The 260,987-nt window shown below is 44.3% G+C and overlaps 3 protein-coding genes across 6 annotated transcripts; 1 reads left to right on the top strand and 2 right to left on the bottom strand.

The window, feature by feature from the left end:
• Positions 1 to 21,924: 21,924 nt before the first annotated feature.
• Positions 21,925 to 25,030, bottom strand: LOC311518948 (uncharacterized protein). The gene is made up of 2 exons (XM_084625030.1): positions 23,779 to 25,030; positions 21,925 to 23,614 (listed from the first exon to the last, which is right to left on the bottom strand). The coding sequence occupies exons 1-2, from the start codon at positions 24,095 to 24,097 to the stop codon at positions 23,466 to 23,468; spliced, it is 468 nt and encodes a 155-aa protein (XP_084481156.1). The 5' UTR covers positions 24,098 to 25,030; the 3' UTR covers positions 21,925 to 23,465.
• Positions 25,031 to 26,199: 1,169 nt separating this feature from the next.
• Positions 26,200 to 166,845, top strand: ELP3 (elongator acetyltransferase complex subunit 3). The gene is made up of 15 exons (XM_084624972.1): positions 26,200 to 26,316; positions 28,052 to 28,151; positions 30,016 to 30,154; positions 32,002 to 32,072; positions 34,951 to 35,014; positions 36,659 to 36,727; positions 43,082 to 43,236; positions 76,083 to 76,244; positions 78,616 to 78,742; positions 103,200 to 103,393; positions 117,500 to 117,590; positions 119,984 to 120,049; positions 130,720 to 130,947; positions 136,848 to 136,929; positions 165,339 to 166,845. Exons 1-15 carry the CDS (start codon positions 26,202 to 26,204, stop codon positions 165,413 to 165,415), a joined length of 1,740 nt encoding a protein of 579 aa, XP_084481098.1. The 5' UTR covers positions 26,200 to 26,201; the 3' UTR covers positions 165,416 to 166,845.
• Positions 166,846 to 191,981: 25,136 nt separating this feature from the next.
• On the bottom strand, positions 191,982 to 202,984 carry LOC311517619 (serine/threonine-protein kinase PDIK1L-like). Of its 4 annotated transcripts, XM_084622615.1 has the most exons (6): positions 202,777 to 202,850; positions 201,299 to 201,389; positions 200,325 to 200,953; positions 198,898 to 199,114; positions 196,160 to 196,406; positions 191,982 to 194,399 (listed from the first exon to the last, which is right to left on the bottom strand). In XM_084622615.1, the coding sequence occupies exons 3-5, from the start codon at positions 200,868 to 200,870 to the stop codon at positions 196,177 to 196,179; spliced, it is 993 nt and encodes a 330-aa protein (XP_084478741.1). In that variant the 5' UTR covers positions 200,871 to 200,953; positions 201,299 to 201,389; positions 202,777 to 202,850; the 3' UTR covers positions 191,982 to 194,399; positions 196,160 to 196,176. The 4 variants fall into 4 exon arrangements, with proteins under 4 accessions (XP_084478741.1, XP_084478743.1, XP_084478742.1 ...); XM_084622617.1 differs by lacking the exons at positions 201,299 to 201,389; positions 202,777 to 202,850 and adding an exon at positions 202,858 to 202,984; XM_084622616.1 differs by lacking the exon at positions 201,299 to 201,389 and having other exon boundaries at positions 202,777 to 202,859.
• Positions 202,985 to 260,987: the final 58,003 nt, after the last annotated feature.

Here is a 260,987-nt window from a genome sequence, read left to right as displayed (position 1 = left end):
GCAGGGTACCCCTGCCACCTGCAGCTCCAGGAGCCTGCGGTGGCCGGGAGCTTTGGGTTTCCCCACCACTGCCGCTCTTAGTGGCTGGGAGCTCAGGGGGTCCCCCACCGCTCGTGATGGGCTGGGATCTTGGGGGTTCCCCCAGGAGCTGCAGGGTACCCCGCTGCATGCGGTGGTGTGGAGCTCTGGGGGCTGCCAGAGGCAGCGGGGGTATCCTGTAGCTCCCTGCCCCCACGGGTAGTGGGAGACCCTGCAGCTCCCGACCACCACAGGGTGAAGTCACGCAGGTCACTGGAAGTCACAGACCTCCATGACTAAATCGTAGCCTTACTTATAAACCCTTATGGCCAATGAATCAGTGGATTTATTGCTGAATTCCACCAGTAATAGAAGAAGGGCCACATTATGGGGTTTACAGCCCCCACACTAAACTAGAGCACGGCATGGAGCAGGACTGGGACAGGAAGGCCCCTCAACAGGTAAAGGGTATGCTCCAGGTGGAGAGACGGTTTTAAAAGGGCACCGGTAGCTCAGTGAGAGGAGGGGAGGACTAACAGGCAGAGCCAGGAAGTGAGGTTGACACCTGGAGCTGTGGGAAGAGTGACTGCAGCCTGCTCTCACTCTAGGAGCAGTGGTCCATATTTTCCCACCCCTCTTTGGAGCCGAGAATCCACAAGAGATCCCGAAGAACAGGATGTTGACCCCTTCCAGACAAAGCAGATACTACTGACTGGGACCATGCCCAAACAAAGGAGCCACAGCCCAATAGGAAGTGACCTGGACAGGGGGCACATAACTTGGGGTGGACCAACAAGTAGTCCAGACACTGTAACACCCCTGTAGCACCTTGGGTTGGGACCTGGTGCAGTGGGAGAGCCTGGGTCCTCCTCTCCTGCTCCCCGTCATCATTACAAAACCCCAAGTGAGGGAATGGGGGACACACAGAGACTGAGGCCTTCTCTATGCACCCATCAGGGCCCCCTCCAGGGCAGGCAGACTGAAGAAAACTGTAAAGCCACTGTCTGACCAAAATTGGCAGAGAATGCAGGCATATGTCCTTGGGCCTGAAGGGAGCCTGAGACATTAAAACAAAAACTGAAGTGGGTTGTAGGGATGGATCTTGACAAATTGCTATAATGTGTTGTGGAGAATCAACATCAACAACAACTACCGACCCAGTATTGGAACACCCGGCAATGCAACAATAGCAGCAGGCTATGTAGCAACAACAGCAGCAGCAGCTCATTAGGGAGTTGGCAACACAACATGGCTTCTAACCCACCAGTGGGAGTGGCGAACAACAGCCTAACTCCAATCCTCCCTCTGAAACTGACAACAATGGAACCAGACGATAAGCCCAAAGCATTCCTAGTAATGTTCAAGAGGGTCGCCATGGCAGCCTATTGGCTGGTGGAGAGCTGAGTGGTCCTGATTGCCTCATACCTGAAAGGGGTGGCCCAGGCCGATACTGAAGCCTTGATGCGATGGCTGCGCAGGACTATTCCCCACTCAAGGCAGCCATCTTAGATGCTTTTGTCATCTCAGAGGAGACCCAATGCAGAGGGTACGGCAGGAGAGATTTTTGGCCAGAGCCTGACCCAGGACAGTAACCCAGACTTTAAAGGAACATTCCTGGTGGTGGTTCCAGCCCTAGGAAATAACAGGAGTACAGGTGGTGGAAAGGTTCATGTTGGAGAAGAGTCAACAAAGTTCTCCCCCTGGAATACGGGACTGGGTGGTCCGATACCAACCAGAGACACTGTAAGAAGCAGTGACACTGACTAAGAATTACGTGCTGTCTGCTGGGCCTATCCAAGAAACACCAAGGAGGGACATGGGCCAACCACAGCCAAATCAGATGACCAGAGGAAGAGTGAGGAGAGGAGGTACAAGAGAAATCTGGCTTCCCAATCCAAGGAGGGATGGCCAAGTGAGCAGAGACTGCCCTCGGGGGTTGAGCCCCACAGAGAGATGAGACAGGAGGGAGGTTCCAGTCCAGCGAGAGGCTCCTCCATGGAAACACCACTGAATTTGGGAGCACAAGCAGGTAAGGCCCCTTTACTGGCTGGCGTCATGTGTGGGCAACCAGGCCACTTCCGATGGGATTGCCCATACGTGGACTGCAGCTATGGTCAGGTCTGGAGGATGGAACCCAGAACTCAGAAGAAGGGACTGGAAAAAACTAGTGGTCCCAGTGCAGATTAAAGGGGTCAGAATGCAAGGCTTAATAGCTTCACGGTGTAGTCAAACAGAGGTCAGAGAATACCTGCCAGGGGTTGAGGATGGGCCGTTGGGTACCATATTTCTACAATGTGTCCATGGGGATGTGCACCTCGTACCCTATGAGATAGGTAGAGTTACCAATGTGGAACCATGATTACGTGGCCTGCATGGGGGTGGCCACCAACCTAGCCTACCCTGTGACAATTGGGCAGGACTGGAAGTTCTTTTGAGAATGGATAGAGGAGGGGCAAGGGAAGGCTCTGGAGGGAAAAAGAGGGGAATCTGTGGACTCGATAGCAGGAGACCCTCAGGGAATGGTTGGCTGAGGGAGGATAATGAGTGTGGGAAGGAACATCCACATCCCCTGTTAATGGTCCTACTCCTACTGACACCCCATGAGGCCTTGAGCCAAGGATCCACATACCCCCCTCCCCCAACATCGACCTGCTTTTGAGCCAAGTTGACTTGACTGAAGAAAAACAAAGTGATTTGATGCTGAGCCAAACCTACAAGCAGCTCACTCGGGTCAACGATGAAGTAAAGGACCCGCTACAACCAAAACTATGGCCACACTTTGAATTGTAAGGGGAAAAAGTACACCGAGCAGTGACAGACCCTCAGACTGGGGAGGTCAGGATGCACCTCATCGTCCCCAGGTGCTTCTGAAGGGAGGTGTTGAAACTGGCCCAAGTGGTATCTCACGGAGGAATCATCGGGCAGGAAAAAAGTCTTGAAAGACATGAGCTTTTATTGGCCTGGTGTCCACAAGGAAGTGTGGGATGATTGCACTTCATATGCTCCCAATGTCAGTGGATGAGCCCAAGGAAGGGTGGACGAGCCTTCTAGTGCCCCTTCCTGTGGTGGGAACTCCATTCGAAAGTGTAGGAATGGATTTAATAGCCCCCCGGGAAAGAGCATGGCAGGACACCAATAAGTCTTAGTGATCATGGATTATGTCGTGTGCTATGCCAGGGCACTACCCCTCCGATCCACAAAGGTGACAGGTGTTGCTGCAGCGCTTACAAAAGTATTTGCTCAAATAGGCATCCCCAAAGCAATAATCACCGTCTCAGGAACCAATTTCATGTTCAGATTAGTGAGGAAGGTGTGCAGTTTACTAGAAGTCAAAGCCTTAGGAACTTCTGTCTACCACCCACAGACCGATGGCTTAAACCCTTGAAGGGGATTGTGAGCGGGAGCAGGGTCTCCCATCTAGTGGTTAGCACTTAAGGTGGCAGTCACTCTTGATGGGTGAGTCCTTGGGCAGCAACTCCGCCTGATGGGTATGGTTCATGGGTGGGGTAGAGGCACCTGGGCCTTGCCTCTCCACCGGGTTCTGACTCAGGGAGGTTGATTTGGCTGGTCACTTGGTGGCATCTTGCATCATTCTCAAGTCAGCTTCCCTGGGTCATTTCCTCTTTCTGCATCCCAGCCAGCTGATGTCCATCCCTGGGGAGCACTACCTTCCAGGCTTCCAGCCCTGGTCCCAGTCTCCAGGCCAGGGCTCTCTGTTCCCTGGCTTGGTGTGAGGGTCACGTCCTTCCCTGGAGCTCCCAAAGCACCTCCTTCTCCCTGGCTGTCAGCCTCTGACTGAGCTGTGTGGCTGCCTTTTAAAACCTTCCTCCAACCCAAGCATGCTACATAGGGGTGAAGGGGTGAGGCCTCCTTAGCCTAGAGTTACTCCTTAACCCTCTCCTGTCCACTGAGGGGTTTATACACCCCGTCACAGAGATGTTAAAAAAGTTTGTGACCGTTGTCCTTCATTACTAGGACCAGCTCAAGCCTCCCCTGAGGTTTGCTTTCCAGGAAGTTCCACAAGTCTCTATGGGATTCTTCACATTTGAGTTATTGTATGGAAGACAGCCCCAAGGGATATTAGACCTGATGTGCTAAACATGGGAGGGAAAAGATTCAAGAACCGCCAACTTGTTGCAGTACGTGCTCACAAAACTGGGTGATTGGGCAACAAAATGGCGGATGAAATTCCATTTTGATAAATGCAAAGTAATGCACAGTGGAAAACATAATCCCAACTCTACATACAAAATGATGGAGTCTAAATTAACTGATTTGATGCTCTGGAAAGAGATCTGGAGATCTGGAGTCATTGTGGATAGTTCTCTGAAAACATCTGCTCAATATGCAGCAGCAGTCAAAAAAGCTAACAGAATGTTAGGAGCCGTTAGGAAAGGGATTGATAAGACAGTAAATATCATAATGTATGTATATAAACCCATGGCATCCCAACACCTTGAATACTGCATGCAGTTCTGGTTACCCCATCTCAAAAAAGATACATTAGAATTGGAAAAGGTACAGAGAAGGGCAACAAAAATGATTAAGTGTATGGAATAGCTTCTGTATGAGGAGAGATTAAAAGACTGAGACCATTCATCTTGGAAAGAGATGACTAAGGGGGGGATATGATAGAGGTCTATAAAATCATGAGTGGTGTGGAGAAAGTGAATAAGGAAGTGATATTTAGTCTTTCACATAACACAAGAACCAGGAGTCACCCAATGAAATTAATAGACAGCAGGCTTAAAACAAACAAAAGGAAGCACTTATTCACACAACACACAGTCAACCTGTGGAATGCATTGAAGATGTGAAAGCCAAAAGTATTATGGAGTGCAAAAAAGAACTAGTTACATTCATGGAGCAACCCAATGCTCTGAGTGTCCCTCGCTTCTGATTGCCAGAAGCTGGGACTGGACAACAGGGGATGGATGACTCGATTGCCTGTTCTGTTCATTCCCTCTGAAGCACTTGGCATTGGCCACTGTCTGAAGTAAGGATACGAGGCTAGATGGACCACTGGTCTACCCAGTATGGCCCTTCTTATGTCCTTATGTTCTTAAATGTACCAACTCTCTTATTATCTAAAACCTGCCATCAACTTTCACCCAAAACTCCAATTGATTTCTACTGGCGTTCCCTGCATGGATCAGTGGCAGGGTTTGGTGCTACATTTTAGCTCTGGACTCTATCAATGAAACTTTCCTAATTACGGCTCTTTTGATCTAAAGAGATGTCCCCCTGTTGGGAATTGTGTAGTACATGCAACTTCTGCTGAAGTCAGTGGAGGTTGAAGATGCCCATTGACTTCAATGAGAGCAGAGTTAGGCCAATACTGAGCCGAGGATAGACCAAAATCCTATCTTAAATGGCATTCCTGACCAGTGTTAGGAGTTAATGTACATCATGGGATGCCAGATGATGCTGTTTTCTGCTGACAGATACATATCAAACAGTTCCCATCCTGCCATACCTAGATCCCCCATCTAGAAATACAAACACTATGCGTGTGGGGGTGAATGCCCAGGGGGTCACAGACAGATCAAAAGGGTTCATTCACAAACGTGCAGAACATGGACCCTGACCCCTAAGCTCGACCCCAGAATGCCAATCTCAGATGCCTACTGCAGAGCACCTTGCGATGGCTTTGGGAATGGTGATCAGGGGAGACATTCAGGGCACCTATGGGCAGCTAGTATCCATCCATAATATATGGTCTGTGATTGCTTCCAAAATAAGCTGCATCCCCTCCCCCAACCCACCCACTCCCCGAACACTTCCCCCCAAAACTTGAACTTTTTTTGCAGCATGCCTGGAAGAGACTTTTATCTTTTGGGTTAAAGATTATCTAGAACTGGTGCTACAGAAATGACATGTACACTACCAGGAACTCCTGGTGCTCAACAAGCACTGTCAGAAGGAAACTGAATTCAGCCCTTAAGGAAGGCTGAGTCAGGAGGAAGGTAACTGTGATGGGTCCCCTCACTCCTTCGGGGTGCCACTTGGAACTGGGGTACCCACTGAGCCCGCCTGACCCACCAGCCTGGGATCCCTTTAACTGTACTGCTGTGACAAGCTGCAGACACGCTCCTGGTCTCACAATTTCATCAGCTCACATACAGGTAGGGACATACCCAGCTGTTGTAACATGCAAACAGGCTTTCTGACTAGCCTCTGCATGGGAAGGCTTCAGCTAAGGAACTGCTCAGATACTCAAGTGCACACCCCCCTCTGGAGGGCAAACCTAAAATTGTACTGTCTTGCGCTGCACAGAGAACTGTACAGGGTAAGCTCATGAAATTCACCCCCTCCCTCAATGTGGAGAGGAATATACACAGCTTTCTGCCCCGGTTATAATTTATACACACACTGGTTTTAGACAAAACAAAAGCAAGTTCATTAACTACAAAAGATAGATCTTAAGTGATTATAAAGAATAGCAAACAGATCAAAGCAGATTACCCAGCAAATAAAATAAACACGCAATCTAAGATTAAGATAATAAAGAAACTGGTTACAAGTAGAAATTTCTCACCCTAAATGTTGTTTTAGGCAGATTGCAGAGGTTCTTGGAGGCCAGTTGCACTTGCCTGCAGCTTAAAACTTCAAATATTTCATTCACAAGCTAGACAACCTTCCAGCATGGGCTCAGTCCTTCTCCTCTCGTTCAGTCTTTGTTTCTTAGGTGTTAACAGCAGTCATCGTGGGTGGGGATTCAATGAAGAACCAACCTGATTTTGTCACTCCCCTGCCTTAAATAGGCTTTATATATGGTGGGAATCTGTTGTCTTCCAGTATGATTCCCACCCTCGGCCAGTGGAAAAATACTAATATTATCATGGTGTCCAGTATCAGGTGACTTGATCACATGACCCTACAGCTATAACTCAGAGTCTGTTTGCAGCATCCCCAGGAAGGCTTTCCCGGTGAAAGATTAGCATCTTCTAAAACCTATTGTTCTTCCTAATGGCCCTTCCAGCCAGCAATCTAGGCCTTGTGTTCACTGCCACTTTACAGCGCTGGTAGCTACTCCCCTCGTGGGGGTGGGTTTTTTAAGGTGCTGCGTTGGTGCCGTGACTACACAGCCATGTTAAAGCGCTGCCATGGCTTGCTAGTGAAGACATACCCCTAGACTTATTGCATTCTGTCCAGTGGGCGGTCCCCAGGTGTAAACACATTTGTAATAGCTGTACAGACAGTATTCCTAACTTCAGATACAAAAATGATACATATATACAAATAGAATAATCATATTCAGTAAATCATAACCTTTCCACTGATATCTCACATGACCCATCTTGAATAAAATACATCATAATTATGTCATACTCATACCATAATAATATCTCTATGAAGAATATGTCACAGTAACAATTGGAGCATTTGGTCTCAGCAGGGTTCTCAACCTTTTCCATACTAGGTTGTCCTTGCCATTTAGCAATATGGGAAGGGCCAGATGGTCATCCCCCCCGGCCTCCTAGATTGAAAACCCCTGGTCTAAGGCAAGAGAGCAGTCTAAAAAGTGCACCAAGGAAGGGGGCATAAACCAGTGTGGACATGGGGAAAATTAAAGCCCTTTAGGTATGCCCACTAGGCTGTCCTTTTTGCCCTTCTGCAGCACCTTCTTTCTCCAGACCCATATACAGCTGCCACTATCTCTCCTTTCTGTCTACTTGCTCTCCTGTCTCCTCTTGTTTTTTCTTGTTGTCTTTTCTTTTGTGGATTTCTCTCGCTTTCTATTTGTGGCTCTACTTGCTTTTTGTCCTCCTGCTCCCCTACCACATTCCCCCAATCACTAGGATACATGTTGCTCTTGATGGGAACAACCAGGGGTATCCCCTGCATGACTGAGCTGAATATCACAGAAAAAGAGACGCTTGAGTGGGTAGGATACTGTGTGAGCCTATAACCATGTACTTGTCAGCGGCTTCCCTGGATGGCTACTCTAGTGGCCAAGGCATGACCAGGGAGAAAAGGCAGGTGGCGTTCAGATGCCTGCCTGCTGCTTTCCCCACAACAGACGCGTGTTTGAAGGGGACAGCACTACAGTGGATCTGGGGCTCATGCAGTATTCCATGGCTGCTCCTCAGGGAAGCTCTGCTCCGTGCCCACACTTACTTAGCCCACCACAACTTTGGGGTGGGAGTACCACTGTCTGTGTAGGGAAACAGTGATATAAGCCCCAGTGCTAGGGATAGCTAAAGGAGAGTGAGCTTGCCCTTCAAAGTCGGTCGGTCCAGAGTTCTGTTCCTCCTGCAGCATATATGCCATATAATCAGTGGCCTCTGCTTGTGGTCACCAGTCCACTCTGCCAGCTTCTGTTTACAGAGACAAGGGGGTGAGATAATATCTTTTATTGGACCAACTTCTGTTAGTGAGAGAGACAAGCTTTCAAGCTACACAGAGCTCTTCTTCAGGTCTGGGAAAAGTGCTTACAGATACGTAGAGTATCTGATAAATTCATGGACTAGATAAACTAGAACTAGATAAATTCATGGAGGATAGGTCCATCAATGGCTATTAGCCAGGATGGACAGGGATGGTGTCCCTACCCTCTGTTTGCCAGAAGCTGGGAATGAGCGACAGGGGATGGATCACTTGATGATTACCTGTTCTGTTCATTCCTTCTGAAGCACCTGGCACTGGCCACTGTCGGAAGACAGGATACTGGGCTAGATGGACCTTTGGTGTGACCCAGTAGGACCATTCTTATGTATGTTCTAGAGTGTCACAGCTAAATACAATATCAAACAGATAGGTTAGCATTAGCATGTGTCTGTAAGGGACCATTCAAGGTGAAGTGGCCCATGAACACCCCTGTAGTCACAGGGCAAAAAGGGGGGTTAGACGGTTACAGATGTTGTACTCAGCCTCAAACCCAGCATCTTTATTAAGACCATGATTTTTAGTAAAAAGAAAAGGAGTACTTGTGGCACCTTAGAGACTAACCAATTTATTTGAGCATACATCCGATGAAGTGAGCTGTAGCTCACGAAAGCTTATGCTCAAATAAATTGGTTAGTCTCTAAGGTGCCACAAGTACTCCTTTTCTTTTTGCAAAGACAGACTAACACGGCTGTTAGGACAGTGGGGTGGGAATAGGTATTGTTTCATATTCTCTGTGTATATATAAAGCCTGCTGCAGTTTCCACGATATGCATCTGAGGAAGTGAGCTGTAGCTCACGAAAGCTTATGCTCTAATAAATTGGTTAGTCTCTAAGGTGCCACAAGTCCTCCTTTTCTTTTTGCGAATACAGACTAACACGGCTGCTACTCTGAAATCTGAAACCTATGATTTTTAGTATCTAGCAAAGTTATTAATTTAAACTGCCAGGCTTGTCTTTTGAAAGTGTTGTGCAGGTTTCCTTTAGGGATGAGGACTGATAGATCAGATATAAACAGAACGATTGCTCTGTGAAAAGTGTTCACCCACAGGCGAGAGGTTTTTTTTGTCTTTTATCATTTTCCTGTGTGAGTTCATTCATGAGCGTAGTTATGGTCTGGTTTCCCCCACATAGTCGTTAGTGGGGCATTTAGGGTATGTCTGCCCAGCAACTAGACACCTGTGGCTGGCCTGGGCCAGCTGACAGGCTCAAGGGGTTCAGGCTGCAGGACTGTTTCATTGCTGTGTAGACTTCCAGGCATGGGCTGGAGTCTGAGCCCTGGGACCCTCCCACCTTGCAGGGTCCTAGAACCTGGGCTCTAGCGCAAGCCCAGAAAGCTATACAGCAATGAAGGAGCCCCACAGCCTGAGCCCATGTCAGCTTGCAAAGGCCAGCCACAGGTTTCTAATCATCGGCGCCGACTTCCTCTCTACCCGGGGGGGTGCTTGACCTCCCCCCCCGACCCAGGCCCACCCCCACTCCACCCCTTCCTCCAAGCCCTCACCCCACCCCGCGTCCTCCCACCCCTGCTTCGCCCCAGGCCCACTCCACCCCTTTCCCCAAACCCCCGCCCCAGCCCTGCCTCCACCCCCAGGAGGCGCTGGGAGGGAAGGGGAGGAGTTGATCTGTGGGGCCGCCGGCAGGCGGGAGGCACTGGGGGCAGGGGCGGAGCTTGGCTGCCAGTGCATGCTAAGCACTGCTAATTTTTTTCCATGGGTGCTCCAGCCCTGGAGCATCCACAGAGTTGGTGCCTATGTGTCTAGTTGCTATGTAGACATACCCTATGTGCATTGTATGAGGTACACCACATTATGATAGGCATGGGTAGGACTCCTGGATCTTGAAAGGTGGTATTGTGAGGGTGTTGATCATTATAGCAGTGAAGATATGTTTGTAGGTTTTGCATCTGTTGTTCTGGCATCTGGTGCCTCCTTGAGTTGATATGTCCTGGCCTGTGGGAAGTTGGCTTCTGATGATGAGCTTGGAGAGGTTGCAGGGTTGGAGAGGTTGTCTGAAGGCCAGAAGAGGGGGTTTAGGGAAGATTTCTTTCAGGATCAGTTCCCCATTGAATATGTTGAAGCTGTCTGATGATACCCCATATGGGTTCCAGTGTAGGGTGGAAGGTGACAGCTAGGGGTGTGTAGTTAGAGGAGGTTTTATTTCTGAATTGAAGCAGGTTTTCTCAGGGTATTTGGGTGGCCTGTTCCACGATGCTATCTATTTCTCTGGTGCAATGTCCTTGTTTGGTAAAGGTGTTTTGAGTGTGTTAAGGTTTGTATCCTGGACTTTCTTCAGAGCATATTCTGTGGTATCTGAGTGCCTGGATGTAGATAACAGATTTCTGTGTGTGTTTGAGGTGGTTTCTGAATCTATGAAGCTAGGGATGGTGATCCAAGGGTTTCTTGTATGTAGCTGTCTGTAGGCATAGGCGCTGACTCCATGGGTGCTCCGGGGCTGGAGCACCCATGGGGAAAAATTAGTGGGTGCTCTGCACCTACCGGTAGCCAAGCTCCCCTCCCGCCCCACCTCACCTCCTCCTCTGGCTCCTCCCCTGAGCGCGCCGCGTCCCCGCTCCTCCGCCTACCTCCCAGCGCTTGCCGCCACCAAACAGCTGTAGCAAGCTCTGGGAGGGAGTGGGGAGGAGCTGGAATGTGGCACGCTCAGGGGAGGAGGCGGGAAAGAGGTGGGGCTGGGGCAGGGATTTGGGGAAAGAGTCGAATAGGGGCAGGGAGGGGGCAGAGTTGGGGCAGGGACTTTGGGGAAGGGGTTGGAATGGACGTGGGAGGGGGCAGGGGTGGAGTCCCAGCAGGGCTGGGGTCTGGGGGGGGGGGCGTTGAGCACTCACTGGCGCCATTAGAAGTCGGCGCCTGAGTCTGTAGGGTTCCATTGTTGAAGATGATTGTGGTGTCCAGGAAGCTGATGCTAGTGTGGGACTGTTCCAGGGAGAGTTTAGGATGGGTGATGGTTGTTGACATTGTGGGGGAAATCAATGAGGAAGTTTAAGTTGTCTATCCAGAGGATGAAAATATCATTGATGTATCTGAAGTATATCATTGATTTAGTGGTGCATTTGTCCAGAAAATTATTCTTCAAAGTGGCCCATGAAGAGGTTGGCATACTGGGGAGCCATCCTAGCACCCATCCAACAACAAATACTTTCTCCAAATCATGAGAACAGCCCTGGGTACTAGGATGGCTCCCCAAGAAACACTTGCCTTACCACATCTACCTTCATAGATACTTCTGATACTTTTCTCTCTTCCTCTGTCCTAAGTTCCAGGCATCCTTTGCCCCTCTCTCCCAGTCTCCTGCCCCTTTACACCAGGTTTCCAGCTGTTATCCCCTTCTCTTCAACCGTACAGTTAATATATTTATGGAGGAATCAGGATTTGAGCTGCTCTTGCCAATTTAAATACTTTGCTGCCACCTAGTGCTGAGTTAATATTATTAAACACCCAATCTGGTAGATAAAAGTGTATATTAACTTTAAAATGTGAGGTCTTCTTTGGTGGACTCAGTCATGATTGATTTATGAATAAAGATTAAAAGCTGTATATATGGATAATTAGCTGTTGGACCACTGAGGAGCTGAAGGTAGCAATATGACTGCATGCAAGAATCTGAAGGCTGTAGATACCTAAGATAGAGAGGAATTGTTTAGCATAGTAAAAGGGGTTTGCCTCTTTCTTGTTGTATAGCTGATAGCACATGAGGCCCCAATTTCAGTTGAGGCTCCATAGCTCAGTGATCTGAGCATTGGCCTGCTAAACCCAGAGTCGTAAGTTCCATCCTTGAGGGGGCCATTTAGGGATCTGGGCCAAAAATTGGGGAATGGTCCTGTTTTGAGCAGGGGGTTGGACTAGATGACCTCCTGAGGTCCCTTCCAGCCCTGATATTCTATGATTCTATGTTACAATAAATAGTAACAATAAGAATAATAATAAGTAATTAGACAGACTGGAAAGAATTTAAGATAGGGAAATTTTAAACTCAATATCAGGAACCAATAGGTATTAATGGTGAGATCTAGATTGTGTAATATTCTCCCAGGTGAAATGGTGGAAACCTCATTGCATGAGTTAGTCAGAATGCACTTGAATAAAACCCTGGCAAATCGACTGTAAAGAACATCCCTGCACTGACCACCAGGCATTAGATGGCACCTAATATGTCTTTTTCATCTCCAGCATCTCTGCATCTGTTGTGTAACTGTAAACCTGCCATGGGCCTAATCCTGCACCCACTGAAGTCAGTTATAATAAATCCAGGTGCTGCTTCAGACGCAATCAGAACCACCTGCCTCTTTGTGGGGAGAGAGACCAGCTTTCCCTGGAAATCAGAAGGCGCAAGTGGTGCAGCAGTGGCAGACAACTTAGCCCTGGTCTACACTAGGACTTTAGGTCGAATTTAGCAGCGTTAAATCGATGTAAACCTGCACCCGTCCACACGATGAAGCCCTTTATTTCGACTTAAAGGGCTCTTAAAATCGATTTCCTTACTCCATCCCTGACAAGTGGATTAGCGCTTAAATCGGCCTTGCCGGCTCGAATTTGGGGTATTGTGGACGCAATTCGACGGTATTGGCCTCCGGGAGCTATCCCAGAGTGCTCCATTGTGACCGCTCTGGACAGCACTCTCAACTCAGATGCACTGGCCAGGTAGACAGGAAAAGAACTGCAAACTTTTGAATCTCACTTCCTGTTTGGCCAGCATGGCAAGCTGCAGGTGACCATGCAGAGCTCATCAGCAGAGGTGACCATGATGGAGTCCCAGAATCGCAAAAGAGCTCCAGCATGGACCGAACGGGAGGTACGGGATCTGATCGCTGTATGGGGAGAGGAATCCGTGCTATCAGAACTCCGTTCCAGTTTTCGAAATGCCAAAACCTTTGTGAAAATCTCCCAGGGCATGAAGGACAGAGGCCATAACAGGGACCCGAAGCAGTGCCGCGTGAAACTTAAGGAGCTGAGGCAAGCCTACCAGAAAACCAGAGAGGCGAATGGCCTCTCCGGGTCAGAGCCCCAAACATGCCGCTTCTATGATGAGCTGCATGCCATTTTAGGGGGTTCAGCCACCACTACCCCAGCCGTGTTGTTTGACTCCTTCAATGGAGATGGAGGCAACACGGAAGCAGGTTTTGGGGATGAAGAAGATGATGATGATGATGATGAGGTTGTAGATAGCTCACAGCAAGCAAGCGGAGAAACCGGTTTTCCCGACAGCCAGGAACTGTTTCTCACCCTGGACCTGGAGCCAGTACCCCCCGAACACACCCAAGGCTGCCTCCTGGACCTGGCAGGCGGAGAAGGGACCTCCAGTGAGTGTACCTTTTAAAATACTATACATGGTTTAAAAGCAAGCATGTGAAAGGATTAATTTGCCCTGGCATTCACGGCTCTCCTGGATGTACTCCTAAAGCCTTTGCAAAAGGTTTCTGGGGAGGGCAGCCTTATTGCGTCCTCCATGGTAGGACACTTTACCACTCCAGGCCAGTAACATGTACTCGGGAATCATTGTACAACAAAGCATTGCAGTGTATGTTTGCTGGCATTCAAACAACATCCGTTCTTTATCTCTCTGTGTTATCCTCAGGAGAGTGAGATATCATTCACAGTCACCTGGTTGAAATAGGGTGCTTTTCTTCAGGGGACACTCAGAGGTGCCTGTTCCTCCTGGGCTGTTTGCCTGTGGCTGAACAGAAATGTTCCCCGCTGTTAACCACGGGGAGGGGGGAGGGTTGAGGAGGTAGCCACGTGGTGGGGGGAGGCAAAATGCTACCTTGTAACAAAAGCATATGTGCTATGTATGTAATGTTAACAGCAAGGTTTACCCTGAAAGAGTGTAGCCACTGTTTTATAAAATGTGTCTTTTTAAATACCGCTGTCCCTTTTTTTTTCTCCACCAGCTGCATGTGTTTCAATGATCACAGGATCTTCTCCTTCCCAGAGGCTAGTGAAAATTAGAAAGAAAAAAAAACGCACTCGTGTTTAAATGTTCTCTGAGCTCATGTTGTCCTCCCACACTGACAGAGCACAGACGAATGCGTGGAGGCAAATAATGTCAGAGTGCAGGAAAGCACAAAATGACCAGGAGGAGAGGTTGCGGGCTGAAGAGAGTAAGTGGCGGGCTGAAGACAGGGCTGAAGCTCAAATGTGGTGGCAGCGTGATGAGAGGAGGCAGGATTCAATGCTGAGGCTGCTGGAGGATCAAACCAGTATGCTCCAGTGTATGGCTGAGCTTCAGCAAAGGCAGCTGGAGCACAGACTGCCACTACAGCCCCTGTGTAACCAACCGCCCTCCTCCCCAAGTTCCATAGCCTCCACACCCAGACGCCCAAGAACGCGGTGGGGGGGCCACCGGCCAACCAGCCACTCCGCCACAGAGGATTGCCCAAAAAAAAGAAGGCTGGCATTCAATAAATTTTAAAGTTGTAAACTTTTAAAGTGCTGTGTGGCATTTTCCTTCCCTCCTCCACCACCCCTCCTGGGCTACCTTGGTAGTCATCCCCCTATTTGTGTGATGAATGAATAAAGAATGCATGAATGTGAAGCAACAATGACTTTATTGCCTCTAGAAGTGGTGATCGAAGGGAGGAGGGGAGGGTGGTTAGCTTACAGGGAAGTAGAGTGAACCAAGGGGCGGGGGGTTTCATCAAGGAGAAACAAAGAGAACTTTCACACCTTAGCCTGGCCAGTCATGAAACTGGTTTTCAAAGCTTCTCTGATGCGGACCACGCCCTCCTGTGCTCTTCTAACCGCCCTGGTGTCTGGCTGCGCGTAACCAGCAGCCAGGCGATTTGCCTCAACCTCCCACCGCGCCATAAACGTCTCCCCCTCACTCTCACAGATATTGTGGAGCACACAGCAAGCAGTAATAACAGTGGGAATGGTTTTGCTGAGGTCTAACTGAGTCAGTAAACTGCGCCAGCGCGCTTTTAAACGTCCAAATGCACATTCTGCCACCATTCTGCACTTGCTCAGCCTGTAGCTGAACAGCTCCTGACTACTGTCCAGGCTGCCTGTGTACGGCTTCATGAGCCATGGCATTAAGGGGTAGGCTGGGTCCCCAAGGATAACTATAGGCATTTCAACATCCCCAACAGTTATTTTCTGGTCTGGGAATAAAGTCCCTCCCTGTAGCTTTTGAAACAGACCAGAGTTCCTGAAGATGCGAGCGTCATGTACCTTTCCCGGCCATCCCACATTCATGTAGGTGAAACGTCCCTTGTGATCCACCAGAGCTTGCAGCACTATTGAAAAGTACCCCTTGCGGTTTATGTACTCGCCAGCTTGGTGCTCCAGTGCCAAGATAGGGATATGGGTTCTGTCTATGGCTCCACCACAGTTAGGGAATCCTATTGCAGCAAAGCCATCCACTATGACCTGCACATTTCCCAGGGTCACTACCCTTGATATCAGCAGATCTTTGATTGCATGGGCTACTTGCATCACAGCAGCCCCCACAGTAGATTTGCCCACTCCAAATTGATTCCCAACTGACCAGTAGCTGTCTGGCGTTGCAAGCTTCCACAGGGCTATCGCCACTCACTTCTCAACTGTGAGGGCTGCTCTCATCTTGGTATTCATGCGCTTCAGGGCAGGGAAAGCAAGTCACAAAGTTCCATGAAAGTGCCCTTACGCATGTGAAAGTTTCGCAGCCACTGGGAATCTTCCCAGACCTGCAACACTATGCGGTCCCACCAGTCTGTGCTTGTTTCCCGAGCCCAGAATCGGCATTCCACAGCATGAACCTGCCCCATTAGCACCATGATGCATGCATTGGCAGGGCCCATGCTTTCAGAGAAATCTGTGTCCATGTCCTGATCACTCACGTGACCGCGCTGACGTCGCCTACTCGCCCGGTATCGCTCTGCCAGGTTCTGGTGCTGCATATACTGCTGGATAATGCGTGTGGTGTTTAATGTGCTCCTAATTGCCAAAGTGAGCTGAGCGGCTTCCATGCTTGCCTTGGTATGGCGTCCGCAGAGAAAAAAGGCGTGGAACGATTGTCTGCCATTGCTCTGAAGGAGGGAGGGGCGACTGACGACATGGCTTACAGGGTTGGCTTACAGGGAATTAAAATCAACAAAGGGGGTGGCTTTACATCAAGGAGTATTTCAGGCAGGACTTCACGGGGGATTCCAATAAGAAATGGTGCACCTAAGTAATTGTTCTTATTGGAACAAGCAGGTTGGTCTGGCCTCTGATTGATACATGGCTAGATTTACCTCGCTGCACCTTCTCTGTGAGTGACTGCAGTGTGACCTAGAGGAATGAGTCCCCTAGACGGGGGAAGAGGGGGAAGCAAATGAGTACAAAGCAAATCTGGTCTATTTCTTGTTTTGATCCACTCCATCTATCTTTTACATCTTTGGCTGGCAGCAGACGGTGCAGAAGGACTGCAAGCCATCCACATCTCATGGTGCTTGGCAGAAGATGGTACAGTAGGACTGCTAGCCATCCTCATCTTTTGCCTGCCTGGCAGAAGGTGGTACAGTAGGGCTGCTAGCAATCCGTATTGCCTGCCTGCTCACCATAAGACGGTTCAATAGGACTGACTGCAGGACTAAAGAGAATGACCTGATCAAGTCACTCCAAATTTAGTCCCTGTGCCCATGTCTGCCCAGGCGCTCCTGGCCGACGTGGCCAGGAGCACCTCAGACATGACAATGACGGCTACCAGTCATACTGTACCGTCTGCTGCCACAAGGCAATGGGTTGCTGCTGCTGTGTAGTAATGCAGTACCATGTCTGCCAGCACCCAGGAGACATACGGTGACGGTTACCTGAGCGGGCTCCATGCTTGCCGTGGTATGGCGTCTGCACAGGTAACTCAGGAAAAAAGGGGCGAAATGATTGTCTGCCCTTGCTTTCACGGAGGAAGGGAAGGAATGGGGGCCTGACGATATGTACCCAGAACCACCCGCGACAATGTTTTAGCCCCATCAGGCATTGGGATCTCAACCCAGAATTCCAATGGGCAGCGGAGACTGCGGGAACTGTGGGATAGCTACCCACAGTGCAGCACTCCGGAAGTTGACGCTAGCCTCAGTACTGTGGAAGCACTCCGCCGAGTTAATGCACTTAGAGCATTTTCTGTGGGGACACACACACTCGAATATATAAAACCGATTTCTAAAAAAATGACTTCTATAAATTCGACCTAATTTCGTAGTGTAGACATACCCTTAGAAGGGTTGGGGGTCCAGACCAAAGAAGCTTCCTCTGACCCCAGTGGGTGATGCAGAGCCTGTATGTGCTCCCCAGTGTTATCAAACTTGTGGGGCAGCAGCGTCCCCACCAAAGAGTGTATTGTGAGAGGTTGGGGTCTCGAGGCTGGAGAATTTCCACTGAGATGCTGTAGTTTTTAGCTGCTCTCTATATGTTCGTTAAAATGTTCGAGACCCCTAGGGTTCTCAATTGTTGTGTGCTGGCGACCCCTTTCGCCCAGCACGCCTCTGAGTGTGACACCCCCTTATGAATTAGAAACACATTTTTTATATTTAACACTATTTTAAACGCTAAATGTATAACCCTATTGTTTAAAACGGATTTACCCTTTCTCACCGTTTTAAAATTAAGACTAAAACACATTTTTATTGAATTATTGTTATAAGCAGAAAAGCTAATTTTTAAAATAGGGGGTGTGTGTGTGTGTGAGAGAGAGAGAGAGAGAGAAGAAACTTAGTCATAGAATATCAGGGTGGAAAGAGACCTCAGGAGGTCATCGAGTCCAACCCCCTGCTCAAAGCAGGACCAATCCCCAACTAAATCATCCCAGCCAGGGCTTTGTCAAGCCTGACCGCAAAAACTTCTAAGGAAGGAGATTCCACCACCTCCCTAGTCAATGTCACTTTTCACAGCAGACTTCGCTCTCCACTACAAACCTTACTTCTGTGCTACTGCTGTATTTGTATGTTGGTTAATATCACTTTTCAGAGCAGACTTTCTAGTGCAGACTTCCAGCAGACTCGCTAGCTAGCTGGGAGGCTGTGAAAAGTGATATCTGTATGTTTGTTAATATCACTTTTCACAGCCCCCCAGCTCTGAAAGCAGTGGCCAGCAGCAGCTGAGAAGTAAGGGAGGCAATGGGGGAAATGTGATATTAACAAATGTACAAATATCACTTTTCACAGCAGACTTAGTGCCCCATTGGCACCCTTACTTCTGTGCCGCTGCTGACAGCAGGCTCTGCCTTCAGAGCTGGGCAGCTGGAGGACGGCGGTACCTCTGAAGATATTGCCACCAGCAGCAGCACAGAACTGAAGAAGTAAGGGTGGCAATGCCATACCACGCCACCCTTCCTTCTACATAACATTTGACCTTTGCGCTGAGAGGGGCGGCTAAGGTAAACTTTGGGGTGACTACAGCCCTCCGCCCTGTCCCTGCCTGCATATCTGACTGTTAAATTATAAATTAGGGGGTTTTTGGCCGATCTCAGTGTTCTGATTAGTCTGCAATTTAATGCAGCTCTTCAGCTATTGAATAATCAAGCCCGCTAATGTTGTTTCAGTCCCAGAGTTGGCCTTGGGGAAAACGGTGCCCTGGGCAAACTTCTATTTTGGCAACCTTTCTTTGGAGGTGGAATGGGGTTGGGGGTGAAGCTAGTGTGGAGGGGCTCAGGCTGTCAGCTCTGCCTTTCATGGGAGCTGAAAGCTCACAACCCCCATGTAATAACCTTGCAACCCCTGAGGGTTGTAACCCCCAGTTCTAGAAGGGTGCTGTGGGGGATTCTATATTACATTTTCTAGCCCAGCTGGATCTTTGTTCTAGAAAATCCACCCTACCAGTTCTAGGTTAGATGATGTTGCCCAGCTGCTCTATGTTCTAACTGGGAATTTCCAAAAGGGCTACATTAGGGGTTCTAGATTAGATGCTGTTGTACAGCTGCTGTGTTCTAGCTATGATGTTCTAGAAAGACTGCACTGTAGGTTCTAGATTAGACGCTTGCAGCCCCACCAGCCTGCGTGCAAGCTGGGATGTTCTAGAAGGGCTGCAGTGTGGTTTCTAGATGAGATGCCCCCAGAAGTCCATGTGCTAGAGGGGATGTTCTAGAAGGCCTGCACTGTGGGTTCTAGTTTAGGTGCTTGCCACCCCATCGGCCTGAGTACTAGCGAGGATGTTCTGGAAGGCCCACACTGTGGGTTCTAGTTTAGATGTTTTCCGCCCCACCAGCTTGCGTTCTAGTGGGGTTATTCTGGAAGGCCTGCACTGTGGGTTGTCGATGAGATGCTGTAGCCCCCAGCTGCCTGCATGGTAGCGGCGATGTTCTGGAAGGCCTGCACTGTGGGGTTCTAGACGAGATCCTGCAGCCCCCAGTGTGTTAGTGGGGATGTTCTAGGTGGGCCACACCATGCTTCTCCAGGACAGCGATCAGCCATAACTAGAATGGCTGGTTTGCCTGTGTAAGGAGCCGGAGTGGCAGTAACTGCTATGCATGCGCCTTAAGCCCGGCATTGCTATGCCATAGTGTGTTGAGAGGGAATTGCCTTTTACGACGGTGCGGTCGGAGATGGCATTGCTTTACGGCAGGAGCTGCTTGTCTCAGTCGTCTGGTGGGGTGGTCCAATGTAGCAGCACAAACAGTAACCCTCCACTTTTGCAACTAGTTGGGACACAAATACAGAGAATATTTTTTTCAAATTAAAAAACCTTTATTATTATAATCTGGTATATAAATAAGAGTTTTCTTTTGTTCCATGATGTTTTGAACAACAATCATTTAAACATGTTATTTTTTGGTCAAGAAGTGAACTATGCACACTTTTTGCACTTGTATTCTTTCTTCTCATCAGCCAGGTTTTCTTGATTAGTTCCTTCTGGAATGCAGGGCATATATGCCCACCTCTTGCATGAATCACACTAGACCTTTGATAAGTAACCATTGAGAAAATGAAATCACAGAAGTTATAATGTTACACATACTTTGCATTCACTCATGCTATTCCTTCTACATGTCAGCATTACCTAAAATATGCCTATCAGCATGGTGAAAATGTTACTGATGTGGAATTTTTACAAGAATCCCGATCCTTAGGCAGTTTATGGCATTTGTTTCTGATACCATTGTGCACTCCTCACTTTCCTTTTCACAACTGACAAGGTTGCAGTAGATGCAGTAGTCCTCCACGCTTTCTGAAAAATAAATATAGTGGTATGACATGCTGATTACGTTACGACCAACACTGAAAATGCAAATCTTGATTTATTAATGTCAATATTTTAATCCAGTCACTAGTTTGAACATATTTTTTTCTTTTTTGTCAGTCATATTTTCTCAAATTTTTACTTTACTACAGCTGTATATAAAAATACCAATTTCATTTAACTGGTCTATCAATAGCAACCATTCACCCCATTCAAATGTTTTGGTACTTAAAGACATTATTGATGCATAGTATCAGAGGGGTCGCCGTGTTAGTCTGGATCTGTAAAAGCGGCAAAAAGTCCTGTGGCACCTTAAAGACTAACAGATGTATTGGAGCATAAGCTTGCATGCATGCATCCGACCAAGTGGGTATTCACCCACGAAAGCTTATGCTCCAATACGTCTGTGAGTCTATAAGATGCCACAGGACTCTTTGCCACTTTTATTGATGCATAGTCACCTTTACAGAACCAAACCTGTGAGATATCCCACTTTAGCAGTATTAAGATAACTGTCTGTTACGTGACATAATTCCACTCTTCCTGTTATCTTCACATGTGCCTAATGGGTTCATAGTACATGGGAGAAAGTTATTACCTGACTCCTTCATTAGAGCAATTGCTATTTGTCTTCTAAACGCAGTATTAGCCTCTTGTTTTGTTTCTACCGTACAGATGTCTTTCTGCTGCAAATACGTTTCTCTAAACTAACAACACTTCTATTTAGAAAAAAACCCTCATAATTACCAGAGGTGAAAGGGGGCCGGTCCAGCATACCGGTAAGAACCAGCCCCTGGTACTGGCTGTACACAGCTGACGTTACAGTGCTGCTTTTTCAGTGCTTTAACATCACTGCCCCCTTTAGCCCCCTGCCCTGCATCAGCGGCCCTGCCATAGTGTCCGGCAGCGCTATTGGATGCTACTGGCAGGGTCGCCGACAGTGGGGGAGCAAAAGGGGCAGCTGCCCTGCGTTCTGGTGATTTACAAGGGCCTGGTGCTCCTGGCCACTGCAGCAGCAGGTGTCAGGAAGGGATGGCTGGGGGAATCTGGCCCGCTAGCCCCGCACCTACCGCCGGAGACCCCACCCTTTCTGGGGGCACAGAGCCCAGTCCACACACCTTGGCAAGGACACCGGTGCAGTGCACACCGGTAATCTCTGGTATTTACTTTCACCCCAGATAATTACACATAAATAACAAATGATAATGGCAATTTGGTATTCAATACCTTTAAGACGAGTGGTCCGCAGTTGTAGCCATCACTTTGTCTGGTATGCTGAACAATTTTACTCTTCCAATCAGATGAGGATTTGCTAGTTAATTGTTTGATGAAGTATCAGAAATTTTTACAGTACATTAGCGGACTGTATAAATGAGCTCTTCTTTCCCTTTTCCCCCCCTCCGGTTTCTGGACATAGATACAAGTCAATTCTCTCTAAATTTAATTAATGATTGCAATGACTTATTGCTCATACACACACACACACACACTTGCTTTCATATTATTGTCTCACTCTTACACAATGTATCACCTGATTTGCTGTGCCCCATGTTGATAATAACACTTTCTCAATCATGCAACATGCTACTGTTTTGTGTCCACATTCTATGAAGTTGTTACCCAGACTCAAATCACACAAGTTCACTCAAAGTCCGTTACTAAGCATATTCAGTACAAGTACATGCTGTTTCAATTTTTATTTGTAGCTACAGGAAGATATTAGTCTCACTATTGTTATATTCCCTGGAAATTTTTTTCACAGTAACAGTTCATGTACACTGTAAAAGTAAGTATCTAATAAAACACCTCCAATTCCTCAGGTATGTTCTTTCAGATCTCATCTCATCACACAAGGGGTCAATTATTAACAATTCCTTTTTTTCCCCAATCAAGGCTATCTATCTGTAAGTGTAAATATATGTACAAATTATATTGGTAATGTGATGATTTCAACAATTTTATAATGATTTACCAAAAATCATTCCATTAACATATTCTCATTTGTAATGTCTCACAACACACAAGAGAACAGAATATTGTGAAATCATTGATCAATTCATTACAGACCATATTCTTCCAAGTGACATTAACAACATAACTTCACAGTAGCATTTTATTTTTTACATTCACATTCCACTTTCCTTTGCATGCACTGAACTCACTGAAAACCCGCAACACGGGAAATTATATCACTGCTACCCAGCTGTGTTACAAATCTCTTATATAATACCACATTTATTGCCCATAATCCAGAAGTAAAATACAAAACATCTTACCGCAAGAACCCAATGACCTGGTGTGTGGTAAGGAAGCAATAATATATCGTTTTGGAGAATTTCACTCTGTATTCATTTTAAAATAAATTAGAAATGTAATTATAGTTTCCAGTGAAGCAAACCATGAAATGTAGATCAAGGGATCCTTAGTGTTACAAATCAGATATGTAAGAGAGTCATGTAAAAACAAAAAGATTTGTAATCAATGTGCTCTGTCTTACTTAACGTAAAAACTGACTAAGCTGTTTGCATACTTGTGTTTAACTAATGGACCCACTGAACTGTACAGCAAAACTAATGTGGCCCTCAATTAGTCAAGTATTGTATGTCTGATATGCACCTCCAAATACATTTCAGTAAATGTTTGGCAGCAGTAAATACACTGAAATGTTGCAATTCTGATTGAAATGCAGCAACTGCTGATATTTCAAGGGTATTTGGACTTAAATATGTTGGACCACATATTCACGTGATTGTCTACTTATTGATACAATGTATACTTTCATGTACCATCACAGTAAGTAGCCTACCTTTCTATCTGCTTTCTAGACCACACAGCTCAAATATGCATCAATAACCTACAACACATGATGAAAGAAAAGGCACAATTTAAATATTATTTGATGAATCAGTCCTGTTACCGTACATGTTTAGTGGTACTTAAATGTACCTCATCACTTATCCAGCTTCTTGGTTTCAGGCAATGAAATGAAGAGCAATACAATTTGATTTTTCTCACTTTGGCCTCCAGTCTCTCTGTGTGTTTGCCGGTCATTACAAATTTGACTAGAAAAAATAAGTAATACACATTACATGCATGGTAATACAGTTTCCTTTTTCTTGGTTTTACTACTGTGAATGCTGCCACTTTATACATGAAAACCTTTAATATGCTTCATAAATGGAACGATGTTAAAGATCTGTTTAAGAAAGGTGCGGTACCCAATTACCTTTCAGAATCCATTGCTTGTCTTCCACCTCCTCCATAAGCATGTCATCAGAATTGTCATCAGCATCACTTGTATCATTGCTTGAGACATCTTGCCCTATATACTCCTCTTCTTCCATTGCTGTGACCTCTATGTTTTTCACTGTGCTGTCATGAGACTTGTGAGATACAGTCCCATCCACTTTTCTAATCTCTTCTGAGGGTGTTTCTGGTTCAGTGTCACCAACTGCAATTTCAGTTCCGATGTTTTCCTCTGATGTGCTTTCAGCAGCTAGTGTTGGTGTCTCTTTAAATGGTTTTAAGTGTGTGATGCTGTACATGGTTCCTAACAGTTTCCCTGAGATGGTTTATAATTTCACTCTCTTACCCTCAACAGTAGTAATTTTGTATGGTCCCCGAAAGGTAGGTTGCAGCATTCTTCCTTTTCTTGTTCTCTTTCTAGCATTCAGTAACAGAACACAGTCCCTAACATCAAATGTTATTTCCCCATATTTAGAAGTCTCTTTTAGCATAACGTCTTTGTTGATTTTCTTGTGCTTTAGAAATGTTACTTAGAGCCAGAACAATATCAGCATCATGTCTCGATTTCATATTTATGCTGTACTCTTTGCAGAAATCTTCCCTGAATGTATTCATACCTGGGATCTTTGTAAACAAATGGAGAAGGGGTTGTATTTGTAAAATGAAGACACACTGAATGCCATGTGTACATGAAAGGTGCTGGTAATAACATACACTTAACATGTAATTCTCTGAGACTTCTTCTGGAAACGCTGGGTCGTCACAAAACATTAGTCGAATGTATGCCAATGAGATGCCATACTAATGTATGCCAATGAGATGTCTCCTTTTCCTATCTTTCATGCAGACGGAGAGTGGCCTTTATTCTCCATTCGGTATGCTGATGGACATGGCTCTGTTCCATCTTTCATGCAGATGAGGATAGGGGAGTTGCCTTAATCTTGTCACTCTTGTCACGAGGGGTCTAGGTGTGTCTCACACCGCCATTCACTGCTCTGTGCAAGTTTTTTCTCTGATCAGTTTTGGTTCAAGTGGGCGGGTGACCTTTCATGAGTCAGATAGGCTGGATACTGTGCCCTGGTTCCCCAAGAAGACTGAGCTGACTGGCATCACCTGTGACTGCAGAGGTGTTAACTGGGCATTGAGCATAAAATGATCTTTAGCAATATGTTGTGACTACTTAAATTAAAGAAATCCATTCCACCTTGGTTTAGGAGAGAAACCACTGATTGACTAATAATCTGGTGTTGCAGGTCCCCATAGTGCTTCTCCATTGTCAGTGCAGCTTTTATTTTGGTGAGTTTTGCACACAGACGCAGAAATGTGGACTTGTGCATCCAAAAGTTCTGCAGCCACTGCTCATAAGCCCAAGCCTTCATTGTTACAGAAGATTTTTGCCCTTGGGAAGGATGTAAGATGACACAATATAATACACTTACTGAATATTTGTGAATCAGCTTCTACACACAATCATTGACATGAACATGGGACACTAAGGGCTGGATTCACAGGCAAGACAAATGCAGCAAAAGGCAATCCTCATTGCTGGATCAAATGCAAAGGAATTGTTGAAAATAGGGAACAGTGTTGGAGGGCTGAGCTGGGTCCTGCCAGGCATGTGGGTCCTGAGGGAGCCTGGCCTGGGCAGGCTCTGCTCCTGCTCCAGCCTGGCTGATTGCATCACTCCCAAGGGGCAGGAGTTATCCTGCCCCAGGACCTGCCCTGGCTGCGCTGCAGGCTCAGCCTGGCAGACACAGTCACCTCCCATCAGGGCCGGCTACTGTGGATGGGGGTCAGGGCGTGGGAAAGTAGGTCTCTATCGGCTCTGGGGGGGGGAGGGTGCTGGGCAGTGAGGAGATGGGGAGATCTGTGTGTGTTGGGGTGCTGGGAAGTCGGGGGGGGGGTCTGCGCCGTTGTGGAGGTGCAGGGCACTGTGCAGTTGTGGAAGGGCTGTGGGGGGTGTTCAGCTAGGGGGGCACTGGGCAGTGAGAGGATCTGGGGGGGTTCTGGGCATAGGGGTCTGTGGGAGGGCACTGGGCATAGGGGTCTCTGGGAGGGCACTGGGCATAGGGGTCTGTGGGAGGGCACTGGGCATAGGGGTCTGAGGGGGTATCTGGGCAGCGCGGCACTAGGGGGTCAGAGGGATGGGGGCAGGGGAGCAGCAGGGCGTAGGGGGGCAGAGGGGCTGCTGGGCAGGGGAGCAGCATGGTGCGGCGTGGGCCCGCCCCCACGGGGAAGAAGCGGGATGGCCCCGCCGCTACGACTTGCCCCCCGTTGATCCTTTACAACCCCCCCCCCCCCTCCCCGAAAGAGCCAGCAGCAGCCCCGTCCGCCTGGAAGTAAGGGCAGAGAGAGGGCAGCTGCGTCAGCGAAGGCCACTGCGCACGCTCCGTTCGGGTGAGCATGCGCAGTGCGCCCCCAGGCGGAACTCGGTGGGGGCGGGGGGAGGAGGGCGCTGTACCCGGCGGGCGGTTGGTGGCCGCGAGGGGAGGCTCCAGCATGAAGCAGAAGAAGAAAGGTAACAACGGCGGCGCCCCTCCCCCCGCCCGCGTCTCTTCCTCGGGCTTGGGGTGGCTCGGTGGCCACCCCGCCCGGGGCTCGAGCGCCGAGGCTGTTGCGCGGGAGCTGGGTTGTTCCCGCCCCCGCAGCTCACGTGCCCGCTGGGGGTCCGAGGGGAGCCGCGCGCAGGATCGGGGCCACAGCGCGGGCCCGCCCGCCGGAGCGGATGGGGGGGTGGGGGGGCGCCCGGGACAGCCGCTGTAGCCCCGTCCCCGGCCTTTCCTGGACACGGGGCCTTCCCTCGCTGCGGCGCCTGTCGCTCAGGGGTGTGAACAAACATCCGCCCGCCCCGCCCCGCCCCGGCAGCATTTCGTGCGGGGCGGCCCCGCGCCGCTCTCCCGGGGCTGCCGGTGCATCGGCCCGGCTGCGCTGCTGGGAGGTGGGTGTCTGAAATGGTATGGCGGGCCGGGTGCCTCCCCAAACAGCCAGGCGTGGCCCGGCCCCTATCCAACCCCCCTGCTTCTTGCCCCCTGATGCCCCCCCCCGACCCCTGCCCCGTCCAATCCCCTCTGTTCCCTGATGGCCCCCCGGGACTCCTGCCCCATCCGACCCCCCCCCGTTTCCTGACTGACCCCGCCCCGGGACCCCTGCCCCATCCAACCACCCCTTTTCCCTGGCTGCCCTCAGACCCTTTGCCCCAACTGTCCCCTCTCCCTAACTGCCCCCTGCCACCCCATTCAACCCCCCCTCTCCTTTCTGACTGCTCCTCTGGGACCCCTGCCCCATCCAACCACCCCTTTTCCCTGGCTGCCCTCAGACCCTTTGCCCCAACTGTCCCCTCTCCCTAACTGCCCCCTGCCACCCCATTCAACCCCCCCTCTCCTTTCTGACTGCCCCTCTGGGACCCCTGCCCCATCCAACCACCCCTTTTCCCTGGCTGCCCTCAGACCCTTTGCCCCAACTGTCCCCTCTCCCTAACTGCCCCCTGCCACCCCATTCAACCCCCCCCTCTCCTTTCTGACTGCCCCTCTGGGACCCCTGCCCCATCCACCCCCCGAACTCCCCTGCCCTCGATCCAACCCTGCCCCTTTACCATGCTGCCTGGAGCACTGGTGGCTGGCAGCGCGGCTGTACCAGGACAGACAGCTGCGCTGTGACGGGCAGCACAGAGCACCGGGCTGGGCTCTGCAGCTACGCTGCTGCGTGGGGGAGGGTGGACAGCCTCCCGGGCCAGGCAGAATGGTCTCGCGGGCCGTAGTTTGCCCACCTCTGAACTAGAGCATCTCATTAAAAAAAAAAAAAAAAAAAAAAAGTCTTGATTAAAATTTTTCCAATGATGGAGAATCCAGCCCACCCCTTGGGAAGTTGTTCCAGGGGTTAATTACCTTCTCTGTTGAAAATTTGTGCCTTAGTTCTAGTCTAAATTTGTCTAGATTCAACTTCCAGCGTTATATTTTTTACTTCTTGTCTTTTCTGGCATTAGTGCAAGTTGCTCAACAATGAGAGGTCATTGGAAGTGAAGATGGAGTTTGTGTTTTACACATAAAACAAAACATCTTATGACAGTTGTTTCCCTCGATAAGTGAGTGATGTATATCAGGAATCATGTGCATTGGCATAGCTCTGTGGGGTCAGCAGCCGACTGCTGGAATTGTAGGAAGTGTTAGCTTGAATTAGTAATTTGCACAAATGATTAGCATATGTCCTATGTATGTGTGGTTTTTTTGCCTGAACATACTTCATTTTTATTTCAGGAGACCTCAGCCATGCAGAGCTGATGATGATGACAATAGCTGATGTCATTAAACAGCTGATTGAGGCTCATGAGCAGGGAAGAGATGTGAATCTAAATAAGTAAGTAGTGCCAGCCAGTAACTTATCTCTATGCTTCCCAGGGCAGGTACCCAGCCTGGAGGAATAATTGTCTATTCAGATATTTTTGTACATAGTTTTCACATCCCAACTGAATTTCTTTCACGAATACAAATCTTATATAATTGCATTTGTGTACTGACTTTAAAATATACCCATTTGCTTCATTCAGAGCTTTTGTACCATGGCATGAGTCATACTAATGAAAAAGAATAAACATGTCTCTTATTTTTTACATTGTAAGTCTGTCCAACCTGTTAGTCCCACAGAGGCAATACAGAACAGGAGTAGTTGTGGCACCTTGAGGCAATACAGGGCACGTCTACACAGCAAAAAACAAAACAAACCCTCCACTGACTCGGGCTTGCATTGTGGGGCTAAAAATATCAGTGTAGATCATAGAATCATGGGACTGGAAGTGACCTTGAGAGGTCATCTAGTGCAGTCTCCTTCACTCATGGCAGGACTAAATATTATCTAGACCATCCCTGACAGGTGTTTACCTATCCTGCTCTTAAAAGTCTCCAATGACGGAGATTCTGCAACCTCTGTAGGCAATTTATTCCAGGGCTTAACCACCCTGACAGGAAGTTTTTCCTAATGTCCAACCTTGCTGCAAGTTAAGCCCATGTCCAGTCCTCAGAGGTTAAGGAGAATAATTTTTCTCCCTCTTCCTTGTAACAGTCTTTTATGTACTTGAAAACTGTTATCATGTCCCCTCTTGTCTTGTCTTCTCCAGACTAAACAAACCCAATTTTTTTCAATTTTCCCTTATAGGCCATGTTTTCTAGACCTTTAATCATTTTTGTTGCTCTTCTCTGGACTTTCTCCAATTTGTCAACATCTTTCCTGAAATGTGGTGCCCAGAACTGGACAAAATACTCTCCTTGAGGCCTAATCAGAGAGTAGAGCAGAAGAAGTACTTCTTATGTCTTGATTACAACAGTCGTGCTAATACATCCCAGAATGATGTTTGCTTTTTTACAACACTCATATTGAGCTTGTGATCCACTATGATCCACTGAGAGCAAATTAGTGTTTGGGCTTGGGCTAGAGCCCAGGCCCTGAGACCCACCCCTTTTGCTGGGCTCCTGAATGTCTACACTGCTATTTTTAGCCCCACAGCCCAAGCTCAAGTCATTTGACCTGTGCTCTGAGGCTTCCTGCCATGGGTCTTCTGTTTGCTGTGTAGATGTATCCGGAGTCAAGTGATAGTGATCTGGATTAAATTCAGGCTCCCAGGTAATGAAAAGAATTGTTAACTAAAACAGTATTCTTCTCTGTTACCTTTGTAAACTCAGAATAACTGTATTAAGACTGAGAACAGGATTTGGCCCCAGGTTCCTATTGCCGTGCTTTGGTCTTCTCTTCAAAGACCTTTTCCTGGGCACAAGTTGGAAAGAGACCTAGCAGGAATCTGGGTTTGCAGGGTAGCAATTAGAGAAAAATCTCATAAACTGAACTAATTTGCTCTCAGTGACTGAGAAACAATAAACTTTGAGCCTTCTAGTGCTATTTTCAGAACTTTTTTGAGTAAAACCACGCTTTAATTAAAAAAAAGGCCAAGAAATAGCAAAAATACAAAATCTTACAATTACAGTTGCCTCGGGTCATGGGTTATTTTTTTATGCCTTAATAAAGCCAAGTTAGCTATCACATATAGCTAGCATCAGCTTTTAAATTAGGTTCTTTTAATGTGTGTCTCATTAAGTAGTGTACGTTAGTCTGAACTGTAGACAGTAACATAGCACTTACTGGATTGAGTTGTAGGTAGGTGCTGGGATATCACAGCAATGGGCGTAAGGACTTGAATAGAATAAAATAATTTGATATCCTTCCATTTTAGGGTGAAAACCAAGACGTCTGCTAAGTATGGGCTTTCCGCACAGCCTCGTTTGGTTGACATCATCGCTGCTGTACCACCTCAGTATCGCAAGGTGCTGGTACCCAAGTTGAAGGCAAAGCCTATCCGAACTGCTAGTGGGGTGAGCACTATATATAAATGACCCTTTCAGTGACAGACCAGGATTAATTGTTGTCAAATATTGTAAAGATGTTGAAAGTCCAGAAGCTTTAATGAAGTACTAGATATGTGGTCAACTTCCCAGATTGTCTACTGCAGTGGTTTTCAAACTTTTTTTCTGGGGACCCAGTTGAAGAAAATGGATGCCCGCAACCCAACGGAGCTGGGGATGGGGGGTTTGAGGTGTGGGAGGGGCTCAGGGCTGGGGCAGGGGATTGGGGCGTGGACTTGTCTCCGGCGGCTCCTGGTCATCCGCGCAGCCAAGGTGCAGAGGTCCGGCCAGCGGCCGGTCTGGCTCCTAGTTGAAGGCGCACAAGTTTTGGCTCCATGCGGCTCTCACCCACAGGCACTGCCACCCAGCTCCTATTGGCTGGTTCCTGACCAATTGGAGTGCAGAGCCAGTGCTTGGGGCGAGCACAGCTTGTGGAGTCCTGTGGCCCCCCCTGACTAGAAGGTGGACCTGCTGCTGGCCACTTCTGGAGTGCAGCATGGTATCAAACAGGTAGGCACTAGCCTGCCTTAGCTGGGCAGCACCGCCGATGGGGACTTCTGACGTCACAGTCAGCAGTGCTGACCAGAGCTGCTAGGGTCCCTGGGTGCTGAGCAAGGCGATCCAGTGCCTTACAGACCCAAACTTCGAAAAACACTGGTCTACAGCATCATAGTAATGGCAAGGGAATATGGTTTTCAAAGTATCTCATGAAGGCGAAAAGAAGAGGGTTGGTGCAGTGACTTCCATTTGTTAACTAGATTAGTATGTCTCACTCCCACAGGTTAATCTGGAAACAAGACCTATTTAAAATTGAGTACTGTTGCAGCTGGCTGGTTCAGCAAATGGTCCAGTAACAAGATTTTAATCCTTCACCCACAATTTCCTTAAAAGATAATTAAGGCTGAAAAGTATTAACACTTAACTACAGCTAGCATCCAACAGGATATTTTAAATCTTCCTGTCATACCACACACACTCTCCCTGCCCTTCCCTGCCTCCTTCCCCAGTTTTAAAAAAATCTGGAAATGTACAGTTATCAAGGTAATTCCATGTTGCCATATAATAATTGACAAGTATCTCTGAAAATCAGGTCCTGGGTGTCTCAAGTTGTGCACTCAAAACTAGCGGACGCTTGAAAAATTGCATCTTAACCTCTCCAGATCTCATATTCTTGATTTGTTAAAAGGGAGATTAATACCCCAGATGGTGTTGTGAGGCTCAATTTTTGTTTGAGAAACTGTAGGAGATCATGGGAGAAAAAGATGCACAGAATTACTTTCTGTGACTGATGAGGATTAATTTTTTTCCTTTTTTTTGTCTGTTTCCTGTTTTTTCTTCCTCCAGTGCCTGTCTTCCAAAGTCTTTCCCCAATGCCTATTGTCATTCTCCCAGTCTCATATTCTCCTGAAAGTGTACCAAACTGTCCCAATCAGGATTTTAATGTCACCCTGGGTCTCTTGGCAGCATGCTTGTGGTACCAAACCTGAGATGGGTCATCTGCTTGTAAATGTGGTCTTGTGTGCCATGAACATGTTCTGCTGCTATGTCCGTCTGGACTGTGGAAACCCCTTTTAGTAATGGCAGTGCTAGTTTACTGTTGCATTTGGTGGTGGTCAACTCTGTCACTGCCACTACTGTTTTTTCATTCAAGAGTTAATGCATGAGAGTGTTAAGGGTAAGGCTCAGGTGGAAAAATTTAAAATAGTCCCTCACATATGTACCTGTTTGTATAATTCCAGGATATACTTTTTATCTTTCATAATTTCAGAAATAACTATGATTATAATTTTCTTCTTTTGTAACTCTCCTTATTACAGATTGCTGTTGTGGCTGTGATGTGCAAACCACACAGGTGTCCACACATTAACTTTACAGGAAACATATGTGTGTAAGTATGACTGTTCAGATGAACCAAAAGAGAAATGTGTTTCAGTATCTCTGAAATAAGTCTGGCCATGTGCAGTAGCATACTGTCACTGTTGCCGTTTTGGGGTTCTACAGACTTGGATTACCTCTGAAGGTCCACAGGCCACCTTTCTTTCTGCATGAGTGAAAACTTGTAGCAAGCTGAATCAAAATCCAGACTGCTGATGCCTGTGTGTTATGCAGAAACAGGGACTCTATTTGATAGTTCTTTCTCTTCAACGAAAACATGCTTTTCCTTCAATGGATCAAACCCTGCTTGTGTTAGTGGAAATACTTAAGTGAATACAAAGAGCTAGATTTGGCCACTTGTTAATAGTGAAATACAAATTATGTTATTTTAGATGTTTGTTCGTGTTGATTTACAAAAAAGCTAAAAACGTTTCACAGCCATTCACACAGCTTAAAAATGCATCCTTAGTGCAATAATTTATGGTAATCTACCATAAATCCCCCACCGTTTGAACAATTCCTCATACCTGCTGTTACAATTCTCCCTCCCTTTCAAATGCCTGGGGAAACAGATGAGTCTTGTGGCATACCCTGAAGATCTGTGTCTACTCTACTCAAATTGAACTGTTTCAGACCAAGTGAGTGAAAATATTTGTCACAGTTGAAAAGTACTTACAGAGACTTAAGTAGCATATTCTTGAACAGCCTGTAAACAAACTTTGAGACACAAACTCCCATAAATACAATGGAGAGAGGCAAGAAAAAATTACGGGCTTTGAAAATTTAAAAATGACTTTTAAAAAGTTTTGGGAAATAAAATATTTAAAACTTTGCAAAAGTGCCAACTTATAATGAAAAATGCCACTTAGCTACCTCATCCCCTGTTATATCAAGTATTTCTGTTGTCAGCATGACATCCCCAACCCACTGCTTGCAGGGATGTCATGTCCATGGGCTCTTCCAAGCTGAGTGGAAATGAACATTACAGAAATTCAAAAGAAGCAAAAAAATGAGATGTTCCTACTGTGTTTCTATTCTGAAAATTGGCTATTTGATAATAGTTCCTTCTCAGATAACATTTCTGCTCTGAGTGTTCAGCATCATATCTGCTGGCTTCAGTAACTAAAATAAAATTTTAGTAGTTTTCAGTGCCAACACACAAGGAGAGTCTGTTCTGAAGCTGAAGTCTGTTCTTCCTCCTTGTGCATCATCAGTTCTATTTGAAAAAGGAGTACTTGTGGCACCTTAGAGACTAACCAATTTATTTGAGCATAAGCTCTCGTGAGCTGTAGCTCATGAAAGCTTATGCTCAAATAAATTGGTTAGTCTCTAAGGTGCCACAAGTACTCCTTTTCTTTTTACGAATACAGACTAACACAGCTGCTACTCTGAAAACAGTTCTATTTGAGACATTTCAGTCAATTACATCTGTGCAAATACGTTGAATTGTGTTGCTCCAATTTAAAGAAGGGTATTAATTTGGCTTGCAGACTCTTCATTACTGGTGGTGGTGCATGAGAAGGAATGGTCCAGGCTGAGTTTGCCATGCAAACCGTGGGGACAAGTAATTGATAGGGAATTTGAAAGTGCATTTGATTTGATAGGGAATCACTGAGAGACAAAACTGGAACTTGATGATGGCATTTTTGCTCGCTATTCAGAGACCTGCACTTTAAGTAATAACATGCTGAGTGCTCCATTAGTTTGGTTATTGAGAGTGCTCAGTCTGTACTATTGAACTACTGAAACTGAGGGAATTCTCACACTTCCTGTGCCAGGTCATCTTTGAACGTTGAATGAAGTGTACATTAGCCTTTAAACTTTGTAACCCTGAGAATTAAACTGAGGATGTTTCAGAGCGAACAGAAACCGATTCCTTTTAGTTGCTTTCTGTGGGAAGCAATTCATTTCCCATTTCTCTCCTGAGCAGCAGTGATGCTGTGGTATCCACCAGTTGCTTTCTCTGCAACTTGCATGCATGTAATTAACATCTGTTTAACGTAAGTCGTCAGGGCCAGTAATAGTAATTTATCATATATTGCTGTACAATTGTCCAGCCTGCATGTTACTTTACTCTGTAGTTTGCTAAACAATATGTCCCTGAATTCAAGCAACTACATAGAAATATGGTTTCCCACTATCAATATGTAAATCCCTAATGGTATCTGGAAATGAAATGCAGATCTTGAGTTATCTTTAATTTGTAACTGAAGACCCTATCTATTTTTTATATATATTGACAACCTAAATGCTTCAGATACATTGAACTAGAGGAGTCATTTTCTAGATAGTGGGACGCTAATTTAATTATGACATTTGGAAAATGTTTGTGCTGCTTATACACATTTAGAATTACTTATAGTATCGCTTTGTTTTCATTTTAATAATCTTTCTGTGAGACTAGTCCAAATCTCTAGAGCTGGTTCCCTAACTGAATAAAGTGGAGATGGGGTTTATCTGAAATTATTTCAGGCTTTTGGAAGGTATTTGCAGTACATGTTTTTGTATAATTTATTAAAAAATTATTTTAGGTAGACACAATTATTTGACGGATCAACATTTCTCATATATACGTTAGTTATTCTGTTCCCCTTTGGATGCTTTAAGTAAAATATCTGTTGTGCAGTACTGGTCATCTTCTTTTTTTACATGTAATTTTTTTTTTACTGCTATAGTACAGCACTTGTATAGTGCTACCTGCCCTCAATTCGTATGAATGTCAATAGAAGTTGAGGGTCCTTATTACCATGCTAAATCATGTCTTTAAACTATGCTTTGTAGTGCACAAATGCGGAGATTTCTGTCTCAGATAAATCAAGAGACTCTTTGTTTTGTGTTTGTCATTTGTACAGGTTTGTGTATGACTCCTCATTCTCTTTTAATACTTGCAGATACTGCCCTGGTGGGCCCGATTCTGATTTTGAATATTCAACGCAGTCTTACACTGGCTATGAGGTACTACCTTTGAGGGTCATGTTGCAATGTGACATTTTGTCTGTGAAATTGGGACAGGGTCCTTTTCATCTCTAGTCTCAGCTCTTTAGAAAATCAGTCCTTATTGCAAGAATGAAAAAGGAGAGAGCGGGGAAAAAAAAGAAACGACCGAGTAGTGAAACTGAAACAGTTAAACTGCTAGGGCTGGAAATCCCTTTGAATTAGTTTTTAATAGTTCTCTCTCCTGACTATTTTGTTACCTTTTTTCCCCCTTAGGCTTGAAAAAAAGTTTTTCTTTTCCTACCAATTTTATCCTTTTCATGTTGGCAAAGATAAGTTTCCTTTTATTTTCCTGTTTCAGATGGCTTTAAACTTAAAGGGACACTGGCAGGTTCCAAGTATGATCTCTCCAAAAGTAGTTGTTCTTCATAAATATTGCCTGAGGAAACGGCCCAGTGGAAACTTGAATGCTCTAAAGCCTGTCTCGTAACTCACTTTAACAAAGAGTGGGATCTTGAGGTTTTTAAATCTGTAAATAAAATACTTCAAAAGTGACTTTCTTATCTTACTTGATTTAGTGTCCCATGCCAAACCCCAGAGTAGCACATTTTGAGATTACGTATGTATCTGCAGTAGAATCTCACTAATCCTACGTATTTTATAGTGCAGAAAAAGTTTTCTTGCTACCCAGCAAAAGCTTAATAGCAGATGCTGTAGTGAGACTAAATTATTTAAACATTTTTTTAAAAGAATGCTTCATTCCATCTATTAGTATATTATGAAGTGTCAAAAAATAATTGAAGCTAAGTAATAATTGTCAAAGTAAACGAAGTAAGTAGACTTAGATGCAGAGTCCTTTTATCTTTAATATTTGGTTCACTTTGCTATTATCCAATATTCAGTGATTGGCAATGGGGCTCCCATTCATTAGTGCAAATTAGGAAGTGTGTATGTACAGTAGAATTTCCCTAATTCACAGTGATTTGCAGACTGACACATGTGCCTGTGTGTGTATACACGCATTCGTTTAGTATTAAGTGTCTTTGGCACTTCGCGAGATATAAAGAGGCAGTCCCTGATGCACTAGGAAATTCAAAGGAGAGCATAACTTGTCTAAAAACAATTAGTAATAGTTCACAATGTTGGCATCATGGAAATCAGTTCTTAGGGATTTGATGAAAAGAGGGTGGTGGATTACAAACTGACATTGGGAAGTCATTCCATGCACAGGCAGCATGATGAAGGAGAAAAAGCAGTGAGATGAGGGTAGGAGAAAAAATTGAATGAAGCATCAAGACGACGCATCTTGAGACAATAGTTTTGTAATCATAATTTGCAGAGGTACAAAATAAATCCATTTTGTTGCCCCCTCTCCCTCCCGCAAACTTGTGGTGGTCAAGTAAAAATGGTGTAAAAAAAGATTGAAATGACCTATTTCCGTTGCATTACAACATCAGGGCAAAACACAAATTTGATTTTACATTGGTTAACTTTCAGTAAACTACAACCAGATAGACACTGGATTCATAATGGAATCAAGATCTTAATAATTACATGTTTGTGAAAATGGAGTGTCCAACCAGTGGCTAAAGATTCACACGTCTTGTTCTTTTCCAGTATGTTGTCAAGAAATAAGATTTAATAATGAATCCTTTTTTCTCCTAGCCAACATCAATGAGGGCCATTCGTGCCCGATACGATCCTTATCTCCAGACAAGACATCGAATCGAGCAGGTAAATATTTTCAATGAAGGGAACTTGTATTGTTTGAAAATAGTTGCAATAATTCTGTTAGTTTCCGCATTTTGAAAACAGCTTTCCAATTAAGAGAGTGATCTTGGGGGTTACTGAGTTGTCTTGTTCACTCTGGTGAGGTTTGAGTTTTTAAATAGATATATAAATATCTTGGGGCCTCAAAGTAGACTTGCTTACGATGATCTTTAAGATCCTCTCTCCTACCAGCTGCCAAATCCTTCATTTTCTGCTCCCTATATTGTATTATTTTCATACATAAATATGATGTTTCATCATTATGATAATGTTGCTAGATGAAATATTGTCAGTATAAGAAAAACTCATATAAACAATGATGAGAACTCCCAAAGTCTTACACTTGAGATAGGTTTCAGAGTAACAGCCGTGTTAGTCTGTATTCGCAAAAAGAAAAGGAGTACTTGTGGCACCTTAGAGACTCACCAATTTATTTGAGCATAAGCTTTCGTGAGCTACAGCTCACTTCATCGGATGCATACTGTGGAAAGTTTAGAAGATCTTATTATATACACACAAAGCATGAAAAAATACCTCCTCCCACCCCACTCTCCTGCTGGTAATAGCTTATCTAAAGTGATCACTCTCCTTACAATGTGTATGATAATCAAGTTGGGCCATTTCCAGCACAAATCCAGGTTTTCTCACCATGCCCCCCCCCCCCCCCAAACTCACTCTCCTGCTGGTAATAGCTTATCTAAAGTGACTTGAGTTAGCCATCCTAAAATATGATATTTAGCTATTGATGCTCTCACAACACCCAACTAGTTCACCCCTAAATAAGCCCTGCCTTTTACCAGTTACATTTGGGCTGGGGAAGCCAGTGGCTTACCACTTTCACATCTGTGTGATTGGGGGGGTTCCATTAGCCCAGCTCCCTCCAGTAGCATCTCCATGGAAAAAACTGCATAAACCTGGGGAAAACTAGGAGGATGGCATCTCACTAAGTCATAACCTGCCACTTGATGGAGAATGGACAATAATGATTCATAGATTCATAGATAGATTCATAGATATTTAGGTCAGAAGGGACCATTATGATCATCTAGTCTGACCTCCTGCACAATGCAGGCCACAGAATTTCACCCACCACTCCTAAAAAAGACCTCACACCTATATCTGTGCTATTGAAGTCCTCAAATTGTAGTTTGAAGACCTCAAGGAGCAGAGAATCCTCCAGCAAGTGACCCGTGCCCCATGCTACAGAGGAAGGCGAAAAACCTCCAGGGCCTTCCAATCTGCCCTGGAGGAAAATTCCTTCCCGACCCCAAATATGGCGATCAGCTAAACCCTGAGCATATGGGCAAGATTCATCAGCCAGATACTACAGAAAATTCTTTCCCGGGTAACTTGGATCTTACCCCATCTAAAAACCCATCACAGGCCATTGGGCCTATTTACCATGAATATTTAATTACCAAAACCATGTTATCCCATCATACCATCTCCTCCATAAACTTATCGAGTTTAATCTTAAAGCAAGATAGATCTTTTGCCCCCACTACTTCCCTCGGAAGGCTATTCCAAAACTTCACTCCTCTGATGGTTAGAAACCTTCGTCTAATTTCTAATCTAAATTTCCTAGTGGCCAGTTTATATCCATTTGTTCTTGTGTCCACATTGGTATTGAGTTTAAATAATTCCTCTCCCTCTCTGGTATTTATCCCTCTGATATATTTATAGAGAGCAATCATATCTCCCCTCAACCTTCTTTTAGTTAGGCTAAACAAGCCAAGCTCCCTGAGTCTCCTTTCATAAGACAAGTTTTCCATTCCTCGGATCATCCTAGTAGCCCTTCTCTGTACCTGTTCCAGTTTGAATTCATCCTTCTTAAACATGGGAGGCCAGAACTGCACACAGTATTCCAGGTGAGGTCTCACCAGTGCCTTATATAACGGTACTAAAACCTCCTTATCCCTACTGGAAATACCTCTCCTGATGCATCCCAAGACGACATTAGCTTTTTTCACAGCCATATCACATTGGCAGCTCATAGTCAACCTATGATCAACCAATACTCCAAGGTCCTTTTCCTCCTCCGTTACTTCTAGTTGATGCGTCCCTAGCTTATAACTAAAATTCTTGTTATTAATCCCTAAATGCATGACCTTACACTTCTCACTATTAAATTTCATCCTATTCCTATTACTCCAGTTTACAAGGTCATCCAGATCCTCCTGTAGGGTATCCCTGTCCTTCTCTAAATTAGCAATACCTCCCAGCTTTGTATCATCTGCAAACTTTATTAGCACACTCCCACTTTTTGTGCCCAGGTCAGTAATAAAAAGATTAAATAAGATTGGTCCCAAAACTGATCCTTGAGGAACTCCACTGGTAACCTCCCTCCAACTTGACAGTTCACCTTTCAGTAGGACCCGTTGTAGTCTCCCCTTTAACCAATTCCCTATCCACCTTTCAATTTTCCTATTGATACCCATCTTATCCAATTTAACTAATAATTTCCCATGTGGCACAGTATCAAACGCCTTACTAAAATCTAAATAAATGAGATCCACTGCGTTTCCTTTATCTAAAAAATCTGTTACTCTCTCAAAGAAGGAAATCAGGTTGGTTTGGCACGATCTACCTTTTGTAAAACCATGTTGTATTTTGTCCCATTTACCATTGACTTCAATGTCCTTAACTACCTTCTCCTTCAAAGTTTTTTCCAAGACCTTGCATACTACAGATGTCAAACTAACAGGCCTATAATTACTTGGATCACTTTTTTTCCCTTTCTTAAAAATAGGAACTATGTTAGCAATTCTCCAATCATATGGTACAACCCCTGAATTTACAGATTCATTAAAAATTCTTGCTAATGGGCTTGCAATTTCTTGTGCCAATTCTTTTAATATTCTTGGATGAAGATTATCTGGGCCCCCCGATTTAGCCCCATTAAGCTGTTTGAGTTTCGCTTCTACCTCAGATATGGTGATGTCTACCTCCATATCCTCATTCCCATTTATCATGCTACCATTATCCCTAAGATCCTCTTTAGTCTTATTAAAGACTGAGGCAAAGTATTTGTTTAGATATTGGGCCATGCCTAGATTATCCTTGACCTCCACTCCATCCTCAGTTTTTAGCGGTCCCACTTCTTCTTTCTTTGTTTTCTTCCTATTTATATGACTATAGAACCTTTTACTATTGGTTTTAATTCCCTTTGCAAGGTCCAACTCTACTTGACTTTTAGCCTGTCTCACTTTATCCCTACATATTCTGACCTCAATAAGGTAGCTTTCCTTACTGATCCCTCCCTTCTTCCACTCCCTATATGCTTTCTGCTTTTTCTTAATTACCTCTCTAAGATGCTTGCTCATCCAGCTTGGTCTACAACTCCTGCCTATGAATTTTTTCCCCTTTCTTGGGATGCAGGCTTCCGATAGCTTCTGCAGCTTTAATTTAAAATAATCCCAGGCCTCCTCTACCTTTAAACCCATAAATTCTTCAGTCCAATGATAAATGAACATGGGATCAAACTCTGGTATGTTTCCCTTTCCTTCCCCCATTGTGGGGTTTCTCCCATTCTTCTTCTTCTGTTTTGATGTTCCCCTTCTATCCTCCCCCATCTAGGTGCCTCCTTTTTTCCTTCTCCTGAGGGTGGGGCTGAGATGAAACTGCTGGCCTAGTGGCTGCTTCCATCCCTTAGGAGCCAACAAAGGGGAACAAGGAAGAATAGTGGAGGAGGAATAGGAGAAGTGGCTACTTGTTGTCCTGCAGCAGTCTCTGATGTCCAGAGTCAAGAACTCAGCAAAAAGGAATCCAGTTCTTGCTACTCAAGACAAATAGGTGGAAGTGGGACAGAGGCCAAAAACTGTGGGCTGTTCCAGCAGTCCCAGTTTGGGTGGCATGTGTGTATGTATGTATCCCCAAGAAAATTTCTCCATGTTTCTCCCCTGATAAATAAACTTGGTGGAGATAAGTTGTAGGATTCAATTGTTGTCCTCATGCTTTAGTTCTTGATGGTCTCAAAAAATATGAAACTGCCTAACTTAAAAGATGTATACAGTGTTGTTGTAGCTGTGTTGATCCCAGGATATTAGAAAGACAAGTGGGTGAGGTAATATATTTTTATTGAACCAACTTCTGTTGGTGATTGTGCAGTTACAAAGCTTGTCTCTGAGCTCTTCTTCAGGTCTGGGAAAGGTATGGAGTGTCAGTTAAATATAACATTGAACGGATAGTTCAGCATGAGTAGTTAGTATGCATTCTAAGGGACCAGTAAAGGTGAAGTGGTCTGTTAAACATCCCTGAGGTCATAGCACAAAAAGAGGGGTCAGTGGTTAACAGATTGTTGTAATAACCATAAATCCAATATAATAACTATGTGGGTGAAACCAGACGATCACTGCTCTCTTGAATGAACTCTCACAGGAAAATGAAAAGACAAAACGACGTATCACCTGTGCGTGAACACTTTTCACAAAGAGGTCAGATTCAGTGATCAATCAGTCCTTGTCCTCAAAGGAAACCTGCACAACGCTTTTAAAAGATGACCCTGGGAGCTTAAATTCATAACTTCAGTAGACACTACAAATACTGGTCTTTCATAAAAATGCTGGTTTTATGGCTTATTACAGTAACTTAACCCAGTAACCACCATCTGTGTCTTATGACTGCAGGGGTGTTAATGGGCCACTTCACGTTGGATGGTCTCTTATAATATGTGCCAACTACTGATGCTAAACTATCTGTTCGATCTCATATTTAGGCTGTGTCTACACTATAGCTGATATCAGCTTAATTTATCTCACTCAGGAGTGTGAAAAAACCACCCACTTGAGCAACCTAAGTTACACCAAAACAACAAGGAGTCCGGTGGCACCTTAAAGACTAACAGATTTATTTGGGCATAAGCTTTCGTGGGTAAAAACCCCACATCTTCAGATGTGTGGAGTGAAAATTACAGATGCAGGCATTATTATACTGACATGTGACGAGAGGGGAGTTACCTAACAAGTGGAGAAACAGTGTTGATAGGGCAAATTCAATCAGGGTGGATGTAGTCCACTCCCAATAATTGATGAGGAGGTATCAATTCCAGGAGAGGGGAAGTTGCTTTTGTAGTGAGCCAGCCAGTCCCTATTCAAGCCCAAATTAGTGGTGTTAAATTTGCAAATGAATTTTAGTTCTGCAGTTTCTCTTTGAAGTCTGTTTTTGAAGTTTTTTTTGTTCAACTATGGCTACTTTTAAATCTGTTATAGAATGTCCAGGGAGATTGAAGTGTTCTCCATGCATCTGAAGGAGTGAGTTTTTTACCCACGAAAGCTTATGCCCGAATAAATCTGTTAGTCTTTAAGGTGCCACTGAACGACTCATTGTTTTTGTGGATACAGACTAACATGGCTACCCCCGATAAGTTACACCAACATAAGTGCTTGAGTGCACAGTGCTATATCAGCGGGAGGGCGTCTCCTGCTGACATAACTTCTGCTGCTTGAGCTCTCTTCACCAGATGCACTGCTCTATATATACAGACATGGTCTTAACTGTCACACTCTCAGTAGCTTTCCCCAACCTGAGGAAGAGCTCGAAAGCTTGTCTCTCTCACCAAAAGAAGTTGGTCCGATAGCAGATATTACCTCACCCGCCTTCTCTCCCCAACTTAAATGATCTCTCTTCATGAATGAATCTTAAGCCATTTAACTAACCGTTTACGTTGGCTAAACAACCAATTCTAAACAGTGTTTAAGATTGCAACTCTTCTGAGTAGTAATTGACTGCTAATATAATAGGAAAAACTTCCTGGGACATTGTTGAATGATCACTGATTTGCCTGTAATTCTGATGTGAGTAGATGCTGTCTCTTCTTATGTGTACAAAGAGTAAATGGTTCCTCAAATCTTCTGTCTCTTCTCCTGAAATCAACTTTCAGGAGAACAGTGAAACTCCATTGCTCTTAATCCTTTATTGCCTTCACTGGCTTCTGCTGCTCTCTAAATCCAGTGGGAAAACTCTCTGGATTTTGTATAGCCCTGGTCTCGCCCATCTCCTTGAACTCTGCTCTTCCAGTTTGAGCTTCCTTTATGGTATTGCTCCATCATTTGTGATGCCCCATCTCTTTAGAGCACTCTCCTATACGTCGCCTCTTTACATTGTCTTTATAAACCATCCTACGCTCTTGCAATAGAGAAGTCATTTCTAAGTTATATTAAGGCTACTATATACAAAAGCATTATTGATTTGGCATTCTAGTAGAAGATATGAAAGGTCAATTCTGATAAGGAACTAACTGTACAGTATATTTTGGAGTCAAAGGTTTTCATTGGAGTCCTTTAGGTACAAAGTCTCTCACAGCTATATTTAACTTTTTAGCTGAAACAGCTGGGCCACAGTGTGGATAAGGTGGAATTCATTGTGATGGGAGGAACATTTATGGCCCTTCCTGAAGACTACAGAGATTACTTCATCCGAAACCTTCATGATGCTTTATCTGGACACACTTCCAACAATGTATCGGAGGCTGTCCGGTAAGCACACTTGGTGTCCTTTAACACGCTTTTTAAAAACCTTAAGTTAGCATAGGAAAACAAATATTGAGTGTGAAAATATGGGCTAAAATTTTCCACCCTGGATGTTCAAAGTTAGACAGTCAAATGTATATTTAGATAGACTTCCGGTAGTGCTGAGCACCCACAAGTCCATTGGCTAAAAATCAGACCATTTCTAATGTTCTTAATCATGGGTTTAACGTGGGTCCAACTCTAGGTACCCAAGCTGGAAAGTTTTCTCCACAGTACATGCCTATTTCTGTGTGATGTGGCATCAAATTGAGCAGATTGTTCTTACTTTGGTGTTTAGTCTGATTTTTACCACCAAAATGCAAACTTCCAGTGTATCTACAACCATGGTTTTCAACCTTTTTTCATTTGCGGCCCCCTAAAAAATTTCAAATGGAGGTGTGGACCCCTTTAGAAATCAGAAATATAGTCTGTGGATCCCAGGGGTCCACAGGTGGAAAACCACTGTTCTGTGGTAATGACAGTCGTTCGTGAACCCCTTAGACATGGTCTGCCGACCCCTTGGGGGTTGAAAAGTACTTATCTACAGCTCAGCTGATATCAACAATGACTGTTTTTGGGGTGCAAACTTTAAATTGTGTAGTATTTAAATAACATTGTATTATCCAGATATCCGATTTAAATAATGACTCTTTTGGCAAAGAAAAAGTACACAAATATTCTTAATCAAGTTCATGAATAATGTAAGTGGATCTCAAAGTTTCCTTTTTAAAATTTCACATTTTGGGCGGGGTGGGGGGTGGGGGCACAGGATTGTGGATAATCTGAAAAATCTCCTGCTGGTAACATTGAGCTTCCCTCATCCTCTCATTCTGCACAGCTCATTTATGCATAGTCTATCATCATTCCCTCCCCTTCCGTCAAGGTGGTGATGCAGGTGGGCTGTCCGCAGCTTCAAAGCTGTGGATGTATTACTTTTGTTCCCTTGCTGAGTATTTGTATAGGAAGGGATGATATAGGCCTGAGTCCTCATAGGAGAACCTTTTTGACCCATTTTTTGAGGCTGCTAGTAAGAGGTTGAAGAGATTCATATCACCCGAGGGCAGTTGATTGTTTCATAAAGCTGAAATCACAAACCATCAGCCCTCAGGATATCCCTTGGCATCTGTTTCTTAAGCCACAGTGAACCCTCTTTATTGCATGCTTCAGTCTTTGCTGCAGATTTAAAGACTTAATATCCTCTTTAAAACATGCCCCTGCATATTTGTTGTTCTTTCAGGTAACTCTTAAGATTGGAGAAAAATAGGTGTTTTTTCTTATGTACTTTGTGTATAGTCATTTTCACAATGTCCCCTGAGTCTTGTGGGTCTTTCCCATAGTAACAGGGCAAACCATTTTAGAAAATGGTGGTTATAAAAATCTCAGAAATGGTCAGGGATGCCTTGGGAGCAGCAGTAGAATCTTGAAACTACATTTAACTTTTTTTTTTAAAATGGCTGGATTTCAAGTTGATCATGTTCCTTGAAGTTTGTAAACAATGTTAAATTTCTTTATATGGTATCATCTTTTTAATGTAAGAATGGTCATACTGGGTCAGATCAGTGGTCCATCTAGCCCAGTATCCTGTCTAACAGTGCCCAGTGCCAGATGCTTCTGAGGGAATGAAAAGAACAGGCAGTTATCGAGTGAGACATCCCCTGTTGACTTGTCCCAGCATGTGGCAGTCAAAGATTAGGGACACAGAGGGTAGAGTTGTATCCCTGACCATCTTGGCTAATAGCCCTTGGTGGACTTATTCTCCATTAACTTCTCTGATTCTTTTTTGAATCCAGTTATGGTTTTGGCTTTCACAACATCCTCTGGCAACAAGTTGTACAGGTTGACTGTGCTTTGTGTGACGAAGTTAGGGTAACCCGATATTCAGGGCTTTGTCTTATGGGTGCCTATTATCCCCCACCCCAATCCCGATTTTTCACACTTGTTGTTTGGTCAGAAGTACTTCCTTATGTTTGTTTTTAAACCTGCTGCCTATTCATTTCATTGGGTGACTCCCGATTCCTGTGTTATGTGAAGGGATAAATAAAACTTTATTTTTTCATTTCTCCACACCATTCATAATTTTATAAACCTCTGTTTACGTCATTCAAGATCATTTTTATCACTGTGATTGAAAGTAGCAATTGATTTCTTCACTAGACCACAAGGGGGTGTATTGTATTCTATAAGCTACATCCTGTGCTTATGCTGTTTTGGAATTTGTTTTAATTTTAACCTTTTTATTACCTGTTTTATTTATCATGTTCAAATGTTTGCTCTTTTCCTTATTAATTAAATGCAACTTTTTCTAGCATATAATAGGCCTGGATAATACAAACTGCAGAAAGTGATCAGAATAAAGTCGGGCAGTTACTTATTATACGAATGCTTTGTTTCCTGGGTGTCCTCATCAGATCAAATGGCATATTTATTTAGATGAATAAGACACCCCTGCTTTTACTGCATGTTACATCAGATAAATAACCACCTTCTTAGAAGCTATTTGATAAAAGTGAGTCCTTCAGAACTTCTGAGGAAGGCAGAATGAGCAGTTAAGAAAACAGCGAGGTCTAGTTAATATAATCTCTTCCACGTTAATGGTGCGTGCATGTCAAAACACAACTGTTGTGCCTCTACTTGCTTGTCTCTCTCTCATTTTCTAAAAGGGTCAGCACCTCCCTGAACTCAGGCTACCTTTTTATATCTGTCACGGAGTGTGGGGGAGTCCAGGCCCTGCACCCCTCTTCCTGGGATTCACTGAGACTCTCAGCCAGCCAGTAAAACAGAAGGTTTATTGCACAACAGGAACACAGTCCAAAACAGCTTGTGGGTACAACCAGGACCCCTCAGTCAAGTCCTTCTGGGGGAGCAGGGAGCTGGGGTTTGCTGTGTTCCTCCACCCAGCACCAAACTGAAACTAAACCCACCCAGCAAGTTCCCTTCTGCAGCCTCTGTTCACATTCCTGGGCAGAGGTGTTACCTCCCCCACCCCCTCCTGGCTCAGGTTACAGGCTCTCAGGTATCCCATCCCCAGGGCACATTCCCAGGTCAACACTCCCCCCTCCCTGCTGCGTCACATCATCAAAATATCCTAACAGGCCAGGCTCTGAGTCACAACCTTGTGAGCTGTAGCTCACGAAAGCTTATGCTCTAATAAATTGGTTAGTCTCTAAGGTGCCACAAGTCCTCCTTTTCTTTTTGCGAACCTTGTACCAGGTTTCAGAGTAACAGCCCTGTTAGTCTGTATTCGCAAAAAGAAAAGGAGTACTTGTGGCACCTTAGAGGCTAACCAATTTATTTGAGCATGAGTTTTCGTGAGCTACAGCTCACTTCATCAGATGCATGCCGTGGAAACTGCAGCAGACTTTATATATACACAGAGAATATGAAAAAATACCTCCTCCCACCCCATTGTCCAGCTGGTAATAGCTTATCTAAAGTGATCATCAGGTGGGCCATTTCCAGCACAAATCCAGGTTTTCTCACCCTCCACCCCCCCCCACAAATTCACTCTCCTGCTGGTGATAGCCCATCCAAAGTGACAACTCTTTACACAGTGTGCATGATAATAAAGTTGAGCCATTTCCTGCACAAATCCAGGTTCTCTCACCCCCTCACCCCCCTCCCAAAAACCACACACACAAACTCACTATCCTGCTGGTAATAGCTCATCCAAAGTGACCATTCTCCCTACAATGTGCATAATTAAGGTGGGCCATTTCCAGCACAAATCCAGGTTTTCTCACATCCCCCCCACACCCATACACACACAAACTCACTCTCCTGCTGGTAATAGCTCATCCAAAGTGACCACTCTCCAAGTTTAAATCCAAGTTAAACCAGAACATCTGGGGGGGTTAGGAAAAAACAAGAGGAAATAGGCTACCTTGCATAATGACTTAGCCACTCCCAGTCTCTATTTAAGCCTAAATTAATAGTATCCAATTTGCAAATGAATTCCAATTCAGCAGTTTCTCGCTGGAGTCTGGATTTGAAGTTTTTTTGTTTTAAGATAGCGACCTTCATGTCTGTTCTCCGACTGGTTTATGAATGTTATAATTCTTGACATCTGATTTGTGTCCATTTATTCTTTTACGTAGAGACTGTCCAGTTTGACCAATGTACATGGCAGAGGGGCATTGCTGGCACATGATGGCATATATCAGCCCCCAACTAAAACCCCTCCAACGCATTATTAAGGATCTACAACCTATCCTAAAGGATGACCCAGCACTCTCACAAATCTTGGGAGACAGGCCAGTCCTTGCCTACAGACAGCCCCGCAACCTGAAGCAAATACTCACCAACAACCACATACCACACAACAGAACCACTAACCCAGGAACTTATCCTTGCAACAAAGCCCGTTGCCAATTGTGCCCACATATCTATTCAGGGGACACCATCACAGGGCCTAATAACATCAGCCACACTATCAGAGGCTCGTATACCTGCACATCCACCAATGTGATATATGCCATCATGTGCCAGCAATGCCCCTCTGCCATGTACATTGGTCAAACTGGACAGTCTCTATGTAAAAGAATAAATGGACACAAATCAGATGTCAAGAATTATAACATTCATAAACCAGTCGGAGAACACTTCAATCTCTCTGGTCACGCAATCACAGACATGAAGGTCGCTATCTTAAAACAAAAAAACTTCAAATCCAGACTCCAGCGAGAAACTGCTGAATTGGAATTCATTTGCAAATTGGATACTATTAATTTAGGCTTAAATAGAGACTGGGAGTGGCTAAGTCATTATGCAAGGTAGCCTATTTCCTCTTGTTTTTTCCTAACCCCCCCCCCCCCCCCAGATGTTCTGGTTTAACTTGGATTTAAACTTGGAGAGTGGTCAGTTTGGATGAGCTATTACCAGCAGGAGAGTGAGTTTGTGTGTGTATGGGGGTGGGGGGGATGTGAGAAAACCTGGATTTGTGCTGGAAATGGCCCACCTTAATTATGCACATTGTAGGGAGAATGGTCACTTTGGATGAGCTATTACCAGCAGGATAGTGAGTTTGTGTGTGTGGTTTTTGGGAGGGGGGTGAGGGGGTGAGAGAACCTGGATTTGTGCAGGAAATGGCCCAACTTTATTATCATGCACATTGTGTAAAGAGTTGTCACTTTGGATGGGCTATCACCAGCAGGAGAGTGAATTTGTGTGGGGGGGTGGAGGGTGAGAAAACCTGGATTTGTGCTGGAAATGGCCCACCTGATGATCACTTTAGATAAGCTATTACCAGCTGGACAATGGGGTGGGAGGAGGTATTTTTTCATATTCTCTGTGTATATATAAAGTCTGCTGCAGTTTCCACGGCATGCATCCGATGAAGTGAGCTGTAGCTCACGAAAGCTCATGCTCAAATAAATTGGTTAGTCTCTAAGGTGCCACAAGTACTCCTTTTCTTTTTGCGAACCTTGTACCACTTGACCCCAGGACTTGTGCCCTTCTCTTGAGAAGGTGGGCTGAACCGGATATAGGGTACAGTTGAGCCCCAACCCTTAAAGAGCCACCTACCCCTATGGCAGCCCCCATTACCAGAGCATCTCAGTGCCTCACAATCTGTGATGTATTTCCTTAACGCTCCTGGGCGATAGGGAAGTGTTGTTATCCTAGCCCCATCTTACAGATGGGGAATGGAGGAATAGAGAGACTGAGGCCCAGAATCTCAAAAGTATTTGGGCTTCTAATTTCAATTGATGTAAAAGTGATTTAGCCAAGGCCCCACATGAAATGAGTAGGCCTATACATAGATAACTGTCCAGCAGATTTTGCATTGTAAAACTGCAAAGAAAAATGTAGCTTTTCAGGGGTCCCTGAAGTATTTTTTTGGGTTATTAGGACTGGGTGAGGGTCACACTGAGACACATCCTTATTTAGCTATTTCCTACCTCATTGTTATAACTTAGTTCAGTACTTTTAAGTGAAGAACTGGAGACAATGTGCTAAGTTTTAACTGGTGTCATTGACATTTCAAGAGGAAACAACCTTTTTAAAATCATCCATCTTTCTGCAGAGGCAGGGCTTTTTTCTATTTTAGATCTAACTTCTTTTCTCTGTTTTCCTCTGGAGGGCAGCAAATGCTTTCTTTCTATTCAAATTAAAAAAAAAAACAAAAACCACCTGGAAACACTGGCCAGGCTTAATTGTCAAATAAACATAATCATGAACAAATTGGAAAAACCAGTGCATGTACTTCAAGGAAGTAAAGGTTCTGTAGGGGAAGTACTTGTGGATGGATGATACTTTTGAAGGCTCCATTGAGTGTCTCCTACTCAGCTAAAAACCTCTGAAATTATTCCTTATTAAAACATAAAGAATCATGAAGAGAAGGATATAATTGTATTTGGTTTAGCGCTCTTGTTATTGACATTTTAAATGATGAACTAAAATTCATTGAGGGGGGGGAAGTGTGAAAGTAGAAGACAGTCCAGTTTAATTCAGACGATAAATGTCAGCTGCTTCAGCCCGATGGAGATTTGATAATTCAAGGTCTGGCTACTACTAAGTCTTTCACCTATACTGTAGGTCACCATCTAAGCTTGTGTAGGCTGGTAAAGACAAAGTTGTTAAATGTGATGTCTCTAGCCTGGTCTCAGTCCAGTTCTCAGTGACAGATGTCTGCATAATATTTGGCTTCTTCAGTAAACAGACAAAGAAATTTAAATTGGCATGAAAATTAAACTGTCCATCAAGGTGGTACATCAAGTTTAAACATCTTGGTTGAGCTATGTGGGGAAAACTTGCATTACCAGTGCTATACTTTTCCTGTGGCTAAACAGAAACTATTTAGATAAGAATAAGTAAGAAATTTTCAAGTGGCACCTCCTGATTAAGCTAGAGGCTGGAAGATTGTGCGACCACTGTGTCTTCTAGATAAGTAATATAAATTCATATTTCTTGCTTAACTTCATCGTGCATAGCTGTTGAAGCATATAAATGGAAGATTGCTGATCTGAGAATAACAGTATATGCTGAGGATAAGCTTTATATGTTGTGTGATTTGAGGGTTCAGCCTTTTTCCATTACAAAATCATCTCTTTTTGGTCTGGTTCTAAAAAGGAAAAAAAAAAGTCTGTAGTGCTGTTTCTTGCTTTATGTTGTAGCTAATGCATTTGTCTCCGTTCATTGCTCCAGGTTGTAATAGCTGTTGAGATTTTCCTCTCTATTGAAATTGTCTAGATTCATTGGTCTTTATACAGAGATCCCATTTGCTGTTGACAGACCATCCAGCTAAAATGTTTCAAAACCGCATTCTGCATATTGGCTTCTCCCAGTGAACTGAAGCTCCATGTGTTTGTATGTTGGAGAGCATACGGGTCCCAATTCAGATGAGCGTGGACAAAACTTTTTTTGGGGGGCAGAGGAGGGTCCAGTCACTTTTCTTCCTTGCCCCAAACCTGAGATCTGGCCAAATGCCACCCTTGCATTATTCCTATGAAGGTGACATGCTGACTTTTGTATCTGAGAGTCACTGTTGCAAGTCTGATAAATTCACTCCTCTGGCATCCTTATATATTCGGTACTATGTTTTGAATTTGTTCCAATCCTCTGTCTTATTTGCCTACATTTAATTTCTACTCGAAGAACTGTTCTGTGCCCTCGTCCTCATAATTTTATTACGTACTTAATTCCCCATTCCATGATGGTTTGTATTCTGGCTTCCAGTGAGGAAGACTCAGTGGGTCTGGATTTAGAAATTTTCAGTATGTCGTCGTCTTTCATTTGGTAATGGGTGCTGTTGGTAATGGGAGACTTCTCAGAAATATTGAATTAATGGGTAGGCTAAGGAGTAACTGTGATCTTGTTAGATCTCCCTAAATTAAATAGGGTAGAGTCTGACAAGTATTTCCAGGGAAAACTTAAGTACTTCAGGAAGTGGTGATGAAATTGCTCTGAATAGGAACCAAACTAGTGCCCAGATGTACCAGTTGGGAATCTATGCTTTTGGAGGCAGTGTCTCTTGGTAAGATTCAAGAAGGCTTGACTGCTAGCAGTCATTTAAAAAAAAAAATCTTAAAACTTTTTTGTGGGAGCTAGCACTGGTGACCTGGTCAAATATCAGTGTGGAGTCATTGCTTCCTGGCTACCTCAGCCCACTACGTTTTATTTTTAGTATTGTTCGCCTAGTGTCTGTCCTGCTCTGTTTAAAGACGGTGCGTTCATCTTTACCAACATAGGATCTTTACTGGCAGAAATTCCCCAACTGAACAGGTGCATGAAAGTGAGCATGTTGCATACAGGAGTTATTCAAGCAAAGAATAGGGTTGTGACTTAAAAAGAAAAAAACTGGACCAAGCTCAACAGAGAACTGACCTTACACTCTCTTGCCAGGGTCCTTTATCACACATGGAGTAGGCAAACTGCCCCAGTTGGATATTTGCATGGTGCTTGCCCACTATAGCGATAAGCACTGTTTAGACAGTTCAGGCAAATGTACTTTCTCCAGAGGTTATTGTCTCTAGTGACAGGTTTCAGAGTAGCAGCCGTGTTAGTCTGTATTCGCAAAAAGAAAAGGAGGACTTGTGGCACCTTAGAGACTAACCAATTTATTAGAGCATAAGCTTTCGTGAGCTACAGCTCACTTCCTCAGATGCATATCGTGGAAACTGCAGCAGGCTTTATATATACACAGAGAATATGAAACAATACCTATTCCCACCCCACTGTCCTGCTGGTAATAGCTTATCTAAAGTGATTTCCAGCACAAATCCAGGTTTTCTCACCCTCCACCCCCCCACACAAATTCACTCTCCTGCTGGTGATAGCCCATCCAAAGTGACAACTCTTTACACAATGTGCATGACAATCAAGCTGGGCTATTTCCTGCATAAATCCAGGTTCTCACATCCCCCCACCCCCATACACAATAGTATGTACACAATAGTGTATGGGGGTGGGGGGGATGTGAGAACCTGGATTTATGCAGGAAATAGCCCAGCTTGATTGTCATGCACATTGTGTAAAGAGTTGTCACTTTGGATGGGCTATCACCAGCAGGAGAGTGAATTTGTGTGGGGGGGTGGAGGGTGAGAAAACCTGGATTTGTGCTGGAAATCACTTTAGATAAGCTATTACCAGCAGGACAGTGGGGTGGGAATAGGTATTGTTTCATATTCTCTGTGTATATATAAAGCCTGCTGCAGTTTCCACGATATGCATCTGAGGAAGTGAGCTGTAGCTCACGAAAGCTTATGCTCTAATAAATTGGTTAGTCTCTAAGGTGCCACAAGTCCTCCTTTTCTTTTTGTCTCTAGTGAGTCAGTAAGCTTGAGAACTGTACTGGTTGAGGAATGAATAAATGACTCCTAGAACCATGAGGGATTTTGCCTTTGTAAAGAATATGCAACAAGGTTGAGAAGTTTTTTTAATTTTTATCTCTTGAGAACACACAGCTTAGGCGATTTCAATACATTCCTGGATATCAAATAAAGATGTGGACTTTATGATAAGGGAACAACATCCCTCCCTTGGGAGGAAAGTTATTGTTGTGCCAAAGAATAATTGTAAGATGGGTTTTTTATTGTTGATTTTTGATCACTAGAGAAATGCACCCCCTCTGTGGGTACTGGAACAGTGACTTGATGAGAATTTGTGGCTGCATTTCCTCTTTCAAGAGGAAAGATGGAAGCAAGAGAGGTGTAAAATATAGGTGTAAATAATCATTTTACTCCTCCTCTGCCCGCACCACTCATGAAAGGCGATGAGCCTGCCTGTGTCCTATTGTGATTCATCGCCTGATCCTGAAGGGCTGAGCACTCTTACTACTCCTATGAGTGCTGAGCACCTCTCAGGATCCAGCTTTTAATTAGTAAATGCTCGGTCCTCTTAGAGGATAAAATCACTTGAATTAACTTCATTGTAAATGGCCAGTGTGGTGGAAGCCTGCCTTCTCTCTATGCCTGTTCTGTGGCTAGCCTGGACTCTGGTCTCTAATTGGGTATATTTCATCAGTGCAAAACTCAATATACTAAAACCAAAATGCCCCCCACCCCCCCTTTTTTTTTTTTGGTTCATTTTAATAATATGCTACATTACGTGCTTGATCTGGCTTTTTGCAGTCACATCCCTAATGGAAAAATAAGAATGGGGAGAGGGGTGATGGAACCCAACATTCTACAAGTCACTGTTACCCAGCATGCATGCACAATTAAATGACTGGTAAATAGACTAGTGGGTATAATGATGAGGCCTGGTCTGCATGCATAATAAGTTGTACAACTTTAACTGTACTAGTATAGCTAAAGCCTCACAACCTCCCTAGCGTGGACACAGTTATACCGATATATCTGACATACCAATTGTACCAGTATAACTTTCAGTAAAAAGTCACACTTCTGGTTTTATTCCATGGCAGAAGAATAACAACAGACTCAGGAAGATAACCGGACCATTATCCATGGCTGGATCTGCATTAATCCCACTAACCTCCTTATAATGCCCTTGAAAAGACTCTTCTTCTTTTTTTTTTTTTTCCCCACTTGTGGTGCACACTGAAAGCCTGAACCCAAGATGCTGAGCACCTGCAATACCATTTGATTTCTCTGATAGAACTGTGATATTGCCTCTTGACAGGCATGGTCTTTGTTGCTTGGGTTTTTGCTTAAGTGCCTGTGTGTGTGGGTGACTAGTCAGCAAGGCTTCCTTTTCTTCCAAATGTTTCTATTTCTCCATGAGAAATTTCTCTTTGAGGTATCCCAAACACTGTCTTGCTCTTTTAAGAGAGGATGTAAGCAGTTGGAAGCTGCTACCTGAGAGCCTTCATCAAAAGAGAGGACACATGTATTGATTTGGGTCAGAATTTTAAAAAATGGCACTGGTTTTGTGTGCTTTAACTATTGGGTGTCCAATTTAAGATGCCATGGGCCTAATTTCTTGTGGGTGCTTAGCACCTTTGAGGTGTGCGGTAATTCTCCAAAAAGAGCCATATACCCACATCATATATTATTTGAAAGCTTGTTGTGTGTACTAGTAAGTGGTGCTGCAAGCACAAAGGTGAGATGAGACAATGGTATCCAAAATGAGAAAGTTTTGTGCACGGTTCCAGAAACACTGCAAAATGACCACAGTTTTTACTGTTAATTTCAACACCTTAATGTGTTTATTAATCAAAGCTACCAAACAACAACTTATTAAAAGATGTTTTAACTGCGTGAGACACTGCTTGATTCAAGTACTAACTAGTACATTAAGCTTAGATTGTGGTTTTGTTTTATTTCTTAGCAAACAGATCAAAGTACATTACGATATCACTTATAATCACTTAAAAACTATCTTTCTGTAGTTAATACATCTATTTTATATTTTACCTAAAACACTGTGTTGTCTGAAGTGCAAAGGGGCAAAATCTCAGCTCATGAACAAGAGTTGGTGCACATCCAATTTTCTTTGTAGAAGTGGCGGACTGGGTAATAAATTCATACTGGTCAGGTTTTGACCAGGGCAGGATGGTATAGCTCTCGGGTCTTAGGCTGGGGAGCTGGGAGTATTTTGGCTGAAGCCTCTCTATAGTGGGTTCATGAGTGGCTGGCCAGAGCATTCATGAACCCAGCTGGAGTGGGCCCTGCATGTTGGTGTGTTGCGGTCCAAATACAAGACAGAACAAGGCTTTAAGCAAGCAAGCAGGCTGGTCTGCCTTGTCAACTTTCCACCCTCTCTTTTATTCTCCCCCTCCTCCTGCGCATTACATACTCCAACAGATAAAAGGAATACACTGGCTTTGTTTAATATTCTTATTTACCAATTTCTATCTACCGCATTCCTTGCTCTCGGGCTTTGAGCCCAGTCCTGGGAGGCTTCCCACGGTTCATGTCCTCTGGGCGAGTTTCCAAGGTTCATGCCCTTGAGAGGAGCCGTTTGTGCACTGCTCCTACACAACACTCAGGGTGTGCCCTGAATGTTGCCAAGTGCATGAACCCTGCATGAATCCTTCATTGGTGTGAGTGCAAGCTTGGAGGGCTTTGCAGCTTGTCACATCACAGTGCAAGAGGGAACCCAGATTGGTGAGGCAGAGGGCTCAACTGTACCTCAGTTCCACATGGCTCCCCGGGATCCGTCACAACATGTACCGACTCAATTTGGGGATAGCTGAAACCCCCCATTATTACTGAGTTTTCTATTTTTATAGCCTCTCTAATCTCTGAACATTTCACAGTCACTATCACCATCCTGCAGTGTGCAGAGAGGATGTTTCAGTGGCACACGTTCTTTGTCACTCAGTACGACCTGTGCCTATGTCCCTCTTCAGTGCTGATGGACCAATGAGAAGAACAGACTGAGCTGAATTAGGGCATCATGTGGAAGCCCAAGCTGAAAGTATCTATGAGCATGCAACAGAGAAACTATAGTGTGTAGGAGAGTTGCAATGACTGTCATACAAATGATGGCTAGAGATGAATTCCACACATTCAGTGAATTGGCTGCTGAATACTTGAGGTACTTCCTAAAAGGATTTGACAAAGCTAATACTGTAACTGTAGTCTTTGAGAGATATGTAACAGTAACTCTGTTGAAACTGCAGGAAGACAGTTCAGGACATGCTCTAATTTGGAGGCAAGAAATACCAGGTGATTGAAGAAGAAGTTTCTTAAGAAGCTTCTAAACTTGGCATCCAACAAGCAGGCACTTATAAAATTTCTCTGAATATATGTTTCAAAATGCACCTGAGTGTGTAGGAGCACACCCAGCACAAACACTCCTCCTTGCTGGAGGCTTTTCCAGTGATAAAGTAGCATAGTCTATCTCAAGTAGAAGTGTTGAAGAAGCCTAGGACTTGTACAGTACTCAAGAGGAAGCAGACAGAAGGATGCTTCTGCATGTTCTGTCTCTCAATATGACTTTAGAGTCTTTTGGTGTCAAAGGAACCTTAGTGATTAGGTCACCTGATACAGATGTTTTGGTCCTTGCTGTTCCATACTTTCCAAAAATAATATGTAAATTGAAACAAGTACCATTACCAGCACAACTCACAAGTGTCGCTTCATAACTGTGCATGTAATTTGTGATTACACATCTGACTGCTGCAACATACTTGCTGGTGTACACACATTACATCCTTATTTGGTTTTGGGGGAGCGGGAAGAATCTGTGTTTAATGTTGTCAAAAAAAAGAGAGCTTACTGCTTTAGAGGTCTTGCCAAATTGGAAAAGTGACAGACAAGCAGCAATTTCTGCTATAAGTAAGTTGGTAACAGTGCATGACCAGAGCAAGAAAGAAACAGAGCCCACAGAGACCTGAATTCTTTGCACTTCAGTCTAGCCATCAAAAAGGACAAGTCACTGGCCAAACTTCCACCATTTTGAAGAGCATATCAAGTGAGCATCTTGGCAAACAAAGTTCTGGATGTTTTCACACATAGGTTAAACCAGATATTGAATCACCATTGCAAAATGGATTAAAAAGTGTGGGTGATGAAATACTTCCTTCTTCAGGGGCCCAGTGGCATCAGAGCATCTACTAGACCTTATCTGTGTCTGTACCAGGAGAGGTCACTGCACAATCTACTGTTTCTGTAGTCAGAACCATCTTCCCTGCACAGAACTGTGTACATGCCAAGGCAATGAAGACTGTGGTAACTCGACAGAGGTTATAATGATGAATGTGATGATGATAATGATATTGACTAGAAATGTCATCAGCACTGTTTCGTTTCAGTGATGTGTTTAAAAATGTATTATTAGATTTTGTTTTACCCTTTAGATGTTGTGATTCTTTGAGGTCACAAAGAAATCCAATATTATATCTTGAAATAATACATAGTCATTAAACTAACCCAGACTGGGGGTTGGGACCCCTCGGGGGTCACAAGGCCATTACATGGGGAGTTGTGAGCTGTCAGCCTACACCCCAAACCCTGCTTTGCCTCCAGCATTTATAATGCTGTTAAATACATTAAAAAGTGTTCTTAATTGTTAAGGGGGGTCGCACTCAGAGGCCTGCTATGTGAAAGAGGTCACCAGTATGAAAGTTTGAGAATCCCTGAACTAATAGAATTGAATGCAAATATGTCATTGTTTATCCCTGTTGCTATGGTAATGGCACCACTTTGACAGTTCCACACACTTTGTCTTAAAGTAGACTTTCTTTAAAATTTCCTCAGCAAACATGCACTGCTTGAATGGTTCGCCTCCAGCCCTAAAATGTATTATTGTTGGCATGATTGGGTGATTATTAGATGCCCATGTCATAGCACCTCTTCTTCAACTGCTGGGCATCTACTGCAATTCTTTGGATTGAGACTATTGGCAAGAAAATGTGGTGGAATAAGTGCTTGATCCCTTTGCTTCTTTACTACCTGAAATGTAATTTTATTGTTGGGTATGCCATTCTCCAATGTCTCCTGAAGTTCTTTCCAAATTTCAGCAGCATCAGCAGTCTTGCTGCAGTTTGTCCAAAGCTATGGAGTTAGGTATGAGACTGTTCAGTGTATCTTCTACGTCTCTTTTTAGTCCAGTGTGGCTACTTTTGCTGTGATAGTTCCATCTGTTTGGTCACCATTTTCTTCACAAATTGTCATCAGACTAGGCCAGATCTTAATAAATAGCTCAAACAGTCAACCACTGTATTCCACTGTACATCTTGGGGGAGAATTAGTTTGGTTTCTCCTGCTTTCTTCAGAGTAGCTGAAGCAAAGTGGTTGTTATAGAAGTATTTTGTAATTTCAACAACATTTTCCTTTATTCCTGGAAATAAGTCTTTGGCTAAAGTGAGCACTTCACCTGTATGTTATAAGTTTCAGGTTCCCTTCATTATTTTCTTATAGATTTCTTCTCATCTTTGCTACTTTGCAGCATTGACTGTGACAAAACTACACACTTAATGGTTTTTTTTCACAGTTTATATTTTACTGCAATTTCTTCTAGGTTACCTGCAGTATGGGCATTTCCTGATGTAGCAGTTCTTTCTACAAGATAGACAACCCCATCTTCTGTTGTCACACAAGCACATATTACTGGATCATTGTGTACATTGCTGCATCCATCACAACTGTGATTAATGAATTTTCTGTCAGTGTTTGCACACTGTTCAGTTTGCTTCTCATACACTGGCTCCAGCAGTGTCTGCTCTGTCAGATGGAGTGTAGCCTGGCTATAATGATTGAACCTGTCAATGATTGAGCCTGTTTGTTCTGAACAAGACGAAAGAGAATTTGTTGCATAAATGAAACAAGCAATCTTTTCATCTGGGGAATCTAGTTCAAATTTGTTTGTCCTGATTATGAACTCATCCCTGTATTTACTGGTTGGTTTTTAAAAAAAAAAAAAAAAAAAAAAAAAAAACTTCAACAGATAATTTGCTGTCTGTATGTTTAGTTGCAGCGCTGCTGGTGACTTTGAAGTTGTAGATGTTGCTGATGTTGGACGTTTATAACCCTTTATGTCTAAGCTGGACCTTGAAACAAAATGGTAAAAGTCACTTTCAATCACTGAGTATCAGTGTTTTTAAAAAAGTTAGTTGTAAATGAAAGATTTCTCCTCCTGCTGCTGTTTGTATCACTGTTTAAATTATATAATTTATTTTAAACAGTTTTTTAGGGAAAACAATAAATCATAAGATTTATTGAAATCTATTTAAATCGTTCTTTAGCAACATACCAAGCAGCTTGATTTTTTTTCAAATATTCATAAATGCCTTAAAACTTTACTTTTAAACAGGAAGCATAGAATGTTTGATTATATTGAGCAATAAAATAATAATTTCTGAAGTCCAGCAGTACCAGTAAAAATGTAAGTGATAAATACTCCCACAGCAAACATACCAATTATATTTTGAACACAAACATTTTGAAATTCATAAGTAATCCACCCAAAACACAAATGTATGACAATAATCTGTTATTTACTAGCATAGTAAGACATGATAGACAGTTCATAAGAATGACGCAAAAAATAAGTTTACTAAACAGTTGATCTAGATTGTTCAGTTGTGTCTACATCACCTTCAAAGTCATTCCCTTTTTAGGAGCATTTTTCATAATGTTTCATTCTGACAACCAGGCCTTGCACCTCTTTGTTGCACTGTTTTCTTTACTCACTGGCACCTGTTCCTTTTGTACCCAGAGGTACAGGAATTTCTTGAAAAATATTCTCAATCAGGGTTTTTTTACCACCTGCAGCCCTGGCAGTTTTTTCCCCCTCCGGTTCTCAGGTGTTGAAATCAGCACTAGCAGCTGCACTCTGAAGAATGTTGTCCGTTCTTCCTGCCGTGTCCTGCGTTGACACTGGTGTTGCTCCTCTCTGGTTGCATACTCTGCTCCGTCTGCCTTGTTACATAACTGCCACCCCTACCCCTTGCCCCATAAAAACAAAAGAACTAAAAACAGTCAAAGACTTCTGCTTGTGTGATGCATGTGCCTTTTTGCACTGCAGTATTTTATTTGTTTAGAGACTGAGTGAGGCAGTTGGGAAATTAATGGATTTCTGTTTGTTTTGTATCTCTGCCTGTATACACATGCAAGGAGCCAGCAGACGGCCATTTACTTGAAGTGTCCAGAAGCAAGGGCTGATAGTTATTGGGCAGATCAGTGTTTTTTCATGCTCTGGAGAGTAAGTTTCCATGGTGCAGGGAGTAATAAATATTCGTAATTTGAGAACTGAGCCAATCAGCACTCAGGTAAGGAGAAGCTATAAAATAGGAGAATGAGACCACCCAGGTGGGCTCAGTCAGTGGATGGCCCTGATGGGATACATGATGGTGTCTCTTGGAGTCAGAGGCTGGGTCCCAACGCCTCTGATGACTTAGCCAGTAGTGTCTTGCACTCAATAGCACAGATTCTAGGTCCCCCACAGGATCAGTGGCCTATTGTGCCATAGTTATAAAGCTTGCCTCAAAAGTTAGATGATTTTCTCCTGCTTCTTTCTTTATATAGAAGAAAAGCCTTGAACTTAAAGTTTTTGATAGGCTCAGGAATTCAGCATATTTATTTTTATTTAAATGTTTTAGAAATTATAGTAAGGCCTTAACCAATTTTGCATTAAATTCAGATTTTGTATTCAACAGGTTTATTTTTAAAAAGAAAAATGTAACATTTAAATAATAATTTTTTAAAAAAACATTTTTTTTGTCCTTCTCCCAACCTGCCCTTGGAGGGATATGAGCTCTCTTTATGTCATTATGAAAAATAAATTCTGTGTGGCCTAGTGGTAACAGCAGGGGATTATCTGTAATCCGCTACAAGTTTTGCTTTCAGGTAACAAAAAATAACTGAACTTTTTTTTTTTAAAGGCTTTCCTTTAGTAACAAATTTAAAAGTCTAATTAGTAGTGTAGTGATGAAGGGTTGTCAAAGAATATTTTGTCAGTTTTTGCTGCAGAGTGTAGGTGCCACAATTAATTAGGGCAGTGGTTCTCAAATTTTTTTTACTGGTGACCCCTTTCACATAGCAAGCCTTGAGTGCGACCCCCCTTATGAATTAAAAACACTTTTAAAAATATATTTAACACCATTATAAATGCTGGAGGCGAAGTGGGGTTGGGGTGGAGGTTGACAGCTTGTGACCCCTCCCCCATGTAATAAGCTCGCGACCCCGTGAGGTGTCCCGACCCCTAGTGGCTAGTGACAAAGGATATTTCATTGAGGGAGTGTGGCATTAATTTCATTTGCCCCTCTTGTGGCTAGGAGATAGTCCACACTATATTATTCTAGTAGCATACATGTAGATCACTTGCACCAGAATTTCCACCTTCTTTTCGTCTCTTTCCTTTTATTTGCAAAGAGTGGGAAGCTAATCTGACCTTTCTAGAGGCACAAGTAGCTTCTCCCTGTGCTCCAGAACGTCTAATGGTGCTCCTGTGGGTCTGAAAGCAGCATTTGCCATTACAGTCTGATTTCTTGCTTCCTAAGTGGCTGATTTTTAGTATTCATAGCATCCTTTTTTGCTAAGAACTCCTACCATTAGATTGGCTGCACACTAGTGTGCAGCCATATCTTTGTACTGCTCATCTTATTTGAAGAACCAATTTTAGTTGCTAAGGCATATTATTCAAAACATATGTAAGATGATCAAAGCAGGATTGATCATGAGTATTTGATGTTCGGATTTCAAAGTATTTTAATTCTGCCACTTTTTTTTCGACTCCGCAATTCAGCGACTCTGCAATTTAGAAGGATAATGACGACTGTTTTTCCTGCCACCCTCACCCTCCACAGTTTCATGCCTAGTATAGTCATGCAAGCAGATTGGCCACCCCTTCTTTCTATTTGTTTTATTATTTCTGAATATTTTACACATGGGAGGAAATACTACAGGTTTCTGCCAACATAAAGGAGACTACTAAAACTGAGATGGAATGAATATACTTAACAGCATGTACATACACCAGCACATATAGACTTGACATTATTTGAGATTTGCTAAGAGCACAGCAGAAAACAAATATTTCCTTGGACTCTTCTCAGGTGAGTAAGATGTTTAGTCTTCGCAGAAATGATAGGTGTGCTTGTCTTAGAAATATCTGTAAATACAGTTGAGCTGAGCTCTGCTTTTTTGCTGGTAGAAATGATGGCTTTCATGATCTTGAAATTATTGAAGCTGAAAAATTAATTTCAGGGTTTTTTAGATTTTTAGGAAATTACTTTTTCACACGCACAGAAGGTGATTTTCTCATTTTTGCTGCTCTAATGCTATGTCCATGTAATTTAGCAAGAACAGCAACTTCTCCAGTGACCGTACTGAAATGTTAATGTTAGGTTGGACCTGGGTGACCAACGGGGGTTGACAATGAGATGTGAAACTATGTTAATCTCCTAGTCAGTTTGAATATGACTGGGGTCCAACTTCTAGCTTTTCAGTTCAAACCCTGTCCCCCCATGCTGTGGTGGCAACTTTTGATTTCTTTCTGTTTTTTGGGCTAAAGTATTAAATAAACTGCTTGGCTCCAGTTCCTACAGACCATGTCTCCATGTCGTCAAAGCATTGTATTAGTTGGTATCGTAGTCTGCTTCTGCAGTGTGTGCAAGGATAAATATTTGAAACTATCGTGCCATAAATTTACATGACACTTGGTGAACAGGCCCCAATCCTGCATTGGGCAGAGCCCTGTCTCTGCATGGAGCTCAGTGCAGAAGTGGATGATCCCTTGTCCTGAAGTGCTTACATACGTCCTGAACTATCTTTCTCCCCAGCAGGGATTGCTTTCCAAGATGTGGTTAAAATGCTGCTGGGGTAGCTATACGTAGTTTGTGGTGCAGGTGCTTGTGCTCTGTTTACTGCATAGAGGGAAATTAGTGATGCTGAAAGGTGACCGATTTCTCCTTTTGGAATCAGTCACCTTTCAGCATCACTAATTTCCCTTTAAGGAAAAGTCATTTTCTAGCAAGATGGTGGTTCAGTGTGAGGGTCTGAAATGTCAGGTTTAATTTTTGAAACTTTATATAAGGCAATAAGCATTTTTCTATGACTGAGAATGCTGAACTGAGTGAAATAAATGTTGATGGCAGAGGTGGGACTGCTAGTGTAAACTGACCATGGTATTTTGATCACCATGTCATCTAACCATGTTCAAAGCAGGTTCAGACAACACAGTGGTTAATACATCAGTAGCTAGTGCCACACTGTCTACATTAGAGCTACCATCAGTAAAAAATTATTGAGCTGTGCAATGGGACTAGCAACTCCTGTGCTCTGTTGCAACAAGTTTGAGTATATGCAGGAAGTGTTAGGCAAGAGTAGAGTAGCTTTGTGTATTGCAACACCTTTGTGAGGGAGGTAATTGTTATCCCTCTTTTACAGATGGGTGACATGAGACAGGAGTCCTATTTACAGTGAAACAAGTTTAGCTTTACCTTTTAAAACATGGTTTGCCTAGCAACTTGTCTAAGGTTACAAGGAGAGTCAGTGACAGAGCTGGGAATAAAACCCAGGAGACTTAGTGCACAGGACCCTGCTATATGTGCCTATATTTTATATATATTTGAATAGAAAAATGGACCATTTCTGCCTGTTGTCAGAAGATTAAATTCTGTGCGATGGAACTTTGTGTAGATAACTTCCTCTGGTTTCTAACATCCAAACCATAGACTTTCCCTTGCAGTTTTGGATTATGGCTGCTTTTTATTATCTGCAGTTACAATTTTATTGGTACAATTGTATTTTTTCCTTGAAGCAACAATCAATCTGTTTTCCTTCCACTAGCTAAATGTTTTTTATGTGTGTCAGATGGAAAAGAGCTGATGCTATTTTGTAGGTAGGTGCAGAACCTCCAAAACAAATTTTTACTGGGTACAGTGCTTTTATGCAATAATGGTTTTTCTAAAACATTTTTAATCTTCAAAGCTCTTTTCAAGCATTAATCCTCACAGCACCCCTGTGAGGTAGGTGAGTATAATCCCTAATTTACAGCTGGGGAAACTGATATTAAGAAGTTCTTACTTGCTCAAGGCCACACAGTGAGTCAGTATCAGAGCTGGGATTTGAACTATGGTTTTCTGGCTCCTAGGCTTGTGCTTATAGACCACATCTAGTGAAGCCTTTCTTATGAATTCCACTAAGAATAGTTTTGCATTTCACTGAGATTTAATAAAGGATACTGCCAAGTCACTTTTCATAATTTTACAGAACATTTTTTCTTTCCTTCCTTTCTCTTGTTGTTCTGTATCTATAACCAGGTGCACGTTGACTATTCACTGATTAGCTTCAGTGTAATTATGGCTATGTCATATATTACCTATGTTTATGAACAGAGACCTTTTCTTTAACTGTCATTTTGCAAGGTCCTGGACCAAATCCTGCAGCAAAGGTATGAAGTCCTGGACAAACTTTGGTTACCTCGGCATGAAATTTTTATTTTAGTCTTTATTTCATTGCACACAGCAGTTTTATCCAGTTGCTTGTACTTTTCAGTATCATTGCTCTGATATCATTCACTGTTCATGGAATATAGTACCTTTTCAGTGCACTTGAATGGGCACTATTTGTCTAGAGAAATAGGCATATGATGAGACCTGTCTTATGGGGCCAGCAGCTATTGATCACATACCCAGAAGTGGCATTTAACTAAAGGTCAAACAAAATTGTACTGGAAACCATATGGGGTACTTTAAAATGGTTATTTGAAATATGGGGTTGCCTATAAGAAGCAGTCTCTAATGCAGGTTTTGTAGTCTACTGTGTGGCAGAGATGCCAGAAACGGGGAGGAATACAAACCAAATGTTGCGTTCAGTGCCATATTATGTTTGTTCTTCTTTTTGATGCACAATATAGGTTAAGTCCTCCCACTAGCAACATGCTAAATAGAATTGGTATTTTAAAGCTGAGAGAGAGACCTCAGATACACAGCCTGTTTAGGCTAAATGAGCAAATGGACAAAAAGCCAAGTATTCCTACTATTGAGAGACTGACTACCTTTCTGAGAGTCCATAGCTAAAAAATAAAAAAAAAGTGGCACCCGTCCTGCTTGCTTGTCATTGCCCTGTGTAAACTGGGCTTTGGTTTTGAAAATAGTTTGAATACTGATTGTTACAGAACTGCCTGCTGATAGCTACTTCCTTATTAAAAAGTGATGTATCTGATGCTGCTGGTATGGGAGGGTGATCAAGAGGTCATGAACCATTTCCCCATCATTTAGTAGGAGGAAAGCTGTTGTTTAGTGCAGGGAGTTCTCTTACACTTTTTGGTAGTGTCCCCCACATCTTCAGAGTGTCTTGTAGACCTATCTTGCTTCTCATTCATTGTCACCTGGATCACCTCTATGTACAACTATTCAACAACCCTGAGGCCACTACAGCAATTCCTTAGTGGGGAAAATATTTGACTATTTAATTGTTCCACTGGTGGCTCCTTTTTCTTATCTTCCTCCTTGTTTTCAGCTGCTTTTACAGGCAACCAAGTCCTTCTTTGCAATGAAGAGCCTGGACATCTGCAGAAACATTTGGGGAAGCAATGAGGTGGACCACCACCAAGAGTTCCACATTTTGACAGTGGTTAGTCTAGTGGGTTGATCATGGGCCAAGGAATCAGGCATTATATAAGAACTAAGTATTTGTTCTGATTAATACAATAATAACTTATGTAACATCTAAAATGTGTTATGTATTAGTGGCCAAGCTCTTTTGAATTCTGATGCATTGGAATTGTCTGTTGCTCCACCTTATCACCTTTTGTGTTGGAGTAATGGTAGGTGCTTGGTTAAAATCTTAAAATAAATTAATACACAGTGGAAATAAGAATCCCTAAATATCTTCCGTCATGTGACAAATTAAATAATCTCTTCTGACTGTTTGAATGACAGCTGTGGCTCAGCTTCTCAAGAAAACTTTCATATGTTGCTGGAGTCTTTAAGCTCTAGGTTCTCAGTTCAATTGGGTAGTAACTTAGGATCTGTGGACCTATCCATTTACAGAAGGGAAAATTTTCAGTTAAGCAACCACAAATTCTCCTAGTGGCTGTCTGAAGGCACTTAAGTGACTAATATATTCAGCTTGCTGTCGATGAGTGTCAGTTTAACAGGAAATACCAGAATTGGTGCTAGTTGACTTGCTTGATGACACCAGCAGAGAGGGCAAGGACCGAATGGGCCATGGTGAGCAAACTCTCCTCTTGTGCCCATGCCAGGTCAGGTTGAGGAACGCTATGTGTGTGCCGTGAATACCTGAAGGATTTCAGTTTCCAGAGCTGGCACCTCACCAGTACAGATTCATGAACATCAGAAAATTTGGGATGGTGGAGGAGGAGATAAGAATCTGCTTCCCATCCCAATATCTTGGCTGATAAAAGGTTATTCTTTTCTGATCTTCTAGTCTTTGGCAAAGGTGCATATAAAAGTTGTGGCAGTCTAGCTCCTGCCACAGCTGTACATATATGTTTTGTTTGAAAAGTTTCACTCTATCTGTAAACTCATTCACACTTGGGTTCTTTTTATTGCAGTTCACCTTGAATTTGTATTGAAAAACCTGTGTTTAGACATTGGTGTTGCCTTCATCTTGAAGATGAATGGTGAGGTTTAAGTATGTTTGTTATCCCAGGGAATCCTCCAGGGTTTTCTTTTAGGAGTCTTCCCATGCCAAGAAGATTTGTATATTGCACCCTTCAGAGCACACATGCTTCCAGAGCTGGAGCTCTTAAGAAGCTGATTTGGAGATCTAAGACAATGACTACAGATTTTTGACATGATTATGATTGTAGAGTTCATGCATGCCTTAGTTCTGTGCTGTTGGACATTTATGCACTTCCCCATGTCTAACCCCTGTCCAGTCTCTCACATACTGCAGGTGTTCTGTAACAATGCTAGCGTCCCCCTGTGACTGGGAGGGTGTCCCCCCTATAAGGTTATGATGTTGCTTTGTGAAGGTTGAGAGCAGAGTTGAAAACTGTGTGAAACTTTAATCCCCTAAATTATCATAGTTACCTCTTTGTTGGTACTCAAGCCAAACATTTACATGGACCATGGATTGAATTATTTTTGTATGGCTCAAGGCTGAGGTACATGGACAGAATGGGATAGGGGAGGCTTGCAGTGCTGCTGTCCATGGACTTTTTCTGTGGATAAAGGACTTTTAGAGATGTCAGTCTGGTTCCATTCATCACTAAAGAAATTGAGAAGGGAATTAAAAAGTTAAGAATTCCAGCTGTTAAAATTGATATTCTTTTACACACAGATTATGTCTTGGGTCTCCACCAAATTGTACTGAACTATGGTGCATCTGTCATTGGGAATGGGTTTGTGACTGACCTTATGTGGTGGCATTCCAGAAGAAGGATTGTTCTTGCGAATCTTTTAGCAAACAGTGTAAATAGTGTTACTTTATGAAAATTAGCCAAGTAATAGTTTAGTCTTAGTTAATAATTACCTTATTTTTAAAGTACTGTAGCTGTTCCATTATTGTAAAACTGATCCTTGAGAAACTGGTGCTGATGTGAAACAGAATCCTTTTTGACATATATTATTTCTGGAATCGATGACCAAAGAAGTCATGAAGTGCTATGTTACAAAGGCAGTTGTACTTCACAGTTTTAGCAGTAAGCGTTAAGGAGTCCATACTATGAACATTTTGCATTACCACAAATGTGACTTCCTAACTACGTGTTCTGTGAGTAAGATCTAATGCCTGTCACGTTCGCCAGCAGAAAACTGTAGATGTTGAGCTCATTATTGTTGTTGCTCAGATGCTGGAGTAATGATCTAGCAAGGCCATTAGAGTTTGAGAGAGACAGAAAATTTCAGTACTGGGGCTTGCTTAATTAAGGAATTTGCATGTTCATACATGATATTCAGTTTTTTCCTCAATACTTTGTGGATACTGGTAGTTTAAGTGCACCTTTTTTTGTAACGTCAAATGCATGGACACACAGGCTATGTCTACAGGGGGATAAAAGTTGCATGGCTGCAGCTGGCTTGGGTCAGCTGACCTGAGCTCGTGGGGCTGGGGCTGTGGGGCTAAAAATTGTTGAGCAGAGGCTTGGGCTGGAGCTCGAGCACTGGGACCCTCAACCCTCACAGGGTCCAGAGCTTAGGCTCCATACCAAGCTCGAACGGATACACAGAGATTTTTTTCAGCCTCGGAGCCTGCGTCCACTGACTCAGGCCAGCTGCTGTTTTTTTTTTTTTTTTAAATCCTCGTGTAAACATGCTTACTGGCATTTCTCTTGAGCCAGATTGGGCGTGGCAGGAACCATTTGAAAGTGGAATTGGGGAGCCTGTGAGGAAAAAGCCTAATAACTTGCAGAGGGTGAACTGTGGAAATACCTATATCTTTGCGGCTTCTTCCAAAGTGCACTGCTTAGAGCTGAGTGCACAGGGAATAAACCAACGCTTTCCAGGACACCCTCAGAGGGGCTTACCTGGGATACTGGGCCCTCACAGTCTCCTGACATTGTTTACTTCTCTCTTAACTTGACTCTGGACTCATCCGCTCATGCCCCCCCCCCCGATTTGCATATTGCCCTTGGTGGTTGTTACTCCTTCCTTCCATCCCCTCTCCTAACATTGTCACTCCTCATTGCCCCTGTTACACTGCTCATCCTCCTTTCATAGAATCATAGAATATCAGGGTTGGAAGGGACCCCAGAAGATCATCTAGTCCAACCCCCTGCTCGAAGCAGGACCAATTCCCAGTTAAATCATCCCAGCCAGGGCTTTGTCAAGCCTGACCTTAAAAACCTCTAAGGAAGGAGATTCTACCACCTCCTTAGGTAACGCATTCCAGTGTTTCACCACCCTCTTAGTGAAAACGTTTTTCCTAATATCCAATCTAAACCTCCCCCACTGCAACTTGAGACCATTACTCCTCGTTCTGTCATCTGCTACCATTGAGAACAGTCTAGAGCCATCCTCTTTGGAACCCCCTTTCAGGTAGTTGAAAGCAGCTATCAAATCCCCCCTCATTCTTCTCTTCTGCAGGCTAAACAATCCCAGCTCCCTCAGCCTCTCCTCATAACTCATGTGTTCCAGACCCCTAATCATTTTTGTTGCCCTTCGCTGGACTCTCTCCAATTTATCCACATCCTTCTTGAAGTGTGGGGCCCAAAACTGGACACAGTACTCCAGATGAGGTCTCACCAATGTCGAATAGAGGGAAACGATCACGTCCCTCGATCTGCTCGCTATGCCCCTACTTATACATCCCAAAATGCCATTGGCCTTCTTGGCAACAAGGGCACACTGCTGACTCATATCCAGCTTCTCGTCCACTGTCACCCCTAGGTCCTTTTCCGCAGAACTGCTGCCTAGCCATTCGGTCCCTAGTCTGTAGCTGTGCATTGGGTTCTTCATCCTTATTGAACCCCATCAGATTTCTTTTGGCCCAATCCTCCAATTTGTCTAGGTCCCTCTGTATGCTATCCCTGCCCTCCAGTGTATCTACCACTCCTCCCAGTTTAGTATCATCCGCAAATTTGCTGAGAGGGCAATCCACACCATCCTCCAGATCATTTATGAAGATATTGAACAAAACCAGCCCCAGGACCGACCCTTGGGGCACTCCACTTGATACTGGCTGCCAACTAGACATGGAGCCATTGATCACTACCCGTTGAGCCCGAAAATCTAGCCAGCTTTCTACCCACCTTATAGTGCATTCATCCAGCCCATACTTCCTTAACTTGCTGACAAGAATACTGTGGGAGACCGTGTCAAAATCTTTGCTAAAGTCAAGAAACAATACATCCACTGCTTTCCCTTCATCCACAGAACCAGTAATCTCATCATAAAAGGCGATTAGATTAGTCAGGCATGACCTTCCCTTGGTGAATCCATGCTGGCTGTTCCTGATCACTTTCCTCTCATGCAAGTGCTTCAGGATTGATTCTTTGAGGACCTGTTCCATGATTTTTCCAGGGACTGAGGTGAGGCTGACTGGCCTGTAGTTCCCAGGATCCTCCTTCTTCCCTTTTTTAAAGATGGGCACTACATTAGCCTTTTTCCAGTCATCCGGGACTTCCCCGGTTCGCCACGAGTTTTCAAAGATAATGGCCAATGGCTCTGCAATCACAGTCACCAATTCCTTCAGCACTCTCGGATGCAACTCGTCCGGCCCCATGGACTTGTGCACGTCCAGCTTTTCTAAATAGTCCCTAACCACCTCTATCTCCACAGAGGGGTGGCCATCTCTTCCCCATTTTGTGATGCCCAGCGCATCCTTTCATCCTTCTCTGACCCTCAGTTCTCCTTCTCTCCACTCACTCCTCTTTTACTCACTTTTCCTTTTCCCCACTTGAAACCCAAATGTTCCAGCCAAAATCCCCTAAAACAAGGGCTTTTTTTAATCAATACAATTAAAATATATAAGCAAATGTGACACACAAAGCATGGAATTCGCCTGCTATGGGCCTGCACCTGCCTTGATTGCTTTGCTTGTACATTGTCTCCTTATCTTGTATCTTTTGTCATTTTAGCTTGTAAGTGTTCTAGGGGTGAGGGATAGCACAGTGGTTTGAACATTGACCTGCTAAACCCAGGGTTGTGAGTTCGATCCTTGAGGGTGCCATTTAGGGATCTGGGGATTGGTCCTGCTTTGAGCAGGGGGTTGGACTAGATGACCTCCTGAGGTCCCTTCCAACCCTGATATTCTATGATTCTGTGACGGGGCTGTCTTACTATAGTTGAACCTTGCTTTTTATAAACACCAATCTTGTTATAAACCATTTTCCCGATGAGGAAAAAAAGTTGTATAGTGAAAGTGATGACTAAGAACAAACCAACACCCTTTTGTGTTGCAATGCCTTTCATACACTGGAAATCACAGTGTTTTGAAAGACAAGAAGAAAGCGAGGCAGTGCACTATATTGCACTTACGTACCATACCTACTGTAATTTTGAGATGTTCAATTTTATGATCTTTTTGATTTTTATGGACTCAATCCCTTTTTAGTTAATAAAATAGGAGATGTGCATAACACAGAATGTGGAATTTCCCTCTGTGGTTCTTGCATCAAGTCCATAACTTTTGATTGACTAGAGCATATCTTTTAAAAAGTCACACATTTAGGAACAAAGAACGCTGGCCATGTTGATCGGGTGGAGGACTCTATCCTGGAAAAGGGCTGTGGGGTTCATGGTGGATAACCAACTGAACACCAGTTCATAGTGCAGTGCTGTGGCCAAAAGGGCTGTGATCCTTAGATGCATAAACAGGGGAATCTTGAGTAGGAGTAAAGAGGTTATTTTACTCCTGTATTTGGTACTGTTTATGCTGCTGGAATACTGTCTGGACACAATTCAAGAAGGATGCTGATAAATCTAAGGATTTGGAGAAGAGCCACGAAAATGATTAAAAGGTTCAAAAACATGTCCTGTAGTGGAAGACTCAAGGAACTCAGTCTATTTAATGACAGGTTTCAGAGTAGCAGCCGTGTTAGTCTGTATCCGCAAAAAGAAAAGGAGTACTTGTGGCACCTTAGAGACTAAATTGGTTAGTCCCTAAGGTGCCACAAGTATTCCTTTTCAATCTATTTAGGTTATCAAAGAAAGGTTAAATGGTGACTTGATCACAGTCTATAAGTACCTACATGAGGAACAGAAATCTGATAAGAAGACTCTTCAAACTAGCAGAGAAGGGTATAACACAATCCAATGGCTGGAAGTTGAAGCTAGACAAATTGACTGGAAGTAATGTGTAAATTTTTTAACGGTGAGAGTAATTAAACATTGGAACAATTTACCAATGGTCATGGTGGATTCACCGCCACTGGATAGCCTTAAATCTAAATTGGATGCTTTTTTAAAAGATATGTTCTGGTTCCATCAGGAATTAAGTCAGTGAAATCTTATGACCTGTATTAATATAGGAGGTCAGACTAGGTGATCACAGTGGTCATTACTGGCCTTCTCTATTAAGTTTTTCCAGTGGTCATCACTTAACCTCATTGTTACAAAATTGTGCCTTAGGAATTTGAAGTTCTCTAGTTTCAGCTTCCAGCCACTGGATCTTGTTCTGTCTTTGTCTGCTAAATTAGAATCCTTTGCTATCAAATTGTCTCCCTGCTTAGGTATTTATGGACCAAAGATCAGGTCACTTTTTAACCTTCTCTTGCATAAACTGAATAGGCTCCTAGAAGAATAAATAGAAGCCTTGATCATTAAACTCCTTACCACAGAGCATAAATCTGACCATCCTTTCTTTCTCATGGTTACTGGCTAGGTGAATGCTCTGATGCATTGACTGTACTTTGAAATAGAAATACTGCCAACTTGTTTTAATATTGACTAATTTAAAAAAATCTAGTATCTGACAGAGAACCATTAAGACAGTATGTCCTGATTTTTTTTTCAGTTCCTCACCTTTTCTTTTTAGAAGGGTTTCTGTGCTCCACAGTACATGGTTTTTGTTGGCGTCCCATGAAACCCTTTTCCACTTGGTTCTCAAAAACTCAGTTAGATTCCAGAATTCGTCACTCGGGGTACCTTTATTTGGCATACAGCAACACTATGGTCAAGCTGGCCAGGCTTGAACATGGGCTGGATGCAAGGTACATCACAAATCTAAAGTTACACAGCGAAACTTTTTTTCCTTATATACATGTTTACTAATCTCTTCATTCCTGACTATACGTTGCATCACATGCTTCGTGACTCGCTTATTTATGTCTCTGGAACCAGTCCCTGTACAGCAGTGGCTCTCAAACTTTTTTACTGGTGACCTCTTTCACATAGCAAGCCTCTGAATGCGACCCCCTCTTATGAATTAAAAACACTTTTTTTATATATATATTTAACACCATTATAAATGCTAGAGGCAAAGCGGGGTTTGGGGTGGAGGCTGACAGCTCACGACTCTCCATGTCATAACCTCATGACACCCTGAGGGGTCCCGACCCCCAGTTTGAGAACCCCTGCTATACAGCATGCTCTGTCCCTGTGCTGTTCATGTATAAACTGATCTCTACATTCCAGGTTTATTTTGTCCATTGTCCCTAGTACCAAGTATGCTGCTTATCTTAGCTAGACTGACTCCAGAATAATGCCTGTTACATGCTTATTTAAAACTTAGTCTTCCATTCATCTTCCCAGTCATGCTTACTGAGAATTGAGGTCTGTCTTATGTCAAGTTACTCATGTCAAGTTAGGCCTACGGTTTTATAAGAGTCTTTTCAGCAATGGAGACACAACACCAATTGCTGTCAAATGCATAAAATAAATTGAAAAATAATTAAAAGTTAACTGTTTTCCTTTTCTGCAACTCTAGGTGTTGCGGTTAACTCGTGGGTACAGAACTTCCAGTGAGAAGTGTAATTCTTCAAGTTATTGGTATCCTTTAGCAACACCTTCTGTACAGTAAAAGGGGTATATAAATCTAGCATGACTTTAAACCATGTTCACGTGGGTCAATTTCCATTCTTCTTGTAGATGTGTTTGGTTTCCATTACATTATAATCTTTTGTAGTTCTTAGTGTGACTCTGTCAACTTATTTTCTGTTTCTTGATGACTTCTGATGTGTCTGGCGTAATAGCTATGCATCAACTTATATTAATTTATCCTCCCATGATTGTCTGATGTTTTGTTGTTTTTCTGTGTATTTTGAAACTTAGTAGTCTTTTGTTTATGTTTGCAGGGTTGAAAAGATACTTCCCTCTACTCTTTATTTATGGCAGCTCACAATAGATTGGAGACATGGCAGACACTTCCATCTGCTGTAGAATTGACCATACCAGATTAGGCCAGTGTTCCATCAAGTCACTGTCATGCCTTTGACAGTAGCTTATACCTGATCTTTTTTTAAGGAAGACAAAGTAAAGCACAATACACCAGATCAGCCTGTAACATGATGCTTGGGATTTGATTACCTCTCTCTTGGCACATATAACTACAAATGTTATTGGCTGTAAAATTACCTAGCCCTTGATGCTCTGATGCTACTGTCCGTCAACCAGTGCTGTACTTTTCCAATGAAACAGTTCTAGGAAGTAGTTGATGAATCAAAGGTTTCAGAGTAACAGCCGTGTTAGTCTGTATTCGCAAAAAGAAAAGGAGTACTTGTGACACCTTAGAGACTAACCAATTTATTTGAGCATAAGCTTTCGTGATGAAGTGAGCTGTAGCTCATGAAAGCTTATGATGAATCAAAGGTAACTGTTAGTTTAAAGGGAGACAATGAGGTTGATTGAGGGGAGATCTCAGCTGCCCTTGTAAGTGGCTGTAAAGATGTCCATTTCCCTTTATAACTTTACAAGTTTTGTGACACTTTTTAATTAAATGTTAAGTTCAAAGTGAAATAGATTTATCCTTTTGCAAACAGGAGTGATGCTAAAATATCCTATTGTTCTCTTACTTTGTTTTAATTTCTCACCTTAATGGGAGGAGAAAAACCTCTTCTCTCTCTAGCATTCTTATTTTCCTTGCATCTGCATGTTTCAGGGAATAACGAGCAAGAGTTTTTACTAAAATTATTTGCAGTAGAATGCTGAGTGGCATATACTTCTGCCTTCTGTTTCTCCTTGCAAATTAACAAATAAAAACTGCAGTATCAATGAATGATTCTTGTTTTAAAATGGCCTGCTCAGTATGAGCATTGTTTTTGTTTTGTTTTTGTTTTTTTAATCTTCATAGAATAGTTACTTATATATACAAGAGACATTGTAGCCAGATGCTTGGCTGATCAGCATAATTCTATTGTAGAAATAGAAAGCTGCTAAACATAGAGCACAGGCAGTGACCAGTATTAGTCCTTTCCTTCCATGCATGTTGTTGTCACTGCCTTTCATTCCTTCTAGACATAACACATGTGCAGTCCCAGAGAGGTTTGTTGGGAAAAGTATGATTTTAGTCCTTCCAGTTGGCTATGAATTGGCAATGGCTGGCATTTGTAGCGTAAGATTCCAGCCAGTGAAAACTGACACTGACCAAGAAAATTCAGCTAATCCTTTTCCAGAAGAACGGTGATACTGTTCTGGGAGGGATCTTGGAAATTAGGGGAGGGGGAGCTAACCAGATGATTTGAAAGGTGTGTTGATATTCAAAATTCTGATGTAGGCATTGCCAGTTATGAATCCTGAAACTGCTGTATTAAACATCTCCCTGGTTTTAATCCCTGCGATTGCCCTCTTTGATACTATAATACCCATTTTATTTTTTTCTCACTATTTTAACTCAGCCACACTTTTATTTATAGCATATGAGGAGTTAAGCAAGACAGTTTCATTAGCTATCATGCTGCACTGGAATCATAACAGTATTTTTGTAACCACTGTAGTTAGGAGTCTTCTGGTGTTCGTTATATTCAGCAGTTATAACTTTGCTATGAATTTGCTTCAAGAGAGAAAAATAATTTTTGATTCCTTTCTGCTTCTCCCTTTTTATTTTTACACAATATTGAAGGTGGCTTATTCTTTAATATGCATATATGCCCTTTGATATGGGACCATTAGTTATTTGTAAACAAGGCCAAGATTTTTTTTCTTTTTAATTCTTACAAATCAGAATACATTTCACAGTGGGTTTTTAAGACAACATTTCCTAATGTCTGACAGTTTTTCTCTAAGTATCAATAGTAATGTTACTTTTTATTTTTATCCTGTGCCCCAAGCCACTGAATTAAGCTTTGCAGTAACTTAATATTATTCTCTTGTTGGAGGATTTTTGTAACACCATATGTCAGTGAGTCAGTGTTGTGCATCTAGTCCGTTAAAGAAAAAGAGTTGAAATGAGGCTCTCCTGAGCAATGTCAGATGTAAATGAAGCTCAGAGCATTACTCAGTTCCAGGAGGAGAGATGCTCTGTGGATTTTTGCATAGACTGCCTACAAGTATCTGGCCTTATCAAAACATACCAACTAAATCTGTTTTAAGTCATGTTCTTGCACTCTGCATTACTGCCTCTTGGAGCTCAACTGTGCTCCTTGGGAACAGGAAACAAGTGGATTATACAGAGCTTTAACTAAACTAAGATTTTGTAGAATTTAGAGAAACATGCACCTCAATTACCTGAAGAGAAGTATTAGCTGGGTATGTCAGACTGGCTGTTATGGTGTAAGGGCACCCCTAACTCAGCTCATCTTTTTATTTCCCATCTTGACTTTCCCTTCTTATATAGGCCCCGCTTTTCACTGCTGCTAGCACAAAAGGGCTTGATCAGTTCAGGGGATATCTTCCTCTTCCCAACAAGTATTGTTTGAAAGAAGCCTTGTGAACCAGGGATATTCCACTTTCTTTAATAATAAAAAATAAGTAAAACCTTTATTGTAGATGTATATAACTATGTATATTCACACTGTGACAGTGTTGGGTCCATTCTGATTGCCAGGCTATAGTGTGTTTCTCTTTTTCCTGGTTTTAGTTGAAGAGGAAATTGTAAAAAGTTGACACTTGGAAATCTTTGGACTATTTTGAACAGTCTGGGACTGTTTTGTGATCGTAACAAGGAGCTTGTTTTTGTTCACAGATACTCAGAAAGAAGCCTTACAAAGTGTGTTGGGATCACCATAGAGACCAGGCCTGATTACTGCTTGAAGCGACACCTGAGTGACATGTTGTCATACGGCTGCACAAGGTTGGAGATTGGAGTGCAAAGTGTCTATGAGGACGTGGCCAGAGATACCAACAGGTGAGAAGAATATTTCAGAGTAAAGCTCAATGTGACTGCTTATTGTTTGTCTTGTGGAGTACTCTATAAGGCACCTGGAAACAAATACTTCAGAGTGCCAGCCTAATTCTGGCACAATTTGATATTGATATTCCTGTTCCATAAGTATTTTATAGTGCTGGGTACCGTCTTTTATAGCTCTATAAATATATGCACGCTTGTAAGGTAAGTAGGATGTGTCCAAACAAACATCAGAGTCCTTGTCCTGAGAAATTTACAATTCAAAGACTCGAGTAGGTACATGGTACATTAAAATCTGTACAAAATAATCTAAAGAGGTACCATATATTCAGGAAGTATGGCATTAGGTCATGGTGGTCATTCCTGAAGGATTTTAAAGAAGAGACAGGGCACTTGGCACATATAGAGTGTGAGGCAGGTCAGGTATGTGTTTATAATCGACACTCATCGCAGTCTATTTTATAGCCAGAAATTAAACCTGTTGATTCTTGAATCAGGATCATTCTACATATACAGTACTTTCAGAGGCTGGGAAGTGTACAAGTAAGAACTTCTTGACAACTTCTTTGTGGCCCTGGATCAGTGACGACAAAATCACTGCCAAAGCACCTAGAATGCTACGGTTCATATTCTTTTAACCTGCTGGGGAGAAATGTGCTTCATACTGTTGCAGAACTGGGGATCCTGTTAACTTCAGAACACTTTTGTTTTTGGAGATTTATATAAAGCTTACCTTCACCCTTATCCTGCACACCAGTTATTTACCTAAGATCTTTAATAAACCAATGGCATAAGTAATTACAGAGGAATGGGAATATGGTTTGACTGGCTTAAAAAAACTACCTTTTACCAAACTTAGAGGTAATAATTGTGCAGTAATTGAAAATGTCAGACATTTTCTTGTGGAGACTTGACATTTGAGTCTGAAGCCAGTTTCCCTCCCAAAGATTAGTCTTATTATGGCTGATGCATGAAGGTCCAGAATTTCATTGCTACATGAGTACCAGATTCAGTGGCTGACCAGATGACCAAAGCTGTAATGTTCAAGAATAACTTTAGCCTATCGAGCAAACCAAGCAGTCAAATAAACTAAATAACTAACCCTTACACAGCACTTTTCAATCTTAGATGTCAGAGCTTTACAAAGATAAATAGCAATGTATTGTACTTTAAAAAAAAAAAAAAAAAAAGTAGCCATGTCACCTGATTCTTAGCTCAGGTACATTCATTAATGCTGATTTCTGCCACAGTCTTCAAGCGTATCAAGCCCACTTATCCCTGTTTTTCTACAGACTCTTTCACAGCTGTTGTGCCTACTCAGAGATGGATCTTTCAAAGTCAGTATCCCTGTTATCCACCTCTGATCGCTTTTTAGTTCCCATCCAGTTTTGTCCATCAGATGAAATGATTTTTTGCAGCATCTCTAAATTGCATGTCACTGCTGTTTTGAAAGTTTTCCAGTGAAACTGCAAATGGAGTTTCTGTTGCTAGCCCTGAAGAAGAGGAATGTAATAGGTAGCTGTTTCTTTTATACAGAAGGAACCTTTTTTTTAAGATTAACTTTTTAAAGCTTTTGGCACTTTTGAAGATGCTTGCAATATGCCTAAAAGGTTCTGTGCTCTATTGTAGTCCACTCATGCAGACATCTCCTCCCCCCACAACTTCCATGTTTTAAAATATCCCTTCAGCTCTCCAAAACAATGAATTGAAGTCTAATTTTTGAGCTGATTGATGGTCATGCTAGTCTCTCCTAAGGTGTGGTTCTGGTTTACTTTCATTCTTCTTTTAGCATGTAGGGGTGAATTTTTGTTTTAAATGTTCATATTTTGCTTGTAGTTAAATGTCAGATTACAACCAATTAGGCTAAATGTTTGGAAATTACTTTTCCATTGTGTAGTGTGAGTCATTAGTGGGGCTGTTTGAGTGTTTCCAATTGCCGCAAGGCAGAAGAATATTCACAGATAAGTCCAGGCATCAAGTAGTTGAGTTATTGATGCAGCTCAGATCCCTCCTCTAATAAGGAAACGAAATGACTCTCTTTTGCCTCCCCGCAACCTACTCAAAGTGCCATATAATTTCGCCATAGAACAGATTTATAAAAACATCACAACATTTTACTAATAAAGTAGAACCACAGTCATAAAACCAGACACAAAAATATAAATGAGGGGAATCTTATGTAGTGGAGGGAAAAGAAAAGGCCCTAAATATAAGGGGAACAGTTGTTTGGTGATAGGGGTGCATTGATGGGGGGTGGTGGTTGTGAGGGTGGGAGCTAAGATGGATATCTAGATGGAGTGAGTGCCACACCGGAAGGATTGCAATTTGTGAAGTTGTGTAGGTTTTTTTAACCAGTTTTTCTTCTTTCCAGGGGACACACAGTGAAGGCTGTGTGTGAGTCATTTCACGTAGCCAAGGATGCAGGGTTTAAAGTGGTGGCACACATGATGCCTGATTTGCCGAACATGGGGCTTGAAAGAGATATTGACCAGTTTGTTGTAAGTATGGCTTAAAATAACCATGCTTTTGTTTTGCCTTAGTGGATCTAACACTCCTGTTTTGTGGCTTTGCTAGTGGTTATCTTACAGGCCAGACTTTCTTCTTTAGGACATGTACTTTAAAATTCAGGTGAAGAGGAAGGATGAGGAAGATTTGTTGAACTACTTCATCCAGAAAATGTTATCCCTTCCTTGTGAAAGACTGAATCAGTAAGGTCTCTGTGGAAGGTGAAACACAATGTTGCCTTTCTGACATTCATTAAGGCTTTTACTTTTTTGCAAGGTGGCTTGCTTTCTTTGGATTTAAAATTGTATACATATTGGAAGCAAAAGCATCTTGTCTAGAAAGCAGTTACACAGTAGTATGTGTGTACAGAGCATATAGGGTTTCTTCTTCGCCCCAGTGCTATTCAGTGTCTTCATCAAAGATTTGAAAGAAAATATAAAATCATTGCTGGTAAAGTTAGCAGATAACACAAAAATTGGCAGAGTAGTAAATAATGTTGGAAACAGCAATCTGAATCACATGGAAAACTGGAAAAAGAAAAGGAGTACTTGTGGCACCTTAGAGACTAACCAATTATTTGAGCATAAGCTTTCGTGGGCTACAGCTCACTTCATCGGATGCATACTGTGGAAAGTGTAGAAGATCTTTTTATATACACACAAAGCATGAAAAAATACCTCCTCCCACCACACTCTCCTGCTGGTAATAGCTTATCTGAAGTGATCACTCTCCTTACAATGTGTATGATAATCAAGTTGGGCCATTTCCAGCACAAATCCAGGTTTTCTCACCCCCCCTGCCCCCCCGGGCCTAATAACATCAGCCACACTATCAGAGGCTCGTTCACCTGCACATCCACCAATGTGATATATGCCATCATGTGCCAGCAATGCCCCTCTGCCATGTACATTGGTCAAACTGGACAGTCTCTATGTAAAAGAATAAATGGACACAAATCAGATGTCAAGAATTATAACATCCATAAACCAGTCGGAGAACACTTCAGTCTTTCTGGTCACACAATTACAGACATGAAAGTTGCTATATTACAACAAAAAAACTTCAAATCCAGACTCCAGCGAGAGACTGTTGAATTGGAATTCATTTGCAAATTGGATACAATTAATTTAGGCTTGAATAGAGACTGGGAGTGGCTAAGTCATTATGCAAGGTAACCTATTTCCCCTGTTTCCACAGTATGCATCCGATGAAGTGAGCTGTAGCTCACGAAAGCTTATGCTCAAATAAATTGGTTAGTCTCTAAGGTGCCACAAGTACTCCTTTTCTTTTTGCGAATACAGACTAACACTGCTGTTACTCTGAAACCTATGGAAAACTGGGCTTACTTGAACAACATATGTTTTAATACAGCCAAATGCAAAGTCATACATATAGGCACAAAGAATATTAGGTCACACTTATAGGATGGGGTGAACTGGATTTTTGGAAAGCCGTGACTCAGAATAATGACTCTGTGGTCATGGTGCATAACCAACTGAGCATGAGCTCACAGTGTGGTGTCCTGGCTAAGAAAACAAATATATTGGATGCATAAACAGCAGAACATTGAGTACAAGTATGGAGGAACTGCTACCACTGTTCCTGGAAGACTGTGTCCAGCTGTAATGTCAACATTTCAAAAAGGATGTTGATGAATTGGAAAGCGTTCAGAAAAGAGCTACAAGAATGATTCTGACATCTGGAAAACCTGCCTTCCAGTGGGAGACTAAAGAAAATCAGTCAATTCAGTTTATCCAAGAGAAGATTGAGGTGATTTGATCAGTCTATAAGTGCATGGGAGGAGAATTCTGCTAGTAGAGGGCTTTTTAATTTAGCAGACAGGCATAATAAGAGCCAGTAAAATAAATGAATTCAGGCTTAAAAGATGTGCAGGTTTTAAAAAGAGAAAGTACATTGGTGCAACTTACTTAGGTATGTGATAGATTCTTCATCACTTGAATTCTATAAATCAAGAATGGATGTCTCTTTCTGAAAGAGAGCCTCTAGCTCAACCACAATATATGGATTGGATACAGGAATCATTGGGTGAAATTCTATGGTTTTTTTTTTATGCAGGAGGTCAGCAGAGATGAGCGTTCTGGTCCAAGGTGGGAGGAGGGAGATTTTATTCTCTCTTCCAGTGCCTCTCTTCTTGGTGGTACAGGTGGCTATGGAGGGGTCCAAGCAGCAACACCCTGAGGCTACCCCTTCTGATAAGGGAAACAAGCAGCACAACCTTCCAGGGAGAAAGTTTTTTCTTCCTTTTCCTTCCATTTCCACTTCCGTCCATTTCAGGAACTCTGGTTCTCGAACTGTCAGGCCCTCCTGGCCAAATATGCTAAATTTATGGATTTTAGAGACAAACTTCCTGCTGAGGATAACACCTTCTTCCAGGCTTTAGTTGATGAGGGCAGATTGATGGCCAAAACTTCCCTCCATGTTATGGTGGATGCGGTAGATACTGTATTGAAGGGGGATGGCTATAGTCAGTGTTATGAGGAGAGACTCTTGGTTTTAATCATCAGGTTTCCCATGAGAGATGCAGATTACCAATTAAGATCTGCCTTTTGACACAATCAATTTCACAAGACCACGGATGAGTCTCTCCGTTCCTTCAAGGACTCAAGGAAAACGTTACGCTCACTTGGTATCTATACACTTGCCCCCAAGAGAAAACAATACAGATTGGGTATAAGGTGAGACCACCTCCTCAGCCATTCTATCACCAAAGTCCTCAGGATCCACCATGTAAGAGACAGGATTTATAGATCCAGGAACCCAGCCTCTACATCATCTCCTGCCACTTTGTACTCTGACCCCCATGCAAAGAGTTTTTTAATGAGACTGTCGAGACCTGCATTTCTTTATTGATGCCTTTTCATTCCCCTCCTCAGATATTTGGAGGCTGCCGTACTCAATTTTCCAAAAACTGGAGGGCCCTAACAACCGACATATGGGTACCAGAAGTTATTCACAGAGGGTATTTCATCCAGTTTCTGGCAAAACTCCTATCCACAGAACCCCTTCCTGGTTCCTTTTTAGGGACCACTCTCACAAGGACATTCTACACCAGGAGGTGGACTCTCATCTTTTCAGGGGAGCCATAGAAAAGGATCTACCTCAACATCAACGGAAGGGATTCTATTCCCCTTACTTCCTGATCCGCAAGAAGAATGCAGGGTGGAAGCCAGTTCTCGACCTATGACAACTGAATTGTTAATCCAAACGCTAGAATGCTGCATGATTTCCTCTGCATCAGTCATTTCCTTCTTACAGGAGGGCACAGGGTTCACGGCTCTTGACATGAGAGTCACGCTTTCCCGTAGTCATTCACCCAGCCCACAGGATGATCTGTAAGTTTCATAGAATCATAGAATATCAGGGTTGGAAGGGACCTCAGGAGGTCATCTAGTCCAACCCCCTGCTCAAAAGCAGGACCCATACCCAATTAAATCATCCCAGCCAGGGCTTTGTCAAGCCTGACCTTAAAAACTTCTAGGGAAGGAGATTCCACCACCTCCCTAGGCAACGCATTCCAGTGTTTCACCACCCTCCTAGTGAAAAAGTTTTTCCTAATATCCACCTGAACCTCCCCCACTGCAACTTGAGACCATTACTCCTTGTCCTGTCCTCTTTCACCACTGAGAATAGTCTAGAACCATCCTCTCTGGAACTACCTCTCAGGTAGTTGAAAGCAGCTATCAAATCCCCCCTCATTCTTCTCTTCTGCAGACTAAACAATCCCAGTTCCCTCAGCCTCTCCTCATAACTCATGTGTTCCAGTCCCCTAATCATTTTTGTTGCCCTTCGCTGGATTTATCCAATTTATCCACATCCTTCTTGTAGTGTGGGGCCCAAAACTGGACACAGTACTCCAGATGAGGCCTCACCAATGTCGAATAGAGGGGGACGATCACGTCCCTCGATCTGCTCGCTATGCCCCTACTTATACATCCCAAAATGCCATTGGCCTTCTTGGCAACAAGGGCACACTGCTGACTCATATCCAGCTTCTCGTCCACTGTCACCCCTAGGTCCTTTTCCGCAGAACTGCTGCCTAGCCATTCGGTCCCTAGTCTGTAGCTGTGCATTGGGTTCTTCCGTCCTAAGTGCAGAACCCTGCACTTATCCTTATTGAACCCCATCAGATTTCTTTTGGCCCAGTCCTCCAATTTGTCTAGGTCCCTCTGTATGCTATCCCTGCCCTCCAGTGTATCTACCACTCCTCCCAGTTTAGTATCATCCGCAAATTTGCTGAGAGGGCAATCCACACCATCCTCCAGATCATTTATGAAGATATTGAACAAAACCGGCCCCAGGACCGACCCCTGGAGCACTCCACTTGACACCGGCTGCCAACTAGACACGGAGCCATTGATCACTACCCGTTGAGCCCGACAATCTAGCCAACTTTCTACCCACCTTATAGTGCATTCATCCAGCCCATACTTCCTTAACTTGCTGACAAGAATACTGTCCTTTGATCAAAACCATTACCAATTCAGAGTCCTTCCTTTTGGATTGACCACAGCATCTAGGGTCTTTACAAAGATTTTTTCTTTTTCAGTGGTGGCAGTTTGGATGAAAAGAGGGATTGACAGTTTTCTCATACCTCAACTATTGGCTCCTGACAAGCAACTCCTATGAAGAAGTCCAGTAGGCAACCTGTGTTTTGTTCAGGTTTCTGCCTCCCCTGGCTGCCTGCATCAACCACAAAAAATCCATGCTGACCCCCACAAGGTACACACTCACAGAGGCAACATTGGATTTGATCACAGCAACAGCATATTTGTCTCTTGAGATTTCAGGCCATTAGTTCTCTCATGTACCAAGTCCGTATCAGACCCTGGACATCGATCAGAACTTGTTTTGCCCTTGTTCGCACATGGCCCCATGCGCACACGTGACGCCATTTGCCATTATTGTCTACAGCCTGGCTTCTCTACATCTACTCATCAGAGAAGGGCAGCAGGGTGACAGTTTCGGTCAAAGTTTTGGACTCTCGTCTGGTGGATGAAACCGGAGATGATTCAGGTGGGGTTCCCTTGCCTCACGCTGACTCCCAAGGCAACCATCATTACTGATACCTTTGTGATGCGGACATACTAGCTCAAATCAAAGCCATACGCCAATTCACTTGTGTGAATATATCAACGAGATATTGAGTGGGCTTGGAGGCATAGGACTATTGACTTGCATGTGGATATCAAAGAAATATTATTTTTGTCTTCACTTACCTATACCCTGTTTACTATTGCATTACATTATGTATACCCTGTACTTAATTAACTCTAGAGCAAAGGTGTATTTACTTGATGTTTAAACTTCATGAAAACTAATGAAAGATTGTTTGGATTGCCATAACTAAATGCATTATGTATGTATCTGTAATTGGATTGCCTATCAAACGGGATTGGAGCCATGGAACTTGAAATGAAGAAGCATGCTAACTTCAAAGCATAGGTCACTGGGTTTGACAATGGGAAATCCACAGACCCAGTCTGTGTTTAGTCAACAAAGGAAGAGCCCATGCTGAGATGGAAACTCTTGCCAGATTGCTTTCTGGGAAAAATAGCTATAAGGGGATGATCCTGTATCTCTGGGTTGATGGATTCCAATAGGGTAGAATACTGAGCAATTAGACAGAGATCCCAAGAGCTATTATACCTAACCCTAAGAAATTTATGGAAAACTAGGAGATTACTACATCTCTGCTATCGTATTGGATTTACAAACTTTGACTCACCTGTTAATGTATTTTACTTGCTTTAACCTCTCAGTAACGCATTTCTTTTCTTTAGTTAATAAACCTTTAGTTAGTTTACTAGAGAAATTGGCTGTTAGTGTTATCTTTAGTGTGAGAACAAGAGTATCCATTGACTGGGATAAATGACCAACTTTTTGGGGTTGGGAGTAACCTAATGGGAGGTGATGTTTGGTTTTAATAACCTTTACTCACAAAGTCTAGTTTGTCTGGGTGGCAAGATGCACTTGAGAGCCTAAGGGGACTGTTTCTGACTCCGTGGTAAGACTAATACAGTAATCCCAGAGTACACATCTGTTACTGGCTTGGTGAAATCTGATTATAGAATATACTGCCAGTGTGAGGTGTCTGCCCTGTTTTCTGACCATCTGACCTGAGATTGGCACACTCAGTTGTGAGCTACTCTAGACAGTGTGACATCCTCCCTCTTAGCTTGGGGAACTCACGTGGGCGACTGTACAGCACTTGGCATCTGGACCTGTAGGAGTTCAGAATGGACATCAGTTTACTAGAACTCAGGACAGTCTGTCAAGCCTCATGTCTTCCTCCCACTCAGACGATCCAGACATGTCCAAATGTCAGACCACATGAGACAATTGTATTTTGTAGAAAGAAGCAGGATTGAATGAGACTCTTACCTCTTTGCATGGAGACAGTCACGCTCTGAAATGGGTGCATCAGCCAGTGCATAACCCTATCAACAGCATACTCACCAGTGCCGCAGAACTCCCGAGCAGGCAGCCTAAGCAGACATTTTTCCACAAATGGGAGATTCATAATTCAGCTCTCAACATCTTTGCCCAATAAGGAGAGCTGGCCTTGGACCTTTTTACCTCTCAGGCAAACAAGCAACTTTCCCAGTACTGCTCCAGAGCAGCCCTGGAAAAGGGCTCAATGGGAGATGCCCTTCTAATGTCATGGAAGGATCTCCTCTAGTCACATGCTCTATGGCCCATCTGTCTATGAAGATGGCCTTCTAATAACTATAGTATCAGCCAGAAGAGACAGTGAGCTAGAGTCATTCATGGCAGACACACCATATGCTGTCTTCCACTACAAATAAAGCTGTGGGACAACAGTATTACATTCAGCTAACATGTCTCTGTCCTTGCACTCATGCCTGTTTGAGTGTTGCTTGTTAATCTCCCATGTGTGGATGCACGTAGGGACCATCACTCGAAGAAGACCTGGAGGTTACTAATCTATAACTGGAGGCTCTTTGAGGCGTGTGGTCCCTTTCTGTATAACACTACCTGTCCTCTGTCCCGTCTGCTGTAGATTGTTTGGTCTGCGGTAAGAATAGAGACTGGAGAGGTGTTGGCCCTCACCACCCTTCAGTTTGGAGTGCAAGGATAGCTACGATACATATTCAGACCACCAGACACGTCGTAAAAAATTCCAGATGAAGCACATGGCGCGCATGCGTACCCACATGTGGGATATAGACAGGAACCACACATTTAGAAGAACCTCCCGTTAAAGGTGAGTAACCTCCATTTCCCAGTGACTGAAAGAGGAACAATGAACATGCCTTCAGGAAGATATCTAAGCACCTTGCTCGTGTCACCAATGGAGGTATTAACTATAGTAACTTCTCCTAGGAAAGTAATGAGTTACTGGTAGTCCCACTGATGAATTAAGGATATTGGATGTTTCTGCAATTTGAGCTGGTAATTATACTTGTAAGTATAACACCCCAACTATCCCTACTATTCCATCAGTGTTTCCTTCTTTTGAAGTGTTGCCCGTTGTTCTCAGCCAGTAGTCTGGAGGCCTTTATATTATAAACACCTGTGTGGTGGTGGTTTTAAAAGTATTTTTCAATATTCCCATTTTCTTGTGAGACAAACTGTTTTCCTTAAGAATTTCTGAATATTTTCTATTTTAACTTTAATGCATTGACTAAACTGGGAAGGCTCTGGCTTTTTGCCTTTTTTTCCCACTATGGCAAACTGTAATATCTTTAAAATGTTTTTTAGACAAAAATGATATACAAGACTTATTTTTCCTTCATTTCTTTTTCTCATTTTCTATCCAGGTTCTTATACTGGTGCCTGTCACCAGAATATGTTAATAAAATACTACTACAAACACTTTTTGTTTGTTCTTTTCCCCCCACTGCATAATGTGAATAATTTTAAGAGTGATCCTGTTTTCCTCCCATCACATCCATGTCATCATGCCAGGAATTCCAGGAGATGTACACACACTGGTTGTTCTTGTTGGCAAGTGTAAATGTAATAGCTAAGACCAACAACCCCCAGAGCCTACCCTAGCAGTGGGACTGATACAATAATTAGAATAATAGCTGGAATAAATCAAGCAGTCAGCAGGAATAAATGGGCTTCTTACCAGAGCAGACACCTCATTCTGTGGAATGCGATTAAACACTCAGCTTCTCCTTTGTAGCACAAGAGAGATGAGTTGATGGGAGGGGTAAATGAATGGGGGAATCATGAATCACACTTGCCAACACGTATACTGAACAGAACTTAAGGTTTAAGCAAAAGATTTAGGAGTCTGAAGTATTCGGAATTGTATTTCTGGGAATTTCTCATTCTGCTGTTTTGTGAGCTACTGAGTAGAAACTGACTGTAATTTAGCAGACTCTGTCCATACTAATATGACTAATTGTAGTTCAGCTAGTATAATTTTATGGAACTAAACAAAATGCAGCCATTGTAAGTATGTTCTCAGGCTGTTAAAATGTCATTGCCTGATGTATATTACAGAGATGTGCAAGTTAAACTTCCTTTCCTAATGGAACTTTTCTGCAAACAATCTGCAGATATATTCCCATTTTAACATTATATTTTATCTTTCCACTTGATGCTTTTATGTTCTGTGGTTGAATTGTGCCGTAGGCTAGCGGTCTGATGTAGTACAGATGTTTTGTGGTGCTTCCACCACTGAAGAGAGAAGAGGAGTTAATCCCAAGTAATGAGGTAGGAGGTATATGATTATCCTGTGAAATGCTATTATTATAACTTTTTAGCTGCAGACAAACTTCTAATTATTTTTTCCAAAGAGCTTACAGTTCCCACAAGGTACCTGAAATTCATAAATAATTAAAAGTATTAGGGCTCTCAATTAATTGCAGTTAACTCAGGCAATTAACTCAAAACAAATTACCTTGATTAAAAAAATAGTGATTAATCACACTGTTAATAATAGAATACCAATTGAAAATTATAAATATTTTTGGATGTTTTTCTACATTTTCAAATATATTTATTTCACTTGCAACACAGAATACAAAGTGTACAATGCTTTATATTATCTTAGATTAAAAGTATTTGCTCTGTAAAAAATATAAACAAAATGTGACAAAGTTCCTCCTCTACCTTGGTGGGTCCTGCACTTATTGGCGAATTTTGCTCGCCTCAGAGAGTCACAGTAGCCCTCAGTTTCGTGGCTCAAATCTGCTGTTCGCTCAGATAACCACATCACTGGCCAGCATGGGGAAAAGGAAGGAGAACAATCCACGCAGTCTCTGCTGGTCCACCTAGTGGTTCAGGGGACAGGCCAGGGACCTTCCCCTCTGGTGGGACCCACAGTCCAAGTCAACTCCTCCTGTATCCAATAGGGAGTTGAGGGGGTGGGGGGAACCCGGACCCACCCTCTACTCCAGGTTCCAGCCCAGGGCCCTGTGGATCACAGCTGTCAATAGTGTTTTGTGTAACACCTGTGTGACAGCTACAACTCCCTGGGGCTACTTCCCCATGGCCTCCTCCCAACACCTTCTGTATCCTCGCCACAGGACCTTCCTCTTGATGCCAGATAGCGTTTGTACTCCTCAGTCCTCCAGCAGCACACCCTCTCACTCTCAGCTCTTTGTGTGCACCTCACTAACTGGAGTGAGAGCCTTTTTAAACCAGGTGTCCTGATTATGCTTAATTAATTCTAGCAGCCTAATTAGCCTGCCTGCCTTAATTAGTTCTAGGAAGTTCCTGAGTGTTCTGGAATAGTCCCTGTTAGTTTACCCAGGGAAAAGGGACCTGCTTAACCTGGAACTAATGTATCTACCTTCGACCATTCTTTTGTAGCCATCTGACCTGACCCTGTCACCAAAAGAAATAGTATTTTTTAGTTCACCTCAGACAAGTAATGTCATTCAATCTCTTTATTGTGAAAGTGCAATTTACAAATACAGATTATTTTTTTTGTTACATAACTGCACTCAAAACAAAACAATGTAAAACTTTGGAGCCTACAGGTCCACTCAGTCCTACTTCTTGTTCAGTCAATAACTAAGACAAACAAGTTTGTTTGCATTTACGGGAGATAAGGCTGCCTGCTTCTTATTTACAATGTCACCTGAAAGTGAGAACAGGCATTCATATGGCATTTTTATGGCCGGCGTCGCAAGGTATTTATGTGGCAGATATGCTAAACATTCGTATGCCTCTTCATGCTTTGGCCACGATTCCAGAGGATATGCTTCCATACTGATGATGCTCCTTTAAAAAAAATGCGTTAATCAAATTTGTTACAATTCTCTCCCAAGGAATTCAGTATGTCTCCTGCTCTGTGGTTTTACCCACATGCTGCCATATAGTTCATGTTATGGCAGTCTTGACCCAACACATGTTCGATTTAAGAACACTTCTCCTGCAGATTTGACAAATGCAAAGAAGGTACCAATGTGAGATTTCTAAAGATAGCTACAGCACTCAACCCAAGGTTTAAGAATCTGAAGTGCCTTCCAAAATCTGATAGGGCCGAGGTGTGGAACATGTTTTCAGAAGTCTTAAAAGACCAGCCCTCCAAGGCAAAACTAACAGAATTCGAACCACCAAAAGAAAATCTGTTTGGTGGCAGCTGACTCAGATGATGAAAACGAACATGCATCAGTCCGCACAGTTTTGGATAGTTATCGAGCAGAACTTGTCTTAGTATGGATGCATGTCCTCTGGAATGGTGGTCGAAGCATGAAGGGGCATACAAATGTTTTGTATATATGGCACGTAAATACCTTGCAATGCTGGCTACAACAGAGCCATGCAAATGCTTGTTCTCACTTTCAGGTGACATAAATAAGCAGGCAGCAGTATCTTCTGCACATGTAAACAAAACTTGTTTTGCTTTAGTGCTTGGCTGAACAAGAAGTAGGACTGAGTGGACTTGTAGGCTCTAAAGTTTTACATTGTTTATTTTTGAGTGCAGGTATATAAAACAGAATTCTACATTTGGAAGTTGCATTTCATGATAAAGAGATTGAACTGCAGTATTTGAGGTGAAATGAAAAATACTTTTTTATTTTTTACAGTGCAAATATTTGTAATAAAATAGTATAAAGTGTACAGTGTACACTTTGTATTCGGTGTTGTAATTGAAATTAATATATTTGAAAATGTAGAGAACATCCCAAAGTATATAATAAATGGTATTCTATTATTGTTTAACAGTGTGATTAAAACTCCGAATAATTGAGATTTAAAAAAAATCTTGCATTTAATTTTTTTTAATAATTTGACAGCCCTAAAACGAATATAGGTCTCCATCAGAAGCCTTGACACAATTAATAAAAGATTGCTAAACCAGCTAATAAACTTTGATTTTATTGTTTTGGGGACTTGGATTACTGGTGCGTTAACTGTAGGTTCTAAAACTTTTGGTAGGGAAAAAGGTTTCCTTTTTAAATTGTACTAAACATCCCTTCATTGAAACATTCTTGGCAGGTGGTACACATTACAGCTGAAAGGTTTTTGTCTCTCTTCCATGCACACATCTTCAAAGACAGAACAGAAGGTGTTTAATGACCTGTCTTTCAAAAATAGTTACTGGAGCTTTATTCAAAGACTTAGTAAACTTCAGAAATAGTGATCACTGCAAATTGCAAATAATTGCAGTCATGAACTATGAACAATATAATGGTAATTTTTGTTAAGTCTATTGACACTAAGGAAGTAGGTATTTTTAGAACCTTTTTTCTGAGGTAATTGAGTTTCTATTTCTTTACAGATGAAATCCTAGATATAGAGCTAGTGTGTACGCACACTTTTTCAACTTTCCATGTTGTGTGCATGTAACCCCCAGTGTCTGTACGTAAATCAACTTGCATGTGCTCAGTGGGTATCTGCTGCAACTCTGAGAATACTTTGGCCAAAAAAAAAAAGCTATATTCTCCATGGCTACACACATGTGGCACTGGAAGTAACTCCATCTTCCTCTAAAGTACAGGCCCCCTACCTGTTGATATACATTAAGAGAATAGCTGAATCAGTAGAAGGAACTTATAAACCTGACTTAGTCTGCTGTATGGTGGGTGAAGCGCTGTCCATAGGCACACAATCCATAATGTGATATCCACGTAGAAAGCTGTGCTATTGCTACGTTAAGGTTTCATGGTTAAAATCAGTCAGGAAATACAAAAGATTAAGGTTCCAATAATATTATTTTGGCTACCTTGTATGGCCCTTGTGTTGAGGTGTACATTTTACTATATAAAGTGTAATTAAATGATTTTGTCACACTTAGAATCATAGAATATCAGGGTTGGAAGGGACCTTAGGAGATCATTTAGTCCAACCCCCGGCTCAAAGCAGGACCAATCCCCAACTAAATCATCCCAGCCAGGGCTTTGTCAAGCCTGACCTTAAAAACCTCAAAGGAAGGAGATTCCACCACCTCCCTAGGTAACGTATTCCAGGGCTTCACCACCCTCCTAGTGAAAAAGTTTTTCCTAATATCCAACCTGAACCTCCCCAACTGCAACTTGAGACCATTGCTAAACCTTGTTCTGTCATCTGCTACCACTGAGAACAGTCTAGAGCCATCCTCTTTGGAACCCCCTTTCAGGTAGTTGAAAGCAGCTATCATATCCCCCAGTTCTCTCAGCCTCTCCTCATAACTCTTGCTCCAGCCCCCTAATAATTTTTGTTGCCCTCTGCTGGACTCTTTCCAATTTTTCCACATCCTTCTTGTAGTGTGGGGCCCAAAACTGGACACAGTACTCCAGATGAGGCCTCACCAATGTCGAATAGAGGGGAACGATCACGTCCCTCAGTCTGCTGGCAATGCCCCTACCTATACATCCCAAAATGCCATTAGTCTTCTTGGCAACAAGGGCACACTGTTGACTCATATCCAGCTTCTCGTCCACTGTAACCTCTAGGTCCTTTTCTGCAGAACTGCTGTCTAGCCATTTGGTCCCTAGTCTGTAGTGTTGCATGGAATTCTTCCGTCCTAAGTGCAGGACTCTGCACTTGTCCTTGTTGAACCTCATCAGATTTCTTTTGGCCCAGTCCTCCAATTTGTCTAGGTCCCTCTGTATCCTATCCCTACCCTCCAGTGTATCTACCACTCCTCCCAGTTTAGTGTCATCTGCAAACTTGCTGAGGCTGCAATCCACGCCATCCTCCAGATCATTAATGAAGATATTGAACAAAACTGGCCCCAGGACCGACCCTTGGGGCACCACTTGATACCAGCTGCCAGCTAGACATGGAGCCATTGGTCACTACCTGTTGAGCCCAACAATCTAGCCAGCTTTCTATCCACCTTATAGTCCATTCATCCAGCCCGTACTACTTTAACTTGCTGGCAAGAATACTGTGGGAGACTGTACCAAAAGCTTTGCTAAAAATCAAGGAATAACACGTCCACTACTTTCCCCTCATCCACAGAGCCAGTTATGTTGTCATAGAAGGCAATTAGATTAGTCAGACATGACTTGCCCTTGGTGAATCCATGCTGACTGTTCCTGATCACTTTCCTCTCCTTTAAGTGCTTCAGAATTGATTCCTTGAGCAGCTGCTCCAGGATTTTTCCAGCGACTGAGGTGAGGCTGGCTGGCCTGTAGTTCTCCGGATCCTCCTCCTTCCCTTTTTTTTAAAGATGGGCACTACATTAGCCTTTTTTCATTCTTCCAGGACCTCCCCCGCTCACCATAAGTTTTCAAAGATAATGGCCAATGGCTCTTGAATCACATCCGCCAACTCCTTTAGCACTCTAGGATGCAGTGCATCCAGCCCCATGGACTTGTGTTTGTCCAGCTTTTCTAAATAGTCCCGAACCACTTTTTTCTCCACAGAGAGCTGGTCACCTCCTCCCCATGCTGTGCTGCCCAGTGCAGTAGTTTGGGAGCTGACCTTGTTCGTGAAGACAGAGGCAAAAAAAGCATTGAGTACATTAACTTTTTCCAAAAAAAAAAAAAATCATGATCACATCTATATGATAAATTGCATGATTATGTGATAAATTGATATGAGTTTTTGATTACCTCATCTGAACTCTGCCCACTAATTCATTATTGCTGGCAATATTTCTAACGCTTAAAATCTCTGAGCAGCCTCAAACAGTTGCCAAAAAAAACCCCACAACCCAGCTGCCATAAAAATATTATCTTCATTCTCCAAAATGAAGACTTTTCTCAAAAATAACACTAATCTAAGCCTGAGGCTGGCAATCTTCAGACCTAGTTTTGAGGTCTGGTATCTCAAAGATAGAAACTGGAGCTTAATACTATTGCAAAGGGGGAATGGTTGGTTGGCTATTGAGATATCACTCACTTCTAGCCCTGGAAGGCCTGAGCAGATCAGATGTGCATTGTGTATAAAACAGCCAAACCTCAACATACTCTTATTGGTTCTTCTTCTTGTTTTCTGTTGTTCATCTAATAGATTCTAAACTCCTTAGAGCAGGGGTCTTGCCTCCTGTATTCTGTGCAGTGCTTAGTATTTTGCCTCACCCAAATTTCTTCACAGTAGTTTTTATGAATCTAGAAAGGCATGGTGGATGCAAAGACCATCTGTACATGACTCCTCCAACTACACCAAGGGTTCCAATAAATAGACAAGCATGAGACTCTTCTCCCACCCAGTCTGAAAGATCGCCCTGCCATTTAGCAATCCCCAATCAACCATGCACTCCTGTGGGATTGGATAGTTACCGCACCTCTATTCAACCAGTGGTTCTCAATCCCACAGGCACAAGATTAAGCTTTTAGTGTACCACTAAATCTCTTCTTGATGTCATGATGGGGAAGTTGAGTCATGAAATACAAAACATTAGGAAATTATTTTTTTATAAGACAGGTATGGAAGAGACATGTCACTCACTGCTTCCTTTCAAGAGTGGCTGTCCAAAACCATATCCCTGGGATTAGGATTCTGTGCAAGCATGGAAAGGTCTCACCTAGAAGGGTCAGTCAACAAAACTGTTGCTGAGTTGCTGGTCACGGGTGTTTTTTTTTAGGGCAGAAGGAACTGCTTTTAAGTAACAGGTATTACAGAACATCTTGAAGGAAGATAAGCCTGGCAGAACTTGCGAAGATCTGCTCTTAGGGGAACAGAGTTGTACTATTCTCAGTCTTTGGGGAGAGGAGGTGAATATTCTTGGCAAAAGTATAAAAGCCAGTGTTACATACCTGGGAAAGCTGAAGGTGCAACTCCAGAGTAAGTTGTGAGGGGTTTTGTCACAAGAGTTCTTGGAAACTGCTTAATAAATGTAGAGACTAATTTGGAGCACACAGAAGATGAAGCAGATGGTTTGTTCTGTGCAGTGAGTGCCATCTGGAGAGGATTGCTCAGCTCTTTGATAGATGACTTTTGTTCTGTGGTTGAAAAGAAATATTAAGGTCATGCTGCTGAAGGCTGAGGGCATCTTCCAAAGACTAAATACCTCTAAGTGACGGGGGAGTAAACTAGAGTTGTTCCCTCTTCATTGTGGAAAGAAAAATGTAGTACCTTACCTTCCACAAATTAACAAACAGCTCAAGGGAATTAAAAAACAACTCAAGGCTTGCCTCTTTGTTAAAAAGTTTTGCTCTGACTCATTAGAATGGTTATTATCCATGGGGCAGCATGATTGAAATATTAAGACTGTGTCGTGTGGTCCATTGGATATCATTGGAACCTGGGAGCAAGGAATCCTACAATTCTCATTCTTGCTGCCCTTGCCTTGCTGTGCAGTCTTCAGCAAGCTACATAACCTCTCTGCGCCTAATTCTCATCTGATGTACATTAGTTGAGCTCCATTGATGCTGGTTTTCCTGGTGTAAACTGGTGGGACTTTGCCCCATCAGGTGTTGGCACATGTAACATGGCAGTAATGCTTCCTTGCCTCATATGGATGTTGTGAGGATTAATTTGCTTCTAGAGCACTCTTGAAAAAGCTATTTGTAGTAGGTGAAATTAATATTTTTATGGGGGAAATAAATAACAGAATTTCCTAGAACAGAAATTGCAGACACTTTTGTGGACATTAACATGCAGAACTAATGTATTTGTTTGGCATTCAAATGCTGCAATGATGGCGTTCTAGAAATATCTCAGATGTATCAATAATAAAGGATGGGCTCCCATTAACTATAGGGATCTGCCAAAAATGAAAGGTGACTTTTGGACCACAATAATTTGTTTTGCGTTGTTTCTATATGCTTAATATATATCAAGGTCCCAGTGACTAATGTAATGTTGATAGGTTTCTTCCAAATCCTGTTGTGTATGCTCTTCATACATCATAACATGATAATTTGAAACTCAGAACAATACAAAAACTTTCCTGTTACGTGGTGCTGCCCAGTAGTTGGGGAAAATTAGACAGAGGATGGGCTGTTCTCCACATGCCTATCTGTGCTGGATTTGAATAAATTATATGTGTAGATGGGCTGAAAACAGATTTTACTCATAAGCAGAGAACTTAGCCTTTTGGGAGTAAAATGTTGGATTTTATGGCTGTTTTCATGGACCAGTAGTTCCTGTAATTCTAGTTATACACTGTTTGGTGGTAAAGTGTGACCGCTTGATTTGTCAGGTTTCAGAGTAGCAGCCGTGTTAGTCTGTATTCGCAAAAAGAAAAGGAGTACTTGTGGCACCTTGGAGACTAACAAATTTATTTGAGCAGAAGCTTTTATGCTCAAATAAATTTGTTAGTTTCTAAGGTGCCACAAGTACTCCTTTTCTTTTTGATTTGTCAGTAGCTAAAAAGGCTTTTTAGCATAGTTGTTGCCAGGAAAGTTACTGTATTCAACCGGAAAATGGTCTTTCCTCTCTTGGTTGCATGTTGGTTTACAGGTACCCTGTATTCTGGGGGAGCTGAAAGCTGGGTCCAGCTTCTTTAGAAACTTTTGTTAACATGATCAAATCTGGAGTTGTTTATATGATGTATAGAAGCTTTAGCAAGGAGCTAGTAACCCGATTTGTGTATCTGAAAATTCATACTGTATCTGTTTGCAAGGATGGCAGTGTTAACTTCCATGTTGTAGCCAAATTCCAGCTCTGGTAATTGCATTATGTCTACAACAAACGCTGAAGTTTAATATGGCAGCATTGTGTTTGTGTGGTTTAGTTTTACTATGTAGTATTGCTGTACACTGTTAAACAGCTGCATTTCTGAGGTGCATATGGGATTCCTATATAGTTATAACTTGTTAAATATATTGGGATTCTTTGTAATGAAGACACTATATATGTATATAAATATATTGTTAATGAAGATAAGTATTTTTCAACAGATATTTCTAATCTTCTGATAGATTTTGTATGCTAATACTGCAGTGTTTTACATCATGTAGTTGTAAGCATCAGTGATAGGAGACCATTCTCTGTGGTGTTTAATTTTAGCACTGTAGCATTTAAAGAAAAGAAGAAACAAACATTGCAAATAGTAAAGATAAAACTAATACCCCGATATCTGGGCCACAAATTTATTTTTAGAGCATAGAGTTATATCATCCTTCTGCAGAATTGGAGAAAGTCATTCAAAGCTGTTGTAGCTTTAAAGTATTAACCTTTATTGTTATAAATTATTCTGCCCGAAATGCTGGATTACTGAGATTTGACATTGTTCATCTCAACTTCATGAGTCTAGGATATAAGCTTAAATCACTGTTTGTTATGGGTAATACATAAAATTGACACTCTTGGGTATATTGATGTAATCAAATTGAGTGAAAAATCATTTATGATGCACAATCGTTTTAAAATTCATTTGATTTTTGTTAATTTTTATTCCTACTGGAAATTCTGGCATTTTAGTAAACCCAGCAAAGGGGGGGAAATTGCAACATTTATACAATGAGCAGTCTCTCACAGTGGCATTGAGACTAGTCATAGCAGGAAGATTAAAACTGGCTGGTGGTTCTCTTTTTTGTGGAAAGAGGGGATGAATGCCTAGATCCTCCACTCTTCTTTCCCTTCCAATGAGGAGCAGAATTGCAGCTTTCAGATATCATTAAAATGCATCTCTAACTATAGTGGATCGAGAGCAGCTACTAAAGTCACGTCAGAATTGAAATTTGAGTGTGGGGAATACGAGATCATAATTAGATTTAAAAAAAAAATTTGCTAACCTGTGACAGAGGGCAGGAAGAAACTTTGGACTGGATCAGTGATACTCAGACTGAGGCTCAAGAGCTGCAAGTGGCTCTTTAATGTGTCTCCTGTGGCTCTTTGTAATACATGATATTGAAACACTGTGTGATTTATTAACCAATCAGGATGCTTTTACTATGTTATTGACCAATTGTAGTTGATAAAATAATACTTAAATAAATAAACAAACAGCACAGTAAATGAAACAATGAATTCACACTACTGTGGCTCTTTTGGATAATGTTGGTCGCCATATTAGCTCCTGAACCACTGAGGTCTGAGTATCCCTGGATATACTGAGTCAATATACTGAGTACTTGTCCAGAATCAGGTCCTTGTGTTGCACATATAACCAGACACATAGGTAGTGAACAGATCTCAGTTTATTAAATATCACACTGATAAAACCACAAAAAATTTGATATTCAAGTCCAGTAGTTTACCTTCCCCAACCTCCAACTCTTGTGTTCTTTCCTCTTTTTTTAATTGTTTCGGTTTGCACTGGTATTAAACAGACTGTTGTTTTCCATCTAACACCTGTTATGTTGGACAGCACTAATAGCAAGTAAAGCTGAGTTATTTTGTAAACTAATGACTAGTTTATAAAACAACTGATTGGAATCAGATGAAAGGCAGGAGTCTAGCATCCACTTTGATGCCTCTGCATTGATGGAAAGTCAGTGGCATCTTAATGACTAATTTTGCACCAATCAGACCCTGATTATTCAAGCTGGCAGTGAGTTTATGAGGTTGTGGCTGAATAGATGCTATAGATGCCATTAACTGTAATAACAGGGAGCTTCTACAACAAAGGCATGTGCTAATAGAATCAATTACTGTTCTCATAAAATATGTTTAACCGCTAACTTGAATAACCTTGTACACTGAAAGTGTATACTGATGAGTTTTTATTAAGATTCTCTCTTTGTAATTCATAGAGTAGCTGTTCATACAAATAAAGCATATCTATTGGAACCCAGATAAAGCTGCAGGATTTTGAATAGCAGGTCTTTCTGGTTATTTGTTATATTGTTTGCAGTGTGAGCATGCTATAGTTACCTCAAATATTCTAATTTCTGTTACTTTTAGATTGTCAGTTTCCTAGGCAGGGGTTGTCTTTTTATTGTTTTGAATATGACCTAGTATGGTGGAGTCCTGGTTCATGACTAGGAGTTGTTAACCCAAAGATAATTAAAAAGAGCTGACCTGATTCAGCTGAGATGTTTTAAAATAAGTTAAACCAGTATGAAAACATAGTGGCCCGCTCCCAAATGCTCTGATTTAAAATTTTTGGCCCTACCATCAACCTTTGAGTTTTGAAAGAAGTGTCAACCTGTGTTTGTTTTATAGTCTTTAGCAAGAGAAAAACTACATCTCAAGGCTGAAGAAAATTTGTTTAATAGCTTTAAAGTTATGTTTCCATTTGGAATATTTATGCACATGTGAGAGCATTTTTCTGCATCCTAAAGTGATTTTAGAACATTGGGTGTCAGCTGGACTCCTCTAGCTTTGTCACCTTTTAATTGCTTAAATTTGTAACTGCTGAGGCATTTATGAGCAGCTTAGTGCTTAAGGTTCTGATCCAATGCCCATTTAAATCAATGGAATGACTCCCATTGACTCTAATGGGCATTGCTTAAGGCTCCATGAAGCTAAATGTTGCTCTGTCCTTAAATGAGGTGCTATCTCATAGTGAGGTGCCTTGATCACGTCAGCTTTTAAAGGCATCATTTCAGCTCTAATTAAAAAGCTAAGGTTTCTACCACCACTTTGACATGGCCCCATTGCAGGTTTTGTATATTTTGTGGTCAAAAATTTTCACCTGAAAACACTTTTCAATTAAAATGTCTTTTTAAGAGTAAATATTTTGTTCAAAATGTTGGTTTTTGATGGGAAAAAATGAAATGTTAGTTGCCCCCCACCTTTCTCTTCCTTGTCCTTTTTCCTTTTTTCCATTTTCCTGCTTGAAAAGTTGGGTTGGGAAGGGATTAAAAGGAGGGAATTTTTTTCCCCATTGAAATAACAAAAAAAAAATATTGAGGAAAATTTTGAAAAACAATTTTTTTAATGCAAAAACATTACCATTTTTTGACCAGCTGCATTCTCTGGTCTATGTGTTAAGTATCATAAATGGCAAGTAGGTGACTGTTAGCTAAATCTATATTATAAAAATATGAGAGATGCAAGATAGCGAAGCTAGTGCTGTGTTAGAAACCATAACTTTTGACCTTGCCTTTGCATGCTTGATTTCGCAACCTTAATGGTGCATTCATGTATTTGCATTTAATTTATAATACAAATCAATGAGTTTCTAAGTATTCTGACGGGGGAATCACACTTTCTTTTGACATCCGTTCAAACATTGCTGTGAATATTAATGTTGAACCTTATTAGAGGAAGGAATTTTTTTCTGCAGTAGCACCAAAAAACTGATTGAGTGGTTGATTTGTTATTTGTATTTTCTGTATTTCATTGTAAAGGTTTTCGGTGCTTCCTTACTGCAGTATCTCACTTTTATTTTTGGGCTGCTTGATCATATTACTCCAGCCTCTTCAGATTTAATTCTATGAATTTCCAGACAAAGCATCATGTCTTTATTTTTCTCTCCAGAGCACTGTGATCTAGTGCTAGAGTGTTGTTCATTAGTCCATTCATAACTGCTTTCTTTTACACATGGAGTGCCTTTGAACTCCCACAAGAGGGTGGAAGTCTGTTATTGAAGCATGACTCTGAATGTCAGGCCTGCTGAATTCTGTTCTTGTCTCACCCAACGCCACATACAAATCAGTGACTGGGTCATTTGATCTTTCTGTGCCTCAGGTTGCCTGTTCCAAAAATGTGTCCAGTATTGTTTACTTGATTCACTGGGATGTTTTATGGCTCTGTTTGTAAGTGCTTTGAGATTATGAAAATTGCTACCATGTATATGTTTGCAAAGTATTATTACTTTCACTTTTCATGACACTGCTGAGCTGACATCCTAACATCATTTAATATTGACAATGTGAAATACTTTTGGGGCCATAATGAAAGGTTGGTTCATGGAGACTTTGGGATAAGAGGGTTTCTGTTGAACTGGGACTTGACTGAATCCTTCTTTTGGTAAAAGACGCTCACTTCAGAAGGCCTCAACAGAAAAAATTTTAAAAAACAAAACAAAACATCTTCCTGAGAACTGTGACTTGTCATAGACTAAGGTTCCAGGACTGAATATGTCTGGATATTCAGTTGATGGCCATCATTGGCGATCTTAGCACCACCAAAGCTTTTGCTGAGCATGTTGTTTGGTGAAAGAGGAGATCCATTTCAATGTAGGCTTAAACAGTTTCTTATAGCCTGTATTTTGCATGTTATAAGACAATGCTGTTATCACCTATGAATTACACATAATGCAAAACCAGTTAAGATAAGAAAGGTAATTAATCAAGTTACCTCTTCTGGTGACAGGATGACTCTTTTTTCAAATCTCTGGTCTCTATGTTCTTCCACTTCTTCTATTGTCAGTCACCTGTATTTTATCCCTTGTTCCCTAACTCTGCACAGATTGTTTACTAAGTTACTTCATTCATGTACCTATCTAAGTAGAACATTCTCATGCATAAATCACAATTACTAACCTAAACTAATACATTTTTGTTTATTCTGTTAAAACTTACTTTTATTTGTCTACTTCTGTCTTCTATCCTGTGCTGTAAACCCCACTGGGTCTGTCCAGTACTTACCTTACTTGTCTGTTTTTGTGGCCTTGGATTTTTACTTGTTCGTATATCTTGTGGGGGGAGGGGCACCTGATGTTAACAATTCCCTCATGACACTCTGCTTCACCCCTCTATTTACACAGACCAAAGATTTTACAAATAAGAGACACAAACCAGTTTTAATGGTTTAAACAGCCCTGAAACTGTTTCAGCTCAGTTCTTAAATGCTGCTCAGCAGACACATTCAAAAAGCAAAAATTCCATTATATCTTGTTATAATAGCATATATAATATTCATTTCTCTAATATTATTTTTATATATATATATATATTTGACTGACACAGTTCATTACACAGTTTTCTCACAACATGATCTCTGGCCATGTAGTGGTATTCCTTGGTAAACATGCCTCAGAATTCATTGGTCTTCCATCCTAGTGAGAGTAGTAAATTAGATAGTAGAAAGGAGTGGCACTGACATAATCTGAGTTCTGTTCCCAGCTCAGCCACAGGCTACTTGTGTGACCTTGTACAAGTCACTACTTATATCCTTATTATTATTACGCATCCGATGAAGTGAGCTGTAGCCCACGAAAGCTTATGCTCAAATAAATTTGTTAGTCTCTAAGGTGCCACAAGTCCTCCTTTTCTTTTTATTATATCCTGTGTCTCAGTTCATCATCAGTAAAATTGGGATAACATTTTCCTACTTCATAAAGGGTGGTGTCAGATTAAAATCCATTAATGACTGTGAGAACAGATTTAAACATTTTATTAAAGCTAATGTGAAAAGAATTCTATAATAAATAGGTTGAAAAAAAGTGTGTCTGTACATTTGGGTATAGTGCTTAGATTATCCACAAATACAAAATTTGTTTTTAAAGTTATATGATACATAGAGTACATAATCAGCAATAACCCAAATTTAGGTGAATAGATTTAACAATAGAGTTTAGATATTAGAATCTAAATACTCGGGTACATCACTCATGAGAAGTTGTACAGAGATTTGGTTGTGGAAAGCAAAGTATATCAATGAGTGGAGATTGTCCCTCAGTAATTGAGAATTAGGTTGGTTGTCCATTTAGAAAATACAGACCATGAGGAGAGTATTCGTTACTTTCCTGACTGTGTTTCTCATTGGCACTTCAGCTCATCTCTCCTGGTATGTGATGAGAGCCTTGTCAGCGCTTAGATCAGAGGTGGGCAAAGTACGGCCTGCGGGTCACATCCAGCCTGCGGTACCCTCCTGCCCGGCCCCTGAGCTCCTGGCCTGGGAGGCTAGCCCCCAGGCCCTCCCCTGCTGTTCCCCATCCGCCGCAGCCTCAGCTCACTGTGCCCCCCGGCGCAATGTTCTGGGCATCAGCACAGCTGCAGAGCTTCGGCCTGACCCAGTGGTCTGTGCTGCACGGTGGCGTGGCTGGCTCCAGCTGGGTGGCACGGCTGCCTGTCCCGGTGCTCTGGGTGGCGCGGCTGTAGGGCCACCAGCCACTGGCGCTCCAGACAGCGCGGTAAGGGTGCAGGGGGGGTTGGATAGAGGGCAGGGGAGTTCGGGGTGGTGGTCAGGGGGCGGGGGTGTGGATGGGGTCGGGGCGGTCAGAGGGCGGGGAACAGGGATGTTGAATGGGGACAGGGGTCCCAGGGGGCAGTCAGGAAGGAGGGGGGGGTTGGATGGGGCGGCAGGGGGGCAGTCAGGGCCAGGGAATCCGGGGTTGGTCAGGGGACAGGGAGCGGGGGGGGGTTGGATGGGCTGGAGTCCCAGGGGGTGAGAAGCAGGGTGGATCGGATAGGGGGCGGGGGCCAGGCTATGTCTGGCTATTTGGGGAGGCACAGTCTCCCCTAACCAGCCCTCCATACAATTTCGGGAACCTGATGTGGCCCGCAGGCCAAAAAGTTTGCCAGCCCCTGACTTAGATAGACAAACGTGAGATAATTGACTCAGTGCTTTTAATCAATCTTTTAGCTTTTGACTAATGACCTTAGTTGTGGTTACTGGAATTTTAGTTGTAGTAAAACAGTATTTCATAACTTTTCTGCACACTATACATGCCTAATGGCTTCCAGTGACCATAGACGTTTGAAGGTTTTCACTTTGGAGCTGTGTACTGGAATTTAGATATGGATAAGTGAGTAGTAGGTGCTGTGTGTTCCACCTTCCCAGTATTGCTCAGCACATAGGTGACATGTGTTTCAGTTGTTTTTATATTACTATTCAATTGTTGTATCCTGGACATATTGACAAATCTCTGAATGTTGTCCACAGAGTGACGATAAGCCCATTCCTTTAATATTGTTCTGATTCTGAGCAAAATTCTATTACAATGAATAGTATGACTCAGAGATCTGTTGACTTCATAATGAAGTCTGGTGAAATCTGCATCCTCACCTTTTGTGAATTTTTCTGCAGCGATCTTATTCTTTTATGAAAAAAAAAGTATAATCCTCTAAATTTAAGAATAAGTCCTTAGACTGATAAAGATATTGGAAACTGAATGTAAGACCACCTTTTTAAATTCTCATAATTGTGCTTTAAAAAAAACATCTGTCCTTCTGATGCAGCTTGAATTTTTTTTTTTTTTTTTTTTTTTTTAAGAAGAGAGAGCTTCTGGTTTGAAAGCCCCAGAAGGTAGTGCTTTGGTTTCTGATTTGCATTTGTGTTCTGTGTTTACAGGAGTTTTTTGAGAACCCTTCTTTTCGCCCTGATGGCATGAAACTCTACCCAACTCTAGTGATCCGTGGTACTGGCCTGTACGAGCTCTGGAAGTCTGGAAGATACAAGAGTTATTCTCCAAGCACTTTAGTGGATTTGGTGGCTAGAATTCTGGCTCTTGTACCACCATGGACACGAGTGTACCGTGTTCAGAGGTAATTTTTCTTGGTGGGCTTTACTGGTTGTTTTTTTGTCTCGGCTGTACAAAGAGTTGCTCTGACTGTAGTAAGTTCTTAACTACAATAATTATTTTTTTGTCCTTCTCCATCATTATTGCATTAAAGTTTATTAAAATTGCTGCCAGTCAATGGGTTAAACTGAATAATGTGAGCACCAGAGTTGCCTCTCGAACTCACCTACATATTGCCAGTTTTCCAGACCCTTCCCAAATGAGTTTCAGGCCAGGATGTGGAATAAATAGCATTGATGGATTATGTCCTCTTGTCTGTAGCTAAGGCCTATATATCCAAACTCTAATTAATGGATCTGTGCTGCAATTGATACTTTCAACTCTTGAATCCTGCTGTCACTCCTCAGGGATGTCATAGGGTTTAGCAAAATTACACTGAGGCCTGGTCTACACTAGAGTTGGGTTGAAGGAAGCTGCCTTAAGTCAACCTGTTAATGTATGTGTCTACACTACGGGGTCCTTTATGCCGAACTAAGCTGCCTCTTATGTCAACTTCTGTAATCCACCTCTGCGAGAGCGTAGTGCTTAATTTGATTTTCATGGGTCGATTATGATGTAGTGCAGACGCAGTGTTGTGTAATTCGACTTAATTGGCCTCCAGGTGGAGGCTCACAATGCTCATCTGTGACCGCTCTGGAGATCATTCTCAACTCTGCTGCACTGCAGCCAGGTACACCGGAAACAGACCCTCCTCTGCTAAAGACCCGGGAATTTTTGATTTCCCATTTCCTGTTTGATCAGCATTGGGAGCATGCCAGCTTGAGCACAGCTGATCATGGAGACTACATGCCCCAAACGTGCTCCAGCCTTGTCTGCACAGCAGGTGGTGGATCGCATCGCTGTGTGGGGAGAGGAGTCTGTGCAGGCAGAGCTCTGATCCAGCAGAAGAAACGCTGACATTTATGCAAAGATCACTTGTGGACTGGGGGAGAAGGGCTATACGAGGGACACACAGCTGACCGTGATGCTGGGGAAGGCACCTCTGATGAGTATACAGTTACAATCAAAGTCCAATAAACTTTAGCGGGCACACACATTCGGTGGTATTGCATGTTTACTGTGGAAAAAAAAGCGAGGTGCTGCGGTTCTCTGCTTACAAGAGGCTGCTCCAGCTATGCAGAGGGTGGCCCCCGGAAGAGGCTGTTTGTGGACTGGGATAGCCCGGGGAATCCTCCATGGATATCTCTAGGAAACTTTCATGGAGGTACTCTGCAATCCTTTGCAGAAGATTTCTGGGCAGAGCAGTCTTATTTCTTCCACCATGGTAGGACACTTTCCCACGCAACTCCTGAATTAATTCTGCTGGCATCATTGCAATACACAGCATAGCAGCATAAGGATCAGATCTATACCCAGACACTTGCAGCATTTCCTTCCTTTCTGTCTGTCTTACCTTCAGGAGAGTGATATCACATAGGGTCGCCTAACGGAAACTGGGGAAGTTCTCCGTAAAAGTGCTCTAAGAAGAAAAACCACCAAACCATGTGGCTGCTAATATGCCTTTATTGTGCTTGGCATGGGTCAGCAAGTAGTTTAAGTGGCTGATAGGAGATTGGGGCCCCACATGTGAGATTCCGCAATTTGGGAGTGAAAACGTTCCCTCCTGCCCCGTTCGTAAACAGCTTCCCGTGATGCCATGGGGAGGGATGATTTGTTAGACTAACTCCCTCTGCTCCCGACATGAGTCTGTCATAAACTTTATTAAAAGTGCGGTCACCCATGACTCGGAGGGGCGGGCTACTCACCATGGCTGGAACAGCAAAATGGCACAGTGAATGGTTACAGATTCTGATTGTTATGGCTTGCACCTAGTGTAATAAGTGGTTTTTTGTTTGTTTGTTTTTTTTAATGAAAACGGCCTTGCTATGGAAACATTTTATGCATATACAATGGCCCCTTTCTTTTTTTCCGTGACTCACAGCTGGAAATGCGTCCTTCGGCATGTCATCAACACCTGAAAGAAGACTTCCGCTGATTAGGAGGAGGAGAAAGAGAACGCGGGAGGATATGTTCACTGAGATAATGAACGCCTCCGAGACAGCTGACGCAGGGCTGAAAGTGTGGAGGATTTTACTGTCTGAGAAGTTGAACATGGACATGGAGAGCAGAAAAGTTTCCCATGAGACTGAGTGTGTGGCGCAGGATGAGATGCTTCAGATTATGAGGGGCCAATCAGACTTGTTGAGATGTCTGGTTGAACTGCAGGAACAGAAGCAGGAGGAGAGAGTCCCTCTGCAGACCCTGGTGGACAGCCAGCCAACATCTCCTGGTGCAAAATCACCCTCCCGGAAGCATTCCCTGAGGTGTGAAAGAAAAGTCCATTATCCCTTTCACTTAACTCAGGGGGAGGATACAAAGAACAGAAGGCGCCCATTTTCAGACCTTTGATGATGTTGAATGCGGTGTTATGTTACATAGCTGCAAATGTTTCTCCCGTTCCACTTTACAGCCCCTTTTCCCCCAGGCTAACTTTTTTTTTCTGTTCTCCCTCTTTACTTATGTTTGCTGAACCTATAGTTGAACTGTTCCTTACTGCTGCCCAGACAGCCTGTGTATGGCTTCATGGGCCATGGGAGCAAGGGATAGGCTGGGTCCCCCAGGATAACTATAGGCATCTCAACATCATCAGTGTTCATTTTGTGGTCTGGAAAGAAAGTCCTGGATTGCAGCTTTTTGAGCAGACCCAAGTTCCTAAAGATGCACGTGTCACGAACCTTTCCCGACCATCCTATGTTGATGTTGGTGAAACGCCCCCTGTGATCCACCAGTGCTTGCAACACCACTGAAAAGTATCCCTTTTGGTTTATGTACTCTTTGGCAAGGTGGTCTGATGCCAAGATGGGGATATTTGTGCCATCTATCGCCCCACCGCAATTAGGGAACCCCGTCGCGGCAAAACCATCCACTATGTCCTGCACATTTCCCAGACTCACTACCCTTAGCAGAAGTCAATTAATGGCCTTTCACAGTTGGAGCACAGCAGCTCCCACGGTTGATTTACGTACTCCAAATTGATTCCCCACTGACCGGTAACTGTCTGGCGTCGCAAGCTTCTAAATAGCGGTTGCCACTCACTTCTCCACTGTCAGAGCAGCTCTCATTTTTATGTTGCTGAACTGCAGGGCAGGGGAAAGCTCTGCACAAAGTTCCTGCAAGGTGGCCTTCCGCATTTGAAAGTTCTGCAGCCATTGCTTATCATCCCATACCTGCAAAACGATGCGGTCCCACCAGTCAGTGCTTGTTTCACAGGACTAGAAGCGGGCAGCTGCTCTGTGACTGCCAGCAGCAACTGTGAATTGTTTTTTTCAGTGGCTTGCAGCAAGGTTACTTGCAGGACTTCGCTATGTTCCGTGCGGCGGACCCTACTTCAGCTCTGGAAATGCTGCAGGAGAAGGCGCGAGGAGTTTGAAACGCTCACAGCAAGAGTGCACAACTGACCAGGCTCTGGGGTTATGGCGTACGCATGGCGGTTTTAAGGCGCGAAAACCACTGGGTTGTTTGCCATTGATATGAGAGAGGGAGGACAGTGCATCATGGGATGCCGATGCAATGTTCCCATTCTCCCCTGCGACAATGTTTTGGTCCCATGAGGCATTGCACGAACTTCCCAAAACACACTGCGGCAAATTGCACTTTGGGATAGCTACCCACAATGCACTGCTTTGTGCATCGATGCAGGTGCTGCTAGTGAGGACACACCCCATCAAGATAATGAGCATGGTGTGGCCACACACAATCGACTTAATTAATTTGGGGGCTCGAGGTTGAATTAGATAAAGTCAACTTAATTTTGTAGTGTAGACAAACCCTGAGGTAACTCCATTCATTCTGTTCAAACTGTGTCCAGAGAATTGATTGGCACCTGCTCTTCCATCTTTGTATCTTTCATGCATTGTCCCTCAAGGATGTGTCCTCTCTCCCATCTTCTACATCTGTATGTCATCATTCGGGGAGATTGATAAGCAGAATGGATGGAAGTGGCAATAGCATGCAATCAGCACCAACTCTTATCTCTCCAAGGATCTGGTTGAAATGAGCAGTATGTATGAAGAGCAGGAAGCTGAAGCTGAATCCTGGGGCAGAGGGGAAAAAGAGGGAATGCTAGTAGGGAAGAGGAAACCGAAGGGGTGTCTGCTAAGCGCTTCAGTATTCCCCTGGACTCCTCACTGCTTCTGGATATCCACAAAGCCATGACCATGGAAAAAAATCCTTTTCTATAATAAGACTTCGCCCCTTTCTGATGACTCAGACACAGACACCATGATTCACCCATTCGTGATCTCTAGGCGTTATTATTGCAAAGCTCCATACTCAGGAACGAAACTGCCAACCTTAGAGAAATCTAGCTAGTTTACAACACAGCAGGCCATCTGCTGAACAGCCCACGCCTGGAGAGTACATCTCCCCTCAGTGCTGTGCTTGATGCACTGGTTTCCTGAAGAATACTGGGGTCATAATCAAGATTTCATTCCTCAACTTCAAAGTCCTCTATGGATGTGGCTTGTGTTACTGGAGGAACCTCCTAATATTGTGAGCAGGACCTCCTGCGACCGTCGTTCCAGTGGAATGTGATTGAACTGTCAACCTCCAAAAGTGAACCTAGTGTGTAGGAGATTGAGTTTTCTCAGTGGCTGGCCCATGAATCTGGAACTCAGTCCCAAAAGAGATAAAGATGAATTGCAACGCCTTCCAGGCAAAATGCAAACCCCACATCTTTAACCAAGATGCCCCTCAATAACACTAGATTTTAAAAGGGGTGGGAGAGGAAGAGTACAAAATAATTAAATCCATTTACTACTGACTGGTGGGAAGAGAGATTATATCTTTGTGCACACGCCATAATTATGGGAAGTGCTCAGATGTTTATGATGTTTACATAAGAATTTATATAGATGAAGTTAAAAAAGGATTGCTGAATGATTTGTTGGTGCCCATGAAAAGATGCAAAATGATGAAAATAGTAACTGGCACTTAGAGCGTCTTTTACTTGAGCATCTCAAAGCACCTTAGAGGAGTAGTTGAGGCAAACATCCAAACTAATTTGGAGATGGAGCTTGATAAATTTATGAATGGGATTGCCTGCAATAGCTGGGCACTGGATTTGATAATCCCGGATGATCCTATGTAAGTATTACCCCCATTTTCCAGATGGGGAAAGTGAGATGCACAGGTTAAATGATTTGGTCAAGACCACACAGCAAGTCAATGGCAATCCAGAATAAAACCTAGGTGTCTATATTGCTAGCTGTGTCTCTGTCCACTGGCTCACACTGCCTTTTTTTTTTCTTTTCTTTTTTTTTGTCTGCCTTCCTAGGCAACCCAAACTGCCTAAATATGAAGGGTGAAATCCTAGCCCCCTTGAAGTCAATCTCAAAACTCCTAATAATTTCAGTGTGGCCAAGATTTTAGCTCAGGTATCCTGGATTTTACCATTATTTTGTTTAAAATTTTAAGAAGTCCCGGCATTTCCAACCTGATGCTTCGTCCTTGGGCTATCCAGAATGTGCTGCTATTTGATCCATACAGCCATCCACAGCTATGTAAACAAATATATTCTGATCTGGATTGAAGGGGGGATGGGAGGCCTATTTTTCTGTCACCGCCATAAAATACTAATTTTCCATATGTTAATATGCTGATTAGAGGTTGTGAATTATTGTCTGTTCCCCATATGCAAATAAGGGGATCAGATATGTGTTGCTGTGAAAGCTTATTTTTTATTTCTTTGCAATGTCTTATTTACCACATCAGAGTTCCAGAGGTGGGAAAGTCTCCACACTGGGTTTTGCTATAGACCAGGGGTGGCTAAATTTACTGGCCCTCCAAGCCGCATATGACCATCTTCAGAAGTTTGAGTACCAGGGTGTGCCTGTCAGGTCTCAGGGCCTTCAGCCTTGCAGGAGGCACCTGCTAGGGCTCGGGACTTCAGCCCTATGGGGTGGGGCATCTCGGGGCTTCAGCCCTGTGGGTGGTACCTGCTGGCCTGGGGACTTCAGCTCCCGCAGGGTGTGTTGCTTCAGCCCCCTCAGGGAACGCCTGCCAGAGTTTAGGGGTTCAGCTTCCACAGGGCGCGCCTGCCGGGACTCAGGGCTTCAGCCCCATGGGGAGCAGGGTCTCTGGGCTTCAGCCCTGTGGGACGTACCTGCTGGGGCTTGGGGCTTCAAGCCCCCACAGGGTGTGCAGCTTCAACCTCCTCAGAGTACTTCTGCTGGGGCTTAGGGCTTCAGCCCCCAAGAGGAGAGGATCTCTGGGTTTCAGCAGGAGCGGTGCTTCAGTCCTGAGACCTGGCAGGTGCCTCCCATAGGGCTGAAGCTCTGAGACCTCCCTCCCCACTGGGCAGAAGCCAGAGACAATGCATGGGAGGAGCATGTGGGGTGATGTCTCCCCCCCCCATTTTTGCCAGGGTTTGCTGGCCCCGCTTGGTTAAATGGTGTCACCAGGCCCCCTCCCTGCACAGCAGCTGCTGGAGTCGGTAAGCTGGGAGGTGTGGCCATGGGGAGAGGCAGCGGCAAACAACTGGGAGCTGCAGGGAGAGCCACTGCTTTGACTGCTGCCCCTCCCTGCAACTCCCAGCTGTTTACTGCTGCCTCTCCACATGGAGCTAACACCTGGGAGCTGCAGAGAGGGGCTGCTGAAGATAAGGGGGCGGGGGCGTGACTCAAATTGTTGGAGATGGTGAACCCCCATCTGATAGGCAGAGAATGGAGGGTATGGAGGGCTCTGCAAGCTGCACTTTAACTGTAAAAGAGCAACATGCAGTTTGCGAGCTGTGTTTTGGCCACTCCTGCTATAGACCTAGTGCTAGAAGATATCAGTTGGTTTTATTTGTGTTCCTGTTGGGAAGTACACAACAGCCTGGCCCTTTGGAGCTGCTCCGTAATTGAAAGAAATAGGCAGTCAGTCAGATTATTGCCTTAGCTCTAACATGCCCAGACGAAAATACTGTTCTCTACTCTGTCCTTTAGACTCAATGTGAAGTGCACATTACCTCTAAGGGTATGTCTACACTATGGAATAAGGTCGAATTTATAGAAGTCGGTTTTTTAGAAATCGGTTTTATATATTTGAGTGTGGATAGCTGTGGATAGCTATCCCACAGTTCCCGCAGTCTCCGCTGCCCATTGGAATTCTGGGTTGAGATTCCAATGCCTGATGGGGCTAAAACATTGTCGCGGGTGGTTCTGGGTACATATCGTCAGGCCCCCCTTCACTCCCTCCCTCCGTGAAAGCAAGGGCAGACAATCGTTTCGCGCCTTTTTTCCTGAGTTACCTGTGCAGACGCCATTCCACGGCAAGCATGGAGCCTGCTCAGGTAACCGCCACCGTATGTCTCCTGGGTGCTGGCAGATGCGGTACGGCATTCCTACCACAGTAGCAGCAACCCATTGCCTTGTGGCAGCAGACGGTACAGTACGACTGGTAGCCGTCCTCGTCATGTCTGAGGTGCTCCTGGCCACGTCGGCCAGGAGCGCCTGGGCAGACATGGGCGCAGGGACTAAATTTGGAGTGACTTGACCAGGTCATTCTCTTTAGTCCTGCAGTCAGTCCTATTGAACTGTCTTATGGTGAGCAGGCAGGCGATACGGATTGCTAGCAGTCCTATTGCATCATCTTCTGCCAGGCAGGCAAGAGATGAGGATGGCTAGCAGTCCTACTGCACCATCTTCTGCTGAGCAGCCATAAGATGTGGATGGCATGCAGTCCTTCTGCACCGTCTGCTGTCAGCCAAAGATGTAAAAGATAGATGGAGTGGATCAAAACAAGAAATAGACCAGATTTGTTTTGTACTCATTTGCCTCCTCCCCCATCTAGGGGACTCATTCCTCTAGGTCACACTGCAGTCACTCACAGAGAAGGTGCAGCGAGGTAAATCTAGCCATGTATCAATCAGAGGCCAGGCTAACCTCCTTGTTCTAATAGGAACAATAACTTAGGTGCACCATTTCTTATTGGAATCCCCCGTGAAGTCCTGCCTGAAATACTCCTTGATGTAAAGCCACCCCCTTTGTTGATTTTAGCTCCCTGAAGCCAACCCTGTAAGCCGTGTAGTCAGTCGCCCCTCCCTCCATCAGAGCAACGGCAGACAATTGTTCCGCACCTTTTTTCTGTGCGGACGCCATACCAAGGCAAGCATGGAGGCCGCTCAGCTCACTTTGGCAATTAGGAGCACATTAAACACCACACGCATTATCCAGCAGTATATGCAGCACCAGAACCTGGCAAAGCGATACCGGGCGAGGAGGCAACGTCAGCGCGGTGATCAGGACATGGACACAGATTTCTCTGAAAGCATGGGCCCTGCCAATGCATGCATCATGGTGCTAATGGGGCAGGTTCATGCTGTGGAACGCCGATTCTGGGCTCGGGAAACAAGCACAGACTGGTGGGACCACATAGTGTTGCAGGTCTGGGACGATTCCCAGTGGATGCGAAACTTTCTCATGCGTAAGGGCACTTTCATGGAACTTTGTGACTTGCTTTCCCCTGCCCTGAGGTGCATGAATACCAAGATGAGAGCAGCCCTCACAGTTGAGAAGTGAGTGGCGATAGCCCTGTGGAAGCTTGCAACGCCAGACAGCTACCGGTCAGTTGGGAATCAATTTGGAGTGGGCAAATCTACTGTGGGGGCTGCTGTGGTGCAAGTAGCCCACGCAATCAAAGATCTGCTGATATCAAGGGTAGTGACCCTGGGAAATGTGCAGGTCATAGTGGATGGCTTTGCTGCAATGGGATTCCCTAACTGTGGTGGGGCCATAGACGGAACCCATATCCCTATCTTGGCACCGGAGCACCAAGCTGGCGAGTACATAAACCGCAAGGGGTACTTTTCAATAGTGCTGCAAGCTCTGGTGGATCACAAGGGACGTTTCACCAACATCAACGTGGGATGGCCGGGAAAGGTACATGACGCTTGCATCTTCAAGAACTCTGGTCTGTTTCAAAAGCTGCAGGAAGGGACTTTATTCCCAGACCAGAAAATAACTGTTGGGGATGTTGAAATGCCTATATGTATCCTTGGGGACTCAGCCTATCCCTTAATGCCATGGCTCATGAAGCCGTACACAGGCAGCCTGGATAGTAGTCAGGAGCTGTTCAACTACAGGCTGAGCAAGTGCAGAATGGTGGTAGAATGTGCATTTGGACGTTTAAAGGCACGCTGGCGCAGTTTACTGACTCGCTTAGACCTCAGCGAAACCAATATTCCCACTGTTATTACTGCTTGCTGTGTGCTCCACAATATCTGTGAGAGTAAGGGGGAGACATTTATGGTGGGGTGGGAGGTTGAGGCAAATCGCCTGGCTGCTGGTTACGTGCAGCCAGACACCAGGGCGGTTAGAAGAGCACAGGAGGGCGTGGTCCGCATCAGAGAAGCTTTGAAAACCAGTTTCATGACTGGCCAGGCTACGGTGTGAAAGTTCTGTTTGTTTCTCCTTGATGAAACCCCCTGCCCCTTGGTTCACTCTACTTCCCTGTAAGCTAACTACCCTCCCCTCTTCCTTCGATCACCGCTTCCAGAGGCAATAAAGTCATTGTTGCTTCACATTCATGCATTCTTTATTCATTCATCACACAAATAGGGGGATGACTACCAAAGTAGCCCAGGAGGGGTGGTGGAGGAGGGAAGGAAAATGCCACACAGCACTTTAAAAGTTTACAACTTTAAAATTTATTGAATGCCAGCCTTCTTTTTTTTGGGCAATCCTCTGTGGCGGAGTGGCTGGTTGGCCGGTGGCCCCCCCCCCCACTGAGTTCTTGGGCGTCTGGGTGTGGAAGCTATGGAACTTGGGGAGGAGGGCGGTTGGTTACACAGGGGCTGTAGTGGCAGTCTGTGCTCCAGCTGCCTTTGCTGCAGCTCAACCATACACTGGAGCATCCTGGTTTGATCCTCCAGCAGTCTCAGCATTGAATCCTGCCTCCTCTCATCACGCTGCTGCCACATTTGAGCTTCAGCCCTGTCTTCAGCCCGCCACTTACTCTCTTCAGCCCGCCGCCTCTCCTCCCGTCATTTTGTGCTTTCCTGCACTCTGACATTTGCCTCCACGCATTCGTCTGTGCTCTGTCAGTGTGGGAAGACAGCATGAGCTCGGAGAACATTTCATCTTGAGTGCGTTTTTTTTTCTTTCTAATCTTCACTAGCCTCTGGGAAGGAGAAGATCCTGTGATCATTGAAACACATGCAGCTGGTGGAGAAAAAAAAGGGACAGCGATATTTAAAAAGACACATTTTATAAAACAGTGGCTACACTCTTTCAGGGTAAACCTTGCTGTTAACATTACATACATAGCACATGTGCTTTCGTTACAAGGTCGCATTTTGCCTCCCCCTACCCTGTATGGCTACCCCCTCAACCCTCCCCCCTCCCTGTGGCTAACAGCGGGGAACATTTCTGTTTAGCCACAGGCAAACAGCCCAGCAGGAATGGGCTCCTGAGTGTCCCCTGAAGAAAAGCACTGTTTCAACCAGGTGACCATGAATTATATCTCACTCTCCTGAGGATAACACAGAGATAAAGAACGAATGTTGTTTGAACGCCAGCAAACATACACTGCAATGCTTTGTTGTACAATGATTCCCGAGTACCCTCCCCTCTTCCAGTGTTACTGGCTTGGAGTGGTAAAGTGTCCTACCATGAAGGATGCAATAAGGCTGCCCTCCCCAGAAACCTTTTCAAAGGCTTTGGGAGTACATCCAGGAGAGCTGCGAATGCCAGGGCAAAGTAGTCCTTTCACATGCTTGCTTTTAAACCATGTATAGTATTTTAAAAGGTACACTCACCAGAGGTCCCTTCTCCGCCTGCCGGGTCCAGGAGGCAGCCTTGGGTGGGTTTGGGGGGTACTGGCTCCAGGTCCAGGGTGAGAAACAGTTCCTGGCTGTCGGGAAAACCGGTTTCTCCGCTTGCTTGCTGTGAGCTATCTACAACCTCATCATCATCATCTTCTTCGTCCCCAAAACCTGCTTCCGTGTTGCCTCCATCTCCATTGAAGGAGTCAAACAACACGGCTAGGGTAGTGGTGGCTGAACCCCCTAAAATGGCATGCAGCTCATCATAGAAGCGGCATGTTTGGGGCTCTGACCCGGAGAGGCCGTTCGCCTCTGGTTTTCTGGTAGGCTGGCCTCAGCTCCTTCAGTTTCACGCGGCACTGCTTCGGGTCCCTGTTATGGCCTCTGTCCTTCATGCCCTGGGAGATTTTGACAAAGGTTTTGGCATTTCGAAAACTGGAACGGAGTTCTGATAGCACGGATTCCTCTCCCCATACAGCGATCAGATCCCGTACCTCCCGTTCGGTCCATGTTGGAGCTCTTTTGCGATTCTGGGACTCCATCATGGTCACCTCTGCTGATGAGCTCTGCATGGTCACCTGCAGCTTGCCACACTGGCCAAACAGGAAGTGAGATTCAAAAGTTCGCAGTTCTTTTCCTGTCTACCTGGCCAGTGCATCTGAGTTGAGAGTGCTGTCCAGAGCGGTCACAATGGAGCACTCTGGGATAGCTTCCGGAGGCCAATACCGTCGAATTGCGTCCACAGTACCCCAAATTCAAGCCAGCAAGGCCTATTTAAGCGCTAATCCACTTGTCAGGGGTGGAGTAAGGAAATCAATTTTAAGAGCCCTTTAAGTCGAAATAAAGGGCTTCATCGTGTGGATGGGTGCTGGTTTACATCGGTTTAATGCTGCTAAATTCGACCTAAAGTCCTAGTGTAGACCAGGGCTAATTGAAGCTGTTTGAAGTCTGTTATCTTAGTTCTATGATGCTTTATTTACTCTAAGAAATCAGATGAATAAATTAACTGGCTCGCTAATTGCATTTGCCTTGATTTTGGAGTGAGAGTGAGTCAGAGGTGAGGAATTTTTCAGAGCCCTTTCTGCTTTATAAAAAGTGCTAATGTATCGCAAACAAAATAAGGGCAGAAAATAATATTCTCAAGGCTTCTGGTGCAACACTCTAATACTGGTAAAAGTGTTACCAAATTTATTTAAAGTGAGTTTGGCATTGGAATGGAATGAGAGCCCTGGAGCCTGAAGTCCTAACTCTACAGAACAGGCATAGCATGGGCAGCAGCAGTGCAAGCTTTCCCTTGTCCTCTTTTTTGCCAATGTACTTCTACTCTTCCTTGCAGTAACCACCTGTCAGATTGAGAGTCTCCATGGCTCATTCAGGCCTGGGTGTCTGTGCTGAGATTGCCAAAAATGGTGACTGTTAATGGTGTTTTTTGTGACACATATTCTTAAGGAACTGGATTGATACCTGTGAATAAATTTCACTTAGGTCACCAGTCAGCTCTCAGATGGTACTGACTTCTAATCACTTTGTTTAAGCCAGGTTTTGAGATCAAACTGTTCTACATTGTACAGTTCAATACTCTATTGATAGTTCACGTTTTAATTTTTTTGTCTCCTCTTACTCTAAAATAAAATAAATGCAGAAAGTTAGCAGGGTTTGGTAATGCACGTGGCTAGCAGGATTGTCTTTCTGTCATCTTTAAAAGACTTAATATGCTCGGAGGTTAACTAGAACAATTTTTCTCCCTCCTCCTTGTAACAACCTTTTCTGTACTTGAAAACTGTTTTGTCCCCCGTCAGTCTTCTCTTCTGCAGACTAAATACCATTTTTGCATGGTATTCATCATCAAACTGAACTTCGATGTAGCAGCCTCAGCCTTGAGAGTAATGGCTGCAGTCTCTTATTATGCAGGTCTAGAGATACTCAGCTGGGAAGGTGATGTTAGCATGCACACTCCCTCACACACCCATTCTCAGTTTTCCTAGCACTTTTTTTCAGGACTAATTCTTCACCTGGCTAATATGCTGTACATTCAAAACTTCCAAAGACATGTCCCATGTCAACTGCAGCGCCAATTCCAGCTAAAAAAATGGAAAAGCAGGTTTATCTTCCTCCAAATACTCTGCTGGTAATCTTTTCTGGGAGCATAGACAGAAAACAGCCATTGAGGCGTTGGACAAGGGAATAAGTCGCTTCCCTTCTTCCAGTGCGAGCATCTTCAAACTGCCTTATCTCAGCAGGTTTTTCCTCTGAAAAGTGCTGCTCCTCCAGGTTCAAGTTAAAGATTACACATTAGGAGGAGGCCGTTGCTGCCTCGAGAATTGGAAGACGAAAGCTGATATTCTCTTGAAAAGTATCCAACTCCAAAAGTTTCTTTTGATTTTTTGAGGTTCTGAAGCTTAGGCAGATTCCTCCCCTTTATGAGGAATGCTTCAGGGTGAGCCCTGGTCTGGGGTTGAGCCACCTCAGAAATAATTACTGAAGGATATTCAATAAAACTTGCTGTCCCAGGGACAAGCTTATCCTTTCCCCAAAGTGAAGTAAATTAAATCAACATTATCTACAGGCTCTTCATAGCATCAGAAGATGAAGGGTATAGTAGTCCATCTTCTACACATTGGAAAGCTAGAACCAGTTCCATAGAGAGTCAGATATTTTGGTAAGGGCACAAGATTCTTTGTGGCAACAAGTTCATGAGGAAATCAATATTTCAAGTGGAAATACTGAAATCTATCATTACAGCATTATCTTCTGTGGTAGACAGATCTCAATATTTATGCAAAAATGGTATTCATAATTATTATAACGACCTCTTATGATGTTAGGTTATTACAAACTTGTTCGCATCTTTACTGAATTTTAGGATGTAGTTACAATTGTTATATCCAGGATTTTTGGAGAATATACCAATGCTTGCTGTGAAGACTCTCTGACATGGAGGGTCCTAGAATGGAAATTCACACGTAAAACAGAATTTTTCCTTTTTCCAGTTCTTCAGTATGATGAATATGAAAATAAAAACACATAAATAGCCTATTTCCCAGCATGTAAAAAGTCCTTTTCTACTGTAAATCTAATCATGTAGCTCTTTCCTCCCCACTACCTCCAGTTGCTGATTGGCTTGGCCATGCTCTAGTTCAGCCAAAGCTACTGGGCTTTGAAACAGGCATTAATTCAGATACCTCATGCATAACAAAGGATTTAAGATTAGATGATGGTGGCAGCCCAACTGGCCTTATATTTTATGAATATTGTTGTATAAAGTTTTTGTTTTTCCCCTTTGTATAGGGATATCCCAATGCCGCTGGTCAGCTCAGGAGTGGAGCATGGTAACCTGAGAGAACTTGCCTTGGCCAGGATGAAGGATCTAGGGACACAGGTAAAAGATCAGCAACCTTATGCCCAGGAGGAGCTCCCTGCTGACTACACTGTGCGACTGATTGTGTTTGTGAACAGAAGGAGAAAAATGGCAAAATGAGAGGAGTGTGAACTATAGGAGCCAGATTTGCTGCTCAACTAAAGATGACCTGCAAAGGAAAATATTGGGGTTTTGTCCTTTTTTTGGTTCATTTTCTGATAGGTAAAGAATACCTCAAAGATTTTTCCAAAAGAGCTGATGTTTTGCTTGATTTCTACATTAAAAATTTAGATTTTCCCTGCAAGATACAGGATGACCAGAGAACGAGGAGGTTTGTGACATCTCGTCTACTAAGGACATTTCTAAAGTGAGAGAGGGACTTTTTTTATGCAGACTGTTTACAACTTTTAAAAAAATTTATTCAACTCAAACATCTAACAGTTAGAAGAAAAGCTCTTTGTGAAGGATTTAGCATCTTTATCCTCCTCAGTAGGGTTGAGAAACCTTCCATGGAACACTTCCAGCAAAAACAGATACGGTGATGAAACTTAATATTCCAGCTATTTCTAAGAATTGAAAAAAATTGTAGGTGGCGGGAAAAATCTCCTTCATACATAACAAAGCAAAAAAAGGGGCCTCAAACCCAATTTTGTTTTCCGTGGCAGGCTACCTTTAAAGAACTGAATCTGTAAACATTTCTACTGTGCGGATGACTATAGGTCTGAACTTACTGGGGCAGAAGCCTGGAAGCTGGTAGAGTGAGCAACCAAAACAGTTTGTCACTTTATCACGTGAAGTATAAGATACCAGTGAATTTTCCTTGTATCTACTGGAGGTATAACATTATAAACAAACAGCTTTTTTTAAGGGCCATGATAGTTGGGACTGAATTTCCACAAGAAACCCAGGTATTTTAGGTGTGTAGGGTCATAATTAGAGGGTGCCCATGCTCCTCAGCTCTGCCCTCTTGGCAATTTCAGCTTTCCCTCTTTGTTCCGTCTCTGTGACTAATAACACTTGGATTACTGATTGGGGCAAAGAGATGGAGGGCACAGTCCTGAAAAATGCTGTGCCCTCTCAGGACTAGGGCCCTTAATGAAGAGCGGGGACTTGTCTGTCTTCTGCATGCCGTTTGTTGAGTCAGGGATTTGTAAAGCAAAGTAGATTTTGTGCATATGACCGTAAAGAAGTCCAAATTTAGCATAATCACCATATAAGAATAAAGCATGCCAGTTTTTATGGTCATACCAAGGTTAAATTATTTCACTGTATATAATATAGTCTGAGTTTGATTATTTTTAAGGCATTTTAGGGGGTGTTGGGATGCAGATAGTCATTTGGATGCCTTGGAAATCAAGTTCCATGTGGGTTTAGGCTTGACTTTGGATTTTCATGGTTTTTTCTTATTTGTGCTATGAAAACTGTCTTCAGAAAAGTTTTTCTCCTTGAGACTTCTCTCATGGGGCTTGGTTTGCACTAGTTACGAGAAGAGATACAAAAGACGTGTGCAAGCTACAATCAAGCTCGCTAACATTGAGTTCTGTCTCCTGTTCCCTCTGACTACCAAGGAGCTGTAAAGATTTGTAAAGTTCCCTGGCTTTTCTCTGATGCCTTGGACCATTGGTCCCAAACCTCTCACAGTTAGTCCATCCTGTACATCTGTGGGACACTTGACCAGAGAGTTAACTCTACCTTCTTATATTCAGGTGTGTCACATGCCAATTTTGGCATTAAAAATCAGTTACCCAGATTTACAAATTGCCTGCTCAAGAGTATCTCTGGCACACTAGGTTAGATTTTTCCAATTCTAGATCTCTCTGGTAAAGGACCTGACAGCCTGGAAAAAAGGCATACATTTTTAACAGTGAGAGTAACCATTGGAACAGTTTACCAAGGGTCATAGTGGATTCTCTATCACTAACAATATCCAATCTCTATTTAAATATTTCCTAAAAGATCTGCTCTAGGAATTATTGTGGGGAAGTTCTATGGCCTGTGGTTTATTATATAGGAGATCAGACTAGAATCACTAGAAGATTGCAATGTTCCCTTCTGGCCTTAGAATCTATAATAATGTTAAGTCTTTCTTGCTCTTTTATATCTGTTGACTTTTCCCCTCCAAGCCCTGCTACTTGCAAATCAAATGGTACTTTTCTCATGAGATGTAATGGTTGCTCAGTGAATTGATTTTTGTCAGCATGTTTTTACATTTAGCACAAAGTTCTTTTTCTAAGGTACATTAGGGACAGCTCGGTGAGCATTTTTATTTTGAAGTCTATTTATTCAAATTCTACCAGTGTAAGACAGGCTATTTCAACTTAATTTTGAGCCCATGGGGTGACTGGAAATCTGAACGTATTTGAGCTGCATGTATTCCTCTGTTTTATGTAATTTTTCTCTCCCTCTTTCCTTAGTGTCGTGATGTGAGGACAAGAGAGGTTGGAATACAGGAGATTCATCATAAAGTGAGACCATATCAGGTGAGACTTGTTGCTTCCCAGGGAGCTTGCTTCAGACGTGACTTGCTGTGAAACATTTGGTACGAAGGAGTTGGGACTCAGTTGTGCAGCCAGTTCTGCAACAGGTCTGTGTAGCTGGCTCCAGTTTTTCATCCATTTTCACAGCAGATTTATGTTTGTTGTTTAAGAAAATACGTTCACATGCTGAAACTTATGTACCATCATGTTCAATAACGTAGCGATAGCTACCAGTATTTCAGTATTTCTGTTGCAGTATCAGAATCCCCAGTTGACTCAGCTGTCTCCACTCTTTACCCCCATTCCTTTCTCTTTTCTAGTGAAAAGTGTATTTAGAAAATATAAAAAGCACAATAATTGTAGGTTGAACAGAAAGAAATTTAATTGGTTGAGGTTGTATAATGTGTATATATATTCTCTATTTTTGTCAGTCTACCAATACCTACAATATTATAATATGTGGTTGCTATCTGAAACAAATAAAAATAATAAAATCAATAAGCCACAATAAAGTGTAACCAGCAAATACATATGGATGTAAATCTCTGTAGAGGATGATGCTTATATAGTGCCCTTCAGTCTAGCATCTTAAAGCTGTTCACAAAAATGGAAGCTTGGTCCTGCTGGCTGCTGCTGCAGGGCAGGCAAGCTCCCCTCTTTCCCCAGCGTGCCGGGCTCCTGCCCCTCCTCCTCTCCCTCCCTGCTTCCGATCAGCTGATGGCCCTTGCGCAGGAGGGGGAGAAGCGGAGCCGCAGTGTGCTCGCTGCTCTGGGGAGGAGGCGGGCAAGAGGTGGGACTGGGCCTTGGGGAAGGGGGGTGAAATCGGGACATATCCCCTCCAGCCCCCGGGCCGTGAGCTGCACTGGATAGGGGGGCTGGGAGCGCCCCCAGGAGCTTAGCCCACACCCCCAGCCCTCTGCCCTGATCCCTGCACCCCCCTCACACACTCCCAGCCCTCTGCCTTGACCTCTGTACTCCCCTCACACTCCAGCCTCTTGCCCTGACCCCTGCATCCCCCCACGACCCCTAGCCCTGACTCCTGCACCCCCACACATACCCAGCCCCCCCATGCCTTAACTCTTGCATCCCCCACATTCCCACCCCCACCCTAAGCACCAAATGGGAGCTCCTGCACCCCCTCCCCCATTCCCACCTGCACCCTCGCACCAAATGGGAGCTGTCCAGTTAAGCACTCCACACCCAAACCTCTTGCCCCAACCCTGAGCCCCCTCCCTCATTCTGGCTCCTGGCCAGACCTTACACCCCAACCCCTGCTTACTCCTTCACGCCCAGCCCTGTGCTCAGTGCACTCCCACCCTCAGCTCAGTGCAGAGAGAGAGGAAGAGAATGGGCTAGAATCAGAGAGAAGGTAGGTACCCACTCCATGTGGGCAGGGCCGGGATCCCAGACTGGCAGCGGGCTGAGTCGCAGTGGACTGAGCCGCTCAGCCCACTGCCAGTCTGGGGTTCTGGCTGCCGGCCCCTTGCCAGCTGGGGTCCCGGCCACATGTCCTGCTCAGCCTGCTGCCGGCCTAGGTGAACGGAACCCCAGGCTGGCAGCAGGCTAAGCGGGCCGGCGGCGTAAGATCAGCATTTTAATTTAATTTTAAAGGAAGTTTCTTAAACATTTTGAAAACCTTGTTTACTTTACATATGACAATAGTTTAGTTATATATTGACCTTTAGAGAGAGATCTTCTAAAAAATGTTAAAATGTATTATTGGCACGTAAAACCTTAAATTAAAATGAATAAACAAAGACTCGGCACACCACTTCTGAAAGGTTGCCGGCCCCTGGTCTAGATAATGACAATCTCATGCCACTGAATCTCAGAAAAATGTATATCAATAGGAACCTAGAGATAAAATGCGTGAAAAGCAACTTATTTATTATTTATATTATCGTAATGCCTAGGAGCTCCAATTATGGTCCAAGAACTCGTTGTGCTAGGAACTGTACAAACACTAAACAAAAAAACAGCCTACAATCTATGTATAAGACAACAGATAGATAGAGACAGAGGAGTACAAGGAGACAGTATCTGTCAGCATCAAAGGCAGTAGTCTCAGCACACCAGGAACCTAGCCATTGTCGAGCTTGTTGTAGGCCTCTTGGCAAAGATGAGTTTTGAGGAAGATTGTGAAGGAGAGTAATTAGTAAGTTTTGCAGATATTTACGGGGAGTTTCTCCCCAGCATGAGGGGCTACATGGGAGAAAGCACCAAAATGCTTATTTGAAAATTTAGCAAGTGGGCAATAAAACATCAGCCTATAGCATTTGATAATTTGATCTGATGACGTGCAGTGATATTTTCCTTGCCTTTAAAATTAACAATTTCCTTGATAGAAGAGGTCATTGTAGATCTAATACAATTAAATCTGTTCACTGAAACCACTTAAGATTATATAACATCTTTCCTTTTGTAGAAGGTTAATAAGTTGTATCTATTTTAGAATCGTGATGTGTCTGGTTCTTTAAATTATTTTTAATTGGTTTTTAAAAATCCATTGAAATAAAAATATTTATGATTAGTTGGTTATTTACTAATCTATTTCTGGGTTCCTGTTCAATTGGTAACATTTCTCATTAGTAGTAGACAAGGCATTTGTTTGCTCTCAAAATGGCCTTGAATTGTATGTAGTGCTAATATATCCTTAATAGCCTTTAAAAAAATATCTAGTGAATGTTCTTGCTAGTGAATGTTCTTGCTGGATGGACAGCTTTGGAGACTGAACTCTGTCATGTTTTCACAGAATGGCAACTGCTAATGCAAACTCTGCTACACATTCTACCTTAACTCTGAAGTGAATGTTTTACCTCTAGGGCAGATGGAAACTGCCTGTACTGCCCTTCCCTCCTGCCCCCCCACCCAAAAAAAAAAAAAAAAGTGTTTTGGATCAAGATAGCTATCTTGAAATAGAATCCTAGAGGAGATGAGGCATATGTATATTTTTAACCTCGATGTAGCTCATTGAGGTCAACACTATACATACTGTCCCTTCACCCTGTTTCTCCTCTTAGAATCATAGAATCATAGAATATCAGGGTTGGAAGGGACCCCAGAAGGTCATCTAGTCCAACCCCCTGCTCAAAGCAGGACCAATTCCCAGTTAAATCATCCCAGCCAGGGCTTTGTCAAGCCTGACCTTAAAAACCTCTAAGGAAGGAGATTCTACCACCTCCCTAGGTAACGCATTCCAGTGTTTCACCACCCTCTTAGTGAAAAAGCTTTTCCTAATATCCAATCTAAACCTCCCCCACTGCAACTTGAGACCATTACTCCTCGTTCTGTCATCTGCTACCATTGAGAACAGTCTAGAGCCATCCTCTTTGGAACCCCCTTTCAGGTAGTTGAAAGCAGCTATCAAATCCCCCCTCATTCTTCTCTTCTGCAGGCTAAACAATCCCAGCTCCCTCAGCCTCTCCTCATAACTCATGTGTTCCAGTCCCCTAATCATTTTTGTTGCCCTTCGCTGGACTCTCTCCAATTTATCCACATCCTTCTTGAAGTGTGGGGCCCAAAACTGGACACAGTACTCCAGATGAGGCCTCACCAATGTCGAATAGAGGGGAACGATCACGTCCCTCGATCTGCTCGCTATGCCCCTACTTATACATCCCAAAATGCCATTGGCCTTCTTGGCAACAAGGGCACACTGCTGACTCATATCCAGCTTCTCGTCCACTGTCACCCCTAGGTCCTTTTCCGCAGAACTGCTGCCTAGCCATTCGGTCCCTAGTCTGTAGCTGTGCATTGGGTTCTTCCGTCCTAAGTGCAGGACCCTGCACTTATCCTTATTGAACCTCATCAGATTCCTTTTGGCCCAGTCTTCCAATTGGTCTAGGTCCTTCTGTATCCTATCCCTCCCCTCCAGCGTATCTACCACTCCTCCCAGTTTAGTATCATCCGCAAATTTGCTGAGAGTGCAATCCACACCATCCTCCAGATCATTTATGAAGATATTGAATAAAACCGGCCCCAGGACCGACCCTTGGGGCACTCCACTTGATACCGGCTGCCAACTAGATATGGAGCCATTGATCACTACCCGTTGAGCCCGACAATTTAGCCAGCTTTCTACCCACCTTATAGTGCATTCATCCAGCCCATACTTCCTTAACTTGCTGACAAGAATACTATGGGAGACCGTGTCAAAAGCTTTGCTAAAGTCAAGAAACAATACATCCACTGCTTTCCCTTCATCCACAGAACCAGTAATCTCATCATAAAAGGCGATTAGATTAGTCAGGCATGACCTTCCCTTGGTGAATCCATGCTGGCTGTTCCTGATCACTTTCCTCTCATGCAAGTGCTTCAGGATTGATTCTTTGAGGACCTGCTCCATGATTTTTCCAGGGACTGAGGTGAGGCTGACTGGCCTGTAGTTCCCAGGATCTTCCTTCTTCCCTTTTTTAAAGATTGGCACTACATTAGCCTTTTCCCAGTCATCCGGGACTTCCCCGGTTCGCCACGAGTTTTCAAAGATAATGGCCAGTGGCTCTGCAATCACAGCCGCCAATTCCTTCAGCACTCTCGGATGCAACTCGTCCGGCCCCATGGACTTGTGCACGTCCAGCTTTTCTAAATAGTCCCTAACCGCCTCTATCTCCACAGAGGGCTGGCCTTCTCTTCCGCATTTTGTGATGCCCAGCGCAGCAGTCTGGGAGCTGACCTTGTTAGTGAAAACAGAGGCAAAAAAAGCATTGAGTACATTAGCTTTTTCCACATCCTCTGTCACTAGGTTGCCTCCCTCATTCAGTAAGGGGCCCACACATTCCTTGGCTTTCTTCTTGTTGCCAACATACCTGAAGAAACCCTTCTTGTTACTCTTGACATCTCTGGCTAGCTGCAGCTCCAGGTGCGATTTGGCCCTCCTGATAACATTCCTACATGCCCGAGCAATATTTTTATACTCTTCCCTGGTCATATGTCCAACCTTCCACTTCTTGTAAGCTTCTTTTTTATGTTTAAGATCCGCTAGGATTTCACCATTAAGCCAAGCTGGTCGCCTGCCATATTTACTATTTTTTCGACTCATCGGGATGGTTTGTCCCTGTAACCTCAACAGGGATTCCTTGAAATACAGCCAGCTCTCCTGGACTCCTTTCCCCTTCAAGTTAGTCCCCCAGGGGATCCTGGCCATCCGTTCCCTGAGGGAGTCGAAGTCTGCTTTCCTGAAGTCCAGGGTCCGTATCCTGCTGCTTACCTTTGTTCCCTGCGTCAGGATCCTGAACTCAACCAACTCATGGTCACTGCCTCCCAGATTCCCATCCACTTTTGCTTCCCCCACTAATTCTACCCGGTTTGTGAGCAGCAGGTCAAGAAAAGCACCCCCCCTAGTTGGCTCCTCTAGCACTTGCGCCAGGAAATTGTCCCCTACGCTTTCCAAAAACTTCCTGGATTGTCTATGCACTGCTGTATTGCTCTCCCAGCAGATATCAGGAAAATTAAAGTCACCCATGAGAATCAGGGCATGCGATCTAGTAGCTTCCGTGAGCTGCCGGAAGAAAGCCTCATCCACCTCATCCCCCTGGTCCGGTGGTCTATAGCAGACTCCCACCACTACGTCACTCTTGTTGCACACACTTCTAAACTTAATCCAGAGACACTCAGGTTTTTCTGCAGTTTCGTACCGGAGCTCTGAGCAGTCATACTGCTCCCTTACATACAGTGCTACTCCCCCACCTTTTCTGCCCTGCCTGTCCTTCCTGAACAGTTTATAACCATCCATGACAGTACTCCAGTCATATGAGTTATCCCACCAAGTCTCTGTTATTCCGATCACGTCATAGTTCCTTGACATCACCAGGACCTCCAGTTCTCCCTGCTTGTTTCCAAGGCTTTGTGCATTTGTATATAAGCACTTGAGATAACCTGTTGATCGCCCCTCATTGCCAGTATGAGGCAGGAGCCCTCCCCTCACAGACATTCCTGCCTGTGCTTCCTCCCGGTATCCCGCTTTCCCACTTACCTCAGGGCTTTGGTCTCCTTCCCCCGGTGAACCTAGTTTAAAGCCCTCCTCACTAGGTTAGCCAGCCTGCTGGCAAAGATGCTCTTCCCTCTCTTCGTAAGATGGAGCCCGTCTCTGCTCAGCACTCCTCCTTCATGGAACACCATCCCATGGTCAAAGAAACCAAAGCCTTCTCTCCGACACCATCTGCGTAGCCATTCGTTGACTTCCACGATTCGACGCTCCGTACCTAGGCCTTTTCCTTCCACGGGGAGGATGGACGAGAACACCACTTGTGCCTCCAACTCCTTTATTCTTCTTCCTAGAGCCACATAGTCCGCAGTGATCCGCTCAGGGTCATTCTTGGCAGTATCATTGGTGCCCACGTGGAGAAGCAGGAAGGGGTAGCGATCCGAGGGCTTGATGAGTCTCGGCAGTCTCTCCGTCACATCACGAATCTTAGCCCCTGGCAAGCAGCAGACTTCTCCGTTTTCCCGGTCAGGGCGGCAGATAGATGACTCAGTCCCCCGGAGGAGAGAGTCCCCGACCACCACCACCCGCCTTCTCCTCTTGGGGGTGGTGGTCGTGGAACCCCCAACCTCAGGACATCGCATCTCATGCCTTCCAACCAGCGGAGTCTCCTTCTGCTTTCTCGCCCCAGACATATCATCTGGTCCACTCTCCGCAACGATACCTGTGGAGAGAACATGAAAGCGATTAGTTACCTGTGTCTGTACCTGTGTCTTCTTCTCCCCCTCCCCCCGGCCCCGATTTACCTTGACTAGCAAACTACCAGTGGCATGTATCTGCTAGGATTCTGCATCAAGGGAGCTATCTCAATGTAAAAAACCTACCATTTTTGCGGTGAAGACGTAGCCTGAAAAGTTCATTCTGTATAAGCCACTTGTCCTAATATTAAGGTCAAGGATTATCAGCAGGGGTACTAGTTATTGCTAAAGCTATGTTTATGTCCCGGAGGTCATGGAAGTCACGGAATTCAGACTTCCAGAGACGACCTTGACATTCTCTACTTCAGAGCTGCAGGACTCTGGAGCTGGGAGCCAGCGGGGCTGTGGCAGGGTTCCAGTGACAGGGGACCCCCTGCAAGGTTCCAGCCACTGGTGACAGACTCCTGAGGGAGCCCTCCTCAGGGTTCCAGCAACCAGATGACAACCTCACAGTGGGGAGAGAGTGAGGGAGGAGGACACCTCGGGCAAGCAGCTGGGGGTGTCCCATTTTGTCTTTGGGAAATATCGTCACTCTGCAGCTCCCAGATGCTGTGGGTGGAGGGGGGCCCCCCGAAGCTTCCAGCTGCTGCGGGCAGAGGGGGAACCCCACGGCTCCCAACCACCATGGTGGCAGGGAAAATCATGGACCTGCAAAAGTCACAGATATGTCAGATAGGCTTCCATGAATTTTTGTTTATTGCCTGTGACTTTTACTAAAAATAACCATGACAAAATCTTAGCCTTAGTTATTGCCAGTTGTTTCTTTTTCACATGCACACTTATATTCTAGGAACTGGATTGAAAGCTAAAATTCATTTCATTGTCGTTAGCTGCCAGTCACTTCAGGTGTTCTGTTTGACACTGTCTCCCACAGTATTCTTGCCAACAAGTTAAAGAAGTATGGGCTGGATGAATGGACTATAAGGTGGATAGAAAGCTGGCTAGATTGTCAGGCTCAACGAGTAGTGATCAATGGCTTCATGTCTAGTTGGCAGCCGGTATCGAGTGGAGTGCCCCAGGGGTCGGTCCTGGGGCCGGTTTTGTTCATTATCTTCATAAATGATCTGGAGGATGGTGTGGATTGCACCCTCAGCAAGTTTGCAGATGACACTAAACTGGGAGGAGTGGTAGATACGCTGGAGGGTAGGGATAGGATACAGAGGGACCTAGACAAATTGGAGGATTGGGCCAAAAGAAATCTGATGAGGTTCAACAAGGACAAGTGCAGAGTCCTGCACTTAGGACGGAAGAATCCAATGCACCGCTACAGACTAGGGACCGAATGGCTCGGCAGCAGTTCTGCAGAAAAGGACCTAGGGGTTACAGTGGACGAGAAGCTGGATATGAATGAACAGTGTGCCCTTGTTGCCAAGAAGGCCAATGGCATTTTGGGATGTATACGTAGGGGCATTGCCAGCAGATCGAGGGACGTGATCGTTCCCCTCTATTCGACATTGGTGAGGCCTCATCTGGAGTACTCTGTCCAGTTTTGGGCCCCACACTACAAGAAGGATTTGGAAAAATTGGAAAGAGTCCAGCGGAGGGCAACAAAAATGATTAGGGGACTGGAACACATGACTTATGAGGAGAGGCTGAGGGAACTGGGGATGTTTAGTCTTCAGAAGAGAAGAATGAGGGGGGATTTGATAGCTGCTTTCAACTACCTGAAAGGGGGTTCCAAAGAGGATGGCTCTAGACTGTTCTCAGTGGTAGCAGATGAGAGAATGAGGAGTAATGGTCTCAAGTTGCAGTGGGGGAAATTTAGGTTGGATATTAGGAAAAACTTTTTCACTGTGAGGGTGGTGAAAAACTGGAATGCGTTACCTAGGGAGGTGGTGGAATCTCCTTCCCTAGAAGTTTTTAAGGTCAGGCTTGACAAAGCCGTGGCTGGGATGATTTAATTGGGGATCGGTCCCTGCTTTGAGCAGAGGGTTGGACTAGATGACCTCCTGAGGTCCCTTCCAACCCTGATATTCTATGATTCACTGTATCTCTTTTCTGTCTCCCTTAGTCATCAAGACCCCTTTAGAAGATTTTCTTTAAATTGGCTTTTTATATACATTATGTAGGTCTAGCTGTATATTCAACCCACATAGAGCTTCTGTTTACCTAGGGAAGAGGGCAGAGCAGAGGACCCCATGGAGTCCACTAGGGACCTTGCTATGCAGATGTAATTTATTTGGCAAATGCTTAGATACTGTGAAAGGAGCACTATACAAAACTCTGTTAAAGTTGGAGATTTTTATATCCTATTTTTTTCTCCCGAGCTTTGTCATCTTGTCTTTTTAGATGGCAGGCTCTTGAGGACAAGGACTATTTGTTTGGGCAGCACAAAGTACAAAGGAGTTCTACTTGTTACTGAAATAGAAATGTTTCTCCCATTTTATTGCTTTTCCTTAATTAGGAAGCCCAGAGTTCACGAAGCTTTAAATCTAAAACCTTTTGGGTTAGCTGTGTTAATATTATTTTCTGCCTCCTTTCTTTAGCTGTGAATTAATAAAGCCTGTGTAATGAGTGGGTCTTTAACTTAGGCTCTATATTACAAGGAGAGTAGGTTTTGCCTGCATGGAGCTCATTGCAGGATCTGAGCCTCAGATTGTAAACTCTTTAGAGTAAGAATCTTGTCCTCTTATTTTTCAGTAATCTTTGATCATATTGTTGGTGCTGTATAAATAATAGTAGGACTGCTGGATCAACTTTTAGCTCTTCTATTAGGCTCCTCTGCATATTCCTACTCATAGACTGCCTAGGCCAGCTCAACGCATGAGTGTCTCTATGCAGAGTCCATCTCAAAGTAACTTTCATTTTCATGATAGGAATCTGGGCCCTCCTTATTGTATTGTGTTATATGATAGTAGAAATCTTGGAGGACTCTGCATACATGCAAAGATCCATTTGAACTTTTTCACAGATAGTCAACACTGAGATGAGGCTAAGTGAATCTTTATCGGTGTAGTAAGTGAAAGGCCCATTTAATTTTCGGTTGTATACACAAAGGCATATTGATCTCATGAAGCAGAGAGGTAACAGAATCTCACCATTTGGCTCTTGTGTGATCAAGTCTTGAAATAGTGCATTCATTTCTGTGTATCATGTTACCAGAAAGATGATTAGTAGGAAGGAGTTCAGAGGGAACCCCACCTCAAAGCCCTTTACTTGAGCCTTTTAAAACAGGCTGGACAGAGCACTAGAAAGTGTACGTACTACTATAGGGAACAATCCTGCACTGTACTGGCAGGGAAATGGATGCGGGAAAGATCAGCCTAACTTTTGTCATGTAGTCAGTCAGAAATGTTTATGAAGTGTTTTTTGAATCTATATGGATGAAAGGCACTTTATTAAGGAGAGATCATGATCACTTGAAGACCTGTCACTGACAATTTCAGAAAGAAGCAGTTTTATTATGAATTAGAAGACCCAGATTACATTGCTGGCAAGAGACTTTTTCTTTTCAAAGCAGTGGAGACTAGGGGCCAAATTCACCCATGCTGTCAGCAAGTATAACAGTACTGAAACCAGAGCAATACAATTGTAGTCAGGTCTGAATTTGCCCTTAGATGTTTGATTGGAGAGAGAAGCTGCTAGATGTGATGCTCTTGGAGCATCAGTGGAGGTGGAGGTACCAGAGAGAGATCCAGTCTTCCATTTCTATCTTTTACAACCCCGAGCTATTGTGCTGGTTTAGTACTGTCTAAATACCTTATGGGTAGAAGTTTTAAGCACTGAAGAGTAATGGTGTCCACAAATGTATTTTTCACTGAAGTATGACACATTTTGTCTTTAGGTAAATGCGATTGTAGGTCCTTCAGCTCTTATCTACTGCAAAAATCCATCTAGAATGAAGCTGGGCTTTAAGAAAGCACTTCACACTTTTTCTGACCCATAACAGTTTATGGATCCATGAAATTGGTTTTGGTCTATTCAACATGTTGCCCAATTATTTTTTTAACAGGATTTTCTTTTCCTCTTCCCCCTTGCTTGTTCTCTTTGAATAGGTTGAGTTAATTCGAAGAGACTATGTGGCAAATGGTGGCTGGGAGACCTTCCTGTCCTATGAAGATCCAGAACAGGATATTCTGGTTGGCCTTCTGCGTTTGCGGAAGTGTTCAGAGGAGTCATTCAGACCTGAGTTGAAGGGAGGTGTTTCCATCGTTAGAGAACTGCATGTGTATGGTAGTGTGGTTCCAGTGAGCAGTCGTGATCCTTCCAAATTTCAGCATCAGGTATCCTAAGTAATCTTCGTTGTCGTCTTTTGTACTCCATCCTGCCTAGCTTTTTTTTATTAGAAAGACTAAGAAAAATTTGTCACAATCTTGATGAGACTGGCCATACAGTTACTCTTATAAGAACTTAAGAATGGCCAAACTGGGTCTGAGCAAAGGTCCATCTAGCCCAGTGTCCTGTCGTCCCACAGTGGCCAATGCCAGGTGCCCCATAGGGAATGAACAGAACAGGTAATCCTCAAGTGATCCGTCCCCTCTCGGCCATTCCCAGCTTTTGGCAAAATGAATAATCTGCTGCAACAGAACCAGAATTTAATTTGATCCCCATCTTGTATTCGTACATTAAATTCCTGCCACCAGTGAGCTTTCACTAATGTATTTGAGCTCTTGCAGTTATGGTTGTCTCATGGTTGAAAACATGGGTATGCTCTTTATCTCTATTGCTGTACATCCATATGTAGGCTAGGGGTGGGCAAACTTTTTGGCCCGAGGACCACATCGGGGTTGCGAAACTGTATGGAGGGCCGGGTAGGGAAGGCTTTGCCTCCCCAAACAGCCTGTCCTCTCCCCCATCCGCCCCCTCCCACTTCCTCAGAACGCCCGACACATCCAACCGCCCATGCTCCTTGTACTGTGACTGCCCCCTCCCGAGACCCACTGTTCCCCCCCCCCCGCACCCCATCCCCTATCCAACCCCCACTGCTCCCTCTCTCCTGACTGACCCCTGTCCACACCCCTGGCAAGCCCCCCTGAACCTCTGCTCCATTCAACTGCCTCCCGTCCCCTGACTCCCACCCCCCGACTCCCCTGCCCCTTATCTAACCCCCCCATCTCCTTACCATGCCGCTCAGAGTGGCAGGAGCTCGCAGCCCCGCTGCCCGGCCGGAGCCAGCCACGCTGCTTGCATGGCTGCGGGGGAGTGGGGACAGCCGGACTCCTCCCCAGCCAGGAGCTCAAGGGCTGGGTTGGACAGTCTCACGGGCCGCATGTTGCCCACGGGCCATAGTTTGCCCACCTCTGATGTAGGCTCATGTATAGTGACACTAGTTCAGCCTTCACATACTGAACACCCATAGTTCCTACACCCTCTCTGAGAACTGAGGGGATTAATTCATCTCTAACACACAGATGCAGGAATTGCTTTCAGATTTTGGTTCATCTGTCTACCTGATAGGGTGTGAGCAGTGGGGCTGAAGAAGTGAAGTTGAAGGGTATATGATTCAGTCCAAAAACATAAAATGCATACAAGGTATTTTTAAAAAATATGAACATCTTCAACCTAATATTTTCCTCCTAATCAAAGATTGTACATACCAGGGCACTTTACCATTCAGGGATGGGAAGAATTCTTTCTGATTAACATCTTGAGCACTAGTGCCTCTGAATCTACCAAAGTAAGCGTTACTACAGTGCGCATTAGTGCGTCATATGCCATGAAATCTCAATTGATTTTTCTTTCCCTTTGCTTTTTTACTTAAGATGGCCACTTTTTCTGCCCTAGGTTTTGAAATGTTAATTATTCTATAGTCGAAGCATTCATTGTTTTTATGGCTGCCGCCTCGCTGCCTGAGGTCATCACTGTCAAACAAAGTGTTGCATCCTAATGCATTTACACAGAAAAAGATTATTAAATAAAAGGAAGTTAATTTAAAACATCAGCCCTGAGGCTTTCTGATGCAAAGAATAAATTGATTACTTTTGTCTTTTTTTATGCTTGATCTAAAGGCTCAAAATTTACCAGCACAAGATCAAATTCACACTCTTTTCATAATAGGTCAAAAGATGTTGTGGGTAGCAAAGGGATGATGCATGTAATTTTCCTGAGAGAGTCACTGGAAGGAAGTAGTATGAGAAAGCAAGTAAAGTGTATTTGCTTTCCACCTACATATTAATATATTTTAGGGTCCATGTGAAATGGGGTCAGGGATTTTTCCACAGCACTGACCAATGAGGCAAGATTGATAGATTTTACTAAAGAATCTTACCAGAGCATGTAAACTGATGTAAATTTTTCAAAAACAAAACTTGAAAATGAAATCTCCTATACTTGGTAGTAACAATGTTTTTGACGTATGCTCCATTTAAATACTTACCACAAATAAAGAAGCAACAAAAGACATCACATTCTCATTATGACTGTTTCATTTTAGATTTCAGTATTAAAAATCTCTTGAACTGCATAAGGTTATTTAAAAAAACAAAAACATAGAACTAATTTTTGCCCTTCATTTTTATTCTACCCACCACGCAGCAGGCTATGATACACAAACTATGACGCAGAGGCAGCAAAGACATTTCAGAACAGTCTAAACATGTTGTAGAATTGTGTGTGGAGGGGCTCTTCCTTTGTAATGAAACACTATTTTATTTGCTTCCAGTAGCACCCACTTTATGCTAGGAAGTGTATTAACATAAAAGAAGGCGTGGTTCATGCCCTAAAGAGATTACTGTGCACTTTTACAGTGCTTTTCATCTTAGCATCTCAATGCTTTACAAACATTAAGCTTCACAGTACCACATGAGATATGAAGAATAGTCCAGGGCTGTGGGAGACTCAGGTTCAATTCTCCGTTCTACCACAGATTTCCTACGTGATCCAGGGCAGGTCACCTAGTCTCTCTTTGCCTCAGTTCACCATCTGTAAAATGGTCATAACAGCACTGCCGTACCTTACGGAGGTATTGTGAGGATAAATACATTGATTGCCAGGTACTCAAATACTAGGGTGATGGGGTCCATATAAATATCTGAAATAGATCCATTTTGTGAGTGGGTAAAGTGAGGCACGTAATTTAAATGACTACTTCAGGATCAATGAATTGTTGGAAAAACTGGAGTAGAACCCAGTCATTCTGACTTGCATTCATAGAATCATAGAATATCAGGGTTGGAAGGGACCTCAGGAGGTCATCTAGTCCAACCCCCTGCTCAAAGCAGGACCAATCCCCAATTGAATCATCCCAGCCACGGCTTTGTCAAGCCTGACCTTAAAAACTTCTAGGGAAGGAGATTCCACCACTTCCCTAGGTAACGCATTCCAGTGTTTCACCACCCTCATAGTGAGAGAGTTTTTCCTAATGTCCAACCTAAATCTCCTCCACTGCAACTGAGACCATTACTCCTTGTTCTCTCATCTGCTACCACTGAGAACAGTCTAGAGCCATCCTCTTTGGAACCCCCTTTCAGGTAGTTGAAAGCAGCTATCAAATCCCCCCTCATTCTTCTCTTCTGAAGACTAAACATCCCCAGTTCCCTCAGCCTCTCCTCATAAGTCATGTGTTCCAGTCCCCTAATCATTTTTGTTGCCCTCCGCTGGACTCTTTCCAATTTTTCCACATCCTTCTTGTAGTGTGGAGCCCAAAACTGGACAGAGTACTCCAGATGAGGCCTCACCAATGTCGAATAGAGGGGAACGATCACGTCCCTCGATCTGCTGGCAATGCCCCTACGTATATATCCCAAAATGCCATTGGCCTTCTTGGCAACAAGGGCACACTGTTCACTCATATCCAACTTCTCGTCCACTGTAACCCCTAGGTCCTTTTCTGTAGAACTGCTGCCAAGCCATTCGGTCCCTAGTCTATAGCGGTGCATTGGATTCTTCCGTCCTAAGTGCAGGACTCTGCGCTTGTCCTTGTTGAACCTCATCAGATTTCTTTTGGCCCAATCCTCCAATTTGTCTAGGTCCCTCTGTATCCTATCCCTACCCTCCAGCGTATCTACCACTCCTCCCAGTTTAGTGTCATCTGCAAACTTGCTGAGGGTGCAATCCACACCATCCTCCAGATCATTTATGAAGATATTGAACAAAACCAGCCCCAGGACCGACCCTTGGGGCACTCCACTTGATACCGGCTGCCAACTAGACATGGAGCCATTGATCACAGTCTATGTTGAGCCCGACAGTCTAGCCAGCTTTCTATCCACCTTATAGTCCATTCATCCAGCCCATACTACTTTAACTTGCTGGCAAGAATACTGTGGGAGACAGTGTCAAAAGCTTTGCTAAAGTCAAAGAACAACACGTCCTCTGCTTTCCCTTCATCCAGAGAGCCAGTTATCTCGTCATAGAAGGCAATTAGATTAGTCAGGCATGACTTGCCCTTGGTGAATCCATGCTGACTGTTCCTGATCACTTTCCTCTCCTCTAAGTGCTTCAGAATTGATTCCTTGAGGACCTGCTCCATGATTTTTCCAGGGACTGAGGTGAGGCTGACTGGCCTGTTGTTCCCAGGATCCTCCTTCTTCCCTTTTTTAAAGATGGGCACTACATTAGCCTTTTTCCAGTCATCTGGGACCTCCCCCGATTGCCAGGAGTTTTCAAAGACAATCACCAATGGCTCTGCAATCACATCCGCCAACTCCTTTAGCACTCTCGGATGCAACGCATCCGGCCCCATGGACTTGTGCTCGTCCAGCTTTTCTAAATAGTCCTGAACTGCTTCTTTCTTCACAGAGGGCTGGTCACCTTCTCCCCATGCTGTGCTGCCCAGTGCAGTAGTCTGGGAGCTGACCTTGTTCGTGAAGACAGAGGCAAAAAAAGCATTGAGTACATTAGCTTTTTCCACATCCTCTGTCACTAGGTTGCCTCCCTCATTCAGTAAGGGGCCCACACTTTCCTTGCTTTTTTCTTGTTGCTAACATACCTGAAGAAACCCTTCTTGTTACTCTTAACATCTCTTGCTAGCTGCAACTCCAGGTGTGATTTGGCCTTCCTGATTTCACTCCTGCAAGCCCGAGCAATATTTTTATACTCATCCCTGGTCATTTGTCCAATCTTCCACTTCTCGTAAGCTTCTTTTTTGTATTTATGAGCAGCAAGGATTTCACTGTTAAGCCAAGCTGGTCGCCTGCCATATTTACTATTCTTTCTACACATCAGGATGGTTTGTCGCTGTAACCTAAATAAGGATTCTTTAAAATACAGCCAGCTCTCCTGGACTCCTTTCCCCCTCATGTTGTTCTCCCAGGGGATCTTGCCCATCAGTTTCCTGAGGGAGTCAAAGTCTGCTTTTCTGAAGTCCAGGGTCCGTATTCTGCTGCTCTCCTTTCTTCCTTGTGTTAGGATCCTGAACTCGACCATTTCATGGTCAGTGCCTCCCAGGTTCCCATCCACTTTTGCTTCCCCTACTAATTCTTCCTGGTTTGTGAGCAGCAGGTCAAGAAGAGCTCTGCCCCTAGTTGGTTCCTCCAGCACTTGCACCAGGAAATTGTCCCTTACATTTTCCAAAAACTTCCTGGATTGCCGGTGCACTGCTGTATTGCTCTCCCAGCAGATATCAGGGTGATTGAAGTCTCCCATGAGAACCAGGGCCTGCGATCTAGTAACTTCCGTTACTTGCCAGAAGAAAGCCTCGTCCACCTCATCCCCCTGGTCTGGTGGTCTATAGTAGACTCCCACCACGACATCACCCTTGTTGCTCACACTTCTAAACTTAATCCAGAGACTCTCAGGTTTTTCTGCAGTTTCATACTTGAGCTCTGAGCAGTTATACTGCTCTCTTACATACAGTGCAACTCCCCCAACTTTTCTGCCCTTTGTTCTGATCACTAGACAGTACTTCCTGCTCCCCTTCTGAGCACAGAGGAAATGTCAGTGAGGGGAGGAGGAGCTTGTTCTCCAGCTAGTTCTAGTACCAACTTGTACCAAGTTGAGTAAATCCGTGGTTTTAGCATTGTTCTTTGACACTAAGAAGCAGTCAGATGTGAAAAGACTCTAAAAGAAAATTGCTGTTTATACCTATCAGTAATTTCCATTGAAGAAACTTTTGAGTGTTTCACCATTATAAAAGTTAATGTTTGTTGCTGAGCTCTTCTCAAGTACTCAAGCTGTTATTCTTTTCCTTCCCTTGTTTTTATCTTTTTATCATTTTCTTCCCCTCTCGTTTCCTGCTCTCTAGGGATTCGGTATGTTGCTGATGGAGGAAGCAGAAAGGATAGCCAAAGAAGAGCATGGTTCATGGAAAATTGCAGTCATTTCAGGTATCTTTGCTTAATTCTTCTTCAAAACTTAATCTACAAACAAATTAAATAGCAAAAATCTTTGTTAATGCAGAGTTAAGATCTCCTGGTGATAGCTCATGCCCTTCAAGAATGTCAAATTCAGCAAAACTCAAACTTGTGAAAACCAGGAAGTACAATTAAGGTAAATTAAGTACAACTGCATTCACTGTGATAGATGTAACTATTGAATTGTGGAGGAATAAGTGGGAGCAACTTGGAAGAGCTGCAATTATGATATGAGATCTGGGTCTGAGTTCCTCCATGTGTGTGTTATCAAGGGAAAGAGGCTCATATGTACCATGAGGTTCCAGTCTGCCTCATTCAATACAGAATTGTGTAGGTTGTGTCTGTAGGCAGGCACTGGAGTCGTTTTGCCAGAGGTATTTGTCAGTAGTGAGGTGGGATATGAGAGCAGGCCATGGATTTAATGATCGGTAAGAAAAAGTGTAGGTTTAAGTCATATCCTGTGTGCACATGTGAAGGTATTGGAAAAGGGTATGAAGTGGTTGTTAAATTTTACAAGTGTGGTATTCTCTTGGAGGGAAAGGGTCAATGTTTCAGCTTAGGTTCAGTGCAGGTATCTCCTGTCCAGTATAGTGAAAAGACAAAGTGAGAACATATGTGTTATGGGCATAGTGAGGTATTGCTCAAAGAAGGTATAGTTAAGGTTGCATGGGCATTTATCTTAATTGTGTAGTTCCTGGTTTTCAGCGGTTTGAGTTTTGCTGAAGTTGACATTCTGGAAGGATACAAGCATCACCAGGTAACCTTTATTCTGCATTAACAGAGCTTTTTGCCATTTAATTGCCTAACTTTTTAAACAGAAAAGAAAAATGTTTGTTGGCAGGAATTAGAGGTAATTTAGACAGTTGTTCTCAGCAAGGTTTGTAGTTGTTATGCTACTGGGTCTAGTTAATAGTCAAAAAAACCTGGCTTTTATATTGTGTTGCTTTTCATCAGTAGATCTCAAAGAGCTTTACATCATTATCCCCATTTTACAGATGGGAAACTGAAGCACAGAGAGATGAAGTGACTTGCTCAAGGTCACCCAGCAGGCCAGTGGCAGAGCTAGCAATAGTCCCAGTCCAGTGGTCTTTCCACTAGGCCACACAGTTGTAATGTGATTCCTCAATCACCCTCCTGTACATTTTGTTATAGTGGAATGGGCGTAATGGTCATGCTTTGAAATGTTTGTCTTGTGTATGCAGTGTTGTTGTAGCCATGCCAGTCCCAGGATGTTAAAGAGACAAGGTGGGTGAGCTAATATCTTTTATTGGACCAACTTCTATTAGTGAGAGAGACAAGCTATTGAGCAATGTGTAGTTGCTAACAGGGCCAGTGAGAGAAATCTCATTCATGGTCTATGTCCATTTTTATTATATGATTGTTACAATGTCATTAAGCATGAAAGAGACTGGTGTGTCTCTCCTTCTCTACGCCCCACCCCACCATTCCCTGCAATATGTAGCTACCACCCTGCCCCCCCCCACACATTTCCAGGTCCCCCACCCATTCCAGTTCCATTAAGCCATTAGTTAGCACTGTAGAAGCCATAAATGTGTAAGAAGTTGCTCTTTGCTTGTCTCCTGCTATATGCTTCTTTGTAGACATAACACTGGCTTCGGTTTACTGGGAGGTCACACACTATCTTAGGCCTGGTCTGCACTTAAATTTTAAGTCAACATAGCTACAGTGCTCAGAGGTGTGAAAAATCCACACCTCTAGCACAGTAGCTATGCCAACCTAACCCCTGGTGTAGATACAGCAAGATCAGTGGAAGAATGCTTCTGTCACCCTAGCTCCATTGCTTGGGGATATGGGTGTTCCTACAGTGACGGGAAAAAACCCTCCACTGGAGTAGATGGCGTCTATGCTATAGGGTTACGTCAGCGTAGCTAAACCATTATAGTCCCCATAGTGTAGACATGGCATTAAGTGTGTAGCCCAAGTTGCACACTGAGCTGGGCCCCTCGCTCCCACTGCCTAATCCCAGTTAGGACTCCTGCCTCTCAGCCAGGCTTCTCCAGCCATGCCACAGGTCCACCCAATCTGCTCTTTATCCAAACCAGGCCACTCCCCCACACACCCTGGTCAGCCTCTCCACCCCACCCAGCAATGATGTATATTTTATCTGAAATCCAAATGAATAGTTGTTTAAATTTGTGTTGTCTTCATTCCACTAACTCCAGACCCCAGCTCACATGGAAGGGAAGGAAGAGGGGCTTAGACCCCTGAAGAGGGGTAGGGCTTCTCCCAGATCCTAGCACACACGGGGAGAATTCAGGGTTGACAGGCCCCCCCCACCCCTAAACCCCCAATTTCCTCTGCTACCCTCACATTTTCCAACCCCTCCCAGTTTCCTAGTCCCTACTTCCTCCCCCATACCTTAGCTCCAAACTCCTCTTCTCTCCCCTACCACCCACTCCCCATCACTGTATGTATTGAAACCTTGCCTTAGGTAGTACAGGATCAATCCCAAATTACACCTGATTATTAAATCTTCAAAGGCAAAGCTCTTTAAGAACTTCAGTACTGCAAACCATAATTATACCACAGTATTAGTTATGGATTGCACTTTGGAAAGGGTTTATCATTGGCTCATCCCAAGTGTCTCTTGTTAGTTGCCTTTTATTGAAGACCATCAGTAACAGGTATTCAAACATCAGGGAATCAATTCTTCAGCATCTCCCTATTTTGATGCATTTATTTGGAGATTTTTTTCCCCCCTATAAATAATGAGTCAATTTGGTATTTCTAAAAATGATGGAACAGCAGGGCAGGCAGATCCCCAGAGAGCCTTAACAAAGCACCTCGCTCCTGACCAGCAAGACTCCGCTTCAGAATGTAGTCCTGGGACTCTCTTTAGTGCACCCTGGGAGCTGGCAGTCTCTGAACCAGTCTGTGAATTAGCATCTAATATGGACCATGAGGGAGAGATCATCCAAATTCTGTTTTACTTTGTACTAACCAGAAGGCTAATTGCACACTGAAGTTTTAATGAGTGATGTATTTTAGACCACCATTGAGTGTGTCATGGTACTTTTTCCTGATATGTAGCCCAGTTCACTCTACCCTTTCCCCCCACCGCTGCATTTTGTTCCTTATAGCTGAATTTAGTGCTGGTAAAATGCACCATATTCACTTTAGAGAAGCTCTGAGTACTCTATTACAACAGAAGTAATGGTAGTGTTAGTTGCCCTTTCTTGATGTTGTGCCTCTGCCTTGTTCCAGAAGGATCACTTCCAGGAGTGGAAGCAGGCTAGTCTTCATGGGCCATTCAATCTTTGTACCTTCCATGGAGACTACAAATAAGGGCTATAATTATTACCAATTCTAATGGTGGTTTTTGTGACTGTGGATAACTGGCCTATAGGAATTAGACCAAGATGCCCAACTCATTAAACATAGGACACTGAGCAGTCACCAGATGGTAGTGACTATCAGTCACTACCAACCCTGAGCTGGGTTTGAACCAGTAACCTAGGGATGAATGGTTCCATATTCTACTACAAACACTCTGAATCCTTGAAGACTTGCTTTATCTCTTTCTTAAAAGCAGAAAAATGCATCTCTTCAAAAGAAGGAGTTGAAAGAAAAGCCCTAGACAAAATGTAAAACCACAGGGAGGGAAAAGGAGAAGAATCCTGGAAATGTGTCACTGCTCAATCAGGGGGTAGGACAAGAAAGTTTGGGGAACCAATGAAGCAAAGCATTTGGAAAACAAACAAACAAAAACTATACCACTAACCAGACAGACCTGCTGAGAAACATTTTCAGAGGCAGCTTACTGCTGAAAGCTTCTCTTTTGTCACACATGCTGGCAGCCTAACACTGCAGTGAGATGGTGGATAATTTTGCAGCTGTGTTGTGTGTACCTGGACCGGTTTCAAAATAGATTTTTAAAATCAGTAACGTAGGGTTAATCTTCTCTAGTGCCGAAGTGAATTCCGGCTGCATTTTGATTTAAAATAAAACCCAACAGGAGAACTGAACTTCACTAGATAACATTTCCCAGGTAACAGCTGGAAGGCATCTGTTCTTTGCAGATTCTTTAGTATTCTTTCCTTGTATGATACACTGCACAGCATTGAATTCTGCACCCTGGAAAACACTGAATGCATCCGATGAAGTGAGCTGTAGCTCACGAAAGCTTATGCTCAAATAAATTCATTAGTCTCTAACGTGCCACAAGTACTCCTTTTCTTTCAACTAGCATGGCTGTTCCTCGAGGAGTGTAATTCAGTTTGCTTGGCTACTGCCTAAATTAGTAACGTTAATATTGGAATGAACCATTTTATTAACAATCACTGTTCCTACTGTCTTCTTCTCAGAGTTGTGCTCTTTAGCACAGAGGAATCACCACTTGAGAAGCTCTTTCACAGCCCAAACCAATATAATTGTGAGGGCTGGAGAATAGTCAAATTATGGGAAGAAAGAGATTCTTTACGTCCTTGAGCAACTTTACTAAGAGGGACCTGGTATTAATTGTTGGTGCCAGTGAAATCCCATTAATTAGACTTAGATTCTGGTCCAGGGTCAGAGATGACACTTGGTGCCTGGAAAAGACTGTGTTGAGACAGAGAATGTAGAATTCTAACCTTTTAGCTAAGTAATTAGGCCATCGCCTACACCACCTCTCCTCTCTCCCCACTGTGAACCCCTATTGTCTCTCATTTCCTCAGCCCTCCCTCTCTTCCACCATGTCCTACTAATCACGACTTTAGAGAGCTGAAAAGACAAACCACTAAAGCAAATGGTCTAGCTTACAGCAGTTTGGGCCAGAGTCTACACTAGAAAAGGTTTGACGTTTTGCAGCTTTCCCAGCAGAGTTTACTAGTTCCCCACGCAAAATAAGATGTACTGGCAGAAACATCTCTGATGGCAGCAGTATAACTGCATCTACAGTAGGGCACTTGCTGGTATAAAAATGTTGCAGAGAAAAAAAAAATCACGCCTCTACCCAACATTACTATACTGGGAAAAGATTCTAGTGTAGATCTGACTGTTTCACACAGACCACTGCTATTTTCAGTCATTATTGAACTGTACTTTGAAAATGAACCAGTCTTCTGTATTGTCCAGCTCCCTTCCCCATGACTAGGGTTAATTTATTCTGGAGGCACAGTTGACAACCATGATCACTGCAGCTGCACAGAGAGATTATAATGGATGCCTGCAATTTTTAAATGTTATTAGAAGTTGGAAAACTTCCTTTAATAATGCCAGACCAAGACAGGATACCAGAACAGGATACCAGGAGATCTTAAAAAGTGTCCTTCAGAGAAGGAAGAAGCCTATTGGTCATCTAGTTCATTCCCCTAAGTACTAGAGACAGGACTGTTTACTATGATGTATCCTCCAGTACTCAGCTTTGTCCAATACTGTTTTTAAATGACACTCAGTGATGGGAATGCTACCATTTGGCTTGAGAGACTATTCCATTGTCTAATAGATCTCACTATTAGGAAGTTTTTTCTGATGTTCATTTCTTCCTAATTACAATGGGTGTTTTAGCTGTAGGGCTGACTGCATATGTATTATAACAGAGAATGATAGCTTTCAAGGTTAAAACAAGCTTTCTGAAGAAAGCTTGACTGTTCTAAGTGCTCTAAAATTTGTACAGGTAATCAGGTTGCCTTGAAATTTGGTGTGCCTCATGGAGATATAGGGTAAAGTCTGTGATCCCAATTTAGGGCCATTTGATTAAGGAGTTCCTGAAGTAAAGTCCCTGGAAGCAAAAAAAAAGCTTTTCTTAAAGTTGCACATTCTGGTATTGCTTTTTTGCCCATGGATAGTGATCAAACCAGAGATTAGATCATTGCACCAGGGTCTCAAATGCTCAAGGGTTACCCCAGTAGCGTGCATAGCACCCACCAGCCCTTTGGGGGAAATCAAATTAGATGTGGATTATAATCCATTATGCTCCTTAGCGTTAGCATGCCTACCTAGCATGAAGCAAACTCTTTTTCTAACGTGTAACAGCTGAAATCTCATGCCTGCTGCCGATTGTTCTGAGTTGGTTTTTAGGATTGCGGTCTCCTGACTAAAAGGAAAGATGCATTTTGCTCTCTTTCAGGTGAAATATCCTTCTTGACCATCCATGTTCCTATTATGTTCTCACATTGTGATCACCATCTTAAAAAAAGAGGGGGGAGAGATAAAAGCTTAAATCTTCTTATTTTCAAGGTTTGGGAGTGCAAGTCTTTGTGATCTTTAGAGCCTGAATATAACACCATCTGTCATAACCATAGCGGTAGCCTAAATTCCTCCTTACCTGTAAGGGGTTAAGAAGCTCAAGTAACCTGGTTGGCACCTGACCAAAGGAACCAATGGGGACAAAAGATACTTTCAAATCTGGTACGGGGGAGAGGTTTTGTTTTGGGTTCTTTGTTTCTGTGGTCGTTCACTCTTGGGACTAATTTTTCTAAACAAGTCTCTCATATGTCAGACTTGTAAGTAACAGCCAGGTAGGGCGTATTAGTGTATCTTTGTTTTCCCAACTTGTGAATTTTCCCTTTGCTAGAGGGAGGTTTACCCCTGTTTTGTTGTAACTTTAAAACTAAGGCTAGAGGGGGTTCCTCTGTGCTCTTTGAATTTTCTGCTACTCTGTAAGATTAACTACCAGCCTAAGTTTACACAGGTGATTCTTTTACCTTTTTTTCTTCAAATAAAATCCTTCTTTCTAAGAACCTGACTGATTTTTCCATTGTTGTAAGACCCAGGGGTTTGGGTCTGTAGTCCCTTTGTAACCAATTGGTGAGGATATATGCTCAAGCATTCCCCAGGAAAGGGGGTGTAGGCTTGGGGGAATATTTTGGGGGAATAGGACTCCCAAGTGGTCCTTTCCCTGATGGTTTGTTAAATCACTTGGTGGTGGCAGCGATCCCAAAGCAGGAAAGGAATCTGTGCCTTGGGGAGCTTTTAACCGAAACTGGTAAGAATAAGGTTAGGGGGTCTTTCATGTGGGTCCCTGCATCTGTACCCCAGAGTTTAGAGTGGGGAAGGAACCCTGACCCCATCCAATTCCAGTTTTTTCTTAACATACAACTCACCATCTTCCCACACCTCAACACCACCACCTTCCCACCATACAACTCACCACCTTCCCACCACCTTTTAGCGGCCATTTTTCCACCAAGAACTAGTTATGACTTATTGATCATTGCTCTTTATTCAACAAGAAACGCTGTTGCTCCCTCTCCCATCTCACCAGTCACTATACCTGGGGCTTCTGCTGCACACCCAGTTCCTGTGAGCTGTTACCAAGATGAGTGTTGCAGTAGAGAGAATTATCACTTGGCAGAGAGCTGAAATATTTACTGACTAAGCAAGTATCAGGATTCCCTATTACATCCTTTAGTAACTTATACTGGATATCTGAATTCCATCACATCTTGTACATCTTCAGCGTATGTTAGAATTTTCCATGGAGCACAAACTGTCTGAGTTTCTCACCAAACATCTCCCCTAAACTATTTTGTTCTCTCTGTTGTAATTAAAATGTTAATTTGGCAGGTTTTTTACAGAAATTCTACTGTATTTTTTTTTTCCAGTCAGGCTGGTTTTAACCGGTGGAGTCAGGAGTTGCATCGTGGCTTAACAGTTACCATTTATTATTATTACTTATTTCTATAGTGCCCGAAATGTAGTAGGCACTGACTAGCAAACAAAGGCTGGGGCAGGGGATGCAACTGAAGTAAGTGTCTGGAGTGAGCTATAATGCATATTATCTACCTTGCAGTTCCTAGGTTAATTTTTTTCCCCTTTTTGTCTCTTTCTGTCACTTCATTTGAGGGTAAGGGTGGTGGGAGAACAGGATGTAATTTGACTGTGAAGGGGGAGTGTGTTTTTTAAGGAAGGATTTGAAGGAAGAGAGGATGAGAGATTTTGCAAACCATGTCAGGGATGACATCCTGGGTGTCGGAAGTATGCATGAAAGGAGGGGCACAGACAGGAGTCGGAGGAGGGTTGAGTGGCATGACTAATTCTGGTTTCACATACTGGATAATACACTTCTCTATTCTGTGGGTCATCCAACAGTGTGGATACAACAAGCTTTCCTCTTGGTGTGTTAGTGATAGTGAGAGACCTCACTCAGGTACTGCCTTGTGTTAAATGCTTGGCCAAACTGGACAGCATTAAGTATTCACATTTTAAAAACAGGGTGGCTTTGTCTCCGCTTGCAAGGTCATTGTTTAGAGCCATTGTGCTGCCTATCCATAACAATAAGGAGGAGATGCTCTTCTTCCCCCTCCCCCCTGCTGTCCCGACCCCCACATCCTATATCAGAGCTAAGTAAAATGTGAATGACTTGTTTATCATGAAGCCATTGCTCATTTAAGGTAATTTTCTGCATGAGTGATGCCATTCTGCTTTTCTGATGCGAGGTAGTATATTAGTATGCAGGCTTAGGTAGCTGAATGGTAGACCCCTGAGGCATTAATCCATTATTCAGAGCTCTTGGGAGGTCTGATCTAAAATGTCTGTTTCATGAACATTTGAAATTATGCTGTGTGTGTTTTCCTTGTGGTTTGTTGATTTTAGTTGCAGCCTTACCGTGTGTGTGTGTGTGTGTGTATTTCTTTTACTTTCATTAAAACAAAACAACCCTAAAAACCAACCTAAATTCATTGTATATCTGATGTCCACAGGTTGAAGCCTTTATATTCTGGAAGTGCAAATCCTCAGTATGTATGAGTATGTTCGTATCTTGCATTTGCTGAATTTAGCTGTAAGTCTTCTTGTATGCAAGTTGAAATATCTAATGATTGGGTGATGTATTAATTTTTTCCTCCTTTTTGAAGGTTGATTCTATTTTTCATTTTCCACAATAGTTCTTAACTTCCAGTGACTTTCTTAGAAGCAAAAAGGATCACAATACTATTACTAAAATTGAGTTGTGCTGTGATATCAGCTCATGAACTTTACAAATATGAATAGTTCATCTTGTTAGATTTTAAGCCTCCCTATTTATTTACTCCCCTAAATGAAAAAAGCATAAGACTCTTTTCTTGAAGTGGATAAACAAATTCATAGAGCAGGATCCCTTGATCTTTCTTCTAACCAGAAGCTGGATTGTTTTGATAATGTCACCATTCAGTTAATGATTATTGCCATTTATAGTAACTGTGACCAGTGACAGGTTTCAGAGTAGCAGCCCTGTTAGTCTGTATCCGCAAAAAGAAAAGGAGGACTTGTGGTACCTTAGAGACTAACAAATTTATTTGAGCATAAGCTTTCGTGAGCTACAGCTCCCTTCATCGGATGTTCCACAGAATGCATCCGATGAAGTGAGCTGTAGCTCACAAAAGCTTATGCTCAAATAAATTTGTTGGTCTCTAAGGTGCCACAAGTCCTCCTTTTCTTTTTGTGACCAGTGAGAGTCAAGTCTGTGCTTTAAAATTATTAATGCTTTCATAGAAACACAGGACTTGAAATACAGCAGTTTCATATAGTATTAGTGATGGGAAAAAAATGACCCAAATGTTTTTTTCTCACTCCTTTCAGAATAACTTTTGAAATAAAAGATACATATCCAGTAGATGTTCCAGGCAGGAGTGTTTTTTCCTCCAGAAGCGTTCTGCTGTCATAGCACTAGTACCACCTAATAAATACAGCAAATACTATAATTAATATAAAGCTATTATTTTTAAGGGATCTGTCCCCTCCTGCTTCATGACACGATCAAGCCATTGACTTTACATTCAGGAGATTCTTGTGTTTCCTTTTGAAACATCTGGTACTGGCCACTGTTGGAGACCGGATGTTGGTCCTGTGGACCTCTAGCCTGCTGCCCAGTATGGCAGTCCCTATGTTCCTGCAATCCACTAGTGCCTTTAAGTCTGCGTTAAAGATTCATATGTCCATTAATGCTTCAACCACCATTCCAGAGGATATGCATCCATGCTGATGACGGGTTCTGTTCCGTAACAATCTAAAGCAGAGCAGACCGATGCATGTTCATTTTCATCATCGGAGTCAGATACCACCAGCAGAAGGTTAATTTTTTTTTTATTATTATTATTTTTTTTTAATGATTCGGATTCTGTAGTTTCCACATCGGAGTGCTGCTCTTTTAAGACTTCTGAAAGCATGCTCCACAGCTCATCCCTCTCAGATTTTGGACAGCACTTCAGTTTCTTAAACCTTGCTTAGGTTGAGGGCTGTAGCTATTTTTAGAAATCTCACATTGGTACCTTCTTTGTGTTTTGTCAAATCTGCAGTAACAATGTTCGTAAATCAAACAACGTGCTGGGTCATCATCCAAGACTGCTATAACATGAAATATATGGCAGAATGCGGGTAAAACAGAGCAGGGGACATACAATTCTCCCCCAAGAAGTTCAATCACAAATTTAATGCATCTGATGAAGTGAGCTGTAGCTCACGAAAGCTTATGCTCAAATAAATTGGTTAGTCTCTCTAAGGTGCCACTAGTACTCCTTTTCTTTTTGCGAATACAGATTAACACAGCTGCTACTCTGAAATTTAATTATCACACTGTTTTTTTAACGAACATCATTAGCATGGAAGCATGTCATCTGGAATGGAGGCATGAAGGGGCATATGAATGTTTAGAATATCTGGCATGTAAATACCTTGCAATGCTGGCTACAAAAGTGCCATGCGAATGCCTATTCTCACTTTCAGGTGACATTGTAAATAAGAAGCAGGCAGCAGTATCTCCCATAAATGTAAACAAACTTGTTTGTCTTTGCGATTGGCTGAACAAGAAGTAGAACTGAGTGGACTTGTAGGCTCTAAAGTTTTACTTTGTTTTCGAGTGTAGTTATGTAACCAAAAAAAAATCTACATTTGTAAGTTACACTTTCACGATAGAGATTGGACTACAGTACTTGTATGAGGTGAATTGAAAAATGCTATTTCTTTTTATCATTTTTACAGTGCAAATATTTGTAATAAAAATAATATAAAGTGAGCACTGTGCACTCTGTATTCTGTGTTGTAATAGAAATCAATATATTTGAAAAAGTAAAAAAAAGTCCAAAAATACTTAATAAATCTCAATTGGTATTCTGTTTACCAGTGCAATTAATCAGGATACATTTTTTTAATTGCAGTTAATTTTTTTGAGTTAATCGCTGAGTTAACTGCAATTAATCGACAGCCCGAATTACATCACAAACTTCCAGAACTACATGTACAAAATAATACATGGTTCTAAGACGACTGGTTGGTTTTTCAGATAGCAACCCTAAAATTTAAATTTTCAGAGAAAATCCTTTGTTGCATAGAGGATATCTCTACCCTGAAATAATCGCTGTTGTGTCTGTCTTTACTCCTCACGTCGAAAGAGTAGAAAGGCATCTGTCATGCAGACAGGATTCATTATGCTTTATCTCTGTGCAGAAGTAGACTGTTCTGCGAGGAATGCAGAGAAGAGATAAAATTCCACTATCGCAAGTGTCCATCTATTAAAATCACATGTGCTGTGAGGCCCTTTAACGAGCATGTTCCCTTTCCCTTTAAAGTGCAGGTGCTGCATTCCCTAGCACCCCATCTTTGGCAGCCTTTTAAAACACTGATGCAGAGGCTGGAGAGCTCTGCAACCACACCCACATCTATTAAATCACACCAATACAGGTAGCCTGCTGAAGGAATTGTTTGATGTGTCCCTGCAGTGAGATTTAAATATAGATTTCCTCATTTCAGTGAAACAGAAGTCTTTTCTCAGTGGTTTGGGGACTGGGGTGCTCTACTGCTCTGTGCTATGAACTAATTAACAGTGCAGCAAGATGATCAGTTTTCCCCCAGACCAGATTTCTATTTGTGTTCTGCCAAGTAGAAAATTAACATGGCCACAGGCCTGGAATGTTATACACCTGAGCACACAGAGGCTGAAGATGGAGGAAAGGAGGGGTGGACTTCTGGATGAGTAGGGATTAGAAACTAATGATGTCAAGTGTTGCTGGCCTACTTCATTAGTCAGTTCATCAGAGAAGTTGAGAAGCAGAAGAATTGAGGAATAACATTTAATGTGGACATAGCCCATGTAACTGCTGATCTCAGCATTCTTTGTTCAACATTAAGCCTCAGAAATCCCTTTGTGAAGTAGGTGAGGGGTATATAGTATAAACTCTTCTGCCTCTCCTCATCTTTGTGTGTGTAAATCACCTGACACAATGGAGTCCTTTTTGAGGCTTCTGTGCAGTACAGTAATAAAAATAAGTGTTTCTCTCAAAACAAGCCTCTCCACCTATGACTTTAACTGGCTCTGCTAGAAGCTGCATCCAGACAGAAAGACTGTTAGATGTGACACACGAAATTCAACAGACTGCAAATAAAACAGAAAAAGTGGGAAAGATTGTAGGGCGGGGGAGGTGCTTCATTATCCCCAATTCTTGTTAATCTGTAGTAGTATTTCCAGATTAACTGTTTTTGCTGCTGACTATTGATGACCCATGAAGTAATAGCTTTCAGTAGGTGCTATAGGACTCCTTTAAGTGGGTTTTTCTTGGTGTACAGGACAGGATGGCCCAGGGCTTCATAATGGATACAGACCCTTTCCATCTCTGTTGCTAATTCAAATCTAGTACCAGATTATTAAAGACCAAAAATCACTACTAATGATTTGGTGGTCTATATTACTTAGAAGATAAGATCCTAAAAGCATGGTCTGTCTTTTTGTTCTATGTTCATACAGAGCCTAGCACTATAATTGGGGCCTCTGACTCCTCCTCCAATATGAATAAATAATGTTGATAACAGTGAATTGGTGATCTCACAGTAGTTCCTAGTGAACAAGATGGCAGTCTCACAAGAAAAGGCTAAATATTGAATGGGCATAGTGACTGACCTACCCACTGATGGTGGTGCCTCTTGGTCAGTATTGAGGCAGGGTTTGGAGGGGCAGGGTATATTCAGCACTGCTGCATGTGCCATACTTGTTTAATGGACAGTGGAGTTCAGTCTCCAAGATTGTCAGTCTGTTCTTTTCATCATCACTAAACTCTCTTAATTTATGTAGAGGGAAACAAAGCTTGAATTCCAAGGCTTCTTTGTTTCAGCTTAAATCCCCAGATTCTCAGTAATACCATGCCAGACGGTGGATGCTTTATCCACCAAGCAGAAAAGAAACTTCAGGACATCATGTTGATCATAGATCTAAAATCTCTTAAACCTTCAGCGTGAGAAATACAGGCCTTAGTACTGTAGCAGAAATGCTGCGGCACTGTTCTCTTCTTGGATTTTCTAATGCCTGTAGGACATAACCTTTTGTTAAATTATGAAAGGCAACTGTTTAAATTAAAAAAATTCAGTGTTTGATTTTGAACTGAGAAAGCACTGTGAGCTTGATTTAGGATCAAAGGTTAACTATCCTCTGGCATTGTCAACACTAAGACCCCAGTTTGCTGTGGTTGCTCCCCTCCCCGCAAAGTTGCTTCTGCCAGCTGGAGATGGACAGGGCTGTGTAGTCATTAATGAAATATTGCCACCACACTAAGAGATGAATGGGATGAAATCTCACCATCTGGAAGCTCCATGGTGGTTCTGAGCTGATTTTTAAATGGCAAATGAGCAAACCTAATGAGTGCATCTACTTTGTGCTAATGACTCTCCAAAAATTGATTGCTGCAGAATTAGCTCATTAATTCTATCATGAGTTTTTACTTCATTGATCCCTGCCCATGCCATTGATTACAATTCTGGTCTTTTGGGTTTATTTGCCTTGTTGATGTAGTGATTCGAAAACCCAAGGATGATGAACTGCTTACATGCAAAAGCCTATGCAACAGTGTTCATTATTAGCTGTGTAGTTTTACCAACACACAGAGATCCCATAATGTTACGGGAGAGGAATAAGAATATACTGTTATACCCCTTAGTTTGCAGTGGGACTTCATAACCCATTTACTACTACTTTGGTATTTGAGGTAGTCTCTTGTTGGTTGCCTCAGCTCAGAGTCCAAGAGGTCATGGAGACTGCATTACCCTCTTAGCCCTGGTCTACACTGTTGGGGGGGATCAATCTAAGTTATGCAACTTCAGCTATGTGAATAACATAGCTGAAGTCGACGTACTTAGATAGACTTACCGTGGTGTCTTCACCATGGTGAGTTGACTGCTGCCGCTCCCCGTTGACTCTGCGTGCGCCTCTCGCGGTGCTGGAGTACAGGAGTTGACGGGAGAGCGTTTGGGGGTCGATTTATCATGTCTAGACTAGACACGATAAATTGATCCCCGCTGGATCGATCGCTGCCCGCCAATCCAGTGGGTAGTGAAGACATACCCTTAGGCCTGGATTTAGTCCTTTCAGAAGGTGGATTTAGGCATATTGGCCAGGGGCATTGTGGGAAAGCTCCCCGTGCTGTACCTGTTCTGTAGATGGAAGGTTTTAATTCATCTCCAGTGCTGGTAATATGGTGCCTTTAATCACCACACAATTAATATAAATTAAAATATTAAAGAACATATCCAGTTCTCAGTTCTAATACCAAAACTAGCTACGTTAAAATAGAGGCATTTTCAAAGCATTTTTTAGAAATACCATTCACACTTATTGCCTCTGTCAGTGGATGGGACTTTTATGGCTTTCTGTGGAAACTTCCATTATATTGGTACTTCTCAGCGGGGTCTCTGATTCAACATTGAACTGAATGAATCTGCGTTCCCATTAGATAGTCTTTTGAAAATCAAGAATGATAAAACTGTACAGTAAAGGTAACATTTTTAAAAGCATCTAAGTCCCATTTTCAAAAGTGCCTGCCCTAAGTTATGTAGGATACGAGGCTCCTAAGTGAGTTAGGTGCTTTTGAAATTTTTACCCAAAATGTGTATATTAAAAAATTGTTTGACAATTTAACTATTAGTTTAGGGACTACTAACCAATTCTTTTCTTAATTTAAGAACTTTACTTAAATAACTTTGAAGCTTTCTGATTTTTTTCAATGAATTTTAAAGTCCCACATTGCCAAAAAGACAGATTCTTTTGATTTTGTTAGCACTATTTCAGATCCTCTCTATGGTTTATCAGTTGTTTACTCTTCTTTGTAATTGGATGTTAGTGATTGAGAATCTTTTATGTCACACTTGCATTTTCCATAATAAAACTAAAACAACCACAACATTGTGAAAAGTGTAAGTTCCAAACCAGACGATCCCATCAGTGTGTTCACAGCTCATGCTGCAATTTTATTTAATCAATCATTTTGCCAGTAGGACATATTTTTAGATTAGTTTTCAGTACCCAAGACAACAGTGTCAAGGTGACTGTTCCCTCATGTTTCCTTTTGCTGTGTTTGGCAAGATGGTCTCTTGGGGTCAAATTGAAACTGTCAGTTACAGTTCTGTAACTGATGTGCATGCATTTGTAGCTGCTTCCATGTGTCATGTGGCAAAGCACAAAGAGTTGGAAATCATGCAGAGCTATGTTAGGGCAGGAAACTTCATGACTGCATCTCTCAGAGATTCTGAGTTTGGCTTGAGAGCCTTCCCTGTTTAATCCACTAGTTATTTACACCACTTGATCCTGACCAACTGTGGCTATCTGAAGTAGACAGGCACAATGAAATGAGGCTGGTTAGTTTTATCTTGCTGAATGGGAACAAACTAATTTTTTTTTTTTTTGGCAATACTTCCACAATAAAAACCAAAATTCTCTGAAGCATCTGGTACTAGCCACTGCCAGAGACAGGATACAGGACTAAATAGGAATAGCCATAGCAGATCAATGATCCATGTTCCCAATACTGATGTGTTCTTAGGGTCAGATCTTCCAAATCTTGCTCATTGAAGTAGTTCTGGTGACTTCATTGACTCCAGTAACATTATTTGTATAAGTAAAGGCTAATCCTAAACAAGAATTTTAGAATTACACATAGTTACATAACATAGTTTTGGGGAAATTGCCAAGAGTTCACTGTTAAATTTATGCTTTATTTTGATCTGAAGTACTGCATTAAATACCATGGTTTTGAATGGTATTTCGTTGAAATTGGTTTTTCTGAACTCAGTAAAGTTTCTTCTCAGAGATCTTGCTGAAGGTAAGATGGAGGAGTATCAAATCTCATATTGTTTTCTTTAGGTAACAGCAAAACTCTTGAAAGACACTGCTGCGTTTGCTGATTTTTCTTTACCAATCGTGTGACCCAAAAGATCCCCTATGGCTTAAAAGAAATTTTAAAATATTAAGTTTCAGAGTAACAGCCGTGTATTCGCAAAAAAGAAAAGGAGTACTCGTGGCACCTTAGAGACTAACCAATTTATTTGAGCATAAGCTTTCGTGAGCTGTAGCTCACGAAAGCTTATGCTCAGATAAATTGGTTCGTCTCTAAGGTGCTACAAGTACTCCTTTTCTTTTTTTAAAATATTAAGTGTCTTGTCTGTAAGTGACTGGATTGGAATGTTTTTAATACATTCTGGTTGTGTAAATCCATTGACTCTAAGCTGGAGCCAGATGTCACCGATGGGGAAAGAGCTGGGGCTCTCACTTGGAGTTCTTCCTTCCTTCCATTTCTTCCCTTTAATACTTCAGTATTTGTATCTTAAATAAATAATATTATGGTTTTCCTAGTCGCAATAGCGGGTTCCAAATCTTCTAGCCAGTTCTTTCTACCTCGCCCTGTGGTATCTAAACTTCATTGATTTCAGCTGGACTTGCACACATGAATAAGGGAGTAAATTTGGATTCCTTCTGTGCCTTTCCCGACCATCAAAGTGGCAGTGCAGCAAAGGCGTACAATAGAACCTCAAAATTACGAACACCAGAATTACAGACTGACTGGTCAACTGGACACCATGTGAAACCAGAAATAACCAATCAGGCAGCAGCAAAGACCCCCCCCCCCCCCAAAAAAAAAGTAAATACTGTACTGTGCCAGTATCTTAAAGGTGGGCACATTTGGATTGTCTGTCCCCACACCCACCCTTCTCACACCGGGCAGCCACTTACAACAAGGCAGCCAGAGCCAGTAGAGCAGGAGCAGCAGTGCTGGGGTCTGCCTTGCTTCTTTCTCTTTCCTCCCCCCCTTCCCCCCCCAGCAGGATGCGCTGCCTTTACCCCTTCTCCCCCAGCCGGGAGAGGGATGCACTGTTTTTTAGCCCCCTCTCCCGGGAGGGGAGCACACTGTTTATAGACACACACACACTCACTCACTCACTCACACACCCCTCCCTGCTGGAAGGGAGACAAGCTTGCAGACTCATGCCAGTGCTGAATAGGGAGCTCAGCTGCTGCTGAAACCTGGCCTAGAGTGTCAGCTGCTGGATCAGGGGCCCAAACTGTGTTTTGTTCAGATTTATGAACATTTTGTTCAGAGTTATGAACATTTCAGAGTTACAGACAACCTCTATTCCCAAGATGTCCATAACTCTGAGGTTCTACTGTATACTCCACCCTTTTGGGGAGAGATGCCATTGTTGCTTAGCAGTTGTATCTGCAGTGAATGAAAGAACATCCTTGAGTGGTACTGAAGGAAGCAGCCCCATCTGGTCCTCTTTGGGCTGGAACGATTGGAGCTGTGTTGCTGACTTCAGGTGAAATTTTTGGGTTTTGGCAGAGCCATGTAACTTTTTTTCCTATTCCTTCCTTTAAGACCTCTGTACACTAACCAAAGAAATTGTTTTAGTATCTTTATAACCAGATCATGTTTGAGTAATGTTCTGTGTCGAACTCAGAACTTAGAGGAAAGTTCTTACAATTTGCCTGGCTGCTTTATGCTTCTGGCAACATACTGTGCAATCCTAAAAGAAAGTCATTTTTCCTGCAGAGCCTCTGAGAGTAGGTTTTGCCATAATTAGAATTGCACTTGGCACATTAATGGATTTAAACAATCTGGGAATTTCATTCTATATACATAAGCTGATTTTTACTATATCATATTGCATGTTCCACTGAATGCATTTAAGTAAGCTTGGAAGAAATAGGTTTTTATCAGTAAATGTCGGTTAATGCTGAATTCACTGTACACACACAAGCTTACAAAAAATATTTCTACCTGTGATAATAAAAATCTACAGATAGGCAAAGTAAGAGAAATTCAGCTTGAGAACTTTTAGAGGTTGATTTAAGGATATTTACTTTTTATGTTTTAACGTGTGATGTTGACAGTTTGTGTTTTAACAGTTAAAAAACTTTAATTCTTTGAATCCCAGCATCTACTGTCATGAAATAATTATTGACTGATGCTCCCCTTTTCCCCCGCTATTGGCTAATACGCCCCATAATTTCCCACAACTGTGAAAAAGTAAACTGATAAAAATTGAGGAAAAAAATCCTTAAAACCCAAAATTTTGCACAATTGTGAAAATTTAAATTGACAACAATTGGAAAAAATTCTTAAGAATGTTAACATTATCTGTCAAAATCTTTAATAATGTTTAAATTATCTTATTTTCTCTTAATCTGTTGACTAGTGAGCAGTGATTAAAGCTTCTTTTGAGATGCTGCATTTGTATATTCCTATGTGGTAGGATTGAGTCAGAAGAGTATATTTAATTTTTGTGCTGAAAAGGGCATTGAGCATGTGCATAATCAAACCTGATTTTCACCCAGTTTAGGTACAATTCAGATTCCTTCCTGTTTTTCTAATCTGCTAGTGAGGTATCGTTCAGGATTTCCCTCACCTTTTATTCTGTTCACTCTTGGTATTTATACTGCACTTAACACCATTGTACCCGACCCCATATAAAAATTTACTTAACTCTGACAGATAGTTAACCTTAGGTCCTTTTCTCCCCTTATCACAGACAAGCAGATGGGTTTTTACTATAGGTTTCAGAGTAGCAGCTGTGTTAGTCTGTATTCGCAAAAAGAAAAGGAGTACTTGTGGCACCTTAGAGACTAACCAATTTATTTGAGCATAAGCTTTCGTGAGCTACAGCTCACTTCATCGGCTGCATATTGTGGATCTTCTGTATTTTCCACAGTATGCATCCGATGAAGTGAGCTGTAGCTCACGAAAGCTTATGCTCAAATAAATTGGTTAGTCTCTAAGGTGCCACAAGTCCTCCTTTTCTTTTTAGGAGTTAACAAGAACATCTGAGGAACAGTGGGGGGGGGGGCGGGGGAGGAATAGTTTCACTTAGTATAATGACTCAACCACTCCCAGTCTCTATTCAAGCCTAAGTTAATTGTATCCAATTTGCAAATTAATTCCAATTCAGCAGTCTCTCGTTGGAGTCTGTTTTAGAAGTTTTTTTCTTGAAGGATAGTCACTTTGAGATCATAAATCGAGTGACCAGATATAAATCGAATAAATCGAGTGACCAGAGAGATTGAAGTGTTCTCCGACTGGTTTATGAATGTTATAATTCTTGACATCTGATTTGTGTCCCTTTATTCTTTTACGTAGAGACTGTCCAGTTTGACCAATGTACATGGCAGAGGGGCATTGCTGGCACATGATGGCATAGATCACATTGGTAGATGTGCAGGTCTATGATAGTGTGGCTGATGTGATTAGGCCCTATGATGGTGTCACCTGAATAGATATGTGGGCACAGTTGGCAACGGGCTTTGTTGCAAGGATAAGTTCCTGGGTTAGTGGTTCTGTTGTGTGGTGTGTGGTTGCTGGTGAGTATTTGCTTCAGGTTGGGGGGCTGTCTGTAGGTAAGGACTGGCCTGTCTCCCAAGATTTGTGAGAGTGATGGGTCGTCCTTCAGGATAGGTTGTAGATCCTTGATAATGCGTTGGAGAGGTTTTAGTTGGGGGCTGAAGGTGATGCTCTGTTATTTTCTTTGTTGGGCCTGTCCTGTAGTAGGTGACTTCTGGGTACTCTTCTGGCTCTGTCAGTCTGTTTCTTCACTTCCGCAGGTGGGTATCGTAGTTGTAAGAATGCTTGTTAGAGATCTTGTAGGTGTTTGTCTCTGTCTGAGAGGTGGGAGCAAATGCGGTTGTATCGTAGAGCTTGGCTGTAGACAATGGATTGTGTGGTGTGGTCTGGGTGAAAGCTGGAGGCATGTGGGTAGGAATAGCGGACAGTAGGTTTCCGGTATAGGATGGTGTTTATGTGACCATCGCTTATTAGCACTGTAGTGTCCAGGAAGTGGATCTCTTGTGTGGACTGGTCCAGGCTGAGGTTGATGGTGGGATGGAAATTGTTCAAATCATGGTGGAATTCCTCAAGGGCTTCTTTTCCATGGGTCCAGATGATGATGATGTCCTCAATGTAGCGCAAGTAGAGTAGGGGCATTAGGGGACGAGAGCTGAGGAAGCGTTGTTCTAAGTCAGACATAAAAATGTTGGCATACTGTGGGGCCATGCGACTACCCATAGCAGTGCCGCTGATTTGAAGGTATACATTGTCCCCAAATGTGAAATAGTTATGGGTGAGGACAAAGTCACAAAGTTCAGCCACCAGGTTTGCTGTGACATTATCGGGGATACAGTTCCTAATAGCTTGTAGTCCATCTTTGTGTGGAATGTTGGTATATAGAGGGCTTCTACATCCATAATGGCCAGGATGGTGTTTTCAGGAAGATCACGGATGGATTGTAGTTTCCTCAGGAAGTCAGTGGTGGTCTCGAAGATAGCTGGGAGTGCTGGTAGTGTAGGGCCTGAGGAGGGAGTCTACATAGCCAGACAATCCTGCTGTCAGGGTGCCAATGCCTGAGATGATGGGGCGTCCAGGATTTCCAGGTTTATGGATCTTGGGTAGCAGATAGAATACCCCAGGTCCAAGGAGAGACTGCTGAATTGGAATTAATTTGCAAATTGGATACAATTAACTTAGGCTTGAATAGAGACTGGGAGTGGTTGAGTCATTATACTAAGTGAAACTATCCTCCTCCCCCCCCGCCCCCCACGTTCTTGTTAACTCCTGGAAATGGCCCACCTTGATTATCACTTCTAAAGGTTTTCTCTCCCCGCCCCACTCTCCTGCTGGTAATAGCTCATCTTAAGTGATCACTCTCCTTACAATGTATATTTTTTCATGGTTTTTTTCATGGTCTGTGTGTATATATAAAATCTCATCACTGTACTTTCCACTTTATGCATCCGATGAAGTGAGCTGTAGCTCACGCAAGCTTATGCTCAAATAAATTGGTTGGTTTTTACTATAGAAATGCTGGGATAAAAAGTTGGATCTTACATTTGTCCTGAGTTCACTGAGAGTCATGATCATTCTGACTTCCTGTGGGAGAACAACTGAAGACCCCATTAAATTCACTAGAGACCTTGCCAAGTAGACTTAATTTACCTGGAAGCACTTAGATGAAAGTACTAAACTGATGGATACTCCAGAAAACACTAAGATAGGATAGAATTATGTAGTCACAGGTCACCTGACAAGAAAATTCTGTCCCCTTTCTCTACAAGTCCTCTCTCTTCTAGCATAGGTGACATTCCTGATGAGCCCAGGAGAAACAGTGAGAGATCCCAGTCCCATTCCATTAAGGACCTTAAATGTAACTCCTTATTCAATGTAGTGTAGAGATGGGATCACAGCGGTGATGTGTTTACACTGATCTGTGTTTAACAGGCAGGCTGCCACATGCCATGCCTGGTGGAGATTTTCAGCATCAGTGTTTTCATTCCCAGTTAGTGTTCCAACCGTGTTGCGCAGGGCGTTTGGTTTTATGGACTGTGCTGTTCAGAGCAACTATGGTCTCTGGGTTAATACAGGTGCTTCAGTCTAAACTCTCCAAGCAAACCTGAGGCAGGATTTTTCAGCCACGCGGAGCAGGGCTTGGTTTAAAGCCAAGTCTTGTGAATAATTCAAGCACTTTCAAGGAAATTTTTATGTTTGCTACTTTAAAAACCCCAATTAACTGTGTTCATTTTTAAAAAATCTCCTCAATCCAGTGTGTGTGAGACTCTTACCCCATTATTGATGGATGATTCTGGACTATGTCTATCCTCTTCATCAGAATATAGATGCATTGTTTGGTGCGATGGGAATGTTGGGCTTTATCTGGGTAGCTTCACCTAGCTTCACTAGGAGGGTGGTGATGCACTGGAATGCATTACGTAGGGAGGTGGTGGAATCTCCTTCCTTAGAGGTTTTTAAGGTCAGGCTTGACAAAGCCCTGGCTGGGATGATTTATTTGGGGATTGGTCCTGCTTTGAGCAGGGAGTTGGACTAGATGACCTCCTGAGGTCCCTTCCAACCCTGATATTCTATGAAAAAGGCCCATCAGCTGGCTGGGTGGAAACTGTGTTGTAGATTTATATGTGCAGCAGTGAGTAGTAAAGAGAAGAGTCACATCACCAAGATCTTTACACCAGACGTACCTTGTAAAAATGTATTGTAGACACACTAAGTGTCCCATTGTGATATATAACCAAGTTATCTGTGAGTAGTTGGAACTGTGTATTGTTTCGTTAGTTGCCGCTTTGATTTCTCTTGGCACTGTGCACTCACTATCCTTTTCTTGACCAGGAGGATGGTAATATAACCCTGTTAGTTTATTTGTATTCTCATGACTTGGGATTTGTATCCATATAGATTCTCCTATATGGTCCTTTTTCATTATGAAATTTTTCATTAGATACTACGAAAACTTGCATGTATAGTGCTATTCCCCTGTGTCTATGACCTTTTCTTCCTGTATAATTTTTAGGCAGTTTAGTGTTCCATTCATCTATTTTTTCACCATGTTTCAGTAATGCATATTATGTTAAGCTTGTCTTCTGTTGCCAGGGATTCCAATTTACCTGCATTTACTTACAAGCTTTTCCCATTGGTGTAGAGACGCACATTCTTGTTTTTCATAGTGTACCTATTTTTATTTAACTCCTTGGTTAGACACCCTGTAACTTTTCCAAAGGGGCACATTTTTCTGACCTATATTTCATCAGTCACAGATACCTTTGTATTATTAAAAAAGAAAAGGAGTACTTGTGGCGCCTTAGAGACTAACAAATTTATTTGAGCATAAGCTTTCGTGAGCTACAGCTCACTTCATCGGATGCTCACGAAAGCTTTTTTTTTAATGTTATAGTTGTTGACATCTGATTTGTGTCCATTTATTCTTTTACGTAGAGACTGTCCAGTTTGACCAATGTACATGGCAGAGGGGCATTGCTGGCATATGATGGCATAGATCACATTGGTAGATGTGCAGGTGAACGAGCCTCTGATAGTGTGGCTGATGTGATTAGGCCCTATGATGGTGTCCCCTGAATAGATATGTGGACACAGTTTGCAACAGGCTTTGTTGCAAGGATAGGTTCCTGGGTTAGTGGTTCTGTTGTGTGGTGTGTGGTTGCTGGTGAGTATTTGCTTCAGGTGAGGAGGCTGGTCAAAAACCAGTCGGAGGACACTTCAATCTCTTTGGTTACTCGATTACAGACCGAAAAGTTGCAATTCTTCAATAAAAAAACTTCAAAAACAGACTCCAATGAGAGACTCCTGAATTGGAATTAATTTGCAAACTGGATACAATTAACTTAGGCTTGAATAAAGACTGGGAGTGGATGTGTCATTACACAAGTAAAACTATTTCCCCATGTTTACACACACACACAAAACACTGTTCCTCACACGGTTCTTGTCAACTGCTGGAAATGGCCCACCTTGATTATCACTACAAAAGGTTTTTTTCCCCCCAGCTCTCCTGCTGGTAATAGCTCACCTTACCTGATCACTCTTGTTACAGTGTGTATGGTAACACCCATTGTTTCATGTTCTCTGTGTATATAAATCTCCCCACTGTATTTTCCACTGCATGCATCCGATGAGGTGAGCTGTAGCTCACGAAAGCTTATGCTCAAATAAATTTGTTAGTCTCTAAGGTGCCACAAGTACTCCTTTTCTTCTAGTGGGCATAGTTGTCTGACTGGTGTGTTCCTCAGCACCTCTCTGCTTTCCCCCAGTTCTTCGCTTAAGTAATTCTACGTAAACTTGTTAAGTTTCTGTGTCAGCAGTCCATTCTGCTTTGGTTGAGATGCAGTCCATCTCTTGTGTATAGGCTCTCCCTTCTCCATAAAGTTCCCTAGTGCTTAATACATTTAAATCTTTTTCTTTGCACCATTTTCTCATCCATGAATTGAAGCCTTGGCGTTCCTCTCTATAGTTGGACCTGTGTGTGGAACTGGAAGCTATCAGAGAAAGCTACTGTAAAGACCTTGGGAAAAGGCCTTTTTCCTAATAATGTACATCTGCCTTCCATACTTACCATAAAACATTAATCCGAGCTCCTTCCTGAGATGACTAGTTCTAAGGCTTCCTTTCCTTCCTATAGATTTTTGTTTTAGAAACATGCATGAGACCCTGCCTGGTCTGGCTGCCAAGGTAAGTCAGCAAAATAGTTCTGCATCTCCACACAGGGTCCTAAAGCTTAACAATTGGTTACAGTGGGAATGAGCGGGATTCTCACACCTCCCACTTCTTGTTCCTGAGCCAGTTCAGAAAAGTGTCTGTTGTTGAAGGATGTGACTGTGAAATAAATTGTTGGCTTTGAATTTTGAATAAAAGACCTCAGAAGGGATTCAGACTGTGATTCCTCAAATGGCGGTGTCACGTCTTCCTGTCTTCCTCTGGGGTATGTGGCTAGCCAAGCTGCAAGATCATTCTTGTTAATGATTTGAACCTATTGTCGTCAAATGAGGAAGAGAAAAGGAGTACTTGTGGCACCTTAGAGACTAACCAATTTATTTGAGCATGAGCTTTTGTGAGCTACAGCTCACTTCATCGGATGCATACCGTGGAAACTGCAGCAGACTTTATATACACACAGAGATCATAAAACAATATGTCTGTAGGCAAGGACTGGCCTGTCTCCCAAGATTTGTGAGAGTGTTGGGTCATCCTTCAGGATAGGTTGTAGATCCTTAATAATGCGTTGGAGGGGTTTTAGTTGGGGGCTGAACGTGACGGCTAGTGGCGTACTTGAGAGACAGGCCAGTCCTTGCCTACAGACAGCCCCGCAACCTGAAGCAAATACTCACCAACAACCACATACCACACAACAGAACCACTAGCCCAGGAACCTATCCTTGCAACAAAGCCCGTTGCCAACTGTGCCCACATATCTATTCAGGGGACACCATCACAGGGCCTAATAACATCAGCCACACTATCAGAGGCTCGTTCACCTGCACATCCACCAATGTGATATATGCCATCATGTGCCAGCAATGCCCCTCTGCCATTTACATTGGTCAAACTGGACAGTCTCTACGTAAAAGAATAAATGGACACAAATCAGATGTCAAGAATTATAACATTCATAAACCAGTCGGAGAACACTTCAATCTCTCTAGTCACGCAATCACCGACATGAAGGTCGCTATCTTAAAACAAAAAAACTTCAAATCCAGACTCCAGCGAGAAACTGCTGAATTGGAATTCATTTGCAAATTGGATACTATTAATTTAGGCTTAAATAGAGACTGGGAGTGGCTAAGTCATTATGGAAGGTAGCCTATTTCCCCTTGCTTTTTCCTACCACCCCCCCCCCCCCCCGACGTTCTGGTTAAAGTTGGATTTAAACTTGGAGAGTGGTCAGTTTGGATGAGCTATTGCCAGCAGGAGAGTGAGGTTTTTTTTTGTGTGTGTGTGTGTTCCCCCGGGGGGGGGGGGGGCTGAGAAAGCCTGGATCTGTGCTGGAAATGACCCACCTTGATTACCATGCACATTGTAGGGAGAGTGGTCACTTTGGATGAGCTATTACCAGCAGGAGAGTGAGTTTGTGTGTGTGGTTTTTGGAGTGGGGTGAGGGGGTGAAAGAACCTGGATTTGTGCAGGAAATGGCCCACCTTGATTATCATACACATTGTGAAGAGAGTGGTCACTTTGGATGGGCTATTACCAGCAGGAGAGTGAGTTTGTGTGTGTGTGGGGGGGGGGGGGGGTGGAGGGTGAGAAAACTTGGATTTGTGCTGGAAATGGCCCAACTTAATGATCACTTTAGATAAGCTATTACCACCAGGAGAGTGAGTTTGTGTGTGTATGGGGGTGGGGGGGTGAGAAAACCTGGATTTGTGCTGGAAATGGCCCAACTTAATGATCACTTTAGATAAGCTATTACCACCAGGAGAGTGAGTTTGTGTGTGTATGGGGGTGGGGGGGTGAGAAAACCTGGATTTGTGCTGGAAATGGCCCACCTTGATTATCATGCACATTGTAGGGAGAGTGGTCACTTTTGATAAGCTATTACCAGCAGGACAGTGGGGTGGGAGGGGGTATTGTTTCATGGTCTCTGTGTGTATATAATGTCTACTGCAGTTTCCACGGTATGCATCCGATGAAGTGAGCTGTAGCTCACGAAAGCTCATGCTCAAATAAATTGGTTAGTCTCTAAGGTGCCACAAGTACTCCTTTTCTTTTTGCAAAGACAGACTAACACGGCTGTTACTCTGAAACCTGGTTAATTCTCTGTTAATTTGGAAATTCTAGGCCTATTGCAGGAGTTGGTGAGTGAGGTTTTGAGGCCTGTGATGTGCAGGAGGTCAGACTAGAGGATCATGGTAGTCCCTTCTAGCTTCAATGAGTCTGTAACCCTATCATTTTGGATCTGACTCTCAGCAAAGAGGCAGCAGCACCCACCCTTAGAGCCTCTCCCTGGGAAAAGGTTTCAGAGCAGCAGCCATGTTAGTCTGTATTCACAAAAAGAAAAGGAGTACTTGTGGCACCTTGGAGACTAACAAATTTATTTGAGCATCTGAAAATCCCTGTTGCTCAGAGTGTGGAAGTTTGTCTGCAAGATATTTTTCTTCTATTATCTCTTCTTCAGCTTCCCTACCTGTAAAATGGTGGTGATACCTACTTCACCAGAGGTATTAGCATCTTTGCAGTGCTTTGCGAACATCCAACTCTGTAGAGATGCTAAGTATTTAAGTAGTTTGGTAACAATACTAAAAATAAAGTCCAAGGAAAATGCTTTTACATGAACATCCCAAAGAATTAACATGGCTGAAGGCAAACTTATTGTGAATGTTGTGCATGTCGGAACAGACGGGTTGATAACTGGGTTGATTAAGTCTCTAAGTAGTAATGTGGTTAATTCCTGGATGGGGAAAGAGCCAGTTCCTAAGTGCCACATTTTCCAGGAACCGACTGGAGGGACAAGAAGTTTAAGGGTTTCTTTCTTTAAGCAATGCCAGGTATTTTCTGGGTCCGTCAGCCAGCCTGACTACCAGCGATTCTATAATGCTCTGAGAAGGGTTTGTCTGTCTGTTTGTCCTCCTTTGTCCCTCATTCGATGACTAATGCCTGCATCTGTGTATAATTAGAGATAAGGTGGGGGCAGCTGTTATTACTCTCTCCTGTAATGCTGTCCCTCTGCTGGATGTTGTTGAAAACCAGTGTTCTTCTAGGGCATTGGGTTTATCTTGGAGTTGGTCATCACAGGATCTAATTAAGGAAGAAAAGAGGGAGAAGAGCCTGTTTAACAACAATGGCATTCTAAAGCCTCCCCTTTAATGAGGAAATTGAATCTGTGACTGCAGAGCCCACGTGTACATTTAAAGTGGATCCAAGCATATTTCTGTGAGTGAAGACAGACCTTGCTGGGTTTCAGAGCTCTTCAGCTGTCTGTAATGATGTCTGCAGCTGCACCTCTGCCTCTCAAGAGCTTGTCTTTGCTTTGTGTTAAGAGCTATACTTAGGATAAGTTTGATACTTAGGAACATTAAATGGTTATTCTAATTGTAGCCCTCCATCACTGCTCACAATCATCCCTCTTCACAGGAGGAAGGGTAGATGTGTTGCTCAGTTCAGCTGTTTTACCAAGTTCCTATACCCCTGTCCCCAAAAGCAGAGCACAATCTTTCCAGAGTGCTAATGACTAACTACCCACAGCCCATACATGGTGGCACCATGGAAGGCCCAGTGGCTAGGATTTACCCCAAGGAATTTAGGTACCTGACTCCCATTCATTTTGACTTTCTGTGAGTTGGGCACTTTTCTCTCTCAAGTCCCTTTGAAAATGCTAATCGCTGTGCCTTAGCATCAAGTTGTAAGAGAGTAGGTGAGCTTGCTCTAGTAAACTATCCACCTGTCTGGTTTATAAATTAACCCTAAAGAAACTTGGTCATCCCCAGGCAGAGGTTGCCTGGAGACTAGCTAAGTTCCAAAGATTTTGTGAGGCATTATGCAGGGGAGGAGACAGGGATTCTGGCCACTATGCTGGGACTGCAGGCTGGTGAAGGTTTCCACATAGTATGCCTGCTTCCTTCTTGCTGTCCCAGCCTAGCATAACACAGCTGAGGGGCGGGTCACTTAACTGAGGGTCAGACGTAGTCCTCCCCCAGCAGTGATATGCACACCAGGTTGCTCTGCAGTTTATCTGAAACCTCATTGTTCAAATGTCTCCAGAACCCTTCAGAAAAACAGGACTGTACTGTGTAGCTTTGCTGGACTCTCCTCTGTTACAAATCTTACCAGTGAAAATCACTTGTCTGCATATCTCTGTTTTCCAGGGCCTGATCTCTTGCCATCCATCACCGCACTGATGAGTTTTGCCCCTCTATTTTATTGCAGGAGTTGGCACCAGGAATTATTACAGGAAGATTGGCTATGAGCTGGAAGGGCCATATATGGTGAAAAAGCTGGACTGATGCCCTAAACAAGAGGCACTGGAACCCCATCTTCATACCAGATGTGCTCCTGGGAGCAGGGCAGAGATGATGCTGACTAACCCTGGCAAGAAAGCTCGGGGGGAAGGAATGCAAGCTTAAAACAGAGGTCTGCTTGTTGCTAAGTATTTGTTATGCTGGAGTCCCCAGCCATAAATTGAAATCTCTACTGGGAGGGGCCCGATATTATTCTCCTGAGAGACCATCCATCGTTCCTTGCAGTGGGGATCTCATGAGAGAGCCACACATCTTATTAGCTGACATAATACTCCTGGAGTTGGTGCAGTAGTGCATTGAAACGAGCAGAGTTGTGCTGTTTTGCTGATTGAAGGTTCTCGTTTTAGGGGACCCAGTTGAACATCTGGCTCACGTTCTATCCGCATTTCCATTATGATGTCACTAGCATCATTTTTAAAACGTAGGCATGGAAAGCTTGCAGTCAGTTGAAACTGGGCTTGCAAGTTACTCGGGAAGCACAAATATTGTATTATTATATTATGCGTCTATTTTTAAATTGGGCTGGCTATCTTCTCTCCATACCAAGTAACAAGGTTTAACTATTTTCGGGTAGGTGTGTGTGGTGGGGGCAGAGTGGTTTGCAAACATTTTGGATATTGTCAAGATTTTGAGATTCACATTTTGACCAACTCTGCACTAGGGCAGAGTCTTAATTTTGGATCACTCCAGCAATGAGAGATTTTAAGAAAAGTCTTTTTAGAAGAGTCAGTATAAGTGTCCGATGTGAGACCAAGCTACAAACTTCTGTGTGTAAAGGCTGTGTGTTCAGCCCATTCCCCTATATTGGGGAATCCTGGGGTACAGTAGGTTTATAAGTGCTCTTTGTGCTGCAATATTTGAGCACTCAGAAGTATATTTTTTAAAAGCATTATGCTAGATTTTAGCTGCTTGACTCATGAAAGTCAATGGGAGCCATGCAGCAAAAATTGAATGGAATGCATTAGAATGTGTGTCTGCATGATAGGAGAGAAGCAGCTTGAACTCTTTTATAGTCTTTTGACCTGAAATGGGGTTGAAATAAAGGGAAGCCATGTGAACCGAGTTCAGCATTTTACACATGCTACTCTTATAAATGAATCCGCCACAAGTCTTCTGGAAACTTCACATGTAATAGCTGCTCATAGACACATGTGATTAACTTGAAGAGAGTTCCTGCAGTTGTGTTTCAATGCTGTTCATTAACTATGACTGCCACCAGGATCTATTGCTGCTTCAGAACATTGGCTTCTGGGGTCATGGGCTAAGAGCTGCTCTGACGTCTACTGACGCACACCTAACCAAGGAAGGGGAGAAATATGGGCAGGCTGTAGACATGCATTCTTTCTGGAGAGAATCTTTTAATAGAATTGTGTAAAGAATAGCTGACAATAAACTTTATATTATTGAAGTGTGAACTTCTTAAAGGTGTCCTGTTTTTTAAGGCTTTAGCGACTAAAATGCATCCAGACCAGTTTAACTCAGAGGTAGGAAAATTCCATGCCATTTTTGCTTTCTAATGGTATATACGGTCATCCTGCTTTTCAAATAAGAAAAGGGGGTGGGGGTCTGTGGCAAGGGGATTTGTGCTTGGTTTTTTTACAAGTCTTTTCCATCTTGCAAGACTCTGTGGTAACTGAAGAACTGGTAGAATTCTGACATAAATACAGATGAAATCAAACCTGATTTATTGAAGGAGGATGATTTTTATTCAGAACGTTTAAAATTCTCTTAGAGGGATAGTTTGTTTTATTATCACCTGTTTAGCTTACATGACTCATATACACTTGGAATAAAAATAAAACTCTTGCTTTAAGATTTAACAACCCCTCCCATTATCCTTTAAATAAGGGCTGAGAATGCTCACAGTGCACATTTCTGAAACCTTCAGGTCTTCCAGCAAAACCAGGGAAGACCAGATTTGACACCTTTCAAGCCACTTGCTTGCTTCATCAAGAAGCATCAAAAGGTACAAAACCGATGATCTAGTTTTCCTTTTACAGGTCACCTCATGTCTTCTTTCTGCACTTGCTCTGCTTATGCCAGAACACAGATTCATTAGTCCTTCTTGACCATGCCGTGATTACAGAGATACCTAGAACCAGTGTTATAATGGAGGCTTCTACACTCAGCATTCCACAAAATATCAAATCTTCTCAGCCCATTGGTGTTAGCAGCAGCATCCTGTGCAAGTTGCAGTTTGAGTAACCAAATTTTGCTGAGCTGAATTCCTCTTAACAGTTTCAAATGGACAAAGTTTTCTTCATTTCCTGGCCTAAACCCCTGTGTGACATTGCTGTGCACAAACAGCTGCTACATTGCACCCTAGAGGGAGCTGCCCTACAATGGTGGATAGTGATTCCTTAGCTCTGTCTTTAAAAGCATTTGGGAACCCATACGTTGGAGTGTATTTTCTAGATATGTAATCTCTGTTCTATTCTAGATAGGTTTTTATACCACGCTAATTGTCATAGTATCTGAGCACCTTCCAGTAGTGCATTAAGTAATGTGACTACACATCTGTCACATGGTGTTTGTGTTCTCATCCTCTTGCCAGAGGGGGAAGTGTGTGCAGCGGAGTATCTTGGTTTGGTAAGGTTTTTTATTTATTAAATAAAAATACCTGTTGCTGTGTGTGTATATTGAGGAAGGAAAGGTCAAAGAAATGCACCTTGCAGTTGGAAAAGTGGTGACATTAGAGACAGTCTTTAGTTGCTGGGGAAGTTCATTCCACAGTCTCAGACCACCCCTGGAGAAAGGTCTGTCTCCCACACAGATGAGCTTTACTCTTACTGTTGCGAGTTCCATTGTGCCAGAGGAGCTAAGTTGTCAACCATGGTCTTTGCCCTGGACCTTTAGATAGTCTTTTAGGTATCCTGGATCCAGACCATGGAGCACTTTGAAGATAAGGACCAAGACCTTGAACTTCATTCAAAATTCTGTGGGACGCAAAGAACGGGTGTGTTGTGCTCACAATAACCCATGTTGCTGAGGACACATGCTGCAGCATTTTGTACTACTTGGAGTTTCCTAAGTGCTGACAGTTTCATGCCTAGGTATATCACATTGCTGTAGTTCAGCCGAGAAGTGGTGAAGGCATGAATAACTGAGGCCAAGTTTCTTCTGCCAGGATGGGATGGAGTCTTCTAGCTAACTGGAGATAGTACAAAGCATTACTTGCAGTTGTTATGTGAGAGCTCAGCATCCATGAGGAAACAAAGAATACTTCTAGACTATAGACTGTATTGACGAGTTGTGGATGTCAAACTTCAACCAACGGAGATTGCACAGTCCTCAGAGTACTTTCCTCTGACCATCTTCACCTCTTCCTGTTTTGCTTGGGTTCAGCTTTAGCCATTTGTTCTCATCCAAGCACTGCACCATTTTATGTGGTTAAGGATGGGTAGAGCTGTGTGTCATCTGCATATTGCTGGCACTTGAGTCCATATTGTCTGATCAGTTCACCTAGTGTTTGCATGTAGATATTGAGAAGGTCCAGAGAGAGAATTGATCCTTGTAGGATCCCCACAAGCAGAAGAGTCTGGTGGTGTAGGTGCAGTTTCCCATCACTACTTGTTGGTCCCATCAGGAAGGACTCAAACCACTATAGTGCATTACCCTGGACTCCTGCCACTTCACTCAGGTGAGAGAGCAGTATCTCATGATCAGCGGCGTCAAATTCACTGTCACTCTATTCACTATGAGTGCCACGAAAGCAGTGTCCGTTCCCTGTCCTGGCATGAATCAAGATTGTGCCAGGTCTAGAAAGTTGGCTTTATTTAGATGAGCAGCTAGTTGTCCTTTTGCTGTCTTCTCTGTGAGCTTGCTCAGGAATGGGAGGTCTGACATTCAGCAATAATTGGCTTTTTTCAACAAAATGTTATGTATGGCTTGTCAAGCTTTACAGTTCAGTGATGTTCACATTCTCTAGCATGGCACAGAGATATATCAGCATCTCAAGACAAGAATTAGCAGAAGTCAGTTTGGTTTCTGTCCAGGAGTAGGCAAGAGGGAGGCAGTATTTGCTGTGAGGATCTTATCTGAGCATGTGATAGAAATGCAAAGGGAAATCCATATGTGCTTTTTGGATTTAGAAAAGGCATTTGATAAAATTCAATGTGACAAAATGATGGATACTCTTTTTAAGAATGTAGTATTGACTTCCAAGATCTATGATTAATAAAAAGCTGGTATTGGGGACAGAAAGCAGCAATCCAAATGAACTGTGAAATAGCTGAGTGTTGTAGCATCAAGGAAGGTGTATGCCAGGGTTGTATCCTATCTCCACCACTATTCAACATATATGCAGAAATTCTAATGAGGGAAAGTTTAGAAGACATTTACCAGGACATACACAGGTCAATGGCATATACATTAGCAACATACAATACTCCAATGACCTAGTTTGCATCACTATGACGAGGGAAAACTTCAGAACATGCTTATTGCTATGAATAATGCCAGCAAGAAATATGGAAGGATGATTAATGTTAGAAAGACAAAAAGTATAAGTAACCATAGAAATACACAATATAGGCAATATCTATATCTCAACAGTCAAGTGATGAAATGAGTGAATAGCTTCCCCTGTTTAGGGAATCCAATAACATCAGAAGGAAGATGCAACAAAGAAATCAGGAAAAGGATGATACAACTTGCAAAAAGTGCATTCAACAATTTGCAAAGACTTTTGTATTGTTGAAAGTTTGAATTACACATCTGTACTAGATTGCTGAAGTGCTACGTATAGTAAACTTACCTGTATGGATGTGAGAGCTGGACACTTAAAAAGGACACAGAGATGACTCAGAGTGTTTTTTTTTATTACGGAAGAATGTCAGAAATTAACCATTTGGATAACCAAAACAAGATACAATGAGGTAATGACAAGGCTGAATTTTAAAAGATATATATATATATTTTAAAATCCTAGATAAGAGAATAACATCTTTCTGTGAACACATTGCTTGCTGATTGTAGAATGACTCAATTCTGGCACTCATACGATCACCTAAGATTGCAGGCAAACCAGGAAGAGAAATAAAGAGAGCCAGCTGTATCAGAAACGTTGTCAGATAGTCTGGTATCCAAAGGAGATTGGACATTTTACAGCTCTGTTGCATTTGGAAAAGATGGAAGGTGGCGGTTGACAACCTCCGTATTGTAGATGTCATATGAAGAAGATAGTTGACTAGGACTGAAATATCCAGGGTGGGTTTCTTCAGTGTTGGCTGGACTACAGCATATTTTGAAGGAGAAAGGGAAGATTCCTTCTCTGAATGAGGCATTGGCTATTTTGGTCAGTTAGTTGCACCAGTTTTTTATGACTCCCTTTCACAAGACAGGAAAAGCTTGGGTCAGATTGACAAGTCTTGGGTTGAGACTCCTTTTGGTTGTCTAGAACACATTGACGAGTGAACATACTGAACTCTAGGAATGCAGGTGGCCTGTTGGTTGGTGATTGCAGGTGTAGCAGATCCATACTGTTTCAGAAGGCTTCCAGAATGTATGTGATCTTTTCAGTGTAGTGTTAGACCTGCAGCAGGGGCCTCCCTATGGACAGATATAGTTTTGGTATATAATACTCTTAAGTACTCTTTATTGCTTACAAAATAAACCTCATTAACTCCACATTTGTACCCCAAACATACTACACCAGAGTCCGCAGATCAGAATGAAGTCCCGATGGCCAGTCGAGGTTAACTCAGGTCAGATGCAGGGAGCTGGCAGAAAGACCACATCTATATCCAAACAGGGCTCTGGGATTGCTGAAAGACTCCAAATTGCAAATGTTTGAAACCTCCATTTATAATCCACTTTGTAACATCATTAGTCTTTTGTCTCTGTTTGGACCTTTCACCCACAACTCAGTTCCAGGCAGACCGCCATGATTCAAGGGGTGCCATTTCCTCCAGTTCTTATACATTTTTTTTTATAGCAGTCCAGCTGGTGTTGTTTCCTTATCTGCTGATTCTTCGTTTATTTCCCAGGGACGTAACAAAGTTGTTTTGTACAAATAGTCCTTGACAGCTTGAAACCTTAAGTTCTTGCTTCAGTTGCCAACACACAATGCACGTACTTATGTCAAACACACGCCATCCCGACTAGGCCTTGATGACCTATAATGTATTACATGGATATATGTGTGATATATCCCAACAGTAGTAGTATGATAGTCCTTTGCAGTGCTCAGCTATGATGCACCTTATAGGCATTCAGGATTGATTAAGTGAGTTACCACCCTGGTTTGCTCCTTGGGGTGGGATTTGGCAGCCTCAGTGCAGGGAAGGTTCTCTTGGCCTGTAATACAACCTCAGCATAAGTTTTGAGGAGTTTGTTTCATCCTATCTAAATCAGCCTTTGTTTTCCGCAGTTAGCACTCAAGTTCTACCTCCTCTCTCCAACTGGTGCAGGGTGTCAGAAGACCAAGTCTGTGGTAGGGAGGAAAGGGGCTCTTTTGGGCCAGTGTATCAGTGGCTGAGGCCAGTGTGGAATGGTAAGGCCTCAACTCCTCATGTTGTAGATGGAGTAGTTATGTCCATTAGCAGGCTTTGGAATTCGTTGGTGTCCATGAGCCATCATGGATGAATCAGGATCATTGATCTGACTTGTTGCCTGGGCACAGGAAAATCCCGGACCACTGCTTTAATGAAGTGATGATCTGGCCAAGACAGCAGTTGGTTTGTGATGTCCACCATCTTGATATCTAAGGGTCCAGAGCATAACTGGCTGTGTGGGTTGGGCCAAGATGTTCTATGAAAGTCCATGGGAAGCAAGTGAGGAGATGAGTTTTTGTGTTTGCATCTGTAGCCTTGTCAATACAAGCATTTGAAATCTCCCGTGCTCACAAGCCTGGGATATCTCACTGCCATTGGCAACAAGGTGTCAGTGAGCTCTTTCATGAATACTTTTTTCTGTGGTGGTCTGTAAATAAGCATAAAATTTGTTGGCTTTAACTCTGGTTTCTACTGTCAGATGAATGAATTCAAATGAAGTTGTGGTACCTGAGGCATTTCTCTTTACATTTGATGTTTGCAGAGAAGATAAATGCAGTGCCACCTGCCTTCTTGTCCTATCTAGGTCAGAGGTGTACCAAGTATCCTAGGGCGATGAGATTGGATGACACTGCAAACTCTGTGCTAGCCTACCAGGTCTTGGTGATGCAGGCTGAATTGGGTACTTCATTGCTGATGAAGTCGTGTATTGTCTTTTGCTTGTTAGTGGCAGATCTAGTGTTGATCAGCCTCAACTTTAGTTCATAATGCTTTTGTACCATCTGTTTCTGGCCCGTGCGTAGGTAGTGGACTTGTCAGTGTATAGATGTTAGATGTCTAGAATCTGGTTTCTTATTTCTGCTTTTCTGTTTCCTTGGACAGTTCCTCTCAATTTGAACTGTGACAGGAGATGGAGTAGATGTTGCATGAGATGCTCCAAGTGGAGGAACAGTTATCTGCTTCACCAGATGCCCTTGGAAAGGCAGGTCTGTTGGGTATCTTTCGGCACTACAATCTGGCTAAGTTTTGGGAATTAGTTGAAGCTGGAGCAATGTGTTCCTGGAAGAATGTTGGGTGTGCTGCAAACACAGTGGCATAATAACCCTGGAAACTCTAATAAATGACACTAATATTAGGCAGGACTGAGCCCAGCCACAGGAAGTTCTTCTTTGGGTGCTGTGAGTGAGCCCAGACCCATACCAGGCAGCTCAAGGCCCCCTTCGGGAAGTCAGGCAGCTCAAGTCAAGCGGTGCATCCCATCCAAGGGGCACGAGTACTTATATTCCCACCCAGCCCCCAATTCCCTGGTGGGAGAGGCAAGGTCAACCTGGGGCTACCCCCAAAAACAAAGACTCAAGGAGACTGGATCTCTTTGGATGCAAAGTTTATTAGTCTTCCAGCCTGCAATTGACAGTGGCCAATCACCAAGCCCTCCTTAGCCGCTGTGATTACAACATGTCAGGTCATGGCCAAGTTTGAGGCTTCACTTCCCGAAGGGTCCAGGAAGGAATCACCCTTGAGGAGGGCATGGCTGAGGCGAGAGCGGCACTCCAGGCAGCTTCAGACACGGCGGACCATGGCACCATGGCCTCCGCCATCTCCATGTGGCGAGCTTCCTGCTGCTCTTCTCGGGCTTGTCCACCGAGGCTCAGCAGTCGATGCAGGACCTTCCCTTCAAGGGCCAGGCCCTGTTTGCAGAGCAGACATACAGCAAGCTGCACGGTTCAAGGGAATCCCGTACGACCCTTTACGTCCTAGGCCTGGCACATAAGCAGTTCAAACCGCAACAGCCTTATGGACAAGGGAGCCAGCCTTGGTAGGACCCGCCTCACGAGAAGGCCAAGGGTTACAAACGCCACTCAAGCCGCCACCCTCTGCTCAGTCAGGCTCCACCTGAAACAAGCAGGGGGCCAAGTGACCGTTTTGAGGGTGCGCCCAAGGACGACCTACCAGACTATACCCCAGATCCATCTTCTCTGTTTTTTTCCAACTGCCTTTCCTTTTTCCCTCCCTGCATGGACCTCTACAACTTCGGAGTGCTGGGTCCTGAACATGGTGGCGCAGGGCTATACCCTCCAGTTTCTTTCTACCTCACCCCCCACCACCCTCTTCCCTGTCCCTCTTCAGGGACCCTTCTCATGAGAGTCTCCTCACACAGGAGGTTCAAGGGTTATTGCAACTGGATGTGGTGGAGGAGGTTCCTCTTGAATACAGGAACAAGGGGTTTTATTCCCGATACTTTTTAATCCCAAAGGCCAAGGGTGGTGTCCGTCCCATTCTGGATCTGCGAGACCTCAACAAGTACCTAAAGAAGCTGAAGTTCGGCGTGGTCTCCCTGGCCTCCATCATCCCCTCCCTGGATCTGGGAGACTGGTATGCCGCCCTCGACCTAAAGAATGCATACTTCCACATAGTGATCTTTCAAGGGACACAGACACTTCCTCCGATTTACGGTGGGACCCAGCCACTACCAATTTATGGTCCTTCTGTTTGGCCTGGCGACAGCACCAAGAGCGTTTACCAAGTGCATGTCGGTGGTGGCAGCTTACCTCCAGCGCTGGGGTATCCAGATCTACCCGTACCTCAATGACTGCCTGGTCAAAGGCAGCTCCAGATCTCAGGTCCAAAAGGATGTCGTGGTATTGCAAACGACGTGCTGCTCCCTGGGTCTACTGGTGAACGACAAAAAGTCTACGTCACTTCCAGTGCAAAGGATAGAATTCATCGGAGTGGTGCTCAATTCAACCTGCGCCAGAGTGTTCCTACCGCTAGAAAGGTTCCAGACGTTGACGGACCTCATCGCGGAAGTCTCCGCGTTCTCCCTGACTACGGCCAGGGTTTGCCTGCATCTGCTGGGCCACATGGCATCTTGTACATATGTTGTCGACCATGCCAGGCTCCGGATGCTGCCCCTGCAGCAATGGCTGACTACAGTCTATTCCCAGTCCAGGTATCACCTGGAAAAGATCGTTACCATGCCCCCGGCAATACTTGCCTCACTGCATTGGTGGAGCGGTCGCAAGAAGGTCCTAGAGGGTGTTCCGTTCGACAGCCCCCCTCACTCCATCGAGTTGGTGTCGAACGCCTCGGACCTCAGCTGCAGAGTGCACCTCTGATATCTCCAGACCCAGGGTATGTGGTCCCAGGAGGAGATGATGCTACGCATAAATGTCAAAGAACTCAGAGCGGTCCACTTGGCATGTGGGATCTTCCTACCTCACATGTCGGGCAAGGTGGTGAGAGTTCTGATGGACAGTACAGCCTAGATGTTCTACATCAACAGGCAAGGAGGAGTATGCTCATCGGCTCTCTGCCAAGAGGCACTCCATCTCTGGAAATTCTGCATCAACCACGAGATCCTCCTGGAGGCTTGTCATCTCCCTGGCGTCAAAAACACGCTAGCAGCTCACCTCAGCAGGGCCTTCTCTCACCACAAGTGCTTGCTCCATGATCTTCCAGAGTTGGGGAACTCCCCAAGTGGACCTGTTTGCCACCAGGCAAAACAGAAAATGTCATCTGTTTTAGTCTCTGCAAGGTCTGGGCAAGGATTCCCTCTCCAGTGCCTTCCTCCTGTTGTGATCGGGGAGCCTGATGTATGTGTTCCCTCCAGTTCCACTCATCAGCAAGGTCCTGGCAAAGATCAAAAGAGACAGGGCACAAGTTATCATGATCACCTCAGTGCAGCCATGCCAGCACTGCTTCGGCACGCTCATGAACCTGACAGTGGCCCTCCCTGACCCTTGCCCAACCGACTGGACCTGCTATCACAGGACCACGGTCAGCTCTTAAACCCCAGCCTCGCGTCCCTCCACCTTTCAGCGTGGATGCTGTGTGGCTGAACCCAGAGGAGCGGACTTGTTCGGAGGAGGTCCAGCAAGTTTTCCTGGGAAGTAGGAAGGCTTCAACCAGACTGACTTAACCTGGCCAAGTGCACAAGGTTTTCCTGCTCGGCGTCCGAGTGTGGCATCTCTTCCTCGCATTCTTCCATACAATCTGTCTTAGACTACCTACTTCATTTGAGGAATCTTCCATTAGAGTGCCTCTCGCAGCCATCTCCACTTTTTCACCTACCAATCCAGGGCCAGATGGTGTTTTCTCACGACATGACACTCATATTCTTGAGAGGTCTCAAGAAACTCTTCCTGCAGGTATGGATCCCTGTCCCACAGTGGGACCTCAACTTGGTCTTTTTTAGGCTCACGGACCTGCCCTTTGAGCCGCTGGGCTCCTGCTTCCTTTCCCATCTGTCATGGAAGGTCACTTTTCTGGTGGTGGTGACATCAGTAAGACAAGTCTTGGAGATTAAAGACTTGACCTCAGAACCACCATACACGGTCTTCTACAAGGACCAGCTGCGGCCCAGCCTTCCTGCCAAAGGTTGTGTCTACCTTCCATATGAACCAGGACATCTTCCTCCCGGTGTTCTGTCCCAAACCGCACAAGACCAGCAAAGAGAGGCGTCTTCATGCACTGGTCGTCCGGAGAGCCTTGCTTTTTACCTAGAATGTACCAAACCTTTCCGTAAATCAATTCCACTCTTCATCACTACAGTGGATAGGATGAAGGGCCTTCTGGTGTCCTCACAGAGGATTTCCAAATGGATCACCTCTTGTACAAGGACCTGTTACAACCTGGTGGAGGTCCCGCCACCGCCAATCGTCAGAGCTCAGGTGTCCTCGATGGCCTTTCTTGCACACATCCCTATCAAGGACATCTGTAGAGCCGTGACATGTTCACACGTTCACGGCACATTGTGCCATCACTCAGATGACGCTGGGTTCGGCAGAGCTGTGTTGCAATCTACATGTCCGTGAACTCCTACCCAGTCTCTGATGGTGCTCCTTGGGAGTCACCTAATATGGAATGGACATGAGCAAACACTCGAAGAAGAAAAGACAGTTACCTGTTCATAACTGGTGTTTTTTGAGATGTGTTGCTCATGTGCATTCCATGACCCGCCCTCCTTCCCCACTGTCGGAGTTTCCAGCAAGAAGGAACTGAGGGGGAGCCAGAGGCACCCTTTATGCTGTGCCATGCGGCCACCACTCCAGAGGGCGCCAGAGCCAGTCCCCTATGGATACTGCTGAGGGAAAAACTTCTGGCACTGGTGCATGTGGCAAGCACACACACCTAGTATGGAATGGACATGAGCAACACATCTCGAAGAACACCAGTTACGGAACAGGTAACTGTCTTTTTCAGTGGCATCAGCCATCCATTTCCTTGACATAAGCTATCTGTGTTGTCATGATGCCTGTGTTGCTCTTACCTGCTTTGGGAGGCAGGTGGAGAGGAGAGAGGAAGAGAAATAGCACTTCTCTTTTAGTCTTGGTTGAATAAGGGCTGAAACATGGTGGAGTAGCAGGTGGAGATGAATCTGAAGGAGCAGGGCTGGGGCTCCTTCCTGGTGAAAGAACTGCTCCCTTCAGCAGCCGCCTTCCTGGTGGTAACTCCTGAGCTAAGGGAGAAGCTGGGTGAGGAATCACAGCCTCACTTTCACATTTGGAAGCCGAAAGAAATTATCTGAAAAGTAAAAAGCAACCAGAGGTCCCCCCTACTGTTTGCTCTGGGGCTGGTCACATAGGCGGGCTGTGGGGATGGAGGAGACTGGCTGGGGAGCAAGAACATGGTCCCTTTGAGGGCTCTCAGGAGCTGCTGCAGTTTGAGCTGGGGCTGGACCCTGCTGCTGCCACTGAAAGGTGGAAAGAGAGTAGTCTGGGTGACTCATTGGTGATGCCGCAAACTTGTTGTGTAGCTTCTAGCAATGCCCAGCATTCTGCCATAATGGCCCAATTTTAATATCTTCACCAAAGGAAAGTATCCATTGACACCACCCTCTCCTGCTCCCCTCCCTCCTACTGTCCCAGTAGTTTGGCTCATGTCCTGAAGAAGAAAGATTTCTGTCCCTTCCAGAATTGTTTTACAAGTATTATTTATACTACTGTTCTAACTCTGGATATTCTTGTTACCCACAGAGATGCCCAGACCTAAAGCCAGCATTTCAGGCAGGAGCTGGCCCTGCTAATAAAAATGTCCCCAAAGGGCCAGGTGCAGCCACCTCTTAAACTTTCACTTCCATTCTTTGTCCTATCAGCATATGTACTCTGCATGTTGCCACAGCCAAGACTTCAAACCACAACCTTCATGGACCATACCTGTAGCTAGCAGCCCTCCCAGCAGGGCTATAAAGAACTTTTCCTCGCTAAGTAGTGCTAGTTATCTCAGCTGGAAGTTGCTCTGTATTTATAGCACATTGCACCGGGGGCCTTCCTCAGTGGTTATTACAAGAATCTTTTTCGTGGTTGTGCAGGTCTCTCCCCCTTCCCCCTCCCTTGCTGGATGGTCTCTTAAGATTTGACCTTTCTAGCTTCTCTGTTGGTTACTAAATTGCATGTAACAACTTCTTAGCCCATTTCTCTCTTGTGTAGTATCCTGTGCTTTTTGTGTAAGCCTTTTGCTAAAGAAAGAGTTATATTGTGGAGTGAAAATAAATAGGGAAGCCTCAACCCAACCCATCAATAAGGCAGCGGAGTGTAGAAAGCACTTGCTGCTCCACCAAATGTCAAGCCTGCTGTTCAGTTTGAGGCACTGGAGCGTGAGGTCTCATTTTAGTAAGGGCAAAGGTGACTCTTTTCACTTTCCCTCTCCTTTTCCTTGATGGATTTTAACCTGTGGAAAAATTAAAGTCCATGCAAGTGAGGTTTTTCTGGGCTTCAGCATTGTTTTCAGTCTGCTGTCTTTTTCTTCTGAAGAGGAAAAGAAACCTTTGCATAGAAATTATTCAGGGTACAAACACTCTCCATCATGGAAGATGTTTTTAGCAGTGCTTTAGGTTGGGCAATTTGTTTTAGCTTTGTCCGTGATCAATCTCCTATTTTGCTACTCTGATGTGAAGACTTTCTCCAGGCTGAAAATTTGTTTCACTTTGGTGTGATTTTTTTTTTCCAGTAATCCTCCAAGATCTATCTATCTATCTTTTTTTTAAGGCTGCATATGTTTTCATGGGCATAATTTCAGCATAGGTGTAAATGTTATCACTTAGCTGTCTAACTTCCTGCAAATTAGGTAGCTAAATGTCTTAGCACTTCTTATAGTCCCAAAATTAATTGTAGGAACCTTTTTTTTGAGAACTAGGAGAAATCACAACCAGCCTTGCACTCCCTGTTGTTTAAGTGCCAGTCATATCCAGCACTGCAGCTATATGCAGAAAGCACAAGCTCAATGTCCAGTCTGCCTCTGTCCCTTTCTTCCGTTCTGTTTGGGTTTTTACACTGCAGTTGTCACCATAGCATTTTAGGGCAAAATCCACAACGGGAACTTAGGGTCAGCACTGCAGTGCCCTGCTGCATAGTGGAATCAGCCCCAAATTAGGCACCTGGCTACCATATACAATGCATGAGAAGAGTTAGGTGCCTAAAAATGGGATTCACAGCAGCCAGCAGGCTGAGCAGCAGCTGGTTAAATTAGCTAGTAGGAAATGCTGAGAAGAGGTCTGTGGCCTAAGCTTCACCACCAGAAGTAATTAGGCACCTAACTGTGAGCTAGAAGGAGGTGCTTATCTCTGCTTGAGATTCACAGCTGTGAGCCTGCTCTTGGAGTTAGGTGCCCAAACCATCACAGGTCAGCCCCTCCTCATGAAAACCAGAGAGTCTGAGAGAGACTCACTGCATTACAGCCAATAGCCCAGGGACTAGCCGAGTCACCTGGGGTGCGGGGGAGCCTTGTTTTCAAATTCCTGCTCTGCCTGGTTTGGAGAAGGGACTTGAACATCTCTCCCAGGTGCGTGCCCTGACCACCAGGTTATAGAGTATTCTGGGCTGCGACTTTCTCCCTCCTGTATATTTGTATAAATAATAGGGCTGTCAAGCGATTAAAAAAATTAATCGTGATTAATTGCACTATTAAACAATAATAGAATACCATTTATTTTTGGATATTTTCTACCTTTTCAAATATATTGATTTCAATTACAACACAGAATACAGAGTGTACAGTACTCACTTTATATTTATTATTACAAATATTTGCACTGTTAAAAACAAAAAAAATAGTATTTTTCAATTCACCTTATAGAAGTACTGTAGTGCAATCTCTTTATCATGGAAGTTGAACTTACAAGTGTAGAATTATGTACAAAAAAAACCCTACACTCAAAAATAAAACAATGTAAAACTTTAGAGCCTACAAGTCCACTCAGTCCTACTTCTTGTTCAGCCATTCGCTCAGACAAGTTTTACATTTTCAGAAGATAATGCTGTCCGCTTCTTGTTTACAATGTCACCTGAAAGTGAGAACAGGCGTTGGCATGGCACTGTTGTAGCTGGCCTCGCAAGATATTTACGTGCCAGATGTGCTAAAGATTCATATGTCGCTTGATGCTTCAGCCATTGTTCCAGAGAACATACGTCCATGCTGATGAAAAGTTCTGTTCAATAATGATCCAAAACTGTGCGGACTGATGCACATTTTGTTTTCATCATCTGAGTCAGATGCCACCAACAGAAGGCTGATTTTCTTTTGGTGGTTTGAATTCTGTTGTTTTTGCATCAAAGTGTTGCTTTTTTAAGACTTCTGAAAGCATGCTCCATACCTCGGTCCTCTCAGATTTTGGAAGGCACTTCAGTTTCTTAAACCTTGGGTCTAGTGCTGTAGCTATTTTTAGAAATTTCACATTGGTATCTTCTTTGCGTTTTGTCAAATTTACAGTGAAAGTGTTCTTAAAACGAACAACATGTGCTGGGTCATCATCTGAAACAGCTATAACATGAAATATATGGCAGAATGCAGGTAAAACAGAGCAGGAGACAGCAAAATGTAATTAACGCATTATTTTTTTTAATGAGCATCATCAGCATGGAACAATGGCTGAAGCAAGAAGAGGCATATGAATATTTAGCGCATCTGGCACATCAATATCTTGCAACGCTGGCTACAACAGTGCCATGCAAATGCCTGCTCTCACTTTCAAGTGACATTGTAATTAAGAAGTGGGCAGCAATATTGCCTGTAAATGTAAACAAACTTGTTTCTCTTAGCCATTGGCTGAACAAGAAGTAGGACTGAGTGGATTTGTAGGCTCTAAAGTTTTACATTGTTTTCTTTTTGGGTACAGTTATGTAACAAAAAATACATTTGTAAGTTGCACTTTCATGATAGAGATTGCACTACAGTACTTGTATGAGGTGAATTGAAAAATACTATTCTGTTTAGCAGTTTTACAATGCAAAATATTTGTAATTAAAAATAATGTAAAGTGAGCACTGTACACTCTGTATTCTGTGTTGTAATTGAAATAGAAATATTTGAAAATGTAGAAAAACATCAGAAATATTTAATAAATTTCAATTTGTATTCTCTTGTTTAACAGTGCGATTAATCGCAGTTAATTTTTTTGAGTTAATTGCGTGAGTTAACTGCGATTAATCGACAGCCCTAATAAATAAATGTTCAGTGGAGCAGGGATTGGAACCTGGGTCTCCCATATCCCCAATGAGTGCCCTAAGGGGCTACAAAGCAAATCTCTCTTTGCCCCACTAAATATTGAATTTAGATAAAGTGGAACAGCTCCAACAGGCGAGATGGGGAGTCCCATCCCAGAACCCCCTGTAGGCGGGGGCTTAGGGAACTCACCTAGGATAAGGGAGACCATGGGTCAAGTCTCTGCTCTAGAGTGGGGATGTGAAAACATGTTTCCCATGAGAATGCCCTAACACTGGGTTGTGGGCATATGCTGACACACAGGCCCCAGGCTGGAAAATTCCTGAGCTGGTTGTCCCAAGCTGTTTTTTGTGTAAGGCCCAGTCCTCGAGGTGTGCTCTGAGGAAGGTCAGTGACCTTGGACACTGCCCCCTCCCAGGTGTCATAAGCAGGGGAAAGCTATGTGTGTGAATCCCACTGGCTGGGCTGTAGGTGAGAGCTAGGGCATTAATCAGCTCTGTTGTGTCAGGATTTGGGTGGTTTTGCACATGTGCACCATTGGAAACTTAGGCACGAGAGACACTTTACTGACAGGAAGTTATATGCCTGGGGAATTCTGCTGTCTACAGGGTTAGGCAGCAGCTAAGCAGGCCAGAGTAAGAATGGCTCTGTAGTGCAGGGGGTCTGGTTCCCACCGCTCCTATGATTCTAACTATTTATCCACAGTGGGATAACTTCAACAGGAGCAACTGAGAGCACCCAACATGAGAATATCCCTTCGCCCAGGGGCTAGAGCACACTCCTGAGATACCTTTTTCCCCCATCAAGCAGAGGAGGTAACTGAACCTGCCTTTCCCACTTCCAAGCTCAGAGTGCTAACCACTGGTCTAAAAAATTATGAGGGGGCAACCTCCAGAGAGGCAAGATGGGGTGGCGGGGGAGGAAAGGGCGCTGGTTATATGTCACAAGCAGACAGGTTCTGAGGCACCTCTCTCCCTCAGGGCATTGTATAGGGCATCTGTGTGCCTAACTGAGGCATTGTGGATCCCAGTGACACTCTCGGTGCCCAAAAGTTAGGCACTGCGAGGCTGAGTATCAAAGTCGCTTTGTGGATCCAGGCCCAAGACCTTAATCTTGAGCCTAAATTCAATAGGACCCAGGGGTGTGGGCAGCTGTTGGTAAAGAAGCAAGCAGCCCCATTCTTCACCAGTTGCAACTTTCTCAAGGCTGATGCTTTCAAGTACAGAGGCGTATATGAGTGAAGCATCAGCGATGAGCAGCATGGCTCTTACAGTGGCAGCCATCGCTGTAGTATCTAGGCACAATCTCCTAGAGAGCCGTTGTTGATATTGCAACTCGTCTTATTCCAATTCCAACAGCAGTGAGGAGTCGAGGCCTCCTAGCCTACCTTGGCTATTTAAGAGCAGATATCTTTGATGTAGGATGATGTTTGAGGGCAACAAGCTCTTCAATGTATTTCCTTCTACCCATCAGCAATAACGTAGTTTGTCTGGGTTTAATCTTCATCCAGCTCTTCCTCAGTGCTGGCCAGACACCGGGGCTTGGTCAATAGAAGAATACGTACCGTTGCACTGGCATAACTAAAGCTGTCTAGCCCCTAATGATGATACACTTCGAATGGTTTACGCCTCCCATAATGACCACATTAAGCTAAAGCAGTTTAGTTGACACAGTATTTTACCAAATTAAGTGAGTCTTAAACCAGTTAAAGTGCATCTGTGTTAGGGATTTACAATGGTGTAACTAAATGGAACCAAAGGGCTGGGCTACATGGGGAATTACACTGGTATTATCATGCTAGTGTAGTGACACTGGTATAACTTCTTGTATGGACATTCTCCTTAGGGAATAAGCGGGTCCATGTGGGGTGTTATACAAATATTACTGTGAAAACCGTATAATTCCCCCCATGTAGACAAGCCATGAAGGGGTTTAGTTACCCTGGTCCATGTTTTTAGATGTAGCTAAGCCCTGGGGTAACTGGCTGACCAGTGTGTACATATGCTGTAAAAGATAAAGATGGCATCAGTTTCTCCCTGCAGCTGCCATTGTGGTCATTATGTACACTGCCGAGTGCAGTATAAGAATCTAACCAGCATAAAATAGACCCTCCCACTGTAATGTGTTCTATTGCTAACCTGCTTTGTTTTTTTGGTAAAAGTGAAGTTGTACTGCTGGACTAATATGACAATGTGCCTGTATCCTTTCTGTTAACTTGTGATATAGGATGGGGGGAGCTTGGGCCTGGATTTGTATGTCACACAGCATTTAGCATGCATGAACCCCATAACATTTTTCCCCACTAGGGCTCTTGTGCATCGGGCAGGGCTAGTTATTTGGAGGAGTTCAGTGAAGAAACAGACACACGCACACCCTGATGCTGATTCACTATGCTGCAGCTCAGCAGCCCTTCACAGATGCCACAGCCACTTCTCTAGGTCTCCCAAAGCTAAGAGGTTCTCAGGAAATTTCATTATTAAAGAAAAACTTACAAAAGCTGCTGCTTTTTCTTAAGGGACAGCAGGTGTCAACTCAGGGTGCTTTTTTATTTTTATATTTTTTAAACACACAAGAAGGGTGAAGCAGCAGCCAGTCATACATGGTTCTGTATTAATTTTAGCCCCCTCTTCCTGGCTAGGTCAGGGAGGACATTTCCCCACTTCCTAGCACCAGCCAAAGAAGAAATAACACACCTATGAGGTTAGAAGGCTCAGCTAGGGAGTTCATCGGAATGATCCACAGCGGGCAGGAGCAATACAGTTGTGCCCTTTTTTGCAGTGTTCTGATGTTGAAAGGAGGTCTGAAAGGGTTGCTAGCTCTTCCCCTTCCAAGCTATAGTGATATTCCTGGACCTGCTTGCTTTTCTCTCTTTAGAAATTCAGGTCTTGTCTCAATCCTGTCTCTTCCTTGTGAAACTCTGACTGCCCTCTTGCTGGCTGCAAGAAGGATGAACTCTAGAGATCTCTCACCTCATGTGTGGCAGCAGGGTCCTCAGCTGAGGCTGAGCCCATGGGTGCTTTTGCAGGGCAGTGGCAAATGTCTCACTGCCAGGTTGTGTGTCCAGCTGTGTCTGGCATTTTGTGCAAATCCTGTAATCAGCTAATTTGACTATATGCAGGTTATTTTCAACTATTTAAACTTCACCTTTAAAGCTACTGGGTGGATTTAGTGCAGGTGAAGAGGGTTGGCTTATTTGACAACCCTTGTGAATGAAGCCCTTCATTATTGTGCAGGGCAGATGCAGAGCAAGCTTTGTACACAGGTGCTTCCTGTTAGCATCCCTTATGCAGCGGTGGAAGAGATTTCGTCTAACTTTAACAGGGGTAGTGAGAACCAGGGTGTCACTGAGGGTTTGGGGCAGCCTCCCCCCTCCTATTTCAGTCCCTGTTGCCTTTTCTGCCCCTCCTCTCACCTCCTTTGCAGTTTTATCTGAATGCTCTCTCTGTTCTGAGGTTGTCACTGTGTGCAAGAGCAGCCTTTAGTGGCTACCAGAGCAACTGGGGCTCTTGCTCCCAGCTCTGCTGCATCTCTGAGATTCTAGAGAAGAGGCAAGTGGGTGCGACAGGTTGCCACATGCAGGACTCATACTCCATGACTCAACCCCTGCATGAGACTGAAAAGCCAAGGATTGAACCTGGGACCTCTGCAGCTACTACCTGAGCTAACAAACCCAGATTCTATAGCCGCTTATAGCATGCACAAGTCACGGCTAGCTTCTGTGCTTCGTGAGATATTAGCTGCTGTAATCATTACAGAATCAAACTGGAGATTAGCACCTAACACAACTGCTTCCTGGTCCATGTCTGGAGCTACCACTTACTACAGTAACAGAATAATAAGAGGGAGAAGAGGAAGAAAACGGGTGATCGGAAACTGTGGGGAGGAGAGCTTTCAGTTAGTGTCTTAAAGAGACAGCAGATGGGCATCTCTCAGAAACTTCCCCAGCAGCCAGCACATACAGTCTCTGTGTGTGTGTGTGCGTCTCTCTCTCGCGCGCACACATGCAGTCTGTCCCACATAGTCTGAGTCTCTCACATACTGTGTCTCACACAAATGTCACCCACACACAGTCTGTCTCTCTCATACACAATCCCTGAGTCTCACACTGTGACACACACCTCCCAGCACTACTACTGTTGGTAGTTCCTGCAATGCACATATATTCTCTGTAATTTTATTATTTCAAAGTGTGTTGTTTTAGTATTTTGACTGGTCTATGCATTTCATAATTTTTATTTCTCTCTTACACTTAAATTTAATACTTTGAGTAGTGAGTTCTAAAATGCCTAACTTGTCCTAGCTGGAATAATTATCGCTATTAGTAACTTTTAAAATATATAGATCTAGTTTTTTTTGTTTCTACTGGTGGCAAACATCTGCACATTACCATAGTGCACAAAACAAAATTTATTCTGCACAGGGGTGGAAAAAATTGGGAACATTGATCAGAAACGTCTCAAGGTGCTCAGATACCTCCAGAGATGCATGTCAGCACAAACCTCTACACAGATGCGAAGGTCTAGTATCTCAAGAAATGCTAGACTTAAACTGCTAAATACTTCATACCTGCTAAAAGTTTGGATTCTGGCATTATGATTGGGGCCTGCTGGTTGGCAGGAAATTGACCTTATCTCAATGACCAATCCAGTCTGTCAGCTCATGTTTTGTTTTCTTTGTCTTAGGCTGTTCCCTTCTTTCCATAGCAGCAGGGGCAACATAATATGCAGCCATCACAGGAGCTCCAGGGTATGTCCCTAGACTCAGTAAGAATTAGAGAAGATTAAACCCATGCAAATGTGAGCCAGAAAGGAAGCAAATTTTAACAATAGCAACCTTGATTGGTCTGTGCCCATCAGCCTCACTTTATTACAAAGTAAGGGAAACTGATTTTCAAAACCAAAAAAAATGGGGGGGGATTACCAACAACCAGCCTTTAAATAAGCAGCGGTGAGAGAGGCCTTTTCTCCTGATTTTGTATAATCTTGTAACAATGAAAATACGTTTTTGACTGTGACTTCGGTCCTTTTTCCATTCTGCAAACGTCCCATTCCCTTCCCCCATGTTTCTAATGGAAAAGTTACAGTAACGATGCCTTCCAGGAACAGGGTGTGATTTTTCATCACTGGCAGTAGTTCATGGAATTGCCCACTGGAACTGGGATTGCCTGTGACTTTAAAGTGTTTGGTTTGTGCACTGGCCTTGTGCTATGAACTCCTGCTGCTGTTCATCTCTGAAGTCTATATGGAACCATTACTGGCCTTTGAGCTTATTCAGGTTGTGATGTTTCTGGGATAGACTTTTTAAAAAAAAAAATTAAAAAAAATTAAAGTTAACTACAGCACTGAACCTGGCCTTTTCAGCAACTTGCCAAGACTGATTAACCAGCCACTGTAATTTAACTGCAAAATCTTTCTAATCAGTGAGATGATCAACTCACTTGCATAATGATGAAATCTCACCCCCCTGGCATAGTGTCTGTCTACCATATGCTTGTGATTTTTCCAGTCCTTATTCTAGAACATAAGAGCGGCCATACTGGGTCAGACCAAAGATTCATCTAGCCCAGTATCCTGTCTTCCAACAGTGGCCAATGCCAGGTGCCCCGGAGGGAATGAACAGAACAGGTAACCATCAAGTGATCCACCCTGTTGCCCATTCCCAGCTTCTGGCAAACAGAGGCTAGGGCCATCATCCCTGCCCATCCTGGCTAATAGACATTGATGGACCTATCTGCCATGAATTAATCTAGTTCTTTTTTGAACCCTGTTATGGTCTTGGCCTTCACAACATCCTCTGGCAAATTGTTCCACAAGTTGACTGCATTATATGAAGAAATACTTTTGTTTGTTTTAAACCTGCTGCCTAATAATTTCATTTGGTGACGCCTAGTTCTTGTGTCATGTGAAGGCGTAAATAACACTTATTTACTTTCTTCACACCAGTCATGATTTTATAGACATCTATCATACTCCCCCTTCGTTGGCTCTTATCCAAGCTGAAAAGTCACAGGTTTATTAATCTCTCCTCCTACTGAAGCTGTTCCACACCCTCTAATCCTTTTTGTTGCCCTTTTCCAATTCCAATATATCTTTTTTGAGATGGGGTGACCACGTCTGCACACAGTATTTGAGATATGGGGGGGTACCATGAATTTATATAGGGGCAATATGATATTTTCTGTCTTATTATCTATCCCTTTCTTAATGATTCCCAACATTCTGTTTACTTTTTTGACAGCCGCTACACATAGAGTGGATGATTTCAGAGAACTGTCCCCAGTGACTCCCAAGATCTTTTTCTTGAGTGGTAACAGCTAATTTAGACCTCATCATTATAATTGGGATTATGTTTTCCAATATGCATTACTTAACATTGAATTTCATTTGCCATTTTATTGCCCAGTAATCCAGTTTCGAGACATCCTTTTGTAGCTCTTTGCAGCATGCCTGGGACTTAACTATCTTGAGAAGTTTTGTATCATCTGCAAATTTGGCCACCTCACTGTTTACCCCTTTTTTCAGATCATTTATGAATATGTTGGAGAGGACTGGTCCCTGGGGGACACCACTATTTACACATTCTCTTGCTGGCTGAGGGTTAAGTTTACTTAGGCCTGCTGTAGCAGAAAGTTGCACTGGTTTAACTTAAATTGCTTTATTTCCGGTTTGGTGGCCTATTTTGGTTTAACTTAAAACAGATTCCTAATGAACTGATGCTAACCTGCAGGCAGACATTCTTAGCCTAAAACCAGAGTATCCAAACAGGCTTGCATTCATTAAACTAAAACGATTTAAAAAACTATTTAAGTTAGAGTGGTGCAATTTTCTCCTGTAGACAAGGCCTCAGCACTCTCATGCACGAGTGACCTGAACTCTAAAAAGCAGCTACGGAAGCCTATAGCCCTGGTAAAACTGTCTCTCTCTCCTACTGCTGCTAAGTCATGGGAAATGAATTTGACTTCTCATTTGCTTAAAACCAGAATCTTTTTTTAAAATGTATCTGCTCCACTGTAAACATTTCTATGTATGACCACTATGGAAGCACCTATTGCCATTCTCTCCCTTGACTATCATCCTATAGTGTTTGCTGAGGGCAGGTATTGGACTATGGGGCAAAAATGGGCCTGCATGCTGGCAAATAGGTACTGCTGTAAAGAGAGACTAGTGGTTGCAGATTAACAATTGTTTTTAAAGAGAGAGAATATTCAATTGAAGTTCTCCGCTCCTGCAGCTCTTTGAAAGGAAGGGAAGGCTGGGGTTGCTTAGAAGAGAGGCAATTGCAACACTCAACTTAAAAAAGCCTTGGAGAAATCAAGAAGGCTCTTGAAAGAGTAACAGGGATTGACAGAAAGATAGTGGAAATGTACAAGCTTGTTAATGTCATTTTAAAGTGCTACCCCACTCATCACAATGATACTGCAGAATTCAAATATTCCCTACCATTATGCTCACAAATGTCTGCACTGTGCTTTGCAAACTGATTACCTATAGCTATGTCATCTCACCCACCGTGGAACTCTAGCCTCCTGTATAGTGGGAAGTACAGTAGCTACAGGATATAGTAACACTATCTCAAAAGTTGAGGACAGGAAGGGAAGAACAGTGTAGCCAGTTTAAACTGCTAGGGACAAGGAGGGAGACTGAATGCAGTTCACTAAAGACATTGGCTCTAAGATCCCTATTACTGTAAAAGATGCTGTCGTGTTTTCAAAGACTACCCATGGTAAGAATCTGTTTTACATCTCATCTTAATGGCCAGCCCCAGTAAGAGCACTGCGTCTTGTAGCAGCATTGCTTCAAGTGAGCAGAGCCCCATCTGCTGAATTTTCCTCTAGCATTTGGCTTGATCCATTCTCACCCCTGCTTTACATACAGAGGGGAAGACAGAATTGCTAGGCTGCACTAGCTCTAACCCAGAGAAAAAATTTTAGGGGCTATTCTGTTGCTTGATAGTGATAGTCCACAAATCACACTGGACCCACTTCTTCACACATCAAGTACAGGAAATTAAATGCTGTAATCTTCTCTCTCTCAGACCCTTGCCCCCTCACCTCTCCAGCCTGAAGAAATTCATGTGCTTTTCTTAGCCTTTGAAGAACTTTTCTTCAGTGAGTGACCAGAGTTGAACAAGCACTGATGCTTCTGATGATAAATTCTAGCAGTAGCTGCCAAAGGACATGAAAGCCACAGTCTGGAGCCGTGAAGTAAGTTGCCAAACTTTTCATCTTGCCCACTCCAAAACTTTGGCTACAGGTTGGGGAGAGGTGCTCCCATTGTCTCAACCTTGAGCCCCCACTGAGATGAGGCAGTTACTTCCACCAGCTCCTGGCTCCAGCTCCAAATGATGTACACCTCAAATCACCCCCTTTGCAGCATGTAGGTACCTTGGCAACAACAGGCATCTAAAAAGCTTTCGTTACTCTATAGAAAGCTGCCCCTTTGAGTTTAATTACAACTATTTCCTGGCAGGTCTAGATCTCACAGGTACTATGGGGTATCTGAGGGACTTAGAAAGAAGCAGCCCCTTTGTCTTCCCCATCACTGTCCCCTTTTACCTTCCAGATGAAGAAATGATGGAATTTTCTCCCTTTTTTTAAAAGCTACACAAGTGGTGAACATGTTGCTGTGATTAGTTTTAAAACCAGAGCAATAGCAGAAAATGGAATCACACTGGCTACCTTTCCCTGCCAGGGCGAGGAGCTCGTAAAGACTTTTCTTCCTTTCAGTGAGCTCTTCCCATATCATCTTACCTCTCTGCATGTATAGTTTCCTGGTCCCATTTGAAAAAAACATGTTTGAAAGCATCTGTCATCCCATAGCCAACCGGAGCCCCTCCTGCCTGGGCTAGCATCATTGGAAGAAGCACTGACATGGGAGGTTACGATATGGAGCTGCTTTCTCAGCGCATGGGGATGGTTGCTGAAGCCAACACATGCTTGATGCATATTAACATTTTATAGGGAGGAGTTACACAACTTCCAGAACTGATAATGGAAACACAATAGGAGAGCAGATGTCCTCCACTGTATGTTAACCTAAAGTCAGTTAAGTGCTGGTGGGTGATCTGACATACCTGGCTGAGCCACACATATAAGAAGGGTGGCTACACTTCAAAATTGTGCATTCCTTCCCACACCTGTTTAATTCCCCTCCCTGTTTTCCAGCTCTGAGGCATATCATAGCAGTACATACAGGTGGGGACAGCAAATATTTTGATGCCCTAGCAGTCAGAGTGGTTATGAAGAGCTTAAAATGTAGCAGATACAGATAGACTTAGGTACAGCATAAAGCTTTTCCTAGTGAGAGCCGTTTGTAATAATGGTTATTAAAGTCAGAATGACCAGCATCAGAAACTGTTTCCATCAGGCCTCATTGTACCCGATACCATGAAAGTAATGTCAGAAGCCCCTCCCCATTTGCCTCAAGCTGCTGAGAAGTAGTCAGGCCCAATTTCGTCAACAGCCAACCCACCGACTCAACCTTCCCTGTTTTCAGTCAGGGACAAGATGCTCACTTTCTGGCAGGGGTGTTTGCGCTCTGGTATTCCCATTTTCTAGCAGGATTGAATAGACTTTCCCCCCTTTTTGCATAGGCTGTTTGTTATTCAATCCTAGCATTTTAATCTTTTGAAAGAATTTTCATACATAGAATACACAATTGCAAAAGATCCATGATAACTCTAGCTAGTGTTACTGCTCAAATATTACAGAAGCCATCCTGTTTCAGTATTTAAGAGCTAGGGACTAGGCACAGGGGCATTAACTTACTGTAACCCTAACATTGCTTTTAGTCCCAAACTTTCATATTGAGAAGTCTAAGTGTTCTGAAACCAGCAGTTCTCAGGACTGTGCAAGTTAACAAAAGCACTTGCTGTAGAATAACCATATTATGCCAAGGTAGTACAAACATAAAAAGTAGATTAGTTCAAAATTCCTTCTTCACATAAAACTTGTCTGTCATGGAAATAGTTTCCAATTAACAAAATGCACATTAGGCCCAAGCTGAAGGCAACTAACTGATTTTCTGTATTTTGCTTTCTTGAAACTACTATAGTTTAACTTTGAAGAGAGAAACTTTGGTAGCATAGGAACTCACAAGGTTCAGTTTTCTGTCCTCCTCTCCCCTACAGAATGGAAGTAGGATATTTCTTTATTCCAGGCCATGCTCATATTCAGTTTGTGCCTTCCATACATAAACTCCACACATTCCCCAACTATAGGCTCAATTCTCAAAAAGTACTACCTTCTGTAGGACAAAATAGAAGTAAAAAATGGATGAGATTTGTTAGGTGATCTAGTCCCAGTACTGTGCAAGGTCTACAGAATTGTCCCTGTTTGATGTCAGCACCACCTTATGTCACAGACAAGAGGGAGTTTCAGGAACAAGCACGTCAGGAGCACAAGACAGATAACCAAGAGCAGATTCCAAACCTCCCCCGAGAGCATTTAGTTTTTAGTCATGTAAATAATAAAAGCTGAGAAATATTTCTGTTCACTCACTGAAGCAATAGCTTTCACCAGGGCCATCCACCTTACACACATCATTCCTTCTGTGTAGGTGGTGTCACGATTTAGTGCTTCATGACCAGAGCAGGGATATAAGGTATCTGTATAAAACCTTTTATTAAATTTAAAATACACAGTCTGAGGTAACAAAAGTGCACACATACAAATAAGTATTTCTAGCATAGAGGCTGTGTCAACATAGAGTCATCACCAAAGTATGACAAAACAAGCAAGAGTTGCAGTGAGTAGCCAACCCTCTGCCATACAAACATTTAAAGTGCCTCAAAGTGGTTTTATTGCCTGGTGCAATCTTAATTGTGGTCTACATTCCAAAGTTTGACTCTTCCTCAACTATGATGGTTCCACAAGACTAGCAGACTTTGCCTGTTCCCAGAACAGATGGTACTGGAGAGACAGACAGCACAGTTTCAATAGCTGTGGGCGTGAAGAGAGAAGGAAGAAGAAATACATTTTAAAGAACAATTTCTTCAGTAAAGCAGGTTGAACAATTTGGCAGCCTAAAGCCGGTTAGCAAAAAACACTCAGCTGGTGCTATAGTTTCTAAGAAAGATCATGAGATATGAGCCATCTAACTTGAGAAACAAATAAAGCCACAGCAACAGGTAAAATTTGGCAGTACTGTATGGGAAGAAGAGCAGACCAAAGCCAAAGCATAATTACTAATAGTCTCATTGCTTTAATGAGACAAGAACCTTCTTCAAAATACAACATCTGACAAATGAGTTTCAGACTCCCATTCTCATCTGCTTGAACCTATCCAACCATATCCCTCTGAGCAATGCTGAACTGGTTGGGAAGAACCAACTCCTTTCATTAGCTAGAGCTAATCTACTTGTCCAGGGCAGCATGTAGAGCAAAAATTTGGACTGCTACCTCACTCTATAACTGCCAGGCCAGCAACTTCCACCAGCACTAAGTTTATTAAAAGATTCTGAGGTTTTTCCAGGAGTTTGATAAAGGAGAGTTTTGGCTATGTTCCTGCAGCAGCTCAGATCATGGATAGTCGTTTGTTATTTGATGATTACAGCTAGAGCTCAGATGACTTGAGTCTGCAAGATATCTATGCAGTGCAGCATTTTACGGAGGTAGGCATCACCAAGCCATAGGGAGAGTTCTCCACTTCTTCCTGTGAAGCCCACTAGGGCTTCTGGATCAAACAAGTAAGTAGTGTGGCTTATATTCTAGGGAAGGTTCTAACTATAGAGACTTAAGATGAGGGAATGCAGAAGCTTTTATATTGCAGTCACGGTTCTGTGCCAGAATGGAAGGGAAGGGGACAGAGAGAATGGAGACTGGTTTGCAGCCAGTAGCTAATGCACCCACAGCAAAAGGACAAGGCCTAGAGATCTGATTAATTTTTAAAAATCTGTAACATATTTCAAACAATTTTTGCCATTAATTCCAATCACTGATCTCCCTCCATAAACGGTGCTGTTGTGAAGTCTTCACATCAGTCTTCCTCCCCCAACACCCTCTCCCAACATGCCTGTGTGTTGGCAAGGTCTCCTGTATGGCATAGGCATACATTGAGACAAAAGGAGGTAGTCTCTTCTCTCTTCCTCTGACAATACATTCCTGTCCCATAAAATCAGTTGTGTCTAAAGATACTGTAGCCCACCTCCAAACCACAAGTTAAGATAGAGCATAGGGCGAGAAGAGAATTGGAAGGAAAACCAAGGCTACTTAGTTACCTTCCTTGAACTAAGGGCTTTTAGAAAGAGTTAAAATATCAATCCCACAGGTGTTAACTATTTTCAGACAGGTTGGAAATAGGTTGAGTCCCTATTTACCTACCAGTACTCCCGTTCAGTCCTTTTCATTTCCCATGTCAGAATAGCTGGGACAAACAGCTAACACAGCAGGCAGCTTCAGGCTCTAAACTACTTAAAGTGATAGTGATGCATACATTCCAATAACAATTTGGCATATTAAAAGTCTTTGTATTTATTTTAAGAATGCATTTCTGTTAATCTAAGCAAGAATATTCACAAACTACTGTGATGAAAATACATTCTGTTTCTGCTAGAAAGTTTTTGGATAAATATTAGATTAGATTACACCATGCCAACTCTTTCAAAAACAGCCACCATTTAGTTACCTGCCAAGTCCCACGGAATGAAGGAATTACAAGGAAAGCTCTAATTAAACACTGTACAAGACAATCCCCATCTGCTGTACCAAGAACAGGTTATGCTGGAATTGACTCTTCGGAGCATGGCCACTGAGTTGATAAGGCTGGCTGCCCCAGTCACCAACATCCTTCTTCCGTATTATACAAGTGAAGGGTCAGTCTGCAATACTCCATTTAAAAAAATTGGGCAATCTATATAAGACTTGCGTATTAAAATTACTATACAAATAAATAATTGTTCCTTTACATACAACCATTGGGGTAAATGGGAAGCAGTCAAGTTTTATTCTGACCAGTCTCCCTCAGAGTCAAACCATTAATCCAAGGAGAATTCAGAGGTATTGGTCAGGATGCTTGTGTGATGGTAACAGAAGAATACAGGACCTGTGGAAGAAGCCAGTCAGAATCAAAGACCTCATCACCACACCTCTCAGTAAGATTTTAATTAGACTAGCATTTCAAGGAACAAGAACCCTTATTTCAAATTACATGTTAGCAGGTAGATTCAGTTTTTAGTTTGCAGTTAGTGGTTTGAGACCAATTCCTAGGGTACAACTTTCTACATAGCTAAGCCACCACTGTACTGGTTCAACAGAGGTCAAAAATTGAACAAGCATCAAGTGAGCTACCCTGTCTCCTGAGAGGAGACTGCTGAAGCAGGTGACTGAGACAGCCACTTAGGGCTTTGTGGGGGAATTTGCACTGCCCTTCCTGCTGTACCTGCAATTCAGAGAGGACTTCAGTCTCCAGATTTACTGTTAAAACACTGCAACCACCACGGAAACATCATCAGTTTCACAATCTTCTACAGCATCCTTTGTGCTCTTCTACTCCATTAGCTTAAGAATTCACAGTCAAATGACAGTAAACAATCTAACACTGATCTGATCATTAGTGTACTGCTGGGCATGACAGTGCCTTAGACCACAAGTTTCAGGCTGGTGTCACTTGCTTCTCAGGCTGGTATGAGCTAGAGGTGCCAGAAAGACATTCCCAGCTCCAGGAAGGAAAAAAAACTGTACTTATTAGCAACCCTTACAGACAACTGTGCTTCTGCCTGGTGGGTTTGGGAGAGCCCAGTATTCTTCAGGAAGAAAGCTGGGGTTTTCCATCACTGAGGAAAGGATGCAAGAGACCCCTTTGGGGGCAAAAGAAAGGTGATTGATAGTCTTATAAAGTTTGGTATCATCTCTATTGCAGCTAATTTCAACTAATGTTTCTGCAGTCCACCATGGAGAACAGTCTTATAGCAGACTTAAAAATAGATGCAACAATTAGAAAATTACAGTGAATTAATGTAATTTGCAACAGAATGAAGTGTTTTGGTCACTACCCTATTAACGGCGTACTGCTTCCTCATTACAATGTACAAAACATTTGACAGGAAGAATTTCTGAAATCTGTGCTGTACACACTTGAAGTTTTAAAGCTGATACTGTCTAGTCTCAAAAACAAAACAAAACAAAGGACACACAATAACATGCAATGACCAGGGCCAAAATTTTCCAAGTGTGAGCACAAAGTCAGACCTAATAAGCAGCATTATTTTCATAGGGGCCCAGGAAGGGCACAGGGACACATTCTAGGAGATTCTATTTCAGGACTGAGGCCTGTTTGTAAAAGCAGTTTGAGGCAGGATCCCCACCTTTCTCTGGGTACAGCACCTTACCTAGTACAACACAACTCCCAATCTGATAGGGCTCTTGGCATTAACATAACAGTCAACTTTTCATTACATAACCTGACTCACATTTTTCTAACATGCAAGAGTGCCAAACACCACCTTTTAAGGTGAATCCACACGTAGAAAATATGTGGTAACTCACAGTAACGAATGTGTGCAAAACCCATTACAGGTGCTTATTAGGGATAAACAGCTTAATTTGACACTGGTTTCTTATCTCCAGTTCTATTACCTATAAGTGTGCTGAGCAGTTACCACTCATGGGGCCATACAATATACTGAACCCAAAATATTCCTTCTATAGAGCAGCTATCCTGACAGCGAAGGGTGCAATCAAACTGAAAGAAACCAAGCAATGAATCTAGGGAACTGCTGTTAGATTTAAAGAACTTAGGCCAATCAGGTCAGTATCAAAAACTAGGATTGCAAGTTTGAAATGAGAAGCCCAGTAGACACCAACCTGATCACCCCATGCTGCTATGAGCGTTGGCGCTTTTTGCCATAAGAGATTCTCCTGATTCGAATTTCTAGTTGGAAGGCATCCAGTCTTTCCTTTGGGTTAAAAGTTAACATGTCATGCAGAAGTCTGCAAAGATCGTCTGGCATGGACTTCTTGTTCTTCAGAGGAATTTGCAGTTCCATGTTGGGATTCTCCAGCAGTGCCTCCCCAAGAGGAATAAGCTGCTTGCCTTGACAGATGTAGGTTCCTGGGCATAGTTTGGAAAGAGGGAGAAGTCAGATTGGGGAAAAGGAGAATTCTCACAAGAATAAGTTCATCCACAGCACACGTCCATCTGACAAGCAACACAAGATTAGTAAAAGATCACAGCATGTGAAACCCAACTTCAGAGGCTACTGCCAAGATAAGTGTTGTAAGATATCAGCCCCAGAAGAAGTTCAATACCAAAACAGGAACCCTCAAGTTTGTCACATCCCCATTTCAGCACAAGTGTGCATCAAGCAGAGGGAAACAGAAACACACTTTTAAATTTAGCCTGCACAGGACATTGCGTGTGATCCCTATAACCATTTGACAGAGAAAAAAGCCTGTTGCAAAGAGCTTCCCCTACTCCACTCTTTCAATTAATTTTACTGCATCAGTAGAACTGGAAGCTCTAAGAAAGACAAAGGCAGGTTGTGTTTGGTTCAGATGACTTAGAAAAAAGTTAACTAAGAAAATAGTGATTCAGTTATTTAAGTCAAACAATTTTTAATATTAAATGACAGTATGTTCCATTTACATTTATCCAGACTGCTGGATACAGCTTCTCCTCAGCAAAATTAAGGAACAGAAATGTAAATAAAATCACTGGTCAAAATAGATTAGCTGGGTTCCAAAGAGACAGCAAAGAAAGCTCTGCTCAGCCAAGCTGCTCTGCCCTTGCTGCAAGCACGGAATAAGTGACCGATGTGCATATGGAGGTTAGCCAGGCAAGTCTCTTATCTGAAGTTGGTGGATGGCTATTGAATAAACTTTAATGAAGTCTGTTCGTGCCTTGGTCTCAGACCCAGAATATTTACTATTTTTCTAGCCAAGAACTAAAACATTTTTTGCTGTTTGGCATTTTGAAAAGGAACTCTCTCAGTTCTTAATTCCATGATGTTTTGAAAACTTAAAGCAGCAGCTCAGTAAAAGGAACCTCTCTCTGAATGCCTTTATTGTGACTTGAAATTATGTCAGACATTTAAAAAAATGTGTACGTTTTGTATATTGGGCTTCCTTGCGTATGAGTTGAGATGCCTCTGATTAGTATGCTCATATGAAAGATTGTCATTCTGTTCTTTCAAGGTGGATTTTCTATTGCAATAGATATTCCTAGAATCACAGACCATCCATCGCTATAGAATCTTGTTCAGCCAGACACAGCACTAAGGATGACCTCAACATCCCTTCCAGCTTTATAACCGATTTTCTTACATGTCCTTACAATCCTTTGGATGGTTCCTTTGCCTTGTGGCCTTTAAATATACCATCACTATCAGCAGGACAAAATGTACCAACTGTAGATCAGCCCAAGGAAAGATAGGTTTACAGCAGGGGTAACAAGGTAGGGCAGCAGTTCTCAAACTGGGGGGTGCAGATTGTATTCGGGGGCAGGAGGGCATGAGAAGCTTTAGGGGATGGGGGGGAACCCCAATCTTACTATGCACATTTTACCCCCAGCAGTGAATAACTAGCAAAGCTGATTCCTCCAGACATATCAGGTCCTCAGATGGTGCTGTGCATTTTGATGGATATCTGTTAAACTTGCCTAGCATTATACAAATTGCCATTTGTAGGTTAATCCATTTGCACATTTAAGTGTCAGCATGGACCACAATTGCAGCTTTGCTTTTGCTCTTATTACAATGGATCGTTGGCTCATTTGTGCACCAGAAAAAAACAACTCAACTGAAAAACAAAGACACCAAAACTCATTCAAGTGAAGCATATATTGGTATATGTACTTGTGTAGCTGGAGGTGGACGCATAAACCACTACAAACACAAAGAAGGGGGGGGCGTGATCAAATCAGTTTGAAAACCACTGGAAAAGCATACATGGTTATAACGCTGCTGAATCTTGACTGTAGAGTGTGGATATACTGAAAATGCTTCACTAATGGAATTTAACTCTTGAGTTTCAGTATTTCCTTTTGAATATGTTTGGGGGTTTTGTTTTGGAGTTCTTTGGTTGGTTGGTTGATTAAAGTTCATTGGAGCTAGTCCCATTTCTGCTGAGCACCTGTTGATCTCCCAACCCCCTATCCTCAATGGATGGCCCAAGCCAGATGACAAGTTTTCTTCTCCTAGCCGTTTATGTCACAAAAGTTTTTTTGTAAATGGAAAAGCAGTAGAGATCACAAAAGTCTAACAGAGCTTTCAGACAAAAGTAAAATTAAGATAATGTGCTCTATAACATGTTGCTCCTAGGACTTAAAGAATGGGGAGTCCCACAGAGAAAGCAACATGAGGAAAGGGGTAGGGAGAAAGGGGAAGATGGCTTTACGGATTTCTGACAATACCTCTGGTGGTAACGTGGAGAAATGTTGACCGACTCCAGAGGAAGCCATATCCAATACTATGACAGGAAAAAGGGTGGTGATGTGACTATACCTGGGAAAAGGATCCTCATGGCTTAGAGGATTGCTGGGGATAGGGTAGGAGAATGATCTGTAAATTAGGGCTCATTGCTGGCTGTACAGCAATTACTCTCACCCAGCAATTCCTTCTCAGAGTCTCCATCCCTGAAGGTAATCCTCTCTACCATAGCCCAGAAAATGATCCCGAGGGCAAAGATATCAGCTTTGGCAGTATAGCGACCTTCCCACACTTCTGGTGCCATGTAGAAGTTTGACCCACAGGCTGATGAGAAACAATGCTGGTTCACATTCACTTTCCCCTGGCATATCTTACTCAAGCCAAAGTCTGCTACCTATATACGAAAAGAGAAGAGATTAGAAGGTCACCATTATTACCTATAACATTGTACTGTGCATACAGGCATGAACAGAACAGCAGTTGAGCAGGTTATTGAGTGCTCTGAACCCTATTGTATTCACTATTATCTGTATTGAATAACAAAACTTCAGTTTGATTGTCCTTTGGCTGTTCCAAAGGTGAAAGCATATGCCAGTACTGATCTGGAGGGCCAAGACATGGATTACCCACAAGGGACAGACCTACCATCCTCTAGGTTAACTACTGGAACTCCCATGGAATTGGGAGTTTAGGAGTAAACTGTGAGTTGACTTCCTTGCCACTAAGCTGCTCTTCCCACTGAATTGTTACAAAGACAGACTTGTTTTTAGTCTGTCACTGTAAGGAAGAGAATTAGTCAGTCTTCATTTTAACCATAAAGACACATGACTGGAGCCCAGTTGAAGCAAGAGACAAGAAAACCTCTTGCTTCCAAAACAGCAAGCAGTGCTAGAGGCTACAATATTGTAAGTGTTGACAAGTGTATAAGGACTGTAGGTCCACCAATAAGGGAAGGGAAGATGCTGTATAAACCTTTGAAGACCTTATTCTCGATATCTTCATGCTTCCTTCCCATACCCCCCAAGGACAAATTAACCTGTTCCAGAAAGCAGGAACCATAGTACGATTAGTTGCAATTGGTTAGTGCAGAGTGTATTTAAAATGTCCCTCTCTGCCAGCAATTTTACCCTCTACAATTTAGCATGGCAACCCTCTAGTCTCAGTGGTACCAAGTCTAGCCCCAATAGGTCCTGGACCCAGCAGAGTGATTGCACTGAAATCACAGGTGCCCTGCTGCTTTCAGTGACAAAATATTCCACCACTGATCAGGAACACAGTGGCTAGGTAGTGATTTAAAACTGAATTAGCCCTAAATTGTTCCTCTTAAGGGAATGTCTTGTGCATGAAAGATGCTACAGAAATGCTCTCAGGATTCCCGGAAGAGTCCAAAAGGCAACTGACTGACCCACATCCTCACCAAAATCCTCTTTTGAGACTCATACAAGTGACTTGCCCATCCTTTTCTAAAAGTTCAAAGGGAAGGAAACAAATGAAGAAACTGAATATTACAATGTTACCCAAGTGACCAACTCAGTGCAAGTAATGCAATTGGCATAACACTTCACCCACATATTGAGCAGCAGCAAGAAGGATTACCCTCTTACCTTTACTAAAGGACCTCCAGGGCTATGGGAAATAAGAATATTATCCGACTTCAGGTCTCTGTGCACAATCTGATTTCTGTGCAAGAAAGCAACAGCACTGCTCAGCTGCTGCATGAAGCTATTATTCAGCTGTGAATCTGGAGTGCGAGACAGCAAAAAATCATTCATGTTTCCACCATCACAGAACTCCATCACAAACCACACAAAACAGGCAGACTTGGGGTCCATGCATCTCCGCCCTTTCAGACAGGTCTCAATCAGCAGCAGATGACTGTCGGATTTCCTGTACTGGCGGCTGATTGGCTGAAAGACTTGACCACTCTGCAAGACACACTCTTCTAACTGGATCACATTTTCATGTTGGCTCTGGACACTTTGCAGGGCCCAGAACTCTTGCAAAGCCAGTTCCACATTTTCAGGTACATTACAATGCATCCTTTTCACTGCCACTTTGTTTCTGGTTTGCCTGACAACTGCCTCGTAAACTACCCCATAGCTCCCTCGGCCCACTTCCCTTACAATGCTGTACTTAGCTTCTGCAGCCATATCTTTTTGTGGCCCAATGGGCAACAGACAAAAAAGACCTTTGAAGTCATAACACTCCTCAGACTTTCACCTGCAGGAAAATCCTGAAATAGAAAGACAAGAAAAGTTTGGTAAAAATCTGACAGCTGACCCCCCAGTGCTTCATGTGCTTCTGTTTGATGCTTTATTTTAGTGCTCTATATTTTATTGTGTGTTGCTTGGAACATAGAAACCTGTTGCATAGGGATTGGTAGCAACAGTGGGATTTTAAGGAAGAAATCGAGCATGGAGACAGCTTTCAAGAATCACTGTTCAGCACAGTCCTGCTGCACAGTTTGCTATAACCACTGCAAAATGGCACTGTACAGAATTAAACTGCTGCATCAACAGGGAACACAACAAACAATGTTTGGTAAAGAGAAAGGTGAGCTTCCAAGTGGAGAGCGTACCTCGCAACTAGGGGAGAAGAGGAGGAAGACATGACCTGAACAGCAGCTTCTAGACAAAGCCGGTTTGCCAACACTAGTCTCTCCAAAGGTGCTGAACAGACAGGAACTCTAATTCAGCCCTACCCCACCTCACAACAGCACCAACCCCCACTGCCCACATCTGCAGTCCCAAATCCCAGTCCCTCGCTGACGAGCCACATACACCCACTGTATCATCATCCCAGTGCCAGCTCTCCCCTCCCCCGCAACATTGTCCTGACTCCCAACCCCAGAAGTCCCCGCAACCCTCTTCATCTTCCAACCACCCCAGCCCCTCATCACCTTCCCACAGTCCAGCCCCACCACGGCCCAGCCATCACCACATCCTGCCCCCACCCCCGACCCCTCACCCTCCCCACGGCCCAGCCATCACCACATCCTGCCCCCCCCGACCCCTCACCCTCCCCACGGCCCAGCCATCACCACATCCTGCCCCCCCCGACCCCTCACCCTCCCCACGGCCCAGCCATCACCACATCCCCCCCCCCGACCCCTCACCCTCCCCACGACCCAGCCATCACCACAACCTCCCCCCGCGACCCCTCACCCTCCCCATGGCCCAGCCATCACCACATCCTGCCCCCACCCCCGACCCCTCACCCTCCCCACGGCCCAGCCATCACCACATCCTGCCTCCCCCCGACCCCTCACCCTCCCCATGACCCAGCCATCACCACATCCTCCCCCCCCCGACCCCTCACCCTCCCCACGACCCAGCCATCACCACAACCTCCCCCCGCGACCCCTCACCCTCCCCACGGCCCAGCCATCACCACATCCTGCCCCCACCCCCGACCCCTCACCCTCCCCACGGCCCAGCCATCACCACATCCTGCTCCCCCCGACCCCTCACCCTCCCCACGGCCCAGCCATCACCACATCCTGCCCCCCCGACCCCTCACCCTCCCCATGACCCAGCCATCACCACATCCTGCCCCCCCGACCCCTCACCCTCCCCAAGACCCAGCCATCACCACATCCTGCCCCCCCGACCCCTCACCCTCCCCACGACCCAGCCATCACCACATCCTGCCCCCCCCGACCCCTCACCCTCCCCACGGCCCAGCCATCACCACATCCTGCCCCCCCCGACCCCTCACCCTCCCCACGGCCCAGCCATCACCACAACCTCCCCCCGCGACCCCTCACCCTCCCCACGGCCCAGCCATCACCACATCCTGCCCCCCCCGACCCCTCACCCTCCCCACGACCCAGCCATCACCACAACCTCCCCCCCGACCCCTCACCCTCCCCACGGCCCAGCCATCACCACATCTTGCCCCCCCCGACCCCTCACCCTCCCCACGGCCCAGCCATCACCCTGCTCCGCATCCTGCCCCCTCACCCACCAACGGCCCAGCCCCCACCGCCACAGCTCCCCACCACCCCAGCCTCCGGCACACTGGGGCGAAGGCTGCTCAGGGCCGCGGGGTCCTCACCCCCCGCGCCTGCTTGGCTCCCCTCAGGCCGGGGAAAAGACCTGGCTCTGCCGCAGCGGTTACCGCCCCGCGCGGACCTACCCGGCCGGTGCCCGCCGAACTTCCCGCCACCGCCACGCGGCACAGCCCATTGGCCCGCGCCAGCCAACCAGCGAGGAGGGGCTGGAGCCTCGGGCGCACGCACACCAACCAGCAGCCGGAGGGGGCGGAGCCGCAGTCACGCACCCGCCAACCAGCGAACACTTGGGCTCGCCCCCTGAGCGTGGGTCCCTCACAGCACAGCCCCGCCTCTACTGCGCCTGCGCTCTGAAGACCGACTGGGACGCGTGCTGAAGCGCGGGTGGCAAGGAAACTCCAAATCCCAGCATCCCTTGCGCAAAAATGAGCCCTGACTGCTCCTAGATAGGACCAATGCCTGCTGGGAATCGTGGTCTCAACAAACTACAGAGGCCTACGGCAAGAGTCAATGGAACGCATTGCAGGCTGGGGCCTGTAGTCTCTGTAGACTACCGCCCATCTCCTGTGCAGTTGGGGCATTGGTGGGCTGGAAGCTGCCAAAACCCTCCCCTCCCCCCACCCCGCGGTGAGACCCACCATCTCCCCCTAGGGCTGACCACTGTCTGCATCCTGTAGCGGACCCTCACACTGGGACCTCCCTCTTCCCCCAGCCACTCAGTGAAACAACAGGTCGCAATGCCCCTTCTCTGGGGCACGCCCCATGAGACAGGACCTGCCAACCCCCCCAACACCCACCCACACACACTCCAGGCCACCCTGTACCCTGGAAGCCCCACACTACTCAACTCCTGTCACTGCTGCTGTGACCCCTGCCCCCCATCTCGTCCTCTTCCCACCCACCCTCAAAGCTCTGCCTTGCCCTGATTTGCCTTCCTCCCGTTTCAGAGCATCGACACTCGACAACTCAGCTCTGGCTGGCCTCTTTGCTCCCCATACTCATTTCCCCTTCTCTGCCCAACGCACCCAACCCCTTTGTCTCGTCCTCCTGCTCTCTTCCATGACCTCTTCATGCCTCCACAATATACTCCTTCAGTTCCCTTCTTACAAGGCCCCTTCCCTCCAATCTGACACAGCCCAGCCCTCCCATCAACCAAGGATTTGTATGTCCTATTATAGCAAAAAAACCATGGCCCTCACAAGGACTATGTCATAATTTAACTGCTTGTTCACACTACTTTCATAGCCCCCTTCCCTACATTCCTGTGTGGTCTGTGTAGATTGTAAAATCTTCATGTCCGGGATCATAGTGCTTTTGACATCATGTTTTAATTTGCCTGAGGGTATCCCCTGTAGACAGCAAATTTGCAACCATGAAATTATGCCATTCGAAGAGAACCAATTTTACTAGTGATATTAAGAGCTTCAACTAACAGCTAGCATTTCTCCAAGATCTTACTACCTACACATTAATTTAAATAAAACTTGTAAAACTATATCTAATAATACCATTTGGTGACTCCCAATATCTGTTACTAGACCTATGTCTTTTTTCATGTCTGTAAAGCACTTAGGACTAGATCCACAAAGGGATTTAGGTGCCTAACTGCTACTTTAGGTATCTGAATCCAAAACTTAGAATTTCAGAACCTCTTCTCAGCTGCCGCTTAATCCTGTAGGCACTTAAATTTCTGCCACTGCACATAGATTCCTAGATACTAAGGTCAGAAGGGACCATTATGATCATCTAGTCTGACCTCCTGCACAATGCAGGCCACAGAATCTCATCCATCCACTCCTGCAATAAACCTCTCACCTATGTCTGAACTATTGAAATCCTCAAATCATGGTTTAAAGACGTCAAGGTGCAGAGAATCCTCCAGCAAGTGACCCGTGCCCCATGCTACAGAGGCAGGCAAAAAAACCCCAGGGCCTCTTCCAATCTGCCCTGGAGGAAAATTCCTTCCTGACCCCAAACATGGCGATCAGCTGAAGCATATGGGCAAGATTCACCAGCCAGATACCCAGGAAATAATTCTCTGTAGTAACTCAGATCCCACCCCATCTAACATTCCATCACAGGCCAGTGGGCCTATTTACCATGAATAGTTAAAGATCAATTAATTGCCAAAATCATGTTATCCCATCATACCATCTACTCCATAAACGTATTGAGTTTAATCTTGAAGCCAGATAGGTCTTTTGCCCCCACTGCTTCCCTTGGAAGGCTATTCCAGAACTTTTCTCCTCTGATGGTTAGAAACCTTGGTCTAATTTCAAGTCTAAACTCCCCGATGGCCAGTTTATATCCATTTGTTCTTGTATCCACATTGGTACTGAGCTTAAATAATTCCTCTCCCTCTCCAGTATTTATCCCTCTGATATATTTATAGAGAGCAATCATATCTCCCCTCAACCTTCTTTTGGTTAGGCTAAACAAGCCAAGCTCCTTGAGTCTCCTTTCAAAAGACAGGTTTTCCATTCCTCGGCTCATCCTAGTAGCCGTTCTCTGTACCTGTTCCAGTTTGAATTCATTCTTCTTAAACATAGGAGACCAGAACTGCACACAGTATTCCATATGAGGTCTCACCAGTGCCTTAAAAATACTAAGGTTGCAAAGTAAAGTACTCAAAAGTTAGGAAACACCAGAATTAAGGTTACCTGTGCATTTGCATTCGAACCCAAGCTCGCTGAGTGCTAGTCCAGTGCCTTATCCACGGGAGGATCCTTCCATCTCACAATACCCACATTAGTGACCTTCAAGCTTGAGTAACACTTACAGTGCTACTCCTGGGGGAATTCTGTGCCACTGTGCAATGCAGAATTTTGCAGACATTAATGTGCGCGCAGAATTTCCTTTCCCCCACAGAAATGGGCTGCAGTGCGGCTGGCCACCACTAGGGGCCACTGGATCCGGCAAAGCCCAGCTCGCATATAGAAGACACTGCCGGGGGGATGGGGAGGAAGCTAGAGGGGTCCCAGCAGCTGCAGTTGCCAACATGCCCTGAGGGAAGGAGATGGCGGTGCAGAGGAAACTCCACACAAGCCCGGGACCCAGCATCAGGCTGCTTCTCCCTCTGTATCCTTGCCCTCTGAGGGGTAGAGGGGTGGGTGTCTGGGCTGGGAGGAGCCACGGCTGGGCTCTGGTGGGGGGAGGGTGTGGGTATCTGGACCGTGGTTGGGCTCTGGGAGGGAGGTGTACGGGTATCTGGGCTGGGAAGGCCCCATGGCTGGGTTCTGGGCAGGGTAGGGGATTTGGGTGTATTGGCTGGGGGGAGGGATTGTGGGTGTCTGGTCCCCCAGCGGGGCTCTGAGAGGCAGAGAGCAGAGAAACAGGAATTGGGGTTTCTTTAATGCTCTACTCCTGGGGGAATTTTTTTGTGTCTGTATTGTTACAGACATACTTGCTGATAGGTATTTTGAAATAAATTATCAAAATATTTGAAACTGGCACGATTATGTAGTGTTATTTTGACAAATAAAATTGGCACAATTTTGCAGAATTTTAAAATATTATGCACAAAGTATTTTTTTTGGCACAGAAGTCTGCCAGGAGTACAATGCAATCTAAGTTTAATCACAAGGAAACACAAGTAAATTGCTGCCAGGAACAATGCTGCACTGGTGCCAGGTGAGGAACTAGATAATCTGATAATCGAACTAGAGACTCCAGTTGGTCTTTTTCTTTTCAAGGCTGGAGCAAGGCCTGGGACCTGGTCTACTATGACTTACTTTTTTGGTCATTTAGCAGTTTGCATTTCCTCCCATAGAAAGTCCCTGGTCACTGGCTTTGGCTGCCCAGCAACTGAGAATCAAACAAAACCATAATGTCAAAAGGAGGGGGGAAAGTTAGGATAATGCCCCCTTCTTTCTTTGTCAGTGTCTGGCTGCCTCTTTGTTACACACACAGAGAATATGGTTGGTGTAATAAGCGTGTGACACAAAGGAGAGTCACATTCTTACTGCAGTTGCTTTGCTGCATCCACATTTCGCTGGCCACTGGATAAACCATGGAACCTTTTTACTCTGCAATTTTTTTTTTCCTTTTAAACCCTAATGATAAAACCTGACCATAAACTAATTGCTGCCTCAGCAGATGGGCTGCAGAATAAAGGGGATTGGTTCATGCACTGAACAGAAGACATGCTAGGAAGATAAGCTTTTCACATGGGAGAGGTGAGCATATTGATTAGCTGAAGAGCAACTAAATGATGGCCGGCATTTGGGGAAGTTGAAAAGCAATGACCCGTGGAAAAGAACGAGCTGGCAGTTATTGGCCAGGTAAGAATCTTTCAGCAGTTCAGCCTACGCCTTGAGACAATCTAAGCAGATGTAACCCACCCTGCTTGGGCTGACATCAAGGGTTGAACACAGGACCTCTAGCGCGAAAACCATGAGCACTGTTTGAGCTAAAGGTGCTGCTTTGCCTCCTGGTTGCACTAGACTCATCAGACTCATCTTTGGCCAGCCACCAGAGGAAAACAAAGACGTCTCCACTCTGCGACTGCGGGATGCATAGGTACAGCATCTAGATAATTCCTTCTAGGAGTTCTGTTCTGACGTGACTGTGCTGATGAAGGGTGTTGGACTCACAACCTTGGAGACTGAAATCTTCTCTTTATCCCCTACTGTGGTGGTGGCCTGTGCAGAATATAGGATGGCGCAAAAATGATCTGCCTAACTCACTCTTAGCTTCACCACTTGACAGTAATGCAGCCGTCCCAAGCTGCATCAATACCACCTTTGAAACGCCCCACATTGTCACATATTAACATGACCATGTATGTTTATTTTCTAATATTTTCTAGATCTGTTATTTTCTCATCAGCTTCTGCCTCTCCATAACTAACACCTTGCCTACCAGACCGCTGTCCTGTGGTCGTTCTGTCTGCCATGGTATCCTTTTCTAGAACAGGATGCCTTAGATCACAGGTCCCCAAACAATGGGGTGTGCCCTCCTAGGGGGGCATGGAGGAATATTTGGGGGTGGGGGTTGCGGTGGGAGGCGGGGAGAGAGCACCACCCATCCCCTCTGCTCCAGCCACGCCCCCAGCTGTGGACCCAGCTCCTGGCCCACTCCCAGCTTTGGCCTCCGACCACAGCCCAGCAGCGGCTCCGTACCCGGCCCAAGCCCCGGTCTCAGCCTCAGGCCCTGGCCACGGCTCCATTTCTGGCCCAGACCCACCCCCAGCTGTTGCCCCAGCCTCCGCTCCCTTACCTCTGTCTGAGTCTCTCCTTGCCCTCCCCCAGGAGCCACAGCCCTGCTCCCAGCCCCAGCGCTAGGCGGGGGAGGTGCAGACAGGAGTAGGGGGGATGCGACACTGAAAAGTTTGGGGACCACTGCCTTAGATGTTTAGCTACCATGGTGATAGGTGCTTTAGAAATGTAGGTAAGTTTCACTGATGTCAAAAAGCCAGCCGTTTGGGAAGGATGACATTTTAAAATGGGGCAATTATCTCATGTTGAAATTTGGCCAGCAAACTGGGGTTTAGCACTCCTACTCTGGGGTATATAAAGATTACCAGCAGGCCTGACCTCAATTTAACAAATAAAGCAGCCTCTCCAGCAGCCCCCAGCACCATGCTGGGGTATTATTATTTGAGTAACTCAGAGTGAAGAGCTCCGCTTACTGCAACAGCTCAGAGGTCCCTCATCCAAGTAACAACTTGTCCTGACCCTGCTTAGCATAAGTTCTAAGGCTATGACAGCCCAAGGCAGGACAGCCGGCCAATCTTTAGGGGGCACAGTCTCAAGCAGGATTGGTGGCCCTTTTCAAACTTTCTGCTGTCATTCTTCTGCTCATTGTGCTAATGGGCTTATTTTCTTATTCTCTGTGTGTTGCAGAGGGGTAGGGGTGGGAAAGCAGAGTGTGTGTGTGTGTGTGTTTGTGAAAGCAAGAGAGAGAAATGCTTTAGATAAAGCACCTGCAGGACTTAATAGAACAGAAAATCATTCTAACAATCCAATTTTGCCAGAAAATTGAGCAATTTGCTGATATGTTAATTGCATTAATGCCACTGTATTTGTTTTCTCTTTAACTCAGCTCTCACTTTGTCTCATCTTCCAGACTACCTTTATGAGGCTCTGGTAGTGGAAGAGGAAGCTACATTCCCATGACATCTTTCTCCATAACAAAGATGTGCTGCTTCTTGCACAGAAGTTTTTCTCAAGTGTTGGAATCATGCCAGGACCCAACCCCTATTTGTTTCCAATTTGCTATATTTATAAAGTACCTCTCAATAGATATCTGAGGGACCTGTGATTAAATCAATATTTAGTGTTAACATCAAAATAAAGAACCAAGCAGCTCAAATGATCAGCCAGCCCAGCCCAGCAGATCAAGTACTAGAGTGAACTCCCAGACAATCCAACCTTCCTGACAAAAGGGAACAGCCCCTACTTATCACAAAGAACAGGGACAGAGGAGGGAGCTGTGGAAGTTGGTATCTCAAAACAACACCCTGGAACCCCATGTTCACCACCATCATATAATTATGATATGTTTTGTACAAAGTATGCTTTGTGAGGTATCATTTTGAAAGTCTTGATCTGTTGAACATTAATATCCTGTTGGATTGAATATACTATAATTGCATGTGAAGTTAGGAAGTTTTGCTACATGTGTGTTACTGAAACATGTTGTGAGGTTGGGAACACCCACAACCAGCCTTTCAGGTACTACATTGGAGGAGCCAGACACGCTGATGGCCCATTAAAGGGAAGCCACACTCCCAAGGACTATTTCAGGATCTGTATACAATGGAGACTTCTCAGAGATAGCACATACACAATGGAGATTGTTTGACCCACGTCATAGCAAAGGCTTTTTCCAGAAAGCTGGAAGAAACTATAAAAGAGAAGGGACATCATCACTTAGCCTCACTCCCCGCACAACTCAACATCTGGAAACCCGTCTGGAGGACAAAGACTGAAAGGGTGAAGGTGGTCCTGGGCTGGAGGAGAATTCCAGCCTGTGTATTGAAGATCTGTAACCTGCTTGTGCTATCAGGGTGAGACAATGCTTGATTCAACGCCTGTTTATAGAATTTAGGTTGTGCGCTTATTTTTATTTTCTTTGGTAACCATCTCTATCCTTTATGACTACCACTTATAATTACTTAAAATCTATCGTTCTGTAGTTGATAAACCTGTTTAATGTTTCACCTAAAACAGTGTGTTTTGCTTGAAGTGCTTGGGAAACCTCGACTCAGGAACAAAAACTGGTACATGCCCTCCCCCCTTTGAGGGAGGGGCATGACTGGGTAATAAACGTACACTGCTCAGGCTTCTGACCGAGGCAGGATGGTACAGTTCTGGGGTGCATGGATGGGGAGCTCTGGGGGGAACTGGCTGGATCATCTCTATTGTTGGATCATGAGTGGCTGGCAAAAGCATTCATGTAACTCAGCTGGGTGTGTCCCTGCCTATGGAAGTCTGTGTAAGTACAGTACCTGACAGAGGTTTATGGCTTAGCAACAGCTTTACCATGTGAGAGGGAGCCAAAGTTGGTTGGACAGAGAGCTCAGCAGTCAGACAGTTCAGGTTGCACCCTTGGAAGGCCTGTCACAGGAGCAAATGCAAACCATAAAGCAGGGGACACAGAAAATGGTCAAAGATCAGCCTGCCAAAGTATATGGCACACACACTGTACCCTAAAAGCAGCCACAGAGAGACTCCAAATCTTCAACTGAACAAGCCCTATCCTGCATCCCGACTGAACCAAGAGACCAAGAGCCAACCCAGCCTGACTGATCAAACTTGTGGGGCAGGGACACAGGCCATCACACAATTACTCCAGATTATGATTGGTGAGGGCTTTATATACTCCCAGGTACTTTGTGTGTTTATAGCACCTTCTATCTGAGTGTCTCAAAGCACTTTATAAACCTTAGTAAATTTAGCCTCACAACAACCCTGTGAGGTGAGTGCTATTAAACCTCATGATATAGATGGGGAAACTGACACAGAGCAGTTAAAGACTCCATCCTGCTCCCTTCACTCACATGAGCAGCCCTTATTCATTTCAGTGAGCAATGCCTTATGTGAGGTGATTTGTGTGAGTAAAGATTGCAAGCCCAAGGCCTACCATCACACAGCAAGTGAGTGATGGGCAGGATTGCAGCTCAGCTCTCCTGAATCCCCCAGTTCTATGCTTTAGCTATAAGAGCAGCCTTCCCCTGCTCTCGATAGCATTTAGCACTTACCACCAATACAGCTCAAAGCACTTTATAGAGACAAGTAAGTTTAATTAGCCTCAGTTACCTAGGCACAGACAGAGAGATTGTCTAGCCAGGAGCCAGTGGAAGAGCTGGGAACAGAACCTAGGTCTCCTGAGTCCCAAGCTCACTGCTTTAGCCACTGGTCTCTAATTACTTCTTCCTAGCCAAATCTCAGAACCAGTCCTCCATCCTCATCTTCCTTGACCTCTCAGCCACCTTCCATGTTATCAACCATGCTCTTCTTTGTGAAATCTTGTCCTTTGGTTTCCGTGACTGTCAAGGTTCCTTCCCCACTCTGAACTCTAGGGTACAGATGTGGGGACCTGCATGAAAACCTCCTAAGCTTACTTTTACCAGCTTAGGTTAAAACTTCCCCAAGGTACAAACTATTTTACCCTTTGCCCTTGGACTTCCACCAAACTTCCATCTTGCCACCACCAAACGTTTATCTAGGTGTATTGGGAAAATGTTGTTTGGAAACGTCTTTCCCCCAAAAATCCTCCCAACCCTTGCACCCCACTTCCTGGGGAAGGTTTGGTAAAACTCCTCACCAATTTGCATAGGTGACCACAGACCCAAACCCTTGGATCTTAGAACAATGAAAAAAACATTCAGTTCTTGAAAAGAAACATTTTAATAGAAGAAACAGTAAAAAGAATCACCTCTGTAAAAACAGGATGGTAAATACCTTACAGGGTAATTAGATTCAAAACATAGAGAATCCCTCTAGGCAAAGCCTTAAGTTACAAAAAGACACACAGACAGGAATATCCATTCTATTCAGTACAGCTATTTTCTCAGCCATTTAAAGAAATCATAATCACATATCTAGCTAGATTACTTACTAAGTTCTAAGACTCCATTCCTGTTCTGTCCCCGGCAAAAGCATCATACAGACAGACACAGATCTTTTGTTTTTCTCCCTCCTCCGAGCTTTTGAAAGTATCTTGTCTCCTCATTGGTCATTTTGGTCAGGTGCCAGCGAGGTTATCCTAGCTTCTTAACCCTTTACAGGTGAAAGGATTTTTCCTCTGGCCAGGAAGGATTTTAAAGGTGTTTACTCTTCTCTTTATATTTATGACAGTGACTCTGTCCCCTTTTGGTTCTCTGACCTCTCCAATTGTTCCTTCAGCATGTCCTTTGGAGGATCCTCCTTCTCTCTCCTCCAATTTTCTAAGGGGTTCCACAGGGCTGTGGACTTGGGCCCTTTCTCTTCTTTCTCTACACCATATCTCTGGGTAATCTGCCCTGCAAACACAAATTCAATTACCCTCTCCATGCCGATGACTCACAGATCTACCGCTCTACTGTCTCCTTCTATCCAAACTAAAATCTCAGCCTGTCTCGCTGACATCTCCCTGGGGACGTCTGGCCATCAGCTCAAGCTCAACATGGCTAAAACAGAGCTCTTAATTTTTCCCTACCACCACAAGCCCTCTCTGCTACCTCCTTCTACGATCAATGTGGACAACACTGCTAGCCTGCCTGTGACTCAGGCCCATAGCTGGGTGTCATCTTTGATTCATAGCTCTCTGTAGTTTATCACAGCCAGGCTGTGTCTAAGTCTTGCAGATTCTTTCTGCATAACAGCGCTATGATATGGCCTTTCCTGTCCATCCAAACAGCTAACACTTTCATCCATGTCATGTCCCCATTATTGCAACATCCTTTTCTCTGGCCTTAACAAATGCAATCTTGTTCTGCTCATATCCAGCCAGCATCTTGCTGCAAAGGCCATTTTCCAAGCTGGTTGCTTTGACCATGTGTCACCCCTGTCTTTGCATCTCTCCACTGGCTCAATCTTCTCTGTTGCATCAAACAGAAACTACTTGTCTTCATTTTCACAGCCCTTCATGGCCTACCCACACCCTACCTACCATCTCTCATTCCGTATCTTATTCGCTGTGTTGCAGAGAGGAAGGGGTGGGAAAGCAGAATGTGTGTTTGTGTGTGAGTGTGAGAGAGAGGACTGCTACTTCCCATCTCCAATTGGCCAATGAGGCCAGCCTCCACCACCCACTTGTTGAATTTCCAAACAAGCACCCTTGTGCTTTCTCCCTTGCCGCCCCTCATGCTGGGGAGAAGCTCTCCATAAACACTTGGAAAACTAACTCATTATCCTCCTTCAACTCCCCTTAAAAATCTCCTTTGCTGTGATGCCTACAAAAAGCTCGACAACAGTTAGGCAGTTGCTGTGTTGAGACCAGTACTTATCAGGTAGCCAATACAGTCTGATTGTTTCCTTGTACTCCCCTGTCAGTCTATCTTGTATTCATCTGTTGTCTCTTGTCTTATACTTAGATTGGGTAGGGACTGTCTTTTTAATGAGTGGCGGGCGTATCACAGGACAGGGGAGGCTGAACCTCCCCAAATACCCCAGCCCCAAGGCCCCCTCCTGCTTCCCACTCTTCCCATGGGCTAGGTCTGGGGCTAGGGCAGGCTGGACTGCGGCCCAAGACTTGGGGCAGTGGCTCAACCACCCAGTGCTCTGGGGCTGGAGGCGCTGGAGGCTGAACTGCCCGCCCACCCTGCACTCCAGGGTTAGTGGCGGTCTGGGGCTAGGGGGCTGTGCTGCCCAGCACTCTAGGCCGGGGGGCGCTGGGACTGGGCGCACTGGGGCTGTGCTGCCCACCTGGCGCTCTGGGGCTGGGGGCACTGGGGGATGTGCCCGCCCGGCTGGTGCTCCAGGGCTGGGAGTGCTGGGGCAGCACCAGGGGCTCCGGGGCTGGGGCTGGGGTGGTGGCTGCAGTGGTTGGCTCAAGGCTCTGACAGGGGAGGGGGAATGGAAGGGGCGGGGTTGGGGCAAGCCTCTCCAAACAGGCACTTCAGGCACCACCCATGGTCTTTTTAGGCTATATTTGCACAGCGCCCAGCACGGTGAGATCCTGATCCGGGACTGGGGCGCTGACGTGCTACGGTCATATAAATCATCATAATAATAATGAATAACAACAATGAAGGAATCAGAGCCCCAGCATGTTAAGAAGCCAGGTCAAATGAAAATCAGTCCCTCCACATTCTGACACTTGAATGCCAAAGCTTGTTTTAATTCCTAACCCGCGTGCATTAAGAAGTTAATGTCTTAGTGAGCTTTCAACTGTGCCTTTAATCCCAGAGTTTCCTGAGGCATGCCAGATGACTGAGACTCCGGGAATGTGATATGGGGCTATTACCAGAGCTCATGATGGAAAAGCCTCATTTACATCGCGCCTTGTCCCCTCCCCCGCCCCCATACACAGACACACACAATACAGGGCATGATGGCATGAACAAACCCTTTTAGGCAATGAGCACAGTGCACTTTATGGTGGCAGGAGGCGGCGATAATTGCTTTTTAACCTCTTTTTATGCAAATGGATCTATTTCATTTACAAAACTCTGCAAATCGGCACTTTCCCATCTGAGACGCCCCCGTAACGATGTGCCAACCGGAAAGAGCCCATCTAGAACAGAGCAGGATCATCGCAGGAGAATGCTGCATAATGCTATTTACTGTTTGGTTCAAGCAGCTACTTACCCGTAACAGCTTGCCTGGGGTGCTGGGAGCAGGAACCCACATTAGTCAGTAAACATAGCTTTAAACACACAGAGAGAAGGTGAGCATGTAATTATTAATGTTAGTATTTGTATTACGGTAGTGTCTAAAGGTAAGGGCCCCATTAGGCAAGGCCTTATACAACAGAAAACAAAGAGATGTCCCTTTCCCAAAGACATTACCTGGATCGGAACTCCAGAGACCTGGGTTCAATTCCCCAGCTGTGACACAGACTCCCTGTGTGACCTTGGGCAAGTCCCATAGTCTTTCTGTATAAGAGACATAGCAACAATTCCTTTCTCCACCCTTTGTCAGTCTTGTCTATTTAATCCCTGCATTCAGGGCAAGGACTGCCTCGTATGTACAACACCTAGCACAATGGGGGCCTGATCTGGATCGGGGCACCTAGGCGATGCTTACACTGGCGGGGGCACGTAGGGAATGTGTAGCTACACGCCACAGTGAAAAGCAGGCTGCGTTCACGCTGCAGTGTGTAGCTATGTGTTAGTGAAAGGAGGAGCCAGGAGGGAAAGGCTCTGGCAGCAGGGAAGCAGCAGAACACTGCACTGCAAAAAATCGCAGGGTAGACAGGGGACGTACTGCTTTGGTGTGTAGAGAGCTTTCAGGCCTGTCCTTCCCCTGCTTGCCTAAGTAGTGCCTCCCGGATATTTATACCCGTGCTGGGGGGAGTGCAGTGTATGTATGCGGCATACCGCCATAAAAAGTGTGCAGTGTAGATGTACTCCTAGATGCAACCATAAGATTATAGGGGGTGCAGGGAGCAACACCGACAGTTAAGTTGCCTGACATTTTCTATTATAAAACCATGTTTTCAGCTGCTGGTATCTATGCCGAACTTAAACCTTTTGGGTTGAAATTTTCCACGCTGGGTGTCTGCCCCAGTCTGAACTTTCTCAGGAAGTCTCACCTCCAACAGTTCAGCTATGTCTCAGAACAAAGTTAAGAAAAAATACACTGTTTTAACCACATTAAAAAATCCTTACATCGGTTTCATTGTGATGCTCTCGTACCGCATGCTTTGAAGCAGGGACCTGACCTTTGGCAGAGGGGTCACCACGGTGTCAAGGATGTTCCTTTTGCTATCTCTGTGTGAGGGATCAGGTTGATTTTTTGATGTTGAAGCTGACTCCAAGGGGAAAAAGGAGTCCAAGCAACATGGAGGTTGAAAGTTGAGCTTCATCTCTGAAATGCGCTGCTGGGAGCCAGGCATCGAGGTGGGGGGATACCAGGACCCCATAACGCATGGGGTGAGCTGCCACAATGGGGAAAACTTTGGTGAAGACCCTGGGAGCTGTGGTAGGTCCGAATGGCATGAGCCGGCATTGAAAATGCTGCGGGCCAACAGTGAACCGCAGAAACTGTCTGTGAGCCGGAGGAATGTCCGTGTGAAAATTAGCATCCTGCATATCGAAAGCAGTAAACCACGTGACTTTTTCTAATGATTGGATGCTCACTGCTAACGTGACCACACCAAACTTGGGTTTGCGGATGAAGCGAGAAAGACGCTGGAGGTCCAGAATCGGTCTCCATTTGCTTGGGTATCAGGAAGTAAGTTGAATAGAATCCTGTCCCTTGATAGTCTGGAGGAACTCGCTCTATCGCTCCTCGTTGTAGTAAAGAGTCCATCTCTAGGGCAAGGATGCCGTCGAAAGAGTGATCCCTGAGGAGGGATCGGGGAGGAGGTTATGGATGAGGTAGTGTGATGAACTTGATCGTGGATGACGTTTAGTACTTACTTGTCTGTTGTTATTGCACTCCAAGCTGGTAAGAGGAGTACTAGATGACCCCTGAAGAGGGTGGGGTGGTTTTATGGCTGCAGGCAAGGTGGCTGACAGCTCTCTAGGGTTCCTCATAAATATCTCTTCTGTGGGGGTTGTATCTGGGTGGAGGAAGGTTGGGAGGATGGGCCCTGAGGATGAGATCTTTGAGTCTTTTGATGCTTCCTTGGTGGTTCGTAAGGCCTCTGATGGAAAAACTAAGAGATTCTGTAATGCTGTCTGGGCAACAGGCAGTAGAATTTATGCTTCGGCGCAGATTTGTAAATACCCAAGGGACGAAGTGTAGCTCTCGAATCCTTGAGGGTCTGGAGGGAGCCATCCATTTTCTAGCTGAAAAGATGAGATTCATCAAAAGGGAGGTCTTTGATGGTATTTTGTACCTCAACAGGAAAACCAGAGGAATGCAGCCATGACTCCCTCCTCATGACTATGCCCATGGCCATAGAGCACAGTGAGGTATCTGCCACATTCATCACTGATGGAAGCGATGTTCTTGCTACAAGCTTCCCCTCTTCTATCATTGCTTGGAAGTGGGCCCAGGCTTGTTTTTCAGCAAAGTCCTCTAATTTGCTGTAATTCTGGAAATTGTATTTGGCCAGTTGTGACCAGGTGCCTGGATGGGTCACACTGAGAATGCCGCATTCAGAGCAGATTGCAAGAAATAGGGCAGACAGTCCCCAAAACTGGAGGTTTATTCTATAATTAGATTAATCAAACCAGTAACAAAAGAGCTTCTACGGTACCACACTGGTTAACAAGAAGCCAAACACAGTCCCCTTTAGGCATTCCAGCCCTTGGCTCCCAGCTAGACAACCAAGTCTATATTGTACGGGGTTACTGAAAACCCTATTCACCATACTTACAGTTCTACCAATCCCAAAGGATCGGACATTTACCCTCAGCTCAATATGAATCTCAGATCTTACCCAAATATCACACTGTCAGCCAGTCCTTAGTAAACTAACTAAATAGTTATTAATAAAAGAAAAGAAGAGAGATATTAATGTTTAAGGAATCATACGTACAAGTGACTTTCAGTGTTCATAGATCAGGATCATAGCAGTGATGTTATAGCTCAAGGATGGCCAAACTTACGGACCCTTTGAGCCACATAGGACAATCTTCAGAAGTTTGGGAGCTGGGGCATGGCTGATGGGGTCTGGGGCTTCAGCCCTGTGGCAGAGTGGTGGGACTACGGATTTCTGCCCTGTGGGGTTTGAGGGTCTCGAGGATTCAGCCCTGCAGGGCGCATCTCCCGGGGCTCAGGACTGAAGCCCTGCTCCTGTTGAAGCCCCGAGCCCCGGGAGGCACCTCTGATGGGGCTGACGTCCTGAGACTCCCCTCCCTGCTGGGCCGAAACCCCTAGCCCTGCCATCCTGCTGCAGGGCAGAAGTCCAGAGCTCCTGCAAACAGTCTGGTAGGTGGAGAATGGGGGGGCACTCCACAAGCTGCACTTTAACTGTAAAGAGCCACATGCGGCTCACGAGCCGTGGTTTGGCCACCCGTTATAGCTGCTAGCTTGTAAAAGTCTCTCTCGAATCATCCCAAAGGTTCAAATACAAATGCAGCTTAGATGTAGAGTCTGATAGAGTCTTTCTATGCATATTCCAGGGTATTCCAAGTAACTATTTAGAAGATCTCTGTCCTACAGCTTACACTTTCCCTGTTCAAAGTTCATCAGACTAGAGATGAAAGGATCAAGCCCAAGGTTTCTCTTTTATAGCTCTTCAGCAGGCTAACAAGCTTCCTCACAGAAATTGTCACAACAGGGCTTTCCTCTGTGGAAGAACAGGCAATGCAGATAGTTTGTGGACATTTGCTTTGAAGTTAATTTTCTATTTCCTATGCATAAACTGGTAAACTAGTAACACTATAAAACAACAGCTGGTCATTCATTATAACTAAGGCTACGTTTTAGTCATGGGTATTTTTAGTAAAAGTCATGGACAGATCACGGGCCCCTAAACAAAAATTCACGGGCCCGTGACCTGTCCATGACTTTTACTAAAAATACCCACCCTGACTAAAACTTGGGTGGGGGGCCACGGGTGCTCTGGGGGGTGGTCTGGGCGTGCCACGGGTGCTGGTGGAGGTGGCCTGGGACCCCCGCTGGTACTGGGGGGGGGGTGCATGTGGCGGTGCACAGCCCAGGACCCCTGCTGGTGCTGGGGGGAGCGGTGTTGGCGGGGCTAGCAGGAGCTTCCTACCTAGCTCCGCATCCCTGCAGCTCCGAGGCGGCGGAGGCAGGGGCCAGGGCAGGGGCTCCAGTACTCCCACCACAAGCGCCGGCTGCCACAGCTCCCATTGGCCGGGAACCGCAGCCATTGGGAGCTTTGGGGCCTGTGGACGCGGGCAGCACGTGGTGCGGAGACCCCCCTGCCCCTCCGCCACCTAGTAGCTGCAGGGGGGCCATGCCAGTGGAAGCTGGGGAGCCTCCCACCCCGAGGTAAGCACCCCCCTTCACTCGCAAACACCCTGCCCCTAGCCCTGAGCCCCCTCCCACACACCAAAACTGCTACTGCTGGCCCAGGGGCTGCCTGGCTCCGGCAGCCTCTGAGCCAGCACCAGCCGCTGCAAAAGTCACGGAGATCAAAGAAAGTCACGAAATCTGTGACTTCCGTGACCTCCGTGACAGACTCGCAGCCTTAATTATAACAGAGAGAAGCTAAAGACAATCTAGATAATATTATTAGTTTCCTGCAGTGCCTCACATCTTTGATCTTAAGGTTTACTGACCACAGTCACATACATAATATAAGTCAATTAAGACATGAAAGGGAATTAACATCTACAGGCTAATTTGGTTCCATTGTTAAACTTCTAACAAGAGACAGGTAAACATGGACAAATACACTTAGCATCTATCCTTGATTTCTGTTACTACAAATGAATGGGTTGGTGATTGCTGGTCAAGTACATCTGTTTGACATTCACATACAAGTGAATTGTCCTGATACAATTGTGATGCCTCTTGTTAAGTTGTTATGGGTCATACATAAGTTGGTTGGTCTGCCAGTGTCACACAAGTAATGCCTGATCATTTGAGATCCTGAATTAAACGCTGACTGAGGAGAAGACCTCGCAGCTCAAAAAATCCAGTTAATTGCCTTCCCTGTCAGATGGGGTGGAGTGTGGGTGCTGTTGTCTAACCTGTTCTGTCACTACCTGGACCACAAGTGAATTGGGTGGGGAGTGAGACAAGAAATTCAGACCCTTTGGCTGGTACATAATAGCGTTTCTCTGCCCCCTTAGGGGTGTGTGTACATGTGGCCAGCATATGCCAAACCATCCCAGCTGGCTTGAGGTTGCCATCAGATTGGCTGAGCAACTCTACCCAGTACCGATGTGTGAAGTATGTCCAGCAGCTTATGCTGAGTGTCTTGGATCTCCTCCAGGGGAATGTGCAGCTCTCCTGCCACTCTGTGCAGAAGATCCTGCCGCATCAGGTGAAGATTATGGAAATCTCTCCTGCTCTGGTGGTACCGGCAGAGCTGGACTGAGCGGCTCTTCTTCCATCATTGGTTCCAAGCATCTACTAAAAGGCACCTGACTTGGTGAAATAGACAGTGTTTCTCTGGCAGAACAGATGGGTTCTGAGGGTGGGTATAGGGGCCAGGATTCCCAGTAGGGCCAGCATGACAGATCCGGAGGGTGTTGTGGTGGGCCCCACGGTGCAGGAAACCAGAGACTCCAGGGCGACTGGAATGGAGGATACTGCAACAATGGAGAAGGCCTCCATTGGTACCTGTAGCGGCGGGAAGGCATGGACAGCCCCTGACTCTCACTCAATTCCTCTGAAGATGAAAATTCAGAGACCGGTTCCATCGGCGGTACCATTGGAGCTGTCGGAAGCATTTACAGCTCCAGCACCTCGGTTACAGCATGCCCTGAACAGGAGATAAAGTCTCCTCGGAAGTAGACGGTCCCAAAAGACGTGGAGACCCCAGCTCTCCCAGTGCAAATATTTCCTGGGGCTCTGGCACTTTTCCTGACCTCCCTGGAATCAAGGCTACTCTTTCAATCCATGGAACTGATATGGGCGTAATGGTCTTCCCTGGAGTGGACGGCTCTCGCGCTCGGAGAAATGCCAGTGTTGACGGTGTGTGTCGGTCGGTAGCCGGTACTGATGGATCCGTTGGTTTCTGTGGTCTCTTTTCATGCTTGTGCGCTTTAGACTGTGCTCACTCCCCACAACTGGAATGCGTAGAAGGACCCTCTCCGTTTTTGGTTTTGGAGGAAGACTTACTGCTATGCTTACGTGCATGCTTCCTTGCCTCCCAACTAGGTCCCGGCACGGGATCCATACTGGTGGTGCTGGACTCAGACAGGTGCTGGACTCAGACTCCTTGGCTGGAGGCGCACGCCTAGCTACCTCAGGCCGATGCACAAGCGGGGTTCTCCTGGGTCTGCATGAGGTTTCATGGCCACTTCCATGAGGTGCTTCTAGAGGCAGAGAACCCGGCTTCCTCGGGAATGGCTGGGGAAGGACTGGCAGCTACTGCACTTGGATGAAATGTGGGCTTTTCCAAAGCCGTAGAGGCAGTGTTGATGTTCCTAGGAGGAATGCAAGCAGGAGGCACAGATTTTAAACCCTGGGATCTTTGGCATAGTCCAGTACCAGTGTGTGAGTACAGGGGTGACATGGAGGGGGTGTTTACTTGGAAACAGCCCCCCCCCAAGCCCCAATTCTACTCCTAAAACTAGTAAGTACCAATACTACTATGTAAACAGTAAAAACAGTAAAATACTCTAAGACTAACTATATACAACTCTATGTTTTTTAAAGTGTGTCATATGCAAGAGGACAGTAAGAGTCCTGACCTGGATCATGTAATGGTGAGAAGGAACTGGAGACACAGTCAGTCCATCCTGCTCTTTACCACCTTGGACAAAACCATGATGCGAGCCCAGGGTGCATGCGTGGACCAACAGACACTACTACTTTCAAACTCTCCGGCTCTGGACACATGGTGCAGATGCGTAAACCCTCAGTGGAATACAATAGGGACCATCACTAGAAGAAGAAGATTTTCTTTGCAGCTGCTCCTCCCAGCTGCCAGGGACCACAGTGATGTCAGGCATTGAAAATGGGAGCCTTCTGAAAACTGAACCAACACACAACTTAGAGTGTACAAATTTCTGCTGGAGAATCTTATAAAAAGCAATAGAGGCTTTGCCCAATTTCTTATATTATAATAAAAATACATTTACTTAATACTTGCTGCTACTGTAGACTGTGTGGCTCAGTGAGCAGAGATTCTCTGTAGAGCTCCCTAACCAACAGTAAATTTTATTCTTGACTGACAGTTCACTCAGTGAGTCCATCCAGAATTCATAGTGCCATTATATCTTCATGGCTGCCTAGCAGACTACACGCTGGACATCAACCATGCTCAGTATTGTTCTTAATAATAAACTTACAGTCACAGCACTGTAAGTCTACATGACACTAACGAATACAAAATAAAATAGTATCCTTGCTCTGAAGAGCTTACAGTTTAGGATAGACCAGACAAAATAAAGAGCAACATTTCAGATAAGGGAGGCTGTACCAGGGGAAGGGGAAGCCCATTTTTGAGGGTTTTTCAGAAGAGGCATCATTTAAGGGGAGGGTGATCCCACTTTTACGTTTGAAAGACATAAGGGGAGGTGGAATTTGTCTGTAGCATTTGGAGCACAGAGTTTTGGCTTAGCACCTTGTTGGTGGGACCTTAGCAAATGTTTCCATCTTTCTGTGCAGAGATCAAAAGCAAAAAGTGGGAGGCAGGCCAAATACATACATAAATCCAAATACATACATAAATCCATTTTGTCACTTTATTAGCAAACCTATCTGTGAAGGGAGGCACGAAGCCAAATCTAATTTCTGAGCACACAGCAGGTGGTTCTGTGCTGATGAGCAATTTCGTACTCCCCACCGCATGGTGCTGAAACTACAGTACCAAAGCCCTGATCGGAAACAGCAAAGGAAGCCTTACAGTACAATGGAGCTTTCCTTTGCATAGATTCCCTCATACCAACTGTACCCCAGCACACTTTACAACTGTGAGACTTGGTTCACCACTGTGTTATTCGGGTGTAACTTCATTGTGTTGCACCAGGGTAAAACTGGAAGAATGAAGTGACAAATCAATCCCATGAGGTTAAATAATGAATCACAGGACTACTGGGCATGGGTGTCACCCCCACCATCTCCTGGGACCCTGGACTTTTGTTGTCTTGAATCTGAGATATGTCCTGACCAGACCAGGACAAGAGAGAGGGACCCAGATGATATCACCACCTCCACTGGCTTTGGCTAAATCTCGAATACCACCTGGGATGCAAGACTTAGTCTCACAACTCTCCTCCAACCTTTGTGTCCTTTTCCTTCCCACCTTTTTTCTTCTCTTTCCTATCCCCCTCTTTTTAAATTTCTGTCCAGTAAGAGTCTGGCTTAGCCAGCCAAGATTGTGTATTTTACAACATTGTTGTAAGCCTGTGACCAGCAAGGCAACTAAAAGCAATGGCCTAAACAGCCCAATGCTCTCGCTCCTGCCTCTTCTTTTATCTTTCGGTCAGCTAGCATTTGCCTCCATCTGTCCATATTTCCCTGCCCCCCCCCAAGTCTTTTTTTTTTGTAAGGACCCCAAAAGGGACTGCTGGGTGGAATAGACCATCCCCTCAATAGTTCGTCCACCAATTAGGCCTAATTTCCAGCACACCAGTTTTGGTTTACTGATTTCCGGTCCCATACTTCTCTTGATTACTAGGCATGATCTTAACACAGTCCTTGAGTTCATATCACGAGGTCTTTTTGTTTGGCCTAATTAAATCTGTCTCCTTTTTGTACCTTTTCTCATCCACATTGGTTGTTATAGCTTATTGTGACATTTTATAAACTTGCACTCATTTTTGACAGTTGAGCTCACAGATAGGGTAAATTTGCAGGCCCAGTTATTGCAACATTACTTTCTTCTGAGAAGGAATGAATCACCAGCCCCGATGTGCTACAGGGCTGGCAAGGTAACATAGAAACTTCAGGGAGGAAATGAAAATCTCAGAATGAAATAAACAAGCTTTCTGATTGAAATATGATGCTAGGTTCCTTAATTACCCTTTCCTTTTGATTTCACTACTGACACATGCTGTTTGGTCCCAACGGGGCTTGATGAATCCTTGCCCGACTTCTTCATCAGCACGGCAGCTCCAGTTGCATCCTCACACCATGGCCGGACAAGTGAGACTAAGTCAATCGCTTGGTGGTAGGGTGCAGATGGGATCATCGTCCTGTGATTTCATCTTTTAATGAGGCCTTGATAACGTCTTCCCTTAATGCAGTTCTTTGATTTTACTACACACTTTCCCTGTTCCTGTAAGCGCCTCCCAGAGGCAGAACTGCTGCTCATTGTGCACAAGGTACCTAGGAAGACCTTGAGGAACGGAGACAGCTATACTGCTAGCCCTCCTGCACTCAATTATTAAAATATTATTACTGAGTAAACACCTAGGGATGTCTTCCAAGGTCCTGGCCCCATCCTCCTAGGTGCTATAAGTATGAGACAGTTCCTGCCCCAAAGACAAGACAAGATAAATAGAGAAGACAAACAAAAGGAAATAGAATTATCTCCAATTGCCAGCTGGGGAACTGAGGCACAGAGAACTTATGTAACTTGCCCAAGGTCACACCTGAAGTCTGTGGCAGAACCAGGAACTGGCCCTAAATTACCCAAGCCCTTAACCACAAAGCAACCCTTCCTCCTGGGCTGGCTGCTGTCAGAGACAGGATATCGGCATTGGTAGGCTACTGGTTCGATGCGGTGTGGCACTTCCTATGTGCCTGTTTATTTTGAGGTGGAGTAAAGCCCTTTTTTATGACTAGAGCCACAAATCTGTTTCATTTGCTCATTTCAAACAAAGCCACAGGACTTTAGAGATCAGACATCTCACCCACAGAAAACGAGCCATTATTTTTACACTGAGGTTAAAAAAATAAATAAAAACCAAAGCATGAAGATGTGGATATGAATGAACTCAGTCACTGCCTGAGTATCCTTCCCTCACCCATTCTAACCCCTCCTGTTTGTAATTCCCAATTGTTGGGTCCCCACTAAAACTCAGGCCCCGATTCTGTAAACACCTAAGTATGTAAGGAAAGAATGATGGGTGTTAGTATCTACATTGGCCTGTGGGTTTCTAGGTGGAGTTTAAGACGTTGGTTTTGACCAATAAAGCCCTAAGCAGCTGAGAACGGGTCTATATGAAAGACCACCTCTCACCCCAGCTAGTGATCAACAGGCATCCACAGGCTGGAATCCTGTCAATATAAAGGAGAAGATATTGGTGGCAGTGTGTGCTCTGGGAGGGGCCATCAGCTTTAGAATCCCCCCCTACCCCCATCAGAAACAGCCAGATCTACTGACCCTCAGAGCATGCTGCAGAGGAAGTCTCTTGGGAGAGGGTGGAATGCATTTGTGAGCCAGTGGTCTGAAGGAGCTCTCTACTGTTGGTAAACTGCAGGAAAAGCCCTGGTGAGCGGATCTTATTTGGATAGACACACCTACTTTGCCAAGGTGATCAATTTTAGCCATTTTGGGTTAAAATTCACTTAAACCTTGGAGGCAGGGGTAATGAAATGTTGTTATCCTTCTTGAATGACTAGAGGGCAGAAGAACTGCACTTAATAGGCCCTAATTGGGGGTCACCATACCTGAAACAACACTTGCTAAGTGTTGGGTAGTGAGCCAAATCCAAGTGAGCAACGGAGAATCTATTTGTAGAAGTTGATAGCTGATGGGGAGGACTCTGTTTTAGGATTCTAGATGCTATTTGACCTTCTTCCCCAGTGATTAGACTCAAGCGAGATTTCATGTTTCTTTCTGCCAACCACTAGAGCTGAAATCACTAATAAGCTGATCTATGGGCCTAAGCTTTAGACCTGGTGTAGAGACAATGTTGTGGTAGAAGCAAATGCAGAGGAAGCAACTGTAGTGAGGCTTTCCACTACCCAGTGAAATCACGTGAGCTGCAATCACTAAGAACTGGGCCAAGGGGTGGAACCTCAGAACGCAGCATTGCAGCTAAAGGCAATATGGTGAAAGACTTGTAGCAGCAGCACTAGCTCCAAAGAGGTCCTTTACGCAGAAAATCCTAGGGCTGTGAATTGCTGGGCTAGCTAGCTGTGGTGCTGTGGGATTGGACCAGACCAAGGATGCAAGCAGAGCATCAGCAGCTGGCGGCAGCCGCGGTGGCTCAGCAAGAATTCAGAGGCTGAAAAGCACAATGGAGGCAACAGCGCGATGGCAGCCGCAGGGACTGGAGGTGAACTCTCCTGAAGGCACCCCTGGATTGTGGGACTTCTTTAAGAAAGGGAAACAACGAACTTTGCATAGGGTGCAGCAGAGGGAAAGGAGGAGTGGCGTATTAAAAGGACATTTTTCCACTGGCCTTTCACACCATAAGGTGGGAAACTGAGGCAAAAGACTACTGCCCAAGATAGCACAAGGTGGGTGTTTCGTTTATTTTTTTGAATACCTCTGAGCCACTGTTGCAGTGTTTTCCAAAATTGATGCTGCGTTCCCTTGCCTCTTAATAAAAATGTTCTTTTTGTTATACACAGACTCAGTGCTTGCGAGTGGGGAAGTATTGCCTATTAGAGGTACCAAGGGTAGTTCTCCCAGATTTCTGGGTGGGAGCTTCAGCCTGTTTTGTTTCGTAATTTTAAGAGGAACCCCTAGATATTGAACTCGGCCCCTGTTACTGCTGTTGCCACCTGGCAACAGTTTCCACAGTGAAGCCTGGGATCTGTGTGGTGGTATCTAAGGTTGAGATGGTTTCTGCTTTCTTCCTGGCTTTGAGGAGGTTGCTGAGTCTGTAGTAGCATTTGCATTTCTAATTGATGACAATGCACCTAGAGCCTCAATAGGTGAGTTTTGCTGAGAGTGTTTTAATGTGAAAGGCCAGAAAAATAAAAATAAAATAAATCAAAGTCTTGCGTACAGAATTTTAAACTCTGGCCCATTAAGACAACTTTGGAAGCAATTAAAAAGCACTGCATAATCTTTTTGTGACTTAGAGGGTTTTTTAGATGTAAAGGAGACCATGATATAGCATTTTCCATTTCTAAAGGACCATAGCTCTTCATCTTTGGGCATCCTGGCTCGTCAGAAACCAAGGTAGATGAGATCAGAATCAGGCCGAGCACTGTTCGTGCATTGAGAAGTCTTCTCTGTCAGTCACTCAATTGTGTGGGTTTTGAATTGGATCCAAGAGCAATAATAATGACAGCAGAAGAGTTGTGGGTGATCTCACATTGCCTGGAGAGGTGAATTTGATGGAAGGAAACACCAAAGAGAATTTTTTTGGGGTGGTAAATAGAGGTTGAATAAAATCACTCAATTTTATAATTCTTATTTGTCTACAGATTGTTTTTAGAACCCATTTTAATAACCCTGAAACAATTTCTCTCTGATTCAAATGAACTTGAAATTAGCACACACGTTTCCGTTAAACAAGAACTTCAACCCATAGTAGCGCTGTATCATGCTGAAATATTTTTGGGCTCAGTGCATCAGTAAGGCCTTGTACCTTACGTAGTCATTGACGCTAGTGCAAAATGGGTATGAAATGCTATTGAATCAGAATGGCCCTTTCTTCACGCACCAGTATCACTGTGTGATGACATTTATTATTTGTATTACTGTAGCACCTAGGAGCCCTAATCATGGACCAAGATCCATTGTGCTCGGCAGTATACAAACACAAATAAAACAGGTTTCAGAGTAGCAGCCGTGTTAGTCTGTATCCGCAAAAAGAAAAGGAGGACTTGTGGCACCTTAGAGACTAACAAATTTATTTGACCATAAGCTTTTGTGGGCTACAGCCCACTTCATCGGATGCATCCACTGAATGCATTCACTTCATCGGATGCATCCACTGAATGCATCCGATGAAGTGAGCTGTAGCTCACGAAAGCTCATGCTCAAATAAATTGGTTAGTCTCTAAGGTGCCACAAGTACTCCTTTTCTTTTTACAAATAAAACAATGGTCCCTACCCCAAGGAGTTTATGAAGTTACATCTACATCACAAATTAAGGTGTAATTGTACTGCAGGTAGACACATCTCCGCTAGCTTTAGTCTCGCTAGCATAGGTAAGAATAGTATTGAAGATGGCATGGGCTCCAGCATAAGCTATCCATCCCAGTATAGGCCTGCTGGGGACCCAAGGTATGTGCTGGGGACCCAAGGTATGTACTTGGGTTGCTAGCCCACACCGAAGTCTATGCTGCCACATCATCAATACTATTTTTACCTGCACTAGGTAGATTAAAGCTGTGACACATATGGCAATTTCCTGCAATATCCTTGAAAAACCTTACTGAATCAAGTCTATTGCATTGAATGCAAAGGTTATGTATTATGGTTGGCCAGGATTGTACACAACCTCTCTAGGGGGGCAGATGTGATGTGACACCTCAGAGTTCAAAGGACTAGATCGAAAATGTGCCAACAAATATGGACTTTACGGACAATAAATGTTTAGTGGATTTCTTGGGGATTCCCTAGCGGGAGGTTAATGCAAATTTGCCACCTCTGGTTATGCAAAAACCCAGACTTTTCAAGCTACTCCCCTGAGGAGTGGGTGGTCATTATCAGCTGATTACCTGCTCCTGGAGACTGGAGATTAAAGGCCCAAGGTGTGTAAAGAAATGCCTGAACTGCCCAGCCTTGCTTGTGGTTCTGGATCCAAGACAGTTATGAATGGGTTTTGAAGGACTGACTCCTCCCAGAGCCTGAGGTTGGAGATGGGATGGTCTTTTTAGCATGTGTTCAGGTTCTTTTATTGTTTTAATATGTTTTCTTTGTAATGCTTTCACCTTAAGAATAAATATGTTTGCATAGAAAGAGATGGGTGGTAACATAACTGGCAATTACAGCTGCTCATAACCTTTGGAGAGAAAGCAAAGTGCAGACGCTGGCTTGTTTAGGTAGTTTGGCTTGCTGGGAAGATCACTGTGTAAGGCAGAGAACTGCACAGCTTTAGAAAAACCCCAGTCAAGAGGAAGAGAGACTTGGGTCTCCACTCAAGAGAGGTGATGGCTGGGAGCTGGGAACCTTTAAGCGGGTGCCCTTGGTGGAACATGGAGGGGGAATACAGGTGCAGCAACCTGGAACTGTGACAAAGCTAGCATAGATATGCCCACTCATACTATAATCACACTTGAATTTGCAGCATAGATTTATTCTACGTATCCTCTCATCTCAGGGCATCCGTTAGATCACTGCTGCTGCATGGCCAGCAGGGGAAGTGCAAAGAATTGGTTCAGTGGGACTCACAAAAATAGCAATTGTTATTGAACTATTATTGCAGGTTATAGATTACCAAATTGCTAAACTTTTATGTAAACACTATTTCAGAGAGATGGATTAACCCGCTTTGAAAGCAGTATTCCCCTGTCAAATTTCCTCTTCTCCTCAGCTCACTCTCTCAAATAAAGGATCTGATCCTGCAAGGGCTGAGCACCCTTAATTCCCAATGATTTAAATGGGAGTGAAGGCCACTCACTACCTTTCAGGATCAAATACAGATTAATTAAACACTGGAATGTGTACATATTAGAACGTTGGTAAAAAACAGTGTATTATCTTATGTCTGTTCTCAGGCACATCAAGCTAGTGGGAACACATTGGAAAGTTTCCTTCCACTTAATCCTTGTGCAACAGACTGAGACCCTTAAACTACTGAGCTGAAGGCACCATCACATAGCTGCACACTTGAGAGAGGGTTTTATTGTAGGCCTTGCTGGAGCCCTAGGCCAGTGTGAACCAAAGGCAGTGAACCAGAGTAGGCCTGGCCTTGGCAAAAAATACACTATACCCTAAGTATTAGCTAACACCGAATAAACACATTCCTGACCTGAGAAGATGGTACAGGACATGAAGAGTTCTCAAGTAACTACGTAAACACAGTCTTAAGAGATGGTACAGGAACACACCAGCCCCTCCAAAGGATGGGATGACAGGATAATGGCAAAGGATGTTTTGTTCGAACTAGCAGGTACAAGGAGAAGGGTGGTAACTAGTAACAGCTGGGGTGTAATATGTAACTTATTTCATAGGAGGGGCATTTTTGTCCAGCCTAGGGGACAGCGTCCTGGCGCGCTGACTGAGCGGGTACCATTGTTGTGGGCATACATGTGTTAGTGTACTGGTGACCATGGAGCCAGAGCACTAGTACTGTGCTTCATCGACAATCAAGCTGGCCGGGCGCCTTTGCCACTGAACAGAGCCTGTGGTCTTTCCTTACGAGTAACACTGAGTTCTCGTGAATGAACACGCTGCGCTGTCTGCTCGTGCAGCTGACATCAGAGCTCCAAGACAGTAACAACGCTGCAGCAGCGACAACATTCGTCAGCACTTAACAACACTTTTTAGCCTCCCCGCCACTCTGGAAAGCTCAGGTTAAGATGAGGGTAAGGCTGCTTTTCTTCACTGGCACTTGGCGCGGCTAGTCATTTGGACAGAGATCCACCGATGAAGTGGGCTGCAGCTCACGAAAGCTTATGCTCAAATAAATGGGTTAGTCTCTAAGGTGCCACAAGTCCTCCTTTCCTTTTTGCGGATACAGACGAACACGGCTGCTACTCTGAAAGATCTCACTAGTTATCCTGGCCTTTCGCACCTGGAGATGTTACAACACCATCTATATGAGGCTGTAACATGAGCGCATCCAGAAACATATGCGAGTACTGGATGTAGCTGCCTCCTGGTAAGCGGAAGTTGCATGGTCAGGGCAGAGGACACTGGCGTGCTGTACTCTGCACTGGCCTCCGATCAGTTTCCAGGTTGCATTTGCAGTGTTGGCTTTGACCCATAAAGACCTAACCAGCCCAGGACCAGCCTACTCCAGAAACTGCATCTCTCCCAGTGCATTCCCACTTCTGTTCTGATCAGAGATGCTCAAATTTATAGTCCCCTGGCTTAAATGGGAGAGTGGACTGGCAGCAGAGTGTGCTTCATGGGCATCCTGGACAGTTCAACTCACTCTCTGCTCCTGTCTGACATGGCCTGGCTTTGATGACCTTCAGGACATGTTTCCCAGGAGCTCTGTCCCTGCACCTAGGGCAGGAGCAGAGTGGGAAGGTTTTACTCCACCATTGTCTCCCCATATTAAGGGGCTTGTCCAGCCCCCAGTGTAAATCAGTCCAGGCCCAGGGCTGCTCTGCTTCCCATCGTACTCCAAGGGCCATGGGAAGCAGAGAACAGCTGCAGTACAACGGCACCCTGGCCATTTCCCCTTCTTCCCACATCCGACTCCAGGCTTGCCCCTGACCTTCTTCCTCACTGCCTCCCAGCATCTCCCTTGTGCTGGGGGCTGGGAAGTGACCTGCTATTAGGCCACTCTGATCACTCTATTTTGGCAGGGGGACCCCCTTACATAAGAAGCCATTTCCTCCCCTGGGGCAAAGGGGCCAGAGTACAACAGAGAGTTAGCCCCTCTGAGGGGTCTGCCTATTTTCCAAAGCTTGGGAGCTGGTCTCATGCTTTGGGGGATGCTGGACAAGCAGATGTGGGAGGTGAGTTATGTTCTTGGGCAGTCTGAATGTTGGGAAATGGGAAAATGGTCAGTCGCTTTAAAAGATTGTACAAACTCCTAGAGCTAGGGAGAGGGGCTTTTTAAAACAAGAAAGAAAGAAGGAATGGGTGAATGGATGGCTTTAGCAGGGTCCCTTTAAATAACATTAGTATGTGTTGGCCCTCTTAGGGTATGTCTACACTGCAATCAGACACCCATGGCTGGCCTGTGCCAGCTGACTCAGGCTCATGGGGCTGTTTGATTGCAATGTAGATGTTCGGGCTTAGGCTGCAGCCCAAGCTCTGAGACCCTCTCACCCCATAGCGTCCTAGAGCCCAGCCCCAGCCCAAGTCCTTAAAGAGCCCCTTAGCCCAAGCCCTGTGAGCCAGAGTCAGCTGGCACGGGCCAGTCGGTGGGCATGCCCTTAATGTATACTTCTGCTCTCCATGGTGCTGAAATGTGCTCTCCACCTCCCAACCCTGCTGTGGCTCTTTTACGTGTGTCTGTGAGGATGGTACCTGGAAGGAAAGCTTCATTCCAGAGCATTCATTGAGAGTCTGATTAGTATTGATCAGGCAGCACATTCCACTTAATCTCAGCATCTCAATGTGGTAGCTACAACTGATCACAATCTCAAAGGAAAGCTGATTGCTAATTATCTTTCTCTCCGGGAATGCCTGAGAAAGCTGGTCAATAGCAGCCTATTTTGCAGTTATCTGCATGGCATAGATGGGATGATAACAATCCTGGAGGGGTGCCGAGCACTTCGTGGGAGTGCTGAGCACCCCTTCACTGAGAGTTCGAGATTCTCAGGTTTTAGCATGCCCAAGCCCAGAGAGCCGGCGAGGGTGTGGGGGTGTGCGTGTAAGAGACAGAGAGAATTTCAATTAAAACCAAAGTCATTCTTCACATAGCCCTGCTGTGGGGTGAGGAGACACAGAGGATGTTAGAGATAGGCTACTAGGCCTTTCACAGCCAGGCTGCTGGGTGGGAGAGGCTGTAAGAACCCATGGGCCTAGAACCAGGGACTGTGTAGTCTGAGGCAGATGCTGCTTCCTTTCAGCACCAGGGGCAGAGTGGTCACCAAGAAGTCCAGAGAGGCTAAGCCCTGCAGGAAGTCCCACCCTAAATGGCATGAGGGACAGCCCTCTATGATTCCCTGATTGGCTGGCACTCTCCATATAAACCAAGAAGCCATTTCTGGGAGCTGGCTGAGCAATACAGACCTCCAGTGTGCTTTTGCCCTAGACCCCACCTTGCCTGGATCCCAGATTCTGGACCTAGCTCCTGACCCTGACATTGGTTATTGTCTTTGACTAAGGACCACTGCTGACCCCGGTGCAAGACCTCAGCCTGGCCTGACCCTGATTCTCACCTCACGCTTTCAGCATGATAACGGACTCTGACTCTGCAGTGTGACCTGGACTGACCTCAGACTGATCTTTGACTCTTCAGCCCCAACACTGAGCAGTTCAGCCCACGCCCGCAGCCCAGCCCTGACAGTATCTGAAAGCCCTCCCCATCCTAGCCAGCAAGCATCCGTATCACACGCAACCTCCCTCCCTGTCACAAGTGGTGCTAATTGGCTGGCTCAGAAGATGGGGCTTTCCCACACATCCCCAGAAGAGACCCCCCCTTAATGACACCGCCACCACTTTTCTTGAGAAAGGGCAGACCTGTCTTAGGTGCCTGCCTCCAGGAGGGGGTTCATGGCTGGGGATCACAAGTGAGGACAGGCTCCACCTCTGACCTGGACTTTGGCGCTTAACTCCTTTGATGCGTGGGGCTTAGGGCAAAAGCAGGCTGTGCGAATCCCGTTCTTCAGTGCCTAATTCTCCCTATGCCTCAGATGGAGCGCCTGGGCTCCTCACACAGGGCTTGCAGTTCCACTACGCACCAGAGTGCCTAAAACTAGATGTTGCAATGCTGAGCCTAAGTCCCCTTTGTGGATCTAGCCATAAGCAACACTTGCCCAATATCACACAGGGAGTCTATGATAAAGCTGTGAATTTAACCCAGATCCCCCAAGCCCCAGGCCAGTGCCCTAACCAGTGGCATTGTCCTTCTGGCTGTCGCGGCTGCCTGTGCTGTGCCATGTCTCTGGCTGGATACAGGACTGCAGACCCCAGGGCTGTCAATCAGGCTCCCTTCACTAGCACTACGTTCAGGGAGGGAAGAACAGGAATGTTGTTCTCTCACGAAGACTCAGGTTGCTGTGTGATGTGTAATTATGGCACACATGATTCTGAAGCGGTTGAGTCGCAGAAGCGTGAGGCTGCTCTTTGAAATGTGTGAGATAGAGCCAATGCCAGGAGAAACGCGACAGCAAACAGCCAAGCAGGGAGTCATTGCATTAACACATGGAACCCTGTGTCTCATGATTCAGGTGTGAGAATAGACCAGGGGTAGGAAAGGGGAAACAGGAATTCCATCCTTCTTTGGAGGAGTGTGGCCTCCCTTTTAATGCGATATGTCTGAAAGCTCTGAACTAACATTTTCCACGGCAATTAGCCATCCCTACGCATTAACTGGCCTGTTGGAATTTTTAAAATAATGGGACTTTATGAAAGCTGCACTGGTTTCTGGCCTGTATTAATGATCTCCATGGCAATGCTCAGTTCATAGGGGCTAATGCAGCTTAGGGGGCTTTAGGCACAATGTATGAAAGTCATGGCTGACTGGAAACAAAGCAGGGTCTCCCCATGTTAGTGCAGAGTGCTGCCCCGTTATTAGCACTGGAATGGGTTAGCTAGGGAGGTGGTGGAATCTCCATCCTTAGAGGTTTTTAAGGCCTGGCTTGACAAAGCCCTGGAGGGGATGATTTAGTTGGGGTTGGTCCTGCTTTGACCAGGGGGTTGGACTAGATGACCTCCTGAGGTCTCTTCCAGTTCTATGATTCTATGAACAAAAATTTGTATAGGTCATTATAGGAAGGCCTGCAGCCATGCCCATCTCTGCATGTGTTCTCATCCAATATGAGGGGTATCGAGGTCCAAAGAAAGCTCAGAGCATTGTAGAAGTGGAATTTGCAAACCGTACCATAGAATCTCTACGGATAGAAATTCCATGCTTGAATAGTAAGAATATAGCAGTAGGACTATACTACCGACAACCTGACCAGGATTGTGATGGTGGCTGAAATGCTCAGGGAGATTAGAGGGGCTATAAAAATAGAACAGTTAATAATAATGGATGAACTACACAGAAATGAGGAAGCTAGTTAAACGGAAATTAAAAGGTACAGTCACTAAAGTGAAATGCCTGCAAGCTTCATTGAAACTTTTTTAAAATACCATAATAGAGGTTCAAATTAAATGTAACTCTGAGGTTCTACTGTACAAACACCAGTTACAAACTGACCAGTCAACCACACACCTCATTTGGAACTGGAAGTACACAATCAGGCAGCAGCAGAGACCCCAAAAAAGGTAAATACAGTACAGTGCTGTGTTAAATGTAAACTACTAAAAAAAATAAAGGGAAAGCAGCATTTTCTTCCACTTAGTAAGTTTCAAAGCTGTATTAAGCAAATGTTCAGTTGTAAACTTTTGAAAGAACAACCATAATGTTTTGTTCAGAGTTATGAACACCCTCCATTCCCGAGGTGTTCGTAACTCTGAGGTTCTATTATATACTCCAAATTGAAAACATAGTAAGGGGACCAAAAAAGTGCCACCCTGCCTAAACAAAGTAAAAGAAGTGGTTAGAGGCAAAAAGGCATCCTTTAAAAACTGGAAGTTACTGAGGAATATAGAAAGGAGCATAAACTCTGGCAAGTCAACTGTAAAAGTATAATCAGGCAGGCCAAAAAAGAATTTGAATTGCAACTAGCCAAAGACTCAAAAACTAACAGATTTTTTTTTTAAGTACATCAGAAACAGCACCGTACTGCTGCAGATGCTGCCTTTCAGATGACAGTTAAACACAAGGTCTTGACTATCTGCGGTCATCAGTGATGCCATTGCAATTTTAGCCTCAGTCCCCTGGCCAAATTCAGGGTCAGTCAGAAATGTTATCCTCTGCTTCCTCCCCACCCCTGCCCCCTCACTAAACCCTATTGTGTGGCATCACTGTGCGGTGTTAAGCAGTTACTGTGTTCCACCCCAGTTGTGGCTGCATTTCATTGGCAGGTGACTGACCTCACTATGGAGAACGGGTGAAATTCACCTCATGCAGAGGGCGGGCACAAGGCCTAGACTCAACTTAAGTCTCACTTTGGCATTGGCGTAGTGCATAGCCCTTGTGCTGACACTCTGCATAGGGGCACTTGGTTCTTCAAAGGGCTTTAGGTTCCTTTGGGATGAAAGGCACTTTAAAAATGTGAACTATTATTATTATCTGTGTTATTGTAGCACCTAGATGCCCGAGTCATGAACCAGGACCCCATTGTATTAGGTGCAGTGCAAAGGCAAAACAAAGGCACAATCCAAAACACTGGCTTAGCGAATGTGATCCTACCTCTTGCTCGTGGCTGGCTCTGCAACTATAAGAGCATGCTCCATGGAGCTAGAAGGGCAGTAGAGACTGGTGCCGGAGGTCACAGGGTCTGTCACTGATGACGAGCGTGCTGCTGTCCGCACGTAGGCACACTTCAAATGCTGCTATTATTAGAGCACAGAGACATATCTCTGTTGTGTACTTTCTGCCAATGACCCTGCCTCCCTGCCCTGAGTCTGTGATCCAGGCAGTGCACTTTCGTCACTGTTCTGAATCCATTTCCATCCCCCGTATGAGCCCAGCTGTATGAATTTTCGGCTGGCCGTGGCCTGTTAAGTGCATTAGCCGAGGCGAGGTGAAGAGGCAGCTGTGGCCCCAACCAGAGAAGAAAGGAGCTGAAGCCAACTGAGGCCTAGACCCTGTTATTAAAATCCCCATTTAGATGGATGAGATTGTAGACAACAAGCTCAGACATATGATTATGAAGCTTTCTTAGGAGATGAGGGCACAGGTGTTGGGGCTGCCTATTCAGTCTCAGGCCATTTAAAGGCTCTGACTCTGAAAGGAGGGTGAGGGGAATCTGTACATGAGGGATAATGCGAAGAAGTGCACGCTGGAAAACAAGCAAACGTTATTGAGAGTCTGGTGTGAGTTACATTCCTGGTGCTCATCCATCCCATTACCATGGTTGGAATCTCTCTCCTTTAGTGTCGAGCTCAACCCCGCATTATGAGTCTGTTGTTGGAGCCAAGTAGCTTACTGAGTCTGAGAAATGATGGGGGAAGGATTCTTAGAGCCAAATTGAATGATACCATGCTCTGGTGTAAAGTGGACGTGACTCCATCAGAGTTAATGGAGGATAAACAATCACCCATTGTGCCCTGTAGGCATATCACACAGGCATTGGCATCCTATTCCATCTTCTAGGCAGGGACATCCTTGAATGGAGGGAAATCCAGATGCTGCAGGAGGCAGTGCCGAAAAGTGAGTAGTTGATGCTTTTACTCCAAACACAGTCCTGACCCCCAACAGGCTGTTTGAACTTGCAAAGCTTTCTCTCAGCTTTGACGTAAAACCAAAGTCCCGACTTCCTTGCTGTGTTAAAAGGCCCCACAGCATATTGTGCAAGGTGGGGACATTAACCGTGACCAAATTACAGCTGGGTTAGTGGCTTAGTGAGTTACATAGAGATCTCCTGCTGCGGATTGTCCCAGCTACGGCAGGCCCGGATGCCATCCCTCAGAGATTCTGGGCCAGTTCACCATTGCCCTGCACCTTGTGCAGTCATTTTCACCTGTGCAAAGTGGGCGTAACACACTCCCCTTCTGATACGGTAGCATTTCCCACTTGCTTCGTAACGGTGTACATGACTACACAGCGAATCAAGCTTTTTGTCAGGCTTATTGACATCAACTCTGACAGTAGGAAGCAAATTCAAATCTGGCGCAACTCCAATTGATTTCAGTGCAGTTCCACATCTTTACACTGGGTCTGGACGTGGCCCTATGGACCTAGTATACTGATCCTTAACGACCGAGGTCACAAGAGCAAAACGGAAGGAATTAGGAATTAGCTTGTGCATTGGCAGGGCTAATATAAATTTATGTCCCCTTTAAAGAAGCTGCCCTCTTGGGTTCAATGGAATGGGGAGAGTGAGATTGTTACTATTAGCTGGCATAAATTTGATCTGTGCTCTCTTGTCAGATATGCAATACGGTAAGTAATTGTTGTGGTGCCTGATAGAAAATATGGAAAGTGTCACTCAGTGGAAGGCTGCCGGGGGATTTCATTATCTGTCTCACAGCAGTTGGTGGTGGAGTTTAATAGCCTGATTCTCTAGCTTTGACTAAAAGTGCTAAGTGGCTTTTGCTGTCACTTTCTGATTCTTGTGTATAGGGGGTAGATGGTGAGGGATGAGGAACTGGAAGACAAGCACCGATGAGGGCAGAGAACACTACCAACACCTGTTAGTTTTAGTGGGGGTCCCTCACTTGCACACTTGTTCCATTACATTCTTCTTTCACATTCACTCAACATTCTGAGAGGAAGCACAGTAGTGGACACAAAGTATTTACAAGAGTAATTTGCAAATGGAACAGACATGAATCATAAAACTTCAAGGAAGTCTGTCTAGTGGTTAGAGCAGGGAACTTCAAGTATAGCCATCTGTGGGCTAATTCTGATATCACTTATGCCTGATATCTATGGAGTTGCTCCTGATTTGCACCAGTCTAAGTGAGGGATTCACAGAGCCTCTGCTCAGCTGCTACTGAACCCTGTAGGCATATACACACACTCAATGCCTAAATTTTTGCAGTAAAATTTCCCTCGGTGCCTATGTTTCTCCCTATGTACATGCATACTGCAGCCCCATGCCAGGTGAATGGACGCACAAGCCCCAGACCAATGCACAAATTGGGGAAAGATGGGTGGTGTTCTCGGGGCCCAATCTAGTAAGTGTGACCTCAGATCTTGTCTATCAGATCAGAACCCTATAGATGAGCTTACACAGCAGGGGACAGTGGGAAGGCCCTCCCTCGTAATTGTTAGCCAGTGGTTAGGGTATTCACCTGGAATGTGGGAGACCCCAGTTCAAGTCCCCTCTCTGCCTGAGTGGAGAAAGGATTCAAACAGGGATCTGTCACCTTGCAGATGAGTGCTCTAACCACTGGGCTATGGGACAGTCTGATGTGGGGCTCCCTCAGTCTCTCCTGTGGAAGCTGCATTACTGTGAATAAATAATGGAAGAATCACTGGACCAAAGACAGGGAGAGCGTGAGCATACATAAAAACAACTTTATAGCCTGGGGGTTAGCGTCTGACCTCCTGAGTGACTGGAGCCAGTCCCCCTGCTCCAATTCATTTTTAAATAGTTTATCCACAATGGCACAGCCTCAGCAGGAGAGACAGAGGGAGCCCTACACCAGAATATCCCACAGCCCAGCTGGGCAACAGAAATGATTAGTGTATGGAACAGTTCCAAAAGAGGAGATATGTAAAAGACTGGGACTGTTCAGCTTAGAAAAGAGATGAATAAGGGGGGATGTGATAAAGACCTATAAAATCATAAATGGGATGGTGAAAGTGGATAAGGAAGTATTATTTCCCCTCCACTTAACACAAGAACCAAGGGTCACCCAATGAAATTAATAGGCAGCAGGTTTAAAATAAACAAAGGGAAGTACTTCTTTACCCAATGCAGTCAACCTGTGGAACTCATTGCTGAGGGAGTTTGTGAAGGCCAAAAGAGTAACTGGGTTCAAAAAAGGATAAGTCCATCAATGGCTGTTAGCTAAGGTGGTCAAGGATGCAACCCCATGCTCTGGGTGTCCCTAAACTTCTGACTGCCCAAAGTTGGAACTGGACAACAGGGGATGGATCACTCAAAATTGCCCTGTTCTGTTCATTCCCTCTGAAGCACCTGGCATTGGACACTGTCAGAAAACAGGATACTGGGCTAGATGGACCATTGGTCTGACTCAGTATGGCTGTTCTTATGTTCTTGTACATTCTTACAGCACTCACCTGAGAGGTGGCAGTTCCCTATTAAATCCCTTCTCCCTCTCAGGTGGAGGAAGGTCTTGAACTGGGGATCTCCCACATCCCAGGTGAGTACTCTAACCACTGGGCTAAAAGTTATGAGGATGGGCCTCCCCACCAGCTTCTTGCAAAAATGGCATGGGCCCCTATTGCCAAGAGAAGGTTTGCAGCTGGGAATCCCAAGCAGAGGGAGGTGCCTGCCTCTTTGAGAGGTGTGGGGCTTGGCACACACCCCTCACCTTGGCATCTCCCATTGGCTAGTTTGGCAAGGAGCTGCCTACCCAGTGAGCTTTTGTGAATCCGATTTTGAGGTGCCCATCTCTCCTCATTCATTGTGTAGGGAGCCTTGATGCCTAACCCATGCTTTGTGAAGTCCATTGATTTTTCTTGGTGCCTAAAAGTTAGGTGTGGTGATGTTCAGTGTCACCACGCTTAAGTTTCTTTGTGAATCTAGCCCGCTGAGATCCATGGAAGAAAGATGCTTTAATAAAGTGCTCAGTAATAGTATAGTATTTAAGGATGAGGGAACCCTGAGCAGCTTGGGCTTTAAAGAACTTTAATAAAATATCTAGGTGGATCAGGAAAGCTTCTCACAGGAAAACCTACTGCTAGCCTTCCCATATCTTAATAGAAGAGACCTTTATCAGATCAGAGCCACCATCTGATCCCAGACCTTGCAACCAGCACAAAGCAACATCTCTGCAATAGAGAAGTGGTGCTCAAATTTTGGCAACCCGAGGATCCCCATTTTGATTTAAAATTTTTCACAGATCCTCAAGCTCCCAGCTCAAACCCAGGCCCTGCCCCCCACTCCACCCCTTCCCCCAAGGCCCCACCCCTACCCCATCTCTTCCGACCCCTGCTCCATTCCTGTCTCTCCTCTTTCTGCCCCCTCCCCTGAGCGCACCCCGTCCCCGCTCCTCCCAGCACCTCCTGCACGCCACGGAACAGCTGTTCCGTGGCGTGCAAGAGGCACTGGGAGGGAGGGCAAGGAGTTGATCAGTGTGGCCGGCAGCCCAGACATGACTCGCGGACCCCCTGGAGTACCCTCACGGACCCCCAGGGGTTTGCAGACCCCAGTTTGAGAAATCCTGCAACAGAGGATGAAATAAGTTAAATCCAACAGATTTTGTATTATTAATGCTGAAAACGGTATTTGGTACTGTTGTTTCTTTGTTTTGCTCAGTTGCCCAGAGTAAGTACAAAGCAGCTCCGCAATCTCCAATAGCTCCAGTTAGTCCACTTTTATGTTACTGTTTGTTAAACTGAGGGACCACTGTGTGATTAAAGCCAGGCATAGCATCTTTTTGCTCTGTGTTTGTACAGCACCCAGCACAATAGGGTCCTGGCCCATAACTGGGGCTCCAAGGTGCTACTGCAGTGCAAACAAATAACAACAGACGCTGTGCAAGTTTCTTAACTCACCGTCTTACCCCTGTACGTCAGATATTACCTGCAGCCCCTTGAGCTAATCTAGTAGTGGGCTCCCACACAGCTCTGCAAATGCACCTCCATCCTGAACTGCAGCTCTCCCTTGCTGGGACCACAACAGACAGTACATCACAATCCAGACCTGCAGCAACCCTTATTGTTCCTCATAGGGTATGTCTACACAGCCCATGGAATCGAGCCTCCCAGTGCAGATTGACAGACTTGGGCTTGCAGGACTAACATGAGCACTCTACAAATAGCTGCATAGACTGTGCTTTGAAGTTGCCGTTCAGGCTCCGAAGCCCCTCCCTGGCATCAGAGCTTGAGCTCCAGCCCAAGCTGCAATGTCTACATGGCTGTTTTTACTGTGGGAGTCCCACAAGCCTGGGTCGGTTAACCCACGCTGGGAGGCTTGCTGCCACCGGGTGTGAAGACGTACCTGCACAGCCCCACCAATACATCTCAATCCTGATTTGCACCAAGCCCTGCTATTCTGTTACTCGCCGCCTCTAGTGGGGAGTGCCATTCCTGGCAAATTACAGCCAATCGTAGAGAGGTTTGGTAACACCAAAGGGGGCTAGAAGGAGGACCAGCAAACTCATTTCATTTATTATTTTCTACCCACCTTTGAAACCAACCCAACCGTGGCACCCAGCCTCTTTGTACTGCACCACTTTTAAATGCTGCTGCAATTTTCTCGTTTCACAGCTGTACTGCATTCTGAAATTGTCGGCCGAGGTCTTGACTGAGAAGTTCAATGAGTGTCACATAGTACAACAAGGAAAATGAGATGGGAAACACTGCAGGTTTAAAAATATAAGTATAAATGTTTGCAGCTAGTCTGCTTGTGAAGCTTACAAACTTTATTGGCTTAGGCTCCCATCTAGTCATCAGATCTGCATAGGTGAATCCTTGCTGCTACACAGAGACCCCGTGGGCTTCGCACAAGGATCTGCCTGTGCAGATATTATGGTAAGAGTAGGATCTTTAACAGTACAGCTTGTAAATTCTTTGCTTTGCACCTTGCCACCAGGGGAGCTTGTAAGAAGTTATTTGAACCAACCAGTGCACAATTAAATTTACTTCTCACAGATATACAGAATTATATATGTGAAAGTGCATACCTGCAGGCAAGGATGTTTTCTACTTCCACTGCAACTTTCAAACATTGGTGTCTTCGTTTAAATCAAAGTTAATCTATTTTCATGCTAAGCAAGGCAATGGAGCACTGCATCCTGGCCAAGTTAGGTTTCAGATGCCAGCTTCTTTTTCACCATTTCACGTTTCCACAATGGAGACCATGAGAAATTTCAGCCCTTCATTCCAACAGGGAATGACTCAAAGTTACAAGCACATGAAAACAAAGGGGGTTAGAATGGAAAGTGTTCTGCAGCCCTAACTCTAGTGGTTGCTACATGATACAGTGTATCATATGTGAAATTTGCATTTGGTCTGTGCTGTATCTTCTTCATTTCTTTCTTAAATTCAGACATTTATACCCTTAAAGCACAGCCAGGCGAGCTTCGTATTGACAAGCTTAATTTACCAGTAAGAGGTCATTTGTGAAAGGACCCATGATCTCCAGAAATATCGAAGATTGCTCCTTCTTGTAGCACTGTTTCAATGCTAGTAAGTGGCTGCGGCACCAGCTGAGTGACAGCTAAATGAGTGAAATTGTTCTTTCAATAAAACTGTAATTTGTAACGAGACAAAATCTTCAAGGCCTCAGAACGTGCCCACCACAAACTTCTGCCAAGAGCTCTAACTCCCGATGGACAGCAGTAGAGTAGACGCTCATTAGTAGCAGCATATCGGTGCCCCTTTGCTATGTTGCACCAAAGCAACTGCTGTCACGGGGAGCATCGACAGTTCAAAGTGTCTTACAAGTGTAAGTGCTCTTACAAGGCGTTGCTGCAAACAACCCATCTACTCTACTGTATTCTCATGGTGTTGGTGTTGTTACCTCACATTGATTTTAGTTCCTCTGGAACATATTAAGCACTCACATTGCAATCAAGTGCCCTTCCATGTCTGGTATAGATGTCAGGGGATATGACCATGTATCACTGTTATGCTGAAGACTACCAGCAGATGAGCCCTTGGATCCAAAGAAAATCACAGATCATGTTAAAGCCAATGGAGGCGCCAAGCATGCTCTGGTTCAACAGAAGATGTAATCAAGCCCTTTTATGTAGTAAAGACGACTGCAGACAATAGTGATGACGATGCAGGCAATAGGCAGAGCTTAACCAGGTAGCCTAACAGGGATTTCCCTTGTTACAAACACAGGAGCTAAGAGGTTGGTTGCAGGCTGTGTCTGTAGGAGGCAGGAAAGCCAGCAGGAGGAGTTGTGAGCACGACTTTGAGAGCAAGCAGAGAGACAGCTTCTTGGGCACAGAGTTCACTGGTGTGGCAGATTTGGGGGTTCCTGAGCAAGGAAGCTGCCTGCTGTTTGTTTCTACCGTTTTCAGGGAAACAGAACTTGGTGTTCATTTCTTATAAATATACATGATTGCACCAGGAATACACCTGACTCATGTCACTGATTTCACAATCAAATGGAAACAGCCCTGTAAGGTCCGAAATTTTGCTATCCTCTTGGGCCAAAAGGGCCACATTATTATTATTTATGCCATGGTAGCCCCTGGGAAACCTAGTCAAGGATCGGTGACCTATTCTGCTAGACCAGGAGTGTGCAAACCTTTTGGCCCGAGGGCCACATCTGGGTATGGAAATTGTAGGGCAGGCCATGAATGCTGATGAAATTGGGGTTGGGGTGCAGGAGGCGGTGAGGGCTCTGGCTGGGGGTGTGGGCTCTGGGGTGGGACCAGAAATGAGGAGTTCAGGATGCAGGAGGGGGCTCCAGGCTGGGGCATGTGGGTGGGTGGGGGATGAGGGCTCTGGCTAGAGGTGCAGGCTCTGGGGTGGGGCTGGGGGGATGAGAGGTTTGGGGTGAAGGAGGGTGCTCCAGGCTGGGACCGAGGGGTTCAGAGCATGGGAGGGGGATCAGGGCTGGGGTAGGGGGCTGGGATGTGGGAGGGGCTCAGGGGTAGAGGCTCCGGGCAGCGCTTACCTCAAGCAGCACCTGGAAGCAGCAGCATGTCCCACCTCTGGTTCCTATGTGGAGGCGCAGCCAGGTGGCTCTGCGCATTGCGCGCTGCCCCATCCACAGGCTCCGCCCCTGCAACTCCCACTGGCTGCAGTTCCTGGCCAATGGGAACTGTGGGGGTGGCTCTTGGGGCAGGGGCAGCATGTGGAGCCCCCTGGCTGCCCCTAAGCATAGGAGCCGGAGGGAGGACATGCTGCTGCTTCCAGGAGCCGTGCAGAGCAGCAGCATGCGCGTGCGGAACTGCCCCCGAGCCCGACAGGAGTGCAGGAGCAGGGCAAGCCCCAGACCCCACTCCCCAGCGGGAACTTGAGGGCCGGATAAAATCAGCTGGTGGGCCGGATATGGCCCGCAGGCCGTAGTTTGCCCACCTCTGTGCTAGACCCTGTAGAAGCAAGTAACAAAGACAGCCCCTGTTCCAGAGATGTTACAGCCTAGGGGTGGGAGAAGGGGGGTTGAGAGACTTGGACTCAGGTGGGAGCTGCACAGAAGAGCCCACGTAGAAGGGATAACACGCTCTGGGTACATGTGGTGGCACCTGGGGGAGCTGATACATGGCTGTTGATCATTTCAGTAGAACATAAGGACTTTGTGAAGGAAACCCCCGCACTGAACTATTTTCTAGAATGCAGGAGAATGGGTTTGGGGGCATTCCGCATTATCCAGGAGAAGGAGCGCTGGCCTCTCCATTTCATTTGTTGCTTTAAAATCAATACAGAGATTCTTCATCCTGCTTAAGTCTAAATGGTGGGTTTTATAGGAAAAAGGAGGAAGACCCCCAGAGACATACCTTCCCTTGTGCAGGCTCTGCTACATACACATTTTCACTTAGCCGGCTACGGACTGCCTTAGGCATAAGACTTTTCAAACACAATTTTATATCTTGTCCTCATTCTCTTCCACATGGTGTATCCCATCACCGAAAGTCCACCCAACGCTGCAGCCTCCCAGGACCTCTAGACCCGTCACGACAACCCACAGAACTGGCAAGTCCCGCTTCTGTTTTGAGCTATTTACACTACTGGGTCCACAGGAGCTTTGGTGATGGATGCTGAATCAGAGTTTCTCCTCTGGCTGCACCTGCCATGCCCCCTCCCAGCCAGCACTCCCGCTTTCTGGGCTGCACTTCCCCCCTTCTCCCCCGCAGACCTCCTGATGGCCTGGAGACTGGGACTGTTTTGCATCACTGCAGGCTCCCATCCCAGCTAATGTCCTAGCACCAGGGCCCTGCTGCTGGCTTATGGGGTTGAAACTGGCCCCGTGTGTCCCTTTCTGCATCACTGCCCATTTCCAATCCTGTGTATCAGGCTGCTACATGCTGCGTGGCCCTTTCATTACAGCTCTCTCCCACAGTGCAGAGCTCTGGGTCTCAGCGTTCACTTTGCTCTCTGCATGTTGTTCCACGGAGAAGGGGATGTCTCTCCATTTCAATTTTTCCTCTGCCTGGTTAATGACACAGCCAGGCCTTCATGGCTCTCCTGTGTGCCTTCCACCGTCTGCCTTCTATTTCCAGGTTGTGATCATCACTGAGCTTATGTTTTGCTAAGAATCAGTCTGTCTCTTGCTCTTTTTTTTTCAGGAATCCATAGTAATCTGACTCGGAGCGTTTGTGTTTTAATTGCCTTTCACCACCACCTCTCAGAGCATCTGCTTCTCTCTCCTCCAAAGCAGGTCGGTTTCCAGGCAACCCAAAGCATCCTCAGCATGACTTCAGTCATTTGTTTTGAATAAGTCCAGCTAATCTCCTAGGGCAAACAGAGTGGCCTCCCAGCCCCAGTTCCTTTTGCATGGACTTGAGTTAGACATCTTAGTTAAGACTCATCAATATCAGGAGCAGGGGAGGTAACACACAAAAAACAATCTGCTAAAGCTCTGCTCCTGCAAGTCCTTGCAGGTTGCTCAGCAGGGTGTGTAAAACTGTGGAGCTCCAGCAAAAGAGTGAGTGGAGGCTACCCTGTGGGTGCAACAGTCGTGCCACATACTGGATGCAGCTGACAGCACAGTCACAAGCCTCGCTTGTCCACATACTTACCCACTAGAGACTAGTACAAAAAGGGGCTGGGCAGTGGTGAGGATATGTGGGTGTACGTCTGATCCCCAGCATGCAAATGAGGCACACGCTATGTGATTTAGCTATCGTACACTGCTCGCTAGGTCTCTGCACTCCATTCCATTCCCATACCGTGCCTCTGCAGCAAATGGCAAAACTCCCATTGGCTTCAGTGGCACAGAACCAGAGAGAGTGAGAGAAAATCAAAGCCAACTGTTGCCTTCCAAGCGACATGCCAGAGGCACATATGCTAGTGAGATACTGCAAGGACAACATACTTACCAGGACATTGACTCTGTGACTAACTGGGATGCAGTGAAAGGAGGTTTTAAAAAAAGGTTTTGTAGGTTCCATTTCTATCACTCCAAAGCATCTTCCCCTTTCCCTGATCAATGGGGTGCCCTGGCAAAGGCATATCCCTCAGCCAAATCACTGTATCACTTCTGTGGTGTTTCTAAGTCCTAGGAATGAGCCACTTAGGGCTAGGGACTCAAACTTGGATTCCCCTGGTCAAGTGGTAACATGAAGCAGTTCCAGACTGCATTGTAAAAGCCCTGTATGTTCACGAAAACAATGAACATCCCTCAGAAGGTCTGGCCAGTGTTTCACAATAATAATCTGGCTCCTATATATTGCTACTCAAAATAACTCAAGAGTTTCAGTTTCTTCCCCAGCAACATTGGATTGAAGAAGTCCGTTTCTACCTTCTGAGTTGGGCCACATGTGCAGAGCCCCGAGAATGTGTCACTAACCAATGCAAAGGACTTGTGCAACCCTTTTGTCTGCTTTCTGATTACAGAGCAATGAACACCTTGCCAGAGGATGTTGTGAGGGCCAACACTATAACAGGGTTCAAAAAAGAACTAGATAAATTCATGGAGGATAGGTCCATCAATGGCTGTTAACCAGGACGGGCAAGGATGGTGTCCCTAGCCTCTGTTTGCCAGAAGCTGGGAATGGGAGACAGGGGGTGGATCACTTGATGATTACCTGTTCTGTTCATTCTCTCTGGGGCACCTGGCATTGGCCACTGTTGGAAGACAGGATACTGGGCTAGATGGACCTTTGTTCTGACCCAGTATGGCTGTTCTTATGTTCTTATGTGATGCAAAGATACAAGGAAGTAAAGCAGTTTGCCTTTTTTTGAGAGAGAGTTCATTGAACATTTTGAGCCTCAAAAAGAGAGAGGTGGCATTTAGGTCAGTCCTTACTGCAGCTGATCATGTCCACCCCTATCTAGAGACCCACTGCACTTACTTGAGAAACATACATAAAGCACATGAGACAGCTTCCTCCATGGGATGATGGGAGAATCACGGAGAGCCACCACGGCCCAAAGACAAAACCAAGGTCATTTCCCAGCACTGACCATAAGGAATCTTACAAGGCCACCTCTCAGAAGTGACCCCTATAGTATATGGTAAGTTAAGTGGGAGCAGTTTCCTTCCCCATAAGACAGGTTGGCAGCTTCATCCTCCTGCATGAGTTAAAAAATACAATTTCATCACTGGAAAGCTCAAGCCTCGTATTTAATGTTGGAAGGTCTATGCAATGAGGGGCTCCCTTCAGGGTTGGAGATAATAAAATGGGCTGGATCATTGCTGGTAGAAACTGCATGACAAACAATACCAGCTAAGGAAAAGGAAGGGAAACTGATAAGACAGCAGCCACAAACCCCACACTGTCTCACTTATTCCCAGCCTGAAGCTTCAGGGTCGGCAGTGTTATGGGTGCTGCTCTCCAGGGTACTGCAGGGCTCCAATGGCCTTCTCTCACCTTGCTTGGCTAGCGCAGATTTGAAAGGGGGAATGAACTTTTTTCCATCACAGTGGTAGAACCTGAGTCTCTCGAAGTCATCACCAACTGTGACTGCTGGGAAATGCTCCATCAGACCCTTTGCCATTGAATGCGTGGTGTGTGTCTTCACCTCCCAGTGCTGCTTGCTGCTTTGTGTTATACAGCTGTCAACAGGCTATTGCGGACACTGCAAGTGGCATCCAGTGGACCAAATTCCCCGCTCAGCAACACCACTGCAGCCTGTCACAGGATCTAACCCAGTTCAGTGCTGGACCTTGCTGCTACCTCAATTTCCCATGTTGGGGCATCTCAAAAATTGCACCCAGACTCTCTTGAGTCAAACGCTGCCCCTTCTTGGGAGAAATCTCATTTATTAAAGCAACATCATAGGTCAAAAGTCAGCTGAAATCAGAACAAGCCTTTCCTCCACTCCACATTTTCCTCAGCCCCTGGCTGGCTCAACAGTTCTTTTCCAAAACCCAGGTTCTACTGCCTAGTGCTTCCTCCAGCCTCCTTTAATGGCTCCTGCCCCTCACTGCAGGTAACTCCAGCCTCTTCATGTGGCTGCTATAAGGAGTGCATTCCCCACTCCTCTTTGACTGACCCTGGGTCATCGCATGTCTCTCTCCTCATTTATCCTTGTATCACGGCTTCAGGGCCCAGCATTCTCTTCACTCCCTAAATGCTTCCGAGCAAGGGTGCTCTGCTGGGCTCACCCACATTCTGGGCTTCTCTAGAGCAATCTCTCCATGATCTTTCTGAGACCCTCTCTCTCTTTCTTTGACGGAGCAGGCTCCCTCTTATAGGCCACCTCCATGTGATGCCTGGTCATCTGATCCAAACCACCAGCCCAAACCCATCAGCTGGGTTTGGATAACAAGGTACAGGTGCGGCAGAGCACAAATCTCTTAAAGGGCCAGCTTACCCTGACACACAGAACCATTAACATTAGTGAAATTACACCAGTTTCATCATAAGTAGAATTTGGCCCCCATCTAATCATTTCACTGAAAGGTTAATGTAAAACTCACCATCTCTAAGAGGAACTGCTGTATTTTAATAGGTTTCAGAGTAGCAGCTGTGTTAGTCTGTATTCCCAAAAAGAAAAGGAGTACTTGTGGCATCTTAGAGACCAACAAATTTATTTGAGCATAAGCTTTCGTAAGCTACAGCTCACTTCATCAGATGCTTATGCTCAAATAAAGTTGTTAATCTCTAAGGTGCCACAAGTACTCCTTTTCTTTTTGTATTTTAAGAGGTTATTCTGACCACATGAAGAGTCTAGGAGCAGGATTTATACAGCCAACATTCATTGGGGAAAATAATTCTGGATGGAACAGAGAGGAGCAAATGCTCCAAGGAACGCTGCCCTATAAACCTGAATTTCAATACGTGGCGGACATAAGGACATAAGAACGGCCATACTGGGTCAGACCAAAGGTCCATCTAGACGAGAATCCTGTCTTCCAACAGTGGCCAACGCCAGATGCCCCGAAGGGACGGAGTTAATAAAATCAACTAATGTTCCAGCTCAAGATATTTTTTCTTGGAAGGCACCTGGTTTTGTGCATATTTTAAATTCCTCTGGTTGACACATCTATAAGACCAACAGTCCCAGCTAGAGCCTTAAGAAAGGAACAACTTCTTATGCCTCACTTAATCAACTCCCTGCCATTGCAGTGGCCCAAGGCATTGGTGCACCTTAGTCCCACCTATTCTCTGCCTGTAGCGCATACTAGCTGAGCCACCCCAGGGCTGTAGTACTTTGGTCTAATTCGAATTGATGGGTTTGTTTGTCGGTTCTATGTGGACTGTGATATACAGGAAGTCAGATGAGATACGCTGATGGTGCCGGGTCAGACCAATGGTACATTTAGCCTAGTATCCTGCCTTCTGGCAGTGGCCAGTATCAGGTACTTCAGAGGGAATGAACGGAACAAGGTAATTTCTAGTGATCCATCCCCTGTAATCCAGTCCAAGCTTCTGACAGTTGTACATTTAGGGGTATCCGGAGCATGGGGTTGTGTCCCTGACCATCTTGGCTAATAAGCTATTCAAGGACCTATCCTCTGTGGATTTATCTAAATTATTTTTTTAACACAGCTATACTTTTGGCCTTCACAACTTCTCATGGCAATGAATTCCACAGATTGTGCGTTATGTGTATGTTTTTTTAAACCTGCCCCCTATCAGTTTCATCAGCTGACCCCTAGTTTTTGTGTTACATGAAGGGGGTAAATAATGCTTCCCTGTTCACTTTCTCCACACCAGTCATGATTTTTTAGACTCTATCATATCCTCGCTTAGTTGTTTCTTTTCTAAGCTGAACAGTGCAGGCTTTTTAATCTCTCCTTGAATTGAAGCTGTTCCATACCCTAGTAATTTTTGTTGCTGTTTTCTGTACTTTTTCCAATTCTCATATATCTTTTTTGAGATGGGGTGACCAGAACTGCATGCAGTATTCAAGGTGTGGGTGTACAATGGATTTATATAGTGACCTTATGATTTTTTTGTCTTCTTATCTATCTCTTTCCTAACATTCTGATAGCTTTTTGGTTTGCTGCTGCATATTGAGCAGATGTTTTCAGAGACCTATCCACAATGATTCCATGATCTCTTTCTTGAGTGGTAACAGCTAATTTAAACCCCATAATTTTATATGCATAGTTGAAATTATGTTTTCCATTACTTTGCACTTATCAACATTGAATTTCATCTGCCATTCTCTTGCCCAGTCACTCAGTTTAGTGAGATCCCTTTCATACTTCGCAGTCTGCTTGGAACTTAACTGTCTTGAGTAATTTTGTTCAGCTGCAAACTTTGCCACCTTGCTGTTCACCCCCTTTTTCAGATAATTAATTTTTTGATACTCTTAAGACAACTTAGGACATAGCACAGCCCTAGGTTGTTCCAGCTTCAGGCATCTCCAGTCTCAAGAATTTTCTGTCTCTCAAATCTTCCAGCTCTTGGAAGTGCAGCTTGTGGTTTTAATTGGCTGCTGACAGCCCTCTTTCATGTCCTCTCTCAGTTCATGCTGAGTTTCTTTCACCACTGAACGGCACAGAAAGGGCTCTCTACATTACACAAACATGTCAGCAGAATAAGATAAACAATGAAAACAACCTTATAAAAATGATGTCAGATCACTCATATAACAGCCTTAAACCATTGTTCCAGACTCCATTTTTTTCACTAATGACTATTTTTCACTCAAATTATTCTGCAGTGTTATGTAGGGGATGGACTCTGTAGCAGGCACAGAGAGAATTCTCTTATGCCTCCTCCTCTGGAACAGCTTTAATGTAGCTGATCTTGCTGCTTGCAGAGCTCAGGGTTAACTCTTTGAGTGCATGTGACTTGCTCTGCCACAAACTGCTGAACTGAGTGCTGAGTGTTTTAATTGTTCTGCCAAATTCACTGAGGGATTAGCTGAGGGCTTGTCTACACTGAAAACGTTACAGTGGTGCAACTGTAGTGTTTCAGTGTAGATACTATCTATGCTGACAAGTGGGATTCTCCCATTGGCATAGGTAATCTACCTCCCCAAGAGGCGGTAGCTACGTTGACAGAAGGATTCTTCCATCGACCTAGTGTTGTCTACACTAGGGGTTAGGACAATACAGCTTAGTCTTTCGGGGTGGATTTTTCACACCTCATAGCTATACCAATATAAAATACTAGAGTAGACCAGGCCGCAGTGTTTTAACCTATGCTACCACATTAATTGTAGAACTGAATGTTCTTAGGGCTTGAGTATACTTGCGAGTTAGAGAACATTACAGGAGCCCCAGGCACCCTAGCTCACTACCCGTCCACACTGGCAAGGCACGTAGAGCGCTCTGACTCCACCTCAGCGAGAAGATTAATACTCGTTGCGCCTTGGCTGAAACGCCTGGGCGTCATTGTGAACGAGGTGTTGCATTACTGCACTCTGATCAGCCTCCAGAAACATCCCATAATCCCCTTAAGTTAAGTGAACACTCTTCTCATTGCTTTGAACTCGCTGCAGGAATGCGGATATGCCCTTTCAAAGCTCCATTTCTGACAGCTGGCTGCTTACCTGCTGCAAAACAAAGCAACCATTACTGTGGAATGCTGTGTGTGAGAGAGAGAGACGGGGGGCGGAGGGGGGTCTGCTGCTGTCTGAACTTACAAGACAGCATGCTGACATGCTCTCAGCCCCCCACAAAACCCACTCTCTCTCCCCCCCACATACACACAACACACTCCCTGTCACACTCCACCCCACGCCCCACATTTGAAAAGCACGCTGCAGCCACCTGCATGCTGGGAGAGCTACCACAATGCACTGCTCTCTGTGGCCGTTGCAAGAGCTGCTAATGTGGCCATGCCAGTGTGCCTGCAGCTGTCAGTGTGGACAGACTGCAGCGCTTTCCCTACTGCGCTCTCCGAAGGCTGGTTTAATTCAAAGCGCTCTACATCTGCAAGTGTAGCCATGCCCTCAGTTAGGTTTTCCTTCCATTTGTTCTCTCTCTCTCTCAAGTGGTTAGGTAAGGGTTAACAAATTTCCAGTAGTTGCTCTAGTTGATTGTTGTTAACTTGAATGTATCATTAAAGCTTGGCTCTCTCAGTGCAAGGATCATAGGAAAGTTATAAATAGTTAAGGGGGAGCTGAGTGACAGAAGGAAGAAAGATCAGCCTGAGGAAGGAAGATCTGGATGGTGGATCCCTTTCAGCTCACTGAGCTCCCCAGACATTGTAGGGTAAGACTTGCGTTGATTGTTACCGTTAGCTAGCTTAGAGTCAGGAAAATGACTGTATGATTGCCCTTTGCTGTTAAATAAAGACATGAAAGAAGGCCTAGACTCTGTATATTCAGCCCATGCCACCACCAAAGGTTAAGTCTCTGGGAGAATCCCGAGTGAGTTGGTAAAGACTGAAATACTGATGCAAAATGGTTATTAATAAAATTATTATCATTTTATTCTTCTATGTTATTATAAACTTATCTTTGCCTTTTCTGAAACTTTTAAGAAATACTTAGTTACATTCATAGGCATGATGCTTGGAGAACATAACAACTTACATGCTTGTGTTCTAATTGCTTAATTAATTATATGAAAGATGTAAGCTAGGTACTTCCTAATTCCTAGGAGGTCTCTGCTTTCTGTCACCCGGGACAGGCTCATGGACACTATGTTTAGTACCCTTAGTGTGTTCACAAAGACTCTGAAATGCAGCTTTTATAACTTCCATTTTGTTTTAACTTTCTGATAGTTTGTAATATTCTTTGAAAAATGTACATGCACGTTGGTTATTGGGATTTGTGCTTTGTTGAGAATATTTGCTAGATGTCGTCTTTAGTTGCAAATTGTAAATGTACCACACATAGCAGATTGTAAATCTACAAATCATTTGATCTAGAGCAAACAATTCATCAAGACTGGTGTTATGGATGACCAGAGCACACCCCTGTGGCATAAGATATCAGCTGGTATAGATATGAATTTATTTGAAGAGAACAAACTTTATAAGATATTTATGTTTTAGAAAGGGTCCTAACTTAAAAAGAATGTAAGGAAGCCTTGTTCAGAATCAAATAGAAATAATGTTTCGTGATATGTTATCAAGAGCCACAAACTATGTCATAAAAGTGGGTTTTTCTTTACACCCCATCCCTACTTTCCCTTGCAAAAGGTGCTGGAGATTTCCTTATTAAAAGTGATTTCTCTTATAAGCACTGTATAGTCTCCATTCTTTAAACTTTTCAGAGAACACTGATGACTGGAAAAAAGTTTTACAAAAGATTTTTTTTTTTTTTTTTTACATCCAACCCATCATTCCACTTTAAGGAACAACCAAAGTTTGCGCCTTTAAGGCTTGAGATAGTATGAGCTGCTTTTGAGATGTATATTGCAGACATTTTGTATCTAAATGCAAACCTTATAATACTTTTTTGATACCACTGGTTTATAAAAAACAAAATATTTTAGGTATCATTAGAGGAAGGTTATCTGATACCAGAACTAGTTGCTAAATAAGAAGCCACTTGAGTATGGACTATTTATACTGGAAAAAGAAAAGGAGTATTTGTGGCACCTTAAAAAGAAAAGGAGGACTTGTGGCACCTTAGAGACTAAACAACTTATTTGAGCATGAGCTTTCGTGAGCTACAGCTCACTCCATCGGATGCATCCGATGAAGTGAACTGTTCACGAAAGCTTATGCTCAAATAAATTGGTTAGTCTCTAAGGTGCCACAAGTCCTCCTTTTCTTTTTGTGAATACAGACTAACACGGCTGCTACTCTGAAACCTATTTATACTGGGGAATTAGTTAGTTACCTGGCAATGGTTAAACAACTCCTTGCCCAAGACAAGAATCATCTCTTTAAAGGTTGTTAAGAAGGAGGGACAATAACTTCTTTGATGACTTTTTACATCAAAGACTCTCTTTAAGAAGTATTTAAGTTTTTTTTTTAAATTATTTTGAGAGCTGAAAGACCTTTAATGGGACTTAAGAGTGTCTGGACTTGTTTGAAGCAGAATTTCATCTCCTATTAAACCATGATGGAACTAAAGGGAAACCTCAGAAACAGACTGAATAAAAGAAAGAATGTAAACTCTCAACTGTAAAGGTGTTCTAAGAGTTCCCACCACAAAAGTAAAGGCAATCAGAACTCTGTTGCATATGCATTAACAGATTGCATATGCATGAAGTGAAGATGCTTCCAAAATCAGCCCAGGAAGGTGCTGAGCCAATGAAAGGATGAAAGCAGCTGATCTCCAAATCCAGCCAACACCTGAAGGAAGTGTGCTTGCCTCCTCCAGTAAAACTGTGGAAGGAGAAGCATATCAAATCTCTGAATTCAGCAAACCAAACAGCCAATGCAATCTGCTCCTCTCTTCGCTGTAACAAGCTTATCTCATCTCAAGCTAACAAGTGGCAACAGCAGTAAAAAGGCAGCAAGAACAAAGACTCATCAACTTTCTAGTTCAGTACTGTTTCTGCAATATGATGACATCACCAAGACTTCAACATGCAAAAGAGAGATGGAGTTTGCAAAAGTGCTGCCAAGAGATTAGATTTAAAATTTTCTTGTAATGATTTTAATGGGATATCAAAATGCTTTTGTAATTTAAGATACTAACAGCTTCTTCTGGGACACATCAGATTGATAGACTATGTATTTCTGGAGAGCTAAAAAGAGAAAAATAGCAGATTTAATTTGAGTTTAAGAGTCTTAATATTCATTGTTTGTCTCAAGACCACTCCTGGAATGGCTTCTTTTAAGTAACTGAATTTAAATCCTTTTTTCAGTTTCATAGGACAAATTAAGTCCACTCACCTTTGCCCCTTTATAAACTGTTCAGGTTATCCATGAAAAACCAAATAGGACTCTCACCTGCCTGGAAATGAAATTCCCTTGCCTTGTTTCAGGTATCTATGATACACTGAGACAGAATTCACTTGTAATTTTGGTCCAAAGTTGTTTAGAGAAGAGAACCCTCACCAGGATAGACTCTCTCTTAAGGGGCAATCTGTTGCAAGTTCTCCACAAAGAAGAGATTACAATTGAAATAGCCATTGTTTGTGTTCTTTCTTTCTCTCTTTTTGTCATAGTTAATAATTGTGACTATTTTGCTTGTCTTTGCTTGTTCTTGGGCCTGGCAAAGAATTCCATGTGGCCAAAATAGCAGGAGTCACATCCCTGAACTGGCCTTGAAAGACGATTATTGAGATTTGGCCTCCCATTTCTTGTTTCTTCAGACTATACATTTGAGTAATTTTTGGGATAAAATAACTTGGCACTCAACAACTTGAACGACCAGTTTGTACACCACAGTCACCTTCTTGTGTTGACTGGTGCACATTAGAGCAAAGCTTCCAGACCTATCATAGTTACACAGTTACAGTACAATCTTGGAGGTTCCTGCCAGCTAGTCTTAATAAGATGTTGTTAGTGTGCTGAGCATTTGAATTGTCATGATAATCATAGTCTTTAAAAACATCCCTCTCATATAGTCTTGCTTTAATAGATTAGCAGTGAAAGGTTACCCTTGTCATGCTTCAAAAAAGCATTGAAAAGCAATTACTCTTTTCACAGCTAGAGCAAATCCTAGCTTTCAGAGACTGAGGAAGACAGCCACAGGCTGCCTTCCAAGGACCTCCTCACAAGTCCTGGTATAAGGTATATGGGTGGGACTTAGGAAGGGTGTTGTTGATGAGGCCAAGTGCTGCAGCCCTTAGGCAGTTGCGAAGGCTTCTATAACTTAGGTCCACAGGACTTTCTGAAGTGTGCTGGGGGCCATGGAGCAACCCAGGATCAGGAGGGGGCAAAGGTGGCTTAAAACTATCTCAGCCCCCCCCCCCTTCACCTTGGGCTTCAAGTTCTGGGCTGCACCTCTTGGAGTCATAGCACGGAATCTCACCCAATTATTTAGTGGGCCCATTCATGGGGTAATGTGCTACTCAGCATGATAAGGGCTGGTCTACACTAGAAAGGTGGGGCAACCCAGCTACCCGGGAGAGAGGTAGTTAAACCAGCCTATGCCCTAGCATAGACAATGCTAGGTCTTCAGAAGATTTCTTCTGTTGACCTAGCTACCTCCTCTCAGGAAGGTGGATTTGCTACAGTAAAGGAAGAACCCCTCTTGTTGCTGCAGAAAGTGTCCACACTGAAGTGCTACAGTGGTGCAGCTGTGCTTCTGTAGCATTTCTAGTGTAGACATAGCCTAAGGGTGGCAGAGTCTGATCCTAATGAGAACCCAAAGAAACCCAGGAAATAAATGTTTGAGAGGAAAGGCTCACAGCTATACTAACAAGCTGGCTTTCATGGTAAGTGGCTCAGCTAAGCAAGCACACCCAGTGTTCTTCAATTAGAATTCAACTGAAGGCTCAAAAAATGATGAGACCACCTTTGTCAGCTTGTCTATTTCGACAGTCAGCTCTTGGAGGCAGGGACTGTTTCTCATTAAGAGTATGTACAGCGCATAGCACAATGGGGCCCCACTCTGTGCTGAAGTCGCTAGGGGCTACCATAATACATTAATAATGCCAATTTATATTCACCACAAAATTCACCAAAGAAACCATTTTTAGAATTACAAACAAAAAGTGTTTTGTTTTTTTTTAAAGTTCTACCTCAGGGTCTGGAAAGTGACTATTTGCCCCACATCTGCATATTTATTTCCTTCAGAATTCCACAGTGATGACAGGAGTGTCAGAATTTAAGATTCCCACCCTCTGCTCATACATGTGTAACCCATGCTCACTTGGTGTGGTGCTCTGTCCCTGTCAGGTGGTGGTGGGGTCACATAGAGGTTGATGAGCCTGCAATAAGCTAATTTCAAGCACTAGAGACTCATCCATTCAGATATGGAGGTCCCATCCCCAATAACGATGACCCACCCAAAAGCATGGCATTACACATGCAATGGGTAAGCACCAGCAACAAAAGTTTCCCTCATGCTCCCTGATGACACAACCTGAGCTGGACTGACTACCTTCAGCCACAGCTCAGTCTCCGTGGCTCATTCATTCCTTAGCCTCTCTCTTTGAGGGTGACAATTAGTGCCACCCTGAGATGGTGGCTTCTGTAGCCAAGGCACAGACCAGACTACACTTATTCCTTTAAAATAATTTCACAGCCATCTGGGAATAAAAGCTTTCAGTCACTACAGCCCTGGGCTGGATTGGAGCTTGCCATTTAGCAGTGGAAAGCCCCATATTGCAGTCCTGTCCCAAAGCAGCACAGTCATAGGGAGCCTGAGTTTCAGCAGCACTGAGCAAGAGCTTCTTCAAGGAGTTTAGGTAGAGTTGTGGGTGCTCAGTGCTTCTGAAAATCCGGCCTACGTTCTGGGATCTAGTCAGCACAGATGCGGATAAATTGGAGAGGGTTCAGAGAAGAGCCACGAGATGACTGAAGGCTTAGAAAATATCTCTTACCAAAGAGCTCAATCTATTTAGTTTAACAAAGGGAAGGTTAAGGGGTGACCTGATCACAGTCTGTAAGTACCTCCATGGAGAACACATATTTAATCATGGGCTCTTCAACCTAGCAGAGAAAGGGATCACATGATCCAATGGCTGGAAGTTGAAGCTAGACAAATTCAGTCTGAAAATAAGGTGTAAATTTTTAACGGTGAGAGTAATTAGCCATTGGAACAATTTACCAAGGGTCATGGTGGATTCTCCATCACTGACTATTTTAAAATCAAGATTGGGTGTTTTGGTAAAAGATCTGCTCTGGGCATTATTGTGGGGAAGTTCTCTGGCCTGAGCTCTACAGGGGGTCAGACTAGATCAGGGGCGGGGAACCTTTTCTCTATCAGGGACCATTGACTCACAGAAAAAAATCAGTCATGGGCCACACACAGCCCCACGGTGGCCCCCAAAGGCTTGGGGCTTCCCCTGGGCTCCTGGGTGGGGCCAGAAAGGAGGGGTTCAGGAAGCTGGAGGGGGCTCTGGGCAGGGGCAGGGGGTTGGGGTATGGGAGGGGGTGTGGGCTCTGGGTGGGGCTGGGGATGAGCCATTTGGGGTGTATGAGGGCGTTCTGGACTGGGGCCAAGCAGTTTGGAGTGTGGAAGCGAGCTCAAGACTGGGGCAGGGGTGCGGAGGAGGCTTGGGTGTGGACTCCAGGAGGGAGTCTGAGTGCGGGAGGGGGCTCAGAGCTGGGGCAGGGGGCTGGGGTGTGGGTGGGAGTCTGGGAGGGAGTTCCAACCTTGGGCAGGGGGTGCGGGAGGGGGTTCCGACCTGGGACAGGGGGTTTGGGATGTGGGCTCTGGCCGGGCGGCACGTACCTCAGGTGGCTCCCGGTTGACAGTGCAGCAGGGCTAAGGCAGGGGAGGGGCCAGGTGGCTCTGCGTGATGCCTGTACCTGCAGGCTCCGCCCCCGGCCATTCCTGGTCAATGGGAGCTGCAGAGCCGGCGCTGGGAGTGGGGGAGGTGTGCGGAGCTTCCCTGATCGCCCCTGCACCTAGGGGTTGCAGAGACAGGCTTGGGGCTTCCGGCCCACGGTGCCGGATTAAATGAAGCGGGCCATAGGTTCACCACCCCTGGACTAGATGATCACAATGGTCCCTTCTGGCCTTGGAATCTATGAATATGAATGACCACCATATAAAAGGATCTGAGTTCAAGGATCAAGAATGGTGCAAAGGCAGCATGCTTAAGCAGAGGAAGGGAAGAAGGAGGACCTCACATTGATCCCCGTCCAGTGGATGCATGAAGCAGCAATAAGTGACTCAGACGTTTTGGCTCCTCTTTCCTGGAAGGAAAGTCACAGCATGGGGCCTTTTAAGGAGAGTGGGAGGAGGAAGCTAAGATCTACCAGACTCAACGAAAGACTTGAGGTAGCAGCAAACCTCCGGGAAAAGGGAGGTGGTGAGAGGACTGGCTAGAGCCAGGCAAACTGCAGGTGAGGTCTGTACAAGATTCCTACACACAGCAATGTCAATGTACCTCAGTCCTAACACCCCCCTGCTATTCCAGTCCTGGCCCCCTCCCCAGTTCTGCCAATGCACCTCAATCTTAACTCACAGTCCCCCACCCCCGCTATTCCGGTCCTGACCCTTTCTCCCATTCTGCCAGTGCACCTCAATCCTAACTCGCAGCCCCACTGCTATTCCAGTCCTGCGCCCCATCTCTGCCAGTGAACCTCAATCCTAACCCACAGTCCCCCTGCTATTCCAGCCCTGGGCACCCCATCCCCACCTCTCTGCAAATGCACTTGTGCTGCAGGTCTACTAGTTACATCTTTAAAAAAAGATTTATTTGTGAGATGTAAGACATAAAATCCAGTCAAGTAACACCAAAAGCAATGTGGAAACAAAAAGGTTTAACACACAAATACAAATCCTTCTCGGTCTGACTGATGTTCAGACCTTTCTAGGGTGTTGTTACAAGAAATTACACAGATAAAATCTCACCACCACTGAGCCTTTTGTTGTCTAGTTTAAAACACTGAGCCGAGGAAGTCTTTTCTCATCTCTCTGACACTCAACTTGGGCCAGATCATGGTCGAACTTGAGTTACCTGCAATTTTGTCATTGATTTCAGTAGAAACAAAAGTTTGACCCTTCCAGACCAGTTTGTTTAGTCTTCAGGAGCATCCTTTGTCAGTGTTGGGTTGCTCAAAAAGATTAATTCAGAAGGACCCGCCCCCACCCCGAACTAACATGGAGAGAGTGGTCTGGTGGCTAGCACAGGGGTTGAGCATCAGTACTCCTGAGTTGTTTTCCTGGCTGTGGGAGGGAATGCATTCTGGTGGTTAGAGCAGGTGCACATTCCTATATTTTATTCTTGACTCTGCCACTGGTTTAGCTGTATGACTAGTTCAAGGCACTTGATCGTTGTGCCTCAGTTTCCCTGCCAGTTGCCTGATCTATGGATTGTGTATTAATTATATTGATTGCTTAAGAATTTCAGTTATCACTTTGAGGTTTGACAGGTACTTGTCCCAAGATCAGGCTCTATGGGCTACATGCAGAATGGGATTAATACTTCCCTATCTCACAGGAGTGTTGTGTGGGTTAGCTAAGAAATATTATTATACAAATGCTATTGCACTAAGTCAGGGGCCACAATACTTATGTTCACAAAGGCTAGATCCAGTGCTTGACTTTAAGGGGGACACCCTGTACCAGTCTGACCAAGACTACAGGCATCTGGCGATGGAGATATGCAGTATTTGGCTTAGTGGTGAGATTCACTCTACATTCCCTCTTCTCAGTTTCAGCCTGTTACTCTGGCCCAACCTGCGCCCCTGCATCTGAGCTATTCTTATAGAAACCCCAGCCTGACCATCTGCACAGAAGGCTGCACAGCTCCTGCAGACACACAGCCCCGCCAGAGCGCCTAGAGTTTCTCTGCCCTTTGTTTGCGATGTGCCTCGGCAGCCACCTCCCTCCCTTGGTGCCATTAACCCTTCCACCATAATCAAAAAGAGGATCCTCCTATTTCGGGCATTGTGCGGGAAAAAATAGAGGGAACGCTGCTCACACTGCTCACTGCCCAGGGAGCATCACAGGGTACTGTGAGATTTAATGTGTTCATAGCGAATAAGGATGGCACAGGGGTTAGGAACTTGCCTAGGACTCAGAAGAACTAGGTCCAGTTCAGTGCTTTGCCACAAACTCCCTATGTGACCTTGGGCAAGTCATTTAGTCTCTCTCTGCATCAGTTCCCCAGATGTAGCATGGGAATAATAGTACTGCCCTTCCTCACCAGAGTGCAGTTAGAATACATACATTAAAGAATGAGAGAAGCTCAGATACTACAGGAATGGAGGCCAGATAAGTACCTAAGAATAAAGGATGTTGCGTTCTTTGTGTGTAAGGAGCTACAGCAAATGCCTCTGGAATGGATCTGAAATAAATGGACTGAGAATCCAGATAATCTTCCTCATAGGATTATGAACTATTTTAAGAAGGTCAAAGTTTGGGATGAAGATATTTGATAGTGACTCTCTACCAGATAATGTGTGATCCCCCTCTAGTTTGAGATTCAGTAAATATGACCTATTTAAAGCATAATAGCTCATATTTATAGTATCTTTCATCCTAAAGGAGCTCAAAGTGCTTTCCCAACTTCCCACAAATACAGTTCCTAGATCACTTCATCAGCCTCTGATGCAGCCACCTCTAGTGTGGTGGTATGTGGCAGCTGTTTCACAACAAACAGTAACACCAGTTAATACAGGAACCAGAGAAAAATCTTATTTCCAACTAAGACTGCAGAGTGGGGGATCGGAGAAAGCAGAATGTAACTGCTGGAGTTGGAATTCAGCAGGGAAATGGGAATAACTCGCCTGCTCTGGGGATCAC

The sequence above is a fragment of the Lepidochelys olivacea genome, assembly GCF_965140295.1.
Source record: "Lepidochelys olivacea isolate rLepOli2 genome assembly, chromosome: 3".
Taxonomy (NCBI): domain Eukaryota; kingdom Metazoa; phylum Chordata; order Testudines; family Cheloniidae; genus Lepidochelys; species Lepidochelys olivacea.
Note: the sequence above shows the minus strand (reverse complement) of the source record. Positions and strands in the feature narration are given on the sequence as shown.

What these genes read in the sequence shown, in the direction of transcription:
- LOC311518948 (XM_084625030.1), bottom strand. Translation starts at nt 24,097, where the DNA reads ATGTACAGCATCACACACTTAAAACCATTTAAAGAGACACCAACACTA. An exon ending in CAAGCAATGGATTCTGAAAG is followed by an intron (nt 23,615 to 23,778) that starts GTAATTGGGTAC and finishes TATTTTTTCTAG; the next exon opens with TCAAATTTGTAATGACCGGC.
- ELP3 (XM_084624972.1), top strand. Translation starts at nt 26,202, where the DNA reads ATGCGCAGTGCGCCCCCAGGCGGAACTCGGTGGGGGCGGGGGGAGGAG. An exon ending in AATGTATCGGAGGCTGTCCG is followed by an intron (nt 43,237 to 76,082) that starts GTAAGCACACTT and finishes TTTTGTTCACAG; the next exon opens with ATACTCAGAAAGAAGCCTTA. An exon ending in ATAAAGTGAGACCATATCAG is followed by an intron (nt 120,050 to 130,719) that starts GTGAGACTTGTT and finishes CTCTTTGAATAG; the next exon opens with GTTGAGTTAATTCGAAGAGA.
- LOC311517619 (XM_084622617.1), bottom strand. Translation starts at nt 200,870, where the DNA reads ATGGCTGCAGAAGCTAAGTACAGCATTGTAAGGGAAGTGGGCCGAGGG. An exon ending in CTGGAGGTCCTTTAGTAAAG is followed by an intron (nt 199,115 to 200,324) that starts GTAAGAGGGTAA and finishes TTTCGTATATAG; the next exon opens with GTAGCAGACTTTGGCTTGAG. An exon ending in CTCTGAGAAGGAATTGCTGG is followed by an intron (nt 196,407 to 198,897) that starts GTGAGAGTAATT and finishes AACTATGCCCAG; the next exon opens with GAACCTACATCTGTCAAGGC.